Raw genomic sequence first — 241,814 nt, 5'->3', positions numbered from 1 at the left:
GAACCGATCCCTGTGGGACCCCACTTGTTATGCCCTTCCAACATGACTGTGAGCCACTGATAACTACTCTCTGGGAATGATTTTCCAACCAGTTATGCACCCATCTTATAGTAGCTCCATACGTTGTATTTCCCTAGTTTGTTTATGAGGAGGTCATGCGAGACAGTATCAAATGCCTTACTAAAGTCAAGATATCTACCGCTTTCCCTCCATGACTTTTCAAAGATAATCGCTAATGGCTCAGATATCTCCTCAGTCAGCTCCTTGATTCTAAGTATTCTAGGATGCATTTCATCAGGCCCTGGTGACTTGAAGACATCTAACTTGTTTAAGGAACAGAGGGTCCTGTGGCACCTTTAAGACTAACAGAAGTATTGGGAGCATAAGCTTTCGTGGGTAAGAACCTCACTTCTTCAGATGCAAGTCTCTTGAAGCATGAAGGGACATATAAATCTTTAGCACATCTAGCACCATAGACCACCGGTTAAAATCTACTGCCATAAGCCAATGTTGATTTGCATGAATTACATTACCCTCCTTTTATTCTTTATTAATCGAGTTCCATATCAGCCACTCCGTTACCTTGCCTGGGACCAATGTCAGGCTGACAGCCCAGCAATTACCTGGGTCATCCCATTTACCCTTTTTAAAAACTGGCACAACATTAATAGGGGCCTATGAAATCTGCATTAATGAGAACACAGAACAAATCACAGAATCAAAACATTAATGTGGAATCCTGATCTCTCTGGCACTAGGACCACAGTGGCAGGCAGGCAGGGCGGGTTCCACAGCTGAGTTATGTGCAGCTGCACTTAAGAGAGTCAAGCTTCTCTGGATCACAGCCTCTTGCTCTGCTGTGCAGAGCTAGGGAGGATAGGGAGCTGATGTCAGGGTGTCCCCCGCCTGTGTACCTGGTCTCCACTGAGCTGGGGTGGGGAGATAGGGGAGTGCCTGTCTGTGCACCAACCTCAGGCTCAGGAATAGTTGCAGCTGTCTGAACAAGCGTTCAGGCTGGTGAGTGCTCTGCTTAACAAGAAAGCATGCGAACACACTCCCACCCCCACACACACACATGCACACTCCCTCCTCCACCCCACACACAGGTCAGTGGACTTCCTGTGTTACTGTTCAACAATGTCAGTTTGGTCATATTACCAAGTGAGCACAACAGAATGGAAATAAGAGCTGAGAGTATGACTCAAGGACAAGGAAAGGACCACAAGAAATGTATGGATAGGAATTTATCATATTAAATATCCAGTGTGATGTTGCATCAGTTATTCATCCTGCAATTAACATGTAACAATATTCTACTTTAAAAAGTGATTTAAAATGTGTTACTTTTACCATATACTTATATTGTATATCTGTTTAAAATTGTAGGATTTTTTTTTAATAAAATCAGTTTTTTCCACTGCAATCCAATTCTGAACACTTTTATTCATTTATAGTAAGGCTACTTAATTGTTAATGTATCAAACAGTTTTGATTTAAAAAAATAACATAAAAACTGAATTTTTTTTTTTTATGGAAAAAAATGATATCAGAAAATAAATCCAAAAATCCACAATAATAAAAGGGATTTCATAGGGCCCTACATTAGCTTTCTTTCCAGTCTTCTGGAACTTCTCCAGTGCTCCAAGACTTATTGAAATCAACATTAATGGTTCAATGAACATCTCAGCCAGCTCTTTTAAAATTCTTGGATGAAAGTTATCTGGATCTGCTGATATGAAAATGTTTAATTTTAGTAGCTTCTCTTTAACATCCTCCAGAGATACTAGTGGAATGGAAAGAAAGTCTCACTATACGGTGAAGATAACAATCTCACCTGTTTGTCCCCAAAAATAGAACAGAAATATTAAAATGCTTCTGCCTTACTGTTTACAACTATACCATTTCCACCTACTAATGGATCAATAACATACATCTCCTCACAGCTAAAATGTAACCCTTCATGTCCTTAATGAGGACAGGTAGACATATCATCCCGATCCTGCTTGGCTGCTGTGCTGATAACATCCAGTAATTATGGCAACGCAAATCAATGCTACCTGCCCTACACTGATTCTGTCTTACCTCATTAATTAGGTTAGTGCCAACTCTTGGCATCTTCACCCTTGCATGCTGCACATGCAATGTACATAACAGATAACAGCAATTCCTCAATGACAGAAAGTCATGTGATATCCAGAAGGGTATAATTTCCTGTAGTCAGCACGGACACCAAAAACTTTACCCAGGCAACCCAGCATCTAATGAAGCACAGCAAATTTTCTACTCAAATATCTCTACACAATCACAGAAAAGACAGAACGATCTCAAAGCTTCATGGATTCATTTTGTGCTGCTGTCCTCATCCACAAGAATGAGGATGATCTTGTGATTCGGGCAGTGGACTAGGAAAAGATCTGGGTTCTATTTACAGCTCTTCCATAGGCTGCATGACTTTAGGCTAGCTACTTAATCTCTCTATATCTCAATTCTCCATCTGAAAGTCATGATTTAATGACATTATGAAAGGCCATTTAGGATAAATACAAAATTAAAGAATTAGAATTAGCTTGAGTTTGGTTAAGGAAATGTGTGTTGTAAAGAAAGACCCTGACTAGCAAGTACAAGGAAGGCCTTGAAAAAAATGAGTTATAAAGCCAGAAGGAATGAAGTAGGGAAGATGTCTGGTTAAAAGAATAACTAATGAGATATGGGGAATTTCTAAAAAGAAGGCTTCATTCTGACCAATGGGGTGACGACAGATGGTTTTAAATAAGAAAACAAGAATGTCTTAAAAGGAGCCAACATGCACCTTCCTACACCACATGCCAGTGTTATCTTAAAAGTAAAGCCTATGTGAAACCAGATCTGACAAAAATAAATAAATAAATAAATAAATAAATAAATAAATAAATAAATAAGGTGTTGATCAGCAGAAGAGAGAACGAGAAAAGACCTTAGGGAGAAAGGAGGTTGTAAATGTTATCTAAATTAAAACTGGAAATAAAGACGGGGGAAATTGTCTCAAATTGGTTTGTTAGCTAAAGTGGTAATTGGCTATGCCATTTGTTTGTTAAAGGGTATAACTATTGTTATGAATTTGTGGGTTCTTTGTCAGCTCCTACCTCATCATGCTGGAGCACACCAGGATGAGACAGTTTTCCTAAGTCTGGCTAATTTATGAGTCTACTGATCACATGCTTATGAATACTTTGTGAGTGTATTGGATGTAGTGACTGCTTATTTTTAGGCTGTTTGGCATGTTTGGAGCAATTATATAAAGCACTATTTGGTCTTTAGACTTAATAAAGGAATTTATAGTTAAACTGGTGTCTGGTGGTCACCCATATTAATATTACAAATTTATATTATTAATAACTCCAACAGAAATTATTTAAAAATTACAATCAGTTCCAGAGAAACAGGACAATTAGTATATAAGCATCCACTATTATAATAATGGGCCCCATTGTGCTAGGCTCTGTATACGCATGAAAGTAGATAGTTTCTGCCCCAAAGCATGTACAATCTAAATAGACATATCAGACACAGGATACGTGAAAGGAGTATAACATACAAGCACAGTGAACAATGTGATGATGGCAAATATCCTGTTAGTTTCATTTGTGGAGGTAGTGTGCTGGGGCAGTGGTTCTCAACCAGGTGTCTGGGGCCCCCTGTGGGGCCGCCAAGCAGGGCCAGCATTAGACTCATTGGAGCCTAGGGTAGAAAGCCAAAGCCCCAGCACATGGGACTGAAGCCCAGGGCCCTGAGCCCTGCCCCCTGGGCTGAAGCCAAAGCTTGAGCCATGTAGCTTCACGGGGACCCATGTGGCATGGAGCCCCAGGCAATTGCCCTGCTTGCTACCCCCAATGCTTGCCTTGGCATTTATATGCAGAAAACCAGTTATTGTGGTACAGGTAGGCTGTGGAGTTGTTATAGCATGTTGCAGGGGGATGGGGGGGGGGGCAGAAAGAAAAAGGTTGAGAACCTCTGTGTTGGCGATAGTTAGGAAAGCTTAAGCTAAAATGAAAGAAAAGTGAAGGTAATGAGCACGTCAGGGCAGGGGAGAAGAGAAGGGCAAGAGGGGTAGGTGTGGAGTGAGGCTGAAATTAAGAAACTGTTAGAGAAGGGGCAGGTGGGAGTTGGAGCAAACAGTTAATCAGCACAGGGCAGAGTAAGTCTGGTCAAAACTTCAAAAATTTCTCTGAGATCAGTTTATGGGAGTCCCCCCTTTAGCTGCTCCTATCAGCTAGTTTATGGCTGGCTTCGGCCTGCAGTTTCTTTCCTCAAGGCCAGATAACAGGTTGGTTCCTAGTGCCTGGGAAAGGACCATCTCCTCTGCACAGTTCTGGGTATGGATTGTGTTGGGGTAGCCCTGGTTGGGGCCCATTTTCCCCCCTCCCTTTTCCCAGTGCAATAGTCCCTGCTTCAGCCATTTCTGCAGTGATTCCTACCAGCTTTTGTCACTTTGTTGCCATGAGGGCCCAGCAGTCCAGGAGAAAAGCAGGAACGTGAGTTTTTTCCATCCCATAAGAAACTATGCATGAGTAGTCATCTGCCACAATGTATCACAAAGAGGAACAAAACAGACATTCTAAAGTTCACATCCTGAGCATGCTATGATGTGGCCAATATACAAAGGGGGTTTGATACCCCCTCCAAACAAAAACAAACAAAAGGCATCAACAGAATTAGGGCTTGTCTACACTGGCACTTTACAGCGCTGCAACTTTATCGCTCAGGAGTGTGAAAAAACACACCCGAGCCATAGGCGCCGACTCCGTGGGTGCTCCGGGGCTAGAGAACCCATGGGGAAAAAATAGCGGGTGCTCCACACCCACCGGCAGCCAAGCTCCCCCTACCCCCTCCTCACATCCTCCTCCTCCGTGCGCACCACATCTCTGCTCTTTCCCCTCCCTCCCAGCGCTTCCCGCCTGCCATGGAGGTGTTGTTGTTTTTTAAGAGCGCTGGTGCCGCGACTACACAAGCCATGTTAAAGCGCTGCCGCGGTGTAGACTAGCCCTAAGTAAAACATTACTTCCATCCACCGTTTTTAGCACTAGAGCTCCAATTCACAAGGTACTTAATTCCATGCCAAATGGAATATTCACATGCTTAAAGTTAAACAAGGGTTAAGAATCTTGCTGTATCAGGGCCTAATAGCCCAATAAGGAAAAGACTTTGCCACAGTAACATTTATTCAACCATTGCGACAATAGGCACTGCAAACACAAAACTTCTCAGTTTCAGTTAATATTAAACTTTTAAAATGTAGATATATTTACATGTACATATTTTTATTCTGGCATTTTCTTGAAAACATTCCACAAGAGAAACAAATATTTCTATACCAAAAAAGGTGCAATAAATAAAATTTATTAGCAGAAAATGTTTCCAGAATAAATTACACTACGTATTTGTGGTCAACATTTTATCAGCAAATTCTCAGTTAGCAATTCTACAGGGAGTCTGAGGGAAAACAGTATTCAGCATGCCTCCCTACTGAAATCAAGATTCTTCCCTTAATGTCACTGACTTCCATATTTCAAAAGTGCAAAGACAGTCCTGTTGCACTGTAGATAAGTGCACAGCCTTGTAAATTATTCAACTGGTGGACATTCTGATTTAATGTAGATTTTTATCCCTCAGATATCAATTAAACCAGGAAATAGCAAAATAACTGACATTGCAGTCCTCAGGGAAAAAATATCAACAGTGGCTTAAACAAATCTGTTATGTTAGATGCACTTTGAAGTTTTACTTTTTGAAATGCTAAGCACCATGAAATAAACCATTTCTTAACAGCACAGTAAAACTGTTATTTAGGGCTCCCACATGTCACTGACATAAAATAATTACCTCCTTAAAATTAAGACTCTCTCCTTTTAGGAATAAAATCCTGAAAGTAAAATAAAGCCTAATTTCTAAATTGTTCTTCCTCCTTGTTTAGCCATTTTTTCTTATAAGTTCTTTGAGACCGGCGATCAATCAGCGTCTGTACAGTAAACTATTGCAATGGAGCAGTGATCCTCCTGATTGGGGACTCTATGAAGCAAAGATGGAGGCACCCAGTTGCAACTCCATAAATTAGGATTGCATTCTAAATTGGGCTCAAAATGCGACAAATTCCTGTTAGCACTTGTCATAACTATAAAGGGAAGGGTAACAGCTCTCCTGTGTACAGTACTATAAAATCCCTCCTGGCCAGAGACTCCAAAATCCTTTTACCTGTAAAGGGTTAAGAAGCTCAGGTAACCTGGCTGACACCTGACCCAAAGGTCCAATAAGGGGACAAGATACTTTCAAATCTTGGGGGGGGGGGAGAAGGCTTTTGTTTGTGCTCTTTGTTTTGGGGGTTGTTCGCTCTTGGGACTGAGAGGGACCAGACATCAATCCAGGTTCTCCACATCTTTCTGAACAAGTCTCTCATATTTCAAACTTGTAAGTAAACAGCCAGGCAAGGCGTGTTAGTTTACCTTTGTTTTCTCAACTTGTAAATGTAACTTTTACTAGAGTGTTTATCTCTGTTTGCTGTACTTTGAACCTAAGGCTAGAGGGGGGTCCTCTGAGCTCTTTAAGTTTGATTACCCTGTAAAGTTATTTTCCATCCTGATTTTACAGAGATGATTTTTACCTTTTTCTTTAATTAAAAGCCTTCTTTTTAAGAACCTGATTGATTTTTCCTTGTTTTTAGATCCAAGGGGGTTGGATCTTGATCCACCAGGAGTTGGTGGGTGGAAGGAGGGGGGATGGTTAATTTCTCCTTGTTTTAAGCTCCAAGGGGTTTGGATCTGTATTCACCAGGGAATTGGTGAAGAGTTTCTCAAGGCTTCCCAGGGAAGGGAATTAGCTTTGGGAATGGTGGCAGCGGACCAGATCTAAGCTGGTAGTTAAGCTTAGAAGTTTTCATGCAGGCCCCCACATTTGTACCCTAAAGTTCAGAGTGGGAAAGCAGCCTTGACAGCGCTAAAAGCCGGAGGTCAAACAGTGTGGAATTTCACACAGGGGTAGTTTTTATGCTCTTTGAATTTTGTGTAGTTTTATTTTGGTTTCTTTTGTAAATTTTGAATAGGGAAATCAGGTGGATAAAATTCAAGTTTTGTTAATACAAAAATAATTTATTTAAATCAAAAATGTTTATTTTTCTTTTTTAAAATAAACCTACTTCATGTTAAATTTGAAATTATGACAACCTATGTTAAGGCCTAATCTTACTATTCAAGCAGTTAATCTGTGCTGTCAACGTTTTATAGAAAGTCAAACCACTTAACTCGTGGAGAGTTTGTTGAAGTACCAAATTACTTTTGACTTCAGTAGCTTCTTTTGCAGGTACAGAGAAAATATTTTGAAATCATTTCAGTTGATTCAACTAGTTCATTCAAAGTTGAGAAACCAAATGGGAGCTGAAAAAGCAAGAAAGCTTGTTTTCCTCTTCCAGTCTATGAACAATAATTAGGTGAGTGGATGAGCTCGATTAGTTCTAAAATCTTGAAGAACATGATGACCAGAAACAGTTAATCCATTCAATTAGACACAGTAAGTACAGATAATACTTCCTTTGTGTAATAAAATACTTTTAAATGTAAAATAGGTTTTGATAAACTTTTTCTTATGCATCCAGCATATTTAATGTAGTTTTATTTAATACAAAAATTAAAATGCTCTTTGTGCATTTTTTATTTAAATTCCAATATCCATCCAAATGCAGCTTGACACAAATCACAAGTAAAAAACAGATCACTCTAAGTAAACAAGATGTGTTGTCCATCATTTTCTAACATAATAAAAATTGTAAAAAATGAATTAAGAGTCTGAAAAAAGTATGTTAAGCTGTATAACTGCTTATATAAATGTATATAGATATGGTACATTCTCCTGATTAGCAAAACGTACCACCAAATTTTACCAGTGAGAATGATCCTTTCTTAAGGAAAATAATTAAAAAGTACAAATGCAAAACAAGATTAAAATCAATTATTTAAATGAAGGTTTCCTGTTTACCAATTCAAATCAATCCACCAGTATTTGAAACTGGGCTCTGGCAGAAATTTGTCCATAGCAGTACTACTTTTCATTGTTGACTGACATTTTAAAGAAACATATAGTCTGTCTATACAAAAATTGTTAGAAAGGTGGATCCTGATATGGTATAAAGGGTAATTTGTTTTTTAATTTAGATTTAGGGTAATTTTTAGCAATTATACATCGTAACTGAAAATTTATGTGCTATGAACACAAACCTGACTGATTGAGCCAGGATGCATACAAAGTTTCCATCACAAGCTACACTTCTTTGTCAGAATGTACCCCACTACAGAGAAAGCATAGCCCAGCTGCCTGTCAGTAAAATCTGTTATATTAGCACCTGTACTTCTACCCTTATACAGGTTCATCCTCATTCGCCCAGTCCCCAACTCCTCACTTATACATTAAAAACCTAGAAAAATAATACATACCTAAAAGGTCCCAAACACTAAGGCCTTGTCTACACTGCGACTTACAGCGCTGAAACTTTCTTCGCTTAGGTGTATGAAAAATCATACCCCTAAGCGAAGAAAGTTTCAGCGCTTTAAAGTGGCAGTGTAGATAGTACTACAGCACTGGGAACTATTCCCCTCGCGGAGGTAGTTTTATAAAGCGGCACACTTTAACGTCAGCTATGTAGACATACCCTTAGCTGTGAAGCAGTAAGCGTTGCTACATACATAACATACCTGACACAAACCCACAAAAGCAGGTTCACTGTAAAGCAAATATTTGACCCAGATGTTGTATTAAGCTACATATTTAACAAGGAAAAAACAGAAATTGGTCATAAATTCAACATGACCAAGACAATTGCAATAGAAACAGAAACCTTAACTTTTACTTTTTACTACTTATCTAGGACATCTCAATATTTCTTTAACTTTTTTTTGCATTTAATTTCCTACAGTTTTGAAAAACACACACTTGAATTAATCACTCCAACAGTCACTTCAGGGAGGAACATGCCCACTTCTTTTTAAGTGCCTCTCGGGTGCCTTTATTATGTACACACTCCTTTAACTGCAAAATTAATTACAATATGTGCATTATTTCTTGAGGTGCACATTAAAGAGGCACTGGTGTAACATTTTCAAGGTCCATACAAGTGCCTCTATGAAGTAAACCAGGAACATATTGGGAAGGCAATCCCCACTTGGACAAGTGAACCAGGAATTAGCCCTACGACCTCCTCCCAAACCTAAGAAGAGCAAAGGGACCTAAGTAGCTGGGGAGTCAATTCAAAATAAGGGAATCTGCTCTTTGCCATAATTTCAAACTTCTCCATTTATGGAAACCCCTAAACATCCTGGGACTATAAAGCCTGAGACATTAGATCACACCTTAAAACACCACAGTGAGGGTGAGGAGACTAAGAACACTGAGGGGTTAGATAAGGAATGGAAAGGTCTCGATATATGGGCAAAGATTAACCTGTTTTTGTAAAGCTCACATTTCCTGAGCTTCAAAAGAGATTATCACTCTCAATAAAAATTGCAATGATTTGCTGATTTACCAAAAATTTAGTCTATCTAAACTGCAAGAGCTCCTAAAGCTAGCTGAACAGGTCCTGACAAACAAAACCTGTAAGCTTCTATTTACTCTCACAATCCTACTCGCACCAGTTTCAAATTCCATACAGGGAAAAAATGCTATTTCATGTTAACCTTTGCAGTTACTCAATATACTGTCTCATAGATCTCTCATGTTTTTAGATCACAGATGAGTTTTGCCCATCTCAGTAGCTGAATGTTTAAAATTAGACTAGGCAACTCAGACAGTAAACTGTAGCATTACTTGGTAACCTTTTTTTTTTTTTTTTTTTTTTAAATGAATAGGTCATAAAGTTAAACACCAATTTAGTTTCTTAAAAATTTAAATTTAAGAGAGATCACATACTGTGAAATGTTTTCATTTTGTTCTCCCTAATATTTTTTTCTTCTGTCTCTATTACAAAAAACACCTTCCCTCCCCTCCACTGCTGACATAGGCAGATGCCTTTTTCAGTTACCTGCAAAAAGATCTGAAATGGCAACACGGAGGAAGACAGTGTTTGCTGCCGAATAAAGAAAATCTGCTAGAAAGTAGGCGTACACAAATATCTAAATGCAGTATTTGAATGAATGTTGAAAAAACAAAAGTTGTATTCTCACAAATCTGAATTTAAAACTGAAAATTAGATACTGGGACACAATATAATCACATTTATGTGTGATATTTTATTACAGGAGAATGTTAATAAGAATCAATAGTCAGTAAACCTTACATCCTCACAAACTTTAACCTATTAGGGCTGGTCTACACTGGGGGGGTTGATGTAAGATACGCAAACTTCAGCTATGCGAATAGCGTAGCTGAAGTCGAAGTATCCTATTCGACTTACCCCGCTGTGAGGACGGTGGCAAATCAACCGCCGCGGCTCCCCCATCGACGCCGCTTACTCCTCCTGACGAGGTGGAGTACGTGCGTCGATTCGGGGATCGATTTATCGCGTCTAGATGAGATGCGATAAATCGATCCCCGAGAGATCGATTTCTACCTGCCGATCCGGGCGGGTAGTGAAGACGTGCCCCCAGATATTATTCTATTGTATTTTGTTAATAAATTGCTATAATCAATTATGAAAAATTTGCACTGAAGATTCTTTCAGTTCTAGTCTTAATTTTAAAAGTTAGATTGAGGAGTACTTCACTATGCAAATACTTTCAATGATTTCCATAGAACTACCTACAAAGTAACATACTAGTGAACATAAATAAGGGTGGCAGAATTGAGCCAAAAGTGATTATGATTCCCTATCATTCCATATTTTACAATAATAGCATCAGAGAAAAATGTAGGGCTAGAAGGAACCTCAGAAGTGACCACTGAGGCTATACCGAGTAAACCTAGACCATCCCTGACCAGTGTTTTTCCAACCTGTTCCTAAAAGCCTCCAACGATGGGAATTTCACAACCTCCTGTGTAAACCTATTTCAGAGCTCAACTACTCTTATAGTAAGTAAATTTTTCCTTATATCTAACCGACATATCCGTGTGATGGGGTGTATAAGCCCACACCGGGGAACCAAGGATTAAAGAGGAGCTCTGGGCCCAGAAGGCCCTACCCAGCTGCACCTGCTGCACATGTTCACAACAGAGGCCACAAAGGCAGGCAGAGTAAGGGAGCAGTCCTAAACTGTTTGCTCCTGCAGAGAGGCCGGAGGAGCTCCACACCACCCAGAACAGACCCTGTTGCTGAGCCGCCCCATGGAGACGGGGAATAGTGGGCCTCCAGATCACTGTCAGGGGAACCCCCCTGGCAACAGGTAGGAAGTGACTCAGGGAGCAGGCTTGTGGCATCTGCCCCCAGGTCACATATCCAATGTACCAATCACAGGGCCCTGGGGTGGAACCTGATGAAGCAGGACAGGCCTGGGTTTCCCTACCCACTGCAGGCCGATACCATTGGACTCTGACGCAAATCCCTTCCCCACCCCACCCCCAGTGACAACTGGTGGAGAATGCAGGCACCAGCCCAGTCCCATTAGAAGGGCAGCAGCTGTACCAGCATATCGGCCCAAGGAGAGAGTCAACAACAGAAGGCAGTCCAGCAACAGCAGGGTCAGCCACTGCCCAGCAGCAGCAGCAAGCGACCCAAAAGCAGCAGCAGCAGCTACTCCAAGAGCTGGTGGCAAAGCAACAGGAACTACAGCCACACCTAATTCAGCAGGCAGCAACACTCTGCAGCCCCAGGGTGCATCTAATGCCATGGCGCCAAGACCCTCAGGTAATGTCCTTCACCCACCAGGCAGCACATCGGGCTCTCAAAAATGGGCCCCGGGGACAACCAAGAAGCATTCTTGGTCATCTTTGAGCAGGTAGTCATGGCAGCATGCTAGCTGCAGAAACACTGGTCCACCCTCATAGCCCCATCCATCCAAGCTGCCTACAGGGGCCTAAGATTGCATAAAGGCACTGGATTACATTACAGTAAAAGAAGCCATTTTAGTTTACATGGATATCAACCCCAAGACATTCTGCCAACAATTCAGTGATTGAAGGAGAAGAGTCTCTGGATCACCATCAGGGAGAAACCCCTCAGAAACAGGTAGGAAGTGACCCAGGGAGTAGGCTTGTGGCATCCGCCCCAACGCCACATATCTGACCTGTCAGCCACAGGGCCCTGGGTTGGAACCTGGTGGAGCAGGCAGGGCCCGGTTCCCCTACCGCCAGTCCCATATTCTCACTGCTGGGCAATATTACCTGACTTGGATGCAAATCTTCTCCCCCAAACCCCCACTCGACACTCTCTTGCTGCAGATTAAGCCCAGTACTTCTTGTCTAACTTTCAGTGGACAAAGAGAACAATTAATCACTGTTCTCTTTATAACAGACCTTAATACATTTGAAAATTTTTACTAGGTCCCCCGTCAGTTTTTGTTTCTCAAGACTGAACATGCCCAGTGTTTGTGTGTGTGTTTTAAGATTTAGACAACTTTACCTATGAGAAAAGGTTATCATTTTTGTCACTCTCCTCTGGACTCTCCATTTGTCCACAACTTTCCTAAAGTGTGATGCCCAGAATTGGACACAGTACTCCAGCTGAGGCCTCACAAGGGACAAGGATCATGGAACAATTGCCTCTCATGTCCTACATACAACAGTCCTGTTAATACAACCCTGAATCATATTAGCTTTTTTTTACAACTGCATCACATTGATGACTTATTCAAGTTGTGATCCATTATAACCCCCAGATCCTTTTCAGCAGCACTACCACCTAGTCAGTTGTTCCCCACTTTGTAGTTGTGCATTTGATTTTTTTTCTACCTGAAGTGTAGTAATTTGCACTTGTCCTTATTGAATTTCATCTTGTTGATTTCAAATCAATTCTCCAATTTGTCAAGATCATTTTGAATTCTAATCCTGTCCTCCATAGTGTTTGCTACCCCTCCCAGATTGGTGTCATCCGCAAATACTCTCCAATCCATTATCCAAGTCATTAATGAAAATATTGAATAGTACTGGACCAAAGACTGCCCCCTATGGTACTCCACCAGACATGCCCTCCCAGTTTGACAGCAAACCATTGATAACTACTCTTTGAGTACAGTCTTTCACCCACCTTAACCGTAATTTCACCTAGACCACATTTTCCTAGTTTCTTAGTTATGGGAATGTCATATGTGACTGTGTGAAAAGCCTTAAAAAAATTAAGATGCAACATGTCTACTGCTTTCCCTCTACCCATTAGGCCAGGAACCCTGTCAAAGAAGGATGTTAGGTTAGTTTGGCATAATTTGTTCTTGACAAATCCATGCTGACTATTCCTTATAAACCCATTATCCTCTAGGTGCTTACAAATTGATTAACAATTTGTTCCAGTAACTTTCCAGGCATTGAAGTTAGGCTGACAAGTCTATAATTCCCCAGATCCTCTCTGTTCTTTTTAAATATAGGTACTAGATTTGCCCTTCTTCAGTCTTCTGGGACCTCACCCGTCCTCCTCCAGGAGTTTTCAAAGATAATTGCTTATAGTTCCAAGATTGCTTCAGTACCTTAAGTACTTAGAATGAATTTTATAAGGACCTTCCAACTTGAACACATCCAACTCATCTAAATAGTCTTTAATCTGTTCTTTCACTATTTTGGCTTGTGATCTTTCCCTCTGGTTGTTAATGGTAATTGTGTTACATATCTGGTCACCATTAAACTTTTTGGTGAAGACTGAAGCAAAACAGGCATCAACGACCTCAGCCATCTTGATGTCATCAGTTATTAGCTTTCCTTCCGTGCTAATAGTGGACCTACACTTTACTTCATGTTTCTCTTGCTCCTAATGTATTTAATGGTCATTCAATTGATGATAAATATGATTTATTGACATAGTATCCAACCCATCTGAGGGTCTAATGGATGAAAAGGAATAGCTAATGTTGGAGCAGGGACTGCCTGACACAGTGGAAGGAGCAAGAGGGTTCAACATGAACTGGTCATATGGAATAGAAAAGCAGTAACCATTTTCACCAGCAAGGACCGGAGTATTATAATAACCAGTACTGTATCCCAGTAAGAATGATCTAACTAGGTAATGTTGCAGGTACCATGTGGAAGAAGTAGTGCCTCCTTTTAAATACACTTCAGTAGGTCCTGAGGACAAAAATAAGTTTTTGGGCCAGAATTCTAATTAACATCTAATTATAGTCAAATTTTCATACAGCTCTCCTGCCAAATGATGGACAAGAGGTTGGAGACAAGGGCTTGGGGAGATCCAATTCTGGCCCTCAGGAAAAGGGAGGATGAATGTTGTGAGAACACCACAATAATCCTCTCCTGAATCATCATCTCCCCCTTGTCTCAATTTCCCTCCTGACTAATACCCTATGTTGATTGTCATCTTTTCTCAGCATTTGAAAGCACTTATTCCTTAACTGACTCATTCAAATATGGGGAGGAAAAAAGAGAAATAAGACAGCTTTTATAAAAACTACATATCAGAGTCAAAAAATTTCTGAAGAGTCACTGAGAATTGGGAAGGTACCAAAAGACTGGAACAAAGCAAATGCAGTACATATTTTAAGCAAAGGCTAAAAAGTGGTAATTACTATCTTATAAGTCTAACTTCCCTGCTTAATAAAAAGTGCAAACATTAAAAGAAAATAAACATCTAGCAGATAATAGACCCATGAATAGTACATGACAAGAGTTTATAAAGCATAAATCTTGCCAGAAAAATATTGCACTCTTAAGATAGAATTTAAATATTGGTGGATAAACAAGTGATTGATCCAATACATTTGGATTTTAGTAAAATATTGCACTACCTATTTCCTATAATACACTGAAAACTTCTACATAATAAAAGCATGGTAATTACTACTATATATTATAATATATCATTTTCTGTTTCAAAAAATTCTTTTAAAGAAAAATAAAAAGTTTCAAAGCAAACAAAACGACCAATGTGAACTATCTCAAATGACTGTAGTAAATAATCCATTCTGTGTGATCTTTGCACCAAGTGGAACCCAACTGTGGGCCAGAAAATAAGCCTGCTTAATAATGTTCTTATCACATTATTTCTTGCTGACAACATGCTTTTCTAAATCACATTCAGGATATAGTGTACTTAGATTTTCAGAAAGCCTTTGACAAGGTCCCTCATCAAAGGCTCTTAAGCAAAGTAAGCTGTCATGGGATAAGAGGGAAGGTCCTCTCGTGGATTGGTAACTGGTTAGATAGGAAACAAAGGGTAGGAATAAATTATCTGTTTTCAGAATGGAGAGAGATAAGTAGTGGTGTCCCCCAGAGGGCCGTACTGGGACCAGTCCTATTCAACATATTCATAAATGATCTGGAAAAAGGGGTAAAGAGTGAGGTGGCAAAATTTGCAGATGATACAAAACTACTCAAGATAGTTAAGCCCCAAGCAGATTCCAAACAGCTACAAAAGGATCTCACAAAACTGGGTGACTGCGCAACAAAATGGCAGATGAAATTCAATGTTGATAAATGCAAAGTAATGCACATGGGAAAACAATCCCAACTATACATATAAAATGATGGGGTCTAAATTAGCTGTTACCACTCAAGAAAGAGATCTTGGAGTCATTGTGGATAGTTCACTGAAAACGTCCACTCAATGTGCAGCGGCAGTCAAAAAAGCGAACAGAATGTTGGGAATCATTAAGAAAGGGATAGATAATAAGACAGAAAATAAGTATGCCCACATCTTGAATACTCGTGCAGATGTGGTCACCCCATCTCAAAAAAGATATGTTGGGCTTGGAAAAGGTTCAGAAAAGGGCAACAAAAATGATTAGGGGTATGGAATGGCTGCCATACGAGGAGAGTTTTATAAGACTGGGACTTTTCAGCTTCAGAAAGAGACGACTTAGGGGGGGTTATGATAGAGGTCTATAAAATCATGACTGGTGTGGAAAAAGTAAATAAGGAAGTGTTATTTACTCCTTCTCATAACACAAGAACTAGGGGTCACCAAATGAAATGAATAGGCAGCAAGTATAAAACAAACAAAAGGAAGTATTTTTTCACACAATGCAGTCAACATGTGGAACTCCTTGCCAGAGGATGTTGTGAAGGCCAAGACTACAGCAGGGTTCAAAAAAGAACTAGATAAATTCATGGAGGACAGGTCCATCAATGGCTATTAGCCAAGATGGGCAGGGATGGTGTCCCTAGCCTCTATTTGCCAGAAGCTGGGAATGGGCGACAGAGGATGGATAACTTGATGATTACCTGTTAATTCCCTCTGGGGCACCTGGCATTGGCCACTGTCAGAAGACAGGATACTGGGATAGACTGACCTTTGGTCTGACCCAGTATGGCCGTTCTTATGTAAAAATCATGACTTTCCCATTTGGCTGTTTTGTTTTGGATCTTGTGCTATCTATGTTTTAGACTAACTCCTTGCAGCAGAGACTGTCAGTTTCCCATCTTTACATATTTACTCTTAGCTCATTTCCTTTTATCATTTAATGAGATTTCAAATCCACAGAGACTTCTTAATTTCTCATATTTATATTACTAACAAGCTGTAAAACAGAAAATGTGTTAGATTATAGCATTTCATATATGCTATAACAGGGGTGGGCAAACTTGGCCCGAGGGCCACATCTGGGTGGCTCAGGGCAAAGGGTTGGGGCGGAGGAGGGGCTCAGGGCAGGGGGTGAGGTGCAGGAGGGGTGCGGGGTGCTGGAGGGGGCTCACGGAAGGGGTTGGGTTGCAGGGGGGGTTCGGGGTGTGGGCGCCAGCCCGGCGCCACTTACCTGGAGCGGCTCCGGGGTGGCAGCGGCTCCCTGCCTGCCCTGGTCCCGTGCCGCTCCGGCACCACATCCCTGCGACCCCTGGAGGAGGCAGGGGCAGAGGGCTCCGCAGGCTGCCCTCGCCTGCGGGTACCTCCCCCGAAGCTCCCATTGGCCACGGCTCCCCGTTCCCATGGTGTGGTGTCTGCAGGCGAGGGCAACGCACGGAGCCCTCGGCCCCCCCATTCCCCAGGGGCCTCAGGGACATGGTGCCAGCCGCTTCCGGGAGCGGCGCAGGGCCTGCGGCGCCACAGCAGTGGCAATCCCATGGACCAGATCCAAAGCCCCAAGGGGCCGGATCCAGCCCACGGGCTGTAGTTTGCTCACCCTGTGCTATAATCTATGAATTCACTTCAATGGATCCTTCAGATGACACGGTCTCTATAATGTAAACACATTATTAACCTAATAGATGTTAACGGTCTTGAAGTTGGTCCAATAAAAGATATTATCTCACCCACCTTGTCTCTCAAATATATTTTAGACATTTAAAAAGCGTCTACCTAGTAAATCAATAATTAATTATTTTTACTTTTTTATATGCCTTTTGGATTTGAAGAACAATTCCTTTCCCCTTGCTATATTGTCTTTCCACCTGCTCTGCTTATTTTATTTTTAAATTTCTGCAACATGGCATGGGGGAAGTTTATTTTGGGGGCGGTTACTAGCATGGATAAGCATGTTTGACAAGATAGCTCAGTGGTTTGAGCATTAGCCTGCTAAACCCAGCGTTGTGAGTTCAATCCTTGAGAGGGCCACTTATGGATCTGGGGTGGAAAAATCAGTACTTGGTCCTGCTAGTGAAGTTGGGGGACTGGACCTGATGGCCTTCCAGCTCTATGAGATAGGTATATCTCCATATATATCAAGACCATGTTTGTCATTCCACATTAGTAATAAGGGGGGGGGACATTAGAAGACAGATGCTCTTGTGCAGCTGACAGCCCTGCTTGTTCATGTTTGTAGTGCCCCATGGGCTGCTCATTAAATTCGTGTTTGTCCATGGGCGAGTGCGTGTGGTGGAGGGGTGTAAATGAAAATTCCCAGCAGGGGGGAGAGAGGGGAGGAAAACGTATATATGACAATTCTCGGGGTGGGGGGTGGAAATGACCATTCACTGCACAGGGGGAGGGGTGTAAATGGGCCCGGGAAGCGCTCTGCCCTACACCCACACGACCCCCAGCGCCGAGCGCGGCTGAGGGAGCTGGAGGGACAGAGCAGGCGGGCGCCGCCTCTCCCTGGACAGCCTCGCCGCCGCCCTGCCCAGCCCAGGCAGCAAAGAGCTGCGCGTCCCCGGGCAGAGGGCGGCACACGGGGCCGGGCCGTTACCCCCGCCCGAGGTCTCTGCAATGTCCGGCCCCACACAGGGCAGAGCGGGCAGCCGCCGCCGAGGGGTCAAGGCGGCTCCGTCGCGCCCTTTGTATGACAGCTCCGCGCTCCCCCGCTACTTACCCCTTAGCCGGCGGGACTCGGCCCCCGCGGGCGGGCGGCCTCTCCGGTCCCGGGAGATTCTGCCGAGGCGGCGGCTGGCTCCGATCCGCGGGCGGGGGCAGCTCCAAGGGCTCTTCACTTACACCCGGCATCGGCGGAGGCGGCAGCCATCTTACCTCCTCCTTGTCCCCCCCCTCCTCGGAACCGGTCACGTGAGCCCTCCCGTCGCCTTAGCCCTGGGCACAGGAGGGGGGCGCCCGGCCTAGCCGTTAGCGCTGGTGTTTACACCGGACTCGGAGCCAGATGGGCGGGGTTCGAACCCCCGCGGGGACAGCGGGATCCCAGCAGCCTCCCCTTCGCCGCCAAGTAATTCCCCCTTCAACAGACTCCGCCTCAGCCTTCCTCGGCTGAAAAACCTGCCCCGCGGAGCCCCGGTCGCGGTTCTGCTCCAGCACCAATGCTGGCCGCAGGCTGCACCCTCCGGGCTCTGGCCGCTGGTCCCTGAGCACAGCGGCGGGATCTGCCCGGCTGCGAAATGTTCCCGGCCCCAGGAACCGTCTCGTTTGGCTGCTGAGAGGCTAGTAAGATAAGCAAGTTGTGTGTGCGCGCTGGCAGCAGGCGGGCTGAGACGCTGCCTGCCCCAGGAGGAGACCGAGCCTCACCCCTGTGCCTGTGCCGTTGGGTGATTGTCAGACGTTATTTTAACGAACGGGTTCGTCCTCCCTACGCCTCTCCCCGTGGGGTCTGGGGCTAGAGGAGTCCCTGCAGCAGAGACTGCAACTGCAATCTTGTCTCAAGCCCAGCTGGTGCTACAGGACTGAATACAGCCAGTCAACTTGTGCAACCCCCAGGATAGCGCATCTGAGCATGTATAAATGCAGACCTGATTACTTTTTTTTAAAAATAACTAGAAAAGAAAGCTGCAGTCGTCGTGTTCAGCTCAGCAATCTAAATTCACAAGGGAGATGCTCCTTATTCTGAATACATTTAAATGAGCTTGAACTCAGTTTAAGAGCAAAAGCAATTGTTATTTCTGAGCTTTCAGCTAGCAGTGGCCATCTGAGAAGTGAGGTGCACCTAAGGGTTCACAAACAAAGGCAAGATAACCAGCTCCCAGTGCTGAAGAGCGTCAGTGCCAGGTCATGATTCTTGAAACACCCACAAGATTTTATCCACATAAGTAGCTCCATTAGTGTATCCTCTCTCTTGTGTTAACCTCCTGAGCTTTATGGAGTTTCAAACATGTCCCAGACATAATTAGCTCTTTTCACAATTCAAAGTGTTCCATTGTTTGTCTGCATCTAAGTAGCTGGAGGACTTGGTGATGCTATGCAGAAAGTTATTGATTTTCTGCCTTCTGCGTGTTTTACTTCTCCCTTCTGTAGTTTATCAAAAATGTTGCTTCTAAAATCATCTCCAACTTCACTACCCCCCCCCCCTTTCAAGTCCCTTTACAAGGTTCCCATCTTTTTCCAATTTGTCCTCATCTTCTAGGTTCTCCACAACTTTGTCCTACCTATATATATTTTCTGATCTCCTTTGCTCTCAATACTTCTCCAGTCCTGTCTCAGTTTTATGCTATCACCAACTCTTGGAACAGCCTTCCCTTGCCTCACACAGAGGCTCCATTGAAGTCAATGCCAGACTTCCACTGAATTCCAGTGAGGCCAGGATTTCAACCTTAAGCGTCATCCTTCTCCTCATTCAAATCCAATTTTTTGTAAACACTAATCTCAATTGATGTCCCAACATCATCTTGAATTTGTTATGTCATCCAGTGTACATTTGTCTGAACTAGACTGCTAGCTGCTCAGGCTAGGGATGTTTTCAGAGTTTGTAAAGTGCCATTTACCATACCCTTATGGTGTTTAGAAATATAGTATGATAAATATTAATGCTTGTAGACTAGTGCAGTGGGGGATATGGTCCACAAAAACCTAAAAAATTATTTCACTGAGCACATTTACCTCCTCTTCCCCCCCTCAAGGATTTATATTTGAAGTTTATGATGCATATGTTAAAAGTAAGTTTGGGGGGTGGGGGTTGAACACAAACAAAAAAACTGGGAAAGGATCCAACTCAGTCTACAACCTGATTCAGGCAATCTGACATGGAACTCCACCTCTTCAGAGGTTCTTCTACCATCTGACTACAAGCTAGTTGCTTGTATAGTTTGTGTGTGCACAAGTATGCATGTGTGGGAGAGAGGAAGGGAATGAAGGACTGAGTCTCAAATCCAGGACCTTGTGAAAGATGTATAGCTCACTTGCAATAACACTATCTTAACCATCCTTTAAATGTTCGGCATCTATCTAGTCCCTTCAAACAAGAGGCCAAGATGTTAAATACTTAAGAAAATAGTATTAAAGAAACCAGACACCTCTCTCCAATCCCAGCCAGAGCTGATAAATGGTTGGATCCAATAAATAACCCTTACAACACAAGCAAACTATGCAGTGGCTGGCAGGAAAATCCCAGAGCACAAACAGTGGCAACAAAAATCAATCAATCAATCTCATGAATCTCACAAACAAAAATGGGTGGTTTCATTTCTTACCCCGTCCTTGAGATGCATTTGCTTTGTCTCAGTTTGGAACTGTTCTCTTGCTCACTCAACATCCTGGAGATGAATGCATGGCTGCAGAGATGGTGTCAGCAGGAGGGCTTTGGCTTCCTTGACCAGGGATGCTGTTATGGCAATGAGGATTGCTGGCAAGCAATGGGGTCCACCTAACTAAGAATGGGAAGAGCATCTTCTCACACTCAAGGCTGATTCCCCACTCTGACACTGAGTGCAGAAGGTGGGGGGACCTGCAAGGACTCTAAAAATTAATACTTGCCACTCCAGGCTTGTATTAAACTCCCAAGGTTACAGCTTTTCTCTGACCTTGGATTGGTAGATGCTGCCACTACACAAGTGCAGAAACCCTTTGAGACTGTGAAGGCTCACTTGGGAATTCCTTCCTGGGGGCTACCCTCAAGCCCTTTCACCTCCCCTCTGGGGAAGAGCTGAGAAAGAAAAAGAAAAAAAAAAGAATTCAGCTATTGTTACCAGCTAATTAAACAGGCGCACAAACCTCTTAAGACACAAAACTCCAATTCTGTTCTTTAAAAAAGTAAATTTTATTAATAACAAAAGAAGAAAATACAGCTGGGAACTTAGGCTTTTTGCTAAATTAAAAAAAAAAACAATTACAAGGATTAAGCATCAATAATAGCTTCTTGAGGACCAGCTTAAAGGTTTTTTTTCCTGAGACTGACCAGTGGCTTTCCCGCTCAGAAAGTTTTTTGCTGAGAAACACGACAGGATGGAATTATTGATCTGGTCCTTCCTGCATTAATACTGCTCCTACACCACGTTCAGACACATCTGTGGTTACGACGAAAGGTTGGTCGAAGTCCGGAGCCCTTAGTACGATGTCAGACGTAAGGGCTGCCTTAACCTGGTTAAAGGCTTTCTAACACTTCTCAGTCCTCTGCACTGCATTTGGGTGTTTTTTCCTGGTTAGGTCGTCAGTGGGGTGGCAATTTGGCTGCAGTGTGGTACAAATCATCTGTAATACCCGGCCAAGCCTAAGAAGGATTGGACCTGCTTCTTTGACTTAGGGACAGGCCAATTTTGGATACCATTTACTTTAGCCTGTAGGGGATTGATAGTTCCTTGACCCACCTGGTGTACAAGGTACGTTACCCTGTTTAGGCCTATTTGACATTTTTTGGCCTTAACGGTTAATCCTGCCTCCCTTATGCACTGGAAGATAGCTTGGAGGTGTTCCAGGTGTTCTGCCCATGAATCTGAGAATATGGCTACATCGTCAAGACTGAAAATTCCCCAGATCCAGCCAGAAGGTTCTCTACCAGTCTCTGGAAGGTGGCGGGTGCATTTCACAGTCCGAAAGGGAGCACACTAAATTCATACAGCCCTACGTGGGTGATGAAGGCTGACCTTTCCTTGGCTGGGTCATCTAGCAGCACTTGCTAGTACCCCTTAGTTAAGTCTAAGGTGGAGATGAATGGGCACATCCCAGTTTTTCCAATAGCTCATCTGTGTGTGGCATTGGATAGTTCTCTGGGCGAGTTGCAGCATTTAGCTTATGGTAGTCCATGCAAAAGTGGATTTCCCCATCTGGTTTGGGAATCAGAATCTCTGGAGAGGCCCATGCACTGTAACATGTCTGTACATGTCCTTGATCTCCCTTTCTATTGTGGTTTTGGCTTGAGGAGCCATCCGGTAGGGTTGGGCTCTAATTGGGCAAGCATCACCTGTGTCAATGGAGTGGTACACCCGTTCTGTCCGTCCTGGGTGACTGAAAACATGGGTGCGAAGCTGGTGCACAGCTCCTGGATTTGCTGTCGCTGCTTATGCCCAAGGGTCATGGAAAGGCTCACCTCTTCTATGCCACCATTGCTTTTTTCTTCATAGTAGACTCCTTCAGGCCTCTCAGCGTCATTTCTCTCCTGGGCTGTAAACTGGAGAACCTTGATTTCTCAGGAATAAAAGGGTTTTAGAGAATTAACATGGTATACTTTAGGTTTTAGGGTAGGATCAGGGAACACTATGAGGTAATTAACAGCTCCCAGGTGCTCTCGGACCATAAATGGCCCTCCCACGACGTTTCCATCTTATTGGCCTGGAGCACTTTCAGGACCATGACTTGGTCACCTATTCTTAAGGAACGCTCTCTGGCATGTTTATCATACCAGGCCTGTTGCTCTTGTTGAGCATCCTGTAGGTTTTCTCGAGCAAGGGCTAGAGAGTTTTGAGGGTGTTTTGCAGGTTGGTTACAAAGTCCAAAATGTTAGTTCCTGGAGAAGATGTAACCCCGTCCCATTGCTGCTTCACCAACTGTAATGGCCCTTAACTTCGTGGTCATAAATGAGTTCAAAGGGTGAAAATCCCAAACTGGGATGTGGTACAGTCCTGTAGGCAAAGAGCAACTGCTGCAATACTAGGTCCCAATCATTGGAGTGCTCATTCACAAATTTACGTATCATGGCCCCCAAAGTTCCATTAAACTTCACGACTAGGCCATTCGTTTGATGGTGGTAAGGGATGGCAACCAAGTGATTCACCCCATGAGCTTCCCAAAGACATTTCATGGTCCCTGCCAGAAAGTTAGTTTCCAAATCCGTAAGGATGTCGGAGGGCCAGCCTACCCTGGCTGGGTCCCAGGAACTGGATTTACAACTGCTGCCATAGACTCTGGTCTGGAGTTTGGTTCCACCACCTCTGGCTGGGTCCCTGGGCCTGTGGTATCAGGGGACGCAGACTGGGCCCTTGTAGGAGGCTCAGGAATGGAGTTAGGTGTCGAGGCCTGTTTAGCCTGGCTGAGGGTGACCATCCCCACCCTTTTTTTTTAGCCTCACATGGTTGGCTAAGTCTTCTCCCAGCAGCATGGGAATGGGATAATCGTCATAGACTGCAAAAGTCCATATTCCTGACCAGCCCTTGTACTGGACAGGCAACTTGGCTGTAGGCAAATTAAAAGAGTTGGCCTAAAAGGGTTGCACCATCACTTGGGCCTCTGGGTCGATGAATTTGGGGTCCACCAGGGATTGGTGGATAGCTGACACCTGTGCTCCAGTGTCTCTCCATGCAGTAATCTTCCTCCTGCCCACACTCACAGTTTCCCTTCACTCTGGGGGTATTTGCGAGGCATCTGGGCCTGAAGGCTCTCGGTGGGACCCCGGGGTGATGAGTTGCAGTTGGCTGGTGCTCTTGGGGCAGTTGGCCTTCATATGCCCCAGCTCATTACATTTAAAGCATCGCCCAGCTAACTGTGGGCTGGGGCGAGGTGGGTGGTTGGAGAGTAGGGTGGTAGGATGAGAGGGCATCTGGGATTTCCCTGGCTGTGTGGAGGGCTGCTCCTTGCGAGGTGGGGCCTTGTGCTGACTCTGATGGTGGGGTGTCATCTCGGGCTGCCCCTTTTGGTAACTGCACCAACTGCTACTAGCTTTCTTCTTCTCTGTCACTTCTACCCATTTGGCTCCGATTTCCCCCTCCTCAATTACTGTTTTGGGCTTCCCATGTAGGATGTACCTTTCTGTTTCCTCAGGAACACCCTGTAAGAACTTCTCCATTTGTATTAGGAGAGACAGATCTTTCAGAGACTTAACATTTGCTCCTGATATTCTGGCATCCCAATTTTTTACAATGTGGTAGGCGTGTCGGGAAAATGCCACATCTGGTTTCCACCTTAGGGCTCTGAACCACTGACGGACATACTTGGGTGTTAGCCCCATCCTAATTCTGGTCTTTTGTTTAAAAAGTTCATACTCGTTCATGTGTTCTTTAGGCATTTCAGCTGCCACCTCTGCTAAGGATCCACTGAGTTGTGGCCTCAGCTCCACCATATACTGGTCTGAAGGGATGTTGTACTCAAGGCAGGCTCTTTCAAAATTTTCTAAGAAGGCTTCTGTATCATCACCTACCTTGTATGTGGGGAATTTCTTGGAATGGGGAGCGGTACCTGGAGGAGGACTGCTAGGGCTACCTGGTTGACACAGCTTAGCCTTTTCCAGCTCTAAGCGCTTCAGCTCCATTTCTGCCTCCAAGCGCTTCATCTCTCTCCTCTCCTCCACCTCCAAGCACTTCACCTCTCTCTTCTCCTCCGCTTCCAAGTGCTTCGCCTCCGCTTCTGCCTCCAAGCACTTCATCTCTAGGAAGAAATTCCTATCTTCTGCAGTTAGAACACAGTCTGGGTTAAGGGCATTCCTCCATCCTGGCACCAGGATCTTGGGTTGGGGAGGGCTGACCCTTCCCTCCTGGGAAATCCCTGGTCCCCCATCCCCTCCAGCTCCATGACAGAAATGCGGGGATGTCTGGGCTTGATCTGGGTCTGTCTTCTCCGTGGCATGCCGCTTTGGGAAGACTGGTTGCTCTAGCGTTTCAGTGCCTGACCACAACCTCATGCACAGAGCTGCCTTACTCTATTCTAGCTATTTCATTGTCACGAAGCTAGAAAAAAAATAAACTGCTTGTTGGACTCCCTGGCTTGGCAGGATTAACCCTTTACATGCCTGTTCCCCCTCAGGTGGCAAAGAAAAGAAAAGAGAGAGAGAGAGAGAGAAAAAACTCTTTGGCTTTGCAGGCTGCCAAAAGGAAAAATGTGTCGTTTTAAAATCCTGAGGTTTGTGCCTCTGGTTCAAAATGATCCCACCGCTCTGCCACCATGTCAAGGCTGATTCCCTACTCTGGCACTTCGAGTGCAGAAGGTGGGGGGCCCGCAAGGACTCTAAAAATTAATATTTGCCACTCCCTGCTAGTATTAAACTCCCAAGGCTGCAGCTTTTCTCTGACTTTGGACTGGTAGATTCTGCCACCACCCAAGTGCAGAAACTCTTCGAGAGACCAGGAAGGCTTACTTGGGAATTCCTTCCTGTGGGGTACCCTCAAACCCTTTCAGCCCGGGGAAGAGCTGAGAAAGGGGGGGGAAAGGAAATCAGTTGTTGCCACCAGCTAATTAAACAACAGGTGCACATACCTCTTAAGACACAAAACTCCAATTCTGTTCTTAAAAAAAGTAAATATTATTAATAAAAAAAGAAGAAAATACAGCTGGGAACTTAGGGCTGGTCCACACTAAGCCCCCAGTTCGAAGTAAGATACACAACTTCAGCTACGTGAATAACGTAGCTGAAGTCGAAGTATCTTAGTTCGAACTTAAAGGTACTTACTGCGGGTCCACATGCGGCAGGCAGGCTCCCCCGTCGACTCTGCCTACTCCTCTCGTGGAGCAGGATTACCGGCGTCGACAGCAAGCACGTCCGGGATCGATTTATCGCGTCTAGACAAGACGTGATAAATCGATCCCAGAAGATCGATTGCTTGCCGCCGAACCAGCGGGTAAGTATAGACGTACCCTTAGGCTTTTTGCTAGATTTAAAAAAAAAAAAAACAATTACAAGGATTAAGCATCAAGAATAGCTCTCTTGAGGACCAGCTTAAAGGTTACAAGCAAAACAAAAGCACCTGGGGTTAGCACAGAGGACTCCAAAAGCCATAAAGAAATAAAAGGGATAAACCTAATTGCATTTTTCTAGACATTTCCTGGTCTACTTACATGTCGGGGGTTTTAGATGAGTAGTTTCTAGGTCTAATACTGATGATTTTTCATACCTGGCGCAAGCTTCTCACAGCATAACTGCTCCCTGTCTGCCTCTCCCTGAGAACAGCAGCAGACAGGCAAAAGGGGAGTCTTGTTTCAATTTTAAAAAGTTCTAGCCTTCCCATTGGCTCTTTTGGCCAGGTGCCCACTCGCTTCCTTTTACCTATGCATAGCAGTGAGACTTTTTAACCCTTTACAGGTAGAGAAATTAGAGAACAGCTACTAAGAGGGATTTTATAGCTACTGGCTGGGTGTCCATAAAAGGGAGCTCTTCCCCCCCCCCCCCCCATTTATCACACACACCAACTCACCAACCTAGTGAGGAGGGCTTTAAACTAGGTTCAGAGGGGGCAGGTGTCAAAAGCCCACAGGTATGTATAAAAAGGTAATCTTAACAGAGGGTTAAATTCAGTGCCTGATCAGGGGCGGCTCTATGTATTTTGCCACCCCAAGCATGGCAGTCAGGCGGCTTTTGGCAGCGCGCCTGCGGGAGGTCCGCCGGTCCCACGGCTTCGGCGTATCCACCGCTGAATTGCCGCCGAAGCTGTGGGACCGGCGGACCTCCCGCAGGCATGCCGCCGAAAGCCGCCTGACTGCCGCCCTCACAGCGAGCGGCAGGCCACCCCCCGCGGCTTGCCGCCCCAGGCAAGCGCTTGGTGCACTGGTGCCTGGAGCCGCCCCTGTGCCTGATGTACACTTATCAAAACAATTGCTGTATGTCCAACTCACCAAAGGGAGAAAGGAAACGGAGAGGCCAAAAGAAACACTTTAAAGACACCCTCAAGAAAAAAAATCTAGAGATGTGGCTTCAACACCACACGCTGGGAGACGGTAGCCCAGGATAGGGATAACTGGTGAAGACTTGTCAGGGAAGGAACGCCCACCTTTGAGGAAAATCGCCTTGCTCTGGTCGCAGAAAAATGCTAGTTGGGGGGGGCGGGGGAAGAACAGAAGACTGTCACAGCAATCATGGCCCAACCCTGACTTCCAACATCACCTGTAACGTTTGCCAATGAGCCTGCGGCTCAAGGATTGGACTCCTCAGTCAGCAAAGGACCCCCAAAAAATAAAACCTGTGACAGAGATCATCCTCAACCTCGAGGGATCGACGATGGCAGCGACTGCAAAGTGCAAAGTACTCCACTTAGGAAGAAACAATCAGTTGCACACATACAAAATAGAAAATGATTGCCTAGGAAGGAGTACTGCAGAAAGGAATCTGGGGGTCATAACAGATCACAAGCTATATACGAGTCAACAGTATAACATTGTTGAAAAAAAAAAAAAAACATTATAGGATGTATTAACAGGAGTACTGTAAGCAAGACACAAGAAGTAATTTTCCGCTCTACTGCATGCTGATTAGGTCTCAACTGAAGTATTGTGTCCAATTCTGGGTGCCACATTTCAGGAAAGATGTGAACAAATTGGAGAAAGTCCGGATAAGAGCAACAAAAATGATCAAAGGTCTAGAAAACATAACCTATGATGGAAGATTGAAAAAACTGGGTTTGTTTAGTCTGAAGAAGAGAAGCTTGAGAGGGGACATAACAGTTTTCAAGTACATAAAAGATTGTTATAAGGCGAAGGGAGAAAAATTGTTCTCCTTAACCATTTAGGATAGGACAAGAAGCAATGGTCTTAAATTGCAGCAAGGGAGGTTTAGGTTGGACATTAGGAAAACCTTCCTACCTGTCAAGGTGGTTAAGCACTGGAATGAATTGCCTAGAGACGTTGTGGTGTTACCCCAAAATTTGGACTTAAGACATCCCAATACTGGACTGCATATAAGGAGCTAAATCTACCATTACTTTCTTTAAGGAGTAAGTGGGGTCTATTATCAATTGTCTCTGGATATCTTCCTTTACTACATATAGGCCAACATCAATTGATTCAGGTTTAGATATCCAAAAAATAGTAAAAATATAATTAATTTGAAGGCCCATAGTTCTCTATGTTCCACTTCCATGCCTTTTTGTTATGTTCATATTACCTTCACACCAATAGTGAATTAAAGGTTGGCCTCTACTTTCTTCCGTATACTCATTGTTTTTTATTATATGTGTATACCAAGGTACCTGTAACTTTAATTGATTCCTAAATATAACTTCGGTTCGTAATTTACATTGGATATCTATTTTACTAATTCCTCCTCATGGATCAATGATCTGAAATTTAACTTCTGTTTTATTAATAAGATTATGATACAATTGTATAAGTACTGTTTTTTTACTTTTTGCACTCCATGTAGGGATGTACCATGCTATAATAGCACATGAAGAATTCTGGTCTGGATGTATTGTAAGATTATATGAGTGTGCGATTTTTGAAGATCCATCTATCACTGCACATTGCCATCGCCCAGTTTTCCCCATATTTTACCTACATTATCAGTAGCATCCAAATCGCATCTTGAGGGTTTTGGTGAAGTATGGTAATCCGAGTGGGTCATTAAATGTCCTCGACCTTGAGAGGCATAGGTAATAGAACATTTATGAGCATCATAATACATAATAAGTGTTTTACCTTTCTGATTCTGTGCACCAGACTTTATAATCCCTGTGGTCCCCATTATAATCATTATTACTCTGAGCTTATTTTTTTGAATTGTAAAAGCACACTCTTGAATACTATTGACATTAACCGTTTTATTGGATTTGATCCAACGTATCATTTTCGTATCCCAATCTACTTTTCTTTTTGAACCTATCAAAAGATTTGGTGAGCTTGCAATCATTTTTAATCCTTCTGTTAGTGCACACTCCCACAGTCCAACTCTTACCGCTCTACCGTGTATTGTACCTATCCCTTCCTGAGATTTCTATGTACATTCTGAGGGTTGTGAATTTTCACCAGATCTTTGGGCCATTAAACTTCCTTTGCCTTGAGCATCAAATAAAATATCGTGCTTATGGGCATCATCAGTAATAAGCATTCTACCCATATGATTTTGCGCAATGAATTCTATAATTCAAACAGGTCCCATTACCACTTTTACCACCCGTGGCTTATTTTCTATTCTTGGAATTGTAAAAACACACTCCTCAATATTATTGGCAACAGCTTCATTATTGAGATGGGAGATGGCCCATTATTGTAATAACAAACTTTTCAAAAATAACTTTTAATAACCATCCCTTTTCTTAAAACCTATTATTTACATTGTACTTATCCTACCTATATCTATTTTAATCCAATTATTAATTGTTATTCTAATCCTAGTACATATTAAAATACGTTTTAACTAATCACATTATATTATCTTAATACAAATGACTGACTAATACAGACAATATACATATTATAACATACAACTTTGTAATTTTAAAAAAAGAAAAACAAAAATAGCTGCGTCCCACAATGCCCTGTGTCCCACATCAATAAAACAATTTAACAGCCTTATCACATCTATTCCTATGATCTCATAGGACACCACTCCACGGTCCATCAGACCGAGGTGGACATTAGTTAATTGCCATGCTCCTATGCTGATCAATATGGGCTGGGTCAAAATCATGGGGACTTGTCCTCTTATTGCCCCCAGGATCATGTATCTATCCTGAGATGCACAGTGAATTAAATCAAAGTTTATTGCGATGTTCAATATAGAAATGCTTGATCCTGTGTCCAGGTAACATAACATTCCTACACCTATCTCTGCCGCATTGAAAACAATTGGAACTAAGAATCTTCCAGATGGGTCAAGATACAGTCGAGAAATCAACGCCTGACCTAGATTTTCTTTCTCTTCCTCTCCCTTGTCTGTATCTATGCCACTATCCTCACTGTTTTCACCTTCTTCTTCCATTAAATCTAATGATTATTCTTTTTCCATTTCTAATAAGTCCAATATTTCCTCTTCATTTACCTCTGGGAAATTCTGGAACCAATTGCCTGCCATTTTCTCCTGTCTTTCTCACTTTTTTCCCTTTCTTTCCTTTTCTACCTCTCTCTTTTTTATTTGCTACTTTCCTTTTTCCCTATTTATTTAAAACAAAAAGTATTATTCTTATTTTTAATTTATGTATTTATGCTATTACTTGTTATAAATTTTTTCCAGTACTATCATTTATCTTATTGTCTACATGATCTTTTTCTATACTTACTGCTATCATTAAACTTATTCCATATTTATAGTTACTATTATTATTACAAAACTTAATACTTACAAACTTTATCTACTACATCAGCGGTTCTCAAAGTTTAGCAACCCTAGGACCCCCATTTTGCTTTAAAAATTTTGGGGGATCCCCAATCCTCCACCCACCCAGCCCTTGCTCCACCCCTTCTCTGAGGCTTGGCCCTTTCTCTGAGGCCTTGCCCCTTCTCTGAGGCACTGCCCATGCTCGCTCTATCCCCCCTCCTCTGTGGCTCACTCTCCGCCACCCTCACTCACTTTCACCAGGCTGGGGTAGAGGGATGGGGTGGGGAGGGGGTGCAGGTTCTGGGAGAGAGGTGGGGTGCGGGCTCTAGGAGGAAGTTTGGGTGCGGGCTCTGGGCTGGACAGCAAAAGGGACAAAAACTTGTTGCATTGAAATAAAGGATAGATAGAATATAACCTTAAACAGAAAGAAGATTTATTAAGGGATAGTTACAACTGGGGGGAAGAACCACTACAAATACCCAAGAATAGATTCCAGCAAGGGGCATAAAGCTTAGACCCTTAAACTGTCCCTTGATTAAACTATTAAATGCCCGAAAAACAATTACTGTCTCTCTTTCACTGCAGATGGAGATCACCGGCAATTGATGGACCATCTCAGAATCTCAGGAACATCGGAGGATCTGACTCTCTACCGCCGAAGCAGGAGATCAACAGATCTGGGCTGATGGATCCTTTGATGGATTACAGGAATCAGATATCAGGTAAATATCAAAGTCCTTGGCAGGTGTTAGTAGCCGAAGTCTTGATCCGATGCTTGTGCAAAGAAACTGGACATGGCTGCCTCAATGGTGGACAGCCCCTGCATCATCGCTGACAGTTCTTTATATGCTCTCTGTGGCGTGAATTCCTGAGGCACACTCTGGCAGACGCTGCCCCCAACCGGTTCCAGCCAGCTCTCAGTCCCTCAAGTTCTGGCAGGAAAAAGAGTTTCGGCGGGAAAATGCCACGAAGAAAGGATACCAACACGGAGTTCAAACCCTTCTTGCCACATGTGCCATCTTGAATTCTTAAACTCCATTTTGAACTGCAGCAACATTTATTATAATTCATGACAAAAGTATAACCATACACCAATAACATCTTACATATCCCCTCCTTGACAGATGTGACCACCTTTAATAAACATCTGACATTATTGTTACATCAGTACCATTGAACATCAACCCCATAATGTGGTTATGCAGGTTGACATATTACAAAAGGCATTACTGTTGAATCTTTAGATTTCTTCTTACACACATACACAGATATAAATTATTAGGTATACAGTTATAACCAGCTATATGAGCAGTATTACTACAATTGGATGGAGCATGATTTCCCCTTTTTATATTCACCCGATTTAGCTGTAAAAAGATCTTCCCACCAATAGGACGATTTGGCTTTATCACCAATTCTTTTTAACACCTTTGTGATTTGACCCACAGAATGATGTACAGGGAGTAAGGTCTGATCTCCTTGAGCCTGAAGTTGCTTTAGGTGATAAACCATATCCTTGTGGTGCATTAAACGCTTTAAATCTTGGAGGTTTGCTTCTATATCAATAGGTGGAAGATGGTCATAGATAGAGTAAGATGCCATTATGTTCTGCACTTCCAAGTCTGACAGGTTGGAACCCCCAACCCTCTACCCCACCTTGCCTCAGTGGCTACTGCCAGTCGTCATCTAGCCCCTGCTCACTGGGGCAAACTGCAATCTGTCATGGCCACTCATCATCGGCAAGAGGGTTTGGACCAGCTGCCTTTGCCTAACCCCAGGCTGCACCTCTGCAACCCCAGTACCTTCTTTAGGCCTTGCACAAGGCCTGCAGCCTGGGGAGTTGCCAGGCTGGAGCTCCCCAGCTCCTCTTGCCTTTCCCCAGCACTGCTCTACCTCTGGTACCCTGCTCCCAGGCAGCCAGGTCCTTCTCTCTCCACTGCTGGAGAGAGACTCTGAAGCTGGAGGGAGAGTGCATCTAGCTCCTGGCTCATAGCCCTTTTATCAGGGCAGCTGAGATCTGATTGGGGCATGGCCCAGCTGCAGCTGCTTCCCCAATCAGCCTAGCTTTTAGCTCGCAGCCCCAGCCCTCTGCCAGGGCTGGCTGTAACCCTTTCCAGACCAGGGAGCGGGTGACCACCCCGCTACAGGAACTCAACAATTTGCACAGAGTCAACATAGTTGCTCTCAATGTATCAGCTTCTGCTTTTAGATTAGCTAACTCTTCATCCTTACTTTTTTTTCTCTTTTCTTAATTCTTGTATTTCTTTTAATAACGTATCCATTTCTATATCTAGAGTTCCAGCTACAAGCTGGAGCCCTTGCAAGGCAGCTTGTTTTTTCTCCTTCTTACTAGGTTTTCCTGAGAAAAAGCCTTTTTTCTTAGGTTGAACCCATTGGTGCCATTGCCTGCAGAGTTGCTGATAAGCACCAGGCCCAATGAACGTATTTTCCTTTCAAGGACCACATCCTAACTTTCTAGCAAAAGCTTCCAAACTCTTTCCTAACATTATTTCTAAAATGCTATCGTGCCTCAGTTTCCCTTTTGCTGTCATTTTTCCATTCAAAACTTCAAAAACAGACTCCAACGAGAAACTGCAGAATTGGAATTAATTTGCAGATTGGACACCATTAAATCAGGCTTGACTAAAGACTGGGAGTGGATGGGTCATTACACAAAGTAAAAACTATTTCCCCATGCTAATTTTTCCCCTACTGTTAGTCACACCTTCTTGTCAACTGTTGGAAATGGGCCATCCTGATTATCACGACAAAAGGTTTTTTTTCTCCTGCTGATAATAGCCCATGTTAATTGATTATTCTTGTTATAGTTGGTATGGCAACCCCCATTTTTTCATGTTCTCTGTGTATCTATATCTTCCTACTGTATTTTCCACTGCATGCATCCGATGAAGTGGGTTTTAGCCCACGAAAGCTTATGTCCAAATAAATTTGTTAGTCTCTAAGGTGCCACAAGTACTCCTCGTTCTTTTTGCTGATACAGACTAACACGGCTGCCACTCTGAAATATTTCTTTCTAATGGTCAGGCCAAATTCTGGGGTCTGCTGTGGAATCACTCTTTCTTACATTTCACATATCAGAAATATACCAGTTATCAATCTAGTCCAACAACTTGCTTGGCCAGAGGTAGTGGTCTCCGGGTATGATTACAACCCTGGAGTTGGTAAGTTTCCTCAAAATCTCACTTCTGTATGATCACTCTATCCCCTTTTTCTTATTAAAAGTTTTATTTTAAAACTTTACTATTAATCCTTAATCTCTAATACTCTACTCATTTCACTTTTTCAACTCTTGGAATAAAGCCTGCCTTCCTCCAGCCTCTTGCTGTGGGCACCTGACCCTGTTCTCTGAGTTTGCGGGATAAAGTCTGTCTCCCTAGTCTCTGTTTGCCAGAAGCTGGGAATGGGAGACCAGGAATGGATCACTTGATGATTACCTGTTCTGTTCATTCCCTCTGGGGCATCCTGGCATTGGCCACTGTTGGAAGACAGGATACTGGACTAGATGGACCTTTGGTCTGATCCAATATGGCTGTTCTTATGTTCTTCCAAGGCCTTCCTATCCTCGGTGTCTGACCCCAGAATCTGCCTTCCTTAGGCCTTATGTGCCCGATTCTGTTTCCCGTGGGTCTGAATGCCCTTCTTCTGGCCTGAAAACATTTACGTAGGCTTTTTCACTTTGACTCAGGTGTAGGTGAAAATCTTGGCTGCGATCCTTGCTTTACAACTACAATTGTATCTTCTAAATCTAACCTACAACACTATACCTGCTGTGATCTTGATCTTGACTGCAGCTGTTTACTGAGGTATGACAACCCCTGCATTCTGAATATGACGGCTCAAACTAATAAACAGCTCAGCCTTAGCCATTCACCGGGGCATGACAATCCCTGCGCTAAGGTATGATGGCCCGAACTAATGAATAGCCTGATCACAACAATACTGACCCTTCCACCAGCCCTTAAACATTTAGCTGGGCTTCCTAATTCTGTTAGGATTATGGCTCCAGCATCAGTATAAACAACAATTCCTAACAAGGTAACTGAGATAATTGAACAAGGTAACAATTCCTTTCACTTACCTTTAGTTACTTACCCTTAGCATGCTTCATGAAAAGCTGATTTTTAAGATAAACAGCAGAAAAAGGTAAAAAGAATGAGACAGAAGGGAGAAAAGAAAATGTACTGCTTGGTGTCAATCATCCTCCTATCCAATAGGAGGCGTTTTTTCTTAAACTAACGCCTCAAGCCCACCCAGGGACACCAATTTGCTACCCCAAAATTTGGACTTAAGGAATCCCAACACTGGACTGCCTATAACCATAAATTGATTGTAAACTTATTCTACCCAGAGGGGTAATAAGAAGGTGACCTGCCTTAGAGGAATTGCCAGGGTGTTACCAGGGGGTTTGTCTCCGACATGCAGAGGACTCTCCAGAGCACACTAGTTCTGCTAACCCTTGGGAGGACACGGATATAGCCTTCTGCTCAAAGGATTGACAGACAAGCAGCAATTCTTCAAAAAGTCTTATTAATTAAAAAAAATTAGACGATTACAGTATATTCAATAAAGCAAGAAAGAAACCATTACAGTATATAATAGGTAGTAAGACAATTACATTGCACTTAAAGATTATATATTCAAGTGGCACAGAAGACTACACAGACTGTATGACAAATACAACGTTGTATTATTGGTACATACTGACCCTTTCGTACATATGCATAAGGCCTCTAATACAATAACATTAGACTCATTACAATGTAGCATACAAATACCCTATACATATGTATAAAATAACATTACAATATAACATTAAAGAAACACTGAGTAGTTAAGATCAAACGGTCACAGAATGGGGTGGGGTGGATCACACTCAGAAACAGGCATACCCAGTCATTCCTTAAGAATCATCATAAATATCAGACTTACACTTCTTCTATAATCCCGCTGTATCATCACAGTCTTTCTGTTCTGTCTGTTGCTACTGCTGCCTGCGATCTTCTCCCTCTGCTGCTGCTTTCTCTACTCTCAGGGTATGTCTACACTACGGGATTACTCCGAATTTACAGAATTCGATTTTGGGCAACCAATTGTATAAAGTCGCGTGCATGCAGCCACACTAAGCACATTAATTTGGCAGTGTGCGTCCATGTACCGAGGCTAGCGTCGACTTCCGGAGCGTTGCACTGTGGGTAGCTATCCCATAGCTATCCCATAGTTCCCACAGTCTCCCCCACCCATTGGAATTCTGGGTTGAGATCCCAATGCCTGATGGGGCAAAAAACATTGTCGCTGGTGGTTCTGGGTACAGCCTCACCCCTCCCTCTGTGAAAGCAATGGCAGACAACCGTTTCGCGCCTTTTTTCCTGGGTGAACTGTGCAGACGCCATACCATAGCATGGAGCCCGCTCAGCTCAAGACAGCAGTCATGAACATTGTAAACACCTCGCGCATTATCATGCAATTTATGCTGAACCAGAACCTGGAAAACCAGGCGAGGAGGAGGCTGTGACTGCAGCGCGGCGATGAGAGTGATGAGGACACGGACACAGAATTCTCTCAAACCGCAGGCCCCGGCGCTTTGGAGATCATGCCGTTAATGGGGCAGGTTATAGCCGTGGAATGCCGATTCTGGGCCTGGGAAACAAGCACAGACTGGTGGGACCGCACAGTGTTGCAGGTGTGGGATGATTCCCAGTGGCTGCGAAACTTTCGCATGCGTAAGGGCACTTTCATGGAACTTTGTGACTTGCTTTCCCCTGCCCTGAAGCACCAGAATACCAAGATGAGAGCAGCCCTCACAGTTGAGAAGCGAGTGGCGATAGCCCTGTGGAAGTTTGCAACACCAGACAGCTACCGGTCAGTCGGGAATCAATTTGGAGTGGGCAAATCTACTGTTGGGGCTGCTGTGATGCAAGTAGCCAAAGCAATCACTGAGCTGCTGCTACGAAAGGTTGTGACTCTGGGAAATGTGCAGGTCATAGTGGATGGCTTTGCTGCAATGGGATTCCCTAACTGTGGTGGGGCGATAGATGGAACCCATATCCCTATCTTGGCACTGGAGCACCAGGGCAGCCAGTACATAAACCGCAAGGTGTACTTTTCAATGGTGCTGCAAGCACTGGTGGATCACAAGGGACGTTTCACCAACATCAACATGGGATGTCCGGGAAGGGTTCATGACGCTCACGTCTTCAGGAACACTACTCTGTTTAAACGGCTGCAGCAAGGGATTTACTTCCCAGACCAGAAAATAACCGTTGGGGATGTTGAAATGCCTATAGTTATCCTTGGGGACCCAGCCTACCCCTTAATGCCATGGCTCATGAAGCTATACACAGGCAGCCTGGACAGTAGTCAGGAGCTGTTCAACTACAGGCTGAGCAAGTGCAGAATAGTGGTAGAACGTGCATTTGGACGTTTAAAGGGTCACTGGCGCACGTTACTGACTCGCTCAGACCTCAGCCAAACCAATATTCCCATTGTTATTGCTGCTTGCTGTGTGCTCCACAATCTCTGTGAGAGTAAGGGGGAGACCTTTATGGTGGGGTGGGAGGCTGAGGCAAATCGCCTGGCCGCTGATTACATGCAGCCAGACACCAGGGCGATTAGAAGAGCACACCAGGAAGCGCTGCACATCAGAGAAGCTTTGCAAACCAGTTTCATGACTGGCCAGGGTACCGTGTGAAAGTTCTATTTGTTTCTCCTTGATGAAAACCCGCCTCCTTGATTGATTCGTTCTCTGTAAGCAACCCACCCTCCCCCTTCGATCACAGCTTGCTTGCAAAGGAAATAAAGTCACTATCGTTTAAAAATCATGTATTCTTTATTAATTGATTATAAAACGAGGGAGAGAACTGACAAGGTAGTCCGGTGGGGGTTTGGGAGGAGGATAGGAGGGAAGGAAAAGGCCACTAAAAAAGTTCAATATAACGACAGCCTTTTGGTTGGGCTGTCCACTGGGGTGGAGTGGGAGAGTGCACGGAGCCTCCCCTCCTCCCCCCCGCGTTCTTACACGTCTGGGTGAGGAGGCTTTGGAACATGGTGAGGGGGGAGGGCGGTTATACAAGGGCTGCAGCGGCACTCTGTGATCCTGCTGCTGATCCTGAAGCTCCACCAGATGCCGGAGCATGTCCGTTTGCTCACGCAGCAGCCCCAGCGTTGCATCCTGCCTCCTCTGATCTTCCTGCTGCCACCTCTCATTTCGAGCGTCCCTCATGGCCTCACGTTCACTGGCATCTTTTCTGTACTTTGATACCGTGTCCTTCCACTCATTCAGATGAGCTCTTTCATTGCGGGTCGATTCCATGATTTCAGAGAACATTTAGTCTCACGTCCTTCTTTTCCACCACCTTATCTGAGATAGCCTTCGGGACGGAGGAGGGAGGCTTGAAAAATTTGCAGTTGCGGGAGGGAGGGAAAAAAGGGAGAGAAATATTTAAAAAGATACGTTTTACAGAACAATGCTTATACTCTTTCACGGTGAACAACACTATTCACATTACATAGCACATGTGATTTCAATACAAGGTCGCATTTTGCATCTTAATATTCAGTGCCTGCGGCTTTGGTGTTAGAGATCACAGACAACAAGAGCACACTGTTGACTCGTATCCAGCTTCTCGTCCACTGTGACCCCTAGGGTCCTTTTCTGCAGAACTGCTACCCAGCCATTCGGTCCCTAGTCTGTAGCAGTGCATGGGATTCTTCCGTCCTAAGTGCAGGACTCTGCACTTGTCCTTGTTGAACTTCATCAGGTTTTTTTGGGCCCAATCCTCTAATTTGTCTAGGTCCCTCTGTATCCGATCCCTACCCTCTAGTGTATCTACCACGCCTCCCAGTTTAGTGTCATCTGCAAACTTGCTGAGAGTGCAGTCCACACCATCCTCCAGATCATTAATAAAGATATTAAACAAAACCGGCCCCAGGACCGACCCTTGGGGCACTCTGCTCGAAACCGGCTGCCAACTAGACATGGAGCCATTGATCACTACCCGTTGAGCCCGACAATATAGCCCGCTTTCTATCCACCTTACAGTCCATTTATCCAGCCCATACTTCTTTAACTTGGCGGCAAGAATACTGTGGGAGACCGTATCAAAAGCTTTGCTAAAGTCAAGGAATAACACATCCACTGCTTTCCCCTCATCCACAGAGCCAGTTATCTCATCATAGAAGGCAATTAGGTTAGTCAGGCATGACTTGCCCTTGGTGAATCCATGCTGACTGTTCCTGATCACTTTCCTCTCCTCTAAGTGTTTCATAATTGATTCCTTGAGGACCTGCTCCATGATTTTTCCAGGGACTGAGGTGAGGCTGACTGGCCTGTAGTTCCCTGGATCCTCCTTCTTCCCTTTTTTAAAGATGGGCACTACATTAGCCTTTTTCCAGTCATCCGGGATCTCCCCCGATTGCCATGAGTTTTCAAAAATAATGGCTAATGGCTCTGCAATCTCATCTGCCAACTCCTTTAGCACCCTCGGATGCAGCGCATCCGGCCCCATGGACTTCTGCACGTCCAGTTTTTCTAAATAGTCCCGAACCACTTCTTTCTCCACAGAGGGCTGGTCACCTTCTCCCCATACTGTGCTGCTCAGTGCAGTAGTCTGGGAGCTGACCTTGTTCGTGAAGACAGAGGCAAAAAAATCATTGAATACATTAGCTTTTTCCACATCCTCAGTCACTAGGTTGCCTCCCTCATTCAGTAAGGGGCCCACACTTTCCTTGACTTTCTTCTTGTTGCTAACATACCTGAAGAAACCCTTCTTGTTACTCTTAACATCTCTTGCTAGCTGCAACTCCAAGTGTGATTTGGCCTTCCTGATTTCACTCCTGCATGCCTGAGCAATATTTTTATACTCCTCCTTGGTCATTTGTCCAATCTTCCACTTCTTGTAAGCTTCTTTTTTGCGTTTAAGATCAGCAAGGATTTCACTGTTTAGCCAAGCTGGTCGCCTGCCATATTTACTATTCTTTCTACACATCGGGATGGTTTGTTCCTGCAACCGCAATAAGGGTTCTTTAAAATACAGCCAGCTCTCCTGGACCCCTTTGCCCTTCATGTTATTCTCCCAGGGGATCCTGCCCATCTGTTCCCTGAGGGAGTCAAAGTCTGCTTTTCTGAAGTCCAGGGTCCGTATTCTACTGCTCTCCTTTCTTCCTTGTGTCAGGATCCTGAACTCGACCATCTCATGGTCACTGCCTCCCAGGTTCCCATCCACTTTTGCTTCCCCTACTAATTCTTCCCTGTTTGTGAGCAGCAGGTCAAGAAAAGCTCTGCCTCTAGTTGGTTTCTCCAGCACTTGCACCAGGAAATTGTCCCCTACACTTTCCAAAAACTTCCTGGATTGTCTGTGCACCGCTGTATTGCTCTCCCAGCAGATATCAGGGTGATTAAAGTCTCCCATGAGAACCAGGGCCTGCGATCTAGCAACTTCTGCTAGTTGCCAGAAGAAAGCCTCGTCCACCTCATCCCCCTGGTCTGGTGGTCTATAGCAGACTCCGACCACGACATCACCCTTGTTGCTCACACTTCTCAACTTTATCCAGAGACTTTCAGGTTTTTCTGCAGTTTCATACCAGAGCTCTGAGCAGTCATACTCCTCTCTTACATACAACGCAACTCCCCCACCTTTTCTGTCCTGCCTGTCCTTCCTGGACAGTTTATATCCATCCATGACAGTACTCCAGTCATGTGAGTTATCCCACCAAGTCTCTGTTATTATTCCAATCGCATCATAGTTCCCTGACTGTGCCAGGACTTCCAGTTCTCCCTGCTTGTTTCCCAGGCTTCTTGCATTTGTGTATAGGCACTTAAGATAACTCAGCGATCGTCCCTCTTTCTCAGTATGAGACAGGAGTCCTCCCCTCTTGCTCTCTCCTGCTTGTGCTTCCTCCCAGGATCCCATTTCCCCACTTACCTCAGGGCTTTGGTCTCCTTCCCCCAGTGAACCTAGTTTAAAGCCCGCCTCACTAGGATAGCCAGCCTGCTGGCGAAGATGCTCTTCCCTCTCTTCGTTAAGTGGAGCCCATCTCTGCCTAGCACTCCTCCTCCTTGGAACACCATCCCATGGTCGAAGAATCCAAAGCTTTCTCTCCGACACCACCTGCGGAGCCATTCGTTGACTTCCACGATTCGACAGTCTCTACCCAGGCCTTTTCCTTGCACAGGGAGGATGGACGAGAACACCACTTGCGCCTCAAACTCCTTTATCCTTCTTCCCAGAGCCACGTAATCTGCAGTGATCCGCTCAAGGTCATTCTTGGAAGTATCATTGGTTCCCACGTGGAGAAGCAGGAAGGGGTAGCGATCCGAGGGCTTGATGAGTCTCGGCAGTCTCTCCGTCACATCGTGTATCCTAGCTCCTGGCAAGCAGCAGACCTCTCGGTTTTCCCGGTCGGGGCGGCAGATAGATGACTCAGTCCCCCTGAGGAGGGAGTCCCCGACCACCACCACCCTCCTCCTCCTCTTGGGAATGAGGAGTCTTGGGAATGGTGGTCATTTTGGAACGTAGTTCTGCTAGCACGGAATCCTCTCCCCATATAGCGATCAGATCCAGTACCTCCCGTACAGTCCATGCTGGTGCTCTGTTTCGATTCTCGGACTGCATGGTTACCTGTGCTGATGAGCTCTGCGTGGTCACCTGTGCTCTCCACGCTGGGCAAACAGGAAATGAAATTCAAGTTTGCGGGGCTTTTCCTGTCTACCTGGCCAGTGCATCCGAGTTCAAATTGCTGTCCAGAGTGGTCACAATGGGGGCACTGTGGGATAGCTCCCGGAAGCCAATACCGTCAAATTGCGGCCACACTAACCCTAATTCGAAATGGCAATGTCGATTTCGGCGCTACTCCCCTCGTCGGGGAGGAGTACAGAAATCAATTTTAAGAGCCCTTTATGTTGAAGTAAATGGCTTCGTTGTGTGGATGGGTGCAGGGTTAATTCGATTTAACCCTGCTAAATTCAAACTAAACTCATAGTGTAGACCAGGCCTCTGTTCTCCTTTCACGGTCTTCTTCTGCTGCTACTACTACTTCTTCTCTCGCGCTCTCTCTCACACACACACACGCTGTCCGCTGTCCTTATATTCAGTTTCTGGCCTTCTCTGATTGGTTGTTATTTCAGGCTTGGTAATTAGCATGGATCCTCCTCTTGATCCTCCCTGTGTGGGTGGCAACTGTTCAACCAACCAGCTCTGCCTGTCACTCTAGCTGCTCCTGCTCCTAACCTCTTCCTTCAGGTATTTTGGAGTGAGTTGAGACATCCCTGTTTGAACTTTATTTCATCCCTGTTTCTGATCTACTATTGATCAATTTAGTCTGTGTCCTCTATGTTTGATGTTTTCTAATATAAAATCAGTGTGGCCACCATTTTGGATTTTTAGTTATAAACTACCATTAATTATAACTCATCTAAAGCCTCAATTCTAAAAATAACTACTGTTCTCTGCAAACTAAAGCATTATGATGCTGCCACTACCTTTGTTATGCTAATTGGGAGAAGTGAATTGTTCAGGATGTCTCTCACCCCCACCTCTGACTGTCAGTATCTTTATGCCTGTCTCTGTCCTGGGTGCTGCAATCTTTATACAGGATCAAAGCAGGTAAAAATCTCTTGTAACAGTGGAATCTCCGCCACTGGAGATTTTAAAGAGTAGGTTAGATAAACACCTGCCAAGGATGGTCTAGATAATACTTAGTCCTGCCATGAATGCAGGGGACTGGACTAGAAGACTTCTTGATGTCCCTTCAATCCTACAATTCTATAAATGCTGGGGATGGAGAGGGAGTGGAAAATTACAATAGAGTCATAGGAGCAACAATGGGGATAACAGTGGGGAATCTGCTCAACATCATAAATATCTATACATAAATGCAAGGCATATGGGGACTAAACAGAAACAACTGGAAGTATTATTCTATAAGCTAAATTATTACTTAATTGGCATCACAGATGCCATACTTGGTGGGATAAATCTCATGAATGGATATTGGTATAGAGCAGTATAGCTTATTCAGGAAGGACACGCGGGGGGAAAGGGAGATGTTCCGTTTTACATCAAGAATGTACACAATTGTTCTGAGGGCCAGAAGGAGGTGGAACAAACCAGTAGAGTCTCCAGGTTAAGTTAAAAGGGGGAAAAAATAAACACGATGTCATGGTAAGGATCTACTACAGATCACCAAATCAGGTAGAGGTGGATGAGGCATTTCTAGAACAAATAAAAGCTATAGCTCAGATTTTTTAAAAACCTTTTATATTTTTTGTTATTCTCTTCTGGACGCTCCAATTTTTCCCCACAGTTCTGCACCTGAGGCCTTATCAATGCCAAGTAGTGTGGAACAATAACCTCCCATGTCTTACATATGACACTCCTGTTAATACATCACAGAATGATATAAGCCTTTTTTGCAACTGCATCACATTGTTGGCTCATTTTCAATTTATGATCCATTATAACCCCATATCCTTTTCAGCAGTACTACTGCCTAGCCAGTTATTCCCCATTTTGTAGTTGTGCATTTGATTTTTCCTTCCTAATGAAACATACTTTGCACTTGTCTTTATTGAATTTCATCTTGTCAATTTCACATCAATTCTCCAATTTGTCAAGGTCACTTCAAATTCTAATCCTATCCTCCAAAGTGCTTGCAACCCCTCCAACCTTGGTGTCATGTGCAAAAACTCTCCACTCCATTACCAAGTTATTAATGAAAATACTGAATAGTACTGGACACAGGACTGGAGGACCTGACAAGATATGTGCCCCCAGTTTGACAGCAAATGGTTGACAACTACTCTTTTGAGTGGTCTTTTGACCGGTTTTGCACCTACCTTATAATAATTTCATTTAGACCACACTTCCCTAGTTTGTTTACAAGAATGTCATGCGACTGTGTCAAAAGCCTACTAAAAAAAAATCAAGCTACTTCTTCATGTCTACTGTTTCCCTCCTATCCACTAGTCCAGGAGCCCTGTGGAAGAAGGACATTAGATTGGTTTAGCATGACTGTTTTTTGACAAATCTGTGCTGGCTATTCCTTATAATCCTATTACCCTCTAGGTGATTACAAATTAAACAAATATGGTCTGCCTACAAATATATAAGCTAAGTCCTGTGTTCCTAGGCCTGTAGTTGGACTTCATTATGTCTAAGTTGGAAACAGTAAGCCTTTGGGGAGTATCAATGGTACTGCTCATTTTGTACAACAACATATATTGGCAAAGACCAACATTTGTCCAAGTCTGCTTTAAATATTATTGTTAGCCAACAAGGACAAGGTAAGTCCTTACACTGGAGTCCTAATACGAGAGCAAATACTGCTGAAGCTTTGATCCATGGGAGATGCATTTTAACAATCCTATTTCTTTGGGGTGGGTGAGAAACACACAAAAAACATATTGTTTAACAAATAAACAGTTTGTTAAACAATATGAATGTTGAGCCATTTGAGTGAGGCTATTTCCAAATATCAAGCTGAAGATATTTGGGTTGTTGGATATTCAGGAGTGTATCCACCTAGGTGGGTTGAGAGGGAGATTTCAAAGTCTTGTGAGAGTGTCATCCAACCAGTCAGTGGCTGGATTTGGAGCAGCCTTACAAAATTCTGCTCCCCCACCCATTGTTTGGCGGTAATTACTGTACACACACACAAATACATTTACATGTCTGTAAAATTATTTCTTAGGGAAACAAGGTGGGTGAGGTAATATCTTTTATTGGACCAACTTCCGCTGGTGAGAGACAAGCTTTCAAGCTTACACAGAGCTCTTCCTCATGTCTGGGAAACTTACTTGGTGTCACAGCTAATTTACGGAACAAGTTATTTAGCACAAGTAGTTAACACATATTGGAAGATGCAGTGTTGTTGTAGCTGTGTTGACCCCAGGATATTAAAGGACAAGGTGGGTGAAGTAATATTTTTTATTGGACTAATTTCTGTTCATGAGAAAGAGAAGCTTTTTTCCAAGTTTACACAGAGCTCCTCTCAGATAAGTTTCCCACATCTGAAGAAAAGCTCTGTGTAAGCTCAAAAACTTCTCTCTCCCACCATCAGAAGTTGGTCCAATAAAAGATATTACCTCACCCACCTTGTCTCTCACATACTGTAAGAGACCATTCTAGGTGAAATGATCAGTTAACACCTCTGCGGTCACAGGACAAAAAAAAAAGGGGAGGGGGCTAGTGTGTTACAGATTGTTGTAATGAGCCATAAATCCAGTGAGTTAATTCAAGAGCACAGTGATTGTCTTATTTCACCCACATGTGAAGGATATTTCACTCTACTATCCTGGGTCCAACATATCTACAACAATACTGAAAACTATTTTTTGTGGGGTCATTTTCACTAATCCCCACACAGCAAATGACAGGTCAGTTGATTTTGTGCCTGGTCTGGTAAATTTTCATGACAGCTTTGCAAAGTCGATTTAGGCTCAGTCATGTAGCTCAATTATTTTGAAGTCATTCCTAACTCATTTGGGGTACTGGCTGGGAGAAGTGTTTCTGTGCCCTGTAGTCTCACTATTGTGAAATTTACACACATGCCATAAAAACTAAATTTATATTATATATATATATATATATATATATATATATATATATATATATATATATATATATATATATATATAATATAAATTTAGTTTTTATATATATTTATATAAATTTAGTGTGTATATATATATATATATATATACACACACACACAGCGTTCCTTTCTTCTTTGCCTGTTATTGTGATCCTGCTACCAGGATCTAGTCATGTGCCATGTCCACTCAGTGCTGCCTGAATCCCTCTGCCATTACCTCCTCCTGAAGCATACACAGACACTTGGTGAAAAAACTCAGTTCTTTCTCACTATTTCTGTGAGGCTGGTGTTGATGCCATCCTAACTACACTGCCCATCATAGTTCACATTTTACCCCCTATTAGTTCCATTACACTTTTTTCCATATCCAATATTCCTAAAATCGATAGCCCTTAATATTGAGTTTGAATTAAATTATTTGGAGGCTCTTCATCCATCCCTACTATTCCTTAATTATTATTTTTAACATTGTTAGATAGTCTAACTGTAATGTTGAATAGCTCAGGTATCAGAGGTGTGATCCTCTGGTGAAGAAAGCATTTCTTTTTTTTTAGCAAAGGGTCTATTTAGCTTGTTAGATCTCATGGTTTGCTGCAATGCATTGAATAATGTTACTACTTAGCAGTTATTTAAGACACTAATGAAATTAGCAGAACAAATTCAAGGTTTTCTTTAAACTACTGTTTAATCAGATTTTAAAGACACAAATTAGAAAACATTTATAGGCAAGTTAAAAACACCTTTAAAACATAACAGCTTGCTATCTGTGCAGCAATGCTGAGACAAATTAGAAATGAGTAATTATTAAAATATCACATCACAGTGTAACTAACACAGTGGTATTTTAATTTACCATACACCAAGATCTAGGTTTATGGATCTGTTGAAAAATAACACTTTTTAAAAAATATATATTTTGGAATAATAAAAATGAAATTCACGGACAATGCATTATATTCTGAACCAGAAAAGGCAAGTTGAGGAATACTCGTAACTATCCACTTTTAGGCGTATTTTCTCAACTCTATGTGTGGGTATTTGGGTGCATAACTACTTCTGCACTGAGGTAAATAATATACCCTTGAATGTGTAACCAAGACAGGAAAGAACTAAATTTCATATTTTAGATTCTTAAATTGAATAATTTATTACAGCATCTTATATTGTTTGAATAACGCTATGTTCACCCATCTTGACTTAAACTAGTTTCCATTCAATACATTTAGAATTTTCTTTTCTAACTGATCTAGAATACTCTTGAGGTCTGGAATTTAAAAATAACTACCTAGTCACTACAAAATCATATGACACCTTTTGTCACTCTAAGACATGTCAGAAGACTCTTCATAGAAATAGTCAATATCACTGGACAAGAAAACATGTATGAAATGAGAAACTTGTTAATAAAAAAAATTAAGAGAACTGAACACATAAAAAGGCAAAAAAGAAACATGTAGGCAAATATCCTTTTCTTTAACCCATTGTGACAAAATGTTGCTGCACCATTGATATGCAATGCCATACTGTTTTGAGATCTCCAGTACTGGGCACTGTTTCAGCAAGCTGTGATTGTAATGTGTTGGACATACAAACCCTTTTCAGGGTTTGGAAGAAAGAGAGTTAAAATCATAACCCTGGATGAACCAACGATGTCTGCTCACATTGTAAATTTTGGTAAGAACTCTACCATGAATCCAAGTTGGATGATTCTTCCTGACTCAGTCTAGTTCCTATGCCAGGTCAGCATCTCAGTGAATGAAACCTCTTTCTCCAAAATCTTTCCTTATTCACTTCCCTTCTCTGATGGAGCAATCGGAAAAGGGTCCAGCTGAAGGCAGCCCTACCGTGTTTTCCATTCAAATAATTTGGGTATGTGAAGTCAAATTTTGTGCTCAAAGACTGGCTGCAGGCAATTTTTAAGTGGAGATTGTTTTGAAACTTCAGACCTTTACTTTGCATTTGGATTCTGGCTTAACAGTTATATTTTCAATTTAGGATATTGGCCAGGAGATCATTTTTGCCACAGCCGTCGAGTCTTTTCATACATTTTATTCAGCCCTTAATGTGACTGATATTCTGAGGTTTAATTTATCTTTTCTTTGAAGTAGCAACATAAAAACAGAACTTCATTTAGTGGTGTATGATATATGATCTGAGGGGACAAACTAGTCTTGTGTAAATAGTTATACAGACACTTACATATGGTTATGCACACCACAGACCATAACAGTTTCTCAGTCCAGAGAGTTGCATTTTCACAATTTTATAAGGATATACATATTAAAAAATTATGAAAACATGTAATTTTTAAAATACTAAACCAGGCCTAATCCATTGGAGACTAATAGCATGGAGAAAGATACAAGAGGATGAACTGGCCAACTTACATTTATTTGCTTACTTTTGCACACTTCTGTAACCAAAATGCTTCCAAAAGAATTTTTAAAATACTGTTAAAGGGAATACAAATAGGCTTGAAATACAGGGTTTTGGTAACCAAAGAAATACAAAAATCTCATCTGAAATCTATGAAATTAAAAGATTAAAAAGTAATTTTAGTTTACTTTATTAATCATCCCTTGCAGTTTTTCTGTTTGAAACACTGCATCATTGGGAAAGGCCCCAATTTAGAAGTGTACTTAAGTACCTGCTTAAGTTCACCCTTATTCAGCACAGAACTTATTCAGCACCCTTATTCAGCACATTCTTCACCTCAAGCAAACAGTTATTAAGTCCCCTTGACTTCAGTTGGATTTAAGCACATACCTAAGTGCTGTGCTGAATAAGGATGGGGTTAAGGACATATCTGAGGCTAAACATGTACTTAAATGCTGTATTTAACTGGAATCTTAATGCATGAGAACTATGGATGTAAAATATTTTCAATTAAATTTGAAAACTTCACATTTCATTGTGATTTTGTAAAATTGGTTAATTTTCAGGAAAAAAGGCAACATTTCAATTTTTCATTTGAAAACGCATCTATTATTAGGCAAAAACCTTGAAGTTTTCAGGGCTGATTTCACATAACCCCAATGAGAATTAGAAAAATTAAACAGACTAGAGTAGTTACAAAGCAAAGTTAAACATTGTAATTGTTGATGAGGAAATTACATGGTACTTTTAAGCTTCTTTATGTTTTAATCTAAGGCCAGGTTTTTAAAGTTAGGTGTAGGCGCATATTCAGATACTTGCATGCACACATGGAGAAGAGGTAGCCGTACGTGTATGCTGATATACAGTTTGCACACATGGGGTGACATTTTGGCCCCAATGAAGTCAATGGGAGTTTTGCCATTGACTTCAAAGTGGCCAGGATTTCACCCATGATATTTTAGTACCTAGGTTTGTCTTTACTTAACAGTTGTACCACTGTAACTACATCAGTATTATTAATATGGTGTAATTCTCTCCCCAGTGTGGATGCAGTTAAACTGGTATAAAGGTTTTTATACTGGTATGGCTTATTCGCCTAGGGTCAGAGGAATAAACTACTGTGGTATAAGCACTTGTATATAAACTAGCAGTATAATGGATACCATATATGTATTTTGGTAAAATAGCCACACCGTTAACCAAAATGCTTATACAAAATCTGTGTATAGACAAGGGCACCTGCAATTATATATATGCATCTCTCTTTGAACATCTTCTCCTTAAGGTGTTATTTGAAACACAGACAAGACTATTTTTTAAGAAAATATCTTTTCATATGTCCCTTTAAAAAAAAACTTTACATGTGCTGAAATCTTGGATAAGTGTCAGTTGAAGGAATGTCTATGGCTGAATAAAACAGGATTTATATACATTTTTAAAACTAACAGATCTTTCACTATAGTGACAAAGAGTCCTGTGGCACCTGATAGACTAACAGACGTACTGGAGCATAAGCTTTCGTGGATGAATACCCACTTCGTCAGATGCATGCGTCTGACGAAGTGGGTATTCACCCACGAAAGCTCATGCTCCAATACATCTGTTAGTCTATCAGGTGCCACAGGACTCTTTGTTACTTTTTACAGATCCAGACTAACACGGCTACCCCTCTGATACTTTCACTATATGACAGTGGTAGGCATCACTCAAACTATTCTTCTTTATATTTCTTTTCTTCAATGAATGCATAAGTGTAAAATGTTAAAAATAATTAGTTAACAGTTACTATGAGGAATACATTTAAAAATGAGCATTAGCTCATTAAGTGCCCAGAAGAACTGTCCTCAATATGCAACTGTCTACAAAGCACCATAACATTACAAACAAGGATGAGTTATATTTAGCCCTCATAAAAATGTTTAATTGGAATCCAATATAATCCTTCATCTAATGGGTGTATGAAGCGGTAAATAAAATGAGACCGAATCTTTAAAAGCAGGTTACTTTTGTATCTGATAAACCACAAATTTCTTCTTAAAGATTAAAATATGACTAAAATAGTAATCTAAAATAGTAATTATATAAGCCTTTACAGTGAAATACTCTACTTAAATACTTCTTATCTGAATAATCTTTAATTAATTAAATTTACTGAGGCTGCTCTTGAACTTCATTCACAAACAGAATTTGGTGCAGTATTTTTAATTTGTTATAGCAAAGCAAGTAACAAAAAACGGAGAAAGCAACAGTATAATGCATGAAGGCTGAAGGCTGCCCTGAGATAAACATACACAACTCCCATTGCAATGAATAGGAGGTACTTTCATCTAAGAGCAGAATTTGTCCCTATGTATTTTCATGTTCACAAATGAGCATATTACAAAGAGATAAAATTCTAAGGGCACTAATTCTACCCAAGACTAATGAGATTCATTGTCTTTTGTTTCTTATGCAGCAATGGCAACATTTGTGGAATTTCAAAATTCCAAATTGGAATCAAGAATGATAAATATGACATTGAATGCAGAAGCAGACAGCTATATCCAATTTAAAGCTAGGAATCTTGCAGGTAGTGCTCAATTGGTGCTTGTACATAGTTGCTTAACTATCTATACTCCCTCATATCCAAGTGTTAAATGAGACTGTATCTATGCCAATTCCCCAGGAAGTTAAGGGCCAGCACAAATTGTATTTGCATCAGAAGCCTGTGAGTGCTTTCTTCTACAGGATATTCACTCTTGCTTTAATTCTGTGAGTGCTTTTTCTACAGGATATTTACTCTTGTTACTGCAAATGCACAACTAATGGCAAATGCCTCTTTAAATGTGATGATGTCTGCTGGCGTGCATACCAAAAGAAAATACCAGATTACTAAGGGAGAAGGAGACATTTTGGTTTGAGGCTACCAAATATAGATTGTACTGCATTGGCATCCTGGCAAATCTGTTTGCATATGTAATGCTTATATGTGTAGATATGTAAATGAAGTGCGGGATTAGACTCTATGCCATTTGGGAGAGGGCAGGGATTCTGAAGGCGAAGACCTAGCTCAATAACAACAGAAGGGGACAAACCAAAAGAAGCTGAGAAGTGTGTACAATGTTGACTAGTCTCCTGTTTAGTCTGATATCCTTTCAGAAAGAGAAAATGCAAGCGATGTTACAGATTTATGGGTAAAATCCTTACCTGCTTTTGTGTGGAATAAGATAGATCAGCCTGCCCTTAGCCATATACAATGTGAAAAGATAGATGTGTTTGGGAAAAGCATATTATGATAACCATAGCCCAGTGGATGGAGTGGTCTGTTTGCATAACCATGGTAGGAGTTTATAAATCTGTTCATTTTCTTTTAAGGGTGATCATTTTCAATTACACGGACTGCCAGTATCCAAGCCATTTTTGAAGTGCAGAGTTAACTGCTCTCTCAGGGTATGTCTACACTGCAATACGACCCCTGGGATAGCTCAGGATGGCCCAGATCAGCTCACTCGGGCTTGCAGGTCTCAGGCTGCAGGATTATAAAATTGCAGTGTACATGTTCATGCTTTGGCATCCTCACCCCTGGAGGGGCCTCAGAGCCCAGGCTCCAGCCTGACCCCTAATGTCTACGCTGCAATTTTATAGCCCGCAGCCTGAGCTCCCTGAGTTGGAGTCACCTGACCCATGCCAGCCATGGGTCTTTTATTGCAGTGTCGATATACCCTGAGACCGCGCTCCAGTCCAAGCCCGAACACCCACACTGCTATTTTTAGCCCTGCAGCCTGAGCCCCGGGAGTCTGAGTCAGCTGACCTGGGCTCAGACTTGATGCCGCAGGTTTTTTAACGTAGTGAAGACATATCCATGGTATACTCAGTTCTGCCTAGCTGTGTGGATTGATGGACGTGTGCTAATATCCACATATAGGAGAAGCTTGTCTTCATCTTCCTTGGAATTTTGGGAAGAGAACCAAAACCCAGATGCTGAACTTTCCAAGCAAGAAAAACATAATTCTGAACCAACTCAAGTGTAGGTTCTGTGGAAACTGAGCTGAAGAAGCCTTCTGACATTTAGATGGTAAGAAGACTATATTTTTTCTTGTTAGTGTCCCTAAAAGCTGAAAGCTGCCTTTTTTGTACTCATTCACAATATTCAGTCAACTAATGTTGTAAGATGCACAACCAAGAAGTTTTTAGGATCCAAAATATTAATCAAGAAATTTATTACTCACCTCATTTGGCTGTTATTGATTGATAATAAGTTTCATTACTGTTGCTCTGGCATTTTTTGTATAAGTTTTAAAGTTAAAACAACATGTGGATAAACACAGTTTGCATTTACTAAAAATCATATGAAAATAATACAGAATATAAGCAAATAAAAACATAGCCCTTTAAACACAGTTTTTCTCTAGCAGAGGCCATTACCACAATAAATGGTCTGTTACAGATATAATCACAACATTACTTCCTTGATATAATTTCAAAATGAAATATCAGTCTCACATTCCTAAACATTGCTTTCTCCCATTCCCATAATCTTACCGAAAAGTGTACTGTGAATTCTGCATCTGAAATCTTAATTTAAAAAAAAAAAAAGCTTTTCTTAAAGCCCACAGTTATTTTGGGGTGAAGGGCCATGGATTATCAAGATGAAGCATACAGTGCCTGGTTGACATATGATTTCATCTTTTGTTTTCTATTACCTTGAGTTACAATCTCAAGGTAATCTGGCTATATTTATTTGATACTGTAAGCACCTTCAACTAACCATTTTATGTCTGAGAAACTTCAGAGTGACTTCTTAAAGATTAAAAAGTCACTATTTGTAAAATGTTTAAGTGCTAGAATAAGGAACTCCGGTAGCTAAGGGTAAGAAGCACTTTCACTGAAAGCCTGGTGGCTTGCACAGTGTCTTCATCTGTATTCTGTTATGGCTGCCATTTTGTCTCTAGCTTCAAAGTCCACTTAGTGTTTTTAAAAACAACAAAATAAAATAAACCCAGAACAGAGCTATTAGCCCTGGAAAAAAAGGTGAATCTTTAGTTTTAAAAAAATCCTTTCAGAAGGGCTCTTTGTAATTAGACTCTCTTTATCAAACTAAGCTATAATTTGGCATTGGTAATGTTTACAGTTCCACAACGTACTGTAATAGTTTGAGATCTAAGAAAACCCTCCAAATACTGAGATGTTTATTGCAATACCTTTTCAAAGATTCACAACCTTTCAACAGTTTCCCATTTCATAGTCCTGTCTTTTTTTAAAAACAGCACCCAACATTATACAGTTTCCACATAATATTAAACATGAAATTATCACTTAGAAACAATATTTCAGTAGATAGAGGGTTTAAGGCAAGTCATTCATTTGGAAAAGTTAGTTTCCATGTGTTAATTTAGACTGACACAGCTGTTTTCCACCCCATCAGTGCCTTGGGATACACAACGTACATTCAGCAAAGGGGCACACATCTGACCCTATGGACATACGTTGTAAGTCCTGAGTGCCCATTGAAATAATGGTAATATTTTCATATAAGGCATGACCCACAGGGACATGGCATAGGAGGGGTTAATTTGCTTTGTTTCCAGTCTTGCTATTGTATGTGATATTCCCTAGGTAACAGCATTCTTTTCTTACTAAACACCTTTGCAAACAAATACAAACCCCTTTAAAAGGTGCTAAAAATGGGTTTTGAAAACATACAAAATATATTCATCATAGTATTTCCCAATCATTGTTTTAGTGCTGGATATCTGCAGGTTATTTCTTGTTTCTGATTGAAACTATTATTTGTTGTGGAATAACTGTTCTGTCCCAAAACATTTTCTTCTTCTAGTTTTTTGGGCCATGAGGGCTTGATGCTTTCCTGATCTATACTTCCTTTTTGAGTTCTTTTCAATGGCAATATCAACAACACTAAGATGCAGGCAATGTGAAGACAGAAATACCAGGAGCTAAACAAAGAAGAAGAAAAAAAAATCATTAATCAGAACTTTGGCCACTATTATAGCTACTTTAAATACCTGACTGCCCTTACATAGGCAGTTTGCTGTATATATGATCTTTAGCAGCAAGGCATCATCATTTCCACTGGCATTCTTTCAAATATCTTTTATTGTACTGGAGAGTAGAGTGGGAATCAACAAGAAGTGAAACCTCTCCCAGTATATTTACTGCTAGAATGTAAAGTAGACAATTCTGAACTGTTACCAGCTCCAAGGTAAAATACTACATTTACCATAGCAAAATTTCATTTTTGGAGACCTCCCACTCTGCTATAAGCTGTAATGGACATTGTGACGAAGTGGGGGATTTTCTTGTTTTTTCAATGGTTTGCATGCAGAGGGGGTGGGACTCAGTTTCCCTGGGTGCTACTGGTTTAATGAGGTGATGGGAGAGGGAGTTTGTTGTTACAGAGGACCAGTGACAGATCTTGGGACCCCAGCCAATGGCCTGGAGAATGGATACCCCAGCGACTGGTGACCTGGTGACCCGGAGGCCCAGCTCAGGAGTCACAGCCGGTTCTGGCCAGTGGGAGGACAATGGGCTGTGAAGAGGGGACCCCAGTGACCTAACCAGCCGGTTCCAGCCAGAGGGGGCCAGAGGACAGAAGAGAGGAGAGGAGGCCCAGGCGACCCTGTTAACCCAGCTTTGTAGTCACACATGCCGTTAGGTATTTGGGAAGTATGATATATTTTGATGTATTCCATACTCTGGCAAATGTACTATATTTAATTAATAAAAGAAAAACAGTAGAAACAAAAAATAAAGCAAAAGTGAAAAAATAACAACCTTGAGCAATGAGAAGTGGAGGGGAAGAATAACGATAGCAAAGAAACTTCAGTTCTAATTGGGTTATTGGACTCTCCAGTTGACCAACCCCATAAACAGGTGTTAGAGCCCTGGTGCACTTCTACTTATTCATTATAGTACAGTAGAACCTCAGAGTTATGAACACCAGAGTTACAAACTGACCAGTCAACCACACACCTCATTCGGAAGGTGGTATGCAATCAGGCAGCAGCAGAGCCTCCCCCCCCCAAAAAAAAAAATTAATACAGTACTGCATTAAATGTAATCTACTAAAAATATACAGGGAAAGTTGAAATTTTTTTTGACAAGGTAAGGAAACTTCTGTGATTGTTTCATTTAAATGAAGATGGTTAAAAGCAGCATTTTTCTTCCACATAGTAAAGGTTCAAAGCTGTATTAAGTCAATGTTCAGTTGTAAACTTTTAAAAGAACAACCATATCGTTTTGTTCAGTGTTACAAACATTTCAGAGTTACAAACAACCTCCATTCCTGAGTTGTTCATAACTCTGAGGTTCCACTGTAAGTGTGGCCTGATAACTCACCCATGGGTGGAAAGTTCAAAAGGCTTTCTTGGGAGAGGAAACTACAAGTAGTGTTTGGAGCATCCCCAGGGCAGCCAACTGCATAGAAGATGCTTAGGGTACATCTTCACTACCCGCCGTATCGGTGGGTAGCAATCGATTTATCCGGGATCGATATATCGTGTCTCGTTAAGACGCGATATATCGATCCCCGAACGCGCTCACCGTCGACTCCGGAACTCCACCAGAGCGAGCGGCGGTAGCGCAGTTGACGGGGGAGCCGCGGCCATCGATCCCGCGCCGTCTGGACCCCAGGTAATTCGATCCAAGATACTTCGACTTCAGCTACGCTATTCGCGTAGCTGAAGTTGCGTATCTTGGATCGCCCCCCCCCCCCCCAGTGTAGACCAGCCCTTAGATTGAAGTTTATATTGTGTTATTTTGGGGTTGCAAATAAAGCCACACCCAAGCACTGGGGTGAGTTTGGACACTAACTCAGGTTTGTGTGCTGCACCAAGGACAGGGTCGGGACTAAACCTGTTCATATCAAACCATGTTTACTAGCTTAAACTATAGAAAATCCAGCACTGGAATTAGAGATCTATCCAAATGAGCTTCTCGGCTCTATGAGCTAAGATGTGAAAAAATTATCTAAGTATACCTTACTGCCAGACTGTACTGAATAGTTACACATACTGTCACTATATACGTGTATGTACACACACTATATAGTATGTTAAACATCTGTGTCACTTTAAAACTGCAAACAAATAATGCAAAAAAAAAAAAAAAAGAGAGAGAAAAGGGTTGTCCTGCTACATTTAAGAGCCTTCTGTGAAGCACTCTCTCTTTTGAGAAATATATACCTATTTACCCTTTTATGGCTGGTTATTCATGAAAGTTACGTTAGGCAGTGGTCGGTTATTCCTGTTGCTCTGCCCCTTGACCCATTTTCTAATCTCAGATATGCGCTCTGAATGGCTCCTATTCCAGGAAATTCAATAGTGAACTTGTGCTCGGTGTGCTTAAAGAACTATGAAAATTGTTATTTATTTTGTTTTTTCAAACTGGATGACTACTCACTTAGCTGGCAAGATAGTGATCCAAATACTAACATTTTTATTCACCACTCAAAGGAGAAGTCCTGCCACAAGAATAATTTAACTTGCCTCTGAGTTCAGTGATTTTTAAAAAACCCATAAAGTGTACTTACCTGTAAAACATGAAAGAGGGTTTTACAGAGAGCAGCACAAATGGCACAACTGTGTAACTTATTGCTACTTGAGTTGCTATCCATGTGATGACATCATAACATACTTTAACAGGAGGAGAGTCAACAAAGTAGTGTCTAATGTTGTTTCTCATCTAAAAAAAGCAGATAACAGTAAACGGTATTAGTAACTAAAACATTGTTATTGAGAGCTAGTTTTATTGTATTTTATTTGTTCCATTGCCATGAAAGCCTACTGGCACTAAAGACTTCATCTTATCTCCAGTCTCTTTCCTCTTCTCACTTTGTCCTCGAGGACATCTGGTGGGGAAAGGGTTTCACACACTTTATGCTGAGACAAGGAATCTATTGGAAAGAAGATTTCAATGCCACTCTATACATAAGTCAAAGGATTCATCCAAGAACACTGCAGCTGGTACATGTGCGTCCGAACCATACCCAGCATCCATTGGCTTCGGGTACAGATAGCTTGCACACCCTGGCCTTCAGCTTACCATGCATTATCTGGCCTAAGAATTTAGTATTAGAATTTAGTATTTTCAATATATCCAATCTAATTTGAGACTTCTTGTCTGATTGAAACAGCCTTGTTTTACAGTAAGTGACGTCTAATTTTCTGTAAATGTACATTTGTGAATAATATGAAAATAGAATACTTCAACAAAAGTCTCCTTAAGGTAAGCCATTCCCATACACTCACTGACAGGATTACAGTCCAAAGCATTAAAGCATCCTGTTTTATCTAAATGTAAGAAATTTTAACTGTATTTCAGAAGTCTCAATAATGTAGTAGTTAATGTAACAAAATACGTACATAACACATTCACACACAGCTCTTGTATGTTTCTTAGAGAACCTTGTGTAACCCAGGGACCACTTCGTGCTAGGGTTGCCAACTTTCTACTCGGACAAAACCGAACACCCCTGCCCCGCCCCTTCTCCAAGGCCCCGCACCCTGCTTACTCCATCTACCCCTCCCCCCCCCGTCACTTGCTCTCCCAACCCTCACTCACTTGCTCATTTTCACTGGGCTGGGGCAGGGGGTTGAGGTACGGGAGGGGGTGAGGGCTCTGGCTGGGGGTGTGGGCTCCAGGGTGGGGCCAGAAATGAGGAGTTCAGGGTGCAGAAAGGGGCTCTGGGGTGGAGCTGAGGGGTTCAGAGTATGGGAGGGGGCTCCGGGCTGGGGGTGCGGGTTCTGGGCTGGGGCCAGAAATGAGGGGTTCAGGATGCAGGAGGGGGCTCCGGGTTGGGGTACAGGGGATATGAAGGTTCTGGCTGGGGGTGCGGGCTCTGGTGTGGGGCCAGGGATGAGGGCTTTGGGGTGTAGGAGTGTGCTCCAGGCTGGGATCAAGGGGTTTGGAGGGTGGGAGGGGGATCAGGGCTGGGGCACGGGGTTGGGGTACAGGGAGGGGGAGGGTTCCAGCTTGGGATGCAGGCTCTCGGCTGGGGATGAGGGGCTTGGGGTGCAGGAGGGTGCTCCGGGCTGGGATCGAGAGGTTCGGAGTGCGGGAGGGGGATCAGGGCTGGGGCAGGGGGTTGGGGAGCGGGAGGGAGTCACGGGTGCAGGCTCTCGCTGGCGCTTATCTCAGGCAGCTCCCGGAAGCAGCGGCATGTCCCTGCTCTGACTCCTAGGCGGAGGCATGGCCAGGTGGTTCTGTGCGCTGCCCCGTCTGCAGGTGCCGCCCCTGCAGCTCCCATTGGCCATAGTTCCCGGCCAATGGGAGCTGCAGAGCTGGTGCTTGGGGTCCCCTGGCTGCCCCTATGCGTAGGAGCCGGAAGGGGGCCATGCCACTGCTTCCAAGAGCCACGTGGAGCCATGGCAGGCAGGGAGCCTGCCTTAGCCCCACTGTGCTGCTGACCAGACTTTTAATGGCCCGATCAGTCGTGCTGACCGGCACCACCAGTGTCCCTTTTCAACTGGGTGTTCCCGTCGAAAACCGGATACCTGGCAACCCTATTTGGTGCCAACTGACAGAGTTCACAGGGGTGCATAAGGGTTACGGGGTTTTGGGAGCAAAGGTACATTTAGGCTTGAGAGAAACCTGCTGTGAATATTAAGTGTCTGTTCTGATCATGTTTAACAGGATAAGCGTAAGTGGAACTGTGCATGTGAAAATTATAGAGTAATCATACTTAGTGTTGTGCATGTGTAACAAATTTCAGAGAAATCATGTTTGTGAGAGTGGCAGGGTGGACTAGGTCTGGAGGCCCCCAGCTGGAGACCTCATGGTCCTGTATCACCCTGTCCCAGAATAGAGCAGCGAAAAATCCTCCAAGCAATCTAGAGTGGCTGCAGAAGAGTGGCCAATCAGAGGGGCTGCTGGAGCAACCAATAAGGGTCAGAAAGGCCAGATAAAAGGCAAACAGCAGAGCAGAGCCTTCAGTGACTGTGTGGAGCTTGACAAGGGAGGACCGAGTGCCTGGCTGATTAGACAAACAGTAGGACTGTAGATAGCTCACCAGACACAACTGAGTCCAGCAGAGGCTGCCAAAGACCAGGTGCCTGGCTGGCTGGATAGAATAGCAGCAGAGCTGTCAAAAGGTTAGTGCGGGCAGAATGAGCCCGGGGGACTGAGCATAAAACCTGGCTAGACCAGACGAGGGTACCAAGATGGGCCCTGCTGGTCTGGTAGCAGACGGAGCTCAGGGAGGGCTGCTGAACAGGACATCAGTTGAGATGTGACCCAGTGTGCCTAGGGCAGCCCTCATTGGAAATGCCAAGGTCAGGGCAGGCTGCAAAAGGGAGAGCAGATACTCCCAACCCTGGTGGGTAACACAGAATTTAAAGTCACAAACTGTGCTTCTGATTCCCCCACACTGGTTATCAAAAAGCAAAAAAAGAAATCACACAGCCCCCTTATTGCATTCCAGTTCTGTGGCTCCCAATCAGCACTTAGGTGCAGTACAGTGAGAAGTTATTTAAAAAAACTCTGCTCACATATACAAAATGTTCTTCTGACCCCAAAGGGTCAGCCACTTTACCAGGTCAGTATAGGTATGGATCTTACCCAAAATACCATGCTGCCAGCCAATCCTTTAGTGTCTAAAACTAAAGGTTTGTTATAAAGAAAGAACAAGAAGAGAGATGGTAAAGCAGTCACATACATACAAAGACTTCAAAGTTCATATTTCAGGTTCCTAGCAGTATTGGTGAGTTTGCTGGCTTGAAAGTCCCTCTGGAACACATCCACAGCTTGGATGGGTCATTCGGTTCTTTTTTCAGAGTAGGGTGACCAGATGTCCCGATTTTATAAGGACAGTCCCGGTTTTTGTGTCTTTTTCGTATATAGGCTCCGATTACCCCCCACCCCCGTCCCGATTTTTCACATTTGCTGTCTGGTCACCCTAGTTCAGAGCTTTGTTTGTAGAAAGCTTACTCCAGAGGTAAGAAGCAGGCCTGAAGACAAAATGGAGAAGATGCAGCTGCCTTTTATAGTCTTTGGCCATGCAGCTTGTATTTCCTTTGTTCCAAATACAAGCTACCCAACACATGGCCTGGAAGCCATGTGCTGGGCAGCTTAGAGTTCTGTCCATAGGCATGCCCCTGCATGCCTTGCTGAGTCATAAAGAGTATCCCTTGCCTTCTCTCAAGGGGTCAATTGTATAGCTGATGTCCCTTGATGGGCCATCAAGAAGGCTAGGCAGTGCTAATGCCAATCTGTCTGGGGGTGTCACCCAGATGCACAGCACAAGTTTGGAACTACAGACATACCATACATGTAACTTACAATACAAAGGTGATACAAAACCAAACAAGGATAATTTGCCAGGTATGATAAAATATTTTTTAAGATACCTTACATGGTATACCTGGCATAACTCATTGTAATTTTACAATACTGGTATTCATAATATCCTAAAGTATCCCACAAATTCAATACAGCTTCACAGAGGGTACCAAGATAGGCCCCGGCTAGGTGTCTGAGGAAGGTAGTGCCTCTGGGAAGAAACCTAAGAGCTACAGCCCCATACCAGGGCTGTGATAAGAACTCGGCAGGTGGGAGGTGCTGGGGGGGGCGGGGAGGGAAGCTAGCTGCTGATAGGTGGTAAGCGCCTGCTAAAATTTTTTCTGTGGGTGCTCTAGCCCTGGACCACCCACGGAGTTGGCGCCTATGTGGAGAGCACGAGAGAGCTCATTACAGCCGAGTTGGCCCAGCTGCAGGGTCAGTTACAGTAACATCTCTTAAGGACCTCACAAGAGTGGAAGATCAGTGTAATTCCATCCTACCCCACTCCCCTGTCACACCTCTTACCCTCGATTGGAGGCTGAGACAGGAGACTGCCTCCAAGTGAGTTTCCACCAAAAGAGTTTCCCTTCACATTCTGGGATATTACTTATCACCAGAATCCTGCCCCTTTGTGCCACCTGAGCAGTGCAATGGTGTCACATCATGGTGGACAATCTGGCCGTAGACATAGTGCCCTGTGCACATGACTCAAAAGAACTCCTAAACCTAAATCTTAGAATCATAGAATCATAGAATATCAGGGTTGGAAGGGACCTCAGGAGGTCATCTAGTCCAACCCCCTGCTCAAAGAAGGACCAATTCCCAACTAAATCATCCCAGCCAGGGCTTTGTCAAACCGGGCCTTAAAAACCTCCAAGGAAGGAGATTCCACCACCTCCCTAGGTAACGCATTCCAGTGCTTCACCACCCTCCTAGTGAAATAGTGTTTCCTAATATCCAACCTAGACCTCCCCCACTGCAACTTGAGACCATTGCTCCTTGTTCTGTCATCTGCCACCACTGAGAACAGCTGAGCTCCATCCTCTTTGGAACCTCCCTTCAGGTAGTTGAAAGCAGCTATCAAATCCCCCCTCATTCTTCTCTTCTGGAGACTAAACAATCCCAGTTCCCTCAGCCTCTCCTCATAAGTCATGTGCTCCAGCCCCCTAATCATTTTTGTTGCCCTCCGCTGGACTCTTTCCAATATTTCCACATATAATCTTGGGATTATATACCAATTTCTTCCATGGTTTTAGAAAAGTCATGCACCTAAATTTCAGTCAATACTGAAATCAGATTAAGGTTTTCCTATCTCACAGGATTATGAAGATTGTTGAAGATGAAAAAGTGCTAGACAGTTACTACATATGATTATCATGATTGTCATATCCTGTTCAATGAAATGCCTCAGCATGTTTCCTCCCAGCATCACACCCATCACTGAATTGTCCTGGAGTGTGGAGTCTGTGTAGAATAGGAAGATATGGTCCACTTCCTCTCCCACCCTCCAAAGATGCCATGTTTTAATGATGCAATAAAAAATAAGGGCTTTTTGAAAAAAAAATTATATATATATTATACATAAACCATTGTGCCTTTAATTTGTATGCACAACTACAACTGCATGTAAAAAATTCAAGTAACTATCTAAGGTATTTATATGGCTCCCATCAACATAGTACCTGAGTGCCTCACAATCTTAAGTTTTTATCCTCACAACCCCACTGTGAGGTAGGAAGTGCTACTATCCCCATTTTACAGAAGGGAACGGAGGCACACAGAGGCTAAGTGACTTGATCAAGGTCACACAGGAAGTTTGTGGTAGAGCAGGGAATTATTTTAGATGTAACAGCAGTGGTGAATAGAAGGGAGGGATGGGAGGAAAGACGAAAGAGGAGGACTACATTGCTGTTAGTGCATTTGTAGCAAATCTTTCACGTGAAGTTCTCAAGCTTCACTGATTATCTTGTACAATATAACTGTGATGTGAACAGATCCCCAGGTCTCCCCAAATCCTAAATTAGCATCCTATCCACTGGGCCAACCTTCTGCTTTAGTTGTTCAAGCAAATGGTCAGTTATGCATCTACATGGCCATTTGTGCCAATCTGTAGTAAACTGAAGTGTAAATTAGATACAATTGTATATGCAGTTTAAAAAAATCAATCCAGTTAAGATTTATCATCCAACTTCTACAGAATTAGCTATATAGAAATCTAGGTTATTTACGCTTGAAAGAATTAGATTTTAATCAGTAAATGTCATTAATAAGGAATTGAGAGGAAGGTGGTGATCATAGAGAATCTGATCTTCACAGACCTAACAAGGAACAGTAAAATAACTGACATGATAAAACACCTCAACCTGTTTTTGACAGTCAGTCAGTACACTTGCACACAAACCCAAGCTCTGTAAACGTGAGAGCTAACCATACCTGTGAGAGAGATGAAATATGACAGTGAGAGGTGCTCCACTGGAGAGTGGAGTGTTGCGATTCGTGCCAGGGAACTGTTCATGGGCCTTGCCTGGGGCTCTAGCTTTTGTATCAGCCTGGTTGAAAAGTGTGAAGATTCACCCCTCTAGTGGCAGTAAAGGGGAAGGGAATTTATGTCTATATACTGCTTCTCCAGAGGCTCCTGACTGTTGTTAGGAAAGGGGCCACAGCTTTAAAATGGGACAATAATGCTAACCCATGTTTGTAAAATGCTTTGAGATCTATGGAGGAAAGTATTATATGTTTTATTAGTAGTAGGAGAAGTCTGATAAACTGAAACTCCAGCTCCCACTAGCAGTTGGAAGGTGCAAAGAGTCTTGTGCTCCATCTCTCTCTCTCCCCTTCACAGCCTCCCGCCTAATCTGATAGCAAAGAGGTCTCTGTTACTGTATCCCTCCCTGCTTAGCCTCCATTTTTGGGGTCCTCTTCCTCCTTGATTAACTCTAGTACCTCCTTTCCCAAGCAGCACTGTGACACTGACACATTTCTTGACAGGTTTACTACTTTAGTTTCTGGGTTCATTTTTCTGGATCCACAGGGTTCTGAATAGCAGCAGTAAAATTGACCAGAATCTTATTAACGTCACTCTGCTGTTGCTTGGCAGAACTCTGAGCAGCAAATGTACTAGAGACGTTTGTCTGCTGGCTGAGGAGAACACTGCTTTACTTTAATATCTTTACAAAAGTACCAAATACAAGTTTATTTTAAAATGATTATTAAATTCTACAGAAATTGTTAGCTTAGGTCTCCAAACCCTAATGAAAGATTCCTCCTCCTCACTGGCAAGTAAGTGACTTTTTAATATCACTTTTAACTATATCTGTTCACATCACAGTAATATTGTACGAGATAATCAGTGAAGCTTGAGAACTTCACGTGAAAGATTTGCTACAAATGCACTAACAGCAATGTAGTCCTCCTCTTTCATCTTTCCTCCCATCCCTCCCTTCTATTCACCACTGCTGTTACATCTAAAATATATATTATATTTTTTGGGCCCAAGATTGTGTCTGAGTTTCCCTTGTGATGCACACATCTTTGAGCACTGTAGCATAGTCACTTTGCTTTTACAAAACTACTTATTAAAATACATGGTTGGTACTTACGGCTCGTGCTGCTAATGTCATTAGTACTCCTGTTAAAAATGTTAAATAATATCCAGGGTACACACCATGCCAAATGGCTGAAAGGATGAAGGTCTGGATCGTAGGACTGAAGGAAGCTCGCTCATAGCATACTCTAACAAGTAAAGTAAATGTATTAAAGGCAAAGGGTATAAGGGAGAGAAGATGATCAACAACAGAGCCAATAACCATTTAAAACCTAGCAAGCCATAGATTAAATAGCAGTTGCTATTTGATCACATAATTCTATTGAATCTTGGACTTAAACATTAACATATTATGATTTACAGAAAATGCTGTAACTTTACTCTCCGCTTTGATACCAGATCTCAGTGCTACTATGTATGCTCCTTCACAATGGCGTGACACCACTCCTGAAAGGCAGAACTCTACTGGTTAGCTACTATAGCTGGATGGGAAATGCGTTACCTGTCCAATGAGATTTTTTGAGATTTCCAAAAAAAAAGTTCCCATCCCAAACTCGGATGAAAATGTTCATGAACCAAAATCTGAACAAATTCAGACTGGGTCAATTGAAATGTTTCATTGCAATAATTTCAGAACATTTAATTTCAATATTGACCTTTAGTTTCTTTAAGCCTTTCTTCTTTACTATAAATTAACTTAATTTTGAAATGAAGTCATTATGATCCCCAAACTGGAGCTTTTCCAGAAATAGGAAAACACAGAAATGGGACATCTCAACAATTTAATTTTTTTTTCAAAATGGGAAACTTATTAAAACCAACTCTTTGCAGCAAACAGTTTTGTTTTTGACAAATTGGAATTTTCTGATTAAAAAAGATTTTGTTGAAAAATTCCCAACCAGCCCTGGTAGGGAGTACGTCTCTAAACCCTCAGCTATATGTGCGACTGCACCTTCATGCTGACTTCTCTGGCAATAAATTCTATGACATCATGAGTTTGGCTTGCAAATAGGTGTTTACATTAGCAGACATAGTTTGATCTTCCCTGCAATAAAATTTAAATTATTAAAACCATTTCTGCTTTTCAGGGATGGAACAAATGTTTGGGGAGGAGGGTGAACACCCGTCCACACACCCCTCTTGTAAGGAGAGCAAGTTTGAGGGATACACCTTACTCTCTGGAGGAGGCAGTTGATGGTGTGTTCCACTATTTGAAGAGCGGGTTTACATTTGCTGGGAGCACTTTCCCTGTTATAAGCTGGGTTGGACTTGGAGGGAGGAGTTTGATTAGACAGGGCAACTACAAAGCCATAGAGCTCCTAGTAGCATGTATGCCTTCCCTAATCACTGCACTAGATCTGGTATCACAGCAGGACTGTAATACTTGCTCTGAGAATGAGTATCATTCTACTCTACAGGCTTTATTCCACATCTCCACCATACCATTGGAAATGCACTGCTAATTCAAGAGGCCAATCCAGCAGAATACATATGAATCAACCATAGGTTGCAGAAGACTGCCGTTACTGTCTTTACATAGGTTGTCTATTCAGAGATGCTAGTCGTCTTTTGCATAGTGCCAAAACTTAGGAAAGACATCTTCACAACTAGAAGTTACTTCATAGAACAGGAATCTTATATAAATTAGCTTCCCCTGATTACCAACATCCTATTTCCTGGACGTGTGGCTATTAAGCTTCTGAAGTCCAAAGTGTTTAGTAAAGGCATAGGTAAGGCTCCAAGATGAAGGTCTACCAAGACTGCCAGCTATTAATAAAGTTCATCTCCTGAGGGGAAAATGGACCTGCCTCAATATAATTGCCAAGAAGGATGGGCATTTTCTGCCTTCTATTCACCTAGCTGAAGTGGGATGTTTCATTTGGCTCTATTAATCCATCCTCACAACCATTCCAAGGGGGAACAGCAGGGAAGCATTAGCCCATTGGGAACCATCTTTTATTTCTGGCCAAGCCAGGGAACAATAAATCTGCCAATTACATAAGGGTACCGAAGAAGACAATGTGTACACAGCATACTCTCCCAATTGCATTCCCATATGGTTTAGAGCTTGCAGTGTAGTTTCTAGAAAGGGAGAGGGTGCAGACAGTTCCCATTCATAATACAGGGAAGATTCTGTGACTGGGTAGCTAAAAAAGCTCATAGGATCCTCCACAGGCCAGCAGCCAGAGGCAGATAACGCTATAATTAAAGCATATAATCGATTATGCAGCTGCATTGGTTTAGGATCTCTAATAACAAGTATTCATAAATTATTTTTAAAGATAAGTAATAAAGAAACTTCAAAGTAGAAAAGTTTTCTTTTAAATACAGTACCTTTTAAGCCAAAGAGCTGTTTGAATATTCCAGTTATCAAGAAACATCTTGAAACTTGTTGAAAACTATAAAACCAAAACACTAATTATTTCTGCAAAATGTAAAGACGCCATATTAAAGAATCATGCTGTATTTCAGAATAGTGTGATATACAAACCAAGTATTCTTTGGGGATGAGCTGAATAAGGACAGCAGGAATTTACTCAACCACTCTATTATGAGCCTGCTTTTATTCCTTAATTTGTAACTCTACACTTAGAATATTCATAATCACAAAAAATCCCACAAGCTAGTTGGCTTGCAGAAGATATCCAAAATGTATGTGATTTGTCAGTCCTTCCCCCAGAGACTGATTGTCACCTCTGATTTGTGACACCTTTGCAATCTTGAGAATAGAAAAAGTGTAAGACAATTTAATGCCTTTAAACTTTTCTACATGAGCACAATTTTATTTGAAAGAGCCATGAACAAACCTCTATATGCTGAATTCTCAGATTTGATATTAAATCCCAGCGTGATGCTCCATTTTTGTCATATCCTCTAAAACCAAACCCTGCTGCATTATTAATTGCATCTGCTGCAATGAAACAAGAGAAAAACAATTGTCGTAAGTAGTTATAAATTGCCTACATTACAAATATTGTGCATCATATGACAAGTACTTTTTACACATGATTTGTTGTATTAATGTATTTTTTGGCTGTATATTTAAATGTTTAGAAGCACCTAGAGTCACTGGATTAGGCACTTAACTATCAAGAGAAAAGAATAAGACAAATAAGGATATATGTTTGCAAACCAAGTCATTTTCAATCTTAAAATAATTTTTATAAAAAAGAAAAGCAAACAGGCATATAATACACCATCGGTTTCACAATGTAGGCGCCTTCTCCTGTCACAGTACATTCATTTCTATTTGGTCCTTTCTTTCTACTTGGGAGAGGGTATCTTTGCCTTCCAATATGCCTGTTTGATCAAACTGACAGAGGAACCCATTCAAGCTCACTGCGATGCATAGTATTAACTACCACCCAAAGAGAAGAGAAAAATTGGAATTTGATCAGTTCTATTTTGAATATAAATTGAACTCAATTTAAGATTACAAAGCACGGGCGTATTCATTGGTTGCAGTGGTTTGAGAAAGTGTCCCAATGTTCAGATGCCTTCCTTCACTTATGAGGGTTACATGAGCTGAATATGTAAACACAAAAATAAAATTGTCTCACTGCATGATGTTTCAGATAGCATACCAAAGTCTGATGCTCTAAATATGTGCCTGTTAAAAATCAATGGGGAAAAAAATCAACTACTGAGAAAGACATGATTTCTAATGTGTACTCAAAATTTCTTCTAATAGTACAAGTCCTGATATCAGGACAGCCCACAGTTCCTTTATGATACCAGTGAAGTTTGGGAGGAAATATCAAAACATATTATAGAAAATGCGCAAATGTGTGGCCAAATGAAAGGAGGGAAATGTCATGGCAACGAGACATGGTGATGATCCAACGATGTGCCAGAGGCAGTGAAGAAGGAAAGGTTTAAGCAATGGCAGAAAATAAAAATGGTGGAAAGTTATGAGGAATGCAAGCTTGTAAAGATAACAACACAAAGAGCAGTTGCAGAAACTAAGGGTCAGATATTTAAAGACTTGTAAGCAGTCCTACTGATGAAGGAAGGGGGGAAAGGAATATATAAATTAGCCAAGAATAGGCATAGAAGCACAGAGAACTTGGGAACTGTAAAGTGTGTCAAAGATGAAAACGGAAGCATACTGGTGGAAGATGGTGATATCACTAGGAGGTGGCAGCTGTTTTATGAGAAGCTGCTCAGTGAAGACAATGTGAAGTAACCACCTAAGGAAGTATGTGCAAGAAACAGTCTCACAAGACTTCTCATCATGGTGGAGACTCAGACAGGGTTCAAGGTTACAAAACTGGTAAGGCAGTGGGACCAGCCAACATACCAATTGAGCCATTTAAAGCATTAGACCATGAGGGAATGGGGACAATGATGATCTTTTTCAACTTAATTTTCTGCACTGGAAAAAGGCCAATGAGCAGAGGAAGAGCACATTGGTTCCTATCTTTAAGTGTAAAGGAAATGTGCAAGAAAGTAGTACTTACCAACCCATCAAATTAATGAGTCACACTTTGAAATGGCTAGTAAGAATAATCAAGAAAAGACTTCGGGAGGAGCTGGAACATCAAACAAGCAACACCAATTCAGGTTTATGCAAGGAAGGTCAACATAGGATACAGTGTTTTCAGCCCAAATATTACAGAAGTACAGAGAGAAATGCAAGGGATTGCACTTAGTGTTTGTGGATTCAGAGAAGGCTTATGACACAGTTCCTAGAGAACTGTTATGGTAATGCCTGTGGTCATGCAATCTGCAAGAGACATATGTTAAAACTATCATGGACATGTATGAGAGTAGCAGAACAATAGTGAGAAGCAGCAGTGGCTACAATGAATCATTCACTGTGGGGATAGGTCTACATAAAGGATCAGCCGTAAGCAGGGGCGGCTCTATGTTTTTTGCCACCCCAAGCACGGCAGTCAGGCAGCCTTCGGTGGCATGCCTGCGGGCGGTCCACGGTCACACAGATTCAGTGGTGTTTCTGTGGGTGATCTGCCGGTCCTGCGGCTTCGGCATGCCCGTCGCCGAATTGCTGCCGAAACCACAGGACCGGCGGACCTCCCACAGGCACGCCGCTGAAGGCCGCCTGACTGCCGCCCTCACAGCGACCAGCAGGGCTTGCTGCGCTGGTGCCTGGAGCCACCCCTGGCTGTAAACCCATTCCTAGTTCCGATTATAATAGACACATTGACGCAGGAGATTAGGAGAGAGGCTCCCTGGAGCATGGTTTTTGCTGACATGTTGTGCCATGAAAATTAATACAAACTGGAAAGGGACCTAGAACAATGGAGGGCTACAATAGAAAAAAATGGCTTACAAAAGACAGAATACATGTAAAGTTTAATTGAGAGGGACAATGAAAAAATCAATAAAGTTAGATGGTATAGAGTTAAACTCTGAACCTCAGTTCAGTGTTAAGCCATGATGAGAATGTGGATGCAGATGTTAGGAGCTGCATGAACAGCAGGTGGTGTAAATGTAGGGAGTTGATGGGGATTATATGTGCCAAGTACACTAAAGAGCAAAGTGTAGAAGATCATGATTAGGCCAGCCATGACATATGGGTCGGAACACTGGTCAATGAGGAAGAGAGAAGAACACTACTTCATACTGCCAAAACAAGAATGCTCAGGTGAACACTGGGTAAGACAACAGCTGCTAAGCTATGCAATTAAATGGCATGAGCTATGATGCAGGCAGCCTCCATTATGGAAAAAGCGGAGAGAGTACAGATTGAGATGGCCGGGTCACATAACATGGCAAGATGTGAGATACATTGGACAGAGAGTACAAGAACTAACAGTCACGAGCCGAAGTCCTAGATGCTGAAGGAAGACATGAAGGAGGTTGGCGTCATCTTGGATGGCACATTTGACAAGAATGCTTAGAGATGAAGAACAAGAACCGTTGACCCGATTGACAGGACAAGGTAAAGGAAAATAAGACTAGTTACAGCAGAATAAGAACCTGCAGTAAAAGACCTAGGGGTTACAGTGGACGAGAAGCTGGATATGAGTCAACAGTGTGCCCTTGTTGCCAAGAAGGCTAACTGCATTGTGGGCTGTATAAGTAGGAACATTGCCAGCAGATCGAGGGACGTGATCATTCCCCTCTAATCGGCATTGGTGAGGCCGCATCTGGAGTACTGTGTCCAGTTTTGGGCCCCACACTACAAGAAGGATGTGGAAAAATTGGAAAGAGTCCAGCAGAGGGCAACAAAAATGATTAGGGAACTGGAGCACATGACTTATGAGGAGAGGCTGAGGGACTGGGATTATTTAGTCTGCAGAAGAGAAGAATGAGGGGGGGATTTGATAGCTGCTTTCAACTACCTGAAAGGGGATTCCAAAGAGGATGAATCTAGACTGTTCTCAGTGGTAGCAGATGACAGAACAAGGAGTAATGGTCTCAAGTTGCAGTGGGGGAGGTTTAGGTTGGATATTAGGAAAAGCTTTTTCACTGGGAGGGTGGTGAAGCACTGGAATGGGTTACCTAGGGAGGTGGAGGAATCGCCTTCCTTAGAGGTTTTTAAGGTCAGGCTTGACAAAGCCCTGGCTGGGATGATTTAGTTGGGGATTGGTCCTGCTTTGAGCAGGAGGTTGGACTAGATGACCTCCTGAAGTCCCTTCCAACCCTGATATTCTATGATAATAACCTTCCTTTCGTCTTTGAAAAATTGCCTCTAACCTGTGGTAGTTCAGTATGAGTCTAGAATAAAACAAATATTATACAAATAAAAACAATATATTTAAGTTGCAATAGGAAATACAAATTTAGAAGACAGAACACTGGAAGTATACTACTGTGCTAAAGTAAGTGTACTTTACATGATAGTGGAATATGCCTGAAATCCTTAACCTTTTTATTCCCCTTTTCTTAACAGCTGTTCTAAGGCAACTTAACTTCCTTTGCTCTCTAATCCATACCTATGATGTCAGGCAAGTCAGTGGAATAAATTTTTTTCTCTTTTTCTCAGAGGCCACATATTAAAACTTTCCCCTTTTATATCTATTGCTACCATTTGCACAACACATTTCCTCTGTCAGGGAGAGGCTATACCAGGGATCGGCAACCTTTGGCACACGGCTCGCCAGGGGTAAGTACCCTGGCGGGCCGGGCCGGTTTGTTTACCTACCGCGTCTGCAGGTTCGGCCGATTGCGGCTCCCACTGGCCACGGTTCACTGCTCCAGGCCAATGGGGCCTGCAGGAAGCGGCGCGGGCCCAGGGACGTGCTGGCCGCCGCTTCGTGCTGCCCCATTGGCCTGGAGCAGTGAACCGCAGCCAGTGGGAGCCGCGATCGACTGAACCTGCGGACACGGCAGGTAAACAAACCGGCCCGGTCCGCCAGGGTGCTTACCCTGGCGAGCCGCGTGCCAAAGGTTGCCAATCCCTGGGCTATACATTTCACTCAGTTATTCAGCCATCAAGGAAGTCTGACACCGCTTATCTAAGAGATTCTTCTGAGCTCTACTGGCCCACAAGACAAAATTTGTGATATTTAAAAAAAAAAAAAGTACCCTAACCTAATAATTTCTCATATTCTATAGCACCACCAATGAACATTTATTAAATTAAATTTTGTAAATAAGGAGAGAACCTGGTGCTCTATTTGAGGCCATGCATAAGAAATATCAGCATGCCACACTTTTTTAGGATCATGTTAGAAATACCAGAAAGTAACACCAATTCCATAACAACTTCCTAACTAAAGGAGGAAACAGTGCTGATAGCATACACATCAGTATTCATTTTAACATATTTGTAAAAGAGTTTTAGCATTTGCAAGGAATAAAAATAGATAAAAACCCCAAAGCATTGCATTCAGCAAAACACCAGTGTCATCATGCATTCTGCTCAGGCCCTTAGAGCAGTTACAATGAAGTAGCAGCAAAAGAGGGCAAGAACTAAATGAAGCACTGATCCAATAAAGTTTATGTCCTTCCATATTTTATCAAAGCCAGGCTGATTCAACTCTGCTAGCAAACATAGTACAGACAAACTCCCTCTGAGGAGATACTCCAACAGTGCAAGTTTAGGCACTTTTCAGCTGGCTTCCATCCTTGACAGATGATAATACTGGTGTTTTTAGGCACAATATTCCAAAGTATGTCATTCTTTAACAAAACCTAGAATTATTCTGTACCCAGACAGGCTGAAAATACTTCATTCACTGAGCAGGAATTAAACTAGCAGCTGAAAGTGAGTCATGCTATTCTACTAAACTCTTTACTGCATTGGTTTCCCCTCAGTTTTCATGCAGAGTTATGCAACAAATATATAATAAACAACATATATAATAAATAATCAAAAATATAATAAATATTTCCATGGCACACACTTCTGGAAGTTGAATATATTTTCCCTAAATGACTTGGAAAGGAAAAATATTGTTTAAAATACAACATCCATTTAGTGCCTCAAACAAGGGCAATATATATGTATTCTGCTTTTAGCAGGTCACTAAAGTTTTTAATAAGAACAAGGTGAAATGTTTACCATCAATACAGGAAACAAATGCACTTCAAGTTGCAGTTATTGCTGACCATATTACTATACACTACAATATATCCATATTGAGTTATGCAGTTTGTTCTTGCAGTTGGGCTATTCTAAATAGGATTTTTTTTTTGGTAACTGACTGCAAGGAAGAGGTTTAGAATGGATATAAATGGGTGTGAAAAGTAAAGTACTGAAGTCTTAAATTAAAATGCACTATGCAATTAAACTAGTTTTCAGAAAATTTTAAAAGGGATAAAAATACCATTTCTCATTCAAATATATCAAATACATTTTTATTGAGGTATCTATTCATCAGGCCCTGGAATCTAGTTTGCAAAATACACTTCTATGCTTAAATTTATGTTAATGGGCAACTATAAAATAAACCCATTCATTGTCCCTTGCCTAAAGTTTCAGTTCTAAAATTACTTCTTTCTAAGACCCCAAGAGGGCACTCTCTCTTTTAAATTCATACCCAGCATACAGTACTTTTAACTGTAAAGAAAAGTACAAACACATTTTTTGTTGCTTACCTAAAGTCCATGCAAAATAGTATTTGGGCCTGGCAGCCATTAAAGACACATACAGGTAGATAATCCTCATAGGCAAAGATACTGTAGCTCTGAAGTTATCATCAATGTTGTATTCCACAGGTAAAGTTTTTGTGACAGTCATATGAAATAATAAGGAGAGCCCACAGATTAAGAGTTTCTGTGTCACAGCTATCTGAAAAGTGCAATATAGGAGAGTTTCTGAGCTTCATCTTTTTTATTAAGCTTTCTGAAACAAAAGTAATTGATAATCTTCCCTAAATAGGTGTACAAATGTATGTCACTTCCTGATAAACACATGCTATGAACTTTAAATTTTTAATGACATTTACAAGCTAAAAGGATAAGAGGAAAAGGAAATATTCCTGCCTGGATTATGCTATGACCCTCTCTTCTTAAAGTAAGAATTGTTAAATCAAAGTCTGACAGCAATTAAGAACCCTGAAAAATCCCTTGAATACATGGGAACACTATTCATACTTCCAGCTTTTCATAATGGTATCAAGAATTATCTAAACAGATAAAAATTAAGATGTCATTATCAAGATTATCAATTGGTCATTTGAGGTTAGTGCATCTTTTTCACAGTACCCACAGACAGACAGTGACAAAGAGTCCCCTTCTCCACTTTTAATGACATACCACTCAAACATCAACTGGAGTTTATTCAAGCCTGTAAGTACTAGTATCTCCTTGTTTTCAGTTCCTTTTCAGTAACTTTTAGAAAGACAAGATGTAAAATGTTGTCCAAATCAATATATTAAGCACCACTGTGGAGGATGTTTCATAGTATTATATACAAGATTTGAAATTATAACAATTTCTAATTGGCAGTTACAATGGAATCCTTCCCCCTGGTTTTATGAGGCCTTGTTTTCCAGCTAGAGTGACCAAGGCAGAAGAAGGTCAAGTAACTCACCCAAGGACACACAGATTCTGACCCAGTATCCCTCGAAGCCCAGTCCTTTTGCTCTTGCCATTTTTTAAAAAACGTAGATCAGGTTCCATTATAAAATGCGCACAAGCATAGGTGCTGGAACTAGGGCTGCTGGGGGTGCAGCAGCACCCCCTGGCTTGAAGTGCTTTCCATCATATACAGGGTTTACAGTTAGGTTCAATGGCTCTCCACATCCCCTCTATACAAATTGTTCCAGCACCCCTGCACATAATGAGTAACACATAACATTTGCTGTTTTAAATACATCATAGTCTGCTCTATATACCAAGGACAAAAGGTCCCATATGATGTGTAAGTTGCTGATGTATCTTTAATATACTAAAGAAGCACCTAAAGTGTCCATGCACAAGTTAATCATTGAAGAGCTGCAGTCGTTTAGGCTCTTCTTGTATTCAAAATTCTCCGTTTCTCTCAATAGTTTAATTGAGACTAAAATATGGATATATATTTACCATTATAATTCTATTAATATTAAACTTGCCTGGAAAATAATTCAATGTGGCCTGATTTTGGCTATAAAAGTGTTAGAACAGATAAGAGGTAGCTAGTTCCTTGTTCTCTCCACCATACTTCCAATATTTTCCCATACTTTCAGAGACAATGTCCTATTTCAAATATTGTGTAATTATACACAAAGATGTAAGATAACAAGGTAACTTCACCACCACCATGAATGAAAATAACCTCTACCCCGATATAATGCAACCCAATATAACACGAATTCGGATATAACGCGGTAAAGCAGTGCTCCGGGGGGGGGGGGGGGGGGCTGCGCACTCCGGTGGATCAAAGCAAGTTCGATATAACGTGGTTTCACCTATAATGTGGTAAGATTTTTTGGCTCCCGAGGACAGCGTTATATCGAGGTAGAGGTGTACTTAAAAAAAAACAACAGTAATGAAGTGCTCAATATTGTTTTCCCAGCTTAGATATTACTGTCTCTCCTTCTTCCCACTCAGCCACTCTGTTCTCTCCTGTGCCTTCTGTTCAAGTTATTTACCTTCTTGTGTGATGTGCAGAGTGACAGCAAAAGATTGCTATAATCCTGATATTTCACATGTTAACAGGCAGCACTTCAGAGATCAAGATTTTAGCAAGCTTTATTTTGCTGGCCTAACTGAAGTGTATTAATAAGAGGCCTGATGAATTCATCACATCCAATAATCCACAAGTAATGCTGCTTCCAGGAAATGGAAAGAACTACTGCAATGGAGAATATAGTGGAAACTATTTATAACACCCAACAATTTTCAAAAGACAAAAAAATCTTATCGGATACAACAATTTGTAGACCTTTACTGCATAAGGAAGTCAATACTGATGATTTTGATGTAGGAAATTCATTAGGCAAGAGATAAACCAAACAGATAACAGGATTTGAGAGCCATTCTTTAGCATAACAGAAAAGCACTATTAGAAGAATCCTTGTAATTTAGATTTTATTTTCTCTTAGCTACCACACGCAGATTTAATTTTCCTTTCTTTCAACCTTAACTCTCAAGTGGAGGTTAAAAGTGAGAATGTTCAGTCGGTAACAAGATGATATGTGGTAAATAAGGGGTTAAGTAAAATTATGAGGAAAATTATGTATGTCTGGTATAAAAAAATACTTGCATACTTCACAGAGACTCTATCTTGGGAAAAGATTTGGAGGGGGGGAACCATGTCGGATAAGCAGCTGAGCTTACAGTGCGATGTTATGGCCAAAAAAGCTAATGCAATCATTGGATGCATAAACAGGGGAGCTTCAAATAGAAGTAAAAAGGTTATTTTACTTTTTAATTTAGTTCTGGTGCAACCATTGCTGTAAATACTGCGTCCAGTTTTAGTGTCCACAATTTGAAAAATACGTTGATAAATTGGGGAGGGTTGAGAGAAGAGCCATGAAAATGATTAAAAGATTAGAAAACATGACTAACAGTAAAAGACTAAAGGAGTTCCTGTTGTTAGGCTAAATAGAACGAAGGTTAAGGGATGACTTGATCACACAGTCTATAAGTACCTACAGGGGAACAAATATTCGATAACAGGCTCTTTAGTCTAGCAGAAAAGGTATAATACGATCCAATGGCTGGAAGCAGAAGCTAGCCAAACTGAACGCAGTATTTACAGCAATGGTTGCACCAGAACTAAATTAAAAAGTAAAATAACCTTTTTACTTCTATTTTGATGTTGGTAAAACGTCCCCTATAGTCCACCAGTGCTTGCAGCACCATTGAAAAGTAGCCCTTTCTGTTAATGTACTGGCTGGCCTGGTGCTCCGGTCCCAGGATAGGGATGTGAGTTCCATCTATAGCCCTACCGCAGTTTGGGAATCCCATCGCGGCGAAGCTATCTATGATGACCTGCATGTTTCCCAGGGTCACTACCTTTGAGAGCAGTAGCTCAACGATTGCGTTGGCTACTTGCATCACAGCAACCTCCACGGTAGATTTGCCCACGCCAAAGTGGTTTGCGACTGACCGGTAGCTGTCTGGCGTTGCAAGCTTCCAGAGGGCTATGGCCACTCGCTTCTGGACAGTCAGGGCTGCTCGCATCCGGGTGTCCTTGCGCTTCAGGGCAGGGGACAGCAACTCACAAAGTTCAAGGAAAGTTCCCTTACGCATGCGAAAGTTTCGCAGCCACTGTGATTCATCCCAGACCTGCAGCACTATGCGGTCCCACCAGTCAGTGCTTGTTTCCCAGGCCCAGAATCGCCGTTCCACAGCATCAACATGACCCATTGCCACCATGATGTCCATGGCGCGGGGTCCCGTGCTTTGCGAGAGGTCTGTGCCACTCTCAGACTTAATGTCCTCACCGCGCTGCCGTAGCCTCCTCGCCCGATTTCTCAGCATCTGCCTCTGAAAAAGGTGGATGATAAGGTGCGAGGTGTTGACAACGGCCATAACTGCAGCGATGGTCGCAGCAGGCTCCGTGCTCGCAGTGCTGTGGCATCCGCGCTGTCACTCACCAGAAAAGTGCGCGAACTGATTGCCCGCCGGCGCTTTCAGGGAGGGAGGGCGGGAGTGACGGTTGAATGACGACAGTTACCCAAAACCACCCTCGACACATTTTTTGCCCCAGCAGGCATTCGGGGCTCGACCCAGAATTCCAATGGGCAGCGGGGACTGCGGGAACTGTGGGATAGCTGCCCACAGTGCACCGCTTCCAATGTCGACGCTTGCCCCGTTAGTGTGGACTCACAAAGTCGAATTACTGTTCTTAGTGTGGATACACACATTCGACTTTGTAATATCGGTTCCACTAATTTGATTTAAGTAAAATTGAACTACTCTCGTAGAGTAGACATACCCTAAGGCTGTCTCTACACTGCCACTTTCAGTGCTAAAACTTTTGTCATTCAGGGGTGTGTATAGACAGTGCTTTATCGCCGGAAGCCACACTCCCGGTGATAAAGCTACCACCACTCGTTCAGGGTGGTTATTTTTTATTGCCGGGAGAGCGCTCCCCCATGCGATAAAGCGTGTCTAAATTGCCCACGTCACAGCGCTGCCATAGCAGCACTGCCACAGCCGCGCTGTAATGTGGGCAGTGTAGACATACCCTAAAATCTCTCTTTCTGAGATTTCCTTGTGCATGTCATTGTTACGTTCAATGTGAACAGAATAGAGCTCTTAAACTTTCCTCCCACTCCAAAATAGTCACCACTCCCTCCATTCTCAGACCCCATGGACATCACCTCAACCCTGCCTGTCACTCAGGCATGTAATCTGGGCATTCTAATCATTTTGGTCTCTTCTAGAGCCTCATATCCGGGTCATGTATGAATTCTGTATATCTTACATAATATCTCTAAGATCCAGCTTTTCCTTTCTGACCACAACTAGGTCTCTTCTCCCAAGCACTCATCTTAACTACTGCATCCTACTCTCTGGCTTTGACACATCCCATTTTGTTCCACATATATCCATTCAAAATGCTGCTGCAAATATTTTCCTGGCTTGTTGTTTTGACCACATCACCCTCTCTGTGTTGTCCACCCTTTAGCATATTAAATTCACTTCTAATCTTTGCTTTTAAGGTCCTTCATGGACTATCCCTACCTAATCATATCTTATACACTACTGAGATGCTGACTGCTACTTCTGTTCTTGCCAGCTGGCCTTCACCCATTTACTACATTTTCAAAACAAGTACTTTCATGCTCCTTCCTATGCTGCTCCTAATACATGGGATGAGCTCCCTGTAAACATCTGCAAAGCCACTTGATTGTCCACCTTCAAATCCCTCCTTAAAGTCTCCTCCGCCATGAGGTCAGTGCGTGACTCAGAGAAGGAATCTTCCCTTCCTCTTTCAAACAAGCAGAAATCTGACCAACACTGAAGAAACCCATCATGGATACTTCAGTCCTAGCCAATTCCCAACCAGTGTCAAGCCTTCTGATTATTTACAAGCTCATAGCTAGCAAAAGGCTAACTACAAGCACATATAACTGAAGCTAACATTCTAGACATTATTCATTCTGGATTCAGGCCAGGACATGGAAATGAAATTGCTTTGGTGGCACTGATGGATATCTCCTCCTGTCAACAGACAGAAGCAGTGCTTCACATTTTTGACCATGAGATATGGCTGTATCATCTCAGAGGTGGCAGGGATCCAAGGTGATGCACTAAAATTATTTGGGTTCTTCCTAGATGGGCATATCCAACAAGTAGTGACAGGAAACTGCACCTCCATTACTAGACCCCCGCATCTGTAGAGTTCTACAAGGATCAATTCTCTCTCTGGTCCTTTCCAGCATCTACATGCAACCACTAGGTGAACTGGTCAGACAACATGGACTCAAGTGTCACCAATATGCAGTTGACACACCGCTCTACCTTCCCTTCACCACATGTGATTACACCACTACAACCAAGATGGCCAGTGCTTGGATGAGACCAGCTCATGAATGAATAGCTGGCTGAAGCAAAGCTGAGGTGATGGTGGGCAGAAAGGAAAGTATTTTGAATAATTTTCAGCCATGATGCAGTCTCCTTTGGCAGAATGTTCACATCCACCATTGGTCAATTAGGTCTGTAGTCTAGGAGTACTCTTGGACTCCTCACTGACTCTAAGCACTGGTTGGCTAGAAGTCTCCTTCCCATCCTGGTGAAGAATGACTTAGCCTCTGTTATTCATGCCTTCTTCACTTTTTGGCTGGCCTACAGCTGTGCTACATACTTGGGCCTGAAACCGCCAGCACTCAGAAAACTCCAACAACTACAAAATGTTGCAGTGCAAAACAGGCTACTCAAATATTTGTGAACAAATCATATCTGTCTTCCGCTCTCTACACTGGCTTCCCATAGACTTTAGAATCAATTTCAAGGTCTCTGTCCTTATCTTCAAAATGCTCCATGGCTTGGGTCCAGGATACCTAAAAGGCCACAACTACCAGGTCAAAGACCATGGTTGACAACTTTGCTCCTGTGGAGCGATGGAACTTTCAACAATAAAAGTAAAGCTTGTCTACGTGGGAGACAAAACCTTCTCCAGGATGTCCAAGACTGTGTTATGAACTCCCCCAGGAACTAAGGAACTTCACAAACCTCACTACCTTTCATTCCAACTGCAAGCCACCTTGCTTTCTTTAACAAAAACACACAGCAACAGGTATGTTTATAAAATAATAACCCTACCAAAACAATACATTCCACTGCACACACACCTCCTTCTGGGGAGAGGATGAAAGAACAAACATGTCAGATATTAGTCATGTTGCTTAATGCGCGACTGGAAGGCAAGCTCAGATACCATGGTGATGAAGGTGGTATAAAAACCTATGTAGAACAGAGGCCAAGAATACTGGTTAAATACTTCAGACTTTCAATATTTCAAATTTATAATCCTTAAAAAAATGTTAAGTACCCAAACCTACAAAACTGCCATGTGACCCCTTTCCTCTAAGTGACTCTTAAATCCTTCATGTTGTCAAAGATTTAAGATTAGATTACTGAAGATACTGGCATATCTGCATAAACATTAATAGTGGTTCACATGAGCTCTTGCGCTTTCTGGTTGTGAGGGAGATGGTAAGCAGAGAGAGCATTGAGGGGGTGTGGTTAGTGACTTTTACATATCACAGAACTCTGTGAGAGAATTGTCTCAAAAAAGGTTTTAGAGCAAGATAACCGAATGATTCAACAGAATTAAATAAACTGCTTGGCTAATTCAGCAGAAAAGCTTGGATAATTCAGCAGTTGGAGTCAGCAAGGTTTCTTCCTCAAGGGTTGGTGTTTATCAAGAAAGTAAAATAATTATCAGAAAGTAAGCAGAAAAAAAACCTTTTTAATGTTCAACTCCATCCTGAGACTTCTCGGTGAGGAGCCTTAATTTCCCAAAAGTATTCTTCCCTTTGTCTCCTATTCAGCCACTCTTCTAGTCCTTCCCCTGAGTTCCTGTTCAAGGGAAGGGAAAGGCTGAACGGCATTAATCCCTTGTTCTCTGGGGATGTAAACAAAGGGCTGAATTTCCACAAGTTACTCACAATTATTCACACATGTTAGTACATGTGTAATTTACATAAACAAATACCTAATCTATACACACAAACCATTTATTTGCACATGCACACAGTCAGTGCAAATACATGGGTGCAAATCCAAGGCATTTGTACTCACACAAATTGAGTACAAATGAGCACAAGTGACTGCTAGGTAGTGGATGCTGTCTAATGTGAAATGTAGATAACATTGGGAGTTTTGCTGAAATTTAGTTCACTTCTTAAAATCCAAACCATAAAACTATGAAGCTGGTGGTTTTGATCTACAATTGTGAGAAAATAATGTGTCCAAAAATTATTCTGTTTAAATATTTTATTATTATATTTACACTGTATGTTTTAGGATAAATGTCTAGGTAAGAAGATGACAACTTGTCATAATTTTATTATGGTTTTGCTCATTATGTTGATTTTTAAGTTCATAATACTGTTTCGCTATTGTTCTTATGTATTACTTGTATGACAGTAAACCCCAGAGATCCCCAGTCAGGTTCAGTGACCCATTATTCTAGCACTTTACAAACACAGGAGAAGACAGTCCCTGCCTCTAACAGAATCTGAGGTTAACACATAGCATATAGATTTTGAATTAGTTTGTGAGAGAAGAATATTGACCCTCACCCAAGATCACAAAAGCTGCAACTCTATTTCCTATGTAAGTGTGGTTTTGAAAAATGTGAATTCACGTAAGAGTATCAGAATAACCAGTTCATGTTTTCAAGGTAGTCTGTCAAAGCATATAACAAGTAAAATCCTTTCTAAAAGTAACAATTCCGATTTAGAGGACGGCTGATGAGATGTTGCTATTAGCTTTTACCATTTACAAATGTTGGTCAAACCTTCTACTTTAAAAAGTCTCTATATAACAGGAAAGCTGCTTTTTTCAGCATAAACCAGAAATACCCTTCTCTAAAAACATTGATCTGATCTATTCGTTATCTAAACACAAAGCAGTTTAAGAGACCATATTTCACTGGTCAGACACTGCCATAGTTTCATGGTGACAAAACATTACGCAAGTATCAATATCATACTTGAAAAATGTTCAGTCATTCAAGTCAATGAATACAATTTTGTAGTCCTTGGCCCTGATCTCCACAAAGTTTCAGTTTGCTATGATTTTTACTGCTCCAGTAACTGAGGCCTGGTCTACACTACGAGTTTAGATCTAATTTAGCAGCGTTAATTCGAATTAAGCCTGGACACGTTCACACGACGAAGCCCTTTTTTTCGACTTAAAGGGCCCTTTAAACCGGTTTCTTTACTCCACCTCCGACGAGGGGATTAGCACTAAAATCGGCCTTTGCGGGTCGGAATTGGGGTAGTGTGGACGGAATTCGACGTTATTGGCCTCCGGGAGCTATCCCACAGTGCTTCATTATGACCGCTCTGGACAGCACTCTCAACTCAGATGCACTGACCAGGTAGACAGGAAAAGCCCCGCGAACTTTTGAATTTCATTTCCTGTTTGCCCAGCGAGGAGAGCACAGGTGACCACGCAGAGCTCATCAGCACAGGTAAGCATGATGGAGTCCCAGGATCGCAAAAGAGCTCCATCGTGGACCGAACGGGAGGTACGGGATCTGCTCGCCATATGGGGAGATGAATCAGTGCTAGCTGAACTCCGTAGCAGTAAACGAAATGGCAAAATATTAGAAAAGGTCTCAAAGGCCATGAAGGACAGAGGCCATAACAGGGATGCACAGCAGTGCCAGGTGAAAATTAAGGAGCTAAGGCAAGCCTACCACAAAGCCAGAGAGGCAAACGGAAGGTCCGGGGCAGAGCCGCAAACATGCCGCTTCTACGCGGAGCTGCATGCGATCCTAGGGGGTGCAGCCACCACTACCCCAACCGTGTGCTATGACTCCGTCAATGGAGAAACACGCAACAGGGAAGCGGGTTCGGGGTACGAGGAAGATGAGGATGAAGATAATGTAGATAGCTCACAGCAGCAAGGAAACGGAGAAACCGGTTTCCCCATCAGCCAGGATATGTTTATCACCCTGGACCTGTAACCAGTAACCCCCGAACTCACCCAAGGCGTGCTCCCAGACCCTGAGGGCACACAGGGGACCTCTGGTGAGTGTACCTTTGTAAATATTACACCTGGTTTAAAAGCAAGCGTGTTTAATGATTAATTTGCCCTGGCAATCGCGGCCAGTACAGCTACTGGAAAAGTCTGTTAACGTGTATGGGGATGGAGCGGAAATCCTCCAGGGACATCTCCAGAAAGCTCTCCTTCATGTACTCCCAAAGCCTTTGCAAAAGGTTTCTGGGGAGGGCTGCCTTATCCCGTCCGCCATGGTAGGACACTTTACCACGCCAGGCCAGTAGCACGTAGTCTGGAATCATTGCATAACAAAGCATGGCAGCGTATGGTCCCGATGTTTGCTGGCATGCAGACAACATCCATTCCTTATCTCTCTTTGTTATCCTCAGGAGAGTGATATCATTCACGGTCACCTGGTTGAAATGGGGTGATTTTATTAAGGGGACATTCAGAGGTGCCCGTTCCTGCTCGGCTGAACAGAAATGTTCCCCGCTGTTAGCCACACGGTAGGGGGGAGGGGTGAAGTGATCATCCCAGAGAATTGGGTGTGGGGGGGGTAGTTGGGTTTGTGCTGCATGTTAACCCTGAAACCGCAGCCCCGCCTTTTACATTGCAAACCCATTTTAAATGGCCAACCCAAGGGGTGCTTGGTATGGGAAATGAGGGCACTACTGTTTGAAACCATTCCCACATGTTAAGAAGGTTAAAAAAGCCAAAAGACTGTGGCTTACCATGGCTGCCTGCAAGCCGAAATCTGTTGCCTGGCACTGCGTGAGTGATCTCTCACACCAAACCGGCAGGCCCTCAATATAAGAGGAAAAATGCGACCTTGTAACAAAAGCACATGTGCTGTGCAATGTGAACAGCAAAATTTAACGTGAAAGAGTGTACCCATTGTTCTCTAAAATGTGTCTTTTTTAACCACCTCTCCCTTCTCCTCCACCAGCTGCAAATGTTTCTCCTTCACAGAGGCTAGCGAAGATTAGAAGGAGAAAACGGCGGACTCGGGATGATATGTTCTCGGAGCTCCAGATGTCCTCCCACGCTGACAGAGCACAGCAGAATGCATGGAGGCAGTCAATGTCAGACTACAGAAAAGCACAATATGAATGAGAGGAGAGGTGGCGGGCTGAATCGCGGGATGAACAGAGCAAGTGGCGGGCTGAAGATGATAGGTGGCGTCAGCTTGTAGACAGAAGGCAAGAGTCGATGCTCCGGCTGCTGGAGCATCAAACTGATATGCTCCAGAGTATGGTTGAGCTGCAGGAAAGGCAGCAGGAGCAGAGACCGCCGCTACAGCCCCTGTGTAACCAACAGCCCTCCTCCCCAAGTTCCATAGCCTCCTCACCCAGACGCCCAAGAACACGGTGGGGGGGCCTCCGGCCACCCAGTCACTCCACCCCAGATGATTGCCCGAGCATCAGAAGGCTGGCCTTCAATAAGAGTTGAAGTTTTAAACTGCAGTGTGTCCTTTTCCTTCCCTCCTCCCCCACCCATCCCGGGCTACCTTGGCAATTATCTCCCTAGTTGTGTGATGAATTAATAAAGAATGCATGAATGTGAAGTAACAATGACTTTATTGCCTCTGCAAGAGGTGCTCGAAGGGGGGAGGGGAGGGTGGGGTGGTTGGTTTACAGGGAAGTAGAGTGAACCGGGTGGGGGGGGGCGGAGGGTTCATCAAGGGGAAACAAACAGAAGTTTCACACTGTAGCCTGGCCAGTCACAAAACTCGTTTTCAAAGCTTCTCTGATGCGCACCGCGCCCTGCTGTGCTCTTCTAACCGCCCTAGTGTCTGGCTGCGCGTAATCAGTGGCCAGGCGATTTGCCTCAACCTCCCACCCCGCCATAAATGTCTCCCCCTTACTCTCACAGATATTGTGGAGCGCACAGCAAGCAGCAATAACAATGGGAATATTCTTTTCGCTGAGGTCTGAGCGAGTCAGTAAGCTGCGCCAGCGCGCTTTTAAACGTCCAAATGCACATTCCACCACCATTCGGCACTTGCTCAGCCTGTAGTTGAACAGGTCCTGACTACTGTCCAGGCTGCCTGTGTACGGCTTCATGAGCCATGGCATTAAGGGGTAGGCTGGGTCCCCAAGGATCACGATAGGCATTTCAACATCCCCAACGGTTATTTTCTGGTCCGGGAAGAAAGTCCCTTCCTCGAGCTTTCGAAACAGACCAGAGTGCCTGAAGACGCGAGCATCATGCACCTTTCCCAGCCATCCCACGTTGATGTTGGTGAAACGTCCCTTGTGATCCACCAGGGCTTGCAGCAGGATTGAAAAGTACCCCTTGCGGTTTATGTACTCGGTGGCTTGGTGCTCCGGTGACAAGATAGGGATATGGGTTCCGTCTATCGCCCCACCACAGTTTGGGAATCCCATTGCAGCAAAGCCATCCACTATGGCCTGCACGTTTCCCAGAGTCACCACCCTTGATATCACCAGGTCTTTGATTGCCCTGGCAACTTGGATTACAGCAGCCCCCACAGTAGATTTGCCCACTCCAAATTGATTCCCGACTGACCGGTAGCTGTCTGGCGTTGCAAGCTTCCACAGGGCTATCGCCACTCGCTTCTCAACTGTGAGGGCTGCTCTCATCCTGGTATTCTGGCGCTTCAGGGCAGGGGAAAGCAAGTCACAAAGTTCCATGAAAGTGCCCTTACGCATGCGAAAGTTTCGCAGCCACTGGGAATCGTCCCACACCTGCAACACGATGCGGTCCCACCAGTCTGTGCTTGTTTCCCGGGCCCAGAATCGGCATTCCACGGCATGAACCTGCCCCAGTAACACCATGATTTGCACATTGCTGGGGCCTGTACCTTCTGTGAGGTCTATGTCCATGTCAATTTCCTCATCACTCTCGTCGCTGCGCTGCAATCGCCTCATCGGCTGGTCCTGGTTTTGCTTTGGCATGTCCTGGCTCTGCATATACTCCAGGACAATGCGCGTGGTGTTCATAGTGCTCATAATTGCCGCGGTGATCTGAGCTGGCTCCATGATCCCAGTGCTATGGCGTCTGGGCTGAAAAAAGGCGCGAAACTATTGTCTGACGGAGGGAGGGAGGGAGGGAGGGGCGAGTGACGACATGGCGTACAGGTACAGGGAATTAAAATCAACAAAGGTGGCTGTGCATCAGTGAGAAACACAAACAACTGTCACACAGAATGGCCCCCCCCAAAGATTGAACTCAAAACCCTGGGTTTAGCAGGCCGTTGATTTCACGGAGGGAGGGGGAAGCAAATGAATACAGAACAAATCTATTTTTTACATCTTAAGCTGGCAGACGACGGTGCAGCATGACTGATAGCCCTCGGCATCTTCTGGGTGCTTGGCAGAAAATACTGGGCACTTGGCAGAAAATAGTGTACTACGACTGATAGCCGCCATCATCATTGGGAAGGCAGCAGAATATGACTGGGGGACATACGGAGTTTCAGCCATCATCTGATCGAACTGCAGTATGACGACGACGGATACCAGTCGTAATACACCATCTACTGCCAAAAGGCAAGGGGCTGCTGCTGTGTAGCAATGCAGCCCCACGTCTGCCAGCACCCAGATAGCCGATGAAGGCTACCAGTGATACTGCACCGTCTACTGCCAAAAGGCAATTAGCTGCTGCTGTGTAGCAATGCAGTACCACGTCTGCCGGCACCCAGATGACATATGGTGACGGTGAGCTGAGCTGAGCGGGCTCCATGCTTGCCGTGGTATGTTGTCTGCACAGGTAACCCAGGTAAAAAGGCGCGAATCGATTGTCTGCCGTTGCTCTGACGGAGGGGAAGGGGCCTGACGACATGTACCCAGAACCCCCCGCGCAGGGCCGGCTCCAGGCACCAGCCCACCAAGCTTGTGCTTGGGGCGGCACCTGGAGGGGGGCGGGGCGGCGCTCCGGACGCCGGGGAGAGCGGGGCCACGGCCGGGCTTGCCGCCCTCCCCCCGGCGCTCTGGCCGCCCTCCCCCCCGGCACCCTCCCCCGGCCGGGGCTCGCCGCCCTGCCCCCTGCACTCTGGCCGCCGGGGGGAGAGCGGAGCCCCGGCTGGGGCTCACCGCCCTCCCTCCCAGCGCCCTCACCCCGGCCGCCGAGGGGAGAGCGGAGCCCCCGCCGGGGCTCGCCGCCCTCCTCCCAGGGCTCCGGCCGCCCTCCCCCCTGGTGCCCTCACCCCGGCCGCCGGGGGAAGAGCGGAGCCCCCGCCGGGGCTCGCCGCCCTCCCCCCGGGGCTCCGGCCGCCCTCCCCCCCCCCCCGCTGCAGGGGCGGGGGGGCGGAGGCTTTTTTGCCTGGGGCGGCAAAAAAGCCAGAGCCAGCCCTGCCCCCGCGACACTGTTTTGCATCATTCAGGCATTGGGATCTCAACCCAGAATTCCAATGGGCGGCGGAGACTGCGGGAACTGTGGGATAGCTACCCATAGTGCAACGCTCCGGAAGTCGACGCTAGCCTCGGTACTGTGGACGCGGTCCGCCGACTTAATGCACTTAGAGCATTTTATGTGGGGACACACACAATCGACTGTATACAACTGATTTCTATAAAACCGGCTTCTATAAATTCGACCTAATTTCGTAGTGTAGACATACCCTGACTGACTACTGTCTTTTAAGTTATAGACCAACCAAGCGGGATCTCACAATTCTATTTCATTATGAATTTGGAAAAATGAGATCACCAAACCTGACAAAAAAATTCTGTTGGGCAATCTTGTTATCCTTTCAGCACCTAGGGCTTGATCCAAAGCCCACTTATGTCTATAGGAAGATTCTTGCTGACGTCATAGAGTTTTGGATCAGGCCTTAAGCAATTAAAACTTCCAGGCAAACTTTTACACTTCTATTGAAATTGATTCATTTTTAAATCTTCTTGGGTGATACACACACAAAAATTAGTTCAGTAAATTAATGAACTATAATAAAGCTTACTACATTTGAGATTACTATACAATCAGTTAGTTAACAACTGCAGGCAATTAGCAAGAGCATCAACATCTAAAAATAGTCTAAGAAGCCAAAAGCAGGGAGACTTTTTCCACAGGAATCCTGTATTTTAAGGATAGCTAACAGCTATAATAAAAGTAAACTTACAAAGATGGATATTAATCTCTGACTGTTGACACCACTTTGAGCACCAACAAATTATAGCTTGTAAAAAGGCATAACAGGAGGGAGATATGAAATAAATCATTTTAAAATGTTGACTAGATTCAGTTAACATGCAATTAACACAGTAAAATGCTAGACTAGATTCATGTCATGCACTTAACACAAGTGTACAGGAGGAGGCTGGCATGAATATTTGATGTTATAGAAATAAAATTTGACAAGAAAGGAAGCATATAGTAAATTTAGCTGAAAGATTCTTTCATCTAAGATATTAACATTTGCTGATCCTCATTAAGTTTCTTATTTTGATGAGTTACCTAATGATTTGTTTTTCTTTAAAACGTAAAATTAATATGAAAATCTAGGAAAATATCTTTAGATAATCATTTTATTAAGATAACAGGATTGGAACAAGAGTCATAACAAAACAATCAAGGTTGTAAATGATACAGCAAATGCAGTAAACAAATAGATAATCCACAATTTTTTCAAAAGCACGCAGTACTCACCGGTGTTATAAAATGCAGCCAAATTTGTCTAACACCAGTTGGGAGATGAAGTATCAGGAGCACAGACAGTTTATCTTAATCTTAATGTCAAAAAGCGAATGCAGCATAAATTATAAATAAATAAAATTAAAAAAAATCAAGCACTGTATGAGCAACACAATTTAAGGGAAATTGCTTACCTGTAGCTAGAGTATTTTGAAGGTAGAATCCTTTATAGATTCACACATATATTGGCCTTGTGACCTTCAGATAGCAAGCTTACTAGCAAGATTATGTGGTAAAGTTTAGTACCACTTTGAGGCATATGCACAAGCATATCTACATCAGGATAGCACATAGGCCTCACCCTCACTTTCCAACTACCTGCTCAGAAATAAGATTCAAAGTTAAGCAGGGAAAAGGTAAGTTGGAGGTGGATTTGGGGAAGCAATATATTTGGAGATCTCCAGTTCTTTCACAATAACCTTGTGTTCTCTGTTTGAGATGATAACTGTATCTTGGACAAAAATTCAAATATTTGTACATATATACAGTCAGACGAATTAATGTGCAGGATGATGGAAACATATGTTCCGCATCCTTAATGTAAAACTGATCAGTTTTAAAAAAGGGTAATATACAAAATGTCAGTAGTCATTGGTCTTAATTCAAATCATATGTGCATCGTTTGCAACAGATGATCAACAGGCCTTTCAGCCATATGTGCCTGGACCCCCACTCTGATAAGGGAGCAAATAAAAAAACCCTAATATGCATGGATTCTGGGTGCAGTGTGGTATGATAATGATACAAGTATGTCATTGGTATTGTGTCTGTACAACAAACAATCTGTTTACTTGTCCTTCATATGAATAAAGAAATGAAAAAAAATTAAGACTGAAAAAGTTCCTATAACCATGTTAAAGCTCTCTCTCCCCTAAGAAAGACCTGATTAGAGGGGCTTGTTACATGTAAATGTGCAGTTTTAGCCTGAAATACAGAAAGAAGCTAACAAAAAAGTTTAAGAGACTTTGAAGTACACCTCTACCCCGATATAAGGCGACCCGATATAACACAAATTTGGATATAACGCGGTAAAGCAGTGCTCCGGGGGGGTGGGGCTGCGCACTCCGGCGGATCAAAGCAAGTTCAATATAACGCGGTTTCACCTATAATGCGGTAAGATTTTTTGGCTCCCAAGGACAGCATTTTATCGGGGTAGAGGTGTAGCTTATAAATCTCCCATTCAATTTCCATGGACAAAATGCATGCGGTTTTTCCCATTATTTCCAGATCATTTTCAGAAGCAGTTCATGCAGACAAATATGCTTGTAAGGAAGTGCACATGAACTGCTTCATCTGAAGGTGGTATTTTACCATATAAGCTTATTAGGCAGCTCCAAGATTATTTACTTTTGTTCAGAAGACCCAACAGTGGGAATCTATGCAGAACACCTACCTTTCAGGAAAAAGGCTTTTTTTTTTTTTTTAAACAAAGAACTGTACCACTGAATAAACTCCAGATATATCTGAGAAGTTATGCCTGTAAATGAATAATGCAAACCAAGCTTTTCATGCAATGACTATATATATATAGAGAGAGAGATATAGCAGCACTGCAAAAAATCATAGTTCTTACATTTGGTGAGGGATCTGTTTGTTCATATTTTACATCTTCTTTCCCATTTGCTTCAGACTGTGTCAGTTGGTATGATCTGCCTTCAATGAAAGTAATATAGTCTTTATAAGAGCATAACGGGCCTGCCAGGATACCCATGAAATTACAGTTGTAACTTAAATACTCCAGTAGACTTGGCATGCGTCTGTAATTCAAAGACAAGCAACTTGTGAGAGGTACTCTATGCTTTTAAAACAGTCCACTGTAGGAATAATCATTTATTTATTCTTATTACTTATTCTAATTTCAATTAAAACATATACAGTGAAGCCGTCTAGTTACATTTTTATAACTACAATTTAAAATATAAATGAGTGTTTCTTCATCAGTCTGTACTGAGCGTTTCCAGACTGATTTGCCTACCCACAGGGACTTTCTCAAAGCCCAAAATCATACCATCAGTTTTTAAGTAGATCTCCCCACTGTGACCAATGAGAAACTCTGCTTAAAAATCAATGATATAATATAACTATGCAATTAGATAAAGGGCTCTTGTCAGTCTAAATTTAGTTTGTCCGGAGTAAGAGACTGAATGATTTTTCATGGTAGCACAGGTTTTATATATATAGTATATACATACGTATGTGTACACGTACACACACACCCTTCTGAACCACCCTAAGTACACTAATACAGGCAAAAAAAGCATACTAAAAAAAAAATAGAACAGCTTTGGTCCTCTGTCAAAATTGTGGTAAAAATTCTTGAAATTGACAAAGAATTCCAAATGGTTTGTCTTGTGGAAATGACATGAAGAATAGAAAAATATTGAATAAAGGAGGACATTTTCTACCTGTATGTCCTAATAGATGGTACAAAAACGATATTTAAATAAATGAGAACTGTCTGTAAAACCCCCACTTGGGATTTCTTTTTGAAAGGACATAAGCATAAATGTCAACACCTCACATAAATTATAGGTCCTCCCATTCTGTAAGTTGGTATTTATTTCTCCCCTGATTTTTTTTTTTTTTTAAGAGAAGGAAGGCACTCAATTCTTCAGTAGCTGTCATTGAACCATTATTTCAGTGATAATAAAATGAGTAACAAAAAGAATTGTGATGTTCCCTTATTCAGTTTTTGAAAAGCACATTATATACCAACTACTTTCCCTAAGAACTGCTAACATAATCTTTCAGTAACTTAAAAAGTGCTGAGAATGATTTCTACTCCACACTCAAGTAATTTTGAATACTTCAGTTCAATCAGGACTCAAATTTATGATAACAGGAAGCCTAAAATCAATGCATCCAAACGAATGAATATACTAGTTCACATTTTCCCTATATACTTCATCAGTATGATTTTTCCAGTGTAGTAAACACCAGGATAAGTTGACTTCTTGGTCTACTAGAGTTTCGGTCGCAGAACATCTTGTATTTAAACTTAAATTCAATTCCCAACTTCATTAACTTCATGCACACACAAAACCTACGTATTTCTAAATTATTCTTACAGCAAACATGGTGTGGCTATCACCACCGGAGGCAAGATAGGACCCTTCTCCAAAATGAGAGACACTGTCACCTGCAGTTCAATTCTCACTGGAATCTGTGACCAAATTTCCCAAAGACGGTTTTCCACCTGCTATTATTTCATTTTTGCCACAGAAAAGTAATCTCTATATTTTTAATCCGTTCAAATTCCCTTAATGCATAACTCAAGAGTTGGAGTGGTCAGCTGATCAAAACAGAGAATTTTGAAGAGTTTAAACATAATATAGCATACTCTTCTTTTACAGAAGATGCAGCTGAGGATCTGCCCCTAGCCTCAATCTCAGAAAAGGTACCAGAAAGAGTAAAAAAAGAAAAAAAAAAAAAGTTACTAACCTTTCCGTAACTGTTGTTTTTCGAGATGTATTGCACATATCCACTCCACTGTAGGTGTGCGCGTGCCCCAAGCACAGTCGATGGAAATTTTTCCCTCGATGATACCCATCGGGGCAGCTTGGGCGCCCTCTGGTGCTGCATGCTCATAGTGCCCGTATAAAGGGCCCAGTGACCCCGTTCCCCCAGTTTCTTCTTTCCGGACAGCTCCGACATAGAGGGGGGTGGGTCGTGGAATGGACATGTGCAACACATCTCAAAGAACAACAGTTACAGAAAGGTTAGTAACCGTTTTTTCTTCGAGTGCTTGCACATGTCCATTCCATTGTAGGTGACTCCCAAGCAGTTGCATAGAAGGTGGGTGTGACGTTATTGCTATAATCTGGAACCACATCGTCACAGTGGGATTGGAGTTCATGGACATGCTTACTGCAAAACAGCTCAACCGATTCTGGCATCGTCCCTAGACTGTTGGCATACTGAGCAGAGAACATATGCACTGATGACCAAGTTGCTGCTCTGCAAATGTCCTGAATAGGGATGTGAACTAAGAATGCCATTGATGATGCTTGTTTTCTTGTGGAGTGGGCAATCAGGATAGCTGGTGGCAGAACATCATCTGCTCGTAACATGTGAAAATGCACGACGTGATCCAAGACTAAATTTTCTGAACAGAGATGGGAAGACCTCATCCTGTCAGCTATTGCGATGAACAATTGGGTGGATTTACGGAATGGTTTGGTACTTTCTATGTAGAATGCTAGAGCATGTTTAGCATCCAATGAGTGAAGCTGCTGTTATTCTCTATTTGCATGTGGTTTCAGATAGAAAACGGGTAGGAAGCTTGCCTGATTGCTATGAAACTGGGAAACCACCTTTGGGAGGAAGCTTGGGTGAGGATGTAGCTGTACCTTGTCCTTAAAGAAGACTGTGTACGGAGGTTCCGATGTGAGGGCACGGATCTCTGAGACCATTCTAGCAGAAGTAATGGCCACTAAGAAAGCCACCTTCCATGAAAGGTATAACAAGGGTCATGTTGCCAACGGTTCAAATAGGAGACCCATAAGTTCTGATAAGATTGGGTTTAGGTCCCATGGAGGGACAGGTTCTCGCACTTGGGAATATAGTCTTTCTAGACCCTTGAGAAAACAGATATTACTGCAAGGTGAACCTTGATTGAGGAGATCGCTAAACCTTCCTGTTTCAGGTGTAACAAGAATGTCCTGAAGTGACGACCGCGCGTGTTGGGAAGACCAGATGGAGAACTGCTTCCACTTTGAGAGGTAAGTAGCACTGATGGATGGCTTCCTGCTACCTACTAGTGTATGGGGAGATTTTAGCGGACGAGCAAAATGCCTGGACCACTATCAATAACTGGAATATCGATTGTCATGCTTATTGCCAAAAGCAGCTAAATCAGTAGGTCTTAGCAGGCTTCTGCAACGGCTTTAGCATATCTAGCAAGAAGCCAGGAGGGGAAGGGGGCCCTGTGTCCTTTCTGATAAGATCTCTGTTGAAATTGCTGAGGTATATGTTTTAGAAAAACAGGAAACTTATCTATATCTGCCCTTTGGGATGTGTTTGTCAGGACCCTCAAGACATGCAGATTTTGCAAATACACATCTGTCTAATTAATGGTTTGAGGAAACCTCTTGCTTAAACTTTGAAATTGTTTGCTTAACAAGATTTTTTTATTGACATGTTATTGTTACACTAACACAAATAAGTAAGCAGAGAAAGTATGGGGTAGATGGACTCTTCAGGGACACTTCATGGACACAGCTTAGGATCCCCAACAGCAGCTGAAAAACTGACTAATTGGACAGCTGTAATTGTACCACTCAAAGAGCCATCCAGACTTCAGTAACTATTGATTTTTGGGGTGTCTAAGTGCTTGAGACTAAAATAAAGCGCAGCTTTAAGTGAAAGAACTCGGGGGGAGGGATAGCTCAGTGGTTTGAGCATTGGCCTGCTAAACCCAGGGTTATGAGCTCGATCCTTGAGGGAGCCATTTAGGGAACGGGGGGTAAAAATCTGTCTGGGGATTGGTCCTGCTTTGAGCAGGGGGTTGGACTAGATGACCTCCTGAGGTCCCTTCCAACCCTGATATTCTATGATTCTATGAACTCTTGTATTATACTATTTGCGCCAGCCACCTATCGGTCGGACGGCTGTCTCTTCAGTGATTTATTTCCTGCCAGTGCCCCATCAAGAGTAATAGTTACCAAGAGCTTTTGGTTTTTAGAATCACGGTAACAACAGGACCTAACAAACCTGCTCCGAGCAAGCCAGCTTTCTGGGATTTAGCCATGGCATTTATTCCAGGCTGTTGGGTGGAGAGAGCTGAGGTTCACGTGGAGCAGACGACCATGATGCAGAGAGATCAGGTCCAGATGTAGCGAGAGCGGGATCATAGCCACCATGGAGAGACCTAGCAGTGTGGCGAACCAATGCTGACGTGGCCAAGCTGGAGTTATTAGAATGACCCATGCCCAGTCCCAGTTGATCTTGAGCAGACCCTTGTGCATGAATGGGATAGTAGGGAAAGCGTAATACAGGTGACTTGTCCACAGGAGTAGGAAGGCATCTGTGAGCAATCCCAGGCTGAGACCTCACAGGGAGCAGAACTGGTGACACTTCCTGTTGTGCCTGGTTGCAAAAGGTCTACCCAGGGAGTCCCCGACTGCTGGAAAATTTCTCTTGCGATGTCCAGGAGAAGGGACCACTTATATGACTGGAGAAAGACCTGCTGAGGTGATCTGCCCACTCGTTCTGCACTCCTGAAAGGTGAGAAGCCTCGAGGTGGATTGAGTGAGCTATGCAGCACTCACATAGCTGAACTGCTTCTCGACATGGGGGTGGGGAGGGGGAGAGCAAGTTCCTCCCTACCTGTTGAGATAGAACATGGCTGCAGTGTTGTCCGTAAGAACCAACAAGCTCTTGCCCATAATGTGAGGCAGGAATGTCTGACCGGCCAGGTGAACTGCGCTGAGCTCTCTGACTTTTTAGTGAGAGCTCTTCCAGAGACCAAAGGCCTTCAGTCCTGAGGAGACCCAGTAAAAAGCAACAGAGGGTCCTGTGGCACCTTTAGACTAACAGAAGTATTGGGAGCATAAGCTTTCGTGGGTAAGAACCTCACTTCTTCAGATGCAAGTAATGGAAATCTCCAGAGGCAGGTATAAATCAGTATGGAGATAACGAGGTTAGTTCAATCAGGGAGGGTGAGGTGCTCTGCTAGCAGTTGAGGTGTGAACACCAAGGGAGGAGAAACTGCTTCTGTAGTTGGATAGCCATTCACAGTCTTTGTTTAATCCTGATCTGATGGTGTCAAATTTGCAAATGAACTGGAGCTCAGCAGTTTCTCTTTGGAGTCTGGTCCTGAAGTTTTTTTGCTGTAAGATGGCTACCTTTACATCTGCTATTGTGTGGCCAGGGAGGTTGAAGTGTTCTCCTACAGGTTTTTGTATATTGCCATTCCTGATATCTGACTTGTGTCCATTTATCCTCTTGCGTAGTGACTGTCCAGTTTGGCCAATGTACATAGCAGAGGGGCATTGCTGGCACATGATGGCATATATAACATTGGTGGACGTGCAGGTGAATGAGCCGGTGATGTTGTAGCTGATCTGGTTAGGTCCTGTGATGGTGTTGCTGGTGTAGATATGTGGGCAGAGTTGGCATCGAGGTTTGTTGCATGGGTTGGTTCCTGAGTTAGAGTTGTTATGGTGCGGTGCGTGGTTGCTGGTGAGAATATGCTTAAGGTTGGCGGGTTGTCTGTGGGCGAGGACTGGCCTGCCTCCCAAGGTCTGTGAAAGTGAGGGATCATTGTCCAGGATCGGTTGTAGATCACTGATGATGCGTTGGAGAGGTTTAAGCTGAGGACTGTAGGTGATGGCCAGTGGAGTTCTGTTGGTTTCTTTTTTGGGCCTGTCTTGTAGCAGGAGGCTTCTGGGTACACGTCTGGCTCTGTTGATTTGTTTCTTTATTTCCTTGTGTGGGTATCGTAGTTTTGAGAATGCTTGGTGAAGATCTTGTAGGTGTTGGTCTCTGTCTGAGGGGTTGGAGCAGATGCGATTGTACCTCAGTGCTTGGCTGTAGACAATGGATCGTGTGGTGTGTCCGGGGTGGAAGCTGGAGGCATGAAGGTAGGCGTAGCGGTCGGTGGGTTTTCGGTATAGGGTGGTGTTAACGTGGCCATCACTTATTTGTACGGTGGTGTCTAGGAAGTGGACCTCCCGTGTAGATTGGTCCAGGCTGAGGTTGATGGTGGGGTGGAAGCTGTTGAAATCATGGTGGAATTCTTCCAGGGTCTCCTTCCCATGGGTCCAGATGATGAAGATGTCATCAATGTAGCGTAGGTAGAGAAGGGGCGTGAGTGGACGAGAGCTGAGGAAGCGTTGTTCCAGGTCGGCCATAAAAATGTTGGCATATTGTGGGGCCATGCGGGTGCCCATAGCGGTGCCACTGGTCTGGAGGTATATAGTCACCAAATTTGAAATAATTGTGCGTGAGGATAAAGTCACAGAGCTCGGCAATAAGTTGTGCTGTGTCATCATCAGGGATACTGTTCCTGACAGCTTGTATTCCATCTGTGTGTGGGATGTTTGTGTAGAGAGCCTCTACATCCATGGTGGCTAGGATGGTGTTTTCTGGGAGGTCACCAATGCATTGTAGTTTTCTCAGGAAATCTGTGGTGTCACGGAGATAGCTGGGAGTGCTGGTGGCGTAGGGTCTGAGTAGGGAGTCCACATATCTAGACAGTCCTTCAGTGAGAGTGCCAATGCCCGAGATGATGAGGCGTCCAGGATTTCCAGGTTTGTGGATCTTGGGTAGGACCCTCTGTTGCTTTTTACAGATTCAGACTAACACGGCTACCCCTCTGAGAGGAGACCCAGGTGAGCTCCCCAGCCTAGCACTGATGCATCTGAGAGCAAGGATATCAATGGTTGGGGCCCTGAAAAGGGAATGCCCACACAAACCGCCAGCGGGTCCAGCCACCAGTTGAGGAAGGTGAGGACCGGGGAAGGTACTGTGAGTTCAGAGTCCAGATGGTGGTGGTTTGGCGAGCACACCGAGGCCAGTCGTGTCTGAAGGGGTCTGTGGTGTACTCTTGTGTGCTGCACTACATACGTACATAAATCCATGTGGCCCAAAAGCATCAGACAGTCCTGGGCTGTTGTAATTGGGTGGCCCTTGAGGTATACTATCAGGGACATGATTGTCTGAAACTGACTTTCTGGGAGGAAAGTCTGGCCTGGGTAGAATCGAGCACCGCTCCAATAAACTCTATCCTCTGTACTGGAGTGAAGGTAGACTTCTGTACATTTATTAGCAAGCCCAGGGCCTGAAATGTCGACTAGATGAGGAGGATGCTGGACTTTACCTGAGCCCTAGACCGGCCTCTGACTAGCCAGTCATCCAGGTACGGGTAGACTTGCACCCCTCACCTCCTCAGGAAGGGTGCCATTACCCCCATGCATTTTGTAAACACCTGCGGAGCTGCTGACAGGCTGAATGGGAGTACCGCGAATTGGTAGTGCATGTGGTTCATGATGAATGTTAAGAACCTTCTGTGGCCTTGGAAGATTAATATATGGAAGTAAGTGTCTCTTAAATCGAGGGCAGCATACCAATCCCCGGGATCCAGGGAGGGAATAATAGAAGCCAGGGAGACTATGAAGCGCTTTAATTTCTTGAGATAGCTGTTAAACTGGCGCAGGTCTAGAATAGGTCTGAGACCGCCCATAGTTTTCAAGATTAGGAAATAATAGGAGTAGAACCTCTTCTCCATTAGATTTTGTGGACCCTCTTTCACAGCTCCCACCTGAAGAAGAGATTGAACCTCCTTGGCCAGAAGTTGCTCTTGAGAGGGGTCCCTGAAGAGGGAACAGGGAGGGAGGGTGTGAAGGAGGGGTAGAAATGAATTGGAGAATATATCCCATTTCCACCATGTTCAGTACCCAATGGTCTGTTGTGATACGAGAGAGTAAGCACAGATGAAGTGGGATAGGCAGTCTGCAAATAAAGGGAAAACGGGATCCAGAAACATGGAACCTGGTACAACATCCTCGAGCATCCCATCAAAAGGTCTTTTTGGAGTCTCCGGGTGTTTGGATGGGACAGACATTGACTCTGAGGTAGAAGGGGGTGGTGGTCTATTCCTAAAGCCCCTGCTCCTTTTCCTCTGTGGGTCTTGATGGGCCGGTGGGGCGGAGTACCAGGAGGACTGCTGAGGTCTGTAGTGCTTCCTTGAAGTTGCTAGGATATACAATCCCAGAGACATAAGGGTCACCCTGGTGTCCTTCAGTCCATGAAGCTTCACGTCGGTCTGCTCCGAAAAGAGCTAAGCTCTCTCGAAGGGAAGGTCCTGCAGGGTTTGCTGGACCCTTCTTCAGGAGGCCGGAGGATTGTAGCCATAAACTCCTATGCTTGGCTACCGTGGAAGCCTGGACCTGACTGCTGAATCTGCTGCATCCAAGGCAGCTTGCGGGAAAGCCCTTGTTATCCATTTCCCCTCACCTACCAGCAAGAAGTACTCCAGCCTGGCCTCTTGCAGCAGCAAGTCTCTGAACTTCAACATGAAGTCCCACATGTTTAAGTCATATCTGTGCAGGAGCACCTGCTGGTTAGCAATCCTGAGCTGCAGACCCCCAGGAGAGTAGACTTTTCTACTGAATAAGTCCAACTTTTTGTAGTCCTTTGCTTTAGGTGTTGCACCATGCAGACACTGCCTTTCCCTTTCATTGGCAGCAGATACCACCAGAGATCCTAGAGACTGGGTGAGAAAGAGTGTACAGGAACTCATAACCCTGGGCAAGAATGAAGTATTTCCTCTTGGCTCTCTTTGACATAGGGGAAAGAAATGCAGGGGTTTGCAAAGAGGCTTTCACAGGGTCCACGATGGCCTCATTGAGAGACAGGGCTACTTTTGATGGCCAGAATGTCAACCAGACTAAGGGAGGACTCCTTTACTACCTCCACCTGTAAGCCCAAATTTAAGGTCACCCTCATCAGCAAATCCTGGTGGGCCTTATAGTTATAGTGGGAAGGCGACACGCCCGCCCCTGACACAGCCTCGTCTGGAGAGGACTCCAGCACTGGCTGAGGGCATTCCTCTTCTCCCTCTGTGCTGACAGGATCCCGCAAAGCAGGTTCCTGAAAGTTGGCACCGGGTTTGGTACCTGAATCCTGGTCAGGTGCTGCCCAATGGGACGGAGGTGCCCTTCTCTTGGAGGCCACTGAATAAAAGTGTCTCAAATGGGGGCTGGAGATTGGAGGAAACCCCCACTGGTTCCAAAAGGGTCATGGCCCACTAAGTCAAGCACTCAATGGCATTACTGTGCCCAGGTCCACGGCAGGGTAGGGATGACTGAAAGAATAGTGGGGGTGGCTCCTCGGATGAGAGGAGTGCGATTTAACCTCTTGATTCCAGCGACAATGAGCCTCCCTCAGTGATCAGGGAAGTGCAGTTCCCACCAGTGCTGGAGACCAGTGCCAAGGTGGGGAAGTCTGCATCCGGGCCAGCATGATCAGTTTCCCATTAGATGGTACCGTGGGCTCTGGAACCAAACCGTAATTAGGGGCCATGTGCTCCCTCCTGCCTTCCAGCACCGATACAACTGACTCTTATACTGCTGGTGACGCCAGTACCGACAGCGATAGCAAGTCTCTGGCAGCAGCAAATGCCTCCGGTGTGGATGGCACTGCAATAACACGGGTATCACACTGTCCCTCAGGTGCTGATGGTTCATCCGGTACTAGACTCTATGGTGCTGACTGCTGTGATGCCGAGGCAGAGGAGTGGCCTGACTTAGGTCTCACACTGCTCTGCTCCTTGTGCCTGGCCTTTGGCGTCAGGGAACATCCTCTCAGGCTAGGTCTACACTACAGCGGGGGGTCGACCTAAGATACGCCACTTCAGCTACGTGAATAGCGTAGCTGAAGTGGCGTATTTTAGGTCGACTTACCTGGCTGTGAGGACGGCGGCAAGTCGACCGCTGCCGCGCCGCCGTCGACTCCGCTACCGCCTCTTGCCACGGTGGATTTCCGGAGTCGACGGCAGAGCCATCAGGGATCGATTTTATCGCGTCTTCACTAGACGCGATAAGTCGATCCCCGATAGACCGATTGCTACCCGCCGATCCGGCGGGTAGTGAAGACGTGCCCTAAGTTTCTTATGCCTCTTCCTCGGCATTGGGGATGGCGAACAGTGCTGGGAATCTTGCCTGGTGGAAGGAGCGCTCCTCACTGATGCCAAGGTGCTTGGTGCCAAGTCCAACCGGCTCAGAGGAAGGTCTCAGCACCGCCTTTATAAGCAGGAACTTCAATCTGGCTTCCCGATCCTCCTTCATACGAGGCTTAAAGTCTCTGCAAATCGGACAACGATCCCTGACGTGAGCCTCTCCCAAGCACTTTAGGCAATTAGAGCACGGGTTGCTCAGGGGCATAGCCTTGTTACAGGATGCACAAGGTTTGAAGCCTGGTGACCGAGGCATGCCTTGGCACCAGGTACTGACGAAATTCTGCTAACAAACGGAGAAACACAAACTATACTAACGAAGACTAATTAACTATTTACAACTATAAAAATTATCAGAAAAATGACGCCCACTGAGAAAGCTTGCCGTAGCAAGAAGCACAGTTCCAGTGACCGTCATGGATGGTAAAAAGGAACAGAGGAGGTGTGGGGTTGGCTGGGCCCTTTAAACTGGCACTATGAGTGCGTGGTATGAGAAGGCCCCCAAGCCACCCCAATGGCTACAACCGAGGGAAAATTTTCCGGCAACTGTGCTCAGGGTGTGTACACGCCTACAATGGAATGGACATGTGCAAGCACTTGAAGTTTTGTACTCCATTCTTACGACAAATGTGGTCAGCGTGAATATGCTGCAATAGAATGCCCTCCTTCCTTTTAGTGTTTCAAGACTCATTATCCCACAATGCTATAACAAGAGGATTTCTCTTCTCTCATTTCATGTGTGAGGGAAATAGTAAGAAATTTGAAATTAAAATTTGAAGTTGCTGGGGATTTTTTAGTCTAATTATCTTCATGCCATTAAGATTTCTGAAATAATAGGTACTAAAAAGAAAGTTATTTCTGAAGAGCAGAAATTCTCCACTTATCTGATCTGTCCACCACAAAAATGGTCTAGATTTCAGATGTTGGATACTTAAAGCCTTCAAAAGCTATATAACTACAATGTCAAATAGAGTAATCCCAAAGCACTTATGTACTCTTTGATTGGACAGACACTGTGGCATAAACTAGGGTACTGACATCTATTAACAAGTCTTCCAAATAAAGAAAGGAGGGAAAGAATCAAACTAAAAGTCGTAAAAGAGAAATCAGAGAAAAGTATTTTGTTTCTTTGATGGCTGTAACTCACATGTACTATGCAGTTACTAATCACTTACTAAATAGAGTACATACTTTTATTCTTCATTGTCAAGAAAAAAACTTTAATAAGAAATTGTCTGTTTTAGCAAAAGCCTTGTAAGTAAAATGTAAAGTCTATTTCAGGAAATATCTTCCAAGGGCAAAAAAACCCACATGAAATTAAATTACAAATATACTGTACATGCAATCTAAACCAGATCCAGCTAGATAACTGGACATCTTATGTATCAACTGCACCAGAGCTATAAAGTCTTCATAATCCATGCAAAGCATTCAAAACAGAAACTATACTCATAAGCATAGGAAAGCCTACCTTACAGCCAAGCATCTCTGTGATGGGGTCAATTCTTCTTCTTTTCGAAACATTCCTGTAGAAGAGGGAAGAAATAAGCACTAGTTAACCATTTATTTGCCAGAGATAATGGGGTTTCCTTGTGTCACAGTTCAGGGCAACTGTACCTTTATTCCCGCCCTCTGTGGTCCCTCGAGGGCACCCACTACATGCTCTCGGCTGCTCAGCCATCCCCTGTTTTGAAGTGGTGCTGAAACTAGGGGTGCTGCTTGAAGTAGTAAAAACAAACACCACATACATGGTTTCCATTGTTTCCATCATTAGCACTCCCACTATAAAACCTGTTCCAGCACCCCTGCTCTCTTAGGCAGAGACTCACATTCCTCTGCCTCCTGACCGGAGGCTGCACAGTTTCCTGCCCACACTGTGATATTCCCAGCAAGCCAGACTGCCTAAACAGGCCAGCATCTGCACTTTGCTTTCTCTCTAAGGGCTATCAACAGCTGTAATTGCCTGCAGTTACAAGTTACCATGCAGCTCTTTCTAAGCGAGCACCTTTATTTTTATTCTTAAGGTGAAAACATTACAGAGTAAACATATTGAAAATTAAAAAACGTATACTCATGCTAATAAGTTTACCAGAGATCACCACCCCTCCCAAATCCAAAAAGGACTCTGGTATGAGTCAGTCCTTCAACCCTCACAATGGGGTTTTTCTGTGGTTACAAGTTCATAACAGCCTTAGCTCAGAATTAGTCAACCTATGTATACGTTAGTCTTTCCTTTATTACAGCTTGAGCTTTTGATCTTGAGACTCTGGGAACAAGTAATCCGTAGACAATGGTCCCCTCTTCAGGGTGTACCTTCTAAAGCAGGAGTCTCAAAGTCCTGGCCTCTGGGCCATCTGCGGCCCGAGAACTCCCCACTGCAGCCCATGGAGGAGAGACGCATGCAGACACGCTGCCCGATATCTGCTGCAGGCGCTGCCCCCCGCAGCTCCCATTGGTTGGGGGAGAGGGTCAGAGATACCATCACAAGTCACTGGGCAGAGTCAGCCATGGAGGCAGCATCATTAGTTGCCAGGCAGAGTCAGCCATGGAGGCAGCGTCACTTTTTTCCACAATGAATATAAATAAGTCAAAATACTGAACACAACTATCTGATGCACACCTTGCTGCAATCCTGAAGGTTTCAACTGCTCAGTCACTGAGGTCAAACATCAACAAACTGATAGAACTGAAGCGTTGCCAGGTGTCTGGCAAACACTAAAAACTCTCTGGCAGGCAAAGAATTGTATAAAGTTGTATGACCGTTTTATTATTTCTAAGAAATTCTAAATAAAAAATACAATATAAACGTTTTCTTTTCTGAACACCATCTTCAGTGACATTATTGGCCCGTTGGGAGAATTTGAGGACTGGCACTGGCCCTAAGGTAAATTGAGTTTGAGACTCCTGTTCAAAAGGCTGGGTTTTGCATAACTGAAAATGGGGAATTTGCATTCACCTCCCCTTAGAGATTACCCAAGTAAACCATTTGACACTATTAGTCCCAAAAGTCCATTCTTGTCCAGCACATTGTTCAGTGTAGTCCTTTGAATTTCATAAGACTTCCCAGGGTTCACAGCCCATCTCTTCCCAAAGGGAAGTTGCATACAATCCTGGCTCACAATCATTGAATACAGTGGTTTTCAACGTGTGTGTGTGTGTGTGTGTGTGTGTGTGTGTGTGTGTGTGTGTGTGTGTGTGTGTGTGTGTGTGTGTGTGTGTGTGTGTGTGTGTGTGTGTGTGTGTGTGTAAGGAGTCCACGAAAGGGTGTCATTACCATAGAACAGTGGTCTGTGAATCCCTAGGGGTCCGTAGATTTCCAAAGGGGTCTGCACCTCCATGTGAAATTTTTTAGGGGTCACAAATGAAAACCAGTTGAAAACCACTGATTTAATATAATGGGCCCCATAACATACTTACACTAAGGCCTCCCAAAAATACTGCAGGAAACTGCCACATCTGTCGCTCCTTGGTGATCCAATGTAGTTTCTCAGTTCCTGAAAAATCTTGCTAACCTGAGAGATCAGACCTAAACTGTGCCCAGAGTCCCCAGCCAACTGTGGGGCCCGGAAAAAATCTGACACCGGGTGGTGGAAGCTCGAAGCACTGGCTGCCTGGCAGGCAGGCAGGGTAGGAGAAGCCCCGATGCCCCGACCCTGCTCCCCAGCAGCAGCACTGGGTGGACAGGATGGGGCAGGGGAAACCCCCGGCAGCAGTGCCAGGCGGGCGGGACGTGGGGAAGCCCCCACTCCCTGGCAACAGTGCCGGGTGAGGTTGGGGAAGCCCTCGCACTCCGACCCTGCTCCCCAGCAGCAGCGCTGGGTAGGCAGGGTTGGGGAAGTCCCCAGCACCCCCTGACCCAGGCAGAAGCTGCGGGGTGGCGAGGGGAAGCCGCCAGCACCTCCCAACCCTATCAGCAGCTGTGGGGTAGCGGAGGAAGCCCCTAGCGCCCCCAACCCTGTCAGAAGCCATGTGGCTCATCCCCAGCAGAAGCCACGGGGTAGTGGGAGAAGCCCCAGCACCCCGACCCTGGTCCCCTGCAGAAGCGCAGGGGGAAGTCTCAGTACCCAGACCCCCTCTGCAGCACCAGCACTGAAGGAGCTCTCACTCCCTGCCGCGGCCTCAGGACTGGAGGAGCTCTGACTCCTAGTTGTGGCCGAAGGGCCATGGTGTGGGGACAGAGCTTCTCCAGTCTTGGAGCCCTGGGGGGGTGGGGCAGAAAGGAGCAAATAGGCTGCGGAGGCCACAGTAAGGGCAGAATGGGGGGACCCTGGGTGGAACAGGAGTGGGCCCCAGGCAAGGAGCAAAAAGGGGCTTGACCGCAGGCGGAAGGGGTGAGGAGGAGCCCTCCCCACGTGCTCTGGTCCAGGGCCCCAGGAAACCTTAATCCACCACTGCCCTTGCTATGCAGATAATCGGGAGTTTCCTGTAAACTCAAATCCTTACTGTTTGTAAAATATTATACATTATAGTCCAAAAGAAGAGACAGGAGATAACAGTTTTTGTTGTCACTATGGCATTGGCAGCAACAAAAGCAAACAGAACACAGATGTCAGTTGAATAAAATAGCACAGGCATGTATTGTAATCATGAAGTGATACTAAGGCATTAACCAAAATGTTGTCATTGATACAGCAAAAGTTGCATGAGAGTTACAAAATAAGTTCTAGATCAAGAAGCACTAAAAGAAAGGAAATAATCCCTAGTTTCCAGGAGGAGGAGGTGTCAAATTACTAAAAAATAATCTAGGTTCACTGATTTATTTAAAGCCAAACAAACTGAAATAGAGCAGATGCATTTGAGAAACACAGTCGGGAAAACAGCTGCTACTTTTTGTTGTGAACGAGCTAACATTTATTAAATGGGACCTCATCTTGTCATGATGGTCCATGAACAAAAGAGATGTAATATGTAGTAGACTTGGAAAACAAAATGTAATTTCTTACATTTTCATTATGGTCTTGAATTTTTTTTTAAAAAACCTATATTTTAGAAAGCAAGTGAATGGACAGAGGGCTACGTATAGGATTCCTGGGTTTTAAGACACTCTAAACTAGTGCTAAAGGTATTTTAAGCTTTTGAATGATGTGCTGGAGTTCTTTTACTAAACACAAAGAGTGTTTGCAGTTGGGAAAAGAAGAGAGTGAAGAAAGGTTCAAGATAAACGAAAATAGGAGGGAACTATTTATACCAATTATGGAAAGAAACATTCTTCAGAACTTAAGTTTATGAGAATTTATGCCAGAACTATTGCCATAAATATGTCTGATATGGTACTATGTACCACAATTTGAGTGGGCAGTTAGTCAAATTTCCAGTAGCTACCAACCAATGTGAACTGTACTATGTTTATTATTTGTTTTATTTTTCCTTGAGCTGTCTCCATAGTTTTTATTGTGCAACTCATCTTTAGAAGATGCCACGATTAGACTGTCCAGAACTGGTAAATATGGCTGTTACCTATATAAATGTCTAATCCATTCTCAAATTTCTATAAACTCTGTGCCTCAATGATGATAGCAATGAGTTCCACAGTTTAACGGGCATTGCATTGTATTGAAAAATATTTGTCTACCAGCTTTTGATCCACTGCCTTTCACTTTCATTGCACATTCCTTTGTATGTTGGAGGTTCCTGTATTATGATAGAGGGTAAATAGAAAGGCCTGGTTACACTATGTACACATCACTGGAGTATCTCTGTATCTCTGCACTGGTATTTATCCAACCACCACTCCATAATTAGGGCAACTAAAATGATTAGGGGTTTGGAACGGGTCCCATATGAGGAGAGATTAAAGAGGCTAGGACTTTTCAGCTTGGAAAAAAGGAGACTAAGGGGAGATATGATAGAGGTATATAAAATCATGAATGATGTGAAGAAAGTGAATAAGGAAAAGTTATTTACTTGTTCCCATAATATAATATAGGGGCCACCAAATGAAATTAATGGGCATCAGGTTTAAAACAAATAAAAGGAAGTTCTTCTTCACACAGCGCACAGTCAACCTGTGGAACTCCTTGCCTGAGGAGGTTGTGAAGGCTAGGACTATAACAGCGTTAAAAGAGAACTAGATAAATTCATGGAGGTTATGTCCATTAATGGCTATTAGCCAGGATGGGTAAGGAATGGTGTCCCTAGCCTCTGTCTGTCAGAGGGTGGTGATGGATGGCAGGAGAGAGATCACTTGATCATTACCTGTTAGGTTCACTCTCTCTGGGGCACCTGGCATTGGCCACTGTCGGTAGACTGGATACTGGGCCGGATGGACCTTTGGTCTGATCCAGTCTGGCCGTTCTTATGTTCTTTCCCATATGCATTACTTTTTATTTGTCAACAATACATTTCTCTGCCGCTCTGTTCCTGTACACCCAGTTTTGTTAGGCCATGTCTACACTACAGACTTCTGCCACTATAGCTATATCAGTCAGGGGTATGAAGAGGTGTGATTCTTGACCAACTTAGTCATGTTGGCAAAAACCCCTAGTGGAGATGCAGATATACAGGAAGAACCGCAAGTTTAAAATATATTATTAATTATTTGTATTACCATGGCACCTAGAAGCCCTAATCATAGACTAAGACCCCAGTCATAGATCAGGATCCCATTGTGCTTGTCATCGGCGATCCTTGCAGCTCGATTGTCTTCCATAAAATGACCACTGGTTGATCCGCAGGTGGCTAATGAGACTGATCTGGGATCCACAGATCTTGTCACAATTGGGGCAGACATTTCCCAATGGAAAGGGTAGATCTGGATTGTTGAGTTGGACTGCAGCGCGTTCTTTCCGCTTTTCCTGGTTCTCCATTTCCTGTTGTCTCCATTGGATCTCGAAATACTGGGATCCTTGCCACAAGGTCCTTTTCCATTTTGGTTAGTCAAGGGCTTGGGTTTCCCATGAGTTTATGTCAATATTGCACTTCTTCGTGTTGTCATTGAGGGTGTCTTTGAAGCGCTTTTTTTGCCTGACCATCGTCTATTGGCCATGGTTCAGTTGTGAGAACATGACTTGCTTTGGGAGTCGATTTTCTGGCATTCAAAGAACATGAGCAGCTCAACAGAGTTGGTGGTAGATGATCATAGATTCAATGCTAGAGGTTTAGGCTTGGAACAGAACTAGGATGACCACACAGCAAGTGTGAAAAATTGGGACGGGGGTGGGAGGGAATATGAGCCTATATAAGAAAAAGACCCAAAAATTGGGACTGTCCCTTGTAGTGAGTCGTTGTGGCTCCCCGCCGCCCCGGAAGGGGAAGAGCCCATCCGGAGGCCAGAGTGGGCGGAGCTAGGGAGTTCTGAGCCCGGCCCTCAGAGGGTCAGGCGGCGACCCGGAAGTATAAAACCGGGCCCTCAGAACTCAGTCTGGCCCCAACAGCCGGAGAGACCAGACGTCTCCAGCCTAGCTCGGGGCTGGGAAACCTCCGCGGCCCGGAGTGACCGCCAGGAGCCGCCGGGCCTGCCCTGCGCCCGCTACCCCGAGGAGCCGCCGGGCCTGCCCTGCGCCCGCTACCCAGAGGAACCGCCGAGCCTGCCCGGTGCCTACTACCCAGAGGAGCTGCCGGGCTTGCCCTGCGCCTCCTATCCGGAGGAGCTCCCGGACTTGCCAAACGATCCCTGGCCGGACGAACCCATGGTCCAGGATCCCCCCGAGGCCGACGCCAGCACCCAGGTAGGCCCAGAGGGGGAGTCTGGAAGTAGCCCGGGGGCAGTCGACCCCAGTCAGGCTGCAGCACTGCCAGAGCCGATGTCAGTGTGTTGCGGCCAGGATCCCCACTGACGAAGCAGCGGGTCTTCTGCCGCTGCTAGGGCCCCGGGCTGGGACGCAGTGGAGTGGGAGGGCCTGCGTCCCCCCTGTGGGTGGCAGTCTCCCCCTCTCCCAGGCCTGTTGAGGCTCAGGCCTATTACTGTGGCTCAGCCCTGCCTGAGGGCCTGAGCTCTGCCTCAGCGTTTGTTGCCCCGCCCTGACCTAGGGCCTGGGCTGAATACTTTGTTTACTGTTACTCAACCCTGACTAACGGTCTGAGCCCTGACCTAACGCTGGTGCCCGCCCTGAGCCGGGGTGAGGCTTCCTGTATCTTTCAGGACTGCAAGGGCTGCCGGGCGAGACCCTACAGCCAGACAAAGCACTCAAGCCCCAGCAGGTAGTGAGTCGGTGTGGCTCCCCGCCGCCCTGGAGCGGGTCGAGCCCCGGCCAACTCCTGTACATCCCTATAAAATCGTGCCATCTGGTCACCCTAAACAGAACACTGACGTTGGTGTGTCAATCATCCCACCTGATTCGGAAGATCTTGCAGACGTAGTGTTAATTATATTGTTCAAGAACCTTGAGGCATCTACTGTACGTGACCCAGGTTTCGGCACTGTACAAGAGAGCAGGGATAACAATGGCCTGGTATACAGGAAGCCTGGTTTGATTCTTGATGCCACGATCTTTGAAGACATGTTTTCTCAAGTGTCCGAAAGCTGCACTGGCATACTGAAGGCAGTGTTGAATTTCCTTGTCAATGTCAGCTTTCTGTGACAGAGAGCTGCTGAGGTAAAGGAAGTGCTCAACATTCTCCAGGGTCTCTTTATTGATCTGAATTACAGGAGCAGGATCCTGGTGATCTGGAACCTGCTGGTGGAGTACTTTAGTTTTCTTGTTGTTGAGTATGAGGCCGAGTTGGTTGTAGACCTTAGAGAAAACGTCGACTATTTTTTGAATATCTTCTTCTGAGTGGACACACAAGGCAGAGTCATCCACAAGTTGGAGTTAAATGACCGATTTACTGATACTCTTTATCATGGATAGGAGACAAATGAGGTTGAAGAGCTTGCTGTCCATTCTGTATTGAATGTCAAGTCCGGAGGGGAGCTTGTCAGCCATGAGAAGGAGGGTGACAGCAAGGAAGATGGAGAAAAGGGTTGGAGCGATGATACAGCCTTGCTTAATTCCTGTCTATAGCAGGAAGGGGTCCATTTCGGATCCATTGCTGGCGACCATCACAGACACGTTGTCATGGAGGAGTCAGAGGATGGCAACAAATTTTGGCAGGCATCCAAATTTAAGAATTCTCCACAGAGCCTCACCACTGATGAAGTCGAATGCTTTCATGAAATCGATGAAGGCCACGTACAGAGGTTGATGTTGCTTGCAGCACTTTTCTTGAAGTTGGCAGGCAGTGAAGTCATAGACCATGACCCCATTGTGCTAGACACCGTGCAAACAGCTTATTTCACTCGTGAGGGTGATTTTATGGCATTGGTACAAAGCACAGCTTCACCAGTATGGCTGCATCCACACTAAGGAGTGCTTTGCCAACATCCAAGGTTCCCAACTTATAAAAACCTTAATGTCAATGGGGTGACGGGTTGGATCACAGAAACCCCCTTGGGAGCTGCCAACCGATGTGCCAAGACTACCCCTGCTTCTGTTTTTCCTGCCAGCTCAGGACTCCAGCACCCTGTCTTGCTGAGCGAGACACTCCAGTCTGGCTCCAGACACAGACCCAGGGTCTGAATCACTTGTCCCAAAGCTGCAAGTTTACCTAAAAACAGCTCACAGGAGTGTGCTTGTCTTTAGCACTTAGATGCCCAACTCCCAATGGGGTCTAAACCCAGATAAATCCATTTTACCCTGCATAAAGCTTATGCAGAGTAAACTCATAAATTGTTCGCCCTCTATAACACTGATAGAGAGATATGCACAGTTGTTTGCTCCCCCAGGTATTAATACATACTCTGAGTAAATTACTAAATAAAAAGTGATTTTATTAAATACAGACAGTAGGATTTAAGTGGTTCCAAGTAGTAACAGACAGAACAAAGTAAGTCACAAGCAAAATAAAATAAAATGTGCAAATCTATGCCTAATCAAACTGAATACAGATAATCTCACCCTCAGAGATGCTTCAGTAAGTTTTTCTCAGACTGGACACCTTCCAGGCCTGGGCACAATTCTTTCCCCTGGTACAGCTCTTGTTGCAGCTCAGGTCATAGCTAGGGGATTCTTCATGATGGCTCCTCTTCCTCTCTCTTCTGTTCCACCCCTTTATATATCTTTTGCATAAGGCGGGAACCCTTTGTCCCTCTGGGTTTCCACCCCCCCTCACTGGAAAAGCACCAGGTTAAAGATGGATTCCAGTTTACGTGACATGATCACATGTCACTGCAAGACTTCATTACTCACTTGCCAGCACACACATATACAGGAAGACTCACAGGTAAATACAGCCATCTGCAGACAATGGGAGTCATCAAGATTCCAAACCATCCTTAATGGCCCACACTTTACATAATTACAATAGGCCCTCAGAGTTATGTTTTATATTTCTAGTTTTAGATACAAGAGTGGTACATTTCTACAAATAGGATGATCACACTCAGTAGATTATGAGCTTTGTAATGATACCTTACAAGAGACCTTTTCCACGAAGCATATCCCATTTGCATTATAGTTACTTATTATCAAATTTTTATAAAACTATTCCAGTTACATTATATTTACTTATTATGTTTTTATAAAACCAGATAGACTGCACAACGTCACAAATGGCATGATAGATGTTTGTTTTCATTTTAGGAGCAGAGAGAGGGAACAATGTTTTTTACATATATTTGATGTATCATATAAAATTACACAGGAAAATGAGAAACATTTTGGCATGATGAAGAATCAACTTTAACCCATGCTAACATTCATCCATCTATGCAGCTAGCCACCCACATATCCACTCACAGTCTCTCACTCAGCCCAGTCTATTACTTATTCATTTCCAGATTTTGTTACCTATTATTTTCTTAGATCTTACACTCACCCCTAAAGAACTTTAATCCTCCATTCTGCCATTTACTTTACATAGGAGATGCTTTTAAAAAAATCAAATGTCTGCCATTTTTTGTAGCCACCTTAGAAGAATGTTTTCATTTTAATATCTCCCTCATAATGGGCCTTTTGGTACAAAAAAGGCAATTGAAATTCATTTATTGAATGTATTGATTGTTTTGTATATTACCGAAATAAGTCATTTCATATAACTCAGGTCTGTGCCACTGTACAAGCCAGATTTCCTATTTTTGTGTTTGTGATGTCAGTCCATTTATACAGTCACAAGCGCACAAAAACCCACCACAGGGTTCATCTAAGTCTTCCTCAAGCAGCAAAGAATAAGTATGAATGGGAACACAGTTTCCTAAGGTACTCAAACTTTTAAATAGGGAAGTGTGTCATACCAAAGATGCAACAGAACGAAGTTTAAGATTTAATCATAATGTGCAAAGTTCTATGCTAATTTACAATACATGCAATACTACTGAAGTCAGAGAAACATAGAATGGGAGCCAGGTTAGAATATGCCCCTACAAAATTAGCACACAAAGTCTTCATTTTAAAAGAATGCACACTAGGCGCACAGAAAGTGCAAATATAGATTGTAACAAATGTAGCAATGTTCTTTAATAATTATTAATATGGTATCTGGCTCTGTCACTGGTGTGATGTTTCTGTACTGTATATGGGAATGGATATTTCACCCTCAGGGTATGACAGGATAGCAGAGCCTAACTACCTAGGGAAAGAGGCCCTTTCTATTAATCATATAACTTACACTGAAGGGTTGTTCAGAGATAACGCTAGAATGAGTAGCACAGTGGTTCTAACTTGCTGTCCCTGGTGGTGGGGGGGAACAATGAAAGCAGTTTGAACAAGATGCGGCAGATTGACAGATCCAGACTGAGAATCCCAAAGAGCTTGTCTTCACTGCAAAAGTAACTTAAGTTATAACAAGTCCTGTCGACACACAAAAACCCTTCAACTCCAGTTCAGTGGTGGTGGTGCTTTTAATTCAAGTTGGCTGCCTTGAGAGGTGACATAGGCTAAAGCTTGAGCTAACACAATTTGCCATCCACTAATATGGCACTCTAAGGGGGAGTGGCTAGTGCCACTCAAATATTGCCAATCCTCCAATGTCTTCCCACTATTCCTTGGGACCATATTCTCTTGCCAGCTACCTATTCTTTATTTCCAATCTGGAAGTCACCTACCAATTCATATAGGTCAATGCAGTGTTTTGGAACTCACATTCACACAGTGCTTCCAGCAGCTGCACTTGTACTGCTCTAGTACAGAACTCTGCTTGATTGGAATGTGGCCAGGAAGACATATCCCCAGGATACTACCAGATGGCCATAGCCTGACACCTTGGTGGTAAGGAACAGGATTTCAAGACAAAAACCCAGAATTCAAAGTTCTATCATGACGACTTCTCCAAGAAGCTGGGAGAGAAATAGGAGGCTCTGGATTCATTAGGAGAAGCTGGTTCTGTTCTGTTCTGATAACTTAAAAGAAAAGCCTATCTAACTTATATTGTAGTGAAGCATCAGATCAGATGAGAGTTAACGTTACTTGTTTTAAAATCCTTTTCCCTCTAGTGCTTTTCCCAACTACTACATAAAAATATTTTGTTTGAAGAAAGTTATTGGCCAATATCACTGGTCACAGGTCCCTACAGGGAGGAAGTGCAGGTGCCCAAAATCCAGTTGCATCTGCAGGGTGATAAGTGTGACATACCAGGTGCAAACTAATGAGTAGCTGTGTCACCCCTGCCCTGAAACCTTGCTGCGATAGCCACGAGCCTGGACTGCTCACAAACAGCCTCCCGCATGTAAGTCACTCCCAACTTTGTCTGTATGTGCTGCAGCCAGCCAGCCACACCTGGATTCTTACCAGCTTTAAAGACTACCTCAGAATCACCCCAACACACTCCCAATCCCAGATTTTCCCTCAGAAACTTGGACAGCACAACTATACTGAGTCTGTTATTCCTTTAAGGGAATAATATGCACACAACTTGCTACTCCAAATGGAGTTACGGAGACACTTCATCTTGAATACACTGGATTCGATAAAACTATAAAACAAGTTTATTAACAACAAAGGGAGAGATTTTAAGTGAGTACAAGTAATGAAGCATAAAAATCAGAAATGGTTACAAGGAAATTAAAGATAAAACGCTTACTGATGCCTAACTTAAACTACATTAGATTCATAGCAAAGTTTTCTCACCACGTGCTTTCAGCAGTTTTAATGACCAAACTCTTTAGGTCAGGAGGATTTCTCCCAAGAGTCCCAAAGGCTGTTTCCTTTGTCTCTTCAGGCATAGTGAATGTGATGGATGAGGGTGGGGCAGGTACCTGGGGCGTTTGTCCCTCCCTTTTATAGTTCCAGTCCCACTCTTGAAAAACATTTCCAGCTGAGACGCAGGAGACAGAAAGTCTATGTGAAAGGATATTCCCTGCTGTTTTTTTCACCTGTTTGAATTTCCTTTGCCCCCCCACTCCAGCCCCGCCGCTTTATGACTCTGTTTAGTGCTTAAATGCAAAGTAAGGCAAGCACAAATTCCTTCCTCTGTTTAGGACAGACCTGACTTCAGCCTGGGCAGGGCTGTGGGTTTGGAACTTGCATTAACATCATCATACAGGGGAAGTGTTGCCACACATATTTAATCAGGACAATACTGGCTAGCAAAGTATGAGTTTTCAAATTATACCTTACAAGGCATACCTTATTATACATACATACATACATTATTACAAAAGTGTGTAGGGTATATTCTACCACAATAAGCAGTTGATAAATAGTACTCAATAGTGTACAGGTCCCAATATAAGAGCAGAAGAATCACAACATTTCACCTGAGACCAGAAAGGGGACAAAGGTGCAGCTAGCCCCATAATTGTGACACGTATTCACCAGATATTTCTACATTACTTATTTAACTGCAAATAATTGTACACCTTAATGAACACTCAGTGAGAAGTTTTCATGCTCTCCATCACACTTAATCAGCACCCCCTGTTCATTGTATTATGTACCCCCTGTTTATTGTATAATGTATCCCACCAACTAACCACCACCCTCTCTGATCTATTGTACATACTTTGAATAGAGCTCAACTTCTCTTTTCCCCTATAAAAACATGGTATTGAAAGAAAGTTTAGTGAGTTGAGATATTCTGTGTCATATCTCAGCCTGGAGCAAATGTTTGACTATTTTATACATTTTAAAATTTAGAGGCAAGGTGAAGAGGAAAGTGTGACAAGCTAATCTCTACACACCAGTGCAAACACGATACTGCTACAGTGGGGACCATTTAAAAAATTTGCTGTTTTTGAGCAAAGAGAGGCAAAGAGAGGCCAAAGACAGAGTGAGAGAAAGTCACTGACAGAGTGACACAGCAGGGTTTAAGATGCAGGGGAATTCCAGTGAATAGCTTAACTTGAATTGTCTAAAACGAATCTGTGGAATTTTGGAATTCAAACTGTAATCTTTAAAATAGATATTTTAAAAAGGTACTGACTCGTTGTTAGGGCTGTAATAGATGTAAGACTAGTGTGACAGACTCAGACCAGTGGGGTACAGGAGTCTGGGAGAGGGCAAATATACTGGTCACTGGATGAGTAGTTTTCTGTTCCCTGAGTGACCAGAGAAGGGGCTGCACTAGAGTAATCAGGAACCTGCTAGAACCAGTTAAGGCAGGTAGGCTAATTAGGACACCTGGAGCCAATTAAGAAGAAGCTGCTAGAATCAATTAAGGCAGGCTAATCAGGGCACCTGGGTTTTAAAAGGAGCTCACTTCAGTTTGTGGTGCGAGTGTGAGGAGCTGGGAGCAAGAGGCGCAAGGAGCTGAGAGTGAGAGGGTGTGCTGCTGGAGGACTGAGGAGCACAAGCGTTATCAGACACCAGGAGGAAGGTCCTGTGGTGAGAATAAGGAAGGTGTTTGGAGGAGGCCATGGGGAAGTAGCCCAGGGAGTTGTAGCTGTCATGCAGCTGTTACAGGAGGCACTATAGACAGCTGCAGTCCACAGGGCCCTGGGCTGGAACCCGGAGTAGAGGGCGGGCCCGGGTTCCCCCCAAACCTCCCAATTGACCTGGACTGTGGGTTCTTCCAGAGGGGAAGGTCTCTGGGCTGTTCCCCAACCCACATGGTGAATCTCTGAGGCAAGAAAATCTGCCAATAAGCACAGGACCCACCAAGATAGAGGAGGAACTTTGTCACACTAGTTTACACAATCATCTCTTTGAATTAGTCTCTGAAATCTGAGAGACTTTGAAGTGAAATAGTCATAGGTGTGACAGCAGTTAGAACTGAGTGAATGGGAGGGGCAAAGTCCTTGTGCTTTACACTGATAAGGTATAAATACAGAACTAACTGGAGATAGGCCCAGTCAGTCATTGTCATTCTTTCCTCTCCCTCCTACATTGTCAACATTAGCTGTGTTCAACATAGATTGCAAGATACTTAGAGTAGAGGCCCATCCTTAAGCATGTAAAGAGACATGCGAATCTAGGGGGTTGAAGCAATAACATTTAATTCCTGTAGCCTGATATTCTACAATTCAATAAAATAAAATAAAATATAAAATGGAGCCAGACAACAGAGACTGGAGGACACCATTATAGACAGTTGGAAAATTTGACTTATAATTTGCAAAACAAACCCCAATTATTTTACAACAAATGCATTTATTTAAAAATTCTCTCACTGGATTAGTCTCATGAGATATACATCACATTTTCATGAGTTTTCCCAAGGGGAAACAATCACAGAGCTTATTCAAGCATACTTCAGTGCTATACAAAAAATACAATGCACAACAGCTGAAATAACAGAGGATTGTCTAGCCACAATTTCAGTTCATTTTACACAAACAAGGCTTTTAAAAACAGTGGATCAGAAGTTTCTTAAATTGTTTCAATGGAACAAGTATCTTACCCCAGCCGCTTGTGGCTATAATCCCAGAAGTCATCCTTTCAATATTTAATCTTGTCTCTAAGCATTTTAAAATTGATTAAAGTAGTTTGAGTGGAAGGCACATTGTCAGTCTTTTTCATGGTCCACACTATCATTCTTACTTCTCAAAGTGACCAAGAAATCAAACTAGCTCATAAAATAACCTGATACCAATCATTTCTTTCAGTCCCACCCTTAAGACTCACTTCTATATATTGTCACACACTGGGACAATTCACCTCCTGTCAACTTTTCTCTAGCCATTTAAGACATATATACAACTGTTGAGTCTGAACTTTTGATGAGCTTAAACTTAACCCAGACTTGATGTCTCTGTCTGAACTTTTAATCAAAGCTCTGACCTGCGAACTACTCATGACACCCCCTTCCCCTTAAGTAGCCATCTCCCCTTTTGTCTTTTTGAATCTACATTTTAACCTGTTTTATCCTGTAGAATCTTGATTGATTATGCATGACCATTATGATCTGTTAATCACTTTGTTTACTTCTGTGTATAAATATTGATGCTCACCCCTAATAAACTTGCCACACTTACTCCGAAGCCTTTTAAGCTAAGGATAGTGTGAGCCCGTTGATCAACGAATTGGTGTCTGGTCTCTGACAGATTGTGAGCCCCATACCAACTCCGCACGAACTCGGGTGCTGGAGAGGTGAGTAAGGACTTGCTTTTTACCTAACACAACTATGAAGCTTCTTTGTTCATGCCTAAACATGTTTGTAATATACAATTGACATATTATAGTTCTGTTCATATTATATCCAATAAACATTAAAATTCACAGTCTTATACAAGATAAATTAAACATAGCACAGAACAAATTTAGGAAAAGAAGAAAAAAGTATTGTCTTTCTTCTCTACTTACTCCCTTTTTAGTAAAAGTGGTATTTATGTCATGTAAAGTCACAGCAACTAGTACCTGTTCTACCAATTTGTGAATCCAATGCTGATCTCTGAATTTGGAGATTCTGTTTTGCTAACTCATTAGAGATCCATGCCCCAGCCCAAAAGAGACGGAGAGGATGGCAGGCCAATCTTTTGGTGACATGTGGTATCTTCTGAACAATAAGACTTGTTTTCAGAGCTTGCATTCTGTGCAAGCTACCCCCCCCCCCCAAAAAAAAGTGTAGTGGGATAATAAAATTCACAGCACAAACGCATGGTTTACTTTTCTGAAAAAATAAACTGAAGGGAAATTATAAAAAATACATTGTGAAGAATTAAAGTAAAAAAATGCAGTTCAAAAAGTCTTACCATCATGAATCTCATAAGCCAGACTAGTGATCTTCTGTGTAATTATCATCATTGGGCTGTTACAAGGGAAAAAAATAAAGATATTTTAAATAAGAATATCCATGTTTTAATTTCACATTTAAAATAGCAATCCCCACTGGAAGAGGACAAAATGTCTAACCGCTGGAGCTTAGATCTTGGTCTTATGTTTACACAGCGAGGAGAAAATATTCCTTACATACAGCAGGTCAGTCCACCGAAGAGCCAAGATCTATAACTGTCCAGGATTTAAGCAGTTTGGTAAAGCAATGCATACATTTGCTGAATTGGGTCCTAAATGTTTAAATAAATAAGAGAAATTTTCCAGAAATTTAACTGAAGAACATATAAATTCACGGTGTGTGTGTGTGTATGTTATTTATTTATTTTAAGAGGGAGGAGTAAGGGGCGAAGGGCACAGAAGACTATTTCTTTGTTATAAATCAGCAACAGCAGCAGTATGCATAAGACAATAGCAATCCCTGAAGTGAACATATGGCTATAACTCACTTAAGAAGCTCAGCTGAAATCAAAACCCAGGACAGCAAATCTCAAGAATTAATTTGGCCACATTCACAACAAAAACATCTTTTTTTAATAATATGTAACTAACTTTGAAAAATTGAAGTAATTTATTTGGATGTAATAAAAAAGTAACAAGATATGAAGCAGAGAACTATTTATTTTGACTGTCTAAGGATATCTTTGTACATTTAATTTTTCTGTATAAAGATTTTAGTGTAAATACATAATATTGACTAGTTGTAAAGCTTTTCCTCCCATATTTGAAAGAAAATACAAGCAGCTGGAACTTTTAACTTAATAAACCACCTTTCATTTGTATGGGTGTCTAATGTTTAGAAAATTATTACCAAAAGGCAGACATATGTATTAATATACATACTTCTCAGTTTACAACAGCTAGTTCTACACTTTCACAGATGATCACATTACTAAAGAAGTTTGCTATAGTTCATGCTGATGTGATTTCTGAAGTCATATTGCAGGCATGTGATAAACTATGCTGTTCTTGACCTTATCCTTACTATTTTTGTTTTGTTTTTACTTTGGTTATTTATCCTTTTATTTATTCCAAGACAAAAAAACGACATTGATATAGAGTTACAGTTGAAAGTACATATTGATAATTTAGGGTATGTCCACACTGCAGTTCAAGGTGTAACTGCAGCATTAGTACACATGCCCACACTAGCTTTACTCACATTAGCACAGCCAAAAATAGCAGTGTAGCAGCACAGGCTTCTGCAAACACACCTCAGACTGCAGTGTAGACATACCGTTACAGGTTTAAAAAAGCAAGTTACAGAGATGTTGCAGCTGTCACTAAACCAAACATTACAAACCGAGGAAATTCAGAGTTAAAGCATTACTCGTGATTATTCCTTCTCTATTTATATACTTGAATGATTTGACTTTTAGCTGTTATATGCCCAGGAATGCCCTTTCAAAGAGCAGTAGGAATGTGAAGTTAGCTGCTGCTTAGGTCATGATGATTTAAGATTTAATATACAGTCGCAATCTTAGTAATACAGTAACCTACTCAGCTTCTACATTATGGCCAGTTTATAGTATTTTTTAATCTGTGTTGTGTGTTCTGAACTGTAGTATTTTTCTTATAGCGTATTCCGTTGGTATTGAATATCTATTAAGCATTTCTAGTATGCCCATCACATGGTAGCTAGATGCCTACATGATTATGCCACCAATTCCCAAACAACTAAGAGTCTGGAAGGTAAACCACATGTCAAATTAATGTTGCAATATATATGGGTATTTTCCTGCAACTGCCTGTTCCACTTTTTACAGAATTGTGCCCCTGTTTGAGGCAGCTTAGTCTTCAGTTTATTGGCCCTATCCATCACTGTGTAGCCCTGCCAGTAATTTTTGTGTTTTAGTTGGTCAAAGTGTTTACTGTGTATGAATTTTTTTATTACTTTTTTTAAAAGTCTGTGCAGCTAGAACAGGGTGGGAAATTCACAGAGAGAGAGAGAGACACACACAAAAGGTAACAGTTTACAGAACAGGAATATGAGCAATTGGTTAAAGTTCCTGGCCTCCAAGTGACAAAATACAATAATTGCATAGGAACAGGAAAGCACCACCTGAGTTAAGTAAGAGCTGGAAGAAATAATTGGACTGGGCAATTCCCTTCTATTAATTACGTATTTTTAAAAGACACAGACTACAATACATCTGGGCCTATGTCCAACTATAAGTGCAATTTCTACTTGTTTCAACTAAATATACTGGGGCTAAATTAATTTCTGATATAAATTCACTGATTTCAGTGGAGTTAAATCTGGAATAAATTTGGCCTATTCTGTTCTATCACACTTCAAACTCTATTTGAGACTCTTATTAGTTGTACCAAGTAATATCAACATCTGCTCTGGAGACTAAATAATTGATGGCAAGAAAAAATTATGGGACTGCATCTAACCAATGGCTTAGGTATGTTTTTTGCCCGTACGTGAATCTCAGTATTGCCAACCTCGAGCATTCATAACACAAGTCAGATCCCCCAAAGTTATAAGCCTGGCTTTAAAATAATAAGATCTGAAATACAATACATTTTTCATTTGCCTTCAAGTTTGTAAGCCTTTAGAATTCACATTTTTAAGCTTTTCTCCACAGTCATGAGAGCTAGAAGCTTTCAGTCTTAAAAAAAGTAAACTAAGATTATTGTATAATTACCTCTCACCAGGAGCTGGGACTTTAAGGGGAAAAAACACCTATTATTGCGAGACTCTGCTTCTTTGGAAACTAACTCAACAGTTTCTATATGATATACTGGTCCCTTCTCTGCCTTAAATTGGATGACTCTAGCAGTAGCCCCCTACAAAAGCTCCATAGATATATCACTATTCCCATTCTTGATCGTCTTTCTATTTCTACTTCCCCTCATAATGATTAACATTTAAATCAGTCTTCTACTAAGAATTCTTTCAGCCATGTCTTGCAAAATACAAGTCCCTCTCATTCTCATCTTCTGTGATACCCACAACCATTGATCTGGCAGAAGATTCTATGCAAAACAGACACCAACAGGATATCACAGATCTGATAAGGAAGAACGCTGTAAAAACCTCAACCTTTCCTCCCAAGAAACAGTCTTTGTCTTTGCCACCCTCAACGCTGAGACAGATCCTTTGGTTTAGCACCCCAAAATCTTATTTCTCAGTCTGTAAAATTCACATGACAGAGCACCGAGGCACTCACTGGTGAACAAGGGGTCTCAATTCAGTTTCCACAAATACTCATGGACGTTCTATAAATTGGTTACTTAAGAGGAGGAGGATGCCTTTGAGAAGATCAGGCTCCACATCCAGAATCATTGGACTAGGGTGGACCCCAAGCTGCAAAGTTTTGTTTCCTGTCCTGCTTATGATAACTTCTTTTCATTTTTTGTTTTAGTACTATTTCTTGAAATAAAAGACGTGCTATCTACCTCTGTGTTTTTCTGATGGAAAATTCCACCAACTTACAAGTTCCCAGAAAACATATGTTGAACTATATAAGTTTGTGACTCTGGTAAAACTCAGTAAAATGTTGAGTTTGAAATCAATGTGCTTCAAATTCCAACAGTTATCACAGCAGAATACAGGATACAACATTTCAGATACTACTGGAAGCTCTTGATAAGTTTTCACATTTTAATCAGAAGCTACTGTAAATAATTCAAAATTATGCCAAAAATGCTTGTCACTTTTCAGATTCCACTAGTATTCCCAAACCAGTACTGTATGGATTTGATCCAAAACCCATTGACTTCCATGGGAGGCTTTCATTGAGTTCAATGAGCTTTGGATGAGCACTTATATACCTGAAGGAAGTTATTTATACATGGTGGGCAAATGGCACTATTTGAACTATTTAGTATAAATTCTATATTTCCTGACAGAATTTTTTAATATTAATACACTGTGTGCTCCCTTTTGCTTTCTGACTTCAAGTCCAGAAGTCTGGGAAGAAAAATAGCATAATAAATAATATCAACTAGCTCTTATATAGTGCTTTTCAGCAGTACATCTCAAAGCAATCAAAGGAGGCCAGTGTCATAATCCCAATTCTCAGATGGGGAAACTGAGGCACACAGCAGGAAAGTGGCTTGCTCAAGGTCACCCAAGAGGCTACCAACAGAACCAGGAGCAGAACCCACAACTCCTGAGTCCCAATCCAGGGCTCCACTAGGGAATATGGCCTTCAATGCTATTGACTTTTAAACTTTCACTTTTAAGTTAAATTAGTATCTAAATACTGTTGAATTAATGCTTTTTAAATTTGTGCCTTGCAAAACTAGATTTGCTGTAAAACCACTTATTGGATTTTTTTGCTGCCCAAAATATTGCAGGTAGTGACAGAAACTTAGTAACTGAAATTCAAGTTATTCTATCATCCAACAATTTACTATCAGAATAAATACAGTATTACATTAGACAAGCTCTACTATATGTTGTTGTTGGGGTGTGGGGGAAATGGAGTATATAATTTTTTCTTACCCAGAAAAATCAGCAGAATATTGTCCATAATCAAAGATATAGACTCTAGTAATTTGGCACATAGTGAGGTATCCCAAAGCAAAAACAAAGCAATATCTGAAAAGGAAAAACAATTATATTTTATTTAGTTACTCCAAAAAGGCTATCAATCAATGAAAACATATTGCTCCAATGTTCCAAGTCACTTGCAGTTTGTGTTTGGACTAAAAACATTCACATTTTATCTATTATGGCAGGGCAGTTAGTTAAGTAGATTAATTTTTTCATACATTTTTGGCAAGTATTACACAATTTCAAGTTTTAATGCACCCAAATTCTATATATAGTCCCACAATACCATTAAAAAATTGCTATCCTAGGACAAACATTGGTTCATTTTCCATAGGTGTGAAAAACATACCACAGAAAGCATCTATTGTGGCAATTTATTCAGAGGGTGTGTACATTCATATACATACATGCAACCATAATTCAAATTGCTGTTATAAAATCTGCAAGTGCTATAACAATGGAAAGAATCCAGTCAACAACATTTATCCTTTTCATCTCCCTTAAAGTTTAACAACAAAAATTGATACACAAATATTCTGTTAACTCACATATTAAACTCCTCAGTGAGACAGAACAAGGAGTAATGGTCTCAAGTTGCAGTTGGGGAGGTTTAGGTTGGATATTAGGAAAAACTTTTTCACTAGGAGGGTGGTGAAGCACTGGAATGGGTTACCTAGGGAGGTGGTGGAATCTCCTTCCTTAGAGGTTTTTAAGGTCAGGCTTGACAAAGCCCTGGCTGGGATGATTTAGTTGGGGATTGGTCCTGCTTTGAGCAGGGGGTTGGACTAGATGACCTCCTGAGGTCCCTTCCAACCCTGATATTCTATGATTCTATGATTCCTTGATTCTACTACACTCAAAACCTGTACATCCACTGCAGCTGTTCTAGCAGGGAATAGAACTGGCAATTAACTTCTGTTTTAAACAAGCACATTAGTGCATTTATTGAAAAACAGTGCATTTATGTCTCAAATTAGAATTGAGATATAAGAAACCATAGATGTATAACAAACACATTTTACATAAATGTTGACACATTGTATGCAGTGGCATTGGAACAATTTTTATAGTAGGGTTGGGGGGGAGCTGCACAGTGATCTCCCACCTCTCTGCAGCATGGCCTGTGCTCCCCAATGCCATGCTGGAGTCTCCACATTTATTTGACAAATAAAATTTGCAGAATTTTAAAATATTGTGCTCAGAATTTTAATTTTTTTGGTGCAGAATTTTAATTTTTTTGGTCGAGAATGCCCTCAGGACTACCACCAACAGCTGACAATCTTAAACCTTGATCCTTCAAACACTTAAGAATATATTTCACTACCATGAGTAGTCCCATTGTTACAATGGAACTAATCACAGTAGTAAAGTTAAGCATGCACATAAATGTTTGCAAGATCAAGGCTGTAGGCTGTGACACAGGTTCTGGATAGACATAGAGGTCTGGGGATGAGGGGTTTGGTGTGCAGGAGGGTGCTCCAGGCTGAGACCAAGGGGTTCGGAGGGCAGGAGGGGGATCAGGGCTGGGGCAGGGGGTTGGGGCATGGGAGGAGGTCAGGGGTGCAGGCTCTGGACAGCGCTTATCTCAAGCAGCTCCCAGAAGCAATGGCATATCCCCCCTCTGGCTCCTACGCGGAGGCGCAGCCAGGTGGCTCTGCGCACTGCCCCGTCCCCTCTCCAGCTCTTCCATGGAGGCGCGGCGCTGGCCAGGCAGCTCTGCGCACTGACCCATCTGCAAGCGCTGCCCCTGCAGCTCCCATTGGCCGTGGTTCCACGGGGGCAGCGCTTTGGGCTGGGGCAGCATGCAAAGCCCCCTGGCTGTCCCTACATGTAGGAGCTGGACATGCCGCTGCTTCCGGGAGCCGCGCGGAGCCACGGCATGCATGGAGCCGGGCAAGCCCCTGACCCTGCTCCCCGGCAGAAGCTCAAGGGCCAGATTAAAACGTCTGATGGGCTGGATGCGGCCCGCGGGGCATCGTTTACCCACCCCTGAACTAAGATAATAAATGGTATGAAGAGAAGAGTTAATTGACTTAAAACAAATAGGTAACGACATGACAGAAGTATTTAAACCATATAGAGATTTTTATAAAATTAAGCACTATCTAGTATTTAAGGCTGGCTGCACATAACAAAATTTAAACTTATGTCACGTAGTTAAGAGGAAGCATATTCTAGCTAATGATTTTAGTTTATCCATTTATTGTGTGATGTTATAATTAATCAATATGTTATTAATTATAACATATTGTATGTTATGACATATATATTCATTGGTTGTTAATTAAAGTTGATTTATAGGATTATAAAAGAATAAGATTGATGTATATTTAGAGGAATAATGTAGTAGATATGAGTAAGACAAGCTGAAACACAAGAAACTGTGGGCTGAGGCCTGGAAGACTTTAGCTTAGCTATTTTAGACCTTGGAGACAAGAAATGATGGCATAAGTTAATGACCGAGAAATAACCCGAAAAATCATGGGAAAAGAAGTACCAACTGGTAATATCGTGCAAATGTAGCTGGGAAAGTTAAATTTAAATTATAAAATGCTGCAACAACAAATCTTGTCTCTAACATGTGCCTTAACTGCGAGATAAAGGCGGTATGTCAACGAGAACCTACACAGCCTATAGAATTCGGCGTCACTTGCGTTTCTAAGGGACACAGACCAATAAGAGAGGTTGACACTTCCATGTACATGCGCAGAATGTAGGTATAGACAGACTGACAGTATAAAAAGGGTGCCCAGACCAGGAAAATTGAGCTTCCTATGGGAAACTCCAGCAGGAACCACTCCCGTATTGATGCTCAATCCATGAGAGAGCCAACAGACTAACACCATCTAGGAGGACGTGAATACGTCTGTAGGTATAACTGGTACATTGTACTTATCTTTAGGATTTGTATATGCTGTGACATTTATAACTTTGTTGGTAACTTTAATAAAACTACTAAAAGATAAATGCTGTTGTAATTGTATGTGTTATTTGCCTATGGTTTCATGCGTTCCTATAGGCTCTAGATCTAGAACAGAGATAACTTTGTTGAACTTGAGACTGTAGCTGCCAGAGCAGAATCCACTGGAGTATAATTAACATTAAATAGAATAAAAGGCTACAATATGTAAAAATAAAATTATTTGGCACAGAGTAACACTTAATAGCATCAATAAGGGAAGACTTTTGCATATACTCTTTCCTGGATGCTTTAAGAAAAATCACCTGTAGTTCATTACTACCTGTCCCTTCACTTCTCTCTCTTTAAGGTCAGTCCTGAATACATAATTAATTAAGAAAAATTGTTTGTCAGGAAATATGATCTTATGGTTAGCTTGTAAGTTTTGTAGTAAGCCAATTGTTATAAGTGGGACTTTGGGCTGAGGATGGTAAATTTCTGGACAGATCTAAAGAGCTAATTTAGCTAATGTGTGAAAAACATTTCTGATACTGGCTTTTAAATTGTTAAAATAAAGCTGCTCTAAAATGGACTTGCATAAGAATTCAAACAATCAAAAAGTTGCATCATAGTATCTGATCACTGTACATGAGGAAGTGGCCCAAACTCTAGTGAGCTAGTTAAAACTGCACTGAGGGAAACATGGTGATAGTCTTGAACTTTCTGGTTAGGATGACCAGATAGCAAGTGTGAAAAATTGGGACAGGAGGTGGGGAGCAATAGGGGCCTATATAAGAAAAAGGCCCAAAAATCGGAACTGTCCCTATAAAATCGGGACATCTGGTCACCTTATTTCTGGTTAAATGAAAATTGGCTCATTAAGAAGGATGTCATGTCACTTAATTGAGGCTTAATAGATCACTTTGAAGATGAAAAGTGCTGTATAAGTACCAAGCAGCATTATCTTTCTTAGTAGTTAAAAATATATATATTTTTAAGGTCAGTCCTGAATACATAATTAATTAAGAAAAATTGTTTGTCAGGAAATATGATCTTATGGTTAGCTTGTAAGTTTTGTAGTAAGCCAATTGTTATAAGTGGGACTTTGGGCTGAGGATGGTAAATATATATATTTTTTACCATAAGCGCCAACTCCGTGGGTACTCCAGGGCTGGAGCACCCACGGAAAAAAATTAGCTGGTGCTTAGCACCCACCAACAGCCAAGCTCCCTTCCCTCCCCCTCCCCCCCACTCCCATGCACCTACAGCCCCTGCCGATCAACTCCTCCCCCTCCCTCCCACCACCAGAACACCCGGTTGAAAAGGAACCCTCCCCAGCCCGGTGAAAATGAGCGAGTGATGGAGGGAGGGGGGATGGAGTGAATGGGGCGGGGCCTTGAAGAAGGGGCTGGGCAAGGGTGTTCAGTTTTGTGCAATTAGAAAGTTGGCAACCCTACTTGGAATTAGAAATTATCTTCTCATTTATAATCACTAGGAATTGAATTATGTTTTCCATTTTAGAATTATAGCAGTAATTCACTCTAAATGTGGGCTACCAGAAGGTAAAGTCAATATTTATTTTACAGATAAACTTCAAAAAAAAACTGGCATGTGACTACTTATTCAACAATTCTACAAATTAAGTCTTTTATAATAAACAGTTAAGAGGCATATTCATTTAGAACATATCTGGGCAAACACATCTAGGATTATTTCACAATACTTTTTTGTCAAGATAAAACCAGGTTATCTGTTAACTGAGTGCATCCACAAATATTAGTCAATCTAGTCCGGATGAAGTTCCAATCATAAAGCACAGTAAAGCAAAGACAGGATTGACATGTGCAACAGTATATTTAAATAGAAGGTATATCAGGGACATAAATGATTTAAGAAGCTGTGCTATATATTTTATTAATTCTTTTATAAGTTTGCTGATATTTTTGTACTAGTCTCTCATATTAGGTTTTAGTGCTTTCCAAAGTTTATATTTCCCAAAGCACTGAACAGGTTATCAAGTAAATACACCATCCAAAGTTTTAAAATTGCATTATTACAAAATTTTTAAAAGCAAAAACTTTGGACAATCTGTAATCCTCAGCAATACTCTACTACACATTAGTTGATGATCAAGGCAACTAATTTTACAGAGACTAGAAAAGAAACACTTCCTTTCTCACTGCTACACATACGTAATGCACTATGATATCATTGCTTGTTAATAATTCATTTGCCAAGTAGTTACATTGGTTGAAAAAATATCTTTGAGTTTTTGATCTACAGACCTTTCCACAAAAAAGCTCCAATCCTTTCAAATGACATGATTTTTTCTTTCACTGTTTCTGGCCACCTGAACAGAAATCTATGCATATTTTTCCATTCAACTTTTCCTTTGTATTTGCTAAAAAGGCATATGTCACACCTCATCAGGCAGAACTACATTAACACTGGTAGCTCTTGTGCACCCTGGAGAATCACTGATGCAATGAAGAGCATACTTTAGGGTTAAAGGAGACGTGGAAAATCCTTTAGCTAACAGAAAGGAATGAAGAACTGATATTTTTAATAACAAATATTTTCAGTGAAATCCTAGCCCAACTGAAGTAAATAGTTTTGCCATGGACTTTAACGGGACCAGAATTTCACTCACACTTTGTTATTTGTAATTTTTCTTTCATGGATCATACAGTTTTGAAATGTATTTTATAATGTAAGTTATATAAAATGAAGTCAAAATCAGAAAATGTTTTGATATTAACAAAATATAATGTTTCAATCGACCCCAAATGAAGGTTTTTAAAAAATTTCATTTTGCAGAAAGTTTCAAATTTTTTCTTTTGTTTTTATTTGCAATAAAATAATTTCAAAATCACAGAATTCCCAGCAAAACAAAAATTCCAGTTCCCACACAGTTCAAGATATATTACCTTTTTTTATTTAGTAACCCGGTTTTATTAATTTTCCCTGTTCATATACCAGGCTATGAAAAATCTATCTGTTTTAACCTGGATGAAACACTGACCCCCTGAGACAAAATATCCTGTCTGTTCAGAAGAAGGATTAGGGGAGGTGCTGCTATAGTCTGAGATTTGGGCTTCTTGGTCAATGTGTTGCTATAGAGCATAGGTGTGTTTCTTCTTTCCTCACCATCTGAACAGCACCTGACAAAGTGAAACTGAGGAGGAGGCAAAAGGCATGGTCCCTGCCCAGAAGAGAAAAGCCTAGTGACATAAAAATGGTAGGGAAGAGTGATACAATCAAAACACACTCAAGTTTCATACGTATGTTCTTTTGCTTTATAAAAATATATATGTAAATTATGAACAACTTGTGGGATTCCTGCTCTTCCACCACTCTTCATGTATTGCTCAACTTCTTTGATTGTACATTCTTCAGGGCAAGGACCACATCTATGTCTATGGACAGCACCTAGCAAAATGGGATTCCAAACCCAATCAGGGCACCTGAGCTCTACCAAAGTAAAAACATTGCAACTAAGTAACTTACTTTTCTTGTAGGGGTTAGGGGTGGCTACATATTTTGTGTAATGGCAGGACAATCGTATAATATTCTGCCTGAAGAATGGTAGGCATAGTTCGACAGAATTTGTATTTGAAAGTGGATTTCACATCTCTGTGTTAAGATCCCCTTCTTCTGTTATATAAAGGCAACAGCATGAATCTTAATTTCTCTTTATGTATATTAAGTTATTCTACTTCAAAAGGCAGCCTCTACCACAGTGTAATGTGAAATTGCTCTGATTTTTTTAGAAAATGTGGCTGAATAGCCTCAGCATAATTTGCTCATGCCAGTACCCCTGATGCTCCACTTCAGTGCCCAAAATGCTGTTGCCTCTTCTACTGTGTGTGCCAATGCACATGTATTAGAAAACAAATTCTTGTCTCCAAGGGTAGAACTGACTATGTAGTAATATGTATACACATGAACTGTGTTAATTCTATTTATCATAACTAAATTTCATGGTTCAGATTATTAATAAAAGATATGTGAAAAATGTTTTGAGTACTTTATGTCACATATTTGTCTTCACCGTACCTAAAGGAGAAAACACCCTATGTGCTCAAGACAATCAATAATTTGTCATTACTCATCCTAATCTGTAATGACAGTCTTCAAGTATACATCAAAACATATTCCAATAAATATTTATAATTTTGACTAATATTTTGTTTTCATGCCATGAGTCAACTAGCACCAACCAATGCTGGCTGCACTTCTGGGAGACACGTTTAAAAATGCCATGAGTCCTACCACGGATACAATATTGAGATGCAGCAACTGTAGCCACTGAAGCGGGGAACAAGAATTCTGGAGAGCAAAGTGAATCAGCAGAGTCAAGAAAAGAACTTACGATCTCAGGCAAATCACAACCCTCTTTGTGCTTCAATTGATCAGTCTCTGAATTGAAGAAAATATTAATCTTCATAGGCAGCGGGTGAAGCTTCCCCTTGGGGAGGCTAGCGCCTGCCCCACCTCTTCCAGCTGAGGCCCCGCCTCTTCTGGTCGAGGCCCCACCCCAGCCCTCTGCTCTCAGCCCTGCATTGTGGCCCCAGCCAGGGTGGAGGAGGGCGGCTGAGAGCTCGGCCCCTCCCCAACATGGCCCTGGCTGGGGTGGGGGGTGGGGGCGCAGGCGGAGGGCTGAGAGATCAGTCTCGGTCAGGGTCGAGCTCTCAGCCTTGGCCGGGACTGCGGTGAAGCTCTCGGCCCTGGCTGGAGCTCCAAGCCTGGAGCCCCTCCCCCCATTCTGCCTCTTCTGCCTGCAGCCCTGACCATGGCCCCACCACCCCATTCTGTCCCTTCCCCTGCAGCACTGCCCCCATTCCACCCACGGCCCTGCCCCGCCCTTCCCCATGGCCCCGCCCTATTCCACCCCCATTCCGCCTCTCCCCCCCCGAGACCGAACCCCCACTCGTTCCTTCCCCCCTGCCCCCCACTGCGGCCCCGAGACCAGAAAAGTTCTGTGCCCCGAGCTCCTCTAGCCCTGAGGCTGTAGCCGGGGGTAGATTTTTCTGGGGGGCCCAAATCCACCACTGCCCCTACCCCCAGAAGCACAAGGTTTGGGGAGGCTTAGCCTCCCTCAGCCTCCATTACACGTCGCCTATGTTCATCTTTTTAAGTCATGTGGAGATCAGAGGTATACTATGATGTGCACAGTATTTTATGCTAATTATAATTCCTACTGATTAACTTCCCAACACTCTAGGATCTCTTTGGTTTTCTCAGAAAAGTTGTTTGAACTGACAAATTATAAAAGAGCCAACTTTTTAGAGCAAAATATGCCAAAAACCAACATCGGATGTCCCAAATACATGAAGTGAGCTGTATAAGGCTTTTTCCAAGGTTCAGAACAGCAACAAAAAAAGCTTATTACTTTAATTAAAACGTTACTATGTATAAATATAACCCTTATCTCTGAGATCACTTGAAATATAGATAACAGCCATGCCTATATTAGCATAAAATTTGATCTTAGAATTTTTAAAAAATAATAATTGCAGTATTTTAGTACTTTGGCAGTACTTAAATCACCCTACACACACACAAAAAATCCCGTATTCATTTTACAATGTGTAGCATTTCTGAGGCATTATTCTCTGTTGACTTCAGAGATTGCCTTTGAATGGCAGATGTTTTTAACTGTTCCAACGGAGGTGAAGTATCATAATGGAGAACCTGAACCTGCCATTTTGTAATTCACAAAAATTTGCTCCTAGACTGGTGTGTGAAATAATCCTAGAATTTCGCTCACACGTATTTCTACCTACAGTATCTGCCTACCTACTGATGCGGCACCACCAGCACCGTCACAGCCAAGTGCTTTATTCTCCCTTTTCTTTAGTCACATGACATTTGATTGGCACACAAAGAAAACTGTAGTAGTCAAATAGTTACCCAGGAACATTCTCCATTGCAAACTAGCAGAGGGTTGAGGAACACTGCACAGCTGGAGACCAAGTCAGATAAATTAGCCCTCTCCTTTTGGGACCTCAGTATATTGGTCAACGAAAAACAAAACAGAAAATACTTATTCTGCAGGAATTTAAAAACTTAATACAAAATACATTATGTACACCCTACTTTACCTACAAAGATGACACCATGCTTGCATAAAGATAGCATTTTAAAAAAAAAGTATCAAAGCTCTATCACCCCTACTGACTTGGCAAATCTGATCTAAAACTGGTGTGGGGCACAATATCAAAAAGGTGTATGAGTAAAGAGTAACAAAATTAATTTTTAAACATAATTTTGGCCCAACATGCCATAATATCTTATATAAATATAATGGAATAAATTCTTTGATAGCAAAACTCCACCAAAATCAAGCGTTAACATTAAAAAGCCAAAATCATTTTAGCAAGTACCATCCTGTAGCACTAAAGTCAAAACGAGCTGATACTTTTCCTTCACCTGCTCCTCACTGTGCTCTGGACACACCCCCACGTTCACACCCAGACACATTCCACTTATCACAGCTGTTGCCTTTTTCTGACTCAGGCTGGGAGTGTCTCTCTTGCTGCTTGAATAGGAATCCCAGCTGACTCCACTCCTGAATTCTAGTACTACCCACACCCTTCCCTCTACACAGATACACAGTAGCCCTTTTGGGACAGAGGGAGAGTGCTGCTGCAATGTTAGGAGTGAGGGGGAAAGTTTACCAAAAGCCAAGGATGAAGTCAGCTGGAATTCAACTTCAGGCAACAGGAGAGACATTTTTTGCATGTGTGGAGGAGGGCAGCAGCTGTGAAATGTGTGGAATTTGACCTGCTGAGGTTGAGTGGGTTTGTGGCCAGAAAAGTGCATTGAGGGAAGAGAAAAGATTAAAAGACATCCCACATACTGCAAAATGGAAGTTACAAGATGGAAGGTCAGAGCTACTTACAGTAACAGAAAGTCTGAAACATTCACATGCACCACTTAGCTCCTCTGTTATTTATGAATGTTAGGTATGTATTAAAAGAATACATCAGTTATCTGTACAACTTGTGTTAACACAGTTGCGTTTTCCTTTAAACTGCATATCTGCAGAGACAAAATATTCTCTATTCTAGGGAGATGTCTGCGTCATAGGAATATCAATCTATGCTGGGCAAGTATGGAGCTACACTTAGTCATAGGAAGTGAGCTGTCTCAGCCTCTTAGCCAGGGGATTCCAATGAGACAGAAGAAAACCGTCAGTGACTCCATCCTGCAAGCTGGTCTTAAATGACACTACCAATCCCTGACAGAACAAGTTTCATTTTGAGGAACCCCCTTCCTATATCATAACATTTTTTTTTTCTGAGACAGAAGAAAAACCATCAATTGGCTAAGTGTCCAGATTTGAAAGATTCCACACAGGAACTGGTGAGGATCAGAGTGGAATAACTCGATGGTGAGCCTCTGACAAAACAGTGGTTTGTGGTCAGTAGGAGCCCTACTAATTTTCAGACGAAGAATAAGAAAAGTCTGTGGAAGCACAAGTAGGCAGGGCCAACCGTTCCCCCTCCCCCGTATATAGTTGAGAAACAAAATAAGGAAAGAACACAAACATTTTTCATTACTATATTTAATGTAACAAGCCCTTATCAATTTGCCCATCAAGACTAATATGACAATCAAAATCATGTGGCGCAGTGGTCCCCAACCTTTTTCGTCTGGCGGGCACCAGACAACGAGCCACGGAGGACCGTGGCGGTGGACGAGCATGCGCTGAAATGCCGCTGACAAGAGGCAACATCAATAGGCGTCGCCGCCAAAATGCTGCCGAAAATCGGCGGCATTTCAGGGGCGACACCTTTGGATGACGCTGCTTGCCGACAAGCAGCGTCATCCAGAGGCGTCGCTGCCAAAATGCCGCCGAAAATCGGAGGCATTTCGGCGGCAACGCCTCTGGATGACGCTGCTTCTCGGCGGCATTTCGGCGAATGCTTGTCCACCGGCCAGTACGCAGGCACACTTAGATGCCCCGGTGGGTGCCATGGTGCCCGCGGGCACCGCGTTGGGGACCCCTGGCTTACAGGGTTTGTTTATACTGCAAAAAAAACACCAACAACAATGAGTCTCAGAGCCCACATCTACAACCTCAGATTCACGCTACGGCAATAAAAATAGCCATGTAGCTATACCCGCTTAGTCCAGAGCTTGGGCTTTGTAACACCCTTTCCCCACCCCAAGCTTCAAAGACCAAGCTCCAGCCTGAGCGGGAACATCTGCATGGCTATTTTTTAGTGCTGTAGTGCAAGCCCTGTGAGCCTCCCGCGGCAGCGCTTTGAAGTGTGAGTGTGGTCACGTGCGAGCTCTCCCAGCGCTCCTGGTAACCCACCTCCACGAGGGGATTAGCTCCGAGCACAGCTCCCAGTGCTCGGAGCCTGTTTACACTAGCGCTTTAAAGGGCTCAGACTTGCTGTGCTCAGGGGGGTGATTTTTCACCCCCCTGAGCCAGCAAATTAGAGCGCTATAAAATGTAAGTGTAGACAAGCCCATCTGTAAACATGAGCTCTGCAGCTTGTTTTGTGGGGTGGGGTGGTTTGCAGTGTAGACACACCCATAGTCACACAAGCATCACGCATTAAACCCAAGTACACACTTAATGATTCAAAGCAACATTTAACTTCTTTAGAAATTCATCAGTAAGCATATATATTCACTGCAGAGTTAACTCGGGTTTTTACTCAGGTGTTGCCCCTAATCCCTCCCCCTTTAACTAGCTGGCTCATCTGGGGCTGTAGGGTAAAACCCAGTGCTTCTTTCACATAGGCTGGTAAACAGCCCACTTTGCAGTGAGAATGTAGACTAAATCACTGAGTGCTGATGGTCCTCCAATACTTTCCCCATAGTTTCCCTGTGTACCCACAAGGACATACAAGTTCTTCCACAATTCACTGGGAAAGAATCGCAGGACAAACAACAATGGGATATGCTCCCAGGAGTCATAACAACAAACATGGGTGTGTGCAGCACCAGTGAGCAGCATTTAAAGTGTCTGTATGTGGGGCAGGGAGCAACAGCGATGAGGTGGGGTGGAAAGAGAAGCAGCACCACAATGATGGGCCCCAGGAACTCACTGCACCACCAGAAAGACTTTCCCAACCTCACTGACTGTCACTTCGCTCCCCAATTCCCAAGAGAGTCTCCCAACCCCACTGTCACTTCACCCTGGCTCCAGAGGTACCCCAACACCACTGTCACTTCATCTCCAGCCTGAAGGACCCCCAGTCCCACTGAGTATCACCATCCCCTCGGTCCCATATCCTCAGAGAGACACCCCTAATCCTAGAAATCCTGAACTCCAGAGAGACTCCCACTCAACACCACTGAATCTCAGTACACCTCAGCCCCCTATTCCTAGAGAAACCCCAGCAATACTGGACTTCACTAAACCCTCAAACACTCCCATCCCTCAAACTCACAGGATGTATTTTCTTTTAATAATGTGAATGAGGCCTGTTACTTCATTTAAAAATAATAAATAAGTATAAATAGCTTAATGAGCTAAAAATTGAATGTGATTATGTAATATATGTATAAAACATTATGAATTATCTGTATTAAGTGCATAAAGTTTTACTTTGTCTGGGGATATAATCCCCCACCCCGCTTTTTTTTTCAGACCACTAATTATATATTTCAGACATAAGAGAAATATTTAGCACGTGGAATCAATATTCACTACCTCATGGCTATGCACAGCTTCCTATATGACTTAACACACCTATACTGTTCTCTGCTTCTGAAGACAAAGATAGAAAAATAGGGTAAAAAGAGTGGTGATTGGAGGGAGAAGAGAGAATGAACAAGATCCAACTTGGGGAAGACAAGCAGGAGAGGCGAGAACAAGTTAAATGCCCAAGATACCACTTTCAAGGTTACAAGAGGCAGTTTAGAAGATAGCACCACCCAAAGCCAAGACTAAAGATAACAGGGCACTACCTTTGCCACTCTTTGTGACAGGAATTTAGCTGTAACAATCCTAAACTTTTCAACTCTGTTTACTGTAGTATTTGTAGAAGAACCACACACAACCTACAAGGAAGCTATGCTATATTAGTCATATCATCAGAATCTGCATTATAATAATAGAAGCAGCAGCTATGCCAGCTTTGGCTACTAATAAATTGAAAACTGTGCCACTGCCAAAAAATAGCAGCATTCTCTTCAGTTATTTTTACTTATGCCAAAAAAGCAAGAGACACCATTAGGGAATTATGATATGTTACAGTTGTCCTTTGGGCCAAGTTCACTGTTGTGACTAGATATGGATGAGCTCCACCTCTACCACTAACTTCCTTTTCTGGAATGACTTCAACAATGAGGCAATAAAGCCTTTGAAAGCAAAAAATCTCCACTGACATAAGCAGCATAAGCAGGAATAAGCTGTTGGTGCTTCTGCTGAAAGCAATGATTGCAAGGTAGAGGACAGAGTGCAGTTTATATCTATAAAAAACAATTACTCATCACTGTCCAAAGCATCATGAAACTACTGCGAAAAGCACTGTAAAGCTAGAGCTGTGGCTGGGGAAGGGATTTTGACTATCAGAATTACCACAGCAAAACCCACAGCGTTGTGGTTTCTTTTGCTGACCTGCTGAACTAAAGTTGTATTTCATACAATGGTAATAAAATAAATAACTGAAATACATTTTTATTGAATGCTGACAAACTAAAGGATTGTTTGTGTTTTCTTTTTCAAGGCACAAAGTCACATATAATCAAATAGAAAAGGCCAAGATTTTCCTCTCTGCCAATTCTCTCAGTGGGTTACTTGTAGGCTATTGCATAGTGGTGGACATCCATTTAACAATATTGGGGCAAATGTAGCAAGAAAAGCTAATTATTGAAAACAGTATCTGACTGAGATGTAAGGCAGCAACTTCCAACCCAAAAAGCATTAAGAGATACTTGGGTGATATTCTTATATATTCATATTCATTGGCAAACCTAGAGCCTTAAAGGCAGTGCTCCTTTTCTTATGTGGTAAGTGGGTGTGTTCCCTTCTCCGGAAGAACCAGACTAAAAGACTCCAACCGAAGATTGCTCCCAATTGAGACTGTCTGGCTGAGGAGTAAGCAGACATTTGGATCAGGGTTAAGGCAGAGAGACAGCAATAAGGAACAGCGTTAGAAGCATGACATGAAAAAATTATTTAGTAAATTTAATTAAAACATCGCTGATAAGTTTTAAATCAAGATTGGATGTTTTTCTAGATGATGTTCTCTAGGACTTATTTTGGGGAAGTGCTATGGCCTGTGTTACACAGGAGGTCAGACTAGATGATCACAATGGTCCCTTCTAGCCTGGGAATCTATGAATCTATGAACTTAGAGTTGTGTTTTTCTGGAGGTATGAAGTTCGAGGAACTACAGATAAGCTTTGGGTTGCATCTTGTCAAGGTGAACAAGAACTGAGGTCATATAAAAAAAATAGAGACTAAATGTCTTGAGCCTATGTCTACACATTTCTTTTAAAAAAGGAATTAACCCTCCTCAGGAGCCTAATCTTTCTGTCCTGGCTTCCAAATGGTCAATAGTTCAATAAGTATAAACTGAAAGCTCTCTCTGTCTGGAGGAAAATTGGTTCCAAGGTGAACTGGGGTATTGGTAGGAGCTATGGTGTAGCATCAGGAGGGGTGTAGTCTTATATATAAATAAGAACAGCGAAGCCCGAACATTTAATTTTATCCAACAGTAGACATTTTTCCCCAGGTAATTGTGTGTAAATGTGATAAAGCACACCATGTTTATAGAACAGTACACACATGCCCATTATGAACTTTTAAATCCAAACCAATTTTAACTACAAACGTAAGTCGGCAGTAAAGGCTGAATGGATTATTTACCATTTCTCAAGCAAATTTGCTTCTGGAAAGGATAGACGATGCAAAAGAGATTGGGAGACATACTCTACAACAGTGGTCACCAACCCATAGATTGCGATCGACTGGTTGATCCTGGAGCCTCTGCCAGTCAATCGTGATCTCTGGACACTAAAAGTCCGGCGGCGCAGCAGAGCTAAGGCAAGCTCCCTGCCTGCCCCGGCCCCACGCTGCTCCAGGAAGCAGCCAGCACCGCCCTGCAGCCCCTGGAGGGGGGCAGGGGTTTCCACACGCTGTTCCTGCCTGCAAGTGCCGCCCCCGCAGATCCCATTGCCGGGAACAGGGAATTGTAGCCAATGGGAGCTGCGGGGACGGTGCTTGCAGGCAGGAGCAGCGCACTGAGACAATGCTGGGCACTTCCAGGAGCAGTGTGGGGCCGGGGCCAGGGCAGGCAGGGAGCCTGCCTTAGCCCCACTGCGCCGCCGCCCGGGAGCTGCCCGAGGTAAGTGCTGCCCGGCGGGAGCCCACACCCCAACCTCCAGCCCTGAGCCCCCTCCCAGAGCCAGCACCCCATACCCCCCTCCTACACCCCAACATTATGCCCCAGCCTGGAGCCCCCTCCTGCACCCAAACTCCCTCCCAGAGCTTGCACCCCTCACCTTCTCCTGCACCCCAACCTCCTGCCCCAGGATCAGCCCACAACCCCCTCCCACACTCCGAACCCCTCGGCCCCAGCCCAGAGCCTACACCCCCTCCCGAACCCCAACCCTCTGCCCCAGCCTGGTGAAAGTGAGTGAGGATGGGGAAGAGCGAGCGATGGAGGGAGAAGGGGATAGAGTGAGCAGGAGGCGGGGCTTTGGGGAAGGGGCAGGGCCTCAGGGAAGGGGCAGGATAGATCCTGGGTTGCACTTAAATTCAAAAAGTGATCTTGTGCATAAAAAGGTTGGAGAGCAGTGCTCTACAAGCACAATTCTAAGTCTTAGGCTTGTTTTCTTGCTTCCCAGAACACAATCTTGAGATATTTCAGCCCTAAAGGAACATTTGAAAAATAGAGGCGAGAATGAGAGTGTCATCTCATCCTTAACTATAGCATTGCAGTGAAGACAGATTAGAGAAAGTGCAAAAACACTTACATAAAATGTGATTAAAAATGTCACAGAGTCATAAAAAGATGATACTGGAAATTCTAATTAGAGAAGTGATAGAGGAGCTCTTGAGAGAAATGAATATAGATAAAAAATGGTTTGCACTGGTTCTCAGAAAGACGAGTTATGCTCGAAATAGTTACTAAGATTCTGCTGAGGAAAACATAAAAAAAAACTTAGATACCTAATCAAGGTAAATTTATGTCTAAAATCTTAAAATCCCAAACGATATTCTGAAATTATTTACCCAATTCCTATTTTCCACACTGGATTAGACCCGTTGTTCATGTAGTCCTGTCTGTTGTCTGACAACTGCCGGCATGGAATGACACAGAGGTAAGTGAAAGAACCCCACAATAGGCAGATCTGGGATATTCAAGATCAAAAGGTGACTTGATCACAGTGTATAAATAATTTATGGGGAGAAAATACCAGGTACCAAAAGACTATTTAATCTATCAGGCAAAGGTGTAAGAAGAACCAATGGGCTAGAATTTAAAATGAGACAAAATTTAAGTTGGAAATAAGGGACTTTTTTGAAACAATGAGGGTAATTAACAACTGGAACAAAGTAACTGATCCATCACTTCCCTCGGTATGTCTTGATGTTTTCAAATCAAGACTGAATGCTTTTTTGGAGGATATGCTTTAGCCAAACATAAGTTACTGGGCTCAATACGAGAGTTCTGTGGTCTGTGTTATACAGTCACTCCCCGACTTACGCAAGCGTTCCGTTACGCCTTGCGTAACTTGAATTTTGCATAAGTTGGAAACATATACCCGACAATTATGCAAAAAAATAAATAAATAAATAAAACCTCCTATTTCTAGCTTACAGAACTTTTTCCGTAAGTGCGGATTTGTGTAAGTCAGGTTTGCGTAACCTGGGGGATGTCTGTACAAGAAGTTAGACTAGATGATCTAATGGTCCCTCTTGTGTTAAAATCCATTAATCCAATCTGCCTCCATGAAGGTTTCATCCTAATCCTGAATAGTTAGACAGGGGTTTAAACCATCAAACATGATGTTTATGTAACTTCTAAAACTCTTTGTTTGCATTACCTCTTGTAACACTACATGGATAACAAGAAAATATATTACTTACTAATCTATTAGAGTTCTTTGAAGGTGTCAACAAACATGTGGACAAGGGGATCAAGTGGACATAGGGTACTTAGATTTCCAGAAAGCCTTTGACAAGGTCCCTCACCAAAGTCTCTTACGTAAATTAAGTTATCATGGGATAAGAGGGAAGATCCTTTCATGGATTGAGAACTGGTTAAAAGACAGGGAACAAAGGGTAGGAATAAATGGTAAATTTTCAGAATGGAGAGGGGTGGTGTTCCCCAACGGTCAGTTCTAGGGCCAATCCTATTCAACGTATTCATAAATGATCTGGAGAAAGAGGTAAACAGTGAGGTGGCAAAGTTAGCAGACGATATTAAACTGCTCAAGATAGTTAAGACCAAAGCAGACTGTGAAGAACTTCAAAAAGATCTCACAAAACTAAGTGATTGAGCAACAAAATGGCAAATGAAATTTAATGTGGATAAATGTAAAGTAATGCACATTGAAAAAAATAACCCCAACTATACATAAAATATGATGGGGGCTAATTTAGCTACAACTAATCAGGAAAGAGATCTTGGAGTCATCGTGGATAGTTCTCTGAAGACGGCCATGCAGTGTGCAGCGGCAGTCAAAAAAGAATGTTAGGAATGATTTAAAAAGGGATAGAGAATAAGACAGAGAATATCTTATTGCCCTTATATAAATCCATGGTATGCCTACATCTTGAATACTGTATACAGATGTGGTCTCCTCATCTCAAAAAAGATACACTGGCATTAGAAAAGGTTCAGAGAAGGGCAACTAAAATGATTAGGGGTTTGGAATGGGTCCCATATGAGAAGAGATTAAAGAGGCTAGGACTTTTCAGCTTGGAAAAGAGGAGACTAAGGGGGGATATGATAGAAGTATATAAAATCATGAGTGATGTGGAGAAAGTGAATAAGGAAAAGTTATTTACGTGTTCCCATAATATAAGAACTAGGGGCCACCAAATGAAATTAATGGGCATCAGGTTTAAAACAAATAAAAGTAAGTTCTTCTTCACACAGTGCACAGTCAACTTGTGGAACTCCTTGCCTGAGGAGGTTGTAAAGGCTAGGACTATAACAGGGTATAAGAGAGAACTGGATAAATTCATGAAGATTAAGTCCATTAATGGCTATTAGCCAGGATGGGTAAGGAATGGTATCCCTAGCCTCTGTCTGTCAGAGGGTGGTGATGGACGGCAGGAGAGAGATCACTTGATCATTACCTGTTAGGTTCACTCCCTTTGGGACACCTGGCATTGGCCACTGTCGGTAGACAGGATACTGGGCTGGATGGACCTTTGGTCTGACCCAGTACGGCCATTCTTATGTTCTTATATTCTTGTTCTTGTGTTGTGGCAAAGAGAGAATAGAAGAGCTCAAACTACCTTCTCTATACCATTCATTCATTATATATACTTTTAAAAGTCTTAAAAGTCTCTTTTTGTCTTTAACACCTCTTAATAGTCTCCTTTTCAACATAAAGAATCCCAATCTTTTCAAATTCTCTTCACATGAAAGTTTTTCCATGCCCTTAATCATTCTCAGTGTCTTTTTCTGAATCCCCTTTCGTTCTACAATATCCTTTCTGAGATGGGATTACCAGTACTGCACAGAGTATTCTAGAAGAGGCCACATCATTCATTTGTGTAACTGCATTGCAATATTTTCCATCTTATTCTCCAATCCATACCTATGCATCCTAGCATCCTGTTTGCTTTTACAAGTCTACCCTGTGCTGTCCACAGTGATGCTCAGGGCACCCTTACCTCAATTAATCCAGTTAATTTAGAAGCCTGTAGGTTGTAAAAGTAGTTAAAATTTTCTCTCCCATGCGCATTCCTTAGCATTTATCAAAGCTGAACTTCATCTGGTATCATGTTGCTCATTTACCTAGCTTTATTAAGTCCCTCTAAAGTTCTTCACAGTCTTCCCTAGTCTTGACTAACCCAACAACTTTATTGCATCTACAATTTTTGTTGCCTCACCACTGAGCCCCCTTTCTAGATCATTAATATATTTAATAACACTGGACTTAGTATGAACCATGAGGGCACCCCGCTACTAATCTTTTGCCATGAAGAAAATTAGGCTATTTATCTCTATTTGTTTCCCATCTCTCATATGCTTTTGAGTCCATGACAACACTTTGTCTCACTCCATGACTGCTGATATTTTTGGGTAGCCACTTGTGAGGGACCCTGTCAAAGGCCTTTCAAAAGTCTATATAAATTATGGTTGACCATTTCACCTTTTATTAACTACTACAATGATATATTAAAAGATTTCTAGTATATTAATGAGACTACTTCCCTTTGCAGACACCATGCTAGTTAGGGTAAGAACCAAGATAGTATCTGTAAAGTCAATGCACACAGCATAGAGGTATGAAGAACTACCCAAACACCAAAGAACATTATACTAAGTTATAGCCATCCAGAGGTATCAAGTGGAGTGCAACTAGTATTAGTGCTAGTTCTAATTTTGTTTGCTGCATACACTAACAAACCAGAAGTATCCATGCAGTAAGAAGTGACTCTAAACAGCGAAAAACAACCAGAAAGAAGGTTAGTTAATATTAAAGAGAGCAACTAAATGCAGAATGATATGGAGAAGTTAGAACAACAAATGGGCAGGTAACTGGGGACACCTCTTCCCCCCCCCAAAAAAACCCCATGACCAAGAAGAGAATATATTATCAAAAGTCATTTTACAAATGCCAGAAGTCAGGAGAACTGTTCTAGTTCATTGCAGAGAATCCTAACAAAAAGTTTAACACAATTCTTAGAACAAGTAAACCAAGCACAGAAAAGAAAAATATTTTAGACAGCAATAGTTCTATCATAAGGCCATCCAGGGCAGTTCCCCCGAGAAAAAGTGAGAAAATTAAACTGAAATGTAATAAATTTATCTTCATTACACTTATGCACTTATTCAAAACTGTTTACTATTTCAACTTCTCAGAGGAATGATACTTATGGGGGCATCTTCTCCAGTGACTCAAATTATATGCTAATGTTTCAGTTGAAGACTCCAAAGCAGTAAAAGAACCACCTCGATTTTATACCACATCCATCACAGTGGTATCTGAGCACTTCTTAAAGGTGACACTGTAACTTGGAGCAAATGGCCACAGCAGAAAATGAGAGTAATGTTTAAGTGTCCTTAGTTAACAAGTACACATACAGCTAAGTAGGGCCCCACTTGAAATTGAGCCAGCAATGATATTTCAATACAGTATGTAGGTGAGGCAACATCTGGAATATTTTTTTTTAATTTAGCCTATTAGAAATGTGATATTATTGAGATGGAGAAGCTACAGTGAAGGGCAATTAAGATGACCAAGACTGCGGGAACTGGCAGAACAAAGCTGAAGAAAATTGATGGGAATAAAAAACACAGGTCCTGCAATAAAGAACAGTTGGATCGTACATCACACAGAAAGAACCAGATCTTCAGACAACTCAGATTTGCTTTTAATCATCATTTCAGTCTGAGGGCCTAATATCCTGCAAAGTTTCTGCATATTGCACTAAGTATTCATTTATATTAATTTAACCAACTATTTTAGCTACTAAGAGTAAAAGTTATTAGTGTTTGCTATAGATAAGAGCAGCAAGGGTCAGTCACATTGTGAAGGCAGGTAGTCAGTGGCTGAATTTTCTGTTTTTAAAGATTACTTCAGTTTAGAACGCAAGTGAGAATGAGACTTTGGCACTAGTGATTTGCAAAAATGTTTGTCCATTTACCCATGACCCCTTTACGTCACAGATTAATATAGAAACCAGTATTGGATAAGATCCTTTGCAATACGTCCCAGAAACCAGAGACAATAGAAGGAATACAGAATTTAAAGGAACAAACAGGGGAACCATTTTCATGCATATTAATGTGTATTTTAATTAATGTTATGTAATTTTAAACAAAGAAATAGCAGTCATTAATATTCTGTTATTACAAGACAATCTGCTTAATGCTGAGTCTGAGTATGTGTTTGTGTATAAAAATGTATGCTCTCAGCACTGACATTTGCTTGGCAGTAACAGTTATTAATAAGTGGTATTAATTAAAATTCTTGTTTAGAGCAAATTATTTCAGCAATAAAAAACAAAATGTGTATGATTTTTCGGAAGTAACCATACAACCTAAAGCCCCTCATGAGGCTCAATGCTCAGCTGAACGTTAAACAGCAATATGGTAGTCTGGGGAACATAACACTGGATAAAACCCCAACTTTAACTGTATCCGTATGTATATTTCCCTAATCTCACTTCCCAAATCGTACCAGAAAGCATAGAAGTTAATCTTCTTCCCTCCTGATCCTTCTTTTAATGCAAATAGTTTGTTCTCTATTTCAAAATCACTGTTTAAATATTCTATTTTTTCCTGTGCTGTGACAACCTGTGGAATCTGTCTATGTACAGCTTGCAAATTCTGGTTGATGTTATGAAGTTATTAAATTCTTGTATCATGGACTGTCTCAATGTGGATGTGGAGTTATGCTGTAACAGCTCTAGCAAACCCCTCCCAGACCAGGTACAACAATGGGTAGTTAGACCTTTACTGGTCACCTATTAAGATGGAAGCACCTTTGGGCAATGGGTTGGCGGAAGCCTAGGGAAACCAGTTCATCCTCTGCAGGAGGCTGGTGAAGTAGAAAGTGGAAAATTCTTAACAGCTCTAAAAGAAATCTATGTGTTGATGCCAGCATTTAAAAACTACAGCGGCTGTGTGAGTCAGTGAATACTCAAGGAAACAAGGATAAAGCTTGGGCAGGAGAGAGGGGCAAGCTTTCATAGCAGGGGTGTTCTGTTACCTAAAGGACCAGCCAAGGTAGAAAGTAAGGAAACTGACCTAAATTTGAGAAAGAGGGAGAGAGACACCATAATTTTGAAGAGAAGCCATGTGCAGAAGAGGAAATCTGGACTCCCCAGAGGACTCTGCCCTAAGACCAAAGAACTCTCCAGAGTGGTGAGGAAACTGAGGCAGGGAAATATATACAGGTGTGTGATTACTTTGTCTAAGTCTGTGTATTTCTGGTGATAACTAAAGAGTAACTATGTTTAGAATCCTGTCTCTGTGTCTATTTGCTTCCCTATCACATATACCTAAAGTGGTAAATTATAAACCCAGTGAACCCACATGGCTGGAGCCATGGGAAATTCTGAGGAGTCAGCACTAGTCCCAATAGCTAGGCAGCAAGAACACAGGGTCTTAGCTTTCAGAAGGATAATTAGGACAGACAATCTGCACCCTGAGAGTGTGCCTACAGACACCAATCAGCAGCAGCACCTGCACAGATCAGACTCAGGAGGTTTAAATCACAGGGGAACCATTGAGGTGGGGCCTACACACAACAGCCTGATGAGTGTCAAACAAGGCGTAGCTCTACCAAGCTCTGTGTGCGTGTGACAAGTGTACAGTAGTTTTAAAATACTAAAGTGCCTTATTATAACACATCAATGGTCCATTTAGCCACGCATCCAGGGTGTAGCAAAGCATATGCTTTGGCACACACACATTTCATCCAGTTAGAGAGAGCACTTCCCTTCTAACTGGCAACAGGATAGGGCCTAGAGAAGGCGCTCTTGAGGGAGGGAAGAAATATCACGGCACTGAAGAAAATAGGTCTGCACACACATTTCAAACGCTAGCTACATCCTTGTCAGCATCTTCATATCTAGCTACAGCATATCCACACTGGATTATGCTGGCTTCTTCTCCTAAAAGGATTTTTATCTTATGTTCCTATAACGGCAGAATGTTTCATATTATGGGACCACAGTAATGGTCCCCAGTATAAGTGTTTGTCTATACAAATACCTAGTTTGGGGCAAGCTGGGGAGTAAATCTATCTTACACTAGCCTGCCATGTATTAACTGTCTGTGTGGACCGCAGTACTGTGTGTTAAAATGTCCCTAATATGCTTTAATCTACTCCATTTCAAAGCAGGGTAGATCAAAGTGTACTAGGGAAATTTTAGGGCATGGCACCAAGTTCAACATGGACAGTGAGGGGGTGGCATGCTAGTGAGAGGTAGATTTACATCCCAGCTTGCCACAAACTAAGCGCTCATATAGACAAGCCACAAGAGTACAAGCTGGCTTCCCTTATGTGGGCATATATTTAAATAGCAATACCATCACCTGATCTTCATAAAAAAATTCCTTTAGTCTTCAATTTCATTATTAATCTCAGGATAAAAACACAATTTCTGTGAGAAGTCTGAAGTAAAAAAAAATTAAACTTTTTTTATAAGGCAATTAAAATAAAAGTTCTTAATCATTTTAAAGCCACAACCAGAAAAGTTTAGTTTCTAGAGTTCAGACTTCCCATGCACTAAATCAGTCCTTCAAAGTGAAAATAGCTTTGGTTTCGTAACATTCTATGAGTCTATTACACTGAAAGACACAAATTGTTTATCTTGAAGCTACTTTCCAAAGGACTATTTTGCTAATTTAGAAAGTCAGGTCATATCAACGGGAGTGATCTGACAATCACTGGCAAGATAGATACTGATGTGTATTATAACTTCTGATTTTGAAAAAATCAAGGAAGGAGAGATTTGGTGCACAGGTAAGAAATGTCTAATCCAATGCCCACTGCTACACAGTCCTAACATAGAAAAATCTGATATTCACTTGAAGAAAAATAAATAAATAAAAAAATAAATAAAAAAGTACTTCAGGTGCCTTTCTCCTTTCTGTGGTAACTATTATTTGTCTCTTCTATATCTGTGGCCATCACAAAGTTAAAGTCTACGCCAAGAAAAAGCCAGTTTCTTAACTGTAAAATGTATTTTTCCAACAAACATGGTCATTCTATAACTTAATGAGTTTTTCTACAAGTGAAATTTAGGCTGGTATGATTCAAAAACAGTTACTCATCTTCTCATAACTACGGTTGTTCGAGATGTGCTGCATATTCCCATTATACCCATGTCCTATGCACTGGTGCCAGAGAGTTTTCCCTAACAGTACCTGCCGGGGCTCCTCATGCTCCGAACGGAGGGTATAAAGGGCAAAGCTACCCTCTCCCCCGCACACACAGACTTCAGTTCCTTCACACCAAAAGCTGATGGTACATCAGGGAAAAAGGGTGAGTCGTGTATGGACATAGGCAATACATCTTGAAGAATACCACTTATAAGAAGGTGAGTAAGCGTATTTTCTTCTTCGAGTGCTTTGTCTTCGGGGGTAGCCTTAGTCTGACCCTTAGGGCTTCTCTCATTCACCACCACCACAACTAATAAGCTAAACATGGGAAACAAATAAAATTGTTCAAACACCTGGAACAGAAGTTGATATTTCCATTCTCTTCGTTTTGCCACAGGTGAAACAGAGGAAGGGTTTTGCCAGAGTGTTTTGGCCAGCTGCATAAAGGTCTCATTTATAGGTAACACCGTCTTTTCTGTCACAGTGGAATGGAGAATGTCAATGAGCTTGAGGATATTCTCTTCCACTAGTTCCATTTGAATGTTCCAAGAAGGTGCCATTCTCCTGAGGAGTTCTTGATACCGGGGATGATGCCTCCAGTATCACAGCCTCATCAGGAAATGAGGGGGAAGCATGAAGCAGAAGCAAAGGAGACCGCTCCCAAGGCTGTTCTTGCAATACCAGGACCAGCTGCAGCTCCGGAGCAGGTTGAGGTGAGTCCAGTACCAACTGTCACAGGTTTCTCAGTACCGGGGGGGGGGGGGGGGGGGATCTACCCATACAACGTGTCAGTGAGGAAGATCTGACTGCTGGAGGCATCCCCCAGTGCATCCAATAGAGCCACAGAACCAGCTGGTATTGTACCAGGCCCCAGGCATGTCTGGCCCAAGCGTCCCCATCCTATATACAGGGTAGTAAAAATAAAGAAACAAACAAAAACACACATCCCAATCTTTTGGTCTCCACCACAGCCTTTGGAACCTTTAAAGCTGTCAAATATGAAATTATGCAAAATAGTTGTGTTTTATAGTTTTTGAACTTATCTACAACATTTTTACTGTATTACATGAAGAAAGTCAATATTCTCAAGAGAAAAAGCCCTGTCCTATAATGGATACTGTAAGATAGACTCCTCCTCCCTTCTATTAACAACTAATTTGAGGAGAGAAAAGAATTCCCCATAAATAAAGCAGTGTTCAACTAATTCTTAGACATAAAAGGATTTTGAGAGCTTCCCCCCATTCAGACAATTTGAAGAAGAGAGGGACAACAATCCTACATATATTCCCATCCAGAAGGGTGAGTCATTACGTTGAGTCTTCAATGAAAAAAATATTTTGATAATGCTGGGGTTAAGCTTAGGCTGCATTCTCATGATGCCTGCTGGAGGAGGGGTTTGTGATGAAACCATCTTCAACCCAGCAGCTGCCAAGCCATCCTCTTAGATTCTGCAACGATATTGTCCTCTTTGGAGAGGTGAAATCTCTAGTGGGAAGCTGGAAGCTGAACTTTTCTTTGTGGGAGGTAAGCTCTTGCAACAAGCAGGTAGAACCCCGCTACATTGGAAATCTCTCTGTCTGTCAGTGTCATGGCACTCTCAAAAGATATTTTATCTGCCAAAAGCCTACTCTGAAACACAGCAGTCGAAACAGAAAACAGGAAGTGAGAACAAGGGAAATTCCAGATGGCACAAAGGCAACACAATGGGTGAGATTTTCACCCTGACACTGGTCCCTTTATGCTGCATAAGGCAGCACATAAAGGATCTCTAAAAGCTGACTTCTATCTGGAGGAGGATTCCCCTGGTGCAGCTGCTGAAGAAGACAAACTTAAGGCTGCCTTCTGAGAACTCCGTCAAGTCCTGGCAAAGATAGCATGCTAAGGGTGGGAGAAATGTGCCAGAGGCAGGGCCATAGCATGTGGAGATTCAGATAGCATGCCTGATACGGACAGCAGCATGGACATTCCAAGCAGCGCTGTGGTCCACTGGGCAACCCAGAGAGGCTGCTGAAACTTAGAGGGACAATGTCTGCAACTCGAGCAGATTTTCTACTGTCAGTCTCTTAGCTGCAAATTTCAGAGCAGGAACATATTATGATTAATTTGCTTTGAATATTACCAATATGTTTCCCTTTTTTAAATCTTAGATGTTTTTTAAAAAAGAAAATGAATTAAGACAAGATGATCTCATTCCAAGTGGACCCCTGTGCAGAGCCTCACTGAAGTCAATGGAGGTCTGCCCACATGAAGCTCATAGCAGGAAGGGGACCTAAATTTGCTCTTTCAATTTTCTCCCTATGACACATGGCATGAAGTGTAATTTAATCTGAGCCACTTGTGTAAGATTGCTTTCTTTACTAAAAAAGCAAATCACTACAATGTTTATAGGGACAAAGTTGCTGGTTTACAATGTTGAACAGAATCCATAAATGACTACGTTAAAGGTGTGGATTTTTTTAAATTGGAAAACTTTGGGGAGGGGGGAAAAAAGCATGAATTGTTCCAGAGGTATTTGTGAAAGCTGTGACAAGACTGGCATTGACGAAGGGTTCACAGAAGAATAAATATAAACAGAATCCATACAACTACAGACACAGCCAGAAGCTTTGGCTAACTCTTTATTTGAAAGGCTAATATTTAAAGAAATTACGGGAAGTTAGCTCAATAAAAACAGCGGGAGAAAGTTAGTGGTTACTGTCCATAGTATCTTCTATTTATTTATTTTGGAAAGGCACCCTTCAGACTAGAGCTTCTTACTATAGTTATTTCATTCAATTAAATGTTAGTTAAATAACGAGCTTTGAAATAACTATTAAACAGCCCTTTTAAAATGTATTTTTAAAAATTGTTTTGTGATAAAGTGGCATTCTAATGTAGGCATTATGGAGGGAGATTAGCATCTCATAGGACATTGAAGGTACTAAGCTTCAGTTGCTTGTAAATCAAAATAATGGACAGATGCACATAAACATCTCAGTGTTAATGAGAATTATACATTTATGTGGTTGGAAACATTCAGATCTCTAGCAGAAGAGAGACCTCATGTTAAAAGTAAGACTAGAGCTTGATTTTATTTATCCATCAAATTGGACTAAATCTCCTTGATTTCATTGTTGAAGGATGGTAGGTAAGATTAGATGCGGAGATTCAAAAAAAATTTTAAAAGTATAAACTTCCCACTATTGCTCTCTCAGAACCCCTATTCATGTCTGAATAGAGATTAGCCTTTAGAGGAAACAGTTGTATCTAATCACTTATTTGTTTTTAAGAGAATCACACAACAATTCATGTATATATTTTAGGGTGACCAGATGTCCCGATTTTATAGGGACAGTCCCGATTTGGGGTCTTTTTCTTATATAGGCTCCTATTACTCCCCACCCCCTGTCCCGATTTTTCACATTTGCTGTCTGGTCACCCTAATATATTTGAACTCTTCCTGTCCTTTTCTTTCCCTAAGACATATCACAAAGAAGGGAATCCATTAATTATCCTAACTCTCTAGGTTAGGATTACCTGCAGCATGCTAGTTTCACAAGGGGCGATACTCATTTATCATAACATAGAGGGTGCACAATATGCAAAAATTTTATTTTAAAGTGTCTGTGAGTATAGAAAGGGTTTATTTTGAAATGTGGGTCAAATACAGTAGAACCTCTCTAATCTGTATTTTGCTAATCTGTACTATTTATAATCTTCACAAAAATGAGGCACTGTCCCCATTTTGCTGCAAACACTTAAGAGTCGTCCCAATTTAGTGATTTCTCTAAGACTAATTTTATAAAACATGCTAAATATTTATTAGAAATATCAAATTAAGACTAAAAGCCACAATTACAACAGTAAGTGAACAACACACTTTGTTAGGCCTTGGTTTGATTTTTCAAGCTGTACAACACTCTGAACTCCAGTTGATGTCAGAATTTGTGGGACACTTAGTACCTTGCACAACTGGAGTCCTTTAAAACATTAATTGGCAAAATTCAGTCACTCACATTCATAATGTGTCTCCCAGTCACCAGCAATATTCTAGCATATGTTAATTTTTAAAGTGTATATATTACTTTTCTCCTCATTGTGAAGATAATCCTATAAATTTTTATTTCTGTATCCTTTAAAATGTAAGAAATTCAAGTACAGGTAGCTAAATGGAAAGAAATTTTAAAAAATGCAAAAGATTATTTGAGTCCAGCCTTCAGAGAAAATCATTCCTTATATTTCTTAAATTATATTTTCTCTTTGAGAGAAGTGTTAACACAAAAGTAGTATGATTAGAAATTAACACTTTTCCGGCCACAGCTATGGTCCATCAACAAGATGTAGCCAATAATTTCTTGCCAGACATTCATTGGAACCCTGCAACTACAATCCTAAAGTGGTTAACTGCTTCAAACACTGAGCGTAAAGCTGTTTAATGCAATGTATTTTTGCCCCACTGATCCTCACTCTGGAGACGGGAACGTCAGAATGAATGTTCACATGATCTTGTTTTATTTACATCAGATATTTTAATGGCATCCTCAGTACCACTCCTACTATCCACTCTCCCCTGTTGAGATCATAAGAAGTAATTCCAACAGGGCAAAAGCAGAACTCGTTGTTTAAAACAAGCTGCTGTAGTTTCAAAGAGCTACAATTCAAGAAAATCCCCAATGTGAGTGTGATGAGAGAGGGGACAGTCTGGAGAACCCAGAAATGTCTCCCAGCCTAAAATGGGAGGAGCAGACAGAACCACCTTCATCCTCCTTCTCCCCCCAAAATAAATATGCCTACTAATGTGGTCAGTATATCAATGATACAGGCAACATAAATAGGCAGTTTCGAATATCTTAGAGCTTGTCTGAACAAACATCAACTAGCTGAGAAATTTCAGAATCATGAATTCTTCCAGAACATTATCTTTGATTGCATCATGAAATGAAGTCTTTCTGGTATAACTGCTAGCACTGATTGTATATGAAGAATAAGTTTGTTCCACCTCATTGTACTCTAGACTTAGAACTGCAGGAATCTTTTTAAAATAAAGTCTTTTATCTGAAGCAATCTCCACTTAGATCTGACATCTTCCCATTAAGAACTATTAGCCTAAAAAAGGTAATGGATTATCTCCCATTGCAGTTCATTTTATTCTTCTAGAAACTCAAATCTAATATTTATCGAAAAGAAACTTTTATTAAATTAGTTTAACATTTAGGGAGAATCCAAAATATTTCTTTTTTAAAGTTCATGAAAACATGAGATTTTAAGGAAATCAAGTCCTCTCAAGTTAAATCTTAATTGTGAAAAAACTAAGGTTTTGTATCCATTCACTGTAGTCAGCTATTTACAACATGACCTACTCTACTGAACACAGATGAAGAAGTCAGAAGTTCAGTAGCAAGGTTAACACCAAGATTAAGGTGCAGATGTGCTTCTGCATACTCATTCAGAGTACGCAAAAGTAAAGGGAAATTGTGCCTCAGAAACCTATTACAGGTTTCAGAGTAGCAGCCGTGTTAGTCTGTATCCGCAAAAATAACAGGAGTACTTGTGGCACCTTAGAGACTAACAAATTTATTAGAGCATAAGCTTTCGTGGGCTACAACCCACTTCTTCGGATGCATCCGAAGAAGTGGGTTGTAGCCCACGAAAGCTTATGCTCTAATAAATTTGTTAGTCTCTAAGGTGCCACAAGTACTCCTGTTATTTTTGAGAAACCTATTAGGATTCTTTGAGGGGGTCAACAAACCTGGACAAGGGTGATCCAGTGGGTACAGTGTATTTGGACTTTCAGAAAGCCTTTGACAAGGTCCTTCACCAAAGGATCTTAAGCAAAGTAAGCAGTCATGGGATAAGAGGTCCTCTCATGGATCAGTAACTGGTTAAAAGATAGGAAACAAAGGGTAGGAATACATGGTCAGTTTTCGGAATGGAGAGCGGTAAATAGTGGTGTCCCCCCATTGATCTGTACTGAGACCAGTACTATTCAACATATTCATAAATGATCTGGAAAAAGGGGTAAACAGTGAGATGGTAAAATTTGCAGACGATACAAAATTACTCAAGATAGTTAAGTCCAAAGCAGACTGCGAAGAGTCACAAAGGGATCGCACAAAATTGAGTGACTAGGCAACAAAATGGCAGATGAAATTCAGTGTTGGCAAATGCAAAGTAATGCACATCAGAAAACATAATGCCAACTATACATAAAAAATGATGGGAATGAGTTGTTACCACTCAAGAAAGATCTTGAAGTCACTGTGAATAGTTCTCTAAACACATCTGCTCAATGTGCAGCAGCAGTCAAAAAGGCTAACAGAATGTTACGAATCATTAGGAAAGGGATAGATAGTAATACAAAAAATATCATAAGGCCATTATATAAATCCATGGTACTCCCACACCTTGACTATTGTGTGCAGTTCTGGTTGCCCCATCTCAAAAAAGATACATTAGAATTGGAAAAGGTATAGAGAAGGGCAACAAAAACGATTAAGGGTATGGAACAGCTTCCATATGAGGAGAGATTAAAAAGACTGACTTTTCAGCTTGGAAAAGAGATGACTAAGGGGGCATACGATAGAGATCTATAAAATCATGAATGGTGTGGAGAAAGTGAATAAGGAAGCGTTATTTACCTCAACTCATAACACAAAAACCAGGGATCATCCAATTAAATTAACAGGCAGTAGGTTTAAAACAAACGTAAGGAAGTACTTCTTCACACAATGCACAGTCAACCTGTGGAACTCATTGCCAAGGGATGTTGTGAAGGCCAAAACTATAAACAGGGTTCAAAAAAGAATTAGTTAAGTTCATGGGAGATAGGCCCATCAATGGCTATTAGCCAAGATTGTCAGAGATGCAACCCCATGTTCTGGGTCTCCCTAGCCTCTGACTGCCAGATGATGGGACTAGACAACAGCAGATGGACCACTTGACAACTGCATGTTCTGTTCATTCCCTCTGAAGCACCTGGCACTGGCCACTGTTGGAAGACAGGATACTGGGCTGGATGGACCACTGGTCTGACCCAGTATGGCCATTCTTATGAAGTAACAACTTTGATACAAAATCTGTAGAAAGTTACCCAGTAAGCAGCTGTTCTCAATAAATGTCTTTTTTTATAGCACTACTATAATTGTGGTTAAAGGGGCTTTTCTTTTCTTTTTTTCTTTTCTATTTCAGCATTGTTTTTCAGGCAGTTTTAACTTTCAGAAAACTTTTCCTTTAGAACGATGTTCTCCGTAACTGTTTTCTGCACAGATGGTAAATTTCAGTAACTACTTTTCACAGCTGCTGTATGAAGTAAATAGGGTGACCAGATGTCCCGTTTTTAAAGGGACAGTCCATTTTTGGGCACTTTTTCTTATATAGGCGCCTATTAACCCCCACCCCGTCCCGTTTTTTCACAGTTGCTATCTGGTCACCCTAGAAGTAAAGCTCTTTCCACCTGGCCTCTTTTGACTGTGACCACAGAGCATCAAAAGCACATGGAAGCCTTGTCCTTGTCTGGTTACTCTGGAGCTGCCTCTCTTCCTTCTTTTAATGCAGTCATATCATTTGTTTTATTTTCATTGGTCTTATCCTATGAGAATCTGGAGGAGATTTCAAGAAAGTGGAAAGAGGGGCAAAACTTTGGTACACTGTTGCTGCACCAGTTTTCTTTGATTGTAAGTCACTAGTTGTGTATTCATAATATTCCATTTTGTCTTGTTTATGTTTGAGGGCAGATTTTCCAGTGGAGCCCACCATAAGATTTTCCTAGTGTCTTTGGGGAATTTTTCTCCTTTACTATGCATTTTTGTGGTTCAGAAGACTTTGCTCTCTCACTCCACTAGATTGCTTTCAAGAAATCAAAAAGTCAAGGAGGAAGGAGCAATAGAAAAATTCATGTTAGCTGACTTAATCACAAGACCAAAAGGAACTAATGATAGAAGACATTTTTTGTGCTTTCCCATTTCTCTCTATGGCCTGTGCTAGACATTTACTGCTTTTGAAACAGTCCAATCTGTTGATCAGAGACCTACACCCTAAAACTGAAAGAACGGTTGCCTTCACTAGAAACATTTCAGCAGCTATTCCAACCACACATTCTATAGCTGATTTGATTACAATTGATCTAATTTTGATTCAATCAAAAAGTCTATACTGCTGTTAGACACCGCAGCTTGCCCATGCTAGCTGATTCAGGCTTGCAGGGCTCAGGCTAAGGGGCCGTTTAATTGTTGTGTAGACGTTTGGGCTCAGGTTGCAGCCTGAGCTTTGGGGCCCTCCCACCTCACAGTCTCCTAGACCCCAGCCCAAGCCCAAACGTCTACATTGCAATTAAGCAGCCCCTTAGCCTGAACCCCACAGCCGGCACAGGACTACTGCAGGTTTTTAATTGCAGTGTAGACATACCTTAAGAAAACATTAATGATGTACAGGAGCAAAATGGGAGTACTAAATCTCTAGCAAAAGTTTTATTTAAAGATAATTTTCCAATGTACAAAAGCATTAAGTTTATGAAAAGCTTTACCTACAATTCTTATTAGTAGATTCTGTCATCTGATAACTCTGGAAGCGGAAGAAATTTTATGGTGGCTGTGGGCACAATAGCTTTGAATTTCATGAGTTTTTTATATTTAAATTTGAAAAAAATGTTACATAGCAGATTTTTTAAATTGAATTAAATACTTTTGTGCTAAATATGATCAGTACCACATTTATCAGGCACAACTTGGGCCCCTCCTGCCAAGTAGTATTTCCATGTTTAAACTTTCTGCACTGTGATAAGTCTTATTGAAGACAATGGGACTATTCACAGTATGAATCATCAAGCATGTAGAATTGAGCATTAGTAAGCAGTTATCAAAAGTAACCTTTTTTTGTACAGCACTGAACTACTGTTTAACCTCTGACTGATTACTCCAAACACTCGATAAGCTGCCATGCAATCAAAAACACTAGGTGATACACATTCACATGCATATCCATGCATCTGGGTCTGGTTTGCTTCTAATACTGCTGAGATTCAGGCCATGAGCAACTGCCCTGAGAAGTTCTGCAGGCTCTAGAAAAAGTTTGACTTTAAAGACTGGCAAATATGCAATTATTATATGCTTTTTACAACTACAAAAATCACAGTCTCACTTGTTTCTTCAATCATTGTACCAGTACTCTGAAGATCATCAAGAACAATAGTTCAGGAAACTCAGAACAAGATTAGAAAAACGTTAAATAGAAAATTTGTTTTCCCAAGCTTCTCTGAACCGCCCTTACATTCATTTTAAAATCTAAAAAAATTTACTTAACCTAGATTTTTATCATTCCCTCCCCTCTTGGTGACTAACAAGTCATTGTCTGTTTGCTTGGAGGCAGGTATTATGAGTCCTACTTAAAACAATTACTACAGAACAGCCCTACCAAAACGGGCATACAATCTGGAAGCCTCGACCAAAGAGCAGTGTCTTGTATATGTGTGGACTGGGCGCCACATAGCTGCCTTACAAACATTAGAAATAGGGACATTCTTCAAACAAGCAGCAGAGGTTGCCCGAGCTCTAGGAAAATTAGCTCTAATGAGACTGGTTGATCTAACATGGCTAACCCCTATCATGTCCTTATACAGTTGGAAACCCACTTAAATAACTTCTGAGAGGATATGGCCTGACCCTTAACCCTATCAGCAAAGGCCACAAATAGTCTAGATGTGTCCCTGAATGATTCTGTCCTGTTCAAGTAGTATGACAATGCTCCGACTCCATCAAGTTTCTCAGGTGTAGCTTCCCCCAGGGAGGGTTAAAGTGAGTCTTGGGGGAAGAAAACTAGGAGATGAATAACTTGTTTCATACTGAATTCTGACAAAACTTTGGGCAGAAACTTGGTCTGGGAGTGACCTGTCCTTACAAAACACTGTGTAAGGGGGACCCACCATGAGGGTCTGAAATCTCCCTTACCTTTCAAACTGTTGTAATGACTACTAAGTAGGCAGTCTTCATCTATAAGTGATAAAAGAAACAAGTTGCTAAGGGCTCAAAGGAGGTCCCAAGAGGGAGGAGGCTCCCAAACTGGGAGTAAAATATGAAAGAGGCATATATGCAATCTAAACACTGCACAGTGAGAAAACACTGTGTGGTCTGGATAGGAAGTTGATGTGTAGATATTGCTGCTAGAGGAACCCTTATGGAACCAACAAAAAGTCCAGACTGTTTCAGGGCTTGAGACTAGCCTAGTATTGTTGAAACAGGTATTGTTGATGGAGACAGCTGGTGCAGAGATGCCTAAATAGAAAACCTCTTCCACATAGCTTTATATGTCACCCTGCTTGAGGCTTTCCTGCTTTTGGCGAAGAACGTGCTGAACTTTAGCTCAACACTTTTCTTTCTTCTTAAACCTTAGGTCAAGTGCTGTAGCTATCTTTAGAAATCTCACATTGATACCTTCTTTGCTTTTTGTCGAACCTGCAGCAAAAATGTTCTTAAAATGAACAACATGTGCTGAGTCATCATCCAAGACTACTACAACATGAAATATATGGCAGAATGCAGGTAAAATAGAGCCGGAGACATACAGTTCTCCCCACAGGAGTTCAGTCACAAATTTAATTAATGCATTACTTTTTTAATGAGTGTCATCAGCATGGAAGCATGTCATTTGGAATGGTGGCTGAAGCATGAATGAGGCATACGAATGTTTAACATATCTGGCACGTAAATACCTTGCAATGCTGGCTACAAAAGTCACATGCGAATGCCCGTTCTCACTTTCTGATGACATTGTAAATAAGAAGTGGTCAGCATTATCTCCTGTAAATGTAAATAAACTTGTTTGTCTTAACGACTGGTTGAACAAGAAGTAGGACTGAGTGGACCTGTAGGCACTAAAGGTTTTTTTTTTTGGGGGGGGGTTGTTTTTTGGGGGGAGGGAGTGCAGTTATGTAACCAAAAAAATATATATATCTATATTTGTAAGTTGCACTTTCATAATAAAGAGAGTGCTCCACAGAACTTGTATGAGGTGAATTGAAAAATACTGTTTCTTTTATTTTTTTACAGTGCAAATATTTGTAACCAAAAATAATAATATAAAGTGAGCAGTGTAAACTTTGTATTCTGTGTTGTACTTGAAATCAATATATTTGAAAATGTAGAAAAACATCCAAAAATATTTAATAAATTTCAATTGGTATTCTATTGTTTAACAGTGCGATTAATCACGACTTGTTTTTTTAATTGCGATTAAATTTTTTTAGTTAATTGCATGAGTTAACTGTGATTAATCAACAGCCCTGGTAAAAACTTAGTAAAAAATATTGTAAGCCAACAGGCAAACTAAAAGTTAACTACCTAATCACTAACGCTAATCACAACAGAGTCACAGAGAAGCCGACAGACTCTGCAAGACTTTCATCTCGCTGTCACTGGTGATAAGAGGGAACTGAGGGACATTTGGGCCCACTCTGCCCTTTATGCCCTCAAGTGTAGAGTCATGAGGACATCTAGGAACAACCCCAATGGATACTTATGGCCAAAATAATCTGATCTTGCGAGCATAGCGTGCATGTTCACCAAGAGTGGAATCCATGAGGAAAATCTCTCTCGAAGAAAAAGAAGAACCACCAGGGGATTCCAGGAGCTAACCCTATATTGCTGGAGTAGAATTATGAATAACCTATGAAAAGATCAATGGCAGACTTCTGTCGCTGCTAGACACAGTCTGCAGAAGGTGACTTCTTGGTTAGACAAAAGATGTTAATTTTAAGCCACATGGGTCAGGCAGGTATCTGCCTGGGTGTCCTGATGAAACTCAATTATAGACAGTTACATGCTACCCCCTTGAATTCCCCTGCTGATTGAGAAACCCTGTGAAACAATACCAACATTTATGCAGTCATTCCACCTCACTCTTCTCTATTATGTATGTTTATAGAAATGTCTGCTCAAAGGTTGTGATGGAGGAAGTACAGCTGTTAACAGATATGAAATGGTTTATTGATTGTTCATATGTCTTCACTTCACCGTTGGCAGTAGGAGAATCTATCACCTGAAGAAACAGAATCAAGTATTTGATTAGGATGTTCGTGAAGAGGTATTATTAACCAGATAACTATTTCCTTCCTTGTCTTCCTGTATATTTGCATTTTACAACAAATAAACTTCATGACACAGCATCACAGCTCTGATAAGCTATTCCAAACAATGGATGCTGAGTGCATAGTTCAGGAACAACTTTCTGGGAAACACTCCAAGGACACACAAGATGCTCTTGTTCCTGTGGAGATGAACTGGACTAAAATGAGAAACTGGAACTGGAATGAACAGAACAAGCAGAAGAGTTCTATTTAAAGTAGAGTCCATGTGGGGTTTTTCGTTTTGTTTCTTTTAAAAAAACACTAATTTGTGGTGCTAGTCTTCCCTTTGCAACAGGGATGAAATTAACATCCCAATACCTACAATTACTTCTACAAGCGCCCATTCTGTGTACCTTTGGAAGAAGACATTAATATTCATAAAAAGACATCTGTTTCATGATATAGAACATCAATATTTATTACTTTCATAGGATTGTGGAGACTGACTGTTCCCTGTTAAACACAGTACACTTGGATTGCAAGTCCTGTGTCCAGCTTCCTGTAAGTTTTTGGGCAAGTCTGTTAGACACTGTATCTCAGCTTCCATTTTTCAGGATGGGGACACTGAGAATATAAATACCTAGAACAGACCCTGTCAGGATCTATAAAAGTATGCATTGAGTAATAACACATGATGCTAACTATGGATTTAAAATTCTACTTTATGCTTTTTTTTGGTGATCAATTTGTTCCTAGTGGTAGTTTTACTCCAGGGTGACTTAGCTTAGATAATGTTTGTATTAATTAATTAGCACTTATAAAGTGCTTTACATCATAAGAGTACTGTACAAACATTAACTAATTAATCTTTTCAATTGTACAGGTAGGGAAAAGTGCCAGAGAAGTTAATTGTGTCGCCCAAGGCCATGGAGTCCATGCAACGCCAGAATCAGAGCTCAAGTTTCATTCAAAGTGTTTGCTCCAACTTGCTTACCAGAAGGTCGTTCTGATTTAAGCCTGGGGGCGAGGGGTTGCCCTTCTGAAAGAGAAGTAATACCATCTCACATACTTAAGTTAGGAGGCATCATACTTGGAGGATATGACATGATGTGGGGGTGCTGAATCAGATAATGGTTTTGCTATATTATCTACAAAATGTGTGTTAATATCACCCTTACCTCCCAGCAGCTAGAGGTAAGGGGCGGAAGGGGGGAGGGGAGGGAGAGGGGAGCCGGACTGGTAAGCTTGGAGCTGGAGGGGTTTGGGGTGCAGGAGGGTGCTTCGGGGAGAGAGGACTCCCCCCAGCAGCATCTGGGCTGGGGGGGAGGGGGAGAAAGAGGTGCCTCTCCCCGCCGTGGCAGATCCGGGGTTGGGGCAGCAGGGCACATCTGGAGCAGGATAGGTGCCCCTCCCCTGGCAGGTCCGGGCCAGGGCCTGGGGAGGGGTGCCGCAGCAGGTCTGGGCCAGGGCTCGGTTCAGGTCACCCCAGCTGCAGCTCGGTCAGGGCCTGGCCAGGCCGCCCTAACTGGGTTCAGGCCGAGGTAAGAGCACCCTGGACGCAGCTGGGTTCAGGCTAGGGTAGGTGCACCCTGGCCATGCCAGAGTCATGGCCGGGGGAGGGTTGCCCCGGCCTTGGCAGGTCCAAGCCACCCCAGCCGCTAGGTTGGTAGGTTGGGGGCCAGGCTAGGTTGGGGCCGGGGGAGATGTGCCCCTCCCCCGGCCGCAGCATCTCCCGAAGCGGGTTCCCTGAGCGCCTGCATGGCACGAAGAAGGCTGCTGCACGGCCATGCAGCTTACAGGGAACTTAGGTGTAAACCAGTCCTAACACAATAGGAAGCATTTACAAGCTTTCTAAAATATTTATCCTTGTTTTATTTAAAGTTGACACATTTCACTTATGTCAGACTGAAGCACTGCAAGTATGTTAGGGATTGCTATTTTATCAGGTTTGTATTGTGGTAATGTTCTTAGTAAAAAAAATGCCCTCAAAATTAAAACCCTTGTACATTCTTATATGGCAGAATGTCCTGAAGTAATCCCTGTGGCTCACTATTCTGTCCAGCATGGGACTCAGTCTATTAAATATCATTCCACAAAATAATTCACTGCATTAGCTATATTTTCCAGAGTTTGGCAGGCTTGTTTCCTAGTACCATTAATGCACACTGATACCAGCATTCAAGTGACAGGAAAAATAAACTGATCCAAGAGAAACAAACTTGATCAGGCATTAAGCCTGGAGATTCCCTGAGGAAGTAGACTGTGCCAGATGTGGCTCAAAGAGAACAACCCAGCCAATCCCAAAATGGGCAACACAACAGAGGGAGGGAGAGTGATTCATGAGCTTGTTGTTCAAGTTATATTTGATATATTTACATAGTGAATTTGCATGTGATACACCTATTAATAAAGCATTATGATATTTACCCATTTAGTTATCATGCATTAGAATACCCACAGCCTCCTTAGTAATGCTACTGTCTAGCCAACGTGTATCTGATTAGCACTTACTATGCAAACGACTTTATAACTATTTATTGACTCTCTTTTATTGATTTCAACCCATTTCTGCAATTCAAGATCACAGTATATTTTAAACCTATCCTCCAAGGTATTTGTATATATCTCCCAGATCGATACAATCTGCGAATTGATTGGTTACCACACACTCTATCCTCCAAATCATTAGAGAAAACATTCAGCATTATTAACAGAAGAGTTCAAGGGACCACACAAATAACTATCAATAATGTCTAATTTGTTTTTAATTAGTTGAGTACTTATGAGTAGTGTCATGCACAGTATCCATGTTTTTCTAGTTTTCATAGAAAAAGTACAGAGTGGAACTATATCAAACTCCTTGCTGAAGTCCAGGCAGAATACCAAATTCACTACCATAAAATAGTAGGCAACAAAAGTTTGTTGAAAACAAAAAAAGACAAACTAATATCTACTATTTGTGCACTAGATTTCGTTTCCTTTTCAGCTGCTTTATTAATTTTCCAGCAATTTACCCAATACTGCAATAAATCACCCATATGCGCTTCCCACACCTGTTTAAAGAAAAGGTATAGTGATTTCTCATTTCCATTGCTCCTGAACCATACTTGTTTTCAATTACTACTTAAAAATAGTTTTCAGTGCTTCTAATGTTTCTGTTTGTTCCTTCAGTACTCAGGTTCAATTCCATCTGATCTTACTGATTTCAAGATACTGAGGTTACAGTTTCTTTAACCAGTTCCTGTCTCATTTTGCCTGATGTCTTTTTTTAAGTATTTAATATTATCTTCTCTTAGTAAAAATTGACAGGGAAGACAGGAAAATATTTCAGTTCCTCCTCCTAAACGTTAGGCCTCAACTGCAGTACATTTTTGGCTTTTTCATTTTTAAAGATTGCTCCTAAGATTTCAGAAGGAGACAGCTGGAGAAATGGTCTGAAGTAAATAGGATGAAATTCAATAAGGACAAATGTAAAGTACTCCATTTAGGAAGGAACAATCAGTTGCACACATACAAAATGGGAAATGACCGCCTAGAAAGGAGTATTGCGAAAAGGGATCTGGGGGTCATAGTGGACCACAAGCAAAATATAAGTCAACGGAGTAATGCCGTTGCAAAAAAAAAAAATCAAACATCACTCTGTGATGTATTAGCAGGAGTATTGTAAGCAAGACACAAGAAGTAATTCTTCCGCTCTACTCTGCGCTGATTAGGCCTCAATTGGAGTATTGTATCTAGTTCTGGGCGCCACATTTCAGGAAGGATGTGGACAAATTGGAGACAGTCCAGAGAAGAGCAACAAAAATGATTAAAGGTCTAGAAAACATGGCCTATGAGGGAAGATTGGAAAAATTGGGATTGTTTAGTCTGGAAAAGAGAAGATGGGGGGGGGGGAGGGGGTGAAACGACGGACGGACGGACATGATAACAGTTTTCAAGTACATAAAAGGTTGTTACAAGGAGGAGGGAGAAAAATTGTTCTTAAGCTCTGAGGATAGGACAAGAAGCAATGGGCTTAAATTGCAGCAAGGGAGGTTTAGGTTGGACATTAGGAAAAACTTCCTAACTGTCAGGGTGGTTAAGCACTGGTATAAATTGTCTAGGGAGGTTGTGGAATCTCCATCATTGGAGATTTTCAAGAGCAGGTTAGACAAACACCTGTCAGGGATGGTCTAGATAATACTTAGTCCTGCTGTTGACGTCACTAGGCATCACCCTAGGTAACTTGGGAGGGTGGAAGGCCACTAAGTGTCAATGAAGCCTTCCTGCACTAGGCCTAAGTGAACCAAACTCTATCCTTCCATGTTTAAATTCTAATCAACCTCAAAAGCCAGGTGCAAGAGGAATGTGTAAGCAGCCTGCTATCAGTGGTAACCCCCCTTACCGGTAGCAAGCGGTAATAATGAGGCCTGCATGTTTCTGGCTGAAGGGAAAAAGGACAAGATAACGGTTTAAAGAAGTTACTAACAAGCTAGGCTTATAGCTGCCAAGAATGACTTAACTGCTTAAATGTACTTGATATTTGCTTAGTAACTGTTACCAGGGAAGGGAGGGGTAAAGGGGGAGGAAGGGAGGGGTAGCGGGGGAAGGGGGGGTGAGGCTTGACTGCAAAAGGTATAAAGGAAAAAAAATTGTTTCTGTTACTGTGCTTGATTTGAGACGTGCCAGTCTCCTTGCACCGCTTTGAGATCTCAAATAAACTTTGTTTGCTTCTCCACCTGGTGTGTTTATTGGCGCGAAGCACACCGGGCCACGAACCTTCGCTGTTGCTTTGCCTCGGGCACCCTGTGCTGGCAACAGTCTTGGCGTCCCTGGGTGGGCTCGAGGCTGAAATTTAGCCTTGCCCGGACCCCTCTCGGAGGTTGGCAGATTGCGGCGACGACCGATGCCCAGCGCGCACTGGTAACTTTACCGGGGGCCTCGGCGGAGACGTGGTTTGGTCGACCCCAGAGGGCACAACGGTGCAACGCGCTCGAGTAGTGGAGAAGCAGCTGCGGGCGACGGTGGGGAACCGGTCCCGTGGATAGGGCGACGGTGCAGAACCGGACCCTTGGATAAGGTAGGAACAGTCCAGTGGGGACTTTATCTGTCTTGACCTGGGGACGCCCAGTGTCTACCTGTTTTGACCTGGGGACGCCCAGTGTCTCCCTACGGGGCAGGGACAGAGTACGGCAGGCAGGGCAAGGTGTACACCTTTGGAATGCATTCTGGTGAACTGGAAAGTGTTTGGATCGGATCCGTTGATTAAAAGTAAACTAAAAAGATTCTGTACAGTAGACTGGCCTCAATATCAGCTAGAGGACCAGGAAAGGTGGCCACCGGAGGGATCACTTAATTATAACACGATCCTTCAGTTACTTCTGTTTTGTCAGCAAACGGGTAAATGGAATGAACATATGTATGTACAGTGGTTTATGTTGCTAAGAGATAGGTTAGATATTTTGCAAAAGTGTAATTTGACTCCGACAGGTTCGGTAGTAGCTACTGTTAGTCTCCAGAACCCCCCCCCCCCCCCACAGCTGTAATGGCAGGTCCGGTGTCCCCTTCGGCTATCACACCCCCACCATATAAAGACAAGGTGTCTCAGGTTCCAGAGATTGCCCCCTCGGTGGAATTTTATCCGTTGATCACTGAGACCATGGTGTCCAGACATGGCTCAGATAGGAATCAGGACACTACTATGCAGGTTTACACCCATGTGCCTTTTAACCCGGTGGACCTAGCAGCCTTTAAGGCACAGGCAGGGGAATTCTCTACAAACCCAAGCAAGTTTATCTCGGTCTTTGAAGGGTGCCTGGCTAGCTGTAAGCCTGACTGTGATGATTGTAATGTCCTTATGCGGACCCTGCTGTCTGAGGTGGAGCGTAATCAGGTTGTGTCTAAAGAAAAGGAAAAGAGGCAAGTGAAAATGATGGTTGCAGCAGTATAGGCCGGTGGCAGGGGAAAATTCCAGGAAAGGGAAGGGGCCGGGGAATGAAAGGCCGTGGGCGTGGGTGTCCTGGCTTACAGGAAAGGTGTCTGGGTCGCAACCAGTGTGCCAGATGCCGAAAGGAGGGACACTGGAAAAATGAGTGCCCCGAAAGGAAAGGTACCCCTATGATGGCAGCGGAGGATCAAGAATAGGGGTGTCAGGGAAGACTGACTATCCTGCCCCTGGAACCCTGAGTAAAAATGCGGGTGGAAGATTCGGACATAGACTTTTTAATAGACTCTGGAGCTGCACAAACTGCCGTAAACCAACCCCTGCAGCTGCCTGTGTCAGAGTCCCTCACTGTGGTGGGTGCCACAGGGAAAGGAACCAAGTGCCCAGTATATGCCCCAGCGGAATGTGCTTTGGGGAACAGAACTCTATTTCACAAACTGGTTTACCTCCCCGATTGTCCAACACTTCTACTGGGACGGGACCTGCTTTGTCGCTTAGGAGCCACCCTGCATTTCACCCAAGATGAAATAACCCTCACCTTACCCCCAGAGAATGCCTGGATAATGACCCTTGCAATTGAGCCCTCAGCCTTGCAAGCCCCAGAGTGGAGTCAGTGGGAGGACAAAAGGAGGGTTAAAAAGCAGCTTTGTTGGACAGTGTTGGCCCAGGGATTTAAAAATTCCCCCACCCTTTTCGGCCAGACCCTGGCCAGAGACTTGGAGGAGTGGGACAATGAGGACAGGGTCCTCCTCCTGCAATATGTGGATGACTTGTTAATTGCCGCTGTGGGTCTCACCCCTTGCCTTAAAGCCACTGTGAGCCTCCTGAACTTTGTTGGACTCTTCAAAAGTGGGTGTGCTCGTCCTGGTTTGTTGCTCCAAAGCTCTGTATAGAAGTTATTTTACTGGAAGGGTGTATAATGGCAATGTGTATGTGTTCATTGTTGGGAAAAGGTGTATAAATAAAGAGTGGAAATTTCCTTTGTAAGTTAAAAGAAGCCAAGAAGGAGAGAAGAAAAAAGAACAAAACGAGTTAACTGAGGAAAAAAATATAGCTAGCAAGCTCAGTCCAAAGATAAGGTGCTGGCACCATCCAAGGACATTGTCCACAGCTGCAAAACACTGCCAGGCATTAATGAAATGTGTAAGGTTTCTTTTCTCACAGATAAAAGAAGTGCTAACCAAAGACCCTAGCAGCCCTGCCATTCATTGAAATAAGGAGACTGAGTCTACGTAAAGTCCATCAACGAAAAACTGCTTTGCCTCCGCACTGGAAAGGCCCTTTCCAAGTCCTGTTAACCACTAACACCGCTGTGAAGTGCCAAGGACTGCCTACTTGGACCCATGCTTCTCACTGTAAAAAGACAAGGTGAAGTGCTAGTAACCTCTCCCTTGTCCACTGACAGACCTACTGTGCCTTTGGATTTTTCTAAAAAGAAGCAAAACTATTACAGGGTGATGTGCTAGTAACCTCTCCCCTGTATGATGCTAAACCACACTGTTTCAGGAAAAGAGAAGAAGAAGCATTTGCTTCATTGAAACCACAAAGTCCAGGAATTCCTGACTACAAAAGACATTAAGAACTGACCCTGGTGAAGAGACAAATAATTATATGCTGTCAGGGAGGGTCTTACCCAGCTTATGAATAAATATTTTCTAACCTCTGGACTTAGACCCCTGGCCTTCCAGGTACAGGCTGAATGTCTAGTCTGCCAAAAGAACAACCCTCGACCAGGAGTGTCAGTGCCACCAGCCACTCTGGAACCTACCCCAGGCCCGGGGCTGGTTTGGCAAATAGACTTTACTGAGTTCCCCCGGACCCAAGGATTCAGATACCTTCTCGTCTTGGTGGATCGATTCAGCGGATGGCCTGAAGCCTTCCCATGTCGTAACAACACTGCCAAAACGGTGGCTCTGAAATTTGTCAAGGAGATCATTCCCCGCTTCGGACTCCCCCAGTGGATGGAATCTGACAACGGAACACACTTCACATCCCAAGTCGTTCAAAAGATATCGGATGCCCTGCAAATCCCCTGGAAGCTCCACACTCCATGGCGACCACAGGCCAGTGGAGTAGTGGAACGCACAAATCAGACACTTAAGTGGCACCTCTCAAAGGTCTGCCAAGAGGCTTCCCTTAAGTGGCCTGATGCCTTACCCCTTGTTTTGCTCCGCATTCGCGCTCTCCCAAAGGGCAGGTTAGGGCTCAGTCCCTTCGAGATTATGTTTGGAAGGGCATGGCCTATGAACGGTACACCGGTTCTGGCAGTGGAGTGGGAAATGGGGTGTGGCTTTTTCATCTCAGTATATGTGCTCTCTGTCTGCTGTTCTCTGTTCTCTCCACAGGTATACCAGAGATTTGCAGCCTCTCCCGCTGGATGCCCCGATCCACTCCTTGCAGCCAGGTGAATCCGTACTCGTTCGGACCTGGAAGGATGAGCCTCTCCAAGAGAAGTAAAAGGGACCCCACACCGTCCTGCTGGTCTCCCACACAGCAGCAAAGGTCGAGGGACACAAGAACTGGATTCATCACTCTCGTCTGAAGGCAGTGCCCGCTCCTGAACGGTGGACCGTCCAGCCTACGGAAAAGGACTACCAGCGACGACCTGGGATTTAAACTGTTTTCAAAAAAAACAATAAGATCTGCTGGAAATGCCCTGTGGTCTCTTTGAACAGTCGCAGCGCACTCCCTGCGAAAACTCTAAGCGTTGGTTGTGTTTACTCTCACAGGGCCGGCCTAACCTGGTGGCCTGGTCCCTTTTGTTTTTAATCTGCCTACTATTGGTAATTGTTATTTTGTGGGTATTTGGGGAATTGTAATTGTTAGGGTCACCTGCCCAGCATGAGTTCAGGTCCAGGGTCTGCCACAGTGGTACTCTTTGCCATAGGGACACTCCTTTCGTTACCTCCCGTTTCCCCCAGGCACATGTGGGATGGAAAGGAATCCCTACTAACTTGGAAACAAACACCTATGAGTCCCTGAAGATTTGCTCTGCCCAAGAGTTTAACCTCTCTAACTGCTGAGTATGCTCCCAAGTCCCGCACCACGCAGTAGGGTTACCCTGGAGGGTAGTTCCCCAAAATTGGTCAAATATCTGCTGGGGATGGTTCAGTAGGGGAAGAAATACCTCGGGTACCTCCTTGTCGCAAAACTGTACCATTGAATCCCAGTATGCATTAAGGGACAACCCCTGGCCGCCCCAGGCAGCGTAAATCTTTGTATGCCACCTCAAAGCCCATTAAGAAAGAAGACAGGTTGGGTATAATCCTCCTCCCATCCTATGGGGTGGGACGGCTAACCCAATTTTATCGTAGGCTCTCTGTGTTTCTCACCAAGTATGCCAATAAGACCTTAGCCATAAAGAAAAGCCTTAACTCAGAGCTTTACCAGCTCCGGTTGCTGTCCCTGCCAAACAGACAGGCCTTAGATTATGTTTTAGCCTCCCAGGGCGGGGTGTGTGCCCTTATTGGAAGTGAATGTTGTACTTATGTCCCAGAAAACTCACAGGACTTTAACAAGCACGTCCTGTCGGCCGAACAGGCTTTCGAGCAGTGGAAGGCCCAGGAAGGGGAACCCACGGGTTTCGATTCCCTTTGGAGTTGGCTGCCCAACCTAGGAGGACTGGGAAATAGCCTTGTGCGTCTCCTCCTCACGGGTGTGGTACTGTGCCTGGTCATCCTCCTCCTGATTGCCTGTTTTAAGATGCTCCTCCGTAAGCTCTGTGCCCCCCGTTCCCCAGAAGTCCCGGCATACCCTCTCATTGAGAACCCCAGCTTCATAGCACTCAAATCATATCTTGTCCACAGAATATGAGAAAACTCAGCCAAAAGCTTGTTGAGTATTCTCAAAGGAGGGAGTTGTTGACGTCACTAGGCATCACCCTAGGTAACTTGGGAGGGTGGAAGGCCACTAAGTGTCAATGAAGCCTTCCTGCACTAGGCCTAAGTGAACCAAACTCTATCCTTCCATGTTTAAACTCTAATCAACCTCAAAAGCCAGGTGCAAGTGGAATGTGTAAGCAGCCTGCTATCAGTGGTAACCCCCCTTACCGGTAGCAAGCGGTAATAATGAGGCCTGCATGTTTCTGGCTGAAGGGAAAAAGGACAAGATAACGGTTTAAAGAAGTTACTAACAAGCTAGGCTTATAGCTGCCAAGAATGACTTAACTGCTTAAATGTACTTGATATTTGCTTAGTAACTGTTACCAGGGAAGGGAGGGGTAAAGGGGGAGGAAGGGAGGGGTAGCGGGGGAAGGGGGGGTGAGGCTTGACTGCAAAAGGTATAAAGGAAAAAAAATTGTTTCTGTTACTGTGCTTGATTTGAGACGTGCCAGTCTCCTTGCACCGCTTTGAGATCTCAAATAAACTTTGTTTGCTTCTCCACCTGGTGTGTTTATTGGCGCGAAGCACACCGGGCCACGAACCTTCGCTGTTGCTTTGCCTCGGGCACCCTGTGCTGGCAACACTGCCATGAGTGCAGGGGACTGGACTAGATGACCTCTCAAGGTCCCTTCCAGTCCTATGATTCCCAATTCAGAAAAGCATCTCTGTTCAGGACAGCACTAAAGCACAAATATGTGCTTAATTTACATCGTAAGTGCTTTTCTGAATTGACAACATAGTGTTTTAATAATTTTCAAAAACACTTGCCCATCACTACTCCATATAACATCCTCCCACCAAAGTGGGTGGCAGCATTCCAAGCCATTAGACACTTCCTCTGTTATCCACTGTCTATTGTGCAGTAACTGTACTGCACGTGAATTATGTTTTCAAGATAGCAACAGTAAAGGAGGAGGAAGTCTAAGTTTCAGCTTTGTTCCTCCACAAAGCTATTTTATCTGTAAAATATTTCAACTGACCATCTGTAAGGGTTTGTTGTCATTTTCAATAAAAACACTATTTGAGGCTTTTATTACTGCTCCATTTTAGTGTTGCTTAACTGTGACTTGATAAATGTTCTTAGGCCAAGGGAACATAAATAACATTTTGAAAAGAAAAAATATCAAGCTTTTTATTTCTTTTAAAAATACTTTTAAGAGCATCAAAACATGTTTTTTGTTTGTTTGCTCCCACTTAAATTGCATTTTAAAAACCTAAGCTTTGCCTTATTTATTTTGTTCCCTTTCTTAATGAGAGCCCTGCCACAACTGCAGTCAGTGGAAGTATTCAAACTGAATCGCTTTTAGTATGAAAGAAAGGAATCTACCAGCATAGCCCTTGCATTTTCTGGAACTTGCTCCCTCCCACTTGGCCAGATTCAATAGGCTTTGATTTAGTGACTTTCTGGGCATAATGCAAAAGCCATTCGTTTGACAGGGTTTTGAGGGGAGGATAAGGGGACATTCCTGGGTGTCATATGAGAGAAGAAAGGCTTTTCTGGAGTTTTTCATTTTTTACCATCTGCTGGCTAAGGCAAATCACCACCTTCATTTAAATACCCAAGGCTGATGGAGTTAATTTATTTGTATGTATGTATGCTGGTGGGTGGTTACTGTAAGTTGAATTGTAAGGCTTGCAGAACTTTGTCTTTTTCTTGATTTGACATGGAAAAAAGGTCATGTAAAGGGATCATTTGATATTTTCTAGATTTTATAAAATGACATCAACTTGTTCAGTACTCTAAGGATTGTGTGCTGAATCCAAAGCTTTTCTATCAAAAGGTGAAATGCTGGGCCTACTGAAGTCAAAGGCAAAACTCTTATTGACTTCAATGTAGTCAGGATTTCACCCAAAAAATTTTAGGGGTATATTTTTTGTTTATTATAATATCGGGGGTGGATATTGTAACAATATTCCTCAAAAACAAAACCTGTTTAGTATTCATTACCCAATCTATGTCACACTAAAAAGGTTCAGTTAACCTAGAGATGTTAAAAATAAACATATTCAATATTTTGTCCATTGCAACTTTTTTTGTGCAGAGTGCTTTATTATAATATATGAATTTATTATTAGTGTCTAGATTTTATTGTCTGTGAGGCTGGTGATACAACTGTTATAACAGTTCAAAGAGAATTACAAAGTCATCCAATTCTCTTCTTGGGGGAATAAAGTATCTTCTCCGAGAATAGGAGCTCTCATACTCATAGGTGCTGGAACTAGGAGTGCTGGGGGTGCTGCCACATCCCCTGGCTTGAAGTAGTAACAACAACCCAAATACATGGATCCAGCCTTCAGCACCCCTGCTATAAAAATTGTTCAACACTACTGCTCATACTTATTGTAATGTAGATCCCATCTTAACAGAACGGCTCATGAACCACCTCGGCTTCAATCCATGATTGTGAATGGGAATAGCAATAGTCTGCACAATCATAACATCCATCTGGTAACCACAACAATATCAGGAAGATACTCCATACATATTTAGCTGCCTTTTAATTAGTTTAGATTCTGGGAAAGTACAAACTTATTTTCCAACTAACTGAAGAACATTGCCCCTGTGAGAAAATCTGAGTCTGCAGAATTATTGGTGCACTAGGGTTTGGTTTGTACATATATTTTTGTGTGGTGCAACTTAGAACTAGAGTTTTGAAAGTTTAGCCTTAAAATAATTATTAAATATAGTTTTCAAAACACAGCTTGATTAATTTAAAGTCACAGCACCAAGGAAATTCTAAATGAAAGGCACAACACCATCCTTAGTATAGAATATCAAGGCAAGGTACTCGCCATATACAATATAAAGCAACATATACATTTGAGAATCCTGCCATTCCTAAGGACAACACATAGAAGATAAAGATGGACAGTAACAGGATGAGTTGATTTTTTTTGTTTTGTTTTAGTAGTTTAATGTCAGACATTAACACACATTTAAAATTAAATATATTCTACATCTAAATATATTATTGTCTGCAAACCAGAGCTTAGACACAAAATGAGATTTATGCACATAGAGTCCCCTACTCCCCAGCCAGATACTTTGTGTGCAACACACACAACACTGTCGCAGAAAGTAGTTATAGTTCCCATTCAGCAGCTTTACTACAGAAACTGAAATGATGCCTCCTGATGACCAACTCAGTAAGTCAATTTAAGCTTGTCTCAACTAAAAGTTACTCTACAAAAGAATATAAAGAAGTGTTTAGCACCCACTTAGCAAATACTAGCTGACACCCTAAAACTCAAGCAAAGTCAAGTCTTTTCATCAAAGCATTAAGTGTATTACCCCCACCATTCCCAACAGTAGTACTGAGTTAGTTCATTTACAATGGTGTGGGACCAGAATTTTTAATCAAATCTTATTAGCAGTACTACTATGCCGTAAGGATGCTGAAGAGGAATACAAGTTTTATTGAATTCTCCTAGGTGCAACTTATGCTGCCACTTCATTTTGTAGGGCGTCTGATTTATTTGACAGCAATAGTTTGTTGAGGTAATAAAGCATGCAACAGTGATACCATGACTCAGAGCTCCTTTGCTTGTAGTCAAGTTGTTTGGCAACATGACAGCAGAAGTAATGTGCGTGCAGAAGTATCAGTAAACGTTCTGCCTTTCAAGGATTACTGAATAAATAGTGTCCAGAAAACATGACTTTTCCCTTTTAAAAGTTGCTTGCAGTTTTCTCTTGCTTGATTAAAAGCACAGCTTTATTGATCCAGACACAGAAGCAAAATGAGGACAGACACATGGATGGATTTTAAGCAGCAGGCTGCAATTTTTATTAAATCTAAACACAGGAGAGGGGCACTACCTGCTGCCCAGCACCCATGCTCTTCTATCCCAGGTGTTTAAGTGATTCCAGTGTGGGGGTTACAAGGCTTCTTCTACTATATAACCCATGATTTGGGGTAGGTTCTCCTCAGCCTACTCCCCAACCCCAGGACTCAGCTCACTGAGTCCTACCACCATCACTTCCCTATGAAGGGGACAGAAGGTGCAGAAAGGTGGTAACCTCAGCCTGCAAGTGCCATAAGCTCTTACCCTACTCCACAAGCCCAAGGCCCATCACCAAAATCCCAGGTGGTCTGCTTCTGTTGGAATGGAACCAAAAGAGGCTCCTTACCACCCCTACTAAAAGGTTAAATTCTTTGAGCTGGGGAATGCTGGCCAATCAGCACCCCTCACCCTATCTGGCCAATGGATGCCAGATACTCCAATAGGATGGGGGGGGGGGGGGAAGAGGTGGGGAGAGGAGCTATCCAGTGTCTCTCAAAGAGGATCTCCCTCCCTCCTGCTGGGGCTGTCCCCTTTCAGCACCGGCCCCTGTTGAGGCGGGTGGGCGGCATTTTTGCATACTGTGAAGATGATGCACCAAAGCCTAAGAGACTAACAAATTTATTAGAGCATAAGCTTTCGTGGGCTACAACCCACTTAAGCTTATGCTCTAATAAATTTGTTAGTCTCTAAGGTGCCACAAGTACTCCTGTTATTTTTGCTGATACAGACTAACACGGCTGCTACTCTGAAACAAAGCCTAAGAGTGATATGCACTCAGTACGGTAAGTCAGACGGATTTCAGATACAGCCACTTTTCATTGCTCTTGACACTTACTTTTCCAAGAAAGCGTTTCTGTTCATGGATGAACACAGTCTAGATACACATACAATTTGAGCACTATTTAAAATTTCTGAAAAGGTAGGAAGAAAACTACCTGCTTAGAATTTAGAGTTTAGTGAACTAGGAAAACCCATTTTAAGTAAACATTTTAAATACATTTAATTTACACCCACATCATAAAAAGAAATCTAGTAACTGTCACTTGCATTCAATCAAGTATGACTACAGGATATTATACTCCATTTCTGGATATTTGCCTGCAGTATTATGAAAAGGACTATCCTCCTGGGGATTTCTGGGCTTGAATGATATCAATTTAAGGTTAAGAAAGAGAGGAAACACTTAACAGATTTAGAGTCTTTTCTCCTCTGCAAGAAGATACAACAACCAAAATTCATTCCAGCCACATGAAAATGACCAAAAAAGGAATGTGTCAATGTGGCAAAAACAAATATAAATAGTGATATAGGACACTTAAAATATAAGTGCTGGGAACAAAGATGACAAATTTAACAAGAATGCTTAGAAAAACAGATGAAATGATTGCCAAATTAAAGAAAGTTTCAACCAATAAGGATTTTTTAAATATCTTTTTTAACAAACGAAAGAAAATATCTATTTAACCACTCAAAACTGAGAGCAGAGTGATTTTATACTAGTAGATAAGGAAATCAAGTTGTTCCACTACTTTATTCCTGTCATTATGGAGAAATGGGGTAGATATCCAAGCCAGTTATCATTCTTGTGAAATTGAGCTAAGTGCCATAGATAACAAATGGTTATAAAAAGGCTACATGCATTTAATTTAAACAGTGTGATGCTGAGGCCAAAAGAGCTAATGTGATACTGGGATGCATAAACACAGGAATCTCGAGACGTTATTTCATCTCTATTTGACACTGGTGCGACTACTGCTGGAATACTGTGTCCAATTTTGGAGTCCACAATTCAAGGAGGATGTTGATAAACTGGAGAGGGTTCAGAGAAGAGCCATGAGACTGATTAAAGGATTAGAAAACATGCCTTACAGTGATGGACTCAAAGAACTCCATCTATTTAACTTAACAAAAAGAATAAGAATACGGGGTGTCCTGGTCACAGTCTGCAAGCACCTACATGGGGAACAAATTTTTAATAATGGGCTCTTGCAACTAGCAGAGAAAGATATTACATGATCCAATGGCTGGAAATTGAAACAAGACAAATTCAGACTGAAAAGAGGGCATAAATTTAACGGTGAGAGTAATTAACCATTGGAACAATTTACCAAGGGTCATGGTGGACTCTCCATCACTGACAATGTTTAAATCAAGACAGGATGTTCTTCTAAAAGATCTGCTCTAGGAATTATTTTGGGGAAGTTCTATGGCCTGTGTTATACAGGAGGTCAGACTAGATGATCACGTCTGGCCTTGGAATCTGTGAATCTAGGCAAAGCACCAAGTCCAATTGTGGTAAAATGAGGCCCTGAGGCCCGGTATGAGACCTGAGGCCTGAGCTAAAGTAATGGTCAAGACTTTGCTAACAAAGTTAAGCGCTCACAGAAGTTGGCAAGAAGAAGGCTGCTAATTGGACATATACACATATCTAAAGCACTAATAGGATAAACATGGGCCAGGATGGCACCAGAACAGTCTGGTACGAACACATTCCACAGAGATAATGAGGAACAGGCTGACCCATCCTAAAAGACAGGGTCAAAAGGATAATATGATGGATAGACTTGTTTGTTCGAACCAACATGTACTAGGAGAGAGGCAGCACCCCAACACGCAGAGGGGTTGTGCCTCAATATGTCAGGAGTGATGTCTAACTTGTTTGTACCTGTGTATAAGAATGCACCCCTGAGTGGATGTCTTTGTCTGGCCTAGAGGGCAGTGGAGAGTCCCGCCACTGACTGAGCTGGTCCATTGTCAGGGGGTACAAATTCGTAGTATGTCCTGTAGAGTCTGCTGGAAACTATTACTGTGCTTTGTTTGACAATAAACCTGGCCGGGTGTCTTCGTACCTTATTGGAGTCTATGGTCATTGGGGGTTCTCTTGGAGTCTGCTCTGTCAGCTATCTGCGCAGACCCAGGGCAGAACACAGAGGGAACACACACACACACGCAGCCGACTGTTATCAACACTGAACAGAGCAGAGCACCACACCAGTGGCGTCTGACAACACCAATCACCAGAATACATTCAGAAGAGTTAAAGGAAGTGAACAAACTGTCTGAAACCTGTAACAGATATTTTTGATACCTCACTTGTTTCAAGAGAAATTACTGACGATTATCAGGAAACTACTGCACAGCTATTTACTGGATCATGTGCTTTATTTCATATCAAGACCACCTGTGTAGACACATGATTATTCACATGCAGGTACAGGGGAGCTCTGCCTGTTGCTAGGCAGCACTTCCATTCACAAAACTAGGAATAAATAGGGGAGTCTGGTAGAACTATATGATGCAAAAGGTAATTAACATATAGAACAAATCATCAGAGAAGTCAAAACAGTAGGGCATATAAATAAACCCCAGAGACACATTTATTTCTAGAGACTAGTAGATTGAAAAAAATGAACAAGTAGTAACAGGACCAAAATGAATTTTAGAGGTATGCCTACGGAACAGAAAGATCCTAAAATTTCTCATGCTTTTGAAAGGGAGATTATTTTATATAACATAGGAATATGCAGGAAGCTAACATTTCTACAAGGATTGTATTTATATGGCACCATAGATATGCATCGCACTTTGCAATAAAACAGGACATGTCCCTATCCTGTTCATCATACAGATCAAGATAGAAATGGCTTAGAGAGATAACAGTCACAGGGGAGAACAAGGATGGATTAAGGTCACAAAATAGTTAGCTGTATGCATAATATATGAAACATGCTACTTATTTTAAAATTGGTGAAGGAGTTAAATTGTAAGTGGGTTTTAAGGAGTGATTTGATTGAAACAAGGTGCAAAGGTTTAAAAGAGTAGGCACACTCAGTTCTCCTGTCTTGTAACAGCCCACACCCAAATATCCCGAGAGAACCTGATTCAATATAGAAATAAAAACCCCTCTGACCACACACCCCTATTGTCACCTACCACCCCACACTGGAATCCATACCAAGTATCATCAAACAACTACAACCCATACTTGATTGGGACCCCATCCTGAAATAAGTCTTTCCTGAACCCTCCTTTTCTGGCCTTCAAACAACCCCCAACCTCACCAAGCTCAGCTGTGATGCATGGCTAGAAAGGGTTAAAAATCCTGCAAAATAAATAACCCTCAAAAGACACCTGGGGAGATAATGTTTATGTTTGTGTATTTACATATGTATGAGTAGGGTCAAACAATGTAATCAACAGTCCCTGTCCATGCCCTATTCTGATAATTCAGAGATCAAAAGGAGATCCTAGCATTTAAATGAATTGTAAACATGGGCTATCTTGGTATTCATCTCTCTTTGAAATGTACTGTGAATGGTGGAGGAAAAAGCAAATGGCCTTATGTTAATTCATTAAGTACCGGTGATGGACCTCCTTCAAAGTCATCCTAATTTCTTTTGTTCCCCAAGGAAATCCCAACTTGTCAAAAGACATGAAATTGTATAAAAGATCCTTGGGTCCTGATTCTGTCATCTCAGATCTGCTTAGACTTCATCAGGGGAAGTTTGAGTTGCAAGACTGAGGTCCCAGTTATGCTGGTACGCCCTGAATATGAGATTTGGACATTGGACTATGACCTATGAACTGAATTCTAAAGGAACTCTTTGCAACTACAAAGCTCACCATCTCTGCTGTGAATCTGAACCTCAATGAATTGAACTCATGTCTGTATGTATATTGATCTTTTAACCATATTCTCGCTCTTTTGTTTTTTAATAAATTTTAGTTTAGTTAATAAGAATTGGCTGTAGCGTGTATTTGGGTAAGATCTGAAACCTTCGTTAACCTGGGAGGTAATGTGTCCGAACCTTTGGGATTGGTAGAACCTTTTCTTGTATATGATGAAATAAGATTTACAAAAATTTTCAGCATATTTGACGTGGGGTACCTGGATGGAGGCCTGAGGCTGGATCACTTTAAGGGAACTGTGTTGTTTGGACTTCTGATTAACCAGTAAGGTAATAAAGAAACTGTTTTATGCTGGCTTGGTGAATTTAAGTATTGGAATATCCACCTGCTTTTGGGTGTTTGGATGCCCCATTCCTTGCAGTTCACCCTAATTGAGTGACTATAACTGGCCTCCACTAGGACCCCGGTCACAGTGGTGTAGTCATGCTTGGATACACATTACCACAGGTTAATTGGGTTTTTTGGATCAGAACCACATGCTTGTCAAAATTTAATTTTGACATTGGAAAGTTTAAGGGTTAAAAATCAGTTACAGTGAGTGACCCATGACCAAGATCCTGACAGAAAAAGCCTGGAAGAATTGTGCTTACGGAGAGGGTTATATTTTAAGCAAAAGGCCCCAAGGAGCAGGAACTGAAAAATCTGTTAATTGCTAGTGATAAGGAGGCAGACCCAGTGAAAATGCTTGCAGTGAGAAACCAGCAGCTAGAACTTGAACAAAAGTAAAAAATAGCTGATATAGAAGGAGAAGCTCCTGAAAGAGAACGCCTGTGTTTTGAACATGAACAAAAAATGGCATATATTCGATTGCAGGAACTAGAAGCTAAGGCAAAAGTGGACAGACTTAAGTTCCAATTCAAGAGAATAAAGGAACAACAGGAACTGTATTATACTGAAAAACCAGTTCCTTTAAACAACAAGATGGGGATAGAATCTATCCAGTTTGTAACAATGTTGGTATATTGTTTGACTCTAAGCAGTTGTCTGTGTGTAACCAAATTTATCCCAACACTGCCACCTTTTATGTAAATGCTTTTACTGTGAGCTCTGGTGAAGGTAACCCCATAACTTGTGCAGAGAATGTAAAAGTCAATGGTAAAAGCTGTTTAGGGCAAATTACAGCTTCTAACATCACTCTTGTTAAAAGAGATTTTGTCAAAGAGGAAGATTATTTACCAAATAAGAGTGTGAATATTGTAAGCCTCTATGAGTTTACTGTAAGTATGCCTTTAGCCAGAATCCATCTTGAATGGAATGGTGTAAGGAAGTTATTGCCTAAGGATCTTTTGATTGGGGATGATATTAAAACTTTGTTCAATCAAGTTGATGACATAAATCAGTCAGAGGAAAGAAATAATCATGAACCTGTGTCTACTAGGGGCAAGGATTTGCCTATGGAGGGTTTCTCCCAATGTCTGTATAAGGAAGATAGCTGTTTATCTGTGCAAAGTAGTGCATATGTCTAATTGTCTTTCTGGTATCTCAGAAGTGAATCTGGCATTAGATAAGGCTCAGGAAGATGTTTCTCTAGAGCAAATTAAAGTTGGTGATCAAGTTACAGCCCTAATTGAGGAAGAAAAGGGTAATTTTTTTATGGGTAATGGAATGTTGGCTAGTAAAGCTTCGGAAAGTAAGCCTGACCCAGGTAAAAGTGATGTACTTCCAAGTAGTTCAGTGTAATAAGACACTATTTGTGGAAAACAGCAGTTTATCTGTTAAGGGAGGGAAAGGCAAAGGAAGTTTAGATGAGTATATGCAGCCTTCTGAGCTGATGGCTTTCTCTAATCAGCAGTTTGGAAAAGCAAGGTCAGTGGACCATGAGTATCCCTATACCTTACCTGTTACCAGTGTGGAGAACTGTGTCAGTGAAGGAAATGTTCCTCTGTCTGTTAGGGGTAATGACTTGCCTATGAAGGGAGCTACCCCAATCTCCAAGCAATTGTCCGTGAACAGCCATGTGTGCAGGGACAACGGAAAGGAAATCCCAAGTTGTTTGTCTGTTAAAGGGGAATGTTTCCCCAGGTCTTTTCTGTCTGTAAAGCAGACAGAAGAAGTCTGTCTGTGATGGTTAAAAATGTATCAGTTGACCCAGAGCTGATTCTGGATACAACTAAAGCCCATGAAGGAAGTGGTCCTGAATTTGTGTCTGCTAGGGATGATGACATTGTAACTAGTATGCATCAAGTTAATGTCATAAATAGCTCCTAGAGACCAAGCGATTCTGGTGCTTCTATTTTGCCTGTTTTTAGTATGTTGCTGGATAAAGTTATGACAACCTTCTCTGATCAGGGTGATATCATAGCCAGGGCACAAGGAAAGCATGAAGGTGATTTGACTAAGTTACTCACTGACTGTGGAAACTTGTAACAAGGAAGAGAATGCTTCTAACCTTGTGACTATGAAGTCTAGCAGTTTACCTGAAAGGGGATTTTGTGAAAATCCTCCTGAGGGGGCAGAGGTGATTCTGGATTTAAGTGAAACTCAGAAAGAGTCTGTTGTTGCTCAGGAAAATGTTCCTTTAGAGCAGGGGTAGGCAACCTACGGCACGCACGCCAAAGGTAGCACGCGAGCTGATTTTCAGTGGCACTCACACTGCCCGGCCACCAGTCCGGGGGGCTCTGCATTTTAATTTAATTTTAAATGAAGCTTCTTAAACATTTTAAAAACCTTACTTACTTTACATACAACAATAGTTTAGCTATATATTATAGACTTATAGAAAGAGACCTTCTAAAAACGTTAAAATGTATTACTGGCACGCGAAACCTTAAATTAGAGTGAACGAATGAAGACTCAGCACACTACTTCTGAAAGGTTGCCGACCCCTGCTTTAGAGCAAGCCCTAGGTGAAAAGGGTAAGGGCAGAATTTCTGTGAAAAATGGGTTGTTGCTTAGAAAGAGTCCCGAAGAGAAAAATCTTCAGGGTAGTTTTTGCAAGAAGTTTGCTGCAACTGATGGGTGTGGAAGTGATTTGATTGAGTTAACTCAGGGTGAATCGCTGTATAGAGAAAGCAAGAGTTTGTTTGGGAAACTTGTTCCAGTTCCTAACAGCCAGAGTTTTTCTGAGGTGACTTTGCTTTAGAAAGACCCAGTGTGGAAGGCTCTGAAAAGGTTTCAAATGAAATAAAAATTGTTAGGGAATTTAAACAGCCCTATAAGCTTAACCAGCTTGTTGGGGAGACAATGTTGTTGGAACATGAATGTCTCCATGTTGATTCTTTAAGTAAGCAGTCTGTGATTCAGGTACTGAGGAAAGATCGGGTTACTGGGTTACAAGATGCAGAGGACAGTACGCAAACTCTCATCTCTAGATATTTTGGATATGTCTTGTAGTCTCTCAGGGCTTGTCTACACTAGCACTTTACAGTGCTGCAACTTTCTCGCTCAGGGGTGTGAAAAAATACACCCCTGAGCGCAGCAAGTTTCAGCGCTGTAAAGCGCCAGTGTAGACAGTGCACCAGCGCTGGGAGCCGCGCTCCCAGTACTGGTAACTACGCCCCTCGTGGAGATGGGTTTTTTAGAGCGCTGGTAGAGCTCTCTCCCAGCGCTCTGCCGCAACTACACAAAGCCACGTTAAAGTGCTGCCACAACAGCGTTTTAACGTTGCCAGTGTAAACTAGCCCTTAGTGTAATTGACATCTGATTCCATGTGGAAGCAGAGGTTGGTAAGGGAAGAACAAATAAACCTTGAGTCGACTATGCTAGTGAAAATGGATGGTATCTCTTTAAGACAGAGTCCAGCCTTGGAATTGGTAAGGATTTGGTTGAGGGTTTGAAAACTAGTAAACAAGCTAGTGTCTGTGTTGATGCAAATTACGTGACTGACTGGGGGGAGAAAGACTTGCCCATAGCCATTAGCAAAGAGGATGCACCCAGCCAGCCAATGGATTCTGTTACACAGAAGAGTTCAGATTTTGACCCTACTAGACAGGGAGGAAGGGAAGGATTAAACCTTGCAAATAAAAGCCACAGGTTAACCCTAAAACACTAAAACCCCAAGGAAGTGGTTAAACTGAAAGCCTATGTTAAGGAAGACCCTGAGGTCAAGAAAAAGCTACAAAGATTCAAAAGGGATATTGAACAAGCTGACCTAAAGAATAATTTGTCTAAACCAAAGGCTTGGCATGACAAAAATAATTGTAAATGTACACTTGTGAAAAAACTTATGTTATTGCTAATGATGGTAACTAACTTGTTGCTTATACCAAGAACTGTAAAAATATACAATGTGCATGGTCTTTTGGAAAAGCCCTTGAACATGTTAAGAGTGGTACATAATAGAAACCCTTATGATTATGCTGTTGGGTTCAACAAGAACACACTTTGTGTTAAAAAGACTAATAACACTGCTCTACAGCGAAAATGCTTCTGAAATAAATGTAGTCAAACTTTACTAATTCTGGGTCACTGAGAATGAAAATGATGCTTAAAATTGTTGATTGGCTCTAGTTTTCAAGATATGCTATTGGGTCAGTATATACGACCCTTGACTTGGGAATGGCGGAGGATAAGTGAATTATAAAGGGAAGGGATCTCAATTTAAACCAGAAATGACTAAAATACATCTTTGACTGGATCTATGAATAAATCTATGACTGGGTTTGGACAGTACTTGCTTTTTAGGCAAAACAATGAATGATGCAATCTGAAGCTGGTATTGCGTCATACATTATATGAATTGCATCATGTTATTCCTAGAAGTCATGGATGATGCAATCATAATGAAGCTTACATCACTCTGCTGAACAAATTGCCCTATATCAGCTCTAGAAATCATACAGTGTCGTGCTCTCTTATTTGTCAGTGTTTGATTTTGCAAAGGGACACATTTCTGTTTAGCCAAAGTGAGCAGAGATGCCTCATATTTGTGTGAACAGTGCATATAACTTCTGCTATGTTTGTGGTGAAGTGACTTTTGCATCACAAAAGCGCAGTATAACCACTATGGTTAAGAAAGCCTATCACCTTTATTTTGGCTGCAAAATTGGAGATCAGGACAAGAGGTGGCCCCCACACATATCCTGCAACACTTGTGCAACAAATCTTCACCAGTGGTTGAACAGGAAAAGGAAATCTATGCCTTTTGCAGTGCCAATGATTTGGAGAGAGCCAACAGATCATACCAGCAATTGTTACTTTTGCATGGTGCCTCCAGTTGGGAAAGGTGTGTCAAAGAAGAAAAAGTGGACTGTGCGTTATCCAAACATTTCATCAGCTATACGCCCAGTACCCCACGGAGAAGGACTGCCGGTTCCTGATGCACCAGAATCATTCTCACTTGAGTCAGACGAGGAAGAGGAAGAGGATGAAACTTCTGGTCCTGAACCATCAATGTCACAGGACCCACATTTTCTCCCATCCTCCTCCTCTGAACCACACCTCATAACACAAGGTGAACTGAATGACCTTGTCAGGGATTTGGAACTACCCAAGAGTAAGGCAGAGCTGTTGGGCTCCAGACTACAGCAGTGGAATCTCCTGGCAGGTGATGTTAGGGTTTCCATGTTCCGTGACCGTCAAAAGGAGCTTGTCCCATTCTTCTTCATGGAAGGTGATCTTGTAGCCTGCAACAATATCGATGGTGTGATGGCAGCCCTCAACATCGTTCATGATCCAGATGAGTGGAGACTGTTCATTAAGACTCGTCTTCGATGAATCAAAGCTGTTTTACTGCATAATGGCAATGTTTTGCCATCAATTCCAGTTGGTCATGCAGTCATAGACTCATAGACTCATAGACTTTAAGGTCAGAAGGGACCAATATGGTCATCTAGTCTGACCTCCCGCATGATGCAGGCCACAAAAGCTGACCCACCCACAACAGAATCCTCCAGCCTGTGACCCCTGCCCTATGCTGCGGAGGAAGGCGAAAAACCTCCAGGGCCTCTGCCAATCTACCCTGGAGGAAAATTCCTTCCCAACCCCAAATATGGCGATCAGTAGAACCCCGAGCATACAGGCAAGATTCTACAGCCGGACCCTCATTTTACCCGCGATGGCACGTTAATGCTTAATTGACTAAAAACACGTTATCCCATCAAACCATTCCCTCCATAAACTTCCTTCATATGAAGGAAACCTATGACAACATGAAACAACTTTTGAGGTGCATAAACTATGACCAACATCAGTGGCAGCTTTGTGGCGATTTGAAGGTTGTTGCTCTCTTGCTTGGTCTGCAGACTGGATACACAAAGTACTGCTGTTTTCTCTGCGAATGGGATAGTCGTGCAAGAGATTCCCACTACATCAAGAAAGATTGGCCACTCCGACAGTCATTGGAGCCTGGGAGGAAAAGTGTTCAGCATCCACCACTTGTTGAATCAAGGAAGATTTTGTTACCACCCTTACACATCAAGCTGGGTCTGATGAAGAACTTTGTCAAGGCCATTGACAAAACACAAGCAGCTTTCAAGTACCTCTGTGGAAAATTTCCAAGGTTAAGTGAAGCTAAGATAAAGGAAGGTCTCTTTGTTGGTCCTCAGATTCGTGAACTTCTTCGAGATGATGCATTTTACCATGCGCTGCATGGCAAGGAAAAGACGGCATGGAAAGCCTTCCAGTTAGTGGCAATAAATTTTTTCGGAAACAACAAGGCAGACAACTGCAGGTTGTTGGTGGAAAACCTCCTCAAGGCATACAAAAGCCTTGGTTGCAACATGTCACGAAAGATACATTTTTTGCACTCTCATCTAGATTTTTTTCCACCGAACTGCGGAGCAGTGAGCGACGAGCACGGCGAGCGATTTCACCAGGACATTGCAACAATGGAGAAACGCTATCAGGGCAAATGGAGCCCATCAATGCTTGCAGACTATTGCTGGACAGTGACAAGAGATGCTCCATTTAATGAATACAAGAGACAAGCCAAGAAGCGCCGAGTAGACACTGAATAGGACTAAACTATGTACAGAATAGTTTTTTGCCTTTTGTTTCACAATAAATTTTATTTATATAACACTTTTGCTGATTTTTAAAGTGTTACATAAACAGGACAGGTGAAATATTATCATGTAAAGCAACCATAAACACATGAAAAGACCTAGGTTTACAATTTATGATTAAAACTCTACTATCTACACAATATACATAGACATAAAATGTAAAAACTTAAATATCTTAGAAACAGTAGCCAATCAGTTGTTTTAATTGTCATATTTGAATTCAGCACATCAAAATACATAATAAATAGCACATTTTATCTCTGAAGCAGACGACTTCTCAAAAATTGTAGACCAGTGTAATGTTGAGGCTTCACAGCTAATGCATAGACTATTTCTAAAACTTTCCACAGCAGAAAAACCACTACAAGCTTGAACTGCTGTGCACAAAGGGAAACTGAGGTACAATACCTCACAGCCGTCATGGCTGAATACCAGAGTAAGTGCTTTCTGAAGAACATTAATGGCTATGTTTCAGAGTAGCAGCCGTGTTAGTCTGTATCCGCAAAAAGAACAGGAGTACTTGTGGCACCTTAGAGACTAACAAATTTATTAGAACATAAGCTTTCGTGGGCTACAGCCCACTTCTTCAGATGCATATAGCATATTATGCTGTAATAAATTTGTTAGTCATTAATGGCTATGTTAACACATAGACCAAACCCTGGAATCACTAAAGTGTTTCACATGGATTAAGTTTTTGGCTGGGGCCAAAGTATGCATCAATAATTTGGCATTACAAAGAATTCAGTATAAACACAGCTCATATCAATGTTGGAAGGTCCTTAAGGTGTATCCAGGAGCTCTAATTTCGCCCTTCCACACTAGTCTCACCTTGGGGGTGTGACACATGGCTAGAAAGAGTTAAAAATCCTGCAAAATAAATAACCCTCAAAAGACACCTGGGGAGATGTTTGTGTTTTTGTGTATTTACATACGTCCCTGTCTATGCTATATTCGGATAATTCAGAAGTCAAAAGAAGATCCTAGCATTTAAATGAACTGTAAACATGGGCTATCTCGGTATTCATCTCTCTTTGAAATGTACTGTGAATGGTGGAGGAAAAAGCAAATGGCCTTATGTTAATTCGTATAGCTAAGTACCAGTGATGGACCTCCTTCAAAGTCATCCTAATTACCTTTTGTTCCCCAAGGAAATCCCAACTTGTCAAAAGACATGAAATTGTATAAAAGATCCTTGGGTCCTGATTCTGTCATCTCAGATCTGCTTAAGCTTCAGCAGGGGAAGTTTGAGTTGCAAGACTGAGGTCCCAGTTATGCTGGTACTCCCTGAATATGAGATTTCGACATTGGACTAAGACCTATGAACTGAATTCTAAAGGAACTCTTTGCAACTACAAAGCTCACCATCTCTGCTGTGAATCTGAACCTCAATGAATTGAACTCATGTCTGTATGCATATTGATCTTTTAACCATACTCTCGCTCTTCTGTTTTTTAATAAATTTTAGTTTAGTTAATAAGAATTGGCTGTAGCATGTATTTGGGTAAAATCTGAAACCTTCGTTAACCTGGGAGGTAATGTGTCCGATCCTTTGGGACTGGTAGAACCTTTTCTTGTATATGATGAAATAAGATTTACAAAAATTTTCAGCATATTTGACGTGGGTACCTGGAAGGAGGCCTGAGGCTGGATCACTTTAAGGGAACTGTGTTGTTTGGACTTCTGATTAACCAGTAAGGTAATAAAGAAGCTGTTTTATGCTGGCTTGGTGAATTTAAGTATTGGAATATCCACCTGCTTTTGGGGGCTTGGCTGCCCCATTCTTTGCAGTTCACCATAATTGAGTGACAGAGCTGGCCCCCATTAGGATCCTGGTCACATCAGTATCAGAGGCAAGCTCCCCGCAGACCAGGACACACCTACTCAAAGCGGCACCAATCTTGCCAGAACAGATGCAGAACCTACAGATATATCTCCACTGCTACAATGCCCCACACCACACTTTTCAAGATCCCTCATCCTACACATGCCTATCACAACATGGGGTGTACCTCATTGAGTGCACCACATGCCCCAATAGCAAGTATTTGGGTGAAACCAATCACTATGCTCTCGAATGAACTCCCATAAGATAATGATAAACAAAAACACCATATCACCTGTGGGTGAACACTTTTCATGAGTGACCTATCAGTCCTCATCCTCAAAGGAAACCTGTACAACACTTTCAAAACACACCTTGGAGCTTAAATTCAAAACTTTACTAGATACTAAAATCATGGACTGAATAGACACACTGCATTTATGGCTTAATACAACAATCTATAACCCACTAACAACCCACAAGAGATGCTTCTGCCCCCTTCATTCCTTTCCTCCCTATGACTGGAGCCACTTCAAGCCACTTCATCTTGAATGGTTCTCTGAAATATGTGTTAACTACTTATGCTAAACAATCTGTTCCCCCTTGTATTTAGCTGTGATACTCTAAGGGCTTGGCTACACTTGCAGCTGTAGAGCGCTTTGAGTTAAACCAGCCTTCGCAGAGCGCACTAGGGAAAGCGCTCCAGTCTGTCCACACTGACAGCTGCAAGCGCACTGGTGTGGCCACATTTGCAGCATTTGCAGCGGCATTGGGAGCGGTGCATTATGGGCAGATATCCCAGCATTCAAGTGGCTGCAACGTGCTTTTCAAATGAGGGGGGAAGGGTAGAGTGGAGTATGTTGTTTGTATGTGGGGGGAGAGAGAGAGTGGGTTTTTGGAGTGCTGAGAGTGTGTCAGCACGCTGTCTTCTAAGTTCAGATCCCCCTAGTCCCCCTGTCTCTCACTCACTCACTCAGTAAACATTTGCTTTGCCCCGTTGCAGATAAGCAGACGCTGTCTGAAACGGAGCTCTGAAAAGGCACTTCCGCATTCCTCAGACGATTTCACAACAAAGAGAAGAGAGGCCACTTAACTTAAGGGGATTATGGGACGTTTCCGGAGGTCAATCAGAACGCTGTAACTTAACTCCCCATTTACACTGGCCCTGGGGCGTCTCAGCCAATACGCAACAGCCGCTATCCCTCTCGGAGAGGTGGAGCACCAGGAGCGCTCTAGCCAGGGAGTCAGAGCACTCTACGTGCCTTGCCAGCGTGGACGGGGAGTAAAGTAGAGCGCTCTGGGAGGCTTTATTGCGGTATAAAGTGCCAGTGTAGCCAAGCCCTAAAACACTGCCTACACTACAATTTATTTCAGTATAATTTACATCGCTCAGGGCTGTAAATAATTCACACCCTGAGCGACCTACGTTATACCGACCTACGTGCCGGTGTAGAAAGCGCTATGTCAGCGGGAGAGCTTCTCCTGCCAACACAGCTACCGCCCATCATGGGAGGTGGAGTAATTAAGCCAAAGTAGATAATCAACTCCCCCGTCGCCTTAGTGCGTCTCCACCACAAGTGCTACATTGGTGCAGCTGGACCACTGTAAGTAGTGTAGTGTAGATGCAGCATGAAGAAGAGCTGTGTGTAAGCTCAAAAGCTTGCCTCTCTCACCAACAGAAGTTGGTCCCATAAAACATATTACCTCACCCACCTGTCTCTCTTGTAACAAAGTAGTAAGAAAAGCAGTATTATTTTCAAGAGATAAGTTTCAAGCCAGCAAATGTTCTGGTGACCACTGGAGAGATTTTAGGTGTATTTGCATCAATTTGGGTTGATTTCTTTCTGCTTTTTCCAGGTATCTTGTAAGAAAATAGCCTAAAAACACCAAATTACCAAAAGAATTATCAATTTGTTGGGCTCCTAGGAGCCACATCCACCCTCATTATTATGTGAGCTATCCCTAGCAAAATTTTTCACAGGCTGCCAACTAACCATTTGTAGACTGGGCAGGGGAGGGGGGGGGGGAAAGGAAGGAAAAATAAAGAAACAGAACCAGAGGAATAAACTGGTGGGGAAAAAGCCAGGGAGAAGAGAGAAAGGATCTGGAAAAAGGAGAAGGCAAGAGGCTGAGGAACTGACAAGAGGGGAAACTGGATAGATAGAACAGAAAGATAAAGGAGAGATAACTGAGTGCAGAGAAAGTAGAATAGAATTGGGGGGAAAGGTAACGGTAAGGGAAAACATTTAAAATAGAAATAAAAATTCATAAGAGTTGAATTATGACTTGTTAGGTTTAGGAAGTTTAAAAATTTAGCTGGACTGAATCTGCAGCTCACCAGAATATTTCCTATAGTTGAGTCAACCAATAAGCATTTCACTTTTGCCACACATCCACACTACTACTACCGACTTATCACAAATACAAAGAACAGAGTTGCAACCCTTATTTACTCAAGAACACTTAGATGTATGACTAGTGTGTATTTATTTAGGCAACCATGTGGAGACTAAAAGTTTAATACCAATACTCACACACATACATTTTTGAAAAGAAGAGTTAGAGAACTCAAAAACTGAGGTGGAGACTTGTCCTTAACTCATGCCATTGGGCAGGTATATGAGCGAGCACAATATTTTAAGATAAAGATGGAGAGTCAGCCTTAGCTTTAGGAAATATTTTTATTTTGAAAACAAACAGACAGGTCTGTTGAAGTGATGACAGCAAAATAAAAGAATGTACGTAACTAGGGTTCAGTTCAAACACTAGGGCAGTGCAGTTTAATAAGGAAATGCTTTAAACAAAGATGTTTTAAACAAATGTTTTAAACAAACATCACTTATGTATAAAACGTGTGTACAAAACAAGTAACATTCAAGATTACTTTAACTGAAAGATCAAAGAAGATATATTTTCCATATTTCTAGTATGTGTAGTTGACAACAGTTGTGTGTAATTAGTTTCTTCTGTTTGTGCAGGTAGTTTACATAGCAACAGAGAAATATCAATTTAAAATAGGAAACTGATTAAAGATACACAAAAACTAACCAGGGGACTCAGGAGTAGGTGTAGCAGCTGAAACTACTATTTACCCCTTTTTTGAAACTGATTCAGCTTCAAAATTGATTGTGTCATTTTAATATACCACATACGTACAACTAGGAGTGAGAGAGGCATTAAAGAGACATCTTTGGCCATCCCACTTCTGCCAGGGTGTGTTGAGAGAGCAAAAGGATTACCTGTTTGTCCAAGATTTCTTTATCTAAAACACCTCACTGCTGTTAGTTAGAAGCCTTCCCAGGGGAGAACAGGATTGTTGTCATTAGCCTTCCCCCACAGGAACTCCTGCTGAGCCGCTAACTCTTGATAATTAACTGCATGCAGACAGATTAAATGGCTCCATTCTGCTGCAATCCTGACAATTTTTTGGCAGAGACAGAAAACCTCTCACAGACATTCTATTTTGAGCTTTTCTTCTGAAACTCATTAGTTGATGTCTCAGGTCCTTGGAGGCATGATTCCCTGCCATTCCATCTTCTTAGATAGCAGGAAGTCCCTGGAATGTAACACTTTCCCTCCTACCACTGGGCACAAGCCCAACAGCATTTCCATAGCAAGTTCCAGCTGAACGTCAGAGCATTTCTAATCAGTAATACATAAGGATAAAGTTTCTGTTTGTTGGATGAGTGGGGATGGGAAAAGTGAGTACAGCTTCTCATTCCTATGAAAACCCTCCTCCACTCTTCTTCCCTTTGTCCTTCTCTTGCCCCTCTTTCCCATCACAAGATCTGCCTTGCCAACCCTCAGCCCTGGCTCATTGCTAACATTAGCTTCCTCTCATGCTGCAGAGCTTCTTTGGCAGAAATCCGATGACTAGACTGATTTCGTCCACAACAAATTTATCTTCCTAGCTAACAACTCCATTTCTTTAAATTAGTTGAATCTCACACCCACTATCCCAGGCACATTTGACTCACTTCTTAAACCCTCTTCTACCTCCTGCCTCCACTTTTCTCCCCACACAGGACCACCCCAAATTCTTCCAAGAGAACATTGACAAAATATAGTGTGACCTTCCCTCTCCCCTCAGTCACCCCTTCCCTTCCGACAATGCTCTAGGTCTCCTTCTCCCCTGTCACAGACACAAAGTTTCTCATCTTCTTTCCACCTGTAACCCTCCACTTGCCCCAGTGACCCCATCTCATCTCCTGATGTCTCTCGTGTCCACTCCCATTCCCTACTTTATCCTTATCCTTAACCTTTCTTCCTTCACAAGTATGATCTAGTCTCTCTCATCTTAAAAAAACCTACCCTTGACCCCACTTGCCTTTCAACTACCATCTCATCTCCCTTTCATCTCTACACTCCTTGAACATGCTGTTTACAATCCCTGTCTGGAGTTCCTCTCCTCCAATTCCATTCCAGACCCCTTCCAATCTGGCTTTTCCCTTCTCGCACCCCACTGAAACCCCTCTCACCAAGGTCTCTAATGACCTCTGTGACACTGTGCCCCATATTCTTCACAGTGATATGATTATGATTATCACATAATTAGGATATATTTTAACAAAATAAGTTATGTGAGATGTCATTGGAAAAGTTATGATTTGCTGAATATGATTATCCTATTTGTATGCATGTATCATTTTTGTATCTTAAGTTATGAATATTGACTATGTACCTGTATTTCAAATGTAGTTACACCTGGGTAACGCCCACTAGATAAGATGCTCTCAGTCTAGATAGTGGGTGGGGAAGGGCCTATTGTGGGCAATGGGCCATTAGGTAAAAACAATAGGCCTTAGGAAAAGCTTTCTCGCAGCTGATGTGCCTTACTGAGATCACTCCAAGCAGTCTGTGAGTAATGGCTGCTGTAACTCTACAAGGACATGTGATCAGACCACATGATGCTGGACTCCATCTTGGGATGTCAGTATTTTTCCACAGACTGATCTGGGAACCAAGCTTTGAAACAAACGGTTCCTGCCATATGCAAAAGTTATATAAGGCAGGGAGTGACATAATCTGGTGTTCTTCATTCCCCACACAAGAAGACTCTTGGAAACACCTGAGGAACAAAGACTGAACTGGGGGAAGTGCTGGACCCAGGCTAAAGGGATTTCTAGCCTGTGAATGAAACACCTGGGGATTCCAAGCAGTAAAGGAAGTGCAGCTTGCCCCATAAGAATCTGCAGCCTGCTTATATCATCTCTTAGGGTGAGAATCTGCTATTCATATCCTATCTATTTAGTATATTAAGCTTAGTTTGCGTTTTTTGTTTATTTGCTAGGTAATCTGCTATCTGTTTGCTACCACTTACAATCTATCTTTTGTAGTTAATAAACTTGTTTTTGCTTTATTTAAAGCAGTGAGTTGGAGTTAAGTGTGTGGGAATCATAACTCAAGGGCTGTTGCATTTTCCTCTCCACATTGAGGGAGGGGGTGAATTTTATGAGCTTACACGGTACAGTTCCCTGTGCAGCACAAGACGGTATAATTTTGGGTTTATACTCCAAAGGGGATGTGTACCTGGGGAGTTGGGAGTAGCCTTAGCTGTAGCCTTCCTATGCAGGGGCTGGCCAGAGAATGTCCATGTAACTGCAGCTGGGTGTGTCCCTACCTGCATGTATGCTGGTGAAAGTGCAGGCTAGAGGGCTTTGCAGCTTGTCACAGCAGCACAGTGTGAGAGGGAGTCCAGCCTGCCGGGTCAGGGGGCTCAGTGGTACCCCAGTTCCTGGTGGTACCCCAGGGGGAACGCATCACAACCTCTTTCTAGCCAAAGCTCAGAACCAGAACCAGTACTGCATCCTCATCCTCTGTGACTTGTCAGCCACCTTGGACACCGTCAGCCAAGCTCCTCTTGAAATCTTGTCCTCCCTTGGCTTCAATGACTGTCCTCTGGTTTTCCTCCAATCTCTCTAATTGCTACTTCAGCACATCTTTTGGAAGATCTTCCTCCCCCTCAATTTTTTGGGAGAAGGGATTTCTCAGAGCTGTCCTGGATCCAGTTCTTTTCACCCTTTACATCTTATCTGTGGATACCTCATGCACAAACACAAATTCAACTACCATCTCTATGGTGACAATTTAGAGATTACTTCCTTACTTCTAACTAAAATCTAAGCCTGACTCTCGGACACCTCTTCGTGAATGTCAAGCTCAACGTGGGTAAAAACAGAAAGTCTCATGTTCCTCTCTGCTCCCACTACCTCCTCTCTCTGCCACCATCGACAAAACTGCACCATCCTTCTCATCACTCAGACATGTAACCTGGATGTTATCTTCAATTCAGACCTCGCATTCTGCCCTCATATCCAGGCTATGTTTAAATCTTACTGATTCTTTCTGTGTAACTTCTTATTCACCCACACAACTAAAATCTTCTCCAGACTCTTATCTCAATTATTGCAACATTTTTCTTTCTGGCCTTGACAAATGCCATCTTGTCCCACTCATATGCATTCAGCATACTGCTGCAAAGCTCATTTTCCTAGCCCATCACGTTGACCACGTCACCTGTTTCTTCACATCTCTCCCCTGGTTTCCCCTTCTCCATCACATCTAATAAATAACTTGTCTTCACTTTCTATGCCCTTCACAGTCTCTCAAATCACTTTTGAGATGTTGAGTCCTGTCGCCAATCAGCCAAGGACACCAGCCTCCATCATCCACTTGTTAAATTTTCAAACAAGCACCCTTGTGCTTTCTCCTGTGCTCCCCTCACACTTGGGAGGAGTGCCTAGTAAACATCTGCAAAGCTACCTCATTATCCTCCTTCTAACCCCTTCTTAACTCTCTCCTTTTCCATGAAAGCTTGACAGCAGTTAGACTGCTGGTATGCTAAGACCACTTCTGATCAAGTTGACCAGCATTGTGTCATTGTTTCCTTGTCCTATTCCATCTGTCTGTATCCATCATCTGTTGCATTATACTGTAAGCTCTTTGGGGCAGGGACAAATCTTTTTTGTTCTTCATTTGTACAGTGCTTAGCACAATGGTCCTAGTATATGACTAGGGCTTCTAGGTGCTACAACAATACACATAAGTCCTTTTCCTAACAGAAAAATATAGTTTTCATACTTTACAATCCTAAAGACTGAACTCTATTTAATAGAGTCAAGTTAAAAAAAATAAACAAAAAATTTATTCAGCAATAAACAAACATTCCCAACTGCTATACCTGCTTAGTACACTAACATAGTGTGTGTAATGCCACAGTAATCAGGAACTTATACTAAATTAAAAACCATCAACTAGACAGAACTAACCCATGTGGAGCCTCTTTAAGAACCCCTATTGCCAACTTCTATTACCAGCTATTCAAGTAGAAGCAATTATGTTGTCAGGAATAAGGGATAAAGAACTAACTGACTTAATCAATTAGTATGTTAATAAAGAGCTTTGAAGATGAAAACACTAAGTATTAATAAACACACACAACCACAATCCAATGATAATGCCTTGCATCATGCCCCAAAGGCACCACATATAAGATTTGGCCAGCTACAAGGGAAGTAAATTCTAAAGGCAAGAGATAGTCACTGAGATAGTCTGTTGATCTTTTAAAGGTACACCAAGTGCGTTTATACCTTTTTAGGGGAAAATGAGATTGGCGTCTGGTCAATGGTATCAAAGGCTGCTGACAGCTGTCAGAGGGTTACAATGACAAAAGAAAAACTGCTGAACAGAGATCTAATTCACAGAGTCAATACTTTTTTTTTTTAGAAGAAGCCATCATGTTGAAAGAGTCCAGAGGACAGAGAAATCTGAATCTTAAAAGAGGAAGAACAGAAGGAACACTGGCGCCTGTGCAAGTATGTTGCTCCGGGGAGCACCAAAATCTTGACTTGCAAATTGATCCAAATATCCGAGGGACATAAGAGGAGGAGAATGACTGCAACTTGGGGGGGAAGTAGCAAGGCTATTTCAGATATTTTTTCCTGTAAATTACAGTTAACTGTTAAAAGCTCCTCCACATTTAACACAGATCAAATGCCTGATGTTCAGGGGGAAAATAATCTTGTTTTTTAGAAAGTATCTCCATCTTCTTCCTGGCAACCAGAGATTTATAGCCCTAGTCATCTTAGTCAGGTTCCTCAGTTATCTTTGTGAGATTCCTTGGGAGCTTTATGAGGCATGCAGTAAAGTTTTCCCACCTATATATGATCACAATTTGACCCTAACTGCACAATATCTGCTTTACACAAAAAGGTTTTGTTCCATTTAACATGCTCCAAGAGGCTAAGATTTCTAATGCTTTTCTCCTTCTGCAGCTGTTGTCCGGGTTGGGATTTTTTTTTGGGGGGGGGGGGGCGCATCTTGTTATCCTTAATCAAAGCTGGGAATGTTTCCTTGGCCCATTCTATATTTCATTCCAAGTATGACTTAAGAAAAAAGAAATTTCACTCCCATCTTAGCTTTCACAGCAATTCAAATTATATTCTATCCCACAGTTAAACTTGTCTGTCATTGAGCCCATGACATTTAGTGAAATTTGTCAGTTAAATGTTCAATAAAGCACTTCATTTAGCTTGCTAAGCGAGCTAGTTCAAATTGAGGAACAAGGCTTTTGCTTGTTCCAGCTTAACCTGACTTTAGGCATTAAACAATGATTTTTTCTGTGTACTCCAAGACTTTTAAAAATCTTTCATTGACTGTAATTTTGCTCTTTGAGCTGGGTAATATAAAATTCTAATGCCAATTTTTTAAAAAGATTACAAGAAACAAACCTAGGAAAAATATTTTCATTCTGACCTATCTGCAGAAGTGTGTGCATCTAGACCGCTATCTCCAGCCTCCTTGTCTTTCTGTGCCTTTATCCACTTAAAAAATGTAACAGCCCATTTGTCCCCCCTCCCCCAAATACACACACACACACACACACACACAATATACACAATAAGAAAGTGATGTTGCAGGACTCCAATTTCATTCAATACCCATTTGTACAGATTTCTCAGGTGCTAATTGTAGCTGTACTTCTACCATAAAAGGTGAAAAACAGGGATTTGCCAGAGGCTTTATTTGTAATCTGTTTAAAACAATAACAGAGCTCAAAAACACCACTCAAGCACCACTGCAAAGTGCCCAGTGTTCTGTTCAACCAACACTTCAGAATCCATACCTGATAAGTAACCTAGAACAGAGATTCTTGAACCGTGGTCCATGAAAAGCAGGCACATTGTGTTGACATCTCTGCCTTACTTCCAGTTGCTAAATTGCATTAAGAGCAGGGCCGCCCAGAGGATTCAGGGGGCCTGGGGTAGGGTTACCATATTTTGAGTGTCCAAAAAGAGGACACTCCACGGGGCCCCGGCCCCGCCCCCAGCCCCCGCCCCAACTCCACCCCTTCCCCAAAGTCCCCGCCCCAACTCCGCCCCCTCCCCTGCTTCCTACGAACATTTGATTCGCGGGAAGCCTGAAGCAGGCAGCAGGTAAGTTGGGGGTGGGGGGAGGAGGCGCGGCCCAGTCTGGCTCCCTCCGGCGGCCGGCCCCGGCCCCAGCGTCTCCAGCCTGGCTCGGCTCGGGCCCTGGGGTGCCAGTCCCCGGCCCAGCACCGCCGGCCCCCGGCCCAGCACCGCCGGCCCCCGGCCTGGCCCCAGCCCGCGGCCCAGCGCGGCCCCAGCCCCCGGCCCGGGCCCCGGCCCAGCACCCCCGGCCCCGGCCCCCGGCCCAGCACCGCCGGCGCCCGGGCCGGGCCCCGGCCCCGGGCCAGCCCCCGGCCCAGCACCCAGCGGCGCCGGATTTTCCCGGACATGTTCAGCTTTTTGGGATTTCCCCCCGGACGGGGATTTGAGTCCCAAAAAGCCGGACATGTCCGGGAAAATCCGGACGTATGGTAACCCTAGCCTGGGGTCTTTGGCGGCGGGGGGTCCGGGCCCCGCGAGAGTTTTCCGGGGCCCCCGGAGCCCCGAAAAACTCTCGTGGGGGCCCCTGCGGGGCCCGGGGCAAATTGCCCTACTTGCCCCCCCGTCTGGGCGGCCCTGATTAAGAAATAGCTAAAATATATTAACAAGTTTTCTAATAGTACTTTTCCACATAAGCAATTGCTGTAGTTCCACAGTGAGGATACACAAGTTCTGAATGAGAGGTGTTCCACACGATAGTGAGTGGGAAGAAAGACAGTCCATAAGACTGACTCTCTCTATTAAAACTCTCATTGTGTGGACCAATTTAACAATCCTCTGACCTAGAGACTGTGTGAACTGCTGGGGAAATTTTATATTATATATATTGACAACAATCAAGGTCTGCTAAAAACAAAACATATGAAATAGGTACAGAAAAAATTGTGCATAGCCACTAGATATTTCAAACCTCTCAATGATTTATAAATGCAGCTTATCTTTCTTTTTCAGTGATTAAAACAAATTGAGATGTATTGATAAAACACAAATCCATGCAGTAAGCAGTTTAAAAATCAGAAAGTCACTAATATAAATTAAAAACAGCCTTACCCTATGTTTTCAGCACCACAAGCAATAGACCCACAATATTCCTAAGACTTTCAGCACAAAGCAGAACACAGGCTTCTCCTAATGACAGGCCTAAATAACATGGATCAGCATCAACCAACAGATTACCTTCTAACGAGACACCAACTTTAGCAATTTCTCATTTAAAAAATAAACAAACAAAAAACCACAAGTGCTCCCTGGACCTGTTCCTAATCCTGCTCAAGACAATGACACAACATCCACTGATTTCATCAGAACAGTACGGCGCCCTTAAAGTCTGACTGCTATTGACACTAAATTTCATTTCCTCATAAGCACATGCAGCTTATTTACTGACCATAAAATGAGTAATTATGCAGAAAAGAAACAGTTGCCTAGGAACCTCTTTCTTCTTTAACTGCCCTGATCAAGTCACCCGTGTCAGAACAGCTAATATAGCTCTTTTCGAGCAGTGAACAAAGACACTTCCTTTTAAAATCAAGCACCGCAGGGGGAGGGGGAGTGAAGAATGTATATAACTCAGCTATAAAGGGCACTTCACAACCATAGAGCAAGACAGAGGAATTCTGCAACATATGCAGAAAATTTACAATTACCTTACTGAGCCATTTGCCTTCTAAAACTTCTTAATTCCAAAGGAATGTATTTTCTTTTCAAAACAACACCTCAGTTTCAAGATTCATTGTTTCATGTAAGGGCAATCAACAAACATTACCACAATTTAGTCACCATCAATCCAAACATTTGAGCTTGTGAATACTACAACTTCTCAAAACATCAGTTTAACCCTTCAGCTTTTTTATTCTACCAATATAACATGATTTAAATGTAGCCAAGTTAGAATACATAGATTAACATTTGATAGCCAAACCTGAGTGTCTGATGTAATGCTACAGATGGTTAACTAATGGAAGCTACAAATGTCTAGATAGCAGCATGGATAAAAATCAAGGATTTTTTTTTTTTTAATTTCAAAAAAATAGGATTTTTTTTTTATAAAATGCTTTTTGAGGGAAAAAAACCTATCTAAAGATAGTTGTAATTAAGATACATTATAGATCAAAGATATCTCATCATGGAATAGGGATTATAAATTCAAATTCTATAGTATGAGACAATATATTCATGTAATGTTTAAGAACAGTTTTGTAAATTAGTTCCAATAGTTCATGGATTAGGGACCCAATTTTATGGGGTTCCAGGGGATTCTGTATAGATTATTAGGTTAATGTTTCTATCTACCCAATGGGACTCAGAGCTCAGTCTAGAAGATACTATCAGAGATGCTTAGTTTTGCAGTTCTCAAACTGTGGATTTGTGTCTACAGAGGTAACATGCTTGTCAACAGCAAAAATGTTTTTAAATAAATAAATAATATATAGAGGTGAGAAATAACAGACCTCAACTCTATTGTCCTTCTGCAAATTTGTGTACGGAGAGTCAATCTTTACCTCTCTCTAAAAGTGCAAAGTTTCAAAAAGTTCAATGAATAGAAGATTGTTGGGGGGCAGAATAGATCTGGACAAGGAGAAGAAGTCTGGAGATAAATGTGAGAAGTGAGGGACTTATGCTTGTTTTGTTAAATATTGTACATTTGCTGTTGAAGAAAAAAATCCAGAATATTTAACATTGTTGTTTTAGTTAAATAAAACAATTTAAGTGTCTGTGATGTTCTCCTCCTAATACAGCATGGCAAGAAAATCCTCCAAATATTAATGATTAACCTGTTGAATTGGAGATAGTCCACCTCCCGATGACTTCATAAATATCTGCTTCAATTACCTTTGGTAAATGAAATAACCAAACAATCATTCATTTTCTGATATAGCTGAAAAACTAATCTTAAACAAAATAAATCACTATTTTAAAATGTATAGTGTGTACCGTACCTTCTAAAAATGAGACTTACATCTATCTCTGAGTTGTGAAGAATATGTATTAAGGTTATAACAACCAACAAGAATGCACTTTTATGTAGAAAACTATGATTAAATCAAGTCTTCCTGACTAGTGATTTAAATCATGATTTAAATCAATTTGATTTAAATCAAATCCACCCTGCTAGATACCATGGAATGAAATTCAAAGTTCCCCTTTCTTAACAAATGCACTTCTCACTGCCGTTATCTAAAGACTTCAAGATTCACCCAGAGTGCACACTACCAAAGAAAGACTAAAAGCATTGGAGGCATGGGATCATGGGGTCAGCCCAGAGAGCATGCTCTCAACGGGTGAAAATATTCTGCATAAACCTACTCAAACTTTGGGTAGTTAGACTGGCTCTGCTGACCGTCCTATCATGATACAAATAAAAAACATTCCAATAAGAACAGGTAACTGAGCTGTAGTTATCTGTCTCCATCAACAAGGCTAAACAAAAGCAGATACACCTCTTGCAGATGCTGATCCAGTTCACTAACAGAATGACCATTAAAGTGCAGCGTGGGAAGCAGCACTGTTGGACTGCACTGGGGAGGACCACAAGGTGTGGCTTCAACACCTGTGTTTCGCCATCCATATTGGTGTTACACTAGCATAGACAACAGCACAGCAGGCAGAGGAAGCAGGCTTACCCTGAGAAGATAAACTTGGACCAGTACTGAAAACAGTTGTACAACACCCAGGAGCATGTTTTAAATACAAGGGCATCTTATGTGCAGTAAAGGCTGAAAGCACTGGCAACAGAAGCAACTCCTTTTCTCCGCTATAGAGCATTACAGAATAAAAAACAACTTTCTCTTGCAGGAAACCCATAACTGAACTTCCACACTCCTGGGTTTTTAAAATCTCAACCGTGGTGTTTCATTCATAGTCTTTTACCTTTATCAGAAGCAGAACCATGAAATATGTCAATAATTCTAGTCACCAAACAAGATGTGCAAGTATATATATTAGCTTTAAATCGGTTATAGTACAGATGCTTTAGTACACTTAAAGGCTACCAACTGTAAGGTCCAAATACTGATTTCCACATGCAGACTGATGTAGTTTCTTGCCCTAACGCAGTGAAGATATTCCATCGCACTGGGCCATATTTATCCCAGATTTAATTTACCACAACTCTACTGATTTCAAGGGAGTTGTGCTTCCTTACACTAGGGATGAACTTGATTCACTAGGGTGCATACAGTTAAATTAAAAATGGTAATTAAAATAAGAGGATGCTGAAACAAAAATACTGATTGAATATTTTTCCTTTAATCCTTCAGCATTTGTGCTAACTAAAAGGAAGCTATGTTTCAATACTAAAATAATTTATGTTTCCATTTATTTATTTCAAATGTATTCTCTTTGGGATTTACTGCAATTGACAGAGCTTTTTATGAACAAAAAAGATTAAGATGAAACATGAACTGCATATTTCTTTTGTCCTTTGGCATCAGCTTTGAAAAAAAGAACATTTCATATGCAGAAATTAATATTTTTCATTAAAAGATAAAAGCTGCATGGTGTTATCTAAATTGTAATCTAGTAAATACCTGCACCTCTCATGCAGGAAATCAAGACCACTAAATCAAATATGGGTTTCTCGGCGGTGGCAGGAAATGGTACAGGGTACATGTATGCGGCCCACAGTGGAAGGGAGATTCTTGTGCTGCATGACATGGCAACTGTTTTGGACATGTCATTGATCGGCTCTCAAGGGATCTCCATTCTGTCCTTTTGACATGAAAATTTCATAGCCACAATGAGTTGGGGCAAGAAACCAGAGAGTTGAACTTTGAGGAACCTTAAAAATAACAGGAGTACTTGTGGCACCTTAGAGACTAACAAATTTATTAGAGCATAAGCTTTCGTGGGCTACAACCCACTTCTCTGACAGAGGAACACCCTACCTGTGTGGGGGTCGGGAGTAAGAAGGTATAATGCATCCGAAGAAGTGGGTTGTAGCCCACGAAAGCTTATGCTCTAATAAATTTGTTAGTCTCTAAGGTGCCACAAGTACTCCTGTTATTTTTAAGGTATAATAGGTTAATAGGGTGCCAGATTCTAAAATCTTGCGGAGAGTTTTTGCTGCTAAATCAAACTAGGTGGGTTCTGTTGACTCCAACACAGGAATATAAAGTGCATGTGCGTATGTATCTCTCTCTCACTCACACACACACACACACACACACACACACATCGACTCTCCCTTTCCCCTCAAAGATAATCTGGGGCAATTGAGAGACATCAGCAGTACAAGACCAAAATTACATCTCCTTTCTTTCCCCTCCCTTGTTTTGCCTGTGTTGTTTTTTTAAGTATCCTCTTCAGGGAATTAAGTCTCTTACTATGCATTTGTATGATGCCTAGTACAATGGGGCCCTAAACTCAGTTGGGGCCTTTATCTAATGTAAACAAATAATTCATTTTTAAAATATCCTTTTTCGTTTGTTCCCTTTAAAGAAAAAGAAAAAACATGTGAATGCTATTACATAATTAGGTCTCTATTTTAGCTTTAAATTGCAGCAAAGTAGATTCAGGTTAGACTGTGGCAAAACTTCCTAACTGTAAGGGTAGTTAAGCACTGGAATAAATCACCTAAGGAGGTTGTGGAATCTCTGTCACTGGAGCTTTTTAAGAACAGGGTAGACAAATATATTGGTCAGAGATGATGCAGATAATACTTAGTCCTGCCTCAGTGCAAGGGACTGGACTAGATGACCTTTCAAGGTCCCTTCCAATCCTACATTTCTATGATACTATTATTATCAGACTAAAATAGTGTCCTAATGTGAATACCTTTTCACGTGTTTCTTTTTCCTTTTTAAAAAAACAGAGCAAACAAAAAACAGTGGCATTTTAAATGAATTAATATTCACTTTCATCACACAAACCCTCTTCTCATGCCCGGATCTTTTCCTTCCATTAGTATTGAGAGTTATAAAATTGTATTAATATGGATTAACCATGTATTTGCAATCTAAGACTATTTATGATTAAGCAATGAGAAATGTATTAACAGCTATACATTGAGAATTACCAATGCTGCCTTAGGGTTTCTTTCTGCAGACAGTAAGTGGAGTAAGTGCTCAGCATTTCAAACAGACAAAGCAGACAAAAAGGGCGGTGTTTTTCCCTACAAACAAGCCATCTTTAGCGCAGTTCAAATACTGAAATGTTCTGATATTCTAATGCCAATAACAATATGACATACTAGGCATAGTTACAAGACATAAAGTGTGTCAGTAAGAGAAATGTATGCAGATATAAACCTAATTTGTTCTTATAAATAGCTATACAGCGACTTTCTAAATAACTGTTTATATTCTTCATTTAAATAACTTTAAATTTAAATAAAGAAACCCAATACTTACTTGTGCATATTTTCCACTCCTATTATGATCATGATATAGTAGGAAATTCCACTTTGTACAACAAAATGTAAGGCATACCTAGAAAAAATTATAATAGTCACTCCAGGCAATCATTTTTCATTACCAACAGTCTAGCACATATATATGTTTTCCTTACTTGAAATGAAAAGATAGATTTTTAATCCATCAGTTATTGTTACACGCTTAACAAGAAGATCTCCTTTAAACCTACTTTAAGGTAGGTAACTGAAAAGCAAAAAAACCCACCAACTTTTGCCCTTTACTATTTTCTTATAAAAGTATCTGTTTGAGGGTTTTTTGCATTCAAAATATCAGGTCCCTTATCCACTCTCTTTTACAGAGGACCTTGACATCTTTAAATGATCTGAACAGTTGTCTTACACAAGCCTATAACCTGAGTGGAGCTCTCCCTTATCTGAGGAAGAAGAGCATTCTGGCAGCTTGAGTTGTGAGAATTAATCTTTGCACATCATACACAAACAGTAGAGTGTGAAGTAAAGTTCACATTTTGCAGTTCACTTTTCACATAAAGGCAAAATATGATAATTGAAGTTCCACACTGACAGTCATATGGAGACTAATGTTCTACTTATCCAAAGAACAGGTACAGCATGGCAGCAATGATGATGTTTTCCTAGACCTGCGGTCAGCAACTTTCGGCAGGGGTTCCCAAACTTGGTTCGCAGCTGGTTCAGGGTAAGCCCCTGGCGGGCCGCAAGACGCTTTGTTTACCTGAGCCTCCGCAGGTACGGCCACTCGCAGCTCCCAGTGGCCGCAGTTCATCATTCCTGGCCAATGGGAGCTGCGGGAAGCGGCGCAGGCCAGGCCACTGCCAGCAAGTTATTTCATAGTGGCAACCAAATCACCATCAGTTGGTGAAGATTCAGTGATTAAAACAGTTTTGACTATCTGTGCATTTTCCTCATTGTTTTTACAAATAACGTGGTGGTAGAAAGTCATTTTTCAAAAGGGAAGTAGGACATTGGTAACAAATTTCCCTCTTAAGTTTATTTTCTTAATAGTATTTGTGACACTATGCCCCATATTCTTCATAGAAATATGTTTATGATATGAATATGGCATAACTAAGATGTATTTTATGCAAGCTGGGTCATGTGAGATATCATTGGAAAGGTTATGATTTACTATGCATGTATCATTCTGTATCTGAAGTTAGGAATATTAACTATATCAATTATAAAAGTGTTTACATCTGAGGAACACCCACCAGACAGAATGCAATCGGTCTGGATGGGCCATTAGGGAGAATGATAGGACTTTGAACATGCTAATCCCCCACCTTCCTGAGAAGTTTCCTGGGATGCTGCTTTGACACTGCAGGGACATGTGATCATATCACCTGTTACTGGATTCCATCTTGGATTACTAGTATTTTTTCACTGGGGGAGGGGAGGGAGAATCCCACTGAGACACAAAAAGATTCCCACCATATGTAAATCTTTTTTAAGTCAGTGAAATTAGGTAATCAGGGTTGGTTCTTTAATGAATCGCCACCCAAGATGACTGCTGGAAACACCTAAGACTGATCTCGGGAAGAGAACTGGAACCAGGCTAGAAGGTGTCTGGCCCATGAAAGGAATATCTGGAATTCTAAGCTGCAAGCAAGAAAAGTTTGTTTTCAAGAATCTCCGCAACCTGCTTAAAATGACATTTAGAGTGAGAAATTACAACTTGTAGCCAGTAGTGCATTAAGTTTAGTTGACGTGTTTGCTTTATTTGCTCAGTAATCTACTTGGATCTGTTTGCTATCCCTTATAATCACTTAAAATCTGTTCTTTGTAGTTAATAAACTTGTTTTTGTTTTCTATCAATCAGTTTGTGCAATTCATAACTCAGGGAGGGGGGGCAAAAAGCTGTGCATATCTTCCTCCACACTGAGGGAGGGCGTGATTTTCATGAGCTTACACAGTACAGATTTCTGTGCAGTGCAAGAGAATACAATTTTGCACTCCAGAGAGGGGTGCACTTGAATGCTGGGCAATCCCCAAGCTGAGTCTTCCCACACAGAGCTGATCTCAGTGTCTGTGTCCTTTTGCAGCTGGATGTGGTCCTATCTGTATGTGTATTAGAGGAGGCTTAAGGGCCTGGCACAGCAAGACAGGGTGAGGGAGCCCAGGCTGGTGGAACGGGTGGGCTCAGTAGGACCCCAGTACATCAGGTGGCTCCCTGAAGGGGGGGTTAATGTGTCACAGTATTATCTATGAGGAAAATGTGTTTGATCTTCATTAGGCAGACTCTCTCTCATTTTGGGACCATCTTAATCAAAAGAGATCAAATGGCTAAAATACCACTAATTTATTTGGAAATTTTCTTTCCCATACAAATACAGCCTAAAAATCAGCTGCTGTTGCTAGTCACCTTCAGCTCAGTTATCACAGACATTTATAAGGCAAGTTTTCATATAAATCTTGGGCATTCATTTCTTCCAAAAACTGCTTGGCCTTTTTGATATAAAAGCAGGTCCAATTCACATGGATCTCCATTATTACAAAAAGATCCTTGCATCAGCAGGAGTTAGCCTATTAGAGATATAAGAAGGTTAATATTCATATTGGCTTTGATGTAACACTGTTGCAACTTTTTTTAAAGAAAGAAATGCTATACTGAATATTTTAAAAGAGTATTGTAAAGATGTTTTATCCACTTATCCGTCTCGTTTTATGGCAATTAATACTAAGAAGGAAAAGCATTTCTTTTTTAAAAAATCTAAAATTATCAATACTATTTTCTATTTCAAGTCCTTATTAGTTACAATGAATTCCATAACTATATTTTCTTTTTTAATTCAAAAGCTAAAGATCAGGAACAAGATTATGTATCTTCAAGAAACCCGATACATAAGCCTCCTCTAATACACACACAGATAGGACCACATCCAGCTGCAAAAGGACACAGACACTGAGATCAGCTCTGTGTGGGAAGACTCAGCTTGGGGATTGCCCAGCATTCAAGTGCACCCCTTTATTGTAAAAAGCATGCCTTGTGGTGGAATTGCAATCCATATTAGTATGTTAATACTCAGTCTCTAAAAGTATTAATTCTTTTATACAAGAACAGAAAAGTAATACTAGCAGTGTGATTGATCTTTGAGTCATATGCAATTCAATTACAACAGCATTCAAATGAATAGAAAACTATAAACCTAAATATTTTAATTAACCCATTTTAGCTATGTGCTAGGTACACTCTAAGGGTGCTTCAGTACTTTCAAAGAGGACACTATGACCTTTCTTTGTACCCCAAATCACCATGCCAGTGTAATAAAGGTGATTTAAGACTCTGTGGAGTTCACTTGAGGCAAGCAGGTTATATTATTAATCAAGTACGTTCTTGGAGGATGGCAGATTCCAAACTGTTCCCTGCATTTGGAGTTTCTGTGAGTGCAATTGGGGATTCAGGACAGAAAAAAGAAGCGTTACTCCCTCTGGAGCTGGGTTGACCATAAACTGCCATCTAATCAGACAACTGAATAGCTGGAGAGGAGGTTGGTAGATTTTATTAAAGTGAAATTTGAGTGTACTGGAATTGTATTCATTTTAAAATGTAATTTTTCTTTTTGAGAGTCTTTGAATTTTAAACACTGTAGAAGATAATAGGTTAAGGTTCTCTCTAATCTGTATATAGGTGATGACATAACGAAAGAGATTTTCTGTACGGTCTCCATCTGCAGGCAGGAATGATACCAAACTATTTGGACTAACAGAAAGGATCAAAGACAGAATAAAAAGTTGTTTTTTTCTCCTAAATTAAGAGAGGACTGATGTTTTTGGCTGAGATGAGAGGCAGCAGAAATTTGTAAACTAACATGCTTAATTATTTCCTTGGAAAAAGATGAAGTTAGTTTCCAGTAGTTAAATATGAATAAAATATCAGAATATGCATAAGACAAACCTCATATCCAGCATTTCAGATTGCAAATTATTTAAATTATTTATTATTTTCTAAAGCAAGAGATAATTACTTAGGACCACATTCAGTGAAGCCAAGTCAAAACCAATGACACCCTAATTCATCAGTCTGGATGAATTTTGACTGATATTATTGCCTAATTTTTATGTTATTTCATTTCTCACCTGATTGCCAATGAAGCTCTGTACTTATTGTGTAGTTTTCTGTCTTCTAACAGTAAATTTCAGAAATCCAAATTTAGAAGGAACAATATATTTTCATTTATTTTGAAATACTCTTGTAACTTTTCCTCAAAGGAGAGGTGTGAATTATCTTTTTGTTATAAAAATACCGTATCACTGCACTATATGTTTACCGTATTTGATAAAAGGAGAGTAAGTGTAGGGTTGCCAACTTTGGTTGGACAAATTCCTGGAGATTTCATAACAACATAATCTTTAATTAAAGATTAATCTTTAATTCCTGGAGACTCCGGGACAATCCTGGAGGGTTAGCAACCCTAAGTGTACGGCATAATCTACATTACTGGAATATTGGTATAGAAGGGTACAGCTTGCTAAGGAAGGACAGGCAGCGTAAAAAGGGCGGAGGCGTTGCTTTATATATTAAAAATGTATACACTTGGAGTTTGGTTGAGATGGAAATAGGAGACAGACTTGTTGAAAGTCTCTGGGTAAGGATAAAAGGGGTAAAAAACAAGGGTGATGTCATGGTAGGCGTCTACTACAGACCACCTAACCAGGAAGAAGAGGTGGATAAGGCTTTTTTTAAACAACTAACAAAATCTTCCAAAGCACAGGACTTGGTGGTGGTGATGGTGAACTTCAACTACCCAGACATCTGTTGGGAAAACAACAGAGCAGGACACGGATTATCCAACAAGTTCTTGGACTGTATTGGAGACATTTTTTTATTTCAGAAGCTGGAGAAAGCTACTAGGGGAGAGGCTGTTTTAGATTTGATTTTGGCAAATAGGGAGGAACTGGTTGAGAATTTGAAAACTGAAGGCCACTTAGGTGAAAGTGATCATGAAATGGTAGAGTTCACAACTCTAAGGAATGGTAGGAGGGAAAACAGCCCAATAAAGATAATGGATTTCAAGAAGGCAGATTTTAGCAAACTCAGGGAATTGTTAGGTAAGATTCCATGGGAAGCAAGTCTTAGAGGAAAAACAGTTCAAGAGAGTTGGCAGTTTTTCAAAGAGACATTATTAAGGGCACAAGAGCAAGCTATCCCACTGTGTAGGAAAGATAGCAAGTATGGCAAGAGACAATGCAGGCTTAACCAGGAGATCTTTAATGAGCTGAAACTCTAAAAAAGAGTCTTAAAAAGTGGAAACTAGGTCAAATTACAAAGGATGAATATAAACAAACAACACAAGTATGTAAGGATAAAATTAGAAAGGCCAAGGCATAAAACAAGATTAAACTAGCTAGAGACATAAAGGGTAACAAAAAAAAACATTCTACAAATACATTAGAAGCAAGAGGAAGACCAAGGACAGGCTGTCAATTCCAAGGCCCACAACTCAATAGGGGCAGGGAGGAAACAATAACAGAAAATGTGGAAAGGGCAAAAGTGCTAAATGACTTTTTTGTTCTGGTTTTCACCAAAAAGGTTAGTAGCAATTGGATGTCTAACATAGTGAATGCCAGTGAAAATGAGGTAGGATCAGAGGCTAAAATAGGGAAAGAACAAGTTAAAAATTACTTGGACAAGTTAGATGTCTTCAAGTCACCAGGGCCTGATGAAATGCATCCTAGAATACTCAAGGAGCTGACTGAGGAGATAATTGAACCAGTAGTGATTATCTTTGAAAAGTCATGGAAGACGAGAGAGATTCCAGAGGACTGGAAAAGGGCAAATATAGTGCCTATAAAAAGAGGAATAAGGACAATCCAGGGAATTACAGACCACTCATCTTAACTTCAGCACCCAGAAAGATAATGGAGCAAATAATTAAGCAATCAATTTGAAAAATACCTAGAAGATAATAAGGTGATAAGTAACTGTCAGCATGGATTTGTCAAGAACAAATCATGTCAAACCAACCTGATAGCTTTCTTTGACAGGGTAACAAGCCTTGTGGATAGGGGGGGGGGGAAAAAACAGTAGATGTGGTATATCTTGACTTTCGTAAGGCTTTTGATACTATCTTGCATGACCTTCTCATAAACAAATTAGGGAAATACAACCTAGATGGAGCTACTATAAGGTGGGTGCATAACTGGTTGGAAAACCTTTCCCAGAGAGTAGTTATCGGTGGTTCACAGCCAATCTGGAAGAGACTTCCATTTAGGAAGGAACAATCAGTTACACACATAAAAAAAACAGAAAATGACTGCCTTGGAAGGAGTACTGCGGAAAGGAATCTGGGGGACATACTGGATCACAAGCTAAATATGAGTCAACAGTATAACACGGTTGCAATAAAAGCAAACATCATTCTGGGATGTATTAGCAGGAGTATTGTAAGCAAGACACAAGAAGTAATTCTTCCGCTCTACTCTGCACTGATTAGGCCTCAACTGGAGAATTGTTCTGGGTGCCGCATTTCATTTGTGGACAAATTGGAGAAAGTCCAGAGAAGAGCAACAGAAATGATTAAAGGTCTAGAAAACATGGCCTATGAGGAAAGATTGAAAAAACTGGGTTTGTTTAGTCTGAAAAAGAGAAGACTGGGAGGGGACATGATAACAATTTTCAAGTACGTAAAAGGTTGTTACAAGGAGGAAGGAGAAAAATTGTTTTTGTTAACCTCTGAGGAGAGGACAAGAAGCAATGGGCTTCAATTCAGCAAGGGCAGTTTAGATTGGACATTAGGAAAACCTGTCAGAGTGGTTAAGCACCGGAATAGATTGCAGAGGATATATGGGGAGAACTTGGCGGACAGGTAAAGTGCACAGACCACTACTGCTTACTGCTAACGTTAACCAAGCCAGCAGGCCGTAAGTGAGCCTATGCAGCAGCCTTAGCATGACCGAGTCAGGAAGGGTGGGGTTTTGGACTACCACAAAAAGGACAGCTTGACCCAGAGTCCTTCCTGATAACATCTCTGTTGAAATTGCTGAGGTATGTGTTTAAGAAAAACAAGAAGCTTATCTATATGTGCCCTCAGGAATGTGTCTGTCAGGGGCTCAAGGCATGCAAACTCTGCAAAAACACATCTGGCAAATTGATAATCAGAGAGAATTCTCTTGCTTAACCTTTGAAATTGCTTGCTTAACAAGTTTTATTTGAGTGACGTGTTGTTATAATACTAATGAATAAATAAGGGAAGAAAGTTTGGAGTAGTTGGATTCTTCAGGGACTCTTCTTCTGGTCACATCTTGGGGGTCTCACCAGCAGATGCAAGATTGGCCATCGGAAGGCTGCCGCTGTGCCACTCAAGAGCCACACCCAACTTCAGTAATTATTGGGGGTTGAGGGTGTTTTATTAACCTGTTGCGGACATGTGTAAGTGCTTGACACTAAGTTAAGTATATCTTTAAGTGAGAGCACTCTTGTATTGTCCTGTTTGTGCCAATCATCTATCGGTCGGACAGCCATGTCTCCATTGATTTATTTCCTGACACCACCTTGCACAGAGTAAAGCTACCAAGAGCTTTGGGTTGAAAGAACCACAAGTAACAAGGGCAGTTGTGGAATCTCCATCACTGGAGATTTTTAAGAGCAGGTTAGACAAATGCCTTTCAGGGGTGGTCTAGATAATACTTAGCCCTGCTTTAAGTGAAGGGGACTGAACTAGATCACCTCTCGAGGTCCCTTCCAGACCTACACTTCCATGATTATGTGCATGTGTATAAACTGCAAACTTCTACACATAAAACTGAAAGATAATATTAATTAAGAATAAGCCTAACTTTCTGATTTCCTGAATCTATAAGCAATGTCTGCAGCAAGCAGATGTTTAGGTACCTGTGTGACTAAACTGAATATAGGGGCCACAACTGTAGTTCAGAATTCAAGAACTATGCAAAGAGAAGGGGGGAGGGGCATTAGCTCATCCTATCTTCTTAATGTTTTTAAAACGTTGCCAGAATATTTTAGTCAATTAAGAAAATGCCTTAGCCTATATAACGGTGCCTCAAGAGAAAGTTGGACTAGCTGTTGTGCCACACACCAATTAAGCCAACTCCCTCTTATTTCATCCTGAACTAGCCTGATAAGTACTGAACCACACTGCACGAAACAACTAGATTATACAGTCTGTAGTGTAATTTACATACATAAAAGTAAATGCATTTCTTGTATCGCCCCTACTGCTGTTCTGGCCAATTACACCTTGAGTATATACAACGGTGAAGAGTGTGGCAGAAGAACCTATATAGAATATCATATATTGAGATATTCTAACAGCAGTCACAACTTAATCTTAAAAGATACTCGCTGGAGTCCACCTTCCTTCCAGGCCCTTCCTGGTGCCAGAGAAACACTCTATAGCAACAATTCTGTTCACCGCCCTTCTCCCATGGTATTCAGATCTGTATTCAGTATTTAACAAAAAACTATGCAAGCTAATTGATATTTTGAGATTAAGAAGTGGTATCTAGGCATGTGATTAATTTAGTATTGCCTCATAGCTATGCTTGGATGTACTAGTTTTATTGATAAGTGTTGGTAAATATTGATTTCACTGTACACATACACACACACACAAAAGTATGTCCATAAATGATAATCAAAATTTACAGGCAAGCAAAGTAAGAAAAATACTGCTTCAGAATTTATCAGAGTTTGATTTCAGGATACTTATTTTGTATACTTTGACCTGTGATGTTGACAGTTTGCGTTTTAACAGTTATAGAGCTTTAACTTTTTTAATCTCAATGTCTGTCATTAAATAATTTCCTGCAATTGTGAAAATTTAAATCAATAAAAGCAGAAAAAATAGACACTGAAATTATCCATTGAAGCTATAAAAAAAATTACTTTCTGCCACACCTACTCAGAGCAGTATGTTACACAAATTTGTCACAAGTTGTACAAGTTACAAAATTAGTTTTTATTTTAGCTCTTTCTCTCTCCTCCCAAAAACAGCTGCAAGATACAATCCTCTGAAAAAACCTTCAGAGAATTAAATAATATGGCATTTAGAGTACTTTCCATCTCAGTTGCATTGGATGGAGCATATATTACTTTGTTTCTTTCAGTACATTTGTGTACAACAACCAAAAGAGAACACAGAAAGTAGTAAATTTAACTGTAATAAACTTCAGCAGCACTAAATACCAAAATGTATGTAACAAAACACATGAAACAGTTGAAAAAGATGATAAAATGTTACTTACCATCCAAAACAAAAAAGTGCAAGATAAAGGCCTAAAAGCGTGGCAACAACATGTCTTATAAATGAGCTAGTTTTGCTTGAATGAAGGTATGTTCGAAACCAAATAGCTGCAAGCAAGGCAAAGAGTTGGCACACTACGAAGTTAACCTGCAGAGAAAAGACAGCTGTTATTCTACACAATCATATACTTCCTTGCTTCCAAATCAAAAACCTTACCAACAACACCCGCCCACTAATGATAGGACCAAAAGTTCTGAAAACTAAGTACTATATTCTATACCACTGAATTACTGAAGCATCTCACAATTTTAAAGAATTAATCTTCACACCGCATTTCTAAGGTAGGAAAGTCTATACCCATTTTACAGATGGAAAACTAAAAGGAACAGAGAGGCTGATTCATCAAGATTACAGAGGAAGTCTGTGACAGATCCAGAAACTGAACCAAAATAACATAAATCCCAGACCAGTGCCTTAACCACAAAGATATTCTTCCACTTCTGATAACTCGACTTTGTTTTTGAATTGGGATATCATTTTTAGAATGTTGCCTTCTTTAGACTGAGACTAGAGCTGACCTTTGCTCCCATCAGGGCAGAGAACCTATTTTGATGGTCTGTCCTCAGATCTAAAAGAACCAGTTGAAGTTTTGGAGCTGAATAGAGGCAGAGTGTTGTGCAGCCAGATCCTCACATCAACAGCATGGTTGGATACTATGTTTTTCTTATGTTCTTTGACTTGCTAAAGACCCCTCTCCTTTTACTTTGCTGTCCTCATAGGCAAGTTGACTTATAGTACTGGTGACCTGCCATTCTGCTACGGGTGAAATGATTAGGTAGGCGGCTATACCACTGGAAACAGAAGTTACATTCTGAGTCAGACTGATTGTGGCATGAAGAGTTTTCAAAGTCTTATGCCAAGGCTGTGATGAAGTGGTTCTCTTCCTCTAGCATAGCAATCACAGAGACTTGGGCTATGGACAGCCTGATAAACCTAGTTCTCTTTACTCAGAATAGACTGTTTCTCACAGTCACAAATTTTCCATCTATTTTGCAGACCAGATTATTCATCCGATTATTCCAAATCTATTTTTATATCAGATGAACACTTTCAGGTTGGGGAGAACTGTGGTCTCTTCTCTATTTACATTTCCACACAAGTTATTCACTAGTTCTGTAGGTGTTTGGGTAGCTTCAACCTGCAACTGAAATGTGGACACGCGTCCCTCCTTTTCATAAAAATTGTTGAAGTTTACATTGATACACTGCTCTTACTGGCAGAGACTATTGTGCTTTCCTTCGAGAAAACATGGTATCGACATCAGACATGAGAAACTGTTAAGCCATTTCACTTATTGTTGACACTCTGTAGTCTTCCTTTTTTGGGAACTGTGTACCCAGAGTCCTCAAACTTCCTTAACACCTTTCAATCTGCTCTAGTCTTGTTGCTAGACAATCTCCTGGTGACATAGTGAAGGTAGTTAGGAGTTATGGGATAGTAAATTGCCAGGATCAGTCTTTTTAAATTAAGTCCTCATATACCCTATGCAACCCGCATTGCCCTAGATTATGTTATCAGCAACACCTGCACAACCCTAAATGAAGACAATGATGTTGCACAGGGTGTCAATTAAGGCCATAATCTGAACTGCAGCATCTTCATTACTGGTGATGAAGCAAGAGAAACAAGAGACCTAGCTTGAGTGTCATAGCCCAGGATGAGTTTGCAAGTCTGGAAACAAAAAAACAAAAATTCTTGTTCTTGTAAAAGGAGGAAATCTTGTATGGAGTCATTGAAAAAAAAATAATATGGACTTGAGTTGTACAAGTAGAGCTAAACTGAGTAATTACAACAAATGAAAACATCAACATTCATCCTGGTTAATATCAAATGTGATGGAACTGAAACAAATACCACCCCCACCTCAAGATATTTTATTTGAGAAAACAGCATAGTAAGAGTGTAGGATTTCATACCTTTCCTCAGGAACAGCAGAGCCGAAGCCTGCATCCATTCCACATGCAAACACTCCTACTGATGTCAACAGAAGTTCCAAGCGCAGAGTTGTAGGACTGTTACCAATGTTATATTGTTGAACTTATTCCTTAAAAGCTACCCAAAATGACTCAGAAGTTCACAGTGAGCATTTTTAGCTGTATATGTCCTAAAGTAGGGTTACCATACATCCGTTTTTTCCCGGACATGTCCGGCTTTTTGGTAATCAAACTTCCGTCCGGGGGGAATTGCCAAAAAGCCGAACATGTCGGGAAAAATACCGCCGGCCGGGCACTTCCCCTCCCGTGCTCCGGCGGCTGCTGTGCTCCCTACCCTGACTCTTCAGCTCTGTTTAAGAGCCGAGCTGCCCGAGCGCTACTGGCTTCGGGCAGCCCCCATGCCTCCGGACCCTGCGCCCCCGGAGCCCAGGAGGGGAAGTGCCCGGCCGGCGGCTCAGGGTCCGGAGGCAGCCCGAAGTCGGTAGCGCTCGGGCAGCTCGGCTCTTAAACAGAGCCGAAGAATCAGGGTAGGAGCACAGCAGCCACCGCCGGAGCCTGGGAGGGGAAGTGCCCAGCCGGCGGTTCAGGGTCTGGAGGCATGGGGGCTGCCCGAAGCCGGTAGCGCTCGGGCAGCTCAGCTCTTAAACAGAGCTGAAGGGAGGAATTCTGGTTGCTGCAGACAGAGACATGCACGCTGGAGAAGCATCTTCATTGGAGAAGCCGCATTGTTCACTCCTCTTTGTTTCAGGCCAGCTTCACTGATTGGGAAGGAGGTGTTGGGGTCACGACTCCACCCTCATCCTGCCCTCTCCCTATTTGCTTATAAGCAGCTAGCACTCCTGGAGGCATTAGCAGAGAGGAGTCAGCTTGTGGCACGCGTGTGCAAGAAACTGGGGGAAGCTCCCTGCTTCTTTGTACACCGTCCTTGGGGCCATTAGATTGTAAACAATTGTGGGCAGAGACTTGCTATTTCAATGGGGCTGCACAGCACCATGCACCCTTGCAGCACTTAGGAAATCATAAATGGCAAAGCACTGTGTGTGCTAGTTAACAATCTTTGCCGTGCATCCGTGCTGCTCCCTGCCACCCCAGCACACAGCAGAGCCTTTCCCTCGCCTCCCAATCACTCCTAGATCTGTCTCTCTTGGAAATGGCTGATCCTGTGCAGAGATGGCCCCCAACTGGAGTCTTTTATCTGATCCTTCCTGAACTCTGGATAAAATGGAGCTCGGATCGGAGCCGTTGCTGAGTTTGCTCTTTTTTTGCAAAACCACAACCTGACTGATGGAAGTTTTGCAACCTCCAGAGATCTCCCAGCTGGATGTAGCTAGTTCCTGGGGCCTATACCTTGTCCATTCCTGCAGCTGTGTCTCAACCAAGAGTTACCATACATCCGGATTTTCCCGGACATGTCCGGCTTTTTGGTCCTCAAATCCCCGTCCGGGAGGAATTTCCAAAAAGCCGAACATGTCCAGGAAAATAGGGAGGCACGGTAAGGGGACCCCGAGTGCGAGTGGCTGTAGCAAAACTTACAACTCCCCCGATCTGCCGGGGCACAGAGGCAGCGGTGGCATCTGAGTGCGCAGCCGCCTCCTCCCCAGGCTCCAACTTTCCCGGCTCTCGCCGCTCTCCACCGCGGCAGGGGCCAAAGCAACTTCCCCAGCGCAGCAGCAGCCGGAGCCCGGGGGCGGGAGGGAGGAGGGGGAATGCGGGGTGCTCAGGGGAGGGGGCGGAGTTGGGGCGGGGACTTTGGGGAAGGGGTTGGAATGGGAGCGGGGAAGGGGCGGAGTTGGGGTGGGGCCGGGGAAGGGCGGAGTTGGGGCGGGGCTGGGGGCGGGGAAGGGGCGGGGAAGGGGCGGAGTTGGGGCGGGGCTGGGGGCCCCGTGGAGTGTCCTCTTTTTTCAGTGTTGAAATATGGTAACCCTACCTAAAGTCCACAAACATTCACATACATGCACACAAAAATGGAATCAAGATGTGTACACAACCTTGTGTTTCTTTTCACCTGTTCATTACACATACCTCACTCCATCTTGTCTAACACTTAGCCCTGGTCTACACTACAGGGTTAGGTCAAATTTAGCCGCGTTAGGTCGATTTTATAATGAATGCGTCTACACAAGCAACCCCGTTCGGTTGACCTAAAGGGCTCTTAAAATCGACTTCTGTACTCCTCCCCGGAGAGGGGAGTAGCGCTAAAAATCGACCTTGCTGAGTTGAATTTGGGGTAGTGCGGACGCAAATCAACGTTATTGGCCTCAGGGAGCTATCCCAGAGTCAGGGCTGGCTCCAGGCACCAGCACAGGAAGAAGGTGCTTGGGGCGGCCAATGGGAAGGGGCGGCACGTCCAGGTCTTCGGCAGCAATTCGGTGGCGGGTCCCTCAGTCCCTCTCGGAGGGAAGAACCAGCAGCTGAACTGCCGCTGAAGACTGAAGCGGCGCGGTAGAGCTGCCGCCGAAGTGCCGCCGATCGCAGCCTGTTGGGTTTTTTTCCCTTCGCCGCTTGGGGCGGCAAAAAAGCTGGAGCTGACCCTGCCCAGAGTGCTCCAATGTGACCGCTCTGGACAGCACTTTCAACTCCAATGCACTAGCTAGGTAAACAGGAAAAGCCCTGGGAAATTTTGAATTTCATTTCCTGTTTGGTCAGCGTGGCGAGCTCAGCAGCACAGGTGACCATGCAGTCCCCCCAGAATCGCAAACGAGCTCCAGCATGGAGCAAACGGGAGACACTGGATCTGATTGCTGTATGGGGAGAAGAATCTGTGCAGGCAGAACTCCGATCAAAAAGAAGAAATGCTAACATATATGCCAAAAATCACACAGGGCATGATGGACAGAGGCTACAACAGGGACACGCAGCAGTGCCGCATGAAAGTCAAGGAGCTCATGCAAGTCTACCAAAAGACAAAGGAGGCAAACGGTCGCTCTGGGTCGGAGCCCCATACATGCTGCTTCTATGATCAGCTGCATGGCATTCTGGGGGGGACCCTACCACTATCCCACCACTGTCTGTGGACACCTGCAAGGAGGGAGTCTCACGCAACACAGAGGAGGATTTTGTGGATGAGGAAGAGGAGGAGGAGACTGCGCAGCAGGCAAGCGGTGAATCCGTTCTCCCCGGCAGCCAGGACCTTTTCATCACCCTGGAGCCAATACCCACCCAAGGCGGGATCCCCGACCCTGAAGGCGGAGAAGGCACCTCTAGTGAGTGCACATTTGTAACTACAGTACAGGGTTTAAAAGCAATAGTGTTTAATGTATGATTTGCCCTGAAAACTTGGGATGCATTCACGGCCAGTACTGCTACTGGAAAAGTCTGTTAACGTGTCTGGAGATGGAGTGGGAATCCTCCAGGGACATCTCCATGAAGCTCTCCTGGAGGTACTCTGAAAGCTTTTGCAGAAGGTTTCTGGGGAGGGTTGCCTTATTTTGTCCTCCACGGTAGGACCCTTTACCACGCCAAGCCAGTAGCAAGTAGTCTGGAATCATTGCAGCACAAAGCATGGCAGCAAATGGTCCTGGGTTTTGGTCACATTCAAGCAACATTCGGTCTATATCTTTCTGTGTTAGCCTCAGGAGAGTGATATCATTCATGGTCACCTGGTTGAAACAGGGGAATTTTTGTAAGGGAACAGTAAAAGGACCCCGTTCATGCTGGGCTGTTTGCACTTGGCTAAAAGGGATCATCCCAAATAGCCATGCGGAGGGGTGGGGGGAGGTGTGTGCTGCACATCCACCTGAAAACCGCAGCCCCTCCTTTTAAATGGAAAACCCAACAGGCATTACTTGCTATGGGAAAGAAGGGCACTGCAGTTTGAAAACATTCCCACATGTTATCAAGGCGTTAGAAGCCAAACCCACGTACCCTTTGGCTTACTATGGCTGCCTGGAAACCGAATTCTGTTACCCAGCTGTGTGTGATGTGTCACCATACAGGCAGGCACTCAATATAAAAGGCAAAATGCGACCTTGTACCTAAAGCACATGTGCTGTCTGCTGTGAATTGCTTGATTCACTGTGAAAGAGTCTCCCTTTTGTTCTCAGAAATGTATCATCTTAAATTTTACTCTCCCTTTTTATCCCCCTGTAGAATAAATGTTTCTATGCTCCCCCATCATCTCCGTCCCTGAGGTTATCGCAGATTAGAAGGCAAAAAAAACCACACTCACGATGACTTGTTTTCCGAGCTCATGCAGGCCTCCTGCACTGATAGGGCACAGCTGAATGAATGGAGACATTCAGTGGCAGAGTCCAGGAAAGCATTAAGTGAGCGCAATGAGAAGAGGCAGGATGCAATGCTGAGGCTAATGGGGGAGCTGCAGGGAAGCCAACAAGAGCACAGACCGCCACTGCATCCACTGTACAACCGGCTGTCCTCCTCCCCGAGTTCCATATCCTCCTCACCCAGACGCCCAAGAACGCGGGGGGGGGGGGGGGAAGGCTCCGGGAACCCAGCCACTGCACTCCAGAGGATGGCCCAAGCAACAGAAGGCTGTCAAACAGTTCTGATTTGTAGTGTGGCTACAATAAGCAATGTGGACTTGTCCTTCCCTCCTCCCCCACCCCACCCGACCCGGGATACCTTATCAGTTATCTCCCCTTTTTTTTTTTTTTTTTTAATTAATAAAGAAAGAATGCATGGTTTCAAAACAATAGTGACTTTATTTCCTTTGCCAGCTGTGAACGAAGGGGGGAAGGTGGTTGGCTTACAGGGAGTTAAAATCAACAAAGGGGCAGGTTTGCATCAAGGAGAAATACACACAACTGTCACACCATAGCCTGGCCAGTCATGAAACTGGTTTTCAAAGCCTCTCTGATGCACAGCGCGCCTACCTGTGCTCTTCTAATCACCCTGGTGTCTGGCTGTTCAAAACTGTCAGCCAGGCGATTTGCCTCAACCTCCCCCCCGCCATAAACGTCTCCCCCTTACTCTCACAGATATTATGGAGCACACAGCAAGCAGTAATAACAATGGGAATATTGGTTGAGCTGAGGTCTAACCTAGTCAGCAAACAGCGCCAGCAAGCTTTCAAACGTCCAAAGGCACATTCTACCACCATTTTGCACTTGCTCAGCCTATAGTTGAACTGCTCCTTACTACTGTCCAGGCTGCCTGTGTATGGCTTCATGAGCCATGGGAGCAAAGAGTAGGCTGGGTCTCCAAGGATAACTATTGATATTTCAACATCCCCAACAGTAATTTTCTGATCTGGGAAGTAAGTCCCTTCTTGCAGCTGCTCAAACAGCCCAGAATTCCTAAAGATGCAAGAGTCATGCAGCTTTCCCGGCCATCCCACGTTGATGTCGGTGAAACATCCCTTGTGATCCACCAGTGCTTGCAGCACCATTGAGAAGTACCCCTTGTGGTTTATGTACTGGCTGCCCTGGTGCTCCGGTGCCAAGATAGGGATATGGGTTCCATCTATTGCCCCACCACAGTTAGGGAAACCCATTGCAGCAAAGCCATCCACTATGACCTGCACATTTCCCAGACTCACTACCCTTTATAGCAGAACATCAGTGATTGCATTGGCTACTTGAATCACAGCAGTCCCCACGGTAGATTTGCCCACTCCAAATTGATTCCTGACTGACTGGTAGCAGTCAGGCATTGCAAGCTTCCACAGTGCTATCACCACTCGCTTCTCAATAGTCAGGGCAGCTCTCATCTTGGTATTCCTGCGCTTCAGGGCGGGGGAAAGCAACTCACAGAGTTCCTGGAAAGTGGCCTTATGCATCCGAAAGTTTCACAGCCACTTGGAATCATCCCATCCCTGCAACACTATGCGGTCCCACCAGCCTGTGCTTGATTGCCGGGCCGAGAATTGGCGTTCCACTGTATCAACCAGCCCCACTGCCGCCATGATGTCCCAATTGCCACAGCCCGTTCTTTCAGGAACGTCTGTGTTCATGTCCTCATCACAATCGTCCTCATGCTGCCGTCTCTTAGCCAGGTTCTGCACATACTGCTTCCCACAGTGCACCGCTCCGTGAGTCAATGCTAGCCACGGTAGTGAGGACGCACTCCGCCGACTTAATGCACTTAGTGGGGACATACACAATCGACTGTATAAAATCGATTTCTAAAAATCTACTTCTATAAAATCGACCTAATTTCATAGTGTAGACATACCCTTAGATTACAAGCTCTCCTGGGCAGAGACTGTGTTTTCAAGATACTTGTAGTTAATTATAGCATGTCTATGTTAAAAAGAATCTTAAGTTTGCAAAATCCAGCACTCAAAAGTTAGGAAATGTAAGAATTAAGGTTGCCTATGCAACCTCAATTCACCCTTCTTGGACATACACATTATGATATTGTCTTTAACTACACAACCGAATACTCCCCCTCCCCCCGTCCACAGAACCTCTGCCTCATTCAGTGAACAGTTACTTTATTCACTGTTTCTTCCTTCTCGTTCTGTGTGTGACCTCAGGCCTTATTTAAAACACACATCACTCAACCCTCATTTCCATGGAGTTCTCACCAGACTATCTGAGTGCTGCACAAACAATGAATTCACCTTCATAACACCCCTGTAAAATAAGGTGCTACTACCCCAATTTTACAGACTGGCATCTGAAGTACAGAGTGATTAAGACCAAAGTGTCTACTAATTTTGGGTGCCCAACTTGAGACACCTAGGGCCTAATTTTTTCAGAGTACTTAGCATTTTTATTACCACTTTATATGTCAAAGCACAGTTCCAAATGTTGCAGTTATGACCATTCAGCACTTCTGAAAATCTGGCCGCAGGTGTCTCATGTTGGGCATCCAGAAAACAAGGAACATCATTAGTGGCCGACTGTGAATGTTTTGGTTAAGTGGCATGCCCAGATCACTTAAGTACTCTGGTAGAGGCAGTGATAAATCCACTTCACTGCTCTAAAAAGATAAGTGATCATGTAATTAAAGACTACATCATAATGCATGCACTCAAGATAGCTGAATAAAATTTGCACAGGCAACCTGGTTTGCGTCCTCACCAGGAGCACTTCCTCCAACTTAAGTGTGGGGTACTGAAAATTGGAGCTCCACCGCTTCCTGTCCTGGGGCTGACAGCCTGCGCAGGGTGGCCAGACTCCAGACAGGCAACGTACGTAACACAGTACGTAACACAGTGCCTACACCCTAACTACATCGACCTAAGCACTACACCTCTTGCAGAGGTGAAGTTATTAGGTTGGTGTAGTGGGCAATTTACATCAATGGGAGCAACATTGTAGTGTAGACACTTACAGAGCTATGTTGACATAAGTTGCCTTACATCGACCTAACTCTGTCGTGTAGACCAAGCCTAAGAGTTTAGACTCATTATCCTTTCAACAGCAGCTGTACAGTCTGCGTGTAGCCAGGAGTTACTAGAAACCCCTCCAATCTCCCACACTACTTCATAATGGAGGAATCACTGTAGGGGCACCTGCCCAATTGAAAACAATAAAATAAAGTAAATTTACTTGTACACATGGTTGTTAATTGGATGGTACAGATTAAGTGTCCCAGACTGTAGAGGGTACATTTCAATAAGGACCTGCAATGTCACAGCAGCAAAACTGTAGTTAACAGCTTGGCAGCAACAGCAGAAAAAACAGTTACTAACCTTTCCTAACTGTTGTTCTTCGAGAGGTGTTGCTCATGTCCATTCCACATTAGGTGTGTGCACGTCGCGTGCACTGTTGCTGGAGATTTCTCCCTCAGTGGTATCCATTGGGCCAGCTCTAGTGCCCTCTGGTGCCGGGCATTTATGCGGGGTGCCGCTGGCCATGCACACTCCCTTGATTTCTCTTTTGTGAATCACAGAATCATAGAATATCAGGGTTGGAAGGGACCTCAGGAGGTCATCTAGTCCAACCCCCTGCTCAACGCAGGACCAATCCCCAACTAAATCATTTGGGGAGATGTTAAATTAATTGCTCTCACACTCCCACCCCTTCCATTTATTTCTATCTTTATATATTTCTATGGCTGGGTTTTTAAAGAAAAGAAAAGGAGACTTTGCAACAACTTTGTGTACAGCTTTTTGGCTTAAGGAAAGAAACCCAATCAATAGTATACATTCTAAAAAATGCTTTCCCACAATTAAGCCAAACACTTTTTCTTAAAAATGAACTAAGTTTTAACAAACCCAAACCCCACAACCTGCAAAAGCTATTTAATATCCCAAATCATTAACAACAATATATCCCTGCTTGCAGCCTGCCTTTCCTCTCTGGTAAAGTTGATCAAACATGCCCCAGAATACTTATCAGCTGCCATGATATCAAAACAACTTTTCTGAAGCAGCTGGTGAAGAATTACATGGCACGCACATGGCCATTAAAAGGAAGGAGGCATTAAGCCATTTGTAGAGCAAGCAGTCTTTCTGAAGAAAGCCACGGAATTCTTCAAGCAAAAGCTTCCAATGATGTAAACTCTAAAACCATTTCATTAATGGCATCATACTTCGTGACATGGCAAACAACAAAAACTGCCAAGCCTCATTATAATTAGGGAAACATTGACTATCTTTTCTCTCAAATATCAGCGTTAGATTGGGATCTGTTGCTGTCAGTTAAGTCAATGCAATTTTCCTCTCCAATGAACTAGTTAGCTGATGGATTCATGACATGGCTGCAGATATTTGTGATCAGTTGCTTAGAAATCAGGAGAACCACTAGTTTTCCACAGAACAGGATAAAACCACAAGTGTGTCTTATTCCACTCAACGTTTTACACTATTCCAGAATGAGTTGGAAGGAGCCATACATGAGGCCTGCTTGACAGAACATGCTATAGGAAAAAAGATATTTGAAGCTTTATAACAATCGGCTCTTGAAGAAAGGTGTCTGCAATCACTGTATTGGTATTTACACTCATTGTGTAAATCAGCAGTCCTTCTTCCAAAATAGACTTCATTGGATTTAATGTGGCAAATTTTTAAATCATGTGGTCAAGCTCAGAGATGAAGCAAGGATTTTCCTTACTGTACATGTCTGAAAGCTTCTCTCCAATGATGAAATATATGGCATAGGTTCTCAATCTGGAGGGTCACAAACAGATACCAGTGGGTTGCAAATAACCTGCCTTTCCTAGATTTTGGGAGTCCAGAGGTGGAAGAAACTGAACCAAATTATTCAGACTAAGTTCTTTGGAGAAAAAGACCAGCTTGCCAGGTGTCTGTGTCGCGCCCAGCATGATGGGAACCCCCCTCCCGATTTCAGTTTGGAGGCCCTACTTTAATCATAAAATATAAATAAATAAATAAATAAATAAATAAATAAAAAGCTTTTTAAAGATCTGCAGTCACCACTAGTCTTGCTCAACTTTACCAAGACTGGCAGCAGCTTTTTTTGTCCAACTAATAATAAACCCTATCATTTTAAAATAAATTTGTTGGCAGTCATCAGGACCACTAGCCAATCTCATTCACATTCTTAATGTTTCTTTTCCAGTATTTGCTGATTTTAGTCCAAAACAACATACAGAAAAAACAGACAGACAATTTGTTAACTATATATTTCTATTTCTGTTTAACTTTTTCAATTTTTGGCAAATAATTCCTTAAGTATGCTGGGAACAAGTAATGAAGAATATGATCTAGGCACTAATAATCTGGTTTGTGCAATAAATGAGCATCAAATCCAATGAGGCTTTTAAATAGGGCTTACTAAGTCTTTATTCAAAATCACTGCAAGGAAAGAAAAATGTATAACTAAGGTTTTAAAATGATGTGTCATTTTGAGCAAAAGTAGGTTTATACATTTTCAGAGTGAGAACAAGCCAATATTCAGACTCATCAGGGGAGATGAGAGTCAAGCAGAAGGTAATAACTCTGATCAGTAAGCCAATCTCTCAGTGACTCAGCATCGTTGGTTCTCAGCAATCATATGTGGCTCCATGCAGCTACCCATGCACAGGAACAGCCAAATCCTAAGAAACCAATTTGGTTTAAAAGTGGAATTGGAGTAAGAATGCTGATGCTTTTTTAAAAACCAATAAGACAGAATAAAAACATGACCTATGGTAGTGCTTTTTCTGAAAGGAAACTGGTTTGGCCAGTTAAGGGCTGAGTAACTCAGATTGCAAATGAAAAGTATTTACATCTTCAATACACAAACGAGTCTGGTTTAAATGTTCAAGATGCATTTCCAAGCAAAGTAATTTAACTACTGAATTCACAGAGAGAAATGTGTTTTGTCACCTACATAAACAAGTTATGGAATTTCACTGAGAAACAATATACTGAAAATTGTTATTTATATTTTGATCAGAGTAGTCAAATGGCCAGGGAAACAATTATGTATTTCTTAATAAATCACTCACTATTAGGCCTTATAAATGTTAACTTATAGTAACTGAAAGACATGGGTTTTTTAGGATTCCTTAATACTATGATACAAATGAACATTCTAGTACAAAAGCCTAACCCAAACTCAGTTTGGTAGTCAAGAGTATGAAACAAAGAAAGACTTTGAGGGTATGTCTACAAAGTAACTGGGACCATGCTTTCCAGTGCAGGATAGACAGATTACTCCTTGGGGAATTCTGCGCTACTACGCAAGTGCAGAATTCATGTGCTGAGCAGATTTTTTTCCCCCATAGAAAATAACTTCTACTGGAAAGTTGCTGCAGGTGTGCCTTTTGCCCACCAGGGGCCGCTGTGGCACTAGAACAGAGCAGACATTCCCGAGCCAGCCCCAGCTGCTGATAGGGAAAAGAAGGCAGCACCCTGCTAGTGGGGCCAGGTCAGGAAGCTGGGGCTATGGGGGTAGGACAGACAGCAGCAGGGGCTGAATGGGAGTGGAGGTGCAGGGCCACATAGGGATGGGGGAGGGGTGCAGGGCCAAATGGGGACAGGGGATGGGCAGGGGAGCAGGTTGGCTGAGTGAGGGGGCAGGGCCACATGGAGACAGGGGGTGGCTGAGTAGGTGCACAGTGACACATGTGGTGTCTGAATGAGGATGTCTGATGGGGGATGCAGGGACACATGGGGACAGCGGGCAGATGAACCTGACTGCATAGGAGAGGCTATGAGTCAGCGAGGATCTGCATGGAAGAGGCTCCCTAACAATCCCTCCCCACTCCCCAAAAAAACCTGTTCCATACTTCTCCCACCCACACCCAACAACCCTCAAGTTCACACCCAGGCTCCTTCCCAACAATTACTTCCCTCTCCCTCAGCTCCTCCATTACCCCTGACTCCCCCAAGCCTTTGCACTGTTTCTGAATGATGGGGAAATACAGTTCTGTATTGTAGTTTAAATGAATTATTACTCAGAGTTCTGTATTAATATGCCTAGAAAGGAATCTATTTGTCAAAAACCATTTCCTGAATCTTTTTCATTGTCCGTATTGTAACGGACATACTTGCTGACAGGTATTTTTAAATAAATTACCAAAATAATTGAAACTGGTGTGATTATATTGTGTTATTTTGACAAATAAAATACAGAATTTTAAAATACTGTGCGCTGAATTTTTTATTTTTTGGCGCAGTAATAGATGCACACTAAAAATAGCAATGTCTGTGGCCACAGTGGCTCAGGTTAGACACCCAAGTACATGTACCCAGGGGGTCAGGCAGGCTTGTACTTGGGTGGCTAGCTTAAGCCAATGCCAATGCCACCACAGCCATACTGCTATTTTTAGTGTGCTAGCTCAAGTAGAGCTAGCACATCTGTCTACTGGCTCTGGAAAGCAGCTTCCCAGATGCTATGCAGACATACCCAAAGCGACTGAAAGGACAGCAAAATTTAAAAACTTTTTTTCAAAGTAGTATGAATCTGTCTGGAAAGAAAAAACGGTACTTACATAATTTTTAATTAATAGTCACTGCTTTTTTTCCATTTTATCCTTGCAGCCTCTATATTAGGATTCTTTAAGCAACTGATTAATATCACTTAAACTGTTTGCCAAACACTTTTCTACCTGGTTTTTGGGCAGGCATGACAATGAGGAGGGAGGTAAACTAACGATAACAAGTAGTAATAATTGCTAAATCAGCACCCAAATACCCCAAAAGAACATGAGATATATAGAAATAAAACTCCTTCTGACCACACACCCCTAGTTGTCACCTACTACCTCACACTCAAACCCATATGGGGTATCAAACAACTACAACCTATATTCGATGGGGACCCTATCCTGAAAGAAAACTTTCCTGAACCCCCACTTCTGGCCTTCAAAACAACCCTCCAACCTCTCCACCCTCATCATCAGAAGCAAGCTCTCCACAGACCAGGACACATCAACTCAAAGCAGCACCAGATCCTGCCAGAACAACAGATGCAAAACCTGCAGACATATCTCCACTGCTACAATGATCAATACCCCACATGACATACCTTTCAAGATCCAGGCGTCTTACATGTGTGTCTCTCACAGCATGTAGCGCACCTCATCCAGTGCATTAAATGCACCAACAACAACTATGTTGGTGAAACCTGACAATCACTATGCTCTCGAATGAACTCACACAGGAGATTAAAAAAAGCATATCACCTGTGGGTGAACACTTTTTACAAAGTGATCACTCTATATCTGACCTGTTAATCCTCATCCTCAAAGAAAACCTGCGTAGCACTTTCAAAAGACGAGCCTGGGTGCTTAAATTCACAATTCTGCTAGACACTAAAAATCATGTGTCTTAATAAAGAATCTGGATTTACGGCTTATTACAACAATCTGTAACCTACTAACCCTGTTTTTTGTCCTATGACTACAGGAGTATTAACGGGCCACATCATCTCGAATGGTCCCTTACAATATGTGACAGGTTTATATGCATCCAAAGAAGTGGGCTGTAGCCCACAAAAGCTTATGCTCTAATAAATTTGTTAGTCTCTAAGGTGCCACAAGTACTCCTGTTCTTTTTACAATATGTGCTAACTACTTATGCTAAACTATCTGTTTGTCACAGCTAAATGCAAAATCATTCTGAGTCCATTTCCCAGACCTGAAAAAGAGTTCCGTGTAGCTCAAAAGTTTGTTTCTCTCACCAACAGAAGTTGGTCCTATCTAGTCTATCTAATATACTGGGACTATCTAACATAACATGGCATAAGTCAGCTCCCAGTCATTTTAGGCTTGGAAGGATTAGATTTTTATAAGTAAAATGTCAGTAAACGTCTATTTCCCTGTACACACACACAAACCAACAAAAAATATTTCCCTCTACAGTAACAGAAATTTACAGATAGGAAAAGTGAGGAAAACACTGCTTGAGAACTTTTATTAGAATTTGATTTAAGGATATTTACTTTGTATATTTTTGACATAATAATGACAATGTGTGTTTTAATACTTATAAGGCTTTTTGAATCTCAATGGCTACTCTCGTGAAATAATTATTGTCCGATTTCCCACACACACATAATTTCCTGCAACTTTGAAAATGTAAATAATAAAAAAAATTTAAAAAATGCTTAAACACTGATATTCATAAAAATTATTAAAAATAAAAATTAAATTCTGCCAAGCCTAACTATAACATAACTTTAAAAAGATTTAGGCATGAAATACAGACTCACTGTATCCATATTAACCTGGCTTTTTACAAGGGTGACTTGAAAGGGAGGGGGAGAAAAAAAGATGAACTTGTGACTTTTTTGCCATTTTATACATAAAGGTTCATTAAAACAAAATTAACATTAGAAATTTAAATCTTCACTAGTTCTCAAAATATAACTATAGTCTTCCAAAATAGAGATGCTGGGGTAAATACAAGAAACGTAAAGGGGAGCAATTGAGATGGGAAGTGATTTAAAAAAAAAAAAAACAAGAACACATCAACATGCACTTTACTGCTATGCTTGATGAACACTTGGAAGACAATGTTTGTTAGAATTTCTATCTGCCTCTCCATTCAATTAATGATAGAGAGTTGATAAAATATATTCCAGGCCCCCCCAAGAAGGAGATTTGAGCCAGGAATTTTAAAAAAAATGCTTTTCTTGGACTAAGTTTAAAAAAGGACAGTTTTACTGATGGCAAATCATGGGTGTAGAAAATAAGAGGATAGAAAAACATTTGATTTTACTGTCTTGGGGAGCATGAAGGAAGCCCTCCACAATACCAAAAGTTGTCAGCTCTTCTGCCTCTGAAATTCACTGCTTGATATGCCCGTGCTAATCTATCTATGGAATACACTAGAAATTTTCTCCACAGAGGCAAGGAGAAAATACACAGTACATTAGGCCAGAAGGCCCCATCCTGCACAGGACATGGCAGGGGGGACATGATAACTTAGTAAGAAGCATATCCCATAAGTCTCTGCAAATTATGCCTTTGAGGAGAAGGGATAGCAGCCTTTGGAGGGGACACAGGGGAAATGAAGCTCTGACCATCATTCAGCCTCAATTCGATTTCAACACAGAAATCCAGTGAGACTGCAGGTAGCAGTGCCACAAAACATGACTGTTCCTCTGCTCCAAACCCTCCAAGGGCCTCAGCAAAGGGACTTCTACAATGAAGAATAAATGGGTGGGTGAGGTTCTGTGGCCTGCAATGCGCAGGAGGTCAGACTAGATGATCATGATGGTCCCTTCTGACCTTAAAGTCTATGAGCGACTGTGCCATGAAGTTAGCATTCATTCCCTCTCTATACCAGCAGGGGGAGATCCATGAACAAAGTAGCCCACCACACACAAATCCCAAAGTGAACAATCCAGGCACTGCCAGATCCTGAAAGCACATTAACAAAAGCTCTGTCCGTACATGGATGGGAAACTTCCAAAACATGCCTTCCACAGATTCCTATCTTAAAAACTGATTACAGCAATTATTTCCCTCTCTGACAAAACACTTCCCTGCAGCCCTGGCTACATTATTTCCCCATCTCATATTTGGGAGGTTTAGCACAGGGACACAGGCAATTTATTAGAGGGCGAGGGAGGAGGATATTGGACAGTTGTTACTTTTATTTAAACCCAAGGAAATTCCTTGTGAAAACCTTATTAACACAGTACAAAGGCAATTAAACTTACCAACTTAGTATAAAGAATGTTAAGAGCTTGTTTAAACTCTTACCCTTATGCATCAAGCATAACCCCTTCATTCCTTATCAGGCTTTGGTTTAGTTAATGAGGGGTACCTGACAGAGTTAGGAGAGAAGAAAGGAGCAGTGGGCACAGCAGAAGCCTAAGGCTGAGAAGAGCAATGGGGAGACCCAAAAGAGTTGCTGGCCAACATCTGGTCGGCACATACAGTACACTAACCAGCCTAAGAAGGGAATGGGAGCTGCATATAGATAGCATGCATCATGTGGATGTTGTGTACTACTTTTGGGAGGGGGGAGTAAAGACGAGAGTTACAAAGGAAAGAAGAAACCTCTGTTTCCTGTTACACAGCTCCCTTTTAGGAGTAACCTTTGAGAGACCCATTTGAATATACAGAATCTGAAAAGCTCCAAATGGCATGCAATCCACAGTTTCAAGGGAGGCAAGAGGAGAACGGCACAACCGCCGGAAACATATCTTTTCTGGGATTATCCAAGCCCCATGTACCTTGTAAAACCACTGCCAGACAGGCCCAAGAGCATTCCAATTTCAAAATGTAGCAGGCCCAATCACATGCTGCTAGAAGAGTGTCAAAAACTTCCCCCAGACTCCGGCTGTTGGGAATGGGGATGGGGAGAGGACTTTTTTTTGTTTTGCCTCCAATAAAACTGTCCCTTTTAAAACTGAGTCCAAGAAAACTATGTTTTTATTCCTAGCTCAAGTCTCCTTACTAACTGCTACTGTTCATAACCTAGAGTACAATTGGCCCATCTTTCCCAATCTTTATTTGCAAAGAACAACTGAAGACCCCAATCCATAGCTGACTGTTTTCTCTTCCTGCTACTGACAGCTAGAGTTTAGGCAAACTGATGAGACAGCATAGGGAACTTTGCTGTCCAAAAGAGGCCTTTTCACCAAGAAGATTCTTGCACACAGCAGGATGACAGACCTGCTTTACTCACTTAAAAAGATTGTTAATACAGTGCCAAGTGGGGGAAGGGGAAGCTCATACCAGCTGTGCTCATCTGAACGTGTGATCTCATCAAAAAAGAAAAGAAAATTAACCTTTGACTCTTCTGAGGTCCCATCAACACATTCCATTATCACACAACAGCAGGTGTGTGACATAGTATTTGATAAAATACTACAATATTATATACAAAGGAACGGCACCATTTTCTATAACCTTAGATGCAAATGCAGCATTTGGAAGGCTATTTGCATTAACCACAAGAAAGATTGTAAAGTCTAACAGGGTATAGATATTAACAAGTGCAGGCTTCCCAAAGTGATTTAAAGTTTCAATTTGTCAAGAACCAAAACAAGTATCAGCAGTTTATACTGGACTACTGTTCAGCTAGGTAACGTCTTAATTCTTGCATCCAATTGAGCCACATACCAACTCTGTTCTTCCTATGTGATATTTAGCTTAGCCAAATAAGGGCTCAGGCCTGAGAATAGGTCAACATGACTCAATGACCAATGAAAAACCTTGTACCATAAAATATGCTGTTACAGTAAATAGATGTGTTGAGTGCTGATGTTTAAGAAAAATGTACTGCAATGTACCAGTCCAAATCATAATAAAGCCAGCTGTATCATTTGGGGGATTTTTGTAAAAATAGGGTGTTAGCAATATGCTAACTGCAAGTTGCTATGGTGATTAATTGATGTAAATGTTAACTAACATAAAGGAATTGATGACTTAGCTTATGTAAAAACAGGGCACCCATGAATTAATGGGTACACTACATTAGAAGTACAAACAAGGAAAAGAGGTGGAAACCTTCATGCAGAGGTATGAATCTCAGTGGGTATTAGCATAACTCATAAAAGGTGTCACTCAGCCTGTGCGAGGGGGAGGGGGGAAGACACATCAGAAGATGCTCAACTGACCATCACCTGATGATCATCCAGGCTCTGGAGTTCCCAACACAGAAATGTATTAATGCTGGACGTTCATTATTATCTCACTTTCTTCTGTTATGATTCTCTGACTGTGGCATTTATTATCTGCTTAATAAAATTATTAATAAATGGATGTGTCTTTCCTGAGGTGTTTCTAGAGTCTCTCAGGCTATGCCTACACTAGCACTTTTGTTGCTAAAACTTTTGTCCGTCAGGGGTTGTGCGGACAGCTCCATGTCAGGCAGGAGATGCTCTCCCGCCGATAAAGCTACTCCCGCTCATTGGGGAGGAGAGGGGGGTTAATTATGCCGGCCGGAGAGCTCTCTCATTGGCATAGAGCGACTACAAGGGAGGCCTTACAGTGGTGCAGCTGCAGCAGTGCTGCTGTAAGGTCTGTAGTGTAGACATAGCCTCACTCTAATGATAGTCCTGTGGGTGATTCTGACCTTATGGCTCTTCATACTGTAGCCAATTGAGAGCACAAACCTGCATCAATCACCACTACAGTGTAAAGTGTAAACCATGATTTGATTAAACCCCATCAATTAGATTATAAAAGGCTACATCAGCTTACAATAAGGGCCAAATGTTCAACAAGTCTCTATGTCAGGCAAATCTATTTCCACATGCTAAACCTGCAACTACTGGTGTAAGTCAAACAGTGACATTTGTGGACAGTTATTTGACTAGTGGGCAGAAGCATATACAATTACAAGTTAATTATTGAAAGCTAGAGAAAGTTATATTTTCAATACTCCGCAACATAATCAACTGTATATGTCCAGATTATGAAGTGGCACATAGCCAGTCGACAGTAACATTTCTTATTCCCTGTAGTTCATAGATTACTTCTTCTTCTATTTCCTCAGCCCAACTTCATCATTGACTACATTAAACAGTAAGTGTGAAACAGAGATAAAATGTATCATGAAAAAATATCAATGATGTTTATTTCATATTCTCCTTTCCTTCTTAGACTAGGCCTTGATGTGGCAGTTTGTCCAGATACTTTGTACTATATATGAACTCCATAAATATAGATTTACGCAACCTGGTTAACATTGCATTTTTTACAAAATGCTTAGTTATGTGTTTACATTGGGCCATATCCTACAAGTGAACTTTTCGAGCAAGCTGACCTAACAGCTTCTATGGGACAATCTGCATGAACAAGTCTAGCAGACCTGAATAAGTCTACCGAAGGAGTACATAAGTACCTACTAGGACCCTGATCCTGCAAACACTTCAATATAGGAATGCCACTGATCTGAAAAGTCACTCAAATATCCATTTTCAGGATCAGAACCTATCATTTTAATTTAATAAAAAAACATTTTAAAAGTGCATAAAATTCTAACAAATCCAAAATTGTCAGGTCAAATTTGGCCCAAAATTTAGGTTTTGTAAAATAAGTTTATACAAAATTTAGTATTTATAGAAATATTCTCTTTTTTCCTTTTTAAATCCTATGGGAAATTAACATTCCTCCTTCAATGTTTGCAATGTGAATATTGCCACACCCTACTAATGCATGAGAACCTGAAAGTCAAACTCATCCAAGATACGTGTAGCAGCAAAAAGGTGTTAGACACAATCCTGATCCTAAAATGCAGAACCTGACTTCTCCTTTTCCCAACTCCATTATAGAGAGGCATTTTAATTATTCCCCTCCCTTGACTGACAAATGCTCTTCCGCATTGCTGCCATCCCCTCATTTCTGGTCGCCTCCTGTTCTTCCCAGCCCACCCACTTTCCATCTCCCTCGGTTGTCTCCTGCTTTCTGTTGGACCCTTTGCTAGCTCTGGACATCCAGGAAGTAACAGTGGCAAGAAATGCCTTCTTTCACCTTCAGATTAGGTACACTTCTACCTCGATATAACGCGACCCGATATAACATGAATTCTGATATAACACGGTAAAGCAGTGCTCCGAGGGGGCAGGGCTGCGCACTCTGGCAGATCAAAGCAAGTTCGATATAATGCGGTTTCACCGATAACACGGTAAGATTTTTTGGCTCCTGAGGACAGCGTTATATCGAGGTAGAGGTGTATAAACCTCCAACAGACTACGAGATTCAGTATGAAAGCTACATAAATAATGTTACACTTGAATAGTTAACCACCCAAGAGGCAAGCAATGTCAACAGTGAAGCTCTACATGTAAATTAACTGCACAAAAGGTAAAGTTATTGTTCCATATGCAACCCTAACTTTGCAATTTCCTGATTTTCGGGTACTTAATCATTCAGCATCTACATTATCTTAATATAGTTATTTGTACTTATATTAAATGCTTTGTTACATGTTTAACTATAATTATACATTTACTGCAGCTGCAATCAAGGAGCCCTTCTAATAACTAATTTAACACCTGGCAAGTTTTATAGATGGCGTCACTTACTGAGTTATGTAGTGATATAGTTCTTATTTCATATTGAAAAGAAACCGAAATCCAGTTCTGTGAGAGCTGTAATTATATGAAGATTTTCCTATAAAACTTTTATCCTTTCCATACCAAGTCATTTATATATATATATATATATATATATATATATTATTCATTTTGTCCTTGTAATTCTTAACAGGTTTGTTGTCTCAAGAAAAAAAATAGGGATGCTCTCTAACAGCTAAGTTAAAAGGACATGATGTTAAGTGGTCTAGGCAAAAGAAAAAAAGAGATTACGTGGTTTTACATAAAATCTAATGGAAATGGGTTTTTACGCTTTCAATGAAGAGCTTTTGTTGTTTTTATTATCGTTTCAACATTCCATATAAGTGTTTGCAATCCAAGTACTGAACAACTGTGCTAATGCACAGAAGCCATAGAATGAAGTGTACTAAATAGACTAGCTTCAGAAATTCACTTAAGACTGTGCCCGACATGCTCACACACAGACAGCTTACTCAGGCTTGTCCATAAGCGCCTGCTCCATTGCTCTGTCCCCAGCTCAGACCCCATCTATTCTATTATCAAATGTCAGCCTTCTATTTATCCTTTTAAAATCATCTTGCTGAAGTATTTGTTCCCTGGGGATGAGATCTGATTGTTAATCAGTCACACACAGTATTCCTGCAATAAATAGTTTATTTCCACCATCCTAGTGAAATGAAAAAAACAAAACAAACCACAGAAGCAGCAGAAAATTATTTAGGGTTGTTTCCCCCTGCACCACCTTCACAGACAATGAATTCAGTTTTCATAATCTAAGGTTTTAGTAACAGTATTTTTGAAATATGATTCTTAATCTATGTCCATATAATACCTTTAAAGACACGTACTTGTTCATGTAGTTTAAGGCTAGACCCTTTATACAACTTGTTGCCACAACTGGCAAGGGGCCATACACATCACCTTTCCTGCACATTACCATAGATTCTGGCAAACTTACAAGCTGTATCAGATCTTCAGCTTCCCTTATACAGGTGCCACTCTTAATACTTACTGCTTCTTTTAACATAGAGAGCAGGAAGCCTTAAGATCAAGAGCTCAGCAAACAGGTGGGTCAGAGAGACCAGAGACATGTCTATACAGGGAAATTTACCGGCATCTTGTCACTAGAGTATTCTGCTATTGCTCCCTGTGTGGACACACTTATTCCAGTATAAGGGTGCCTTTTTCTGGTTTAGTTTATGTTGCTTAAACAAAACCAGAAAAAAAGCACTTAAAGGACTTGTCTACATGGGAAAACTGACTGGCAGAACTATAGCTTTATAATCACACTGGTATAGCTGTAGCATTGTAACTCAATATTGTCAACCTTAAGTTTCAAAAAGCTCAAGTCAAACCTCCAAAAATCATGAGATTTAAAAAAAAAATCATGATTTTTGGGCTAAATAAAATTTATATCATGTTTTTGGTTTTCTTGATTTTTGAACCCCACACCCCCCTCCAATGCCACTGACAATTTGTGTTGCCTATGCTTCCAAGTTTATTAAGATGACTTTGGCTCCTGCTGCAAAGCTCTCACCCCTACATCAGCCCTTCCTCCTGCCCAGCAATTAATTCTTCCCCTAACTCTCCATCAATTCTACCCTCATCAGTTCTGCTCCCCCCACCTCACTTCCACTCCTCCTGAATAGGGTGACCAGACAGCTAATGTGAAAAATTGGGATGGGGGGGGGGGGGGTAAATAGGAGCCTATATAAGAAAAAGACCCAAAAATCGGGACTGTCCCTATAAAATCGGGACATCTGGTCACCCTGCTCCTGAAGCTCTTCACTCCTCTCTTCCTGCTCTTTCCCAGTCATGGTGTTGCAGGGAGGGAGAGAGAGGAGGGGAAGAGAAGCCATCCCTTTGGTCACAGGCATCTTGCAGGGATCAGTTCTTGATCCCACGCTATTTAACATTTTTATCAGTGACCTGGAAGAAAATATAAAATCACTGATAAAGTTTTCAGAGGGCACAAAGATCCAAGGAGTAGTAAATAGTGAAGAGGCCAGGTTACAGATATAGAGTGATCTGGACGGCTTGGTAAGCTGGACTCAAGCAAATAATATGCATTTTAATATGGCCAAATATATATACAAGAATAAAAAATACAGACCATACTTGCAGGATGGGGGACTCTATCCTGGGAAGTAGTGCCTCAACCAGATTTGGAGGTTGTGGTGCATCATCAGCTGCACATGAACTCCCAGACTTCCCCTCCCAATGCTAGAGCCAAGAGGTCTAATGCAATCCTTGGACGCATACATAGGGGAATCTCAAATAGGAGCAGAGAGATTATATTGCCTCTGTATTCTGCACTGATGCAACCGATGCTGGGATACTGTGTCCAGCCCTAGTTTTCATCATTTAAGAGGGATGCTGATAAATTGGAGAGGGTTCAGAGAAGAGCCACAAGAATGATCAAAGGATTAAAGAACAAGCCTTATAGTAAAAGACACAAGGAGCTCAATCTAGTCAGTTTATCAAAGAATAGGTTTAAGGGTGATTTGATCAATTGATAAGTACCTACTTGGGGAACCAATATTTGATAATGGGATCTTCAGTCTAGCAGACAAAAAGTATAACAAGATCCAGTGGCAGGAAGTTGAAGCTAGACAAATTCAGACTGGAAACAAGACACAATTTTTTAGTAGTGAAGATAATTAGCCATTGAAACAACTTACCAAAGGCTGTGGTGGATTCTGCATCTGGAAATTTTAAAATCAAGACTGGACACATTTCTAAAAGATTTGTTCTAGTTCACACAGGAATTAATTCAGGGAAATCCTCTGGCCTGTGTTATACAGGTCAGACTGGATGATCATAGTGGCCCCTTCTGGTCTTAGAATTTACAAAATTTTGAATAAGAAGGAGAGGACGGAGCAGAGTTGCTGGGCTCTTTCTTCTCCTTCCCTCCTGACCTTTCCTATTAGAATAGTGTGGGCTCCTGAGAGGAGGGGGGAGGGCAGAAAGTTCTTCAGGCTTTCTGCAGCAGTCCTGATCGGCTGCTTTTCCCCAGGAGGCAGGGCTGCGAGGGAGGCAGCCAATCAGAAGAGCTCTCCTCTCGCTGAGAGAGCTGAAATTCACAAGAGGGCTGGAGTTTCTCCAGTCATCATAAGACCCACATACCCAGTTCAATAGATAAGTGCAGGCATAGTTAGCTCCAAAATATCCCTCCAAGAAAGGCTGTAGAATTCCCACCATTGGAGGTTTTTACAAACAGGCTGGACAAACACTTGTCAGGGATAGTTTAGGTTTACTTTATCCTGCCTCAGTGCAGAGAGCTAGATTTGAGGACCTTTTGAGGTCTCTTCCAGCCCTACATTTCTCTGTTTCCATGATCCTCAGAGGAACTTTTGTCCACTCACAGCCAGTTTGTGCTGGACTCATGAGTCCTTCTGGGGAGCTAAATCCCTATGAGGCCCAGTGGCTTCTCCTTCTGCTTCCACTGCCCCAGTGACCTTCCCAACTACCACATAGCTCATCTCCATATTTCCTCATCTCCTCCACCACTGCTGCCTGTGTCTATGGCAACAAAGGCAAAAATGCCACAAGTCATCTTTATCTGTCACTGGGGGAGGCAGAGGGAGCAGGCACTATGCCTTCAATAGACAAAGTGTCATTCTACAGAGACCTAGAATCAATACAGGAGCCTCTTCCATGAGCAAAGACAAGGGGAAAGGGTATGGATGGGATGGTGGAGGCAGAAGGCCAATGAAAAAGGGAACACAGACTTGTAGGAGAAGGAAGGTTGGGAAAGAAGGTAAATACAGTAACTCCTCGCTTAACGTTGTAGTTATGTTCTTGAAAAATGTGACTTTAAGCGAAACGATGTTAAGCTAATCCAAGTTCCCCATAAGAATTAATGTAAATGGGGGGTTAGGTTCCAGGGAAATTATTTTTGCCAGACAAAAAAGACATTATATACATATACAGTATAAGTTTTAAACAATTTTAAACAAACAATGTAATACTCAGCAATGATGATTGTGAAGCTTGGTTGAGGTGGTGGAGTCAGAGGGTGAAAGAGGGTACATCATCCGGCTGTTCCTCTTGCTGTTCTTTTCAAAGTGCCGGGATGTGCTCAACCCCCAGCTCTGCCCCAGGCCTGCCCCCACTCCACCCCTTCCCCCAGGGCCCCACCCCACCTCTTCCCACCTCTGCTCCACCCCCTCCCGAGCACACCGAGTCCTCGCTCCTCCCTCCTCCCCCAGCCTCCTGAACGCCTCCAAACAGCTGTTTGCTATGGGCAGGAAGCACGCCGCCTCCCCCCTCCCTCCCTGCACCTCCCGCTCGCAGCAATCAGCTGTTTCGCAGCATTCAGGCAGCTCGGGGGGGTGGGGGGGGCAGGCTGCGTGTCACGTCCTTGCTCCTCCCTCCTCCTCCCCAGAGCCTCCTGAACACCACGAAACAGCTGATTGCTGTGGGGACGAAGGGGGAAGTTGCTGATCCGCGGGACTGCCGGCGGGTGGGGGATGCTGGAGGGGGGGGGGAGGGGAGCCCGATAGGGAGGCTGCTGGCCCACCCTGGTTCCAAGCCCCTATGGCCAAATAACGTTATAAGCAAACATTGCACAACTTTAAATGAGTATGTTCCCTAATAGATCAGCGACGTAACAACGTTAACCAGGATGATGTTAAGTGAGGAGTTACTGTACTTAAAGTTCGATCCCCTTCAAATATTAATTCTCTCCCAGATTTTCTTTTTTAATTCTCACCCATCCCACACCTATCTGCAGGACTTTCAGAGATGGCTGCAAAAACCCTCTGAACAAAAGTTAAAATAAAGCCCTGGTATCTTTATGTATTCAGATTAATTCTGTAATTTTCAAGGCTTGAAAGTCCACTCAACAGTGGCCAATGAGAAGCTCTCCTAGACGAGTTAGGGGACTTCCACTATCAATTTCTGCAGAATTTAAGTTTTTATTTTTAATAGAGTTACATTTCTAGTCCCTAGATTGCAATTATAACTTTCCACATGCAGATCCTTATGCCTTATTTCATATATGACTTATGTCAAATTGTCTTCCCAAATCTGTAGAGAGAACCAGAACACCCATGAATAGATCAGGCTTTCCTTTATATGGCTTGGGTCTTTGATGTTGGCCTCAGGTAAGAGGATCAGCAAACAACAGTCCACTCCACAGGGCATAACTTCATAAGGCTGTGTTTTTGCATAACCAGCAGTGGGGAATTTGCAATCACCTCCCCCTAGATATTCCCCAGGAAAACAACACTTTTTGTTCCACAAGTCCATTTTTGTCTGGCACATTGTTCAATGTAGTTTTCTGAAACCACAGGTCTGACATTTGTCACATCTCCCACTCTTGAGAGGTTCCATACAATCCCAGCCCACAGTAATACATAAATAGGGCCCTACCAAATTCACAGTCCATTTTGGTCAATCTCCTGGTCATAGAATTTTAAAAATCATAAATTTCATGATTTCAGAAATTTAAATTTGAAATTTCATGGTGTTGTAATTGTAGGGGTCCTGACCCAAAAAGGTGTTGTGGGTAGGGTTGCAAGATTATTGTAGGGGGGTTGCAGTACTGCTATCCCTACTTCTGCGCTGCTGCTGGCGGTGGTGTTGCCTTCATAGTTGGATGGCTGAAGAGGGGCAGCTGCTGGCTGGGAGTCCAGTTCTGAAGGCAATACCGCTGCCAGCAGCGGCGCAGAAGTAAGGATGGCATGGTATGGTATTGCCACCCTTACTTCTGTGCTGCTGCTGACAGGGCACTGCCTTCAGAGCTGGGCGCCTGGCCAGCAGCCAATGCTCCTTGGCCACCCAGCTCTGAAGGCAGTGCAGAAATAAGGGTAGCAATACCATGACCCTCCTAAAATAACCTTGCAACCCTCTTTTGGGAGGGGACCCCCAGATTGAGAAATGCTGGTCTCCCCCCATGAAATCTGTAAGTAAAAGCACACAAGACCGGATTTCACGGGGGGAGACCAGATTTCATGGTCCGTGACACATTTTTCATGGCCCTGAATTTGGTAGGATCCTATATGTAAACCATTCATTTAATAAAATGGACCCCAAACAAACTTCATTCAATAAAGTCTCCCAAGGATTTTGCAGGAAATTGCCATATCTGTCACAACAGCTTTCCCCCTTTCACCACAGCTGACGAAAATAGGGGGACTGGTCCTCTCACTATGTGGTTGCCTTTGAATCTCTCAGGTGGATCCATCCTTTCCTGTCTTTCAAATATACCTCTGGCTAGTAGGTACTTGGTAAATTTTTCAAGCCTTGGCTGTACTGAGTGTTTTTCTAAGTCAGGGGTCGGCAACGTTTGGCACGCAGCTCGCCAGGGTAAGCACCCTACCGGGCCGGGCCAGTTTATTTACCTGCTGATGCGGCAGGTTCGGCCGATCGCGGCCCCCACTGGCCACGGTTCGCCATCCCGGGCCAATGGGGGCAGCGGGAAGCCGCGCCCAGCACATCCCTCGCCGGCGCCGCTTCCCGCCACCCCCATTGGCCCGGGATGGCGAACCGCGGCGAGTGGGGGCCGCGATCGGCCGAACCTGCCGCGTCAGCAGGTAAATAAACTGGCCTGGCCCGCTAGGGTGCTTACCCTGGCAAGCCGCGTGCCAAACGTTGCCGACCCCTGTTCTAAGTAGTACCTCTAAATCCCTTTTAAAGCCTGGTCTACATGCATATTTTCGTATAACTATTTCTGTAAAAATCATACCCTTAATCCAAGTTTTAGGCTGTTTTCACAGACAAAAAATATTTTTCTTTAAATTTATTTTAACAGCAACACGTGTTAGCCATATTTCTGTAAGATTTTAGTGGAGACAAGACACAAGAGTTTTTTACTAAAGTATAGTTAGACAAAGTCAGCATTATACCCCCCACCTGGGTTTAATCTCACCTAGCGACATCACTGTAAAAACTACAGAGCCTTGTCTCCACTATGATTTTTACAGCAAATAGTTAACACACATTACCTATCTCACTGTAAAAACCCACCTTTTTTGGCAGTGAAGACACAGCCAAACTGGTACAACTCCCACAAAAGGGATTTGTGTAGCTTTAACTGTACCAGTATAAACAAAAAGCTCTTACTCCTTTTGTACTTCCTTGTTCAGCCAGATCTGCTTTTTATAATCCCTAGTGTTTGTACAATATTGTTGAATGGCATACATAACCTTTGCACATACAGCAATTTATCCGAACACTTTCCGTTTCCTTTTAGTCCTTTCCCTCCACTGCTCCATCCCATTTGATTACATCCAACATTCATGTTCTCTCCCTAATTACACTTATCTTTATGCATGTGTCTTGTGATGAGACTTGTTATACAAAAATCTCAGCTTTAAAGATTTTTTTTAAATAAGTACTCCAATAAATACAACTTCTTACAAAGTTGTATAATTTCACAAAGCCTTGAATCTATACTCTAATCAACATTACTATTGCTTAAATCATGGCTAATGAAAATACACAGCAATTTTCCTTTGTACATGTCATAACTATAAAGGGAAGGGTAACAGCTCTCCTGTGTACAGTACTATAAAATCCCTCCTGGCCAGAGACTCCAAAATCCTTTTACCTGTAAAGGGTTAAGAAGCTCGGGTAACCTGGCTGACACCTGACCCAAAGGACCAATAAGGGGACAAGATACTTTCAAATCTTGGGGGGGGAAAGGCTTTTGTTTGTGCTCTTTGTTTTGGTTGTTGTTCGCTCTTGGGACTGAGAGGGACCAGACATCAATCCAGGTTCTCCCCATCTTTCTAAACAAGTCTCTCCTATTTCAAACTTCTAAGTAAATAGCCAGGCAAGGCATCTTAGTTTTACTTTGTTTTCTCAACTTGTAAATGTGCCTTTTACTAGAGTGTTTATCTTTGTTTGCTGTACTTTGAACCTAAGACTAGAGGGGAGTCCTCTGAGCTCTTTAAGTTTGATTACCCTGTAAAGTTATTTTCCATACTGATTTTACAGAGATGATTTTTACCTTTTTCTTTAATTAAAAGCCTTCTTTTTAAGAACCTGATTGATTTTTCTTTGTTTTAGATCCAACGGGGTTGGATCTGTATTCACCAGGAGTTGGTGGGAGAAAGGAGGAGGATGGTCAATTTCTCCTTGTTTTAAGATCCAAGGGGGTTGGATCTGTATTCACCAGGAGTTGGTGGGAGAAAGGAGGAGGATGGTCAATTTCTCCTTGTTTTAAGATCCAAGGGGTTTGGATCTGTATTCACCAGGAGTTGGGAGAAAGGAGGGGGATGGTTAATTTCTCCTTGTCTTAAGATCCAAGGGGTTTGGATCTGTATTCACCAGGGAATTGGTGAAAGGTTTCTCAAGGCTTCCCAGGGAAGGGAATTAGCTTTGGGAATGGTGGCAGCGGACCAGATCTAAGCTGATAGTTAAGCTTAGAAGTCTTCATGCAGGCCCCCACAGTTGTACCCTAAAGTTCAAAGTGGGGATACAGCCTTGACAGTACACATCTACATATCAACATTAATAATCCATAGGGCAGGGCAATATAAAAATGAGGGGGGGGGGGGAGTATTTTAACATTCTTGTTAAAAACCTTCTAAACTACACACCGTTTTCATTGAAATTGCCCTGGAAGCTTCCATGTAGCTTGCCAGATAAGGGCAAGGTATTTTTCATAAAGCACCTATCTTACAGAAGCATCTGTTGCAGAACACTAGAACAATACAGGTTATAAGCTGTATATTGATTAAGATTCTAGATGGAGGCCTTCCAGTCTTTTGGATAAATAATTTTAAGTGATGTATCAGCAATGTTTATAAAAACGAGTTTGAACAAGTGACCATATGCCACGAAGTGATGAAAGTTATAACGAATGCCAACATCCTGGAATCATGCCATAAATGAGGAGTTATCTATTATTCTTTGTTTTACAACATCCAAGTGAGTTCTAGGTGCTTTACAGAAATAAAGAAGGCGTGGTTCGTGCTTTAAGAACTTAAAATCTAGAAATAAGAGAGTTCAGACACTAGGCCATATACTGCCCTTGCTACCTGTACGAGATGCATACCGAATCAACTGAAGTTCTACATAGTATCTAGCTCCTGGTGTCAGAATTCACTAGAATTGCCTGCTTTTGGGAGTTTCTGTAACAGCCATATCTTTATATTTAGAAGCCACAGAATTAGGGTATTTTTAGACTCTTGTATTAGTGGAGTAGAAAAATTTAAAACTAAAACTCTTTTTTCTAGAGAGTTTCTTTTCCTCAATATTTAGTCCCCACTGATTTTTTCTTGTGAAGTTTGGTGACGCCCCTTAAATGTAAAACTCCTTCTGTGTACATATAATAGGAGTTCTTCTATTTTCCTTACCTTGTTTCCTTTGTTTGCATACTATCACCTTAGAAACTTAGATGCTCTGCCCCAGATCAACCTTTACACATTTACACCATGTTTTTTCTTATTATTCTTCCTTCTAAAATTGTTTCTCTACCCATACATCACAGTATCACTACATTTTTTATTAACATTACATATATATTTGTAAAACTGTTTATCCTTGGAGTTAGAAGATCCAAGTTTTATTTCCATTTCTTTCACAAACATACTATACGACCTTGGATAAGTCACTCAACCTGTACATCTCAGTTTCCCCACCCATAAGATAGGGATAACACTTTCTACTTTACATGTAGTAAGAGACATAAGGCATCAGGTATTTACACATCCTGAGATAAAAGCCACTAGGGAAGTGTAGTGCCCATGGGTATATATTAATTATTAAACATTTTGTTTATATAAACAGATACATATATGCACAAAATAAGTAATACATAAATGCAGAGTACGCGTGTTCCATGAATTGCAGAAATTAACTAACACTCATGACACTCCTGGGAGGTCAAGTCAATATTATCCCCCCTTTCCAGATGAAAAAAAAAAAGAAAAGAAAAAAAAGAGGTTAAATGTCTTCCCCGAGGCCACATAGGTAATTACAAAGCCAGGAAAAGAACGTATGGTTTCTACTAGTCCCTTGGTATAACTACTAACCCACACGCACAGGGGTCAACCACCACCATAACAATTTATAAATACACATAACTATATTATGTACACAATTTTATTACAGATCTGTAATACAGTTTAGAACAAGCGTTGCAATTAAAAATACCATCTAATGTACGCTTTTGTATTTATCAAAACACTGAGGTACACCATGTGCACCTGCACAAATAGCATTGTTATCGCCTATTCTCATACCAGATGCATACCCATGTTCATCACATCTTGCACACACACACACAATAGTGTCAGAGATGGGTGGATGCAGGCACAAGCGTTCCTGCACACACAAAGGGCTGGATTATGCACACACAGGCACCCCGGTGCCTGGGTACGCACGGGAGAAGGTGCTGGGGGCTGTCCCCAGACACACACACAGACGTGCCATGGGCTGCGGGGGGGTGCATGCGGGGAGAGATGCCATGGCTGGGATGAGGAGGGGAGGGATGGGGGATGGGATGGAGTGGAGGGGGCTAAACCCAGCCAGCCCCCTCTCCCCACAGGAAGCCGGGCAGGGTGGGCGCCTCCCCATCCTCACCTGGTCTATGGGCAGCCGCACGGCGTTGCTGAGGGGCTGCAGCAGCGTGGAGCCCGTGGTGCTGGTGGCCATGGCGAGGGCGCCGCCCCCGGCCCGGGAGAACGGGGACTGGTCGGGGGGGGGGGGGGGAGGAGGAGAAGCCGCTTTTCCCTCCTGTCTCCCCACGACAGCGGCAGCAGCGCGAAGAGCCCGACCTACGTCGTGACAACAAGGGGCCGGAGGAGGCAGCGGGAGCGGCCCAGCCGCGGAGTGACAATCCCGCTGCCCACTCCACACGCGGCCAGGCGGTTGAGTGACAGGCGGCGTCTCCCAATCCTCGCCCAGCAGGAGGGTGGGACAAAGCCACCAGTCGTCACCTCCCCCCAGCGCCGAGGGTGGCCGCGGGACCGGGTTTGGGGCAGTTGGGCTGGGTAGTGACTCCCCCCTTTTGCCGGGGAGCGGCTGCGGGACCGACAATGGAGAAGAGTCAACAGAACAGGGGGCCACGGCAATGCCGGGGGAAGGGTAATGAGAAGACCCCAGCCTGGGGGGCGTGGCAATGGGGGGTTAATGGAGGCCCCACCCCAGCATTGGAGAGGGGGCACTGACAATGGGGAGGTAATAAGGAGACCCCCAGCATGGGGGCGTGGCAATGGGGGGTTAATGGAGGCCCCACCCCAGCATTGGAGAGGGGGCACTGACAATGGGGAGGTAATAAGGAGACCCCACATGGGGGGGGCGTGGCAATGAGGGGTTAATGGAGGCCCCACCCCAGCATTGGAGAGGGGGCACTGACAATAGGGAGATAATGGGTTAATGGAGGCCCCACCCCAGCATTGGAGAGGGGGCACTGACAATAGGGAGGTAATGAGGAGACCCCCAGCATGGGGGGGGCGTGGCAATGAGGGGTTAATGGAGGCCCCACCCCAGCATTGGAGAGGGGGCACTGACAATGGGGAGGTAATGAGACCCCAGCATGGGAGAGGGGATACAGACAATGGGGAGAGGGTGCTGGCTATGGGGGGAGGGGTTAATGAGGATGTCTCAGCATTGGATGGGGGTACCGGCAATTGGGGGAGGCAATGGAGAGGGCTAGTTATGGGGAAGTTTGTGCATTGGCAGTGGTACTGGCAATGGCGGGGTTAATGGGCCTCTACCAGCAATAGCAAAGTTAATGAGGGCCACCAGCACTGAGCAGAAGGGACAGTAGATTAA

At 42.5% G+C, this 241,814-nt stretch overlaps 1 protein-coding gene across 1 annotated transcript; it reads right to left on the bottom strand.

The window, feature by feature from the left end:
- Positions 1-51,803: 51,803 nt before the first annotated feature.
- Positions 51,804-240,801, bottom strand: MBOAT2 (membrane bound O-acyltransferase domain containing 2). Its single transcript, XM_065400620.1, has 13 exons — positions 240,621-240,801; positions 208,776-208,921; positions 199,534-199,611; positions 120,755-120,850; positions 116,217-116,272; positions 100,647-100,701; positions 89,072-89,255; positions 72,328-72,520; positions 66,126-66,229; positions 65,653-65,717; positions 63,374-63,506; positions 56,029-56,180; positions 51,804-53,434 (listed from the first exon to the last, which is right to left on the bottom strand). The coding sequence occupies exons 1-13, from the start codon at positions 240,690-240,692 to the stop codon at positions 53,212-53,214; spliced, it is 1,557 nt and encodes a 518-aa protein (XP_065256692.1). The 5' UTR covers positions 240,693-240,801; the 3' UTR covers positions 51,804-53,211.
- Between the last annotated feature and the right edge of the window lie 1,013 nt (positions 240,802-241,814).

This window comes from Emys orbicularis, chromosome 3 (genome assembly GCF_028017835.1).
Source record: "Emys orbicularis isolate rEmyOrb1 chromosome 3, rEmyOrb1.hap1, whole genome shotgun sequence".
NCBI classification, from domain to species: Eukaryota; Metazoa; Chordata; order Testudines; family Emydidae; genus Emys; species Emys orbicularis.
Note: the sequence above shows the minus strand (reverse complement) of the source record. Positions and strands in the feature narration are given on the sequence as shown.

Bases quoted from the DNA above. Each gene is read 5' to 3' on its own strand.
- MBOAT2 (XM_065400620.1), bottom strand. From the start codon at position 240,692: ATGGCCACCAGCACCACGGGCTCCACGCTGCTGCAGCCCCTCAGCAAC. The intron at 199,612-208,775 runs GTAAGTAACATT...AATTTTTTCTAG, and splicing joins GCACTTTTTTGTTTTGGATG to GTATGCCTTACATTTTGTTG. The intron at 63,507-65,652 runs GTACTGTATTTA...TTTACTTGTTAG, and splicing joins ACAGCTCTTTGGCTTAAAAG to AGTATGCTATGAGCGAGCTT.